This window comes from Bombina bombina, chromosome 1 (assembly GCF_027579735.1).
Source record: "Bombina bombina isolate aBomBom1 chromosome 1, aBomBom1.pri, whole genome shotgun sequence".
NCBI classification, from domain to species: Eukaryota; Metazoa; Chordata; class Amphibia; order Anura; family Bombinatoridae; genus Bombina; species Bombina bombina.
Window position 1 is genome coordinate 1,496,415,973 of NC_069499.1, and position 288,358 is coordinate 1,496,704,330.

The 288,358-nt window shown below is 40.1% G+C and overlaps 1 protein-coding gene and 1 long non-coding RNA gene across 2 annotated transcripts; one reads left to right on the forward strand and one right to left on the reverse strand.

Moving 5' to 3' along the window:
- Window positions 1-55,169: 55,169 nt before the first annotated feature.
- LOC128654050 (uncharacterized) lies at window positions 55,170-180,221 on the reverse strand. The gene is made up of 2 exons (XR_008401418.1): window positions 180,084-180,221; window positions 55,170-55,914 (listed from the first exon to the last, which is right to left on the reverse strand). It is a non-coding gene; the product is annotated as an uncharacterized LOC128654050 (long non-coding RNA).
- SLC16A6 (solute carrier family 16 member 6) lies at window positions 162,044-174,316 on the forward strand. The gene is made up of 6 exons (XM_053707684.1): window positions 162,044-162,257; window positions 167,771-168,007; window positions 168,680-168,823; window positions 169,935-170,063; window positions 170,199-171,014; window positions 173,380-174,316. The coding sequence occupies exons 2-6, from the start codon at window positions 167,785-167,787 to the stop codon at window positions 173,649-173,651; spliced, it is 1,584 nt and encodes a 527-aa protein (XP_053563659.1). The 5' UTR covers window positions 162,044-162,257; window positions 167,771-167,784; the 3' UTR covers window positions 173,652-174,316.
- Window positions 180,222-288,358: the final 108,137 nt, after the last annotated feature.

A 288,358-nucleotide genomic window follows, 5' to 3' on the forward strand; every position in this document is an offset into this window, starting at 1 on the left:
GCTTTCCAAATCCGCCAGATCCACAGCTCACAGCCGTATGTTCAGTGCTCACTTTGGCCCAAACATGTAAAACAGCAAAAACACAAGAAATAGGAGCACCTGACACCAGCCGTTAGTAGTGGATTCAAATTCAAATTTAATGAACAGGGTATTTCACCGCAACATACGGTATACACGAAACAAAGTATACACAGGGACAGTGTCCCTTGTTAAAAGTCAGTTGATACAGAGGAGCTTAAAGTATTGAGTGTAAACAAAGCTGGTTACCAGAAAAAAGGGCTAACGCGTTTCGGCGTGAGCCTTACTCATAGCCTCATAAAACACACATTCACCGTGAAAGTTTAAAACACCTAGCACCCAGCCTGATTGGTTGGTGTGAAACACACCCTACACACATATGGACCAATCCGTAACTAAAGTTCAACAATATATGTACACACACACACCCCTATTTCCCACCCCCTTGACACTTGCACTAGAGAACACAGAATAATGAAACTTCTCATGATATTCACGATATTCAATGTAAACATAATGAATTGAACCCTATTCCCTTGATCACTGAGTACTCCAAAACCGCGGAGGGTTTAAACCAAATTACCCTGACAGGAAGCGATCCCATAGCGAACAGTGCACAAACCATGTCAACCTGTCACGGAGATTCTCCGTTCAGCAGATTATCAGAGTCCGAGTTGAGAGCTCAAAGTGGGAGGGAACAAGTCCAGTACACCTCCCTGATAGGATAACACAAGACCCCGGCCAATAGCTAAGCCGGGGCACGCCTCCCGAACATACGTCAATGTTGTTGATCAACAACAGCAACGGGCTGAGCGCTGAAGCGCATATATACACACCACGTAGTCCCACTCCAAGGGACCGGATAGGGGGCAAATCCTATAAACAAAGGGTAAGGTGACGGAACAGATCGAGATCTCAAAGGGACACATAAAAAGGTCAATATAAGCACAAAGGTGCAGCCAAAAACCGATCCTAGGCAATGACCTTCGTCCCTCTCAAAAGCTCCTACTAATGGAAAGAATATGTTTAACTACCAATCTCCCATCAAAATACATACAGAAAAAGTTAATAAATGTGAAATAAATGTGAAATATAAAATATAATATAATATAAAGACTGATCAAACAATGAACATAATAAGGCCATATACAGATATGAATCAATATGTAAGAATATAAATAATAATTCTTTGTTGTGTGTGTGGTCACCTCATCACCACCCAGAGTGGTAGGGATGGGGAGTGCATGCAGAGCACAAAGGTAAATTGCACACACACTAGAGCCCATGCTATAAAGTGTGATGGGTACTGTCCAATGTCCCGGCACTCAAATCTGCCTAAGATCACCACAGATTCCAAGAACAGCCTATAATCATCTAAATACAATTGCAAAGATAGATGCATTTAAGAGGAATTGTACATTCTACATTGTGAGATTACTTTAATTATTCAAAATTATAATTGCATAAATAGCACTACCGGATAAAGAAGGTAACAAACCTAATGGGACCAAAAATTGATTAAATCAAACTCCGAGTTCAGGCCCCCTGGAATCCTAGTCTTTAGCTTAAAGATCCAGAAGGCCTCCTTCTCTCCAAGTTTGTTGACTCTATTTCCCTGTCCTCTTCTCAAGGGAACCTTGTCAATAATAGTCCAAACAAAAGACCTTAGTGACTTGTTATGAATCTCCACAAAATGTTTCACTAGGGGGGTCGTTTTGGAACCAGTTCTAATGTCTGACATGTGTTCCTTTATGCGTGTTCTTGCCTCCTGCGTCGAAAGTCCCACATATTGCAGTGAACACAGGCTGCAGGTGATGAGATACACAATATAAGTTTGTCTACAATTTAGACAATACTTAATGTTAAATCTCTCTCCACTCATTGTGGAGACAAAAGTGTCCCCCACAATTAGTTTTTCACAAGCCACACAAGTGTGGTGGTGGCACTTAAAGGCCCCCAATGATGTCAGCCATGAGGAGGTCCGATTGGGAACATCACTCCAAATTTTCGTAGGAGCAACCATATTCCCTATCGTCTTGTTTCTCCTATAGGCAAATCTTATTCCTCTTTCCACTGTGTCTATCAACCCATCGTCCGCCAACAGGAGGTTAAAATGTTTATCCACTATTCGGCAGATCTCATCATATTGTCTAGAGTGATGAAGGACACCCTATCACCAAAACTGTTAGTGTCTGAACCACCCTCTCTATTCTTATTTCTCTTCCCCATGGTGAGAAGTTTCTCCCTGGGGATCCTTTCTACATCTTTCCTAGCCTTCATGATCACAGTAGAATCATAGCCTCTTTCCTTTAGTCTCAGAGCCAGGTCATCCGCCTGTCTCTCATAAGCAGTGCGAAACGTGCAGTTCCTCTTGAGGCGGATGAACTGGCTCTTAGCCACACCCCTGAATACTCTTCTGGGGTGACAGCTAGAGGCGTGTAATAGTGAATTCCCCGCTATGGGTTTGCGGAAAACCTCCGTTGTGATCCCCTGGCCCTGCACACCTTCCAGTGTGATATCTAGGAAGTCAACACGTCTTTCCTGTATCTCAGAGGTGAAGCTCAGTCCACAATCATTGATCTCCAAGCTGGCCACAAACTCAGTAAGCCGATGCTCGGTTCCTCCCCATACAAACAACAGATCATCAATAAATCGGCCATACCAAATGATGTCTGATCTGAACATGTTCTGATCTCCAAAGACGTGGGACAGCTCCCACCATCCCATGAAGATATTAGCATAGGATGGGGCAAATTTTGCTCCCATAGCTGTCCCACGCCTCTGGAGATAGAACTGTCCCATGAACTCAAAATAGTTATGAGTGAGGAGGAACCGAGTTACCTCCACTACAAAATCCACAAACAGGGGATCCCCCCCATAGTATCTATTTAGGAAGAACCGTACAGCCTCCAACCCTTTGTCATGAGGGATGGACGTGTAAAGGGACTTAACATCCACAGTGAGCCATCTGTAATTTGTCCCCCATGTTATTTGACTCAAGAGGTTCAAAACATGTTTTGTATCCGCCAGGTGACTCCACAGAGTGCTCACTAGTGGCTGCAAGATATCATCGAGCCATTCCGAGAGGTGTTCAAGTAATGAACCAATACCACTCACGATTGGCCTCCCCTGTACATTCACCAAGGATTTATGAACCTTGGGTAAATGGTTGAAAGTAGCGATAGTGGGGTTCGATACAAGGAGATATTCCTTAGTATCTGGATCAATAAACCCACCCTCTACCCCATCGTCCACCAGGGAGGCCAATCGTGACCGGTAGGCCCAAGTAGGGTCCCCTGGCAATACCGTATAGTCCTCTGTGTTAGTAAGTTGTCTTAGGGCCTCCGAAATGAAGTCCCTCCTATTTTGCAAAACTATAGTGCCACCCTTATCAGCAGCCCTAATTACAATCGCCTCATTTTTGCTAAGCTTCTCCAATGATTTTCTCTGTTTCCTCGTGATATTACTCTGTTCCCCCCTCACTGACTTGTAATACAAACAAGTGAGGTCTTCTTCAATTCTGCTCTGGAATTTCTCCAAGAGGTTACCCCTGCACTGGATAGGGTAAAAGTTAGACCTTTCCTTAAATGTAGGTAGTCCAATGCAGGTGGTTGAGTTGAATTCTCCACCCTCTGAGAGAGATTCCAAAGTCCCTATGTCACAGAACTCTTGGAAATTGAGGGAATTGTCCTTCAGGGCTGTTGCATGCGTAGGTCTCAACCCCTTCTGAATGGCAACGTGACTCTCATCTTCCTCCCTTACGGGATACATCTTAAAAAATTTCTTTAAAGAAAGGTCACGTATAAGCTTATTTACATTAAGCAATGTCCTAAACAAGTCGAAATCTGCTGTTGGCACAAAAGTCAATCCTAAGCTGAGAACCTCAAGTTCATGTGGATCAGGACTGTATTCGGACAGGTTGATAATATTCAAAACCTGTAATTCCCTCTTCCTCTTCCCCTTCTCTGGGGGTACCTCCGTTGTTCTTTGTACTGGTGATCTGCACCTTGGTTCGTGTTTGGGTTTCCTCCTCCCCCCCCTTCTGGTGCTTTTTGGGGGATGGAAAAAACCTGTTCAAGCTGTGCTTGATCCCGGGTGCGGTTATCACCCCTTGTTTCAGTGTCTGTAATCGATTCCTCTCTATAGTTCGACTGGGAGAAAAATTGTTTGGTGGGTGCTTTGAGGATGGGAGGGGTTTCCTTAGGTCTCACACTCTGGACAGGGGGATAATCCTCTCCTCCTGATCCTGACCCTGAGCCCTCAGATTCACCCTCACTCTCATAAAAGTTTACCCTCTTTCCTCTGTTCCTTCTGCGCCTGTGGCCACCTCGCTGTTGGTTGGGATGGAAGGTACTTTTGTTTTGTTCCCTTCTGAGTAGTGATCTATCCCTTTTATTCCATATATACACCCTATTGAGATCGTAGTCCTGTTGATCTCGTAGGTATTTATTGTGTTTAATTTGGAGGAGTAAAGTTTTCGCCTCTGCCACCACCCGTTGTAGCGTGTCATTAAACTTGAGGAAATTTGTGTCCTCACATCGGGTGTTGAGCTCCTTCTGTATCTCCCTGATTTTTAGGGCTGTGTCCTCTAGCTCCTTTTGCTTATAATCACAAATTAATTTCATCAGTTGAAGAGAACATTCCGATAGTTTGCTGTTCCACAATTCAATAAAAGTTTTATCATCCGTTAGGAAGGTTGGATATTTGTTCAATCTTAACCCCCTGGGTATGATTCCCAGCTCTTGGTATTTATTTAGGGTATTAATATCCCAAAATAGTTTGTCCTCCTTTAATAGTAGAAATTCCAATTCCTCAAAAAGTGTTATGAGATTGTAGTTTCTTTTGTTGGTTGAAAAAATCTTATAACAATCCTTAGTATTGAGATCTCTCTCTTCCACAGACCTTAGTGCAAATAAGGTGGGGGCTCCCTCTGTATTGGTTATACCCTCATTGTCCATAATGGCTGTGGATCTGGTCGGTAGTGTACAAACACCTGGAGTCAGGCCAGACCCCACACTTTAGTGTATACGTTCCACAAATATAGAGGAAAAGAGCAAAAAAGGTGTTTGGTACAAAATAGGGGATTACTGGTGCACTAATATCAAGTATTATAGACAGATACGTTATTTATCTATCAGAGTGGTTCATATGTATACCATCACCGACATACTTTGCAATAAATCCCCAGGAATTATATGTTATAGCGCAGCTCCAAAGCACATAGCCCCACAGGATTCCTCTACCCCTGGAGACTATCGAAGGATGCAGGAAAAACGAATCTTAAAGTCACAAGCCAAATGGTATTTCCAATACATGGAACATTAGTACAAACATCAATATGGCAAAGTAACAGGACTCCCCTCATAGGACAGTAGGCAAATACCTTATGAATTGTAGTTGCTCCAGCGGTATTCCACGTATCTCACCGGACCGCAACAATGGATTCCACACTGTAGAGAGGAGGCTATTTATCGATCCCTGGTCCTGCAAAACTGCTGGCTGCTTTCCAAATCCGCCAGATCCACAGCTCACAGCCGTATGTTCAGTGCTCACTTTGGCCCAAACTGAGACTAAAGGAAAGAGGCTATGATTCTACTGTGATCATGAAGGCTAGGAAAGATGTAGAAAGGATCCCCAGGGAGAAACTTCTCACCATGGGGAAGAGAAATAAGAATAGAGAGGGTGGTTCAGACACTAACAGTTTTGGTGATAGGGTGTCCTTCATCACTGAGTACTCTAGACAATATGAGATCTGCCGAATAGTGGATAAACATTTTAACCTCCTGTTGGCAGACGATGGGTTGATAGACACAGTGGAAAGAGGAATAAGATTTGCCTATAGGAGAAACAAGACGATAGGGAATATGGTTGCTCCTACGAAAATTTGGAGTGATGTTCCCAATCGGACCTCCTCATGGCTGACATCATTGGGGGCCTTTAAGTGCCACCACCACACTTGTGTGGCTTGTGAAAAACTAATTGTGGGGGACACTTTTGTCTCCACAATGAGTGGAGAGAGATTTAACATTAAGTATTGTCTAAATTGTAGACAAACTTATATTGTGTATCTCATCACCTGCAGCCTGTGTTCACTGCAATATGTGGGACTTTCGACGCAGGAGGCAAGAACACGCATAAAGGAACACATGTCAGACATTAGAACTGGTTCCAAAACGACCCCCCTAGTGAAACATTTTGTGGAGATTCATAACAAGTCACTAAGGTCTTTTGTTTGGACTATTATTGACAAGGTTCCCTTGAGAAGAGGACAGGGAAATAGAGTCAACAAACTTGGAGAGAAGGAGGCCTTCTGGATCTTTAAGCTAAAGACTAGGATTCCAGGGGGCCTGAACTCGGAGTTTGATTTAATCAATTTTTGGTCCCATTAGGTTTGTTACCTTCTTTATCCGGTAGTGCTATTTATGCAATTATAATTTTGAATAATTAAAGTAATCTCACAATGTAGAATGTACAATTCCTCTTAAATGCATCTATCTTTGCAATTGTATTTAGATGATTATAGGCTGTTCTTGGAATCTGTGGTGATCTTAGGCAGATTTGAGTGCCGGGACATTGGACAGTACCCATCACACTTTATAGCATGGGCTCTAGTGTGTGTGCAATTTACCTTTGTGCTCTGCATGCACTCCCCATCCCTACCACTCTGGGTGGTGATGAGGTGACCACACACACAACAAAGAATTATTATTTATATTCTTACATATTGATTCATATCTGTATATGGCCTTATTATGTTCATTGTTTGATCAGTCTTTATATTATATTATATTATATTTTATATTTCACATTTATTTCACATTTATTAACTTTTTCTGTATGTATTTTGATGGGAGATTGGTAGTTAAACATATTCTTTCCATTAGTAGGAGCTTTTGAGAGGGACGAAGGTCATTGCCTAGGATCGGTTTTTGGCTGCACCTTTGTGCTTATATTGACCTTTTTATGTGTCCCTTTGAGATCTCGATCTGTTCCGTCACCTTACCCTTTGTTTATAGGATTTGCCCCCTATCCGGTCCCTTGGAGTGGGACTACGTGGTGTGTATATATGCGCTTCAGCGCTCAGCCCGTTGCTGTTGTTGATCAACAACATTGACGTATGTTCGGGAGGCGTGCCCCGGCTTAGCTATTGGCCGGGGTCTTGTGTTATCCTATCAGGGAGGTGTACTGGACTTGTTCCCTCCCACTTTGAGCTCTCAACTCGGACTCTGATAATCTGCTGAACGGAGAATCTCCGTGACAGGTTGACATGGTTTGTGCACTGTTCGCTATGGGATCGCTTCCTGTCAGGGTAATTTGGTTTAAACCCTCCGCGGTTTTGGAGTACTCAGTGATCAAGGGAATAGGGTTCAATTCATTATGTTTACATTGAATATCGTGAATATCATGAGAAGTTTCATTATTCTGTGTTCTCTAGTGCAAGTGTCAAGGTGGTGGGAAATAGGGGTGTGTGTGTGTACATATATTGTTGAACTTTAGTTACGGATTGGTCCATATGTGTGTAGGGTGTGTTTCACACCAACCAATCAGGCTGGGTGCTAGGTGTTTTAAACTTTCACGGTGAATGTGTGTTTTATGAGGCTATGAGTAAGGCTCACGCCGAAACGCGTTAGCCCTTTTTTCTGGTAACCAGCTTTGTTTACACTCAATACTTTAAGCTCCTCTGTATCAACTGACTTTTAACAAGGGACACTGTCCCTGTGTATACTTTGTTTCGTGTATACCGTATGTTGCGGTGAAATACCCTGTTCATTAAATTTGAATTTGAATCCACTACTAACGGCTGGTGTCAGGTGCTCCTATTTCTTGTGTTTTTGCTATATTTTTTATTCCCAGGATGTGAATAACCAAAATCAGGCAATGGTGCCATTAAGCCCATCTGATTGTGCTGGATTCTTCTTTTATCAACAGGGCACTGCGAGTTCCCCCTTGGCAATTTATGCTGTAACATTGTCAAATTGGAAATGTATGATAGGACTCTTTCCTGAGGCTGGGTCAACTCTGTAGAGCTTTGAAGATTGCAGGGAGTTCCAGGATGTTGATTGATAACCTCATCTCCTGAGGAGACCAAAGTCCCTGTGCTGCGGCCCAGCCCCTCAGGCTGGCATCACAATTCAGACTGGTTGAAAAAAATGAGACCCCTTGGACAAGAGATTAATGGATTTGCTATCACATTAAAGACTTTTGTCTTTTTCTTGGGATCTAAAAAGCATCTTCTGAAACAGGTCCTTGTAGTCTCCATTCCATTGACAGTAGAGGGCGAAGATTAAATCTGGCAAAGGGAACGGCATTGGAAACAGCCACCCCACATTATTCTTTAATTATTCAGATAGAGAATACAATTTTAAAAAAGTTTCCAATTTACTTCTTTTATCAAATTTGCTTTGTTCTCATGTTATATTTTGGTGAAGAGATAGGTAGCGTGTACATGTCTGAAGCACAACATGACAGAAAATAGTGCTGCCGTCTAGTGCTCTTGCTAATGTATAACATTGTTACAAAACTGCTGCCACAATAGTTCTGCAGACACATGCACACGCCTATGTTTTTCAACAAGGGATAACAAAAAAGAAAAAAATTGATAAAGTAAATTAAAGTCGTTTAAAATTGTATGCTCTAGTAGACTTCCGGTGGGCAGTCTATGAAGCAGCAGCCTAACTTCAGAGCTCCGTGACCCCTTCACATTAAATAACAGGCAAAACTGTAATTCAAACCCTGTGCTTACTTGCCCTTGACAGGGATCATGTCTGGACCCTACTAGAGCAGGAATCATCCAGCATTTCCCCCACCAAAGCCTTAAGCGCACAGAAGGTGTGGAGCGATAAACTCGGCAGAAACTCCGGCGGCCATCTTGGCCTCCTTTGAGAGCAGCACAGAGTGGAGATGAAGGCTGCGCGCAAGTAGTGTGGATTATTAAGATGACCAGAGAAGTTATATTGCCCTCCAACCCATCCGCTGATAGACCACAAGTACTTGGGCAGAGACGACCTACACCTGCAACAACCGCCCATGGACCTGGGACACGTGGCCGGGTGCACACTCGGTGGTCTGGAGAGGTTGAGAGCGAGCGCAAATATGATTGCAGTACAGTGGATCAAAGCAGCAATCAGAAGGAGCGGATCTAGTCACCTTAGCTTCGGAGCAGATCCCCACTGGATAGTGACATATTGAAGCGGCGGTGAGTGCTGTGTAGAAAGGCGCAAATCTCTCAGCGCCATCTTTACCTGCATCTGTGGCAATCCCCCTGGAGGCAAGGGATTGGAGACCTGCTGATCCTTAGAAGTATCTCACCCTTGCACAAGGACTCTAGTGCAGACACACAGACTTTGCTCAAAAAACAAACATTTGCTGTTTCTGAGGAGGACGTGCACACACTATAGTGTTTCATATATCTGCCACTAGATTGCAGCATGACATGTGTGAGATATAGGTGAATGGCCAATTTGTTTAGCACCGTGTTAAATGATTATCCTTTATTTTTCATGTCTATATGAAACCTGTAATCTGTGAAACACAGATTTTTATTTATCATAGTACCTGTTTCATAGTAACAGCAGTGGAGGCAAACTGGCTTATTGTCTGTAATAGCTTCTGAGGGATCACATTTCCTAGCATCATATAACGTTCTGGTGCCCCAATATTCTTTATATGACTCAGTAGGCTATAGGTATTGGGTCACTGTGGAAATTTATCATGCGCTGTATGTTCTTATTTCTATCTGTGATTGGTGCTTAGACAACTGGCTTAAATGGTATATACCTGTTAAAAGAACTGCTATAGACTTACTTTGTTAGGAACACATTTTTGTATTGCTTACATTTGCCCCTAGAGAGGCTAACCTGCCTCAAGCTAGAACAAACCTTAGGACGCTGTTGCCCTTTATGGATAATTTTTTAGAACCCTGCAAAATGTCAAGCAAAAGCAAGGCTAATGAAAGAAAACAAAAAGGCAACTTAGACACCTCTGCCAACTCTTCAAATAAAAATGGAGACACTACTTCTGAGCCTAAGGAATCCCACGCTATAGTACAGCAGCTGACTTCTTTATTTATGCCCAAAATGGATAATATACAAAGAGGTTTAGATACCCTAGCGAGTGAGGTGAAGCAGATAACATGCTTTAATGAGGTGGAGGAGAGGGTTTCAGCAGAGTTGGAAGATTTTAATGTTGCACACACTAAAAAGGTTGAGGACTTGACACATCAAAATCAGCTGCTACACCAGAAATTAGAGCACCTGGAAAACAGGTCTAGGCGGAATAATGTTCGCCTGGTAGGTCTTCCCGAGTCTATCAAACTAGCAGAAATAATACACTTTGTGGAACAGACCCTGCCCTCCCTTCTGGGCATCCCATCTGGCATTCTTAGAGGTAGTGTGGAGGGTGCCCACAGAGTAGGGCCAGATAGACAGAACAGTAGAGAGCGCCTCCCGCCTAGGCAGGTGATGATTAAGTTTTTACACTTTCAGGTCAAGGTACAAGTACTTTTGGCTTATCGCAGATGCCCCTTGTTGATGTTTTACAATGCCAGACTCCTGCTCTTTCAGGATTACTCTGCAGAGCTGATGAGGAAGCGAAAGGAGTTTTCTGCGATCTGCTCTGCTTTGAATAGAGAGGGCCGCAAAGTTTACTTACTTTACCCCGCCAGATTGTAACTTCTGACAGTGGCCCTACATTCTTTGACTCGCCTATAGAGACGCAGGACTTCTTGGGGGGAGGCCAAATAATTCCCCTAAACGGGGCCAGAAATGCAGACCCAGATTGAGGGTACAGTAGGAAGGTTTTCTATTTTAACACTGGATTTCAATGCAATGTATAATTCCATTGTTTCTATGCTTTTTTTTTTTTTTGTGCTGCCGCGCTCCATAGCTGGACACGATTGGAGAATGCTCATGACTTTGGCACCTCCTTCGGAGATGGATGTCTGGTGCTGGAAGTGTGGCAGCAACAAATGAAGGACCTGAAACTTAACACCATGTAAGTCCCAGCCCCAAGTTCCGATGGGGAAGACTGATCAGTTCTGTAATGTTAAATTGAGGTTAAATTGTTGAATTTATAAATGTATTTTATTATACTTTATTTATATATCCATGGGTACAAAAGATAAAAGTACAATACATTATTTCCAAGACGCAGGACAAAATTTATCAAACAAACAAATACAGGAGGAGTTAAAGGCCCTATTCCTGTGGGAACTTACAATCTAGAGTAAATCAAACTTAACCTCTATCATGACCTAATGCCCATCTTTGACTGTCCCAAAAGAGAGCAGAGATACTGCCTTATTTTCCCTGGAAAATACCCTCACATTTTTCTCACTAGAAGGCAAATCTGTACCTGTAACTGATGAGGTTACCCAAGGTTTGAGACAAAGTTCTTTTCTCTGCTCCTTTGTGCAATCAAGATTGAAGGCTATGGCAAGCAGCCTTTTGATTGTTTTTATGATTAGGTCATGTCCAATACAATTAATTATTTTTTGAAGCTTGCTAAATTATGCGAGAGTTTGCCATGGTCATGATGGCAAATAGAATGAATCACATAAACGATCCACAGCAATTGTAAAATGTATTTCTTTTCATACGGATAAAATCAAAAGTGACATTCTAGGGTTTCCCCTTAATCATGTATGATTAAGGGGGAAACCCCAAAACGTCAGTTTTGATTTTATCTGTATGCCAATAAAGTAAGAAATATATTTTACAAGTGCTGTGGTTTGCTGTGTACCTGGATTTGGCAGGATCCCTTGTCTTCATGTGCACTGTGACACTTACTGCTGTATTCAACTCTGTGATTACAGTAAATAGAATGAATGGTTGACACTTTTTGGCAAAGAAATCAGCGACTGGGTGTAAGTTGAGATAGTACTTAGGCAGTTAGGATTGCAGTTTCTGTACTGTGCAAAAGAGCTGTAAAAGTTATTTGCTTTTGTGATTCCTTGAACTCAGAGCTTTGGAAAGAGTGGTAAGGAGTCAAGTGCATATTGCGGCACGAAGAGCAGGGTATCCTTTACATTTGGGATTTAGTACTCGACAAGAGAGTTTACATCCTGTTTACTCATAGGAAAAAATAAAATGTAGGCTTAACTAATAAATTCGTTTTTCATGGTGGTGAGAGTCCATGAGCCATTACTCCTGAGATTTAACTCCTGGCCACTAGGAGGCAGCCAAGATTCCCAAAACTCCAAGAGTACTTAAAGTGATAGCAAATATTACAATTAGTCTAATTCAATCCAGAATCTAAATGATATTTTATATGGACTTTCATCAACTTCTAATGACAATATACTCTTTAAAAAAAAAAAAAAAAATGTTTTATTGATTTTTAAATATTGTTACATATAACCGTGTATATAGTGAATAGAAACATGAAACCAAAAATACAAATACAATTAACATTACAGTCTTCAAAAGCTTAATTATGTGGATAATCCGCACAGGACAGAAGTCATTATGAACTGTTATCTTTCTAGGACCTTTCAATAGGACAATAACATACTAATCCCATTTTCCATCAGGTATCTCTCCATCTCAATCACATTCAGATACTTATCTCTTCCCTCACCCCTTTTTACTTTTCTATTTCTGAGTAACTCAGATACCTTACTCAATGAGTCATTCTAATTGGATTGTTTACCTCTATTAATGTTTGTCACCCAGGTATCGTCCATGTCTTATTTAAGTCCTGTTCCCATTTAGTCTTTATGGAGCTCTTGTCCCTATTTGATCCCCCATTGAGAGTCAGGTAAAGTAATGCTATCAGTCCACTTCTAGATTCTTTTGACAGACATAGTGACTCAAATATGGTGTTGTTTGGAGGCTTGTCTGGTCCCATTATTTCTCGTACTCTAGATTTGAGTTGTAAATAGTGGAACCACTCATTCTGCTCAGGTGTGCCTAATTCTGTATATTGAGTGAAGGATAATAGATTGCTATTAACTAAAGCATCTGCAATTCGGTAGAGGCCTTTATTCTCCCATTTCTTTTGAGTGTGTATGCTAACCAAAGAGTCAAGTGGGTGAGTGGGGTCAGCCAGGATCTCTCATTGAGTATATGATACTTCTTAGTCACTCTATCCCATATGAATGCGGTATGACTGATCGAAATAAATTGTTTAATGTGCCCTGGTCTGTTTTGTTGTGTCGCCCAAAGAATGTTGTCTAGTCTTCTTACTTCTAACATATATTTCTTTCATGTAATTAGCAAGAGTCCATGAGCTAGTGACGTATGGGATATACATTCCTACCAGGAGGGGCAAAGTTTCCCAAACCTTAAAATGCCTATAAATACACCCCTCACCACACCCACAATTCAGTTTTACAAACTTTGCCTCCGATGGAGGTGGTGAAGTAAGTTGGTGCTAGATTCTACGTTGATATGCGCTCCGCAGCAAGTTGGAGCCCGGTTTTCCTCTCAGCGTGCAGTGAATGTCAGAGGGATGTGAGGAGAGTATTGCCTATTTGAATGCAGTGATCTCCTTCTAAGGGGTCTATTTCATAGGTTCTCTGTTATCGGTCGTAGAGATTCATCTCTTACCTCCCTTTTCAGATCGACGATATACTCTTATATATACCATTACCTCTGCTGATTCTCGTTTCAGTACTGGTTTGGCTTTCTACAAACATGTAGATGAGTGTCCTGGGGTAAGTAAATCTTATTTTCTGTGACACTCTAAGCTATGGTTGGGCACTTTGTTTATAAAGTTCTAAATATATGTATTCAAACATTTATTTTCCTTGACTCAGAATGTTCAACTTTCCTTATTTTTCAGACAGTCAGTTTCATATTTGGGATAATGCATTTGATTTAATCATTTTTTCTTACCTTCAAAAATTTGACTTTTTTCCCTGTGGGCTGTTAGGCTCGCGGGGGCTGAAAATGCTTCATTTTATTGCGTCATTCTTGGCGCAGACTTTTTTGGCGCAAAAATTCTTTTCCGTTTCCGGCGTCATACGTGTCGCCGGAAGTTGCGTCATTTTTTGACGTTATTTTGCGCCAAAAATGTCGGCGTTCCGGATGTGGCGTCATTTTTGGCGCCAAAAAGCATTTAAGCGCCAAATAATGTGGGCGTCTTATTTGGCGCTAAAAAATATGGGCGTCGCTTTTGTCTCCACATTATTTAAGTCTCATTTTTCATTGCTTCTGGTTGCTAGAAGCTTGTTCTTTGGCATTTTTTCCCATTCCTGAAACTGTCATTTAAGGAATTTGATCAATTTTGCTTTATATGTTGTTGTTTTTTCTCTTACATATTGCAAGATGTCTCACGTTGCATCTGAGTCAGAAGATACTACAGGAAAATCGCTGTCTAGTGCTGGATCTACCAAAGCTAAGTGTATCTGCTGTAAACTTTTGGTAGCTATTCCTCCAGCTGTTTGTATTGATTGTCATGACAAACTTGTTAATGCAGATAATATTTCCTTTAGTAAAGTACCATTGCCTGTTGCAGTTCCTTCAACATCTAAGGTGCAGAATGTTCCTGATGACATAAGAGATTTTGTTTCTGAATCCATAAAGAAGGCTATGTCTGTTATTTCTCCTTCTAATAAACGTAAAAAATCTTTTAAAACTTCTCTACCTACAGATGAATTTTTAAATGAACATCATCATTCTGATTCTGATGACTCTTCTGGTTCAGAGGATTCTGTCTCAGAGGTTGATGCTGATAAATCTTCATATTTATTTAAAATGGAATTTATTCGTTCTTTACTTAAAGAAGTTCTAATTGCTTTAGAAATAGAGGATTCTGGTCCTCTTGATACTAATTCTAAATGTTTGGATAAGGTATTTAAATCTCCTGTGGTTATTCCAGAAGTTTTTCCTGTTCCTAATGCTATTTCTGCAGTAATTTCCAAAGAATGGGATAAATTGGGTAATTCATTTACTCCTTCTAAACGTTTTAAGCAATTATATCCTGTGCCGTCTGACAGATTAGAATTTTGGGACAAAATCCCTTAAGTTGATGGGGCTATTTCTACCCTTGCTAAACATACTACTATTCCTACGTCAGATGGTACTTCGTTTAAGGATCCTTTAGATAGGAAAATTGAATCCTTTCTAAGAAAAGCTTATCTGTGTTCAGGTAATCTTCTTAGACCTGCTATATCTTTGGCTGATGTTGCTGCAGCTTCAACTTTTTGGTTGGAAACCTTAGCGCAACAAGTAACACATCATGATTCTCATGATATTATTATTCTTCTTCAGCATGCTAATAATTTTATCTGTGATGCCATCTTTGATATTATCAGGGTTCATGTCAGGTTTATGTCTCTAGCTATTTTAGCTAGAAGAGCTTTATGGCTTAAGACTTGGAATGCTGATATGGCTTCTAAATCAACTCTACTTTCCATTTCTTTCCAGGGTAACAAATTATTTGGTTCTCAGTTGGATTCTATTATTTCAACTGTTACTGGTGGGAAAGGAACTTTTTTACCACAGGATAAAAAATCTAAGGGTAAAAACAGAGCTAATAATCGTTTTCGTTCCTTTTGTTTCAACAAAGAACAAAAACCTGATCCTTCATCCTCAGGAGCAGTTTCAGTTTGGAAACCATTTCCAATCTGGAATAAATCCAAGCCAGCCAGAAAGGCAAAGCCTGCTTCTAAGTCCACATGAAGGTGCGGCCCTCATTCCAGCTCAGCTGGTAGGGGGCAGGTTACGTTTTTTCAAAGAAATTTGGATCAATTCTGTTCACAATCTTTGGATTCAGAACATTGTTTCAGAAGGGTACAGAATTGGTTTCAAGATGAGACCTCCTGCAAAGAGATTTTTTCTTTCCCGTGTCCCAGTAAATCCAGTAAAAGCTCAAGCATTTCTGAATTGTGTTTCAGATCTAGAGTTGACTGGAGTAATTATGCCAGTTCCAGTTCAGGAACAGGGGATGGGGTTTTATTCAAATCTCTTCATTGTACCAAAGAAGGAGAATTCCTTCAGACCAGTTCTGGATCTAAAAATATTGAATCGTTATGTAAGGATACCAACGTTCAAGATGGTAACTGTAAGGACTATCTTACCTTTTGTTCAGCAAGGGAATTATATGTCCACAATAGATTTACAGGATGCATATCTGCATATTCCGATTCATCCGGATCATTATCGGTTCCTGAGATTCTCTTTTCTGGACAAGCATTACCAGTTTGTGGCTCTGCCGTTTGGCCTTGCTACAGCTCCAAGAATTTTTACAAAGGTTCTCGGTGCCCTTCTGTCTGTAATCAGAGAACAGGGTATTGTGGTATTTCCTTATTTGGACGATATCTTGGTTCTTGCTCAGTCTTTACATTTAGCAGAATTTCATACGAATCGACTTGTGTTGTTTCTTCAAGATCATGGTTGGAGGATCAATTTACCAAAAAGTTCATTGATTCCTCAGACAAGGGTAACTTTTCTGGGTTTCCAAATAGATTCAGTGTCCATGACTCTGTCTTTAACAGACAAGAGGCGTCTAAACTGATGGCAGCTTGTCGAAACCTTCAGTCACAATCATTCCCTTCGGTAGCCTTATGCATGGAAATTCTAGGTCTTATGACTGCTGCATCGGACGCGATCCCCTTTGCTCGTTTTCACATGCGACCTCTTCAGCTTTGTATGCTGAATCAATGGTGTAAGGATTACACAAAGATATCTCAATTAATATCTTTAAAACCGATTGTTCGACACTCTCTAACGTGGTGGACAGATCACCATCGTTTAATTCAGGGGCTTCTTTTGTGCTTCCGACCTGGACTGTAATTTCAACAGATGCAAGTCTCACAGGTTGGGGAGCTGTGTGGGGATCTCTGACGGCACAAGGAGTTTGGGAATCTCAGGAGGTGAGATTACCGATCAATATTTTGGAACTCCGTGCAATTTTCAGAGCTCTTCAGTTTTGGCCTCTTCTGAAGAGAGAATCGTTCATTTGTTTTCAGACAGACAATGTCACAACTGTGGCATACATCAATCATCAAGGAGGAACTCACAGTCCTCTGGCTATGAAAGAAGTATCTCGAATTTTGGTTTGGGCGGAATCCAGCTCCTGTCTAATCTCTGCGGTTCATATCCCAGGTGTAGACAATTGGGAAGCGGATTATCTCAGTCGCCAAACGTTGCATCCGGGCGAATGGTCTCTTCACCCAGAGGTATTTCTTCAGATCGTTCAAATGTGGGAACTTCCAGAAATAGATTTGATGGCGTCCCATCTAAACAAGAAACTTCCCAGGTATCTGTCCAGATCCCGGGATCCTCAGGCGGAGGCAGTGGATGCATTATCACTTCCTTGGAAGTATCATCCTGCCTATATCTTTCCGCCTCTAGTTCTTCTTCCAAGAGTAATCTCCAAGATTCTGAAGGAATGCTCGTTTGTTCTGCTGGTAGCTCCGGCATGGCCTCACAGGTTTTGGTATGCGGATCTTGTCCGGATGGCCTCTTGCCAACCGTGGACTCTTCCGTTAGGACCAGACCTTCTGTCACAAGGTCCTTTTTTCCATCAGGATCTGAAATCCTTAAATTTAAAAGGTATGGAGATTGAACGCTTGATTCTTCGTCAAAGAGGTTTCTCTGACGCTGTGATTAATACTATGTTACAGGCTCGTAAATCTGTATCTAGAGAGATATATTATAGAGTCTGGAAGACTTATATTTCTTGGTGTATTTCTCATCATTTTTCTTGGCATTCTTTTAGAATTCCGAGAATTTTACAGTTTCTTCAGGATGGTTTAGATAAAGGTTTGTCCGCAAGTTCCTTGAAAGGACAAATCTCTGCTCTTTCTGTTCTTTTTCACAGAAAGATTGCTATTCTTCCTGATATTCATTGTTTTGTACAAGCTTTGGTTCGTATAAAACCTGTCATTAAGTCAATTTCTCCTCCTTGGAGTTTGAATTTGGTTCTGGGGGCTCTTCAAGCTCCTCCGTTTGAACCTATGCATTCATTGGACATTAAATTACTTTCTTGGAAAGTTTTGTTCCTTTTGGCCATCTCTTCTGCCAGAAGAGTTTCTGAATTATCTGCTCTTTCTTGTGAGTCTCCTTTTCTGATTTTTTATCAGGATAAGGCGGTGTTGCGAACTTCTTTTGAATTTTTACCTAAAGTTGTGAATTCCAACAACATTAGTAGAGAAATTGTGGTTCCTTCATTATGTCCTAATCCTAAGAATTCTAAGGAGAAATCGTTGCATTCTTTGGATGTTGTTAGAGCTTTGAAATATTATGTTGAAGCTACTAAATCTTTCAGAAAGACTTCTAGTCTATTTGTTATCTTTTCCGGTTCTAGAAAAGGCCAGAAAGCTTCTGCCATTTCTTTGGCATCTTGGTTGAAATCTTTAATTCATCTTGCCTATGTTGAGTCGGGTAAAACTCCGCCTCAGAGAATTACAGCTCATTCTACTAGGTCAGTTTCTACTTCCTGGGCGTTTAGGAATGAAGCTTCGGTTGATCAGATTTGCAAAGCAGCAACTTGGTCCTCTTTGCATACTTTTACTAAATTCTACCATTTTGATGTATTTTCTTCTTCTGAAGCAGTTTTTGGTAGAAAAGTACTTCAGGCAGCGGTTTCAGTTTGAATCTTCTGCTTATGTTTTTCGTTAAACTTTATTTTGGGTGTGGATTATTTTCAGCAGGAATTGGCTGTCTTTATTTTATCCCTCCCTCTCTAGTGACTCTTGTGTGGAAAGATCCACATCTTGGGTAATCATTATCCCATACGTCACTAGCTCATGGACTCTTGCTAATTACATGAAAGAAAACATAATTTATGTAAGAACTTACCTGATAAATTCATTTCTTTCATATTAGCAAGAGTCCATGAGGCCCGCCTTTTTTTTGGGGTGGTTATGATTTTTTTGTATAAAGCACAATTATTCCAATTCCTTATTTTATATGCTTTCGCACTTTTTTCTTATCACCCCACTTCTTGGCTATTCGTTAAACTGAATTGTGGGTGTGGTGAGGGGTGTATTTATAGGCATTTTGAGGTTTGGGAAACTTTGCCCCTCCTGGTAGGAATGTATATCCCATACGTCACTAGCTCATGGACTCTTGCTAATATGAAAGAAATGAATTTATCAGGTAAGTTCTTACATAAATTATGTTTTTTCTAATTGGACCCATTGTGGTGTTTGTTCTAGTTTATACCATTGTACGGTCTGGGCAAGTCTGGCTGCATAGTAATATGAAATTAGGTTAGGTAATCCAATGCCTCCTCCCCCTTATGTCTCATCATATTATGTTTATTTATTCTAGCCCTTTTCCCTTGCCAGATAAATTTTAGAATTTCCTTTTGCATTGCATGTAACTCTGATATTGGTATCGATATTGGGAGTGTTCTGAATAGATGTAGAAGTTTGAGTAATATTGTCATTTTAATGGATATAACTCTTTCGTAGAGTGAGATATTAAATTTGGTCCATTTAGCTAATAGCTCTTTAATTTGTGTGAACATGGGGACATAATTTTCCTTATAAAGTGAGTGTACATCATTTGTGAGGTTGATTCCTAAATATTTGAGAGATGATTTGGCCCATTTAAATGCAAAATTAATTTCCAATAATTTCTTTGTTGGTTTTGGGAGATATGTGCCAAGGGCTTCACACTTGCTTTCATTAACTTTATAACCAGACAGCTGTCAAAATTTATTTACTATGGAATAAATTATTGGAAGAGAAAGTAGTGGTTTTGTGACTGCAAGGATGACGTCATCTGCGAACAATGACATTTTTTATTCCCTCTCCCCCAACCGTGTACCCGCAATATTTGGATTGTCTCTTAACTGCTACTGGCTCAATGAACAAAGCGAATAGTAGGGGTGATAGGGGGCAACCCTGTCTGGTGCCATTTCGAATTTGTATTTGATTCGATTGATATCCTGAGAGTCTTATGAATGCATCTGGGCTTGAGTATATCTTTTTTAGAGCATTGGTGAAGGGTCCCTTAAATCCCATCTTGCTAAGTACTGCCAACATGTATTCCCAGTTAACCCTATCAAATGCCTTTTCTGCGTCCAACGCTAGGAACAGAGAAGGTATCTTTTTAACTGTCGCATAATTGATCAGGTCTATGACTTGTGTTATCTGGTGCTTCTTTCTGTGTAATGAAACCCACTTGGTCAGTGTCTATTAAACTTCTAATGGGTATGGCCAATCGATTCGCAAGAATTTTTGTAATTAATTTTAGGTCTTGATTAATTAAAGATATTGGACGGTAATTTTGGCAGTATGGTTTGTTCTTACCCGGTTTTGGAATGACCGTCACCCTCGTGTCAACAAATCTGGGGGAATATCCAACCCCTGCAGAATATTATTGAACAATATCGCCAAATGGGGCGCCAATGATAATTGCAAGTCTTTGTAGAATGAGTCCGGAAACCCATCCGGTCCCGGAGCTTTGTTTCTTTTTAGTCCCTTGATGGCCAACATAACCTCTTGTATTGTAATGGGGGAGTTCAGATTCTCTAGTTCCTCCTCCGATATGGTTTTTAATTTTCTGTCATCAAGGAATCTGTTTAGCTCATCTTATTGTCATTTTTATTGTTATTAGATAAATTATAAAGGCTATTATAGAAGTTAGCAAATTCATTGGCTATTTGAAGGGGATCGTTAGTGACTTGACCAGTAGAAGTTTGTATTTGTGGGATAGTAGTTGCTCTAGTTAATTCTTTTAGTTTATTATTATTATTATTATTAGTGCATATATATTCATCAGTACAACAGGAGCATTATGAATTGTCCCCTTAAGAATTAGAAATCTCCACTCCTTATCTTTAACTATCTCTTCCTCCTTAAAATTAAGAGAAGCATGCAAGAGAATGGATACCCCACATTTTTTCTTATTGGTGAATGCATGATATTGTAATGGATAATTCTTATCCCAATATTTGGGTGTTACGTCTGAGGTGAAGTGTGTTTCTTGAAGCATTATTATTTGGGCGTTCTGGGCTTTGTAATCTATAATTGCTTTTTTTCTTTTTATGTTGGAGTTAAGCCCCCTAACATTGTGGTGTGAAACTAATCTAATGAATATGACTTTTTATTTGAGCCAATGCTTGTGTAGATCCTCTTTGCAGATTGCCTATAGAAACCTTTAGTTGATACTTTTTTTTTACATATTTATTATTAACTTTCCTAGAAAAGCCTGGAACACCACTTCAAGTTCTTCTCACTTAACACCTGAGCATCCTATGAGAGCCCCACTCTTTATACCTTGAAATGTTGTCCTTTATAATAACCGTCCTGTGAACCACTATTTGTTAACATTTGAGACTGCAAATAAACATATAAGATAACATAACTAAAACTTGGTGTGTTTAAACGTCTAAATAACATTTGAAAGTTCTTTAGAGTAAAATCAACTCTGGAACGTATATAGATTATGCTCTGATCTCATCCTAAACTGTAAGAATGACCCAGGAGAGATAGTCACAATCATGGCATATGAATTAGAGAAAATCAGATAGTATTAAGAGGAAAAGAATAAAGAAATGCAGGGGAGTAACTGAGGATAAGAAAAAGTGAGGTAGAGGGGGGACAAGTAGACAGTGAGGTCATCCCCCCTTTCAGCAATATTTAAAGTTCTGGTAACAATACCTTTAGTTATATATTATTGTTGTCATTGTGTGTTCTATAGTCCACAATTTAGTTCTCCTTTTCTCTCTTCATGGCCCAGAAACTTTCAATGTTGAGAGAATCATGGCACTGGGGGTGCCTCTGTGTGTTAATGTTACTACCATCTTCTTCTCTTGTAATATTTGGTTTGGGTTTTTTGAGTCTCCCATTCTCATTTACCACAGTCCATTCTTTCTGCGGCATTCTCCTCATGGTTAGTGGTGGACCTGATGAGTCTCCTTCATCCACTGGGATCTCCAACTTGGCAAGTAACAACAGTCCCTCTTCTACTGTGGAACATGAATAAGTAATATTCTTATATGTGAAGATCAATTTGAACGAAAAGTTCCATCTGTATCGCAATTTTTCTCTTATGAGGGCCGTCACTACTGGTCTCATTTCTCTTCGCCTTCTTAGTGTCACTGGTGATAAATCTGTAAAGATCTGGATATTATGCCCTTCATAATTAATTGTGCAAGCTTGTCTAGCTGCTTGGAGTATCAATTCTTTTATGTGAAAGTAGTGTAACCTAACTACAATATCTCTTGTCTTGGATTGTGAGGGTTTGGTTAAGGCTCTGTGTACCCTGTCCATCAAGAGCATGGAGGGTTCTGTATCTGGGATAAGTTGGTGAAAAATCTCAGTTACATCTGCTTGCAAATTTTTGTACTCTTCTGGAAAATTCCTTATTCTGAGATTGGAGCGTCTCGATCTGTTCTCCAGATCTTCTACCTGATCTTCAAGCTACTTGATATACATAGTATAATCCATTAGAGTATGCTTAATTTGAGGAATATCTTCTGAAATATCTTCAAGCTTGTTTTCAATCTCTGTTGTTCTCCCTCCAATCTCTTTGATGTCCTGTTTGAGGTCGTATAAGGCTGTTTTTAGCTCTTCATGGAAGAAAGTTTTGATTTGAGTCAGGAGCTCATTATTTGGTATATCTCCAGGCTGTCCCACCTCTTCGTCTGAAGTTTCTGCTTGGGTGCTTTGTTTCGGAGGAGCTATAACTTTTTTAATGTAGTCATGATATTCAAATACCCCGCACTGACCACCCACTTTAAAACTAATTATTTTTTTCGTGAGCTGAAGTTTACCTGTTCTCCAATCGGCACTCTAGCCATCCAGAACGCAAACAATTTTTTATGCGTAAAAGGGAAGAGATAAAAGGTCTATATTTTGAAATCAAGTCAGCTGACCATGATAAAAGCAACAAGCTTTTTTTTTGGTAAGAACAGCTAATGCCATTTTCTTAGTATTAAACTTTATTAAGTCAACACTCACATCACAAATAAGTCAAGAAGCCATTATGAGAAGTTTCAAACAATGTTCATCCACATAATCACCTGATATTTGATCAGACAAATTAAAACCGAAGAGTAAATGTTGCTGCAACTCAAACAAGCTAATAGCTGGAATAGATAAACCCACTTGTTGAGGTACCTTACTGAGAAAATACTTAAATTGTCTATTCATAAGTACTTAGAATAAGTACTATTCTCTATGGGAATAGTAATGCGTTTAGCTAGGTTCCCAAAGCTTTACACTAGAAGCCAGAAAGGGAAAAACATTTTAATTGCAAAGTAGCTTGTTCCTTAAGAGAAATAGGTTCTTGGACACCTTAATAAAATAAAAACCTCCTTTAGAAGATTACAAGGTTGTTCAAAATTGAACATAAAAAGGGGAAGACAACTGGCGAGCAGCATTTGTCTAATGGATAAAGGAGATCTACACAAAATGTGTAAAAGGTACACATTTGCAAAATAAACATTTAAATGGGTAAGCAAGTGGACAGTGATCAACCCTCTTAGGAAGCTAAATTTACAATAGTGGGACAGTGGTAGACAATGTAGGAGATAAGAAAATAAATCTGCAGGGACATTTACTACACATCAGCATTCATTTTTTTAAAAAAATTTGGCTTAAAAGTGCCATTAAAAAAAACAAACAGAGGGCATGTTAAAATGTACCTCTTGTTCCATCAAAGTGCAGAAAGCAGAATCAAAGAGCAATGAGGAAAGTAGAGAACTGAAAAAGGGAAGACAAAGCATTTGGTGCGAATATTGGTATATACTTGGGAGACAGAAGGAACAGTAGTAGGAAAACATTGTAAACGTGCGACTTAGGGCTAGATTAAGAGTGGAGCTCTATATTTTGCTTGCGTATTAACTTCGCTAGACGGAGACTTTTTGTGCATGTGGGGTTACGCTGGTATTATTGAGTTGAAAATAAAATGTTAGCGCACAATCGAAAACCCGATGTGTGCAAAAAGTGGAACTTCGAATATAGCGAACACGTTAAACGCATTTTCAAAAAGACTTCAATGGAGAGCGAAAACTGCAAAAAAAAATAATGCAACACCCATACTCACATCTATGTTGTTTACATAGAACATGTTCTTCTTAAAACAAAATTTATGCTTACCTAATAAATGTATTTCTTTGACACGATGAGTCCACGGATCATCTAATAACTATTGGGAATATCACTCCTGCTCAGCAGGAGGTGGCAAAGAGCACCACAGCAAAGCTGTTAAATATCACCTCCCTTCCCTCCAACCCCAGTCATTTGATCGAAGTAAAGGAAAGAAAAAAAGCAACTGAGGTTTATAGTATGACAAAGGCCTGTCTTAAAAAACAGGGCAGGCCGTGGACTTGTGTGTCAAGAAAGAAAGAAATTTATCAGGTAAGCATAAATTTTGTTTTCTTTCTAATGATACGATGAGTCCACGGATCATCTAATTACTATTTGTAATCAATACCCAAGCTAGAGGACACAGATGATACGGGAAGAACGAGACAGGGAACCTAAACCGAAGGCACCACTGCTTGAAGAACCTTTCTCCCAAAAGAAGCCTCAGCCGAGGCAAAAGTATCAAATTTATAAAATTTAGAAAAAGTGTGGAGAGGACCAAGTTGCAGCCTTGTAAATCTGTTCCACAGAAGCTTCATTTTTGAATGCCCAGGAAGAGGAAACAGCCCTCCTAGAATGAGCCGTGATTCTCTCAGGAGGCTGCTGTCCAGCAGTTTCATAGGTGAAGCGAATAATACTCCTCAGCCACAAAGAAAGAAGTAGCCATAGCTTTCTGCCCCTTACGATTCCCAGAGAAAAGCACAAACAGAGCAGAAGACTGGCAAAAATCCTTAGTCGCCTGTAGATAGAACTTTAAAGGGACAGTCTAGTCCAAAAAAAACCTTTCATGATTCAGATAGGGCATGTAATTTTAAACAACTTTCCAATTTACTTTTATCACCAATTTTGCTTTGTTCTCTTGGTATTCTTAGTTGAATGCTAAACCTAGGAGGTTCATAGGCCAATTTCTTAGACCTTGAAGGCCGCCTCTATTCTAAAATGTATTTTGATAGTTTTTCACCACTAGAGGGCATTAGTTAACATGTTTCATATAGATAACATTGAGCTCATGCACATGAATTTACCACGGAGACAGCTCTGATTGGCTAAAATGCAAGTCTGTCAAAATAACTGAAATAAGGGGGCAGTCTGCTGAGGCTTAGATACAAGGTAATTACAGAGGTAAAACATGTATAATTATAACTGTCTTGGTTATGCAAAACTGGGGAATTGGTAATTATTGGATTATCTATCTTTTAAAACAATAAAAATTCTGGTGCTGACTGTCCCTTTAATGCACGCACCACGTCTAGGTTGTGCAGCAGACGCTCTTTATGAGAAAATGGGTTAGGACATAAAGAAGGAACAACAATCTCCTGATTAATGTTCCTATCTGAAACCACTTTAGGGAGAAACCCTAACTTGGTACGCATAACTACCTTATCCGAATGAAAAATAAGGTATGGGAGATTCAAACTGCAACGCCGAGAGCTCTGAGACTCTACGAGCAGACGAAATGACAACAAGAAAAAAACCTTCCAAGACAACATTTTAATATCAAACAATACAAAAAGAAGGCGAGGCAGGACAAAAAGGGCTTAAAAGTTAAAACGTAGCTTTTATTGCCTTCACCATGGATAAAAGAAAAATAGCAGCAAAATAAAAAGCAGTAATGTCAGAGTGAGCTTGGACAGTAGCAGACTGCTGCTGTCCAAGCTCACTCTGACATCACTGCTTTTTATTTTGCTGCTATTTTTCTTTTATCCATGGTAAAGGCAATAAAAGCTACGTTTTAACTTTTAAGCCCTTTTTGTCCTGCCTCGCCTTCTTTTTGTATTGTTTGCTATTTACCAGACTACCAGTAAGTCTGTATGGCGGTTTGCAGGACACGCTGAAGCGGTGCTTTGAATTTTTGCCTCTCTTTGTGCTTACTTCGTTGTCAAGACAACGGGAGGAGGAGCTTTGTGGTAGGAGACTGACCAGGACCGGACTGGGAGCCGCAGCTAAGTGTATGCAGAAGGCTTGTCACGGATGAAGGTATTGTGTCTCTTGAACAGAACTTGTGATGGTACTTATGCTATACTACTATATATTTGTGAATTTAATAGCTGACTGTGCGCTGGGTGAGGGAGCCTCCTATTGTGAACATTTTAATATCTAAGGAATGCATAGGTTCAAATGGAGACTGCTGAATAACCAAGAACAAGGACTCCAGGGAGGAGTAACAGGTTTAAACACAGGCCTGATTCTGAACAAGGCCTGACAGAACGATTGCTCGTTTGGAACATCTGCCAGACGTTTATGTAACAAAATAGACAAGGCATATATTTGACCTTTCAAGGAACTGGCTGATAAACCCTTCTCCAAACCCTCTTGGAGAAAGGCTAGAATTCTAGGAATTCGAACTCTACTCCAAGAGTAGCCTTTGGATTCACACCAATACAGATATTTATGCCATATCTTGTAGTAAATATTCCTGGTAACAGGCTTACGAGCCTGAATCATGGTCTCAATGACCAACTCCAAAAATCCCAGCTTAGATAAAATTAAGCGTTCAATCTCCAAGCAGTCAGTTTCAGAGAAATGAGATTTGGATGAAGGAAGGGCACTTGAAGTAGAAGGTTCTTCCTCAGTGGAAGTCTCCACGGTGTGAGAGTGATGAAATCTCCACTAAGGCTGCATACCAGATCCTGCGAGGCCACGCTGGTGCAATGAGGATCACCAACGACTTCTGTTTGTTTTGAGCAATAACCCGAAGAAGGAGAGCGAACGGAGGAAATAGGTATGCTAGACTGAAATTCCAAGGGACCGCTAAATCCTGAGGATCCCTCGACCCGTACCTCGGGAGCTTGGCATTCTGACGAGATGCCATGAGATCCAATCCCGGCTGTCCCCATTTGAGAATCAAGCTGGAAAACACATCCGGATGGAGTTCCCACTCCTTGGGTGAAATGTCTGTCTGCTCAAAAAATACGCCGAATAATCTTGGCTACCTCTGTCATAGCAAAGGAACTCCAAATTCCCCCCTGATGATTGATGTAAGCCACTGAAGTTATGTTGTCCGACTGGAACCTGAGAAACCGGGCCGAAGCTAACTGAGGCCATGCCAGAAGAGCATTGAAGATTGCTCTCAGTTCCAGAACGTTTATGGGTAGAACTGACTCTTGCCGAGTCCAAGTCCCCTGAGCCTTTAGAGAGGCTCAGACTGCTCCCCATCCCAACAGGCTGGCGTTCGTTGTCACAGTCACCCAGGGTTGGTCTGCGGGAAGCAAGTTCCCTACGAGAGATGATCCTGAGACAAATACCAAAGAAAAGAATCCCTTGTCTCCTGATCCAGATGTAATCGTGGAGACAGGGCCGTATAATCTCTGTTCCACTGCTTGAGCATGCATAACTGCAGAGGTGTGAGGTGGAAACGGGCAAACAGAATGATGTCCATGGCAGCTACCATCAGACCGATTACCTCTGTGTATAGAGGTAATCGGTCTGATGGTAGCTGCCATGGACATCATTCTGAGCCACTGATGGCCGAGGAGAGGACTGAAGCGCCAGACAAGAGTCGAAGATCTTTGCTTTTCGGACCTCTGTCAGAAAAATTTTCATTGATAGGGAATATATTATGGTTCCCAAGAACACTACCCTTGTAGACTGAATTAAGGAACTCTTTCCCAGATTCACCTTCCATTCGTGAGAGCACAGGAAGGATAACAATATCTCTGTGTGAGAGTTCGCTTGTTGAAAGGATGGCGTCTGAACCAGGATGTTATCCAGATAAGGAGCAACTGTAATACCCCCAACAAGGATCCCAGGACTTTTGAAAAAATTCTGGGAGCTGTGGCAAGGCCGAATGGAAGAGCCACAAACTGGAAGTATTTGTTTAAAAATGCGAACCTCAGAAACTTGTGATGATCCCTGTGGATGGGAACATGCAGGTATGCGTCCTTTAAATCTACTGTTGTCATGAATTCACCCTCTTGAACCAAGGGAAGAATGGAACGAATAGTTTCCATTTTGAAGGACGGTACCCTGAGGAACAAGTTTAGACTCTTGAGATCTAGAATTGGTCTGAAAGTTCCCTCTTTTTTGGGAACCACGAACAGATTGGAGTAAAATCCCAGACCCTGCTCCTGCATTGGAACAGGAACTATCACTCAGAGGTCGGAAAGTTCTTGAACACAGCGTAAGAACGCCTCTCTTTATCTGGTCTACAGATAATCTTGAGAGCAAAAACCTACCCCTGGGAGGAAAAGTTTTGAATTCTAATTTATATCCCTGGGACACGATGTCCACCGCCCAGGGATCCTGAACATCCCGAATCCAAGGGTGAGCGAAAAAGGAAAGTCTGCTCCCCACAAGATCCGGTCCCGGATCGGGGGCAGACGCCTCATGCTGACTTTGAGTCATTAACGGGCTTCTTGGATTGCTTACCCTTGTTCCAAGACTGGTTGGACCTCCAGGCAGGCTTGAATTGTTCTTGTTTGTAGAGGGAGAGGAAGGCTTAACCTTTAAATTTCGAAAGGAACGAAAATTACTCTGAAGTCCTTTCTACTTATTCCTCTTATTCTGAGGGAGGAAATTACCCTTTCCTCCCGTAATGTCGCAAATAATTTCCGCCAAGCATGGCCCAAATAAAGTCTTAACCTTGAAGGTAATCGCCAAAAGCTTAGACTTAGATGACACATCCGCAGACCAGGATTTTAACCATAGGGCTCTGCGGGCCAGTATGGCAAACTCTGAAATTTTTGCTCCTAGCTTAATAACCTGAAGGGAAGCATCTGTAATAAAAGAATTGGCCAATTTAAGGGCCTTAATCCTATCCTGGATTTCTCCAAGAGGTGCATCTGTCTGAATAGAATCAGACAACGCATCAAACTTGTATGCTGCTGCACTAGTGACGGTAGCAATACACACCGCAGGTTGCCATTGTAAACTCTAGTGAACATACATCTTTTTGAGCAAACCCCTCCAACTTCTTATCCATAGCGTCCTTAAAACAACTATCCTCTATGGGAATAGTGGTCCTCTTAGCTAAAGTGGAAATTGCCCCTTCCATTTTGGGGACCGTCTGCCAGGACTCCTTGATAGAGTCAGCAATAGGAAACATCTTTTTAAAAATAGGGGATGGAGAAAAAGGAATACCCGGGCTCTCCCATTCTTTAGCAATAATCTCTGTAGCCTGATCTGGTACAGGGAAAACCTCCACCATGGAAGGTACATCAAAATACTTGTTTAGCTTGCTAGACGTCTTAGGATTGACTACGACCGTGGTGTCAGTCGTCCAAGGTAGCTAAAACCTTGTTAAGTAACAAACTGAGGTGCTTCAGCTTAAACCTGAAGGATACAACTTCAGCATCCGAAGATGCTATCGAAGTATCTTCCTCCTCAGACTTCTGGGAGGGAACATTTGCAATAGCCATGACTGTGTCAGAAGCCTTACTCACTGATTCTTACATTTCCTTTTGCGCTTTCCCTGCAGCATGGGAAAAGCATAGAATGCATCAGATACCGCAGAGGACATGAGGCTAGCGATGTCTTGTAATGTAACTCCAGGCGGAGTTAGAGAGGAAGCGCAGAGCACAGCATGTGTAGGCGATACTTGGGATACCTGAGGAGAAAGCTGTGGCATATATTGAACATTGTCATTAGACTCCTGGACAGCATCTGCCTTAGACAATGTTGTCTCAGAAAAAAGTCTATCCCTGTAATTCAAAGTTCTCTCAATACATGAGGAACAAAAAGGGATTGGTGGTTAAACATTAGCATCAAACCACAAAGAACAAGTAACATTTTGCAGGGCCTCTTGGTCCATGTTAACTCACAATGGAACAAATTACCCCTAAAAAAAACTTAACTTTTTGATAAAATGAAAATGCAAAAAAAAGAAAACGTTACTGTCTCTTTAATTTGTAAAACAAAACTTTTTTACTTTTTGAAGCAAGGGAATAGATCGTAACACACAAACTCTTTGTACAACCTCTACACCTCAGCTTAGCTCTGCTTAGGTGCCTACCTGCCCTGCTGACACCGGATGGAATTCCCTTTAATAGAAGCAATCCGGACTCGTCATGAATCACAGTGAAAAGCTGTCCGATTTAGTCTTAAGCGCCTATCTTGCACTTCCCTGCATCTGAAAACTCAGCTAACTGCCTAGTCACATCTCGGGTCCGGAAGTGAAGGATAAAAGGCGCGCAACAGTAATTGCCGCTGCAGCTAGCCCCGCCCATCATGGACGTCTTAAAACATTAACCTCCCGGTCGGCAAAATGGCTTAGTCAAACCGCTGGGAGAAGTGAACACCACACCAAACATGAGTCCTCAGCCCCAGTGCCTGCTATAACTAATCCTGCCTTATGTGAATATGTTCTCCCAAACATATTGGGGAAATTCCTGTGTCCCATTATTAAAGGAAATAAAGTGCCCAAATTTTCCTGCCTTTAAGCCCAGAAAAACAAAGTCGGCACTTAGCTCATGAATTTGCGAGGCAGCTCACTAGGTTTGAGAGGTCTTCTCCCTCACATGGACCTGTGGAAAAAGAGCTAAAGACAGAGTAATCTTACTCAGGCTTTTAGTATTAGGGCGGCAATAACTTATGGCACAGTGAGGATTGTACCCCACAAGTTCCCATTGCTTGAAAGCCACCACTGCTCTACTGACTGATATGGACTATGGATACACCCTAGGACAAAGCAGAACAATCTTGCACTGCTGAAAAATAAAATCTTGCTTGAAGAATCTTCTAACACACACCTAAACTTTACCACTTCCTTGCTCTAACGTAGGCAAAGAGAATGACTGGGGTTGGAGGGAAGGGAGGTGATATTTAACAGCTTTGCTGTGGTGCTCTTTGCCGCCTCCTGCTGGGCAGGAGTGAAGTTCCCAATAGTTAGATGATCCATGGACTCATCGTATCATTAGAAAGAAATATTTCTATAAATATATCTGATTTTTGATTAAAAAAAAAAAAAAATATATATATATATATATATATTTTTATCAAAAATCATCAGATATGTTTATAGAAATATTTCTCACTTTCAAATGACACGATGAGTCCACGGATCTAATAACTATTGGGAACATCACTCCTGCCCAGTAGGAGGCGGCAAAGAGCACCACAGCAAAGCTATATACATACATATACATATACATACACATATACATACATACACATATATATATATATATGTCTGTAAATATATGTATAAACTTTGTGTGTGTGTGTGCACGCACGCATGTGCGTGTGAAACTTTTTGCAGGCCATTTTTTCCGTAACACCTAAGGCCACATATCTTTGAGCCCTTATAATTTTTTAATTCAATTTAAAAAAATTAAAAAATACAGTATTATGAGTGTAACTGTACTGTTAAATATTTCTTTGTTGTCTCACATAACTGTTAACCAGAGCTCTGAAGTTGTGCTATCCAAATGTTAAATTTGATTGCGCTCAAGTGAAAACGTTTACTTTCAACTCATGTGCGGAACTTCCATTGCACGCAAAGATCGATAATCGTTGCACGCTACAGTTCGTCCGCCACTTGTAATCTAGCCCATAGTAGCCTCTTAAACAAATATTAATCAATATGTTTTCTGAATGAAAAAGTAGATCTTATTCTGCAGCTAAAGGGACAGTCTAGTCAACATTAAACTTTCAGGATTCAGACAGGGAATGCAATTTTAAACAACTTTCCAATTTACTTTTATCATCAAATTTGCTTTGTTCACTTGGTATTCTTTGTTTAAAGCTAAACCTAGGTAGGCTCATATGCTAATTTCTAAGCCCTTGAAGGCCGCCTCTCATCTCCATGCATTTTGACACTTTTTTACAGCTAGACAGCGCTAGTTAATATGTACCATATAGATAACATTGTACACACTCCTGTGGATACCTAAGAGTCACAACTAATTGGATAAAATTAATGTCTGTCAAAAGAACTGAAATGAGGGGGCAGGCTTAGATACAAAGTAATAACAGATATAGAAAGTTTATTAATATAACCGTGTTGGTTATGCAAAATTGGGGAACGGGTAAAAGATTATCTTTTTAAACAATAAAAATTCCGGAGCAGTCTGTCCCTTTAATTTGTACATTTCATCACAATGGACAAGTTAGACAGTTCTAGAATTAAAAAAGAAAGCAAGATTGTATGCATTAATACACATGAAAATCATTTTTTCCATTACTAAATTCAGAAAAGGGCATTTTATTTATTAAAGGGACAGTCAAGTCCAAAAAAAAAAACCTTTTAATGATTTAAATAGGGCATGTAATTTTAAACAACTTTCCAATACTTTTATCACCAATTTTGCTTTGTTCTCTTGGTATTCTTAGTTGAAAGCTAAACCTAGGATTTTCATATGCCAATGTCTTAGACCTTGAAGACTGCCTCTAATCTGAATGCATTTTGACCACTAGATGGCATTAGTTCATGTGTTTCTTGTAGATAAGATTGAGCTCATGCACGTGAAGTTACCCTGGAGTAAGCAAGTAAAATGCAAGTCTGATTACCTTGTATCTATGCTTCTGCAAACTGCCCCCTTATTTCAGTTCTTTTGACAGAGGTAAAACGTTTATTTCTATAACAGTGATTTTTATGCAAAACTGGAGAATGGGTAATAAAGGGATTATCTTTCTTTTTAAACAAAAAAATTCTGGTGTTGACTGTCCCTTTAAGGATCTGTCTTGTGTATTTTTTTTTTATTTTTTTTTAACAGAACAACGTTTTTATCCTTGTGTGATGTGTCACTGATTGTCCACCAATCGGATTGTGTTAGTTGTCCTTATCAGCCAGTAAGCAATGTGTCTTTTGTGATAACTTTAAACAGTACTAAATTAACAAAAAAAGAAAAAAATAAGAGAAAAAAAAAATCTTATACAAAAAATTGTTTTATTTTTAAGCTTTATCTGATGCAATACAAGTGCAAAAGCTTGAAGGTACACATTCAAAATTAAACTTAAATAATTCAGCAATGTCAAAAGACTTTTCAATTTACTTACATTATTGAATGTACTTTGTATAATTGGCATCCTTTGTTGAAAAGCATAGCTAGGTAGGCTCAGGAGCAGCAATGAACTACTAGGAGCTAGCTTGTGACATATTCCACTTGTCAATGGCTCACCAGTCATGTCCAGCTAGCTCCCAGGACTACATTGCTGCTCTGATGCGGACTTTAACTATGTACCAGCCATAAGTTTTAAACCACCTCCATTTTCCCAGCTTTTATTGAAGTTTACTGTTTAAATGTCTCAGTGTACTTTGAAATTAATAGAGCAAATAAATATTTGGAAACAAAATAATGTAAACATTATATATAACTAATATAAATACATTTCTGACCAATCGAAGGAGACCTATTGCAGATATAACAGACAAACAAACTCATATCATTCTTTCTTCTTTAGAAATAAAATATTGTTCGGAACGTTCCTCCTAACGCTGTCGCAGAAGTTCCTACCAATCTGTTGCACTTGTAGGTTACTTTTGTGAGTCATGTGTGGGAATCTATACCCAAACAGGGAAGTCCATGAAATAGTAAGACAAATAGCGAAGGTATGCATATTACTGATCAGGCACTAAAGATCTCAGAAGGGGCATACACATTAAAAGGGACAGTCAACCCAAATAATTTTAAGGGAGATATATATATATATATATATATATATATATATACATTATTATTATTGGTTATTTGTAGAGCGCCAACAGATTCCGCAGCGCTATTAACAAAGGCGGAGTACAAAAAAAAAAAAGTTATAGGGATCAAATGGGTAGAGAGCCCTGCCAAGAGTTGCACTGTTGTAGTCGGCTCTTGAAAAGGTGATCAACAAACAGCTGGACTCTTAAGCTTACATGCTAGGGGGGTTCAGGGGATAGCAATGGAGGAGAGGAACTGGTATAAAGTAAGGTTAGCGTAGGTTGTATGCATCCCTGAACAGTAGAGTCTTTAGGGAGTACTTGAAGCTTTTAAAACTAGAAGAGGGTCTTGTGGAGCGAGGCAGAGAGTTCCACAAGATGGGAGCCAGTCTGGAGAAGTCCTGTAAACGGGAGTGTGATGAGGTGACAAGAGAGGAGGAGAGTAGGAGGTCTTGAGCAGAGCAAAGGGGACGGGAAGGAGAGTATCTGGAAACAAGATCTGAGATATGGGGGGAGCAGTGCAGTTGAGGGCTTTGTATGTCAGAGTGAGAATTTTGTGTTTGATCCTAGAGGCAAGAGGAAGCCAGTGAAGAGATTGGCAGAGAGGTGCAGCAGATGAAGAGCGACTTGTAAGGAAGATGAGTCTGGCAGAGGCATTCATTAAGGATTGTAAAGGAGCTAGGCGGTAGGTGGGGAGACCAGAGAGGACAGAGTTGCAGTAATCGAGGCGGAAGAGAATGAGAGAGTGGATTAAAATCTTAGTTGTGTCTTGTGTAAGGAAGTGTCTAATTTTAGAGATGTTTTTAAGGTGGAAGCGGCAGGCTTTAGCCATGGACTGAATGTGAGGAGTGAAAGAAAGATCTGAGTCAAATGTGACCCCGAGACATCGGGAATGCAGGGTAGGGGTAATGATGGAGTTGTCAACAGTTAGAGAGATTTGGGGTGGAGAGTTTTGAAGAAGGGGGGAAAATAAGGAGCTCAGTTTTGGAGAGATTTAGCTTGAGGTAGTGAGAGGACATCCAGTTGGAGATGTGAGAAAGACAGTTAGTGACACGAGTTAGCAAGGAAGGAGATAGGTCTGGTGCAGAGAAGTAGATTTGGGTGTCGTCGGCATACAAATGATATTGTAAACCATGGGACTTTATTAGGGAACCTAGTGATGACGTGTAGATTGAGAAGAGAAGGGGACCGAGGACAGAGCCTTGCGGTACTCCGACAGAAAGTGGTGACGGGGCAGAGGAGGCCCCAGAGAAGGCTACACTAAAGGTACGGTTTGACAGGTAGGAAGAGAGCCACGAGAGGGCTGTGTCACATATGCCGAAGGATTGGAGGGTTTGGAGCAAGAGAGGGTGGTCAACAGTGTCAAAGGCTGCGGACAGATCAAGGAGAATAATCAGAGAGAAGTGGCCTTTTGATTTTGCTGTAAGTAGGTCGTTGGTAACCTTAACAATTGCTGTTTCTGTGGAGTGATGGGGACAAAATCCAGATTGCAATGGTTCAAAGAGGGAGTTTATTGTAAGGAAATGGGAAAGGCATGCATAAGCTAGTTTTTCGAGAAGCTTTGATGCAAGAGGGAGGAGGGAAATAGGGCGGTAGTTGGATGGGGAGGTATGATCAAGGGAAGGTTTTTAGAGGATAGGTGTGACCAGTGCATGTTTCAGCGATGAGGGAAATATACCGGTGCTGAAGGAGAGGTTGCAAGTGTGTGTGAGTATAGGGGTAAGGGTGGCAGAGAGGGAGGGGAGTAGCTGTGAGGGGATAGGGTCAAGGGGAAAGTTAGTGAGGTGAGAGCGCAGTATAAGTGCTGAAACTTCTTCCTCAGTAACAGGGGAGATTGAGATAAGTTTAAGGTTATGTGGGTTGTGGTTGATTGAGAGCATTTGAGGGGGTGAGAGAATGGAATTATGTTGAGAGCTGATTTTTTAAATTGAAGTGGTTGGCAAAGTCTTGAGCTGACAGAGAAGTTTTATTAGGAGGTGGGGGAGGGCGGAGAAGAGTATTGAAAGTGGAGAACAAACGTTTTGGGTTTGAAGAAAGATTAGAGATAAGAGTAGAGAAGTAGTGTTGCTTATGGAAATTAAGGGCAGAGTAGTAGGAGTTCAAGATAAATTTGTAGTGTTGAAAATCAGCTGAACTCCTTATAAAGCTTCAATCAATCATTATTTACAAATGTTTTCCAGTTTTGTGATCTATAGCGTTTGCAAGTAAAAACATTTACTGTTCGCGACGCTTCCGTTTGAAAATGTCCGTTTGGCCCCTCCCCTATTTTGTCATCATCTTCTTGTAATAGCAGTAACTTTGCGATCCTCCTCATACCCTGCTTTAGCGCATGCGCCTAATATACTGAAAAATGCGTAAAAATTACTGACCTTTCCAAATCATCAAGGCTGCATCCCGTGGCCATTCTGCCTGCAGCGGACGGTTCTGAGCGGAAACTGGGGAAAGAGAGATATGCTATGTATATGCTCAATGTCACGTGATGGGCAGCAGATTCATATGCAGGGCGCTAGACCCTATAAAATGTCTGCAATTTGGTTTTCATATCTCGTCCCTGCTTTTATATATTTTATATATCTACTACCAAACTGTCAGCTTCCGAGACAGTGCAAGGTTAGGGTTCATTTAATTTTAACTACAGCACTTCTCCGTTTTCTCTCACACGAGCTGTCCCTGCAGTGAGCTGTGCAGGATGGCCACGGGATGCAGCCTTGATGAATTGGAAATGTCAGTCCTTTTGACCCATTTTTCAGTATAATAGGTGCATTGCGCATGCGCTAAAGCAGGGTACGAGGAGGATCAAAAAGTCACTGCGATGATGTAGATGTCGAAATAGGGAAGGGGCCAAACGGATATTTTCAAACTGAAGCGGGGCGAATAGTAAGTGCTTTTACTTACAAACGCTGTTTGTTGAGGCCCATTTTTCCCCTCAGAGTACAGTGTTTGTCAGAGGGATGTATATGGGGTAGGGTGCGTGAAGCTTTATGAATCAAGAGCCAATCGACCAAGAAGCCAAAGAAATGGCAGCTTTCTGCCCTCTCTTAGGGCCTGAAAAATTACCTAACTAGAAGTTTGTCTGAAATCCTTGGTAGCACCAACATAATACTTCAAGGCCCTAACAACATCCAAATTGTGAAGAAGCCTTTCTGAAGAAATCTTAGGATTAGGATAAAACCTTAAAGGGACACTGAACCCAAATTTTTTCTTTGTGATTCAGATAGAGCATGACATTTTAAGCAACTTTCTAATTTACTCCTATTATCAAATTTTCTTCATTTGCTTGGTATCTTTATTTGAAATGCAAGAAAACAGAATTTATGTTTACCTGATAAATTACTTTCTCCAACGGTGTGTCCGGTCCACGGCGTCATCCTTACTTGTGGGATATTCTCTTCCCCAACAGGAAATGGCAAAGAGCCCAGCAAAGCTGGTCACATGATCCCTCCTAGGCTCCGCCTACCCCAGTCATTCGACCGACGTTAAGGAGGAATATTTGCATAGGAGAAACCATATGTTACCGTGGTGACTGTAGTTAAAGAAAATAAATTATCAGACCTGATTAAAAAAACCAGGGCGGGCCGTGGACCGGACACACCGTTGGAGAAAGTAATTTATCAGGTAAACATAAATTCTGTTTTCTCCAACATAGGTGTGTCCGGTCCACGGCGTCATCCTTACTTGTGGGAACCAATACCAAAGCTTTAGGACACGGATGAAGGGAGGGAGCAAATCAGGTCACCTAAATGGAAGGCACCACGGCTTGCAAAACCTTTCTCCCAAAAATAGCCTCAGAAGAAGCAAAAGTATCAAATTTGTAAAATTTGGTAAAAGTGTGCAGTGAAGACCAAGTCGCTGCCTTACATATCTGATCAACAGAAGCCTCGTTCTTGAAGGCCCATGTGGAAGCCACAGCCCTAGTGGAGTGAGCTGTGATTCTTTCAGGAGGCTGCCGTCCGGCAGTCTCATAAGCCAATCGGATAATGCTTTTAATCCAGAAGGAGAGAGAGGTAGAAGTTGCTTTTTGACCTCTCCGTTTACCAGAATAAACAACAAACAAAGACAAAGTTTGTCTGAAATCCTTAGTAGCTGCTAAGTAAAATTTGAGAGCACGAACTACATCCAAGTTGTGCAACAAACGTTCCTTCTTTGAAACTGGATTAGGACACAAAGAAGGCACAACTATCTCCTGGTTAATGTTTTTGTTAGAAACAACTTTTGGAAGAAAACCAGGTTTAGTACGCAAAACCACCTTATCTGCATGGAACACCAGATAAGGAGAAGAACACTGCAGAGCAGATAATTCTGAAACTCTTCTAGCAGAAGAAATTGCAACCAAAAACAAAACTTTCCAAGATAATAACTTAATATCAACGGAATGTAAGGGTTCAAACGGAACCCCCTGAAGATCTGAAAGAACTAGGTTGAGACTCCAAGGAGGAGTCAAAATTTTGTAAACAGGCTTGATTCTAACCAGAGCCTGAACAAAGGCTAGAACATCTGGCACAGCTGCCAGCTTTTTGTGAAGTAACACAGACAAGGCAGAAATCTGTCCCATCAAGGAACTTGCAGATAATCCTTTTTCCAATCCTTCTCGAAGGAAGGATAGACTCTTAGGAATCTTAACCTTGTCCCAAGGGAATCCTGCAGATTCACACCAACAGATATACCAAATTATGTGGTAATTTTTCTGGTTACAGGCTTTCAGGCCTGAACAAGAGTATTAATAACAGAATCTGAGAACCCTCGCTTTGATAAGATCAAGCGTTCAATCTCCAAGCAGTCAGCTGGAGTGGGTCGAACGGACCTAGAACAAGAAGGTCTCTCAAAGGTAGCTTCCATGGTGGAGCCGATGACATATTCACCAGATCTGCATACCAAGTCCTGCGTGGCCACGCAGGAGCTATCAAAATCACCGACGCCCTCTCCTGATGGATCCTGGCTACCAGCCTGGGGATGAGAGGAAACGGCGGGAACACATAAGCTAGTTTGAAGGTCCAAGGTGCTACTAGTGCATCCACTAGAGCCGCCTTGGGATCCCTGGATCTGTACCCGTAGTAAGGAACTCTGAAGTTCTGACGAGAGGCCATCAGATCCATGTCTGGAATGCCCCACGGTTGAGTGACTTGGGCAAAGATTTCCGGATGGAGTTCCCACTCCCCCGGATGCAATGTCTGACGACTCAGAAAATCCGCTTCCCAATTTTCCACTCCTCGGATGTGGATAGCAGACAGGTGGCAGGAGTGAGACTCTGCCCATAGAATGATTTTGGTCACTTCTTCCATCGCTAGGGAACTCCTTGTTCCCCCCTGATGGTTGATGTATGAACTTGGCCCTCTCTAGCTGAGGCCAAGCTTTGAGAGCATTGAATATCGCTCTCAGTTCCAGAATATTTATCGGTAGAAGAGATTCTACCCGAGACCAAAGACCCTGAGCTTTCAGGGATCCCCAGACCGCGCCCCAGCCCATCAGACTGGCGTCGGTCGTGACAATGACCCACTCTGGTCTGCGGAAGGTCATCCCTTGTGACAGGTTGTCCAGGGACAGCCACCAACGGAATGAGTCTCTGGTCCTCTGATTTACTTGTATCTTCGGAGACAAGTCTGAATAGTCCCCATTCCACTGACTGAGCATGAACAGTTGTAATGGTCTTAGATGAATGCGCACAAAAGGAACTATGTCCATTGCCGCTACCATCAAACCTATCACTTCCATGCACTGCGCTATGGAAGGAAGAGGAACGGAATGAAGTATCCGACAAGAGTCTAGAAGTTTTGTTTTTCTGGCTTCTGTCAGAAAAATCCTCATTTCTAAGGAGTCTATTATAGTTCCCAAGAAGGGAACCCTCGTTGACGGAGATAGAGAACTCTTTTCCACGTTCACTTTCCATCCGTGAGATCTGAGAAAGGCCAGGACAATGTCCGTGTGAGCCTTTACTTGAGGAAGGGACGACGCTCGAATCAGAATGTCGTCCAAGTAAGGTACTACAGCAATGCCCCTTGGTCTTAGCACCGCCAGAAGGGACCCTAGTACCTATGAGAAAATCCTAGGAGCAGTGGCTAATCCGAAAGAAAATGCCACGAACTGGAAATGCTTGTCCAGGAATGCAAACCTTAGGAACCGATGATGTTCCTTGTGGATAGGAATATGTAGATACGCATCCTTGAAATCCACCTTGGTCATGAATTGACCTTCCTGGATGGAAGGAAGAAGTGTTCGAATGGTTTCCATCTTGAACGATGGAACCTTGAGAAACTTGTTCAAGATCTTGAGATCTAAGATTGGTCTGAACGTTCCCTCTTTTTTGGGAACTATGAACAGATTGGAGTAGAACCCCATCCCTTGTTCTCCTAATGGAACAGGATGAATCACTCCCATTTTTAGCAGGTCTTCTACCCAATGTAAGAATGCCTGTCTTCTTATGTGGTCTGAAGACAACTGAGACCTGTGGAACCTCCCCCTTGGAGGAAGCCCCTTGAACTCCAGAGAATAACCTTGGGAGACTATTTCTAGCGCCCAAGGATCCAGAACATCTCTTTCCCAAGCCTGAGCGAAGAGAGAGAGTCTGCCCCCCACCAGATCCGGTCCCGGATCGGGGGCCCGCATTTCATGCTGTCTTGGTAGCAGTGGCAGGTTTCCTGGCCTGCTTTCCTTTGCTCCAGCCTTGCATAGGTCTCCAGGCTGGATTGGCTTGAGAAGTATTACCTTCCTGCTTAGAGGACGTAGCCCTTGGGGCTGATCCGTTTCTGCGAAAGGGACGAAACTTAGGTTTATTTTTGGTCTTGAAAAGACCTATCCTGAGGAAGGGCGTGGCCCTTGCCCCCAGTGATATCAGAGATAATCTCTTTCAAGTCAGGGCCAAAGAGTGTTTTCCCCTTGAAAGGAATGTCAAGCAATTTGTTCTTGGAAGACGCATCCGCTGCCCAAGATTTTAACCAAAGCGCTCTGCGCCACAATAGCAAACCCAGAATTTTTTCGCCGCTAACCTAGCCAATTGCAAGGTGGCGTCTAGGGTGAAAGAATTAGCCAATTTAAGAGCACGAATTCTGTCCATAATCTCCTCATAAGAAGAAGAATTACTAATAATCGCCTTTCCTAGCTCATCAAACTAGAAACACGCGGCTGCAGTGACAGGGACAATGCATGCAATTGGTTGTAGAAGGGAACCTTGCTGAACAAACATCTTTAGCAGACCTTCTAATTTTTTATCCATAGGATCTTGGAAAGCACAACTATCTTCTATGGGTATAGTGGCGCGCTTGTGTAGAGTAGAAACCGCCCCCTCGACCTTGGGGACTGTCTGCCATCAGTCCTTTCTGGGGTCGACTATAGGAAAACAATTTTATAAATATGGGGGGAGGTACTAAAGGTATACCGGGCCTGTCCCATTCTTTACTAACAATGTACGCCACCCGCTTGGATATAGGAAAAGCTTCGGGGGGCCCCGGGGCCTCTAAGAACTTTTCCATTTTACATAGTGGTTCTGGAATGACCAGATAATCACAATCATCCAAATTGGATAACACCTCCTTAAGCAGAGCGCGGAGATGTTCCAACTTAAATTTAAAAGTAATCACATCAGGTTCAGCTTGTTGAGAAATGTTTCCTGAATCTGAAATTTCTCCCTCAGACAAACCCTCCCTGGCCCCCTCAGACTGGTGTAGGGGCCCTTCAGAAACCATATCATCAGCGTTCTCATGCTCTACAGAATTTTCTAAAACAGAGCAGTCGCGCTTTCGCTGATAAGTGGGCATATTGGCTAAAATGTTTTTGATAGAATTATCCATTACAGCCGTTAAATGTTGCATAGTAAGGAGTATTGGCGCACTAGATGTACTAGGGGCCTCCTGTATGGGCAAGACTGGTGTAGACGAAGGAGGGGATGATGCAGTACCATGCTTACTCCCCTCACTTGAGGAATCATCTTGGGCATCATTTTTACTAAAAATTTTTATGACATAAAATACATATAGTTAAATGAGAAGGAACCTTGGTTTCCCCACAGTCAGAACACAATCTATCTGGTAGTTCAGACATGTTAAACAGGCATAAACTTGATAACAAAGCACAAAAAACGTTTTAAAATAAAACCGTTACTGTCACTTTAAATTTTAAACTAAACACACTTTATTATTGCAATTGCGAAAAAGTATGAAGGAATTGTTCAAAATTCACCAAAATTTCACCACAGTGTCTTAAAGCCTTAAAAGTATTGCACACCAAATTTGGAAGCTTTAACCCTTAAAATAACGGAACCGGAGCCGTTTTTATATTTAACCCCTTTACAGTCCCTGGAATCTGCTTTGCTGAGACCCAACCAAGCCCAAAGGGGAATACGATACCAAATGATGCCTTCAGAAAGACTTTTCTATGTATCAGAGCTCCACACACATGCAGCTGCATGCCATGCTGTCCTCAAAAACAAGTGCGCCATACCGGCGCGAAAATGAGGCTCTGACTATGATTAGGGAAAGCCCCTAAAGAATAAGGTGTCTAAAACAGTGCCTGCCGATATAATCATATCAAAATACCCAGAATAAATGATTCCTCAAGGCTAAATATGTGTTAATAATGAATCGATTTAGCCCAGAAAAAGTCTACAGTCTTAATAAGCCCTTGTGAAGCCCTTATTTACTATCTTAATAAACATGGCTTACCGGATCCCATAGGGAAAATGACAGCTTCCAGCATTACATCGTCTTGTTAGAATGTGTCATACCTCAAGCAGTAAGAGACTGCACACTGTTCCCCCAACTGAAGTTAATTGCTCTCAACAGTCCTGTGTGGAACAGCCATGGATTTTAGTTACGGTGCTAAAATCATTTTCCTCATACAAACAGAAATCTTCATCTCTTTTCTGTTTCTGAGTAAATAGTACATACCAGCACTATTTTAAAATAACAAACTCTTGATTGAATAATAAAAACTACAGTTAAACACTAAAAAACTCTAAGCCATCTCCGTGGAGATGTTGCCTGTACAACGGCAAAGAGAATGACTGGGGTAGGCGGAGCCTAGGAGGGATCATGTGACCAGCTTTGCTGGGCTCTTTGCCATTTCCTGTTGGGGAAGAGAATATCCCACAAGTAAGGATGACGCCGTGGACCGGACACACCTATGTTGGAGAAACTAAGTATAGATGCTGGCTCATTTTTGGTGAACAACCTGGGTTGTCCTTGCCAATTGGTGGATAAATTCATCCACCAATAAAAAAGTGCTTTCCAGAGTTCTGAACCCCCAAAAAAAGCTTAGATGCCTTTTTCAAATAAAGATAGCAAGAGAACGAAGAAAAATTGATAATAGGAGTAAATTAGAAAGTTGCTTAAAATTGCATGTTCTCTCTGAATCACAAAAGAAAAAAATTGGGTTCGGTGTCCCTTTAAACAAAAAGTCAAACTTGGTTCTTAAAACTGCCTTATCCTGAGATGAAAATAAGATAAGGAGCCTGCAAAACCTGTAACACCAAATTTAGATTCCAAGGTGGAGAAATCGACAGGCTTAATACATGCCAAAGCCTGAACAAAACCATGAATGTTAGTAATCTTCCTATGAAAAAAAAAACTGAAAGAGCAGGAATCTGCCCTTTCTAAGAAATGGCGGATAAGCCCTTATCAAGACCATCCTGTACAAACTGCAGAATCCTAGGAATTCTAAAAGAATGCCAAGAAAAGCCATGATCTATACACCAAGAAATAAAGGCCTTCCAAACCTTGTCTTGAGTCTGAATCAAAGTCTCAATAACAGAATCAAAGAACCTTTATGTCTTAGAATTGAGTAGCAGATGGAAAAACCTTGAAACAAAAGATCTGGCAGTAGAGGAAGAGGCCAAGGCGGGCAACTTGACATCTGAACCAGATCTGCATACGAAACCCTGCGAGGCCAAGCTGGAGCAATCAGAATTACTGATGATTCCTCTTGCCCGATCTTGGAGGTTACTTTTGAAAGAAACACATAAGCAAGCTGAAAGGGCCAAGGAGCTACTAGAGCATTCACAAACTCTGTCTGAGGTTCCCTGGACCTTTCAAAGTACCTGGGAAGGTTGTTGTTTAAATGAAAAGCCATCAGATCCATCTCTGGGAGACCCCAAAGATCCACATGCAGACTTGGAAGGGGTAGATTTTCTCGATTGTTTAGACATGTTCCAATTTGAACTTATTCTCTCTCTTGTAAGCAAGGTCCCTCTGCCCTGCCTGGAAGCCAAGATTTGTGTTACCTGTTTTGACGAAAGGGACATAAATGATCAGAAGCCTTAGACTTACCCTTGGACTTCCCCTACTGAAGGCTCATCAGAAATGTTTTTTTCAGTAGCTTCAGCAGGTTTAAAACTAGTAGATGGCAAATTTAGAACTGTCATTTTACGCTTAAAGGCGGCAAAACTGCTAAGATTTCAGAAACCGTTGAATAGATGAAGTCCTTTACTCCAGGTTCGAAGTCATTTGAACTTCCCTGTAATGAACAGGAGCAATAATATCCTTAGAAACAAGAGCAGCATTAGATTGGTCTGAATGCATAAAAAACATTAAGGCATGGTTACATAAAGTGCTGGAGGAGATACCTCAGCATGTTTACAATAAACACACTTAACGTAGGATAGGAAAGTGTTCAGAGGGCCCAGCTGCTAAGGAAGATATAAGGACAGAATCAGAAAACTCCATTATAGCTGCAAACTACAAAAGTAGAAAATGCATAAATAAGTGAATAGTTAAATACCCACAAAAAGAGCTATCGAGGAAAGGAAAAAAACTAACCCCCTCCAAAAGTAGCTCTTTAAGAACATACTAGGCCGGGCACGCTAATGCAAACGAAAAATTAAGAGGGAGAAAAACACTACAACCAGCAACTGGATAGTGTGGCTAATAAATAGGGAGTGTGGATAAAACCAGACCGCAAATAAAAAAAATAAAAAAATTGCCAACCCAATGCACACAGACCCAAAAGCCAACGAGTGTAAAGAAAAAACAAAAAACAGAATTACTTAATGTGTGTTAAAAAATAAATAAAATTAGAGGGCATATATGCGCTAACCTGATGCGCGCAGACCTAAAGACCAGCATGCAGGGGAAAACGTTAATGTGACGCACGCTAAAATATTTGAATATAATACAAATTTAAAGAGGAATAACATAAAATAAAAATCCTGTCCAAAGGATAGAATATAAATAAATATATATATATATATATATATATATATATATATATATATATATATATATATATATATATATATATTCATATATATATATATATATATATATTCCAAAAATAGGAGCGCACTCGCCGGGTCTCAAACAAGTAAAATTTATTTAAACACTGTTTAAATAAATTTTACTTGTTTAAGACCCGGCGAGTGCGCTCCTATTTTTGGAATTTGTATGCTATTTGATTGAATGCACCCCGGGCAACAATATTTAAATGTGTGTGCAGTGCCCTATGGACATGGTAAAATAAATTATATATATATATAGAAATGAAGAAGCGAGTAGCCAATGTCTAAAAATAAAAGTTCCAATTTTAATGGTCAATTCTAAAAAGTATAACAGGGTTCAAATAGAAAGGTCTGACATGTTTCGGCCAATGGCCTTAATCTTAGACAGTGATTCTATGTGGAAAACCGCCAACATTTAAAAGCAGTACTTGAACCCTATTGGTTATTTAGGAAAAGGTAATCAATCAGAAACAGTTGTGATTACACAAATTGATACAGAGGATACAAATAGAAACAAAAAATTAAATAAGTTAGTGAATTCATCTTAGGTACAATATAACAAATTTCTAACATATAAACATTGTGAATTAAATTAATCAGATAATCTGTTTGCACAATACTCTATACTTTTAGTACACAGTTATTATTGAAATATATACCTTCATAAATGAAAGAAAGAGAAACCAAATTAGGTTAATTGCAAACAGCAGGATATACATAATTAAAGAATATTACATTTATATGTGAAATAAAAATATATATATATTTAGGCCATATATATATGCATGTATGTACAATAGTGTGCTATGTAATAAGAGAGCGTGGTCTCAAGCAATGGAGTACTACAACGCTCCTGCACACAGGTACACAAATGCATTGGTATGCCCTAATTTTAGCTATTATTGGTAAGTAATATATATATATGTATAGGGAGACCTAAGTGTAAATGAATTATTAAATTACAATTTATAATTTATTAATTTGTTGATTATTTGAGATGGCGAAAGTATTGGAAAAAAGGGGGGGGAGGGGAGAAAATACATAAAGATTATTCCCAAAAATTTATAACATCATGAACAGAGTTATACCCCATTGGAATACGTGTTTCCAATGTAAAGATCCAAAAAGCTTCTTGTTTCAACAGAGCTTTATTAATATCACCACCTCTAGGGGCTATTTTGACTTGCTCAATGACTTTCCATTTGAAAGTAGTGTTACTACTGTTATGCCTTTGAATAAAGTGTTTAGCCATGTCTGAGCATGGATCTGACCGTTTTATATCTGACAAATGTTGCCTAATGCGTTCTCTGACCTCTCTTGTGGTACAACCCACATATTGTTTATTTGTGCATGTGCACCAAATCAGGTATACTACATTTTTGGATCTGCAATTTACACATCCATTAACTTTGTATGTTTTATTGGTGACAGCAGATGAAAAATCATTTCCCTTGTGTATGAAGCTGCATGGAATGCAAGCACTATACCCACATTTATACATCCCCTTGGAATTTAACCATGAGTTGGAACTGGATGGTTTAGTGGGCAATACACTTGGCGCAATCTGATTACCTATAGTCACACCTCTCCTATAGGAAAATTTGCACCCTTTTTCTAAAGTAGTTGTTAAGCCTTCATCTGCTTGAAGCATAGGCATGTGTCTACGTATAATTTTGCAGATCTCTTTGTAGTCCGAGGAGTACTGTGTGACAAACGTCACTTGATCAACCGACTCCTTTTTTGTTTTTGGTATATCTTTAAGCAAAATGCTTCTGTCTATAGAGTCAACCTCTAATCTTGCCTTATTGACGGTTGTCTTGCTGTAACCTCTTTGCGAGAGTCTTTTAGTAAGATCTTTACTCTGAGTGGCATAATCCGATTTCTCTGAACAGTTTCGTTTGACTCTGATAAATCGTCCTTTGGCAATTGCATAAGGAACTTTGGGTGGGTGGTTGCTCTTACCATGCAAGAGTGTGTTACCAGATATTGGTTTTCTGTATATCTGTGATTTGACTTTATTCGTGTTAGGTGCAATACTGAGTTCAACATCTAGAAAATTGATTTTCATTTGATTAGTTTCAAAGGTGAATTGTAGATCCCAATCATTACCATTTAGGAATTCAACAAAATTCTCAACAGTGGTGGTGCTGCCCTTCCAAACCAGAAGTAGATCATCAATATAGCGATGATAACTCTTAATGCAATAAGTGTATGGATTAGCATCTCCATAAATCATATGGAGCTCAAACCATCCCATTACCAGATTGGCGTATGAGGGCGCAAATTTCGCCCCCATCGCTGTACCTTTTAACTGTAAATAAAACAAATCATCAAATTTGAAATAATTGTGAGTCAAAAGATATTGCAGAATTTCTAAAATGAATGCTATAAATTCCTCAGTGTAGTTAGACCTTCGTTCAAGGAAGAATTTTATAGCTAACTTGCCCATGGTGTGTGGGATGGACGAGTAGAGTGCTACAACGTCAATGGTAAGCCAGGTGTAATTGTCTTCCCATGTGAAATCATCAAAAATCTGAAGCACATGCTTAGTGTCTTTAAGGAAACTAGATAGAAAAGACTATAGGCTGTAAAATGCTAGAAAAGACTATAGGCTGTAAAATGCTATCTAGCCATTCAGACAGAGGCTCACAAAGTGAGCCTATGCCTGACACTATAGGTCTACCTTTGACGTTGATGATACTTTTATGGACTTTGGGCAGCACATGTATGATAGGGGTAACAGGGTTATCCACTACAAGAAACTCAAAAGTTTTTACATCAATATGGCCATTCTCAAGGCCATCATCAAGAAGAGATATTAATTCTTTCTTGAAACTCTGCACCGGATTACATGGTAAAACACGATAGTCATTTGGATTAGTAATTTGTCTCATAATCTCACCCTTATAGGACTTAATGTCCCAAACCACCACACTTCCACCCTTGTCAGCATTTTTTATTACAAGGTCAGGGTTAGATTTTAGTGAAGACAATGCCAATTTCTCGGATTTTGTCAAATTGTGTTTCCCTGTATAGGGTTTTTTAGATAATTCAATAATGTCTTTTTCGACTCTCTTTTGAAAAGAAACCAAGATATCACCTCTCGATTGTAAGGGGTAAAATGTCGATTTTGGCTTAAAGCCAATATGTGCATTTTGTGATTTCTGTATCTTGGTCTCTGGAGAAAGACTATGTTCATTAAGTGAAACCAAAGTTTCAATGTCTCTAATTTCAGAGAAATCTAAATGCATTGAATTAGACACAGTGTGGTCTATGTAAATTTGAGAGTTACTTGTAGACACTTCACTTACGTTGTCATTGGTTTGTTCATTTGTCAAACGATAATGTTTTTTCAGAGTTAGTGACCTTATGAACCTATTGATGTCAACAAGGGTCTGAAAAAGATTAAATCTCTTGGAAGGTACAAACCCCAGTCCATAACTTAGGATTTTAAGCTGAATGCTACTTAACTGATAATCAGTAAGGTTGATCACATTGTGATCATGATTGGCATCAATAGTATCAATAGTACTGTCACTGTATTGTATATCCGGGAGGGCTGACATTCCATCTATTGTAGATGGTATTTGTTTTGACCTCTCCCTCTCCTTAAAGGGTATCGGTCATGTTGTCTCACATTTTGACTCCCTCTTTGATGGGCCCCTCTCCCTCGATTTTTGGGGATCATTGGGGGTACCTGAAAAACCTGGTCTAGCAAAATAGTTTCACTCTGGTCTACTTGTGTATTACTATTTTCTAGGGCACTGTCTAAGATTAAGGCCATTGGCCGAAACATGTCAGACCTTTCTATTTGAATCCTGTTATACTTTTTAGAATTGACCATTAAAATTGGAACTTTTATTTTTAGACATTGGCTACTCGCTTCTTCATTTCTACAATTTTTCCCTTTATGAGTAAGCCTGTCAGAAAAGCTAAGCAGTGGAACGTAAGGCGGTTTTTCTCAGCCTTTTTCCCTTTACTGGAGTCTGGAGCACCTCCCGGATTGGAGGAATAGATTGACCTACGTCACGGACGTGCTTGGCGTGCCTTGTGTCTGAAGTTTGAGTCGGTGTACAGGGGTCTGAGCCTGGTTCTCAGAAACGGAGCTCGTAGAAGGTGTGGAGGCAGAAGCTTGACCGGTCTTCCTGAGGTGCAGCGGTGGCGGTACCGACAGGCGGGTACTTGGTGAGAGTAAGAATCAACCCCTCCTTCCATAATCGATCACTCCTCGCTACAGCTCTTACAGCGTAACACTCCTCGCTACAGCTCTTACAGCGTAACACAGGCAGCCTCATACAATCTTACACTTTGCCAACAAATGAAACCAGCTAACAACTAACTTTGTCCTGAACTCTCTTTTGTTTATATGTTTATATATATATATATATATATATATATATATATATATATATATATATATACACAAACAGACAAAAACCAGCAGAAAGCCAAACTACTGTTGAAACATATCAGCAGAGAATTCGGAATAGGAGTATACTGAAGACCCCAACACCCATGAAAGGCTTGTGATTAGTTTCCCCATGAGGTGAAAAATTAGACACTCCAAATACATCCCTCTGACAAACACTGCACCCTGAGAGGAAATGGGCCTCATCTTGATCTCAAAGAATTATCACATACACTTCTTCATTCTTAGAGAGGTTTTATGGTTTGGGAATATTTGCCTCCTCCTAGTGGCAGAGGAGGGTAATTCCCAGGAGTAATGGATCATGGACTCTCACCACCTGTATAAAAGAAAGATTGAGCCTGAACTAGCAGGTTGTCCAAGTAAGGAAATAGAGATTCCCTTAGTTCAAACCAAACTACAGAAATCTTAGCTCCCATCACTTTTGTAAGTACTCTGGGTGCTGTAGCAAGACCAAAAGTGAGGGCAACAAACTGGTCATGACTGCCTAGAAAAGCAAATCTCATGGACTTGACATGATCCCTGTGAATAGGAATATGTAAATAAGCATATTTTAAAGTATATGGTGGATATAAACTGACCCTCTTGCAATTAAAGAAGTGCAAATTGTCTCCATTTCTGAAGTAGGAACTTTCAGGAATGTGTTCAATATTTTTATATCCAAAACTGGATGAAAAGTACCCTCTTTCTTTGGTACTATAACGAAATTTGAATAAAACCTCTGGTTTAATTCTAAAGTTGGAACTGGAGCAATCACTCCCATTAATCCCAGATCTCTCAAACAAGTCAAAAACCCTTAGGCTTTTAAAGGATCTCCAGGCACACAAAACAAAAACAAAAAATCCCTGAGGAAGCCTTGAACTAAAGCGTATTCAATAACCCTGGGAAACCCAGAGATCCTGAATAGATCTCTCCTAAGCTTCCTGGAAGAGACTCAATCTGCCCACACCAGAGATTGGTCTGGCATAGTTACTGCACTTTCATGCGGTCTTGTAGGCTGGGGTAGACTTCTTGGATTGTTTGCTTTTGGACCAATAAGGAATATACATCCAGGAAGATTTGTAGCAGCCAGAACTCTGGGCAGAGGGGGAAACTGAGCCTTTGATTGCAAAAAGAAACAAATGCTATGCAGATCTTATCTTACCCTTAGATTATTTATCTTGTGGCAGAAAAACTCCCAGTTTAGGGTCAGAAATAACCACCATCTGTTTGCCCTGCATATTTGTTTAGATAATTTAAAAGGGACAAAATAGTTTGAGGAAATTTAAATTACTTATAATCTCAGCAAATTAACATTGCATACTTTTAATTCAATACTACACAATCTATTGGTGGAAATTCCCATTTCAGAGAAATTACCAGAAAATATGGTGATAGACCAATCTATGCATAGAGTTCACCAAAAATATTAATTTGCAGAAATTGCCCTGAGATTAATTATTAGATATCTGCAGCTGCTTACATTGCAAGTGTGCTGTGAATATCTCCCAATGTTTGATATATGCAACTGCTGTCATGTTATCTGACTGGATATGAACATGATGTTGATATAAAAGGAGTTCACTAGTCCCAGAAACATTGTAATTGTCTAGAAACAGGACTGACAATTACAATATGCACAAGATGTTGAAGAACAGCCCCTTACTTTAATCAGGTTCTAAGGGACCTGAATAAAAAAAACTAAAAGTGGATTGCCTATGAATTTGAAATATTTCAAAGCCATTTTTACTGACAAGTTCTCAAACTTAAAGGGACAGTCTAGTCCAAAATAAACTTTCATGATTCAGGTCCTTACACTCATAAAATATCCCTGTACACAGATGGCATCACCCTCTTTTTTTTTTTTTTTTTTTTTTTTTTAGATAACATTGATAAATAGTGTAACAATTTCAATGTATTACATTTTACATAATAGATACATTCAGAGGGGGGGTATGCAAATTAGTATAATCCAATGTCTATGAGTGTACAAGGCCCCCTCGGACCATCTAGAGGGGATTGTTACAGATCCGACTTATATAAAAGAATAATTTGCTATCTATTTATCTGAATGAGATAGCATTATACACATTTGGCATGAGGCCATGGGAGAGCTGTCATTACCAACACCATAATGTACCCATTGTGTGTGTAAATATAGATCGTTAGGACTAGTCTTTTCCAGGTTGTGCTAAGCTATAAAATAAGAGTAGGGAGGGGGGGGGGGGAAAAAACACAAGGGGGGAGTAGGGGGGGATGGGATTGGGGAAAAGGTGGTTTCATATTGAGGGAGGGAGTAGGGTTAAGGAAGGTAAGAGGGAGGTAGGAGAGGTTGTTTAGAGATCCTTAGAGTATTATAGGATCTAGCTATTGTAGAGGCATAATATATGCAGGGGGAGTGAGGCAGAAGAGGTGAAGCTTACATTTAGGGCTTACTCCAGACAGGTATGTCCAGATCTTAATCTGGAGGTCCTCAGACCCATGTATGTGGGAAACATATGATTCCACTGTCTTTACAAATCGTAGAATATCCACCACCTGATCCCAGGAGGGTGAGGTTCGCTGAAGCCACATTCGAGCTATGGCCAATTTTATGGCTAGGAATAGGTAGATACAGAATAGTTTCTGCGGCAGAGTCAGAGTTGTGGGCAATATGTGGAATAAACCAGAGCTCGTTGATAGGAGTACCTGGATACCTTTCGTGGTACAATACTGGGCGGCTCGCTGCCAAAGGGATTGAATTTGCGGGCAAGACCACCAAATATGTTGTGGGGTCCCCAGTGCTTCGCAGCCTCTCCAACATCTAGGAGAGTTGACAGGTGAGATTTTGAACAAACGGATAGGCGTCATGTGCCATTGTAGGAGAATTTTGAGGAACAACTCATATATATAGAGTTGTACAGTGTACAGCTTTCCTGGTTAGTTGGGTTGCAGTCCTCAAGAGTTGGGGTTCATGCGTGAGAGCTAGAGAAGATTCCCAATGTCTTACTAGGGGAGATTTGTGAAAGACCGGGGTATTTAAGATGTCTAAATATGATAGGGACAGCAGTCTCTTAGAGGGAGACATCACCCTCTTTTTAACATCTCCCAGAGAATCCCTTCTTGCAGTATTTACTATCCTAAAAAAGTTTGGTGACTTAAGCTTCTACAAGCTCAATATTGCCAAAACAGAGGCTCTCCCTATAAACATCCCCCTAATGACCTTATCCCTCTGCAGAAAGCACACCTCTTTCAGTGGAAACCTAGGTCTCTTAAGATTCTGTGAATACATCTTGGCCCGGATCCTTCTGTTACTATAGCTCAAAACTATACAGACAGACTCTCGGAATTCAGGGTGGTACTTGAGACCTGGGAGTTCCGAGAGATCTCTTGGAAAGGACGTATTGCCGCGGTTAAGATGCCCTCTCTTCCCAAGATCACATACCTTCTTAGATCTATTCCATACAACATCTCTAGGACGCTCCTCAATAGACTCCAAAGTCTGATCACCACATATGTTTGGAGAGATCGAAGGCCCAGAACTTCTGGTCGTACCTTAGAAAAGCCGGTCTCGCAGGGAGGCCTTGCCTTACCGAACATAATTTCATATTATAATGCAGCTAGGCTGTCGCATATCCTGCGATGGAATGATGTCGAAAGACAGCTAAACTGGTGTACCCTGGAGTCCTCATTATTACCTCTTGGTATAAACCTCTGATCTCCTTTGGAGTCCTATTCACCATAGACGGGACATTGATAGTCTACATCCTATTTTCAAACACGCATTACAATTCTGGGATCAGATAAGACATAACCCAGACATCTCCCTTCACCCATCTCCCATGCTTTCAATATCTGCTGTGCTTTTCTGTCTCCCAGACTCCCACTATGACTTATGGCCACAACTACAAACACTCCAAGTGACGGACTTCTACGAAAACAACATATGGCTGTCCCATCCGGCAATGTGTACTAAATTTCAACTCCCCCCTAGACTTAACTTTGAAGGATTCCGTTTGAGCACCCGTCTACGCACTTGGGGCTACCCTAAACAGTCACTGCGACCTATGACAGTCTGGGAAAAGGCATGGCAAGGGGCTCATAATATTAAACATCTCCTTTCCTTTCACTATAGCCTTCTCACTAACTCACATCCCCCCCACAAAATACCACAACATCACGCTTGGGAAAGAGAAATCGGGTTCACTGTAACTTTAGATGCTTGGCATGTTAGAATTATGACAACTAAAAAACTTCTTCACTGTGCCACTCTTTGGGAACTCCATTACAAGGTTCTAGTTTGTTGGCACCTGGTTCCAATCATGTTACATAAGATTTACCAGTCACAATCCCCCGAGTGTTGGAGAAACTGCAGAGCTAGTGGTACAGCACTACACATATGGTGGTCCTGCCCAGTGATTCAGCCGCTATGGAGGAAAATATATATATACTCCAATCACTTGGACTCTCTCCCCCATTCACCCCAGAAGTAGCCCTCTAACATATGCAGATGCCCAATCTTACTCCCTCGAGGGAAGCCCTTACAATCTATGTCCTCATGACCACAAAACTCGCACTTGCCAGAGCTTGGAAAGAGGAAAGATCACCTTCCCTCTCACAAGTAATTTCCACCGTGCACTTTGTTGGACAAATGGAACAGTACTCGTATAAAGTCCTAGATAAGGTTGATTCCTTTCACGAGATTTGGTTCCTATGGATTTCGAAATTCCCAAAGTGGGACATAAACTCCAAGCCTTCCTCTTAGAGCCCTCCCCTTTTATTATTTTTTTTTTTCTCTCAAACACCACTAACAATGGATACAACTACCCGACACGTTTCCCTTATAGACCATCCACTGAAAAGAGACCCTTCTTATGCCTACTGTTACACCCCGTTTTTACAATATATTCGCATGCATTTTGTCTTTACCTATTGATGACCTCACTTTGTAACATTTAAAGGCACTGTTTTGCTATCTGTAAGTTTGTCTCAATAAAAAAATTTGTTTAAAAAAAAAAAAAAAAACTTTCATGATTCAGGGCATGTAATTTTAAACATGTACTTTAATCACCAATTTTTCTTTGTTCTCTTGGTATTCTTAGTTGAAAGCTTAACCTAAGGAGATTCATATGCTAATTTCTTAGACCTTGAAGGCCACCTCTTTTCAGAATGCATTTTAACAGTTTTTCACCACTAGAGGGTGTTAGTTCATGTGTTTCAAATATATAACACTGTGCTCATGCACGTGAAGTTATCTGGGAGCCAGCACTGATTGGCTAAACTGCAAGTCTGTCAAAAGAACTGAAATAAAGGGGCAGTTTGCAGAGGCTTAGATACAAGATAATCACAGATTAAAAAGTATATAAATATAACTGTTGGTTATGCAAAACTGGGAAATGGCTAATAAAGAGATTATCCATCTTTAAAAACCAATACAAATTCTGGTGTAGACTGTCCCTTTCAGAAAAAGAGAGAGAAAAAGAGAGAGAAAAAGAGAGGAAAAAAAGCTTAAAGGAACACTGAAACCAATTTTTTTCTTTCGTGCTTCAGATAGAGCATGCAATTTTAAGCAACTTTCTAATTCACTCCTATTATCAAATTTTCTTAATTCTCTTGGTATCTTTATTAGAAAAGCAAGAATGTAAGTTTAGATGTCGGACCATTTTTGGTGAACAACCTGGGTTGTTCTTGCCGATTGGTGGATAAATTCAACCACCAATAAACAAGTGCTATCCAGGGTCTGAACCAAATATTGGCGCTGGCTCCTTAGCTTAGATGCCTTCTTTTTCAAATAAATATAGCAAGAGAACGAAGAAAAATTGATAATACGAGTAAATTAGAAAGTCGATTAAAATGTCATGCTCTATCTAAATCACAAAAGAAAAAAATTGGGTTCAGTGTCCCTTTAAGCATCCTCTTATCTTGCTTTGTGGAAGTTCTTGGAATCATTTAAAACTTCTAAGAGCATAACCAAGTTACAAAGTGCTCCAATTCATCTCCCAATACAAATGTTAAATGTACTTTTATAAAATGTAGTAAAGGTGAAACATTTTTAATTAACAACGTTCCCCTTGCCCTCTCTTGTCAGTTTTTTTGGTCCTTAAAAGGGATACTAAATTTAATTTTTTTTTCTTTCATGATTCAGATAGAGCATGAGATTTTTAGCAACTTTCTAATTTACTCCTATCAATTTTTCTTCGTTCTCTTACTATCTTTATTTAAAACGCAGGAATGTAATGCTTAGCAGTCAGCCCATTATAGGTTCAGCACCATGGATAGAGCTTGGTTATTGGTGGCTACATTTAGCAAACCAATAAGCAAGCATAACCCAGGTTCTGAACCAAAAATGGGCCGTCTCCTAAGCTTAGCATTCCTACCTTTTAAATAAAGATAACGAAGAAAAATGATAATCTGAGTAAATTAGAAAGTTGCTAAAAATTCCATGCTCTATCTGAATCATTAAAGAAATAATTTGGGTTTAGTGTCCCTTTAAGCTTCACTATACTTGGGTTTAGATCTATGAAAAGGTCTTTTTTAACACACATATCTGGTTCAGGATATACAATCTCTTTTTTCTGGTGTTCCATCCCAAAGTAGTATCCTCACTTCAGATATTATTTATGGATCTTTCCAAGTGTTGCTCTCAGTTCTTCCGAAAAGCTTTAAGATGATGTCATCAAGTCAATACCACAATATGGATCACATAAGAAGTTTCAAGAGAGTCCCACAAGAAAAAAACAGCCTCCAACTACCTAATAATAATAGAGAAGAAAAATAAAACATTTTTAAGTAATATAAAATAAATTTGTTACAGATAAAAAATATATTGCTTTCATGTAATTGGCAAGAGTCCACAAGCTAGTGACGTATGGGATACAATCCTACCAGGAGGGGCAAAGTTTCCTAAATCTCAAAATGCCTATAAATACACCCCTCACCACACCAACAATTCAGTTTTACAAACTTTGCCTCCTATGGAGGTGGTGAAGTAAGTTTGTGTTAAGATTTCTACGTTGATATGCGCTTCTCAGCATTTTTTGAAGCCCGATTCCTCTCAGAATACAATGAATGTCAGAGGGATGTGAAGGAAGTATCACCTACTGAATGCAATTTTTTTCCTCACGGGGATCTATTTCATAGGTTCTCTGTTATCGGTCGTAGAAATTCATATTCTACCTCTCTTTTCAGATCGACTATATACTCTCATTTTCCATTACCTCTACTGATAACTGTTTCAGTACTGGTTTGGCTATCTGCTATATGTGGATGGGTGTCTTTTGTTAAGTATGTTTTCATTACTTAAGACACTCTCAGCTATGGTTTGGCACTTTATGTATTTATATAAAGTTCTAAATATATGTATTGTTCGTATATTTGCCATTATTCAGGTTTTCAGTATAATTTCCTTTTTTGCAGACTGTCCGTTTCATATCTGGGAAATGCTTTTTTTATGAAAACATAATTTATGTAAGAACTTACCTGATAAATTAATTTCTTTCATATTAGCAAGAGTCCATGAGCTAGTGACGTATGGGATAAACATTCCTACCAGGAGGGGCAAAGTTTCCCAAACCTCAAAATGCCTATAAATACACCCCTCACCACACCCACAAATCAGTTTAACGAATAGCCAAGAAGTGGGATGATAAGAAAAAAGTGCGAAAGCATAAAAAATAAGGAATTGGAATAATTGTGCTTTATACAAAAAAATCATAACCACCACAAAAAAGGGTGGGCCTCATGGACTCTTGCTAGTATGAAAGAAATGAATTTATCAGGTAAGTTCGTACATAAATTATGTTTTCTTTCATGTAATTAGCAAGAGTCCATGAGCTAGTGACGTATGGGATAATGACTACCCAAGATGTGGATCTTTCCAAGCAAGAGTCACTAGAGAGGGAGGGATAAAATAAAGACAGCCAATTCCGCTGAAAAATAATCCACACCCAAAATAAAGTTTAAATGAAAAAAACTGAAATTATAAGCAGAAGATTCAAACTGAAACAGCTGCCTGAAGTACTTTTCTACCAAAAACTGCTTCAGAAGAAGAAAACACATCAAAATGGTAGAATTTAGTAAAAGTATGCAAAGAAGACCAAGTTGCTGCTTTGCAAATCTGATCAACCGAAGCTTCATTCCTAAACGCCCAGGAAGTAGAAACTGATTTAGTAGAATGAGCTGTAATCCCTTGAGGCGGAGTTTTACCCGACTCGACATAAGCATGATGAATTAAAGATTTCAACCAAGATGCCAAAGAAATGGCAGAGGCCTTCTGACCTTTCCTAGAACCGGAAAAGATAACAAATAGACTAGAAGTCTTTCGGAAATTCTTAGTAGCTTCAACATAATATTTCAAAGCTCTAACTACATCCAAAGAATGCAATGATCTCTAATTAGAATTTTTAGGATTAGGACACAATGAAGGAACCACAATTTCTCTACTAATGTTGTTAGAATTCACAACCTTCTGTAAAAATTTAAAAGAAGTTCGCAACACCGCCTTATCCTGATGAAAAATCAGAAAAGGAGACTCACAAGAAAGAGAAGATAATTCAGAAACTCGTCTGGCAGAAGAGATGGCCAAAAGGAACAAAACTTTCCAAGAAAGTAATTTGATGTCCAACGAATGCATAGGTTCAAACGGAGGAGCTTGAAGAGCCCCCAGAACCAAATTCAAACTCCAAGGAGGAGAAATTGACTTAATGACAGGTTTTATACGAACCAAAGCTTGTACAAAACAATGAATATCAGGAAGATTAGCAATCTTTCTGTGAAAAAGAACAGAAAGAGCAGAGATTTGTCCTTTCAAGGAACTTGCAGACAAACCTTTATCCAAACCATCCTGAAGAAACTGTAAAATTCTCGGAATTCTAAAAGAATGCCAGGAAAAATGATGAGAAAGACACCAAGAAATATAAGTCTTCTAGACTCTATAATATATCTCCCTAGATACAGATTTACGAGCCTGTAACATAGTATTAATCACAGAGTCAGAGAAACCTCTTTGACTAAGAATCAAGCGTTCAATCTCCATACCTTTAAATTTAAGGATTTGAGATCCTGATGGAAAAAAGGACCTTGCGACAAAAGGTCTGGTCTTAACGGAAGAGTCCACGGTTGGCAAGAGGCCATCCGGACAAGATCCGCATACCAAAACCTGTGAGGCCATGCTGGAGCTACCAGCAGAACAAACAAGCATTCCTTCAGAATCTTGGAGATTACTCTTGGAAGAAGAACTAGAGGCGGAAAGATATAGGCAGGATGATACTTCCAAGGAAGTGACAATGCATCCACTGCTTCCGCTTGAGGATCCCTGGATCTGGACAGATACCTGGGAAGTTTCTTGTTTAGATGAGAGGCCATCAGATCTATTTCTGGAAGTCCCCACATTTGAACAATCTGAAGAAATACCTCTGGGTGAAGAGACCATTCGCCCGGATGTAACGTTTGGCGGCTGAGATAATCCGCTTCCCAATTGTCTATACCTGGGATATGAACCGCAGAAACTAGACAGGAGCTGGATTCCGCAAAATACCAGAATTCAAGATACTTCCTTCATAGCCAGAGGACTGTGAGTCCCTCCTTGATGATTGATGTATGCCACAGTTGTGACATTGTCTGTCTGAAAACAAATGAACAATTCTCTCTTTAGAAGAGGCCATGACTGAAGAGCTCTGAAAATTGCACGGAGTTCCAAAATATTGATCGGTAATCTCACCTCCTGAGATTCCCAAACCCCTTGTGCTGTCAGAGACCCCCAAACAGCTCCCCAACCTGTCAGACTTGCATCTGTTGAAATTACAGTCCAGGTCGGAAGAACAAAAGAAGCCCCCTGAACTAAACGATGGTGATCTGTCCACCACATCAGAGAGTGTCGTGCAATCGGTGTTAAAGATATTAATTGAGATATCTTTGTGTAATCCCTGCACCACTGGTTCAGCATACAGAGCTGAAGAGGTCGCATCTGAAAACGAGCAAAGGGGATCGCGTCCGATGCTGCAGTCATAAGACCTAGAATTTCCATGCATAAAGCTACCGAAGGGAATGATTGTGACTGAAAGTTTCGACAAGCTGATATCAATTTTAGACGTCTCTTGTCCGTTAGTGACAGAGTCATGGACACAATCTATCTGGAAACCTAAAAAGGTTACCCTTGTCTGAGGAATCAATGAACTTTTTGGTAAATTGATCCTCCAACCATGATCTTGAAGAAACAACACAAGTCGATTCGTATGAGATTCTGCTAAATGTGAAGACTGAGCAAGTACCAAGATATCGTCCAAATAAGGAAATACCACAATACCCTGTTCTCTGATTACAGACAGAAGGGCACAGAGAACCTTTGTAAAAATTCTTGGAGCTGTAGCTAGGCCAAACGGTAGAGCCACAAACTGGTAATGCTTGTCTAGGAAAGAGAATCTCAGAAACTGAAAGTGATCTGGATGAATCGGAATATGCAGATATGCATCCTGTAAATCTAGTGTGGACATATAATGCTCTTGCTGAACAAAAGGCAGGATAGTCCTTACAGTTACCATTTTGAATGTTGGTATCCTTACATAACGATTCAATATTTTTAGATCCAGAACTGGTCTGAAGGAATTCTCCTTCTTTGGTACAATGAAGAGATTTGAATAAAACCCCAGCCCCTGTTCCAGAACTGGAACTGGCATAATTAAATGCTTGAGCCTTCGCTAGGTTTACTGGGACACGGGAAAGAAAAAATCTCTTTGCAGGAGGCCTCATCTTGAAGCCAATTCTGTACCCTTCTGAAACAATGTTCTGAATCCAGAGATTGTGAACGGAATTGAACCAAATTTCTTTGAAACAACGTAATCTGCCCCCTATCAGCTGAGCTGGAATGAGGGCCGCACCTTCATGTGGACTTGGGAGCTGGCTTTGGTTTTCTAAAAGGCTTGGATTTATTCCAGACTGGAGATGGTTTCCAAACTGATACCGCTCCTGAGGATGAAGGATCAGGCTTTTGTTCCTTGTTGTGACGAAAGGAACGAAAACGATTATTAGACCTAAATTTACCTTTAGATTTTTTATCCTGTGGTAAAAAAGTTCCTTTCCCTCCAGTAACAGTTGAGATAATAGAATCCAACTGAGAACCAAATAATTTATTACCCTGGAAAGAAAGGGAAAACAGAGTAGACTTAGAAGACATATCAGCATTCCAAGTTTTAAGCCATAAAGCTCTTCTAGCTAAAATAGCTAGAGACATATACCTGACATCAACTCTAATGATATCAAAGATGGCATCACAAATAAAATTATTAGCATGTTGTAGAAGAATAATAATGCTATGAGAATTATGATCTGTTACTTGTTGCGCTAAAGCTTCTAACCAAAAAGTTGGAATAGTAGTACGCTTAGCAAGAGTAGAGACAGCCCAATCAACCTTAGGGATTTTGTCCCAAAATTCTAATCTGTCAGATGGCACAGGATATAATTGCTTAAAACGTTTAGAAGGAGTAAAAGAATTACCCAAATTATTCCATTCCCTGGAAATTACTTCAGAAATAGCACCAGGGACAGGAAACACTTCTGGAAAACCTTATCTAAACGTTTAGATTTAGTATCAAGAGGAATAGAATCCTCAATTTCTAATGCAATTAGGACTTCTTTAAGTAAAGAACGAATAAATTCCATTTTAAATAAATATGAAGATTTATCAGCATCAACCTCTGAGACAGAATCCTCTGAATCAGAAGAACCAATATCAGTATCAGAATGATGATGTTCATTTAAAAATTCATCTGAAAAATGAGAAGTTTTAAAAGACTTTTTACATTTACTAGAAGGAGGAATAACAGACATAGCCTTCTTAATGGATTTAGAAACAAAATCTCTTATGTTATCAGGAACACTCTGAATATTAGATGTTGACGGAACAGCAACAGGTAATGTAACAGTACTAAAGGAAATATTATCTGCATTAGCAAGTTTGTCATGACAAACAGTACAAACAACAGCTGGAGGAACAGATACCAAAAGTTTACAGCAGATACACTTAGCTTTGGTAGCTCCAGCACCAGGCAGTGATTTTCCAGAAGTATCTTCTGACTCAGCTTCAACGTGGGACATCTTGCAATATGTAATAGAAAAAACAACATATAAAGCAAAATTGATCAAATTCCTTAAATGACAGTTTCAGGAATGGGAAAAAAATGCCAGTGAATAAGCTTCTAGCAACCAGAAGCACAAAATAATGAGACTTAAATAATGTGGAGACAATAGTGACGCCCATATTTTTTTAGCGCCAAAAGAGACGCCCACATTATTTGGCGCCTAAATGCTTTTGGCGCCAAAAATGATGCCACATCCGGAACGCCGACACTTTTGGAGCAAAAGAACGTCAAAAATGACGCAACTTCCGGCGACACGTATGACGCCGTAAACAGAAAAAAAATTTTGCGCCAAAAAAGTCCGCTCCAAGAATGACGCAATAAAAAGAAGCTTTTTCAGCCCCCGCGAGCCTAACAGCCCACAGGAAAAAGTCAAATTTTTAAGGTAAGAAAAAATGATTTATTCATAAGCATTATCCCAAATATGAAACTGACTGTCTGAAATAAGGAACGTTGAACAGTCAAGGCAAATAAATGTTTGAATACATATATTTAGAACTTTATATAAAAGTGCCCAACCATAGCTTAGAGTGTCACAGAAAATAAGACTTACTTACCCCAGGACACTCATCTACATGTAGTAGAAAGCCAAACCAGTACTGAAACGAGAATCAGTAGAGGAAATGGTATATATAAGAGTATATTGTCGATCTGAAAAGGGAGGTAAGAGATGAATCTCTACGACCGATAACAGAGAACCTATGAAATAGACCCCGTAGAAGGAGATCATTGAATTCAAATAGGCAATACTCTCCTCACATCCCTCTGACATTCACTGCACGCTGAGAGGAAAACCGGGCTCCAACCTGCTGCGGAGCGCTTATCAACGTAGAATCTAGCACAAACTTACTTCACCACCTCCATAGGAGGCAAAGTTTGTAAAACTGATTCGTGGGTGTGGTGAGGGGTGTATTTATAGGCATTTTGAGGTTTGGGAAACTTTGCCCCTCCTGGTAGGAATGTATATCCCATACGTCACTAGCTCATGGACTCTTGCTAATTATACCCCAGGTAAGAAATATTTTCTCTTTCATGTAGTCTCCTTTTTCAATTGACTGTCTTTGCGGGCAGAATTAGGCTCGCAAGGACGCAAAATGCCAAAATTTATTGAGTCATTTTTGGCGCGAGATTTTTTTGGCACGAAGTTACGTTCGTTGACGCAAATTTGTCATTTCCGGCGTCTCAGTTGACGCTGAGTCCTTCACAAGGTTGCCTCATCTATGACGCGAGTGTTTAGTTTCCGGACGTTTTTGCCGCCAAAAATATTTTTCTGTTTGTTGTGCGTCATACTTGGCGCCAAATATTTTCATTATTTAGAACCCCATTCCTTTTGCCTCTGGCCTTTTTCTATGTCAGAGGGCTATGCTGTTTGCATTTTTTCCCCATTCCTGAAACTGCCACATTAGGAAATTGATAATTTTGCTTTATATGTTTTTTTTTTTTCCTCTTACATTTGCAAGATGTCTCAATCTGATCCTGTCTCAGAATTTACTGCTGGATTCCTGATGCCTGATAACGGTTCTACTAAAGCTAAGTGCATTTGTTGTAAACTTGTGGAGATTATACCGCCAGCTGTGGTTTGTAATAGTTGTCATGATAAACTTTTACATGCAGAAAATGTTTTCCATCAGTAGCAGTTCATTACCTGTTGCTGTTCCCTCAACATCTAATGCACAAGATATACCTGTAAATTTAAAATAATTTAGTTCTGATTCTATTCAGAAGGCTTTGTCTGCCATTCCGTCTTCTAATAAATGTAAAAAGGTCTTTTAAAACTTCTCATAGAGTTGATGAAATTTCAAATGACCGGCAACATACTGATTTATCTTTCTCTGTTGAGGATCTATCCGATTCAGAAGATCCTGCCACAGATATTGACACTTACAAATCCTCTTATTTATTTAAAATGCAGTATATTCGTTCTTTATTAAAAGTGTTGATTACATTAGATATGGAGGAAACTAGTACTCTTGATATTAAAACTAGTAAACGTTTAAATTCTGTTTATAAATCTCCTGTGGTTATTCCAGAGGTTTTTCCAGTTCCTGATGCTATTCCAGATATGATTTCTAAGGAATGGAATAGGCCTGGTACTTCTTTTATTCCTTCTTCAAGGTTTAAAAAATTGTATCCTTTGCCAACTGTTAGATTGGAGTTTTGGGAAAAGATCCCCAAAGTTGATGGGACTCTCTCTACTCTTGCTAAACGTACTACTATTCCTACGGAAGATAGTACTTCTTTTAAAGATCCTTTAGATAGGAAACTTGAATCGTATCTAAGGAAGGCTTATTTATATTCAGGTCATCTTCTTAGGCCTGCAATTTCTTTGGCTGATGTTTCAGCTGCTTCAACTTTTTGGTTGGAAACTTTAGCGCAACAAGTTTCGGATCATGATTTGTCTAGCATTGTTAAATTCAACATGCTAATAATTTCATTTGTGGTGCCATTTTTTATATCATCAAAATTGATGTTAGATATATGTCTTTAGCTATAAGAGCTTTATGGCTTAAATCTTGGAATGTTGATACGACTGCTAAGTCCAGATTGCTATCTCTTTCTTTCCAAGGTAATAAATTATTTGGTTCTCAGTTGGATTCAATATTTTCAACTGTGACTGGGGGGGGAAGGGAGTCTTTTTGCCTCAGGATAAAAAAAAACAACCTACGGGTAAATCTAAAGCTTCTGTTTTCGTTTTTTTGACATAAGGAACAGAAATCTAATCCTTCCCCAAAGGAATCTGTTTCCAATTGGAAGCCTTCCTCAAATTGGAATAAATCTAAGCCAGCCCCCAAGTCCGCATGAGGGTGCGGCCCTCATTCCAGCTCAGCTGGTAGGGGGCAGATTCAAATTTTTCCAAAGATGTTTGAGTCAAATCATTTTGGACTGAATTGATCCAGAGTATTGTCTCTCAGGGGTACAGAATAGGTTTCAGAGTAAGACCGCCTGTGAGAAGATTTTTTTACTCACGCATTCCAGTGAACCCAGGAAAGGCTCAGGCTTTCCTGAAGTGTGTTTCAGACCTGGAGTTATCAGGGGTAATCATGTCAGTTCCGTTTCAGGAACAGGGTCTGGGGTTTTATTCAAATCTATTCATTGTCCCAAAGAAGAAAAATTCATTCAGACCAGTTCTGGATTTAAAGATTTTGAATCAATATGTAAGAGTACCAACATTCAAAATGGTGACTATAAGAACTATTCTGCCTTTTGTTCAGCAAGGGCATTATATGTCCACAATCGACTTACAGGATGCATATCTTCATATTCCAATTCATCCGGATCACTATCAGTTCCTGAGATTGTCTTTTCTAGACAAGCATTACCAATTTGTTGCTCTTCCTTTTGGCCTAGCAACAGCTCCAAGAATCTTTTCTAAGGCTGTCGGTGCCCTACTCTCTAATCAGAGAGCGGGGTATTGTGGCGTTTCCTTATTTGGACGATATCTTGGTACTTGCTCAGTCTTTACGTTCTGTAGAATCTCACGTGAATCAACTAGTGTTGTTTCTTCAAAGACATGGTTCGAGGATCAATTTACCAAAACGTTCTTTGATTCCTCAGACAATGGTAACCTTTTTAGGTTTCCAGATAGAGACAAAGTCATGGACACTGAATCTAACAGACAAGAGACGTTTAAAATTGGTTGCAGCCTGTTGGGACCTTCAGTCTCAGTCATTCCCTTCAGTAGCTATATGTTCATGGAAGTTTTAGGTCTTAAGACTGCAGCATCGGAAGCGATCCCCTTTGCTCGTTTTCATATGAGACCTCTCCAGCTTTGTATGCTGAACCAATGGTGCAGGGATTATACAAGGGTATCACAATTGATATTCTTAAATCCCAATGTTCGACTTTCCCTGACTTGGTGGTTAGAGCACCATCGTATAAATTTAGGGGCCTCTTTCGTTCATCCAACCCACAACAGATGCAAGTCTTTCAGGTTGGGGAGCGGTTTGTGGCATATGTCAATCATCAGGGTGGGACTCACAGTCCTCAAGCTATGAAAGAAGTATCCCGGATACTTGTTTGGGCGGAATCCAGCTCTGGTCTAATTTCTGTGGTTCATATCCCAGGTATAAACAAGTGGTAAGTGGATTATCTCAGTCGTCAGACTTTACATCCGGGAGAATGGTCTCTCCACCCAGATGTGTTTTTTCAAATTGTTCAGATGTGGGGGCTTTCAGAAATAGATCTGATGGCATCTCATCTAAACAAGAAACTTCCCTGGTACCAGGTCCAGGGATCCTCAGGCGGAAGCAGTGGATGCATTGACACTTCCTTGGTGTTATCAACCTGCTTATATTTTCCCTCTCTTATTCCAAGAGTGATCTCGAAAATCATCATAGAGCAATCGTTTTTGCTGCTGGTGGCTAAAGCATGGCCTGACAGGTTTTGGTATGCGGATCTTGTTCGGATGTCCAGTTGTCAACTTTGGCCACTTCCCTTAAGGCCAGACCTATCTCAAGGCCCGTTTTTCAATCAGGATCTCAAATCATTAAATTTGAAGGTATGGAAATTGAACGCTTAGGGCTTAGTCATAGAGGTTTCTCTGACTCAGTGATTAATACTATGTTACAGGCTCGTAAATCTGTTTCTAGAAAGATTTATTATCGAGTATGGAAGACTTACATTTCATGGTGTTCTTCTCATAAATTTTCTTGCCATTCTTTTAGAATTTTACAGTTTCTTCAGGATGGTTTGGATAAAGGCTTGTCTGCAAGTTCCTTGAAAGGTTTGGATAAAGGCTCTTTTTGTTTTATTCCACAGAAAAATTGCTAAACTTCCTGATATTCACTGTTTTGTTCAGGCTTTGGTTCGTATCAAGCCTGTCATTATATCAATCTCTCCTCCTTGGAGTCTTAATTTGGTTTTGAAGGCTTTACAGGCTCCTCCATTTGAGCCTATGTATTCTTTGGACATTAAACTGCTTTCTTGGAAAGTGTTGTTCCCTTTGGCCATCTCTTCTGCTAGAAGAGTTTCTGAATTATCTGCTCTCTTGTGAATCCCCTTTTCTAATTTTTCATCACGATAAGGCAGTTTTGCGGACTTTATTTAAATTCTTACCAAAGGTTGTGAATTCTAACAGAGAAATTGTTGTCTCTTTGTGTCCTAATCCTAAGAATTCTTTGGAGAGATCTTTACATTCTTTGGATGTGGTGAGAGCTCTGAAATATTATGAGGAAGCTACTAAAGATTTCAGGAAGACTTCTAGTCTATTTGTTATCTTTTCTGGTTCCAGGAAAGGTCAGAAGGCTTCTGCCGTTTCTTTGTCATCAAATAAGCTTGATGAATCCAAAGCTTTAACCATGGAGTCGGGTCAAGCCCCGCCTCAGAGAATTACAGCTCATTCTACTAGATCAGTTTCCATTTCCTGGGCTTTTAAGCATGAAGCTTCAGTTGATCAGATTTGCAAAGCAGCAACTTGGTCTTTTCATACTTTTACTAAATTCTACCATTTTGATGTATTTGCGTCTTCGGAAGCAGTTTTTGGTAGAAAAGTTCTTCAGGCAGCTGTTTGTTTGATTCTTCTGCTTCTAAATTTAAGTTTTTTATTTTCAATTATGACACTAAACTTATGATTTGGATTGTGGATTAATTTTTTTTAGCGGAAAATTGCTGTTTTTTATTTTTATCCCTCCCTCTCTAGTGACTCTTGCGTGGAGTTCCACATCTTGGGTATTGCTATCCCATACGTCACTAGCGCATGGACTCTTGCCAATTACATGAAAGAAAACATAATTTATGTAAGAACTTACCCGATAAATTAATTTCTTTCATATTTGCAAGAGTCCATGAGGCCCACCATTTTTTTGGTCGTTATGATTTTTTTGTATAAAGCACAATTATTTCCAAATTCCTTTGTTGATGCTTTTTACTCCTTTCTTTATCACCCCACTTCTTGGCTATTCGTTAAACTGAATTGTGGGTGTGGTGAGGGGTGTATTTATAGGCATTTTGGAGGTTTGGGAAACTTTGCCCCTCCTGGTAGGATTGTATATCCCATACGTCACTAGCTCACGGACTCTTGCCAATATGAAAGAAATTAATTTATCAGGCAAGTTCTTGCATAAATTATGTCTTATTATAGAGATACACACACGTATGCAACACTATAATTTAGTTAATGTATTTATCACATAAACCACATAAGGACTAGAAGAAGATGCAAACCCAAATTTAAAATGATTTTATTTCCACCAAATACCAGGGACTAATAAACCTATAAAAGGGATTAATATGACAACAATCTAATAATATTTCAAATGAGGAGTTGCCACAAAGTTTACATTTACATTAGACATAAATCTAATAATATTTCAAATGAGGAGTTGCCACAAAGTTTACATTTACATTAGACATAAGAGTGAGCATGGCATTTGTTCCACTGAAAAGTAAAATTTAAAATTAAACAGAAATACAGCAGTAATTATCTACTTCATACTAATGTTCTCTGGCTAGGAAGGACAATTCTCACAGCTCTATAAGATATGGATACTCCTCTAAGTCTGATAAGGAAACATTGGCTTATTCACAAACTGAACATGCTTTCCTGATAAATTTATTTCTCTTGGGGGGCGTGTCCGAACCACAATCTTGAATGGTCGCACTTTTCCTGTGCTCCTGCGGATCACTTAATAATCCGCTGATTATATGAGAGACTCTATAGTGAACCTACATCAATCAACTTCTACCTATCCACACTGTTTAGCAGACCCTAGGTTTTACTATATTATTGAAGCAGGAGCTCAGCATCGGACGTTAGAGGCCTAGAGCGGCAGCTCACATATAGGCAATGCCACCCCCTCAGATATCTGAGGGTACTAGTCTACACTGGTTAACATAATATCTCTGTGCCGACATCCTTATAATTGCTGCACATACGAAAAGTAAGAGTCAAAGTCTCAGGCAGACAATATTCTCGGAGCACGCAGAATTATCTAGTGGCGTCTCAAAACACAGTAAGATGGCCGACACAGAAAATGGAGAAGTGGCAATACACCTTAGCCTGCACTACTTAAAATTTGAAACACTCATGGAGTCACTGATTGAAAGAGCCCCTTATGATTTCTTGATACATAGGATCGGCATAATAGACAACCTGCAGGAGCCGGATGTGAAAACCTTTGCTGCCGGCACCCAAGAGAAAGTCAAAGCAACAGGGAAGATGGCGCTAACAGATAACGTATTACAGGGAGCTGTATCGCCTATTCCTGCTGTAATGCAGGGGCCGGCGCCACACGCATCTAAGGACTTTTTCTCAAGCTCTTTCTCTGCACCACGCCATCAAGCCAGACCCCAAGTTATGCATTTAATGGGAGGTAATAAACAGAAGATGCCAGTACCGAAAGAGCCTGCCGGAATACAGCCATGGGTTGCCCACGCAGACAGCTCCTCAGTGACAGGCATGCTTCCGATGAGGTTCAGGAGAGACCCCAGGAAAAAGATATGCGACAATTCGCCAAGCTCAACCAGCAGTAGCCCTCTGATAAACGTTTGCCACGAGACATTCGCGGTAAAGCTCCAGGCCTTGAGTAGGTTGACAAGCAGTATGTGGCCCACAAAGTATGCAAGCCTGCCTTACACAATTACCAGTATGGATCCGGTGGGACTCACGTTTGATCCTGGCAGGTTTTCTGGATATGTCGCATTGATTTCTCACAGCTTTCTGGTACCAACGGACGTGGGAGGTTGAGAAATTACAATTGATCTCTGTTCATTTTACTGTAGACCCTGAATTAACGCTATTGGGGAACTATAAAATATAGTTTTGCTTGGTATTTAATTTCTATTTAAGGCAGTTGAGTTTACAAGTTTTCATGAGTTTACATGTGACAATACGTTCTGAAGTATTGGATAGTGCAACATATCTGTGCCTTCTGATCCCATTTTTAATAATTGATTACTCTCAGGCGGCCTGCGGCCAGAGCTGCTGAGGAAAATAGCAAGACAAGTTCTCTAAGAGAATGGGATTGGCTGGAGGGGACAGACTGAATACGCTGGTGCATGAGACAGGGTAACCTTATATTGTCTGACTTTATAACTTAAATGTTACATAGCTGAGATGGCCATATCACTGAGGAAAATCTACTGTAATATGCCTTCTTTCTGAGTGCGGGCAGCAGAGTTACTATACGATAGTATGGGGTGGCACAGGGGTAAAATTGTCATATCACAAATTGTTGTTCCAGTGTAGACTTTTTGGTTACTTGTTCTTTGGGATTAATGTTATCTTTTATAAGAGGTGTATATATGTATAAAACAACTCAGATTCATAACAGCTAATATTAGTATACTATTACATGAACAGCAATAGTTAACAATTCATATATAGTTTGTTTCTTATATTAAACGTTCATATGTCAATAATGATGGATGCATATATAGTTTATTTCTTATATCAAACGTTCATATATCAATAATGATGAATGACATGAACAGCAATAGTTAACGATTCATGTATGGATTGCTTCTTATATCAAACGTTCTTCTGTCAACAATGATGGATGTTTCATTCTTAATTATGTTGTGAAACTTTAATATATCATAATAAAGCTCTTTTGAAAAAAAAAAAAAAAAATTATTTCTCTTGTAGTGTATCCAGTCCACGGATCATCCATTACTTATGGGATATGCTCCCTCCCAACAGGAAGTTGCAAGAGGATCACCCACAGCAGAGCTGCTATATAGCTCCTCCTCTAACTGCCATATCCAGTCATTCGACCGAAACAAACAGAGAAAGGAGAAACCAAAGGGTGCAGTGGTGACTGTAGTTTAATTAAAAATTAGACCTGCCTGAAAAGGACAGGGTGGGCCGTGGACTGGATACACTACAAGAGAAATAAATTTATCAGGTAAGCATAAATTATGTTTTCTCTTGTTAAGTGTATCCAGTCCACGGATCATCCATTACTTGTGGGATACCAATACCAAAGCTAAAGTACACGGATGATGGGAGGGACAAGGCAGGAACCACTGCCTGTAGAACCTTTCTCCCAAAAACAGCCTCTGAAGAAGCAAAAGGATCAAATTTGTAAAATTTGGAAAAAGTATGAAGCGAAGACCAAGTTGCAGCCTTGCAAATCTGTTCAACAGAGGCCTCATTTTTAAAGGCCCAGGTGGAAGCCACAGCTCTAGTAGAATGAGCTGTAATCCTTTCAGGAGGCTGCTGTCCAGCAGTCTCATAGGCTAAACGGATTATACTCCGAAGCCAAAAAGAAAGAGAGGTTGCCGAGGCCTTCTGACCTCTCCTCTGTCCAGAGTAAACAACCAACAGGTTAGATGTTTAGTAGCCTGTAAGTAAAACTTCAAGGCACGGACTACGTCTAGATTATGCAAAAGACGTTCCTTCTTTGAAGATGGATTAGGACATAATGATGGAACAACAATCTCTTGATTGATATTCTTGTTAGAAACCACCTTAGGTAAAAACCCAGGTTTTGTACGCAGAACAACTTTATCTGAATGAAAGATCAGATAAGGAGAATCACAATGTAAGGCAGATAACTCCGAGACTCTTCGAGCCGAGGAAATAGCCATCAGAAAAAGAAATTTCCATGAAAGAAGTTTGATATCAATAGAATGAAGGGGTTCAAACGGAACCCCTTGAAGAACTTTAAGAACCAAGTTTAAGCTCCATGGAGGAGCAACAGGTTTAAACACAGGCTTAATTCTAACTAAAGCCTGACAAAATGCCTGAACGTCTGGAACTTCTGCCAGACGCTTGTGTAAAAGAATAGAGCAGAAATCTGTCCCTTTAAAGAACTAGCTGATAATCCTTTGTCCAAACCCTCTTGGAGGAAGGACAATATCCTAGGAATCCTAACCCTACTCCATGAGTAATTCTTGGATTCACCCCAATGAAGATATTTACGCCATATCTTGTGGTAAATTTTCCTGGTGACAGGCTTTCGTGCCTGTATTAAGGTATCAATTACTGACTCTGAGAAGCCACGCTTTGATAGGATCAAGCATTCAATCTCAATGCAGTCAGTCTCAGAGAAAGTAGATTCGGATGATTGAAAGGACCTTGTATTAGAAGGTCTTGTCTCAGAGGCAGAGTCCATGGTGGAAAGGATGACATGTCCACTAGGTCTGCATACTAGGTCCTGCGTGGCCCCGCAGGCGCTATCAATATCACCGATGCTCTTTCTTGTTTGATTTTGGCAATCAGACGAGGGAGCAGAGGAAACGGTGGAAACACATAAGCCAGGTTGAAGAACCAAGGCGCTGCTAGAGCATCTATCAGTGCCGCTTCTGGGTCCCTGGACCTGGATCCGTAACAAGGAAGCTTGGCGTTCTGGCGAGACGTCATGAGATTCTGGTTTGCCCCAACGGAGAACCAATTGAGCAAACTCCTCCGGATGGAGTTCCCATTCCCCCGGATGAAAAGTCTGACGACTTAGAAAATCCGCCTCCCAGTTCTTTACACCTGGGATATGGATCGCTGACAGGTGGAAAGAGTGAGTCTCTGCCCAGCGAATTATCCTGGAGACCTCTAACATCGCTAGGGAACTCCTGGTTCCCCCTTGATGGTTGATGTAAGCCACAGTCGTGATGTTGTCCGACTGAAATCTGATGAACCTCAGTGTTGCTAGCTGAGGCCAAGCCAGAAGAGAATTGAATATTGCTCTTAACTCCAGAATATTTATTGGGAGGAGTTTCTCCTCCTGAGTCCATGAACCCTGAGCCTTCAGGGAGTTCCAGACTGCACCCCAACCTAGAAGGCTGGCATCTGTTGTTACAATTGTCCAATCTGGTCTGCGAAAAGTCATACCCTTGGACAGATGGGCCCAACATAACCACCAGAGAAGAGAATCTCTGGTTTCCTGATCCAGATTTAGTAGAGGGGACAAATCTGTGTAATCCCCATTCCACTGACTGAGCATGCATAATTGCAGCGGTCTGAGATGCAGGCGCGCGAATGGCACTATGTCCATCGCCGCTACCATTAAGCCGATTACTTCCATGCACTGAGCCACCGTGGGGCGCGGAATGGAGTGAAGAACACGGCAAGCATTTAGAAGTTTTGATAACCTGGACTCCGTCAGGTAAATTTTCATTTCTACAGAATCTATAAGAGTCTCTTGTGAGAGGAGATAGAGAACTCTTTTCTTCGTTCACTTTCCACCCATGCGACCTCAGTAATGCCAAAACTATCTCTGTATGAGATTTGGCAATTTGAAAGCTTGACGGCTTTATCAGGATATCGTCCAGGTAAGGAGCCACCGCTATGCCTCGCGGTCTTAGGACCGCCAGAAGTGAGCCCAGAACCTTTGTAAAAATTCTTGGGGCTTTAGCCAACCCGAATGGAAGAGCTACAAATTGGTAATGCCTGTCTAGAAAGGCAAACCTCAGGAACTGATGATGATTCTTGTGAATCGGAATGTGAAGGTAGGCATCCTTTAAGTCCACTGTGGTCATGTACTGACCCTCTTGGATCATGGGTAAAATGGTTTGAATAGTTTCCATCTTGAATGACGGAACTGAGGAATTTGTTTAGGATCTTTAAATCCAAAATTGGTCTGAAAGTTCCCTCTTTTTAGGGAACCACAAACAGATTTGAATAAAACCCCTGTCCTTGTTCTGTCCGCGGAACTGGATGGATCACTCCCATTACAAGGAGATCTTGTACGCAGCTTAGGAATGCCTCTTTCTTTATCTGGTTTGCAGATAATCTTGAAAGGTGAAATCTCCCTTGTGGAGGAGAAGCTTTGAAGTCCAGAAGATATCCCTGAGATATGATCTCCAACGCCCAGGGATCCTGAACATCTCTTGCCCACGCCTGGGCGAAGAGAGAGAGTCTGCCCCCTACTAGATCTGTTGTCGGATAGGGGGCCGCTCCTTCATGCTGTCTTAGAGGCAGCAGCAGGCTTTCTGGCCTGCTTGCCCTTGTTCCAGGACTGGTTAGGTTTCCAGGCCTGCTTGGATTGAGCAAAAGTTCTCTCTTGTTTTGAAGCAGAGGAAGTTTATGCTGCACCTGCCTTGAAATTTCGAAAGGCACGAAAATTAGACTGTTTGGCCTTTGATTTGGCCCTGTCCTGAGGAAGGGTATGACCCTTACCTCCAGTAATGTCAGCAATAATTTCTTTCAAACAAGGCCAGAATAAGGTCTGCCCCTTGAAAGGAATGTTGAGTAATTTAGACTTTGAAGTCACATCAGCTGACCAGGATTTGAGCCATAGTGCCCTACGCGTCTGGATGGCGAATACGGAATTCTTAGCCGTTAGTTTAGTCAAATGAACAATGGCATCAGAAACAAATGAGTTAGCTAGCTTAAGAGTTCTAAGCTTGTCAACAATTTCAGTCAATGGAGCTGTATGGGTGGCCTCTTCCAGGGCCTCAAACCAGAATGCCGCCGCAGCAGTGACAGGCGCAATGCATGCAAGGGGCTGTAAAATAAAACCTTGTTGAATAAACATTTTCTTAAGGTAACCCTCTAATTTTTTATCCATTGGATCTGAAAAAGCACAACTGTCCTCAACCGGGATAGTGGTACGCTTTGCTAAAGTAGAAACTGCTCCCTCCACCTTAGGGACAGTCTGCCATAAGTCCCGTGTAGTGGCATCTATTGGAAACTTTTTTCTAAATATAGGAGGTGGGGAAAAGGGCACACCGGGCCTATCCCACTCCTTACTAATAATTTCTGTAAGCCTTTTAGGTATTGGAAAAACATCAGCACTCACCGGCACTGCATAGTATTTATCCAGCCTACACAATTTCTCTGGCACTGCAATTGTGTCACAGTCATTCAGAGCAGCTAATACCTCCCCAAGCAATACACGGAGGTTCTCAAGCTTAAATTTAAAATTAGAAATCTCTGAATCAGGTTTCCCCGATTCAGAAACGTCACCCACAGACTGAAGCTCTCCGTCCTCAGGTTCTGCATATTGTGACGCAGTATCAGACATGGCTCTTACAGCATCTACGCGCTCTGTATCTCGTCTAACCCCAGAGCTATCGCGCTTGCCTCTCAACTCAGGCAATCTGGATAATACCTCTGACAGGGTATTATTCATGATTGAAGCCATGTCTTGCAAAGTAATCTCTATGGGCGTCCCTGATGTACTTGGCGCCATATTAGCGTGCGTCCCTTGAGCGGGAGGCGAAGGGTCCGACACGTGGGGAGAGTTAGTCGGCATAACTTCCCCCTCGACAGACCCCTCTGGTGACAATTCTTTTATAGATAAAGACTGATCTTTACGGTTTAAGGTGAAATCAATACATTTAGTACACATTCTCCTATGGGGCTCCACCATGGCTTTTAAACATAATGAACAAGTATCCTCTGTTTCAGACATGTTTGTACAGACTAGCAATGAGACTAGCAAGCGTGGAAAACACTTTAAAGCAAGTTAACAAGCAATATAAAAAAACGTTACTGTGCCTTTAAGAGAAACAAATTTTGACAAAATTTGAAACACTGAAAAAAGGCAGTTACACTAATAAAATGTTTACAGTGTATGTAACAAGTCAGCAGAGCATTGCACCCACTTGCAAATGGATGATTAACCCCTTAATAACAAAAACAGAATAATAAATGACAAAAACGTTTTTTAAACACAGTCACAACAACTTCCACAGTCTACTGTGATTGTTACCCTCCTCAAACACGACTTTGAAGCCTTTTGAGCCCTTCAGAGATGTCCTGTATCATGCAGAGGGAAGCTGAATGTCTGTCAGTATTTTTATCTGCACCGAAAAGCACTAAAATAGGCCCTTCCCACTCATATTGCAACAGTGGAAAGCCTGTTACTAGGCAAAAATCAAGCCAGCCATGTGGAAAAAAACTAGGCCCCAATACGTTTTGTAACCAAACATATATAAAAACGATTAACATGCCAGCAAACGTTTTATATTACACTTTTATAAGAGTATGTATCTCTGTTAATAAGCCTGATACCAGTCGCTATCACTGCATTTAAGGCTTAACTTACATTAATCCGGTATCAGCAGCATTTTCTAGCAAATTCCTCCCTAGAAATATGTTAACTGCACATACCTTATTGCAGGAAAACCTGCACGCCATTCCCCCTCTGAAGTTACTTCACTCCTCAGAATATGTGAGAACGGCAGTGGATCTTAGTTACTTCTGCTAAGATCATAGAAATCACAGGCAGATTCTTCTTCTAATGCTGCCTGAGATGAAACAGTACACTCTGGTACCATTTAAAAATAAACTTTTGATTGAAGTTAAAAAACTAATTATAATACACCACTCTCCTCTTACTACGTCCATCTTTGTTGAGAGTTGCAAGAGAATGACTGGATATGGCAGTGAGGGCAGGAGCTATATAGCAGCTCTGTTGTGGGTGATCCTCTTGCAACTTCCTGTTGGGAAGGAGAATATCCCACAAGTAATGGATGATCCGTGGACTGGATACACTTAAGAGAAAAAAAAATTAACAGCAGCGTATTTTTTTATCTCAATTTTTAGAGCAGGCACCTGAGAAATAGCTCTCAGTATATTTTATTTTTGGCTGTGGGGGGTAAGAGAGGTTTGACCCAGTTTACACAACAGAAAAAAAGTTGGCGTTAAATATCAATAGCTATTTTGGTGTACACCAAACACTGCCATTCATTATGACATTCATAAATATTTTAGCACCGAGGTAAAATGGCTATAAGGTATTGTGAAAATGATAGCTTTTCCTTTTTCATCATAAGGAGCTTTAACATCAAGACAACAGGGGAGCCTCCCTTATGTCTGTCTTTCATGATTCAGTATGTAATTTTAATCAAGTTTCCAATTTAATTCTATTATCTAATTTGCTTTGTTCTATTGATATATTTTGTTGAATAGGATACCTAGGTAGGCTTAGGAGCTGCTGATTGGTGGCTATACATATATGTCTCATCTTATTGGCTCACCCAATGTGTTAACCATCTCCTAGTAATGCATTGATACTACTTCAACAAAGGATAACAAGAGGATGAAGCAAGCTAGATAACATAAATAAAAAACATAATTTATGCTTACCTGATAAATTTATTTCTCTTGTTGTGTATCCAGTCCACGAATCATCCATTACTTATGGGATATTCTCCCTCCCAACAGGAAGTTGCAAGAGGATGACCCACAGCAGAGCTGCTATATAGCTCCTCCCCTAACTGCCATATCCAGTCATTCGACCGAAACAAACAGAGAAAGGAGAAACCAAAGGGTGCAGTGGTGACTGTAGTTTAATTAAATTTTAGACCTGCCTTAAAATGACAGGACGGGCCGTGGACTGGATACACTACAAGAGAAATAAATTTATCAGGTAAGCATAAATTATGTTTTCTCTTGTTAAGTGTATCCAGTCCACGGATCATCCATTACTTATGGGATACCAATACCAAAGCTAAAGTACACGGATGATGGGAGGGACAAGGCAGGGATTAAGCGGAAGAAACCACTGCCTGAAGAACCTTTCTCCCAAAAACAGCCTCCAAAGAAGCAAAAGTATCAAATTTGTAAAATTTTGAAAAAAGTGTGAAGCGAAGACCAAGTCGTGGCCTTGCAAATCTGTTCAACAGAGGCCTCATTTTTAAAGGCCCAGGTGGAAGCCACAGCTCTAGTAGAATGAGCTGTAATTCTTTCAGGGGGCTGCTGTTCAGCAGTCTCATAGGCTAGGCGTATAATACTCCGAAGCCAAAAGGAAAGAGAGGTTGCCGAAGCTTTTTGACCTCTCCTCTGTCTAGAATAAACGACAAACAGGGAAGATGTTTGAAAAAAATCTTTAGTAGCTTGTAAGTAAAACTTCAAGGCACGGACTACGTCCAGATTATGTAAAAGACGTTCCTTCTTTGAAGAAGGATTAGGACACAATGATGTAACAACAATCTCTTGATTGAAATTCTTGTTAGAAACCACCTTAGGTAAAAACCCAGGTTTGGTACGCAGAACTACCTTATCTGCATGAAAAATCAGATAAGAAGAATCACATTGTAAGGCAGATAGCCATCAAAAACAGAACTTTCCAAGATAAAAGCTTAATATCAATGGAATGCAGGGGTTCAAACGGAACTCCTTGAAGAACTTTAAGAACCAAGTTTAAGCTCCATGGGGGAGCAACAGGTTTAAACACAGGCTTAATTCTAACCAAAACCTGACAAAATGCCTGGACGTCTGGAACTTCTGCCAGACGCTTGTGCAAAAGAATAGACAGAGCAGAAATCTTTCCCTTTAAGGAACTAGCTGATAATCCTTTGTCCAAACCCTCTTGGAAAAAGGACAATATCCTAGGAATCCTAACCTTACTCCATGAGTAATTCTTGGATTCACACCAGTAAAGATATGTATGCCATATCTTGTGATAGATTTTCCTGGTAACAGGCTTTCGTGCCTGTATTAAAGGTACCAATGACTGACTCGGAGAAGCCACGCTTTGATAGAATCAAGCGTTCAATCTCCATGCAGTCAGTCTCAGAGAAATTAGATTTGGATGATTGAAAGGACCTTGTATTAGAAGGTCCTGTCTTAGAGGCAGAGTCCATGGTGGAAAGGATGACATATCCACTAGGTCTGCATACCAGGTCCTGCGTGGCCCGCAGGCGCTATTAGAATCACTGATGCTCTCTCCTGTTTGATTTTGGCAATCAGTCGAGGGAGCAGAGGAAACGGTGGAAACACATAAGCCAGGTTGAAGAACCAAGGCGCTGCTAGAGCATCTATCAGCGTCGCTTCTGGGTCCCTGGACCTGGATCCGTAACAAGGAAGCTTGGCGTTCTGGCGAGACGCCATGAGATCAAACTCTGGTTTGCCCCAACGATGAATCAATTGAGCAAACACCTCCGGATGGAGTTCCCACTCCCCCAGGTGAAAAGTCTGACGACTTAGCAATCCATATCCCAGGCGTGGAGAACTGGGAGGCGGATTTTCTGACAGGTGGCAAGAGTGAGTCTCTGCCCAGCAAATTATTTTTGAGACTTCTAACATTGCTAGGGAACTCCTAGTTCCACCCTGGATGGTTGATGTAAGCCACAGTCGTGATATTGTCCGACTGAAATCTAATGAACCTCAGTGTTGCTAGCTGAGGCCAAGCCAGAAGAGCATTGAATATTGCTCTTAACTCCAGAATATTTATTGGGAGGAGTTTCTCCTCCTGAGTCCACGATCCCTGTGCCTTCAGGGAGTTCCAGACTGCACCCCAAGTCCAAACCTAGAAGGCTGGCATCTGTTGTTACAATTGTCCAATCTGGCCTGCCAAAGGTCATACCCTCGGACAGGTGGACCCGAGACAACCACCAGAGAAGAGAATCTCTGGTCTCTTGATCCAGATTTAGCAGAGGGGACAAATCTGTGTAATCCCCATTCCACTGACTTAGCATGCATAATTGCAGCAGTCTGAGATGTAGGCGCGCAAATGGCACTATGTCCATTGCAGCTACCATTAAGCCGATCACCTCCATACACTGAGCCACCGAAGGGCGCGAAATGGAATGAAGAATACGGCAAGCATTTAGAAGCTTTGATAACCTGGACTCCGTCAGGTAAATTTTCATCTCTACAGAATCTATAAGAGTCCCTAAGAAGGAGACTCTTGTGAGTGGGGATAGAGAACTCTTTTCCTCGTTCCCTTTCCACCCGTGCGATCTCAGAAATGCCAGAACTATCTCTGTATGAGACTTGGCAATTTGAAAGCTTGACGCCTTTATCAGGATTTCGTCTAGATACGGAGCCACCGCTATGCCTCGCGGTCTTAGAACCGCCAGAAGTGAGCCCAGAACCTTCGTAAAGATTCTCGGGGCTGTAGCCAACCCGAAGGGAAGAGCTACAAATTGGTAATGCCTGTCTAGAAAGGCAAACCTTAGGAACAGATGATGATCTTTGTGAATCGGTATGTGAAGGTAGGCATCCTTTAAGACCACTGTGGTCATGTACTGACCCTCTTGGATCATGGGTAGGATGGTCCGAATAGTTTCCATTTTGAAAGATGGAACTCTGAGGAATTTAAGATCTTTAGATCCAAAATTGGTCTGAAGGTTCCCTCTTTTTTGGGAACCACAAACAGATTTGAATAAAAACCCTGTCCTTGTTCCGTCCGCGGAACTGGATGGATCACTCCCATTACTAGGAGGTCTTGCACACAGCGTAGGAATGCCTCTTTCTTTATCTGATTTGCAGATAACCTTGAAAGATGAAATCTCCCTTGTGGAGGGGAAGCTTTGAAGTCCAGAAGATATCCCTGAGATATGATCTCCAACGCCCAGGGATCCTGAACATCTCTTGCCCACGCCTGGGCGAAGAGAAAAAGTCTGCCCCCTACTAGATCCATCGCCGGATAGGGAGCCGTTCCTTCATGCTGTCTTAGAGGCAGCAGCAGGCTTTCTGGCCTGCTTGCCTTTGTTCCAGGACTGGTTAGGTTTCCAGGCCTGCTTAGATTGAGTAAAAGTTCCCTCTTGTCTTGAAGTGGAGGAAGTTGATGCTGCACCTGCCTTGGAATTTCGAAAGGCACGACAATTAGACTGTTTGGCCTTTGATTTGGACCTGTCCTGAGGAAGGGTATGACCCTTACCTCCAGTAATGTCAGCAATAATTTCTTTCAAACCAGGCCCGAATAAGGTCTGCCCCTTGAAAGGAATGTTGAGTAATTTAGACTTTTGAAGTCACATCAGCTGACTAGGATTTGAGCCATAGCGCCCTACACGCCTGGATGGCGAATCTGGAATTCTTAGCCATTATTTTAGTCAAATGAACAATGGCATCAGAAAACATAATTTATGCTTACCTGATAAATTTATGTCTCTTGTAGTGTATCCAGTCCACGGATCATCCATTACTTATGGGATATTCTCCTTCCCAACAGGAAGTTGCAGGAGTTCACCCACAGCAGAGCTGCTATATAGCTCCTCCCCTAACTGCCATATCCAGTCATTCGACCGAAAACACGCAGAGAAAGGAAAAACCATAGGGTGCAGTGGTGACTGTAGTTTAAATGAAAAAAATTACCTGCCTTAAAAGGACAGGGCGGGCCGTGGACTGGATACACTACAAGAGAAATACATTTATCAGGTAAGCATAAATTATGTTCTCTCTTGTTAAGTGTATCCAGTCCACGGATCATCCATTACTTATGGGATACCAATACCAAAGCTAAAATACACGGATGATGGGAGGGACAAGGCAGGTATTTAAATGGAAGTTACCACTGCCTATAAAAAACCCTTTCTCCCAAAAATAGCCTCCGAAGAAGCAAAGTATCAAATTTGTTAAATTTGAAAAAGTATAAAACGCAGACCAAGACTCCGTCTTGTAAATCTGTTCAACAGAAGCCTCATTTTAAAAAGGCCCAAGTGAAAACCACAGCTCTAGTAGAATGAGCTGTAATCCCTTCAGGAGGCTGCTGTCCAGCAGTCTCATAAGCTAAATGAATTATGCTTTTTTAACCAAAAAGACAGAGAGGTTGCTGAAGTCCTTTGACCTCTCCTCTGTCCAGAATAGACAACAAACAAGGTGAATGTTTGATGAAAATCTGTAGTAGCTTGTAAGTAAAACTTTAAAGCATGAACCACGTCCAAATTGTGTAATAGACGTTCCTTCTTTGAAGAAGGATTAGGATACAAGAATGGAACAACAATCTCTTGAGTGATATTCTTGTTAGATACCACCTTAGGTAAAAACCCAGGTTGGTACACAGGACTACCTTATCCGAACGGAGGACAATCACATTGTAACGCAGATAACTCGGAGACTCTACGAGCCGAGGAAATAGCTACCAAAAAGGAACTTTCCAAGATAAAAGTTTGATATCTATGGAATGAAAAGGTTCAAACGGAACTCCTTGAAGAACCTTAAGAACCAGGTTTAAGCTCCATGGCGGAGCAACAGTTTTAAACACAGGCTTGGTCCTAACCAAAGTCTGACCAAATGCCTGAATGTCTAGAATACCTGCCAGACCCTTGTGCAAAAGAATAGACAGAGTAGAAATCTGTCCTTTTAAGGAACTAGCTGACAACCCTTTTCTCAAAATCATCTTGGAGAAAAGATAATATCCTGGGAATCCAGACTTTACTCCATGAGTAACCCTTGGATTCATAACAATAAGATATTTACACCATATCTATGTTAAATTTTCCTAGAGACAGGCTTTCAGGCCTGTATTAAGGTATCAATGACTGACTCGGAGAAGCCATGCTTTGATAACATCAAGCGTTCAGTCTCCAGGCAGTCCATCTCAGATTAGTTATATTTAGATGGTTGAAAGGACCCTGAGGTAGAGGGTCCTGTCTCAGAAGAAGAGACAGTGGTGGAAAGGATGACATGTCCACCAGATCTGCATACCAGGTCCTGCGTGGCCACGCAGGCGCTGTCAAAAACACCAAAGCACTCTCCTGCTTGATCTTGTGCAAACACCTCCGGAGGGAATTCCCACTCCTCCGGATGAAAAGTCTGACGACTTAGAAAATCCGCCTCCCAGTTCTCAACACCTGGGATATGGATAGCTGATAGACAAGAGTGAGTCTCTGTCCAGTGAATTATTTTAAGACTTCTAACATCACTAGGGAACTTCTGTTCCCCCTTGTTGGTTGATGTAAGCCACAGTCGTGATATTGTCCGACTGAAAAATGATGTACCTCAGAGTTGCTAACTGAGGCCAAGTCTGAAGAGCATGGAATATCGCTCCCAGTTCCAGAATATACATTAGGAGGGTCTCCTCCTGAGTCCACTATCCCTGAGCCTTCAGGGAGTTCCAGACTGTATCCCAACCTAAACGGCTGACATCTGTTGTAACTATTGTCCCATCTCACCTGCGGAAGGTCATACCCTTGGACAGATGGACCCGAGATAGTCACCAGAGAAGAGAATCTCTGGTCTCTTGGTCCAGATTTAACAGGAGAACAAATCTGTGTAATCCCCGTTCCTCTGACTGAGCATGCATAGTTGCAGCGGTCTGAAATGTAGGCGTGCAAACGGTACTATGTCCCTTGCCGCTACCATTAAGCCGATTACATTCATGTACTGAGCCACCAAAGGGCGCGGATGGAATGAAGAACACAGCAGCAATTAAGAAACTTTGACAACCTGGACTCCGTCAGGTAAATTTTCATTTCTACAAAATCTATCAGAATCCCTAGGAGGGAAACCCTTGAGATTGGGGATAGAGAACTCTTTCCTTGTTCACTTTCCACCCATGCGATCTCAGAAATGCCAGTACTACGTCCGTATGAGACTTGGCAACTTGGATGTTTGACGCCTGTATCAGGATGTCGTCTAAATAAGGGGCCACTTCTATGCCCCGCGGCCTAAGGACCGCCAAAGCGACCCCAGAACCTCCATAAAGATTCTTGGGGCTGTAGTTAACCCAAAGGAAAGAGCTACAAACTGGTAATGCCTGTCTAGAAAGGCAAACCTGAAAAACCGATGGTAATCTTTATGCATCGTAATGTGAGGATAAGCATCCTTCAAATCCATTGTAGTCCTCTATTGACTCTCCTGGATCATAGTTAAGATGGTACGAATAGTTTCCAACTTAAATGATGGAATTCTGAGGAATTTGTTTAAGATCTTTAGATCCAAAATAGATCTGAAGGTTCCCTCTCCTTGGGAACCACAAACAGATTTGAGTAAAAACTCTATCCCTGTTCCTCCCCTGGAACTGGATGGGTCTCGTACACAGTGTAAGAATTCCTCTTTCTTTATCTGGTTTGCCGATAATTGTGAAAGGTGAAATCTCCCCTTCTTTGGGGGGAAAAGCTTTGAAATCCAGAAGATATCTCTGGGATATAATTTCCAATGCCCAGGGATCCTGGGCCTCTCTCTCTCGTCCACGCCTGGGCGAAAGATGAAAGTCTGCCCCCTACAGGATCAGTTACCGGATAGGGAGCTGTTCTACCTGCTGCCTTAGAGGCAGCAGCAGGCTCCTTGGCCTGCTTATCTTTGTTCCAGGTCGGGTTGTCACCAGACCGTCTTGGACTGAGCAAAAGTTCCCTCTTGTTTTGCCTTAGAGGAAATTGATGCCACGCTTGCCTTGAAGTTTCGAAAGGCACGAAAATTATACTTTTTTGGTCCTTGATTTGGACCTGTCCTGAGGAAGGGCATTACCTTTTCCTCCAGTGATATTAGCAATAATCTCCTTCAAACCAGGCCCGAATAGGGTCTGCCCCTTGAAGGGGAGTTAAGTAGCTTATTTATTAAAGTCACGACAGCTGACCATAATATAAGCCCTAGCGCTGTGCGCGCCAGCATAGTAAAAACAGAATTCTTAGCCGTTAGTTTAGTCAAAAAAAACAAGGCATCAGAAAAAAAGGAATTGGCTAGCTTAAGTGCTCTAAGCTTGTCAAGTATTCATCCAATGGAGTCGCTACCTGTAAAGCCTCATCCAGAGACTCAAACCAGAACACCACAGCAGCAGTGACAAAAGCAATGCATGCAAGGGGCTGCAGGATAAAACCTTGTTGAATAAACATTTTCCTAAGGTAACCCTCTAATTCTTTATCCATTGGATCTAAAAAAGCACAACTGTCCTCGACAGGGCTAGTGGTACGCTTAGCTAGAGTAGAAACTCTTCTCTCCACCTTAGGGACCGTCTGTCATAAGTCCCGTGTGGTGGCATCTGTTAGAAACATTTTTCTAAAAATAGGAGGGGAAGAGAACGGCACACCTGGTCTATCCCATTCCTCACCATTCCTCATTAATAATTTCTGTAAACCTCTTTAGGTATTGGAAGAAGCATCAGTACACACCGGCACTGCATCGTATCTATTCAGTCTACACAATTTCTAGCACTGTGATTGTAACCCAGTCATTCAGAGCTGCTAAAACCTCCCTGAGCAACAAGTGGAGGATCTTAAGCATAAATTTTAAATGTAGAAATATCGGAATCAGGTTAAATCATCTCCCGAGTCAAAAATATGACCCACCGACTGAAGCTCCCCTCAGCTTCTGCATATTGTGAGGCAGTAACAGACATGGTTCTTGACGCATCTGTATGCTCTGTATCTATCCCCAGAGCTATCTCGCTTTCCTTTAATTTCAGGTAGTCTGACTAATACCGCTTCCAGAGTATTATTCATAACTTTCGCCATGTCTTGTAAAATAAACGCTATAAGCGCCCTTGATGTACTAGGCGCCATTTGAGCGTGAGTCCCTGGAGCGTGAGTCGAAGAGTCTGACACGTGGGGAGAGTTAGTCGGCATAACTTCCCCCTCAACAGAATCCTCTGGTAAAATAAACGCTATGGGCGCCCTTGATGTACTTGGCACCATTTGAGCGTGAGTCCCTAAAGCGGGAGTCAAAGGGTCTGACACGTGGGGAGAGTTAGTCGGCATAACTTCCCCCTCGACAGAATCCTCTGGTGATAATGTTTTTAAAGACAAAAAATGATCTTTATTGTTTAACATGAAATCAGTACATCTGGTACACATTCTAAGATGGGGTTCCACCATGGCTTTTAAACATAATGAACACAGAGCTTCCTCTATGTCAGACATGTTAGAACAGACTAATAATGAGACTAGTAAGCTTGGAAAACACTTTAAATCAAGTTAACAAGCAAATATAAAAAAACGTTACTGTGCCTTTAAGAGAAACAAATTTTGTCAAAATTTGAAAAACAGTGAAAAAAGGCAGTAAATAAAACTGAATTTTTACAGTATATGTAATAAGTTAACAGAGCATTGCACCCACTTGCAAATGGATGATTAACCACTTAATGCAAAAAACAGATCAAAAAAAACGACAGACGTTTTTTAACAGACACAACAAAACTAAACTGCCACAGCTGAGCTGTGGATTACCTTCCCTATAAAACGATTTTGGAAGTCTTTTTAGCCCTTTAGAGATGTCCTGTAGTATTCATGGGACTGCTGAGGGAATCTGGATGATTCATTTTGTAATTTTAACTGTGCAAAAAAACGCTAAATTAGGCCCCTCCCACTCGTATTACAACAGTGGGAAGCCTCAGTTAACCGTTTCTATGCAGAATTTAAGCCAGCCATGTGGAAAAATTAGGCCCCAATAAGATTTATCACCAAACATATGTCAACAAACGATTAAACATGCCAGCAAACGTTTTAAAACACATTTTTATAAGAGTATGTATCTCTATTAATAAGCCTGATCCAGTCGCTATCACTGCATTTAAGGCTTTACTTACATTACTTCGGTATCAGCAGCATTTTCTTAGTCAATTCCATTCCTTAGAAAAATATTTTACTGCACATACCTTAGCATATATATCTCTATCAATCAGCCTGATACCAGTCGCTTTCACTGCATTTAAGGCTTTACTTACATTACTTCAGTATCAGCAGTATTTTCTTAGTCAATTCCATTCCTTAGAAAAATATTTTACTGCACATACCTTATTTGCAGGAAAACCTGCACGCCATTCCCCCTCTGAAGTACCTCACTCCTCAGAATGTGTGAGAACAGCAAATGGATCTTAGTTACTTCTGCTAAGATCATAGAAAAACGCAGGCAGATTCTTCTTCCAAATACTGCCTGAGATAAACAGCACACTCCGGTGCCATTTAAAAATAACAAACTTTTGATTGAAGAAATAAACTAATTATAAAACACCACAGTCCTCTCACAACCTCCTATCTATGTTGAGAGTTGCAAGAGAATGACTGGGTATGGCAGTTAGGGGAGGAGCTATATAGCAGCTCTGCTGTGGGTGAAATCTTGCAACTTCCTGTTGGGAAGGAGAATATCCCATAAGTAATGGATGATCCGTGGACTGGATACACTTAACAAGAGAAACAAATGAGTTAGCTAGCTTAAGAGTTCTAAGCTTGTCAACAATTTCAGTCAATGGAGCTGTATGGGTGGCCTCTTCCAGGGCCTCAAACCAGAATGCCGCCGCAGCAGTGACAGGCGCAATGCATGCAAGGGGCTGTAAAATAAAACCTTGTTGAATAAACATTTTCTTAAGGTAACCCTCTAATTTTTTATCCATTGGATCTGAAAAAGCACAACTGTCCTCAACCGGGATAGTGGTACGCTTTGCTAAAGTAGAAACTGCTCCCTCCACCTTAGGGACAGTCTTCCATAAGTCCCGTGTAGTGGCATCTATTGGAAACATTTTTCTAAATATAGGAGGTGGGGAAAAGGGCACACCGGGCCTATCCCACTCCTTACTAATAATTTCTGTAAGCCTTTTAGGTATTGGAAAAACATCAGTACTCACCGGCACTGCATAGTATTTATCCAGCCTACACAATTTCTCTGGCACTGCAATTGTGTCACAGTCATTCAGAGCAGCTAATACCTCCCCAAGCAATACACGGAGGTTCTCAAGCTTAAATTTAAAATTAGAAATCTCTGAATCAGGTTTCCCCGATTCAGAAACGTCACCCACAGACTGAAGCTCTCCGTACTCAGGTTCTGCATATTGTGACGCAGTATCAGACATGGCTCTTACAGCATCTACGGGCTCTGTATCTCGTCTAACCCCATATCGCGCTTGCCTCTCAATTCAGGCAATCTGGATAATACCTCTGACAGGGTATTATTTATGATTGCAGCCATGTCCTGCAAAGTAATCGCTATGGGCGTCCCTGATGTACTTGGCGCCATATAAGCGTGCGTCCCTTGAGTGGGAGGCGAAGGGTCCGACACGTGGGGAGAGTTAGTCGGCATAACTTCCCCCTCGACAGACCCCTCTGGTGACAATTCTTTTATAGATAAAGACTGATCTTTACGGTTTAAGGTGAAATCAATACATTTAGTAAACATTCTCCTATGGGGCTCCACCATGGCTTTTAAACATAATGAACAAGTATCCTCTGTTTCAGACATGTTTGTACAGACTAGCAATGAGACTAGCAAGCTTGGAAAACACTTTAAAGCAAGTTAACAAGCAATATAAAAAAACGTTACTGTGCCTTTAAGAGAAACAAATTGACAAAATTTGAAATAACAGTGAAAAAAGTCAGTTACACTAACAAAATTTTTACAGTGTATGTAACAAGTCAGCAGAGCATTGCACCCACTTGCAAATGGATGATTAACCCCCTAATAACAAAAACAGAATAATAAATGACAAAAACGTTTTTTAAACACAGTCACAACAACTGCCACAGTCTACTGTGATTGTTACCCTCCTCAAACACGACTTTGAAGCCTTTTGAGCCCTTCAGAGATGTCCTGTATCATGCAGAGGGAAGCTGAATGTCTGTCAGTATTTTTATCTGCACAGAAAAGCACTAAAATAGGCCCTTCCCACTCATATTGCAACAGTGGAAAGCTTCAGGAAACTGTCTCTAGGCAGAAATCAAACCAGCCATGTGGAAAAAAACTAGGCCCCAATAAGTTTTGTCACCAAACATATATAAAAACGATTAACATGCCAGCAAATATTTTATATTACATTTTTATAAGAGTATGCATCTCTATTAATAAGCCTGATACCAGTAGCTATCACTGCATTTAAGGCTTTACTTACATTAATCCTGGTATAAGCAGCATTTTCTAGCAAATTCCATCCCTAGAAAAATATTAACTGCACATACCTTATTGCAGGAAAACCTGCACGCCATTCCCTCTCTGAAGTTACCTCACTCCTCAGAATATGTGAGAACAGCCATGGATCTTAGTTACTTCTGCTAAGATCATAGAAAATGCAGGCAGATTCTTCTTCTAAATACTGCCTGAGATAAACAGCACACTCCGGTAACATATAAAAATAACAAACTTTTGATTGAAGAAATAAACTAAGTATAAAACACCACTCTCCTCTTACGACCTCCATCTTTGTTGAGGGTTGCAAGAGAATGACTGGATATGGCAGTTAGGGGAGGATCTATATAGCAGCTCTGCTGTGGGTGATCCTCTTGCAACTTCCTGTTGGGAAGGAGAATATCCCAAGTAATGGATGATCCGTGGACTGGATACACTTAACAAGAGAAAAGAAAGTTGTTTAAAATTGTATTCTCTTTCTGAATCATGAAAGGAAGTTTTTAGGATTTTTATGTCCCTTTATTCCACAAAATCATAAAAAAACGAAAAAAAAAAAAAAAAAAAAAGAGTTTAAATGCAGTCAAAAGGGAAAATAAAAACTTTAAAAGGACCAGTAAATACAGTAGATTTGCATAATCAACTAATTCAGGATAACAAGACAATGCAATAGCACTTAGGGGTCTATTTATGTAGGTGCGAACAGACATGATCCGCTATAGCGAATCATGTCCGCCGCACATCGATAATGCAGTCGGCATTTATCATTGCACCAGCAGTTCTGGTGAACTGCTGGTGCAATACCACCCCCTGCAGATTCACAGCCAGCAGGGGGGTCAAACAAACCGATCATATTTGTTCGGGCCGATTGCTGTCCGCCACCAATAAGCAAGCACAATCCATGGTGCTGAACCTAAATGGGCCAGCCCCTATGCTTTTCATTCCTGCTTTTTAAATAAAGATACCAAGAGAATTAAGAAAAATTGATAATAGAAAATTAGAAAGTTGCTTAAAATTGCATGCTCTATTTGAATCATGAAAGAACACATTTGGGTTTAGTGTCCCTTTAAAGCACTAATCTAGGACTGAGCTCAGAGATGGACGTGTGATCTCCGAGCTGGAAATTTGAATAAAGTCAGCATTTCAGCCTTAATACCTGACTGAACTATATTAAAATACTGGGTGAGGTCTCTGGACACTGGGGCCATGACTCAAGAGAGACAGAGGGCAGTTGGAACTGCAGGGAAACTTGTTTAAATACGTGGTGGTTTCGTGCCGAAAACAAGCTAACCTCTGCAGCAATAATGGCGCGATAAACAAGGGCCATCTATACCATCGGAACCCGGGTTTCAGGTGGAAACGACTCCAAATATGAGGTAAAAAGCAGAGGGGCAGTCATATGAGCTACTAACAAGCTAGTGGTATAAACCGCTCCGGTCCCGGAACATCACACTGGTAAGCGGTCCTCATTACTCACACATGCAGGCCTGGTGACTACCGCTCCACGCAGTAAATAGCAACTAACGGCCGGTAAGGAAGGCTGCCCAGACTCACCACTGTTAGTCTCCTTATTACCCCCGAGATCTTTGGCACCAAATCTTTTAAGAAGGGGGGCAGACACGGCGTGTTTACTCTTATAGACACTAAACAAGGGACACGCAAAGCATAAGGATATAAGTTAAGGCCGCAGGAGGCACAATAGCATAAAAATATAACAAGCCACAAACGGGCTGTGTCATACATCCTGGAAATAGACTGAAACTTTTACATAACATACAACTATGGTGTAAGAAATACAGTAAAAATATTATAAAAGATTAGAGGTACAAGGTGGGTCCTGACGCTTGCAGCATAACCTCTGCTACACATGCCCACGCGGCAATAGACAAAAAAAATTGGGAAATAGTTATTGGGGGTCATACCAAGACAATCAGCTGAGTTCACTTTCTTTAGCTAACTAAAGACATTTTTTATCTGGATATCAGAGTTCTAAGTGATAATAAAATACCACTTCTAGCCTGAGACACCTCTCTCCTACACAGCAAGATTTCTACATATCAGTAGGGCACTTTGATCAACTTGAAGGCTCCCCAAAACCATAAGATACTCCTATACCATATTAAATTCTTGTCTCTGATAATAAATAACTAATATGTTAACCAAAAAATCCACTAAAGGAGATAAGATAAGTAAAGCTTCAACTGTGAGTACCTTCTTCAAACCTTCACGTCACAGTAAACCAACAGACACAGCGACAGTGGAGATGGAGGGAAACTCAGACACTGAATTAGATCCTTCTCCGCATAGTGAGACTCACCCAGTAACAAAAGCAGATCTTAAAGACCTTGTTTCAAAACAAGACATTGCAGCAAATTTCGAAAAATTGTGGGGAAAGATAGATTCAATGCATTCTGCTGTCACATCTAGCCTAACCGACATAAGAGCTGATATAGCAGACCTGGGAGGTAGATTGGAAGCTTTGGAAGAGCACAGAGACACAGTAACTGATGAAATGGAAGCTACCTCTCAGGCCCTACAGTTACAAAAATCAAACCATCAACGAGTTACAAGACAAGGTCGATGACCTAGAAAATAGGTCACGCAGAAATAACATCAGGCTTAAGGGGGTCCCAGAATCAATCACTAACCCTGATCTCAACACATACATGAAACATTACGGGAGATCCAGAAGAATCAGAGTTTGCTATTGAAAGAGCTCACAGAGCGTTGAGAGCAAGGCCTAAAGAAGAGGCACCTCCTAGAGATGTCATAATAAAATTTTCATTCTTCCAGGATAAAGAAAAAATCCTCCAAGCTTCCAGACTTAAACCAACCTATAAATTTCAAGGAAGTGTTATACAATTCTTCCAAGATCTCAGCATCAGGACCCTCCAAAGAAGAAGCTCCTTGCGTCCTCTAACCTCTCTTCTAAGCAAAAGTCAAATTAAATACAGATGGGGCTTCCCCTTCGCCCTACATATCCTTAACCCCTTAATGACCGCAGCACTTTTCCATTTTCTGTCCGTTTGGGACCAAGGCTATTTTTACATTTTTGCGGTGTTTGTGTTTAGCTGAAATTTTCCTCTTATTCATTTACTGTACCCACACATATTATATACCGTTTTTCTCGCCATTAAATGGACTTTAAAAATATACCATTATTTTCATCATATCTTATAATTTACTATAAAAAATATTATAAAATATGAGGAAAAAATGGAAAAACAACACACTTTTTCTAACTTTGACCCCCAAAATCTGTTACACATCTACAACCACCAAAAAACACGCATGCTAAATAGTTTCTAAATTTTGTCCTGAGTTTAGAAATACCCAATGTTTACATGTTCTTTGCTTTTTTTGCAAGTTATAGGGCCATAAATACAAGTAGCACTTTGCCATTTCCAAACCACTTTTTTTCAAAATTAGCGCAAGTTACATTGGGACACTAATATCTTTCAGGAATCTCTGAATATCCATTGACATGTATATATTTTTTTTTAGAAGACATCCCAAGGTATTGATCTAGGCCCATATTGGTATATTTCATGCCACCATTTCACCGCCGAATGCGATCAAATAAAAAAAACTTTTTTACTTTTTAACAAATTTTTTCACAAACTTTAGGTTTCTCACTAAAATTATTTACAAACAGCTTGTGCAATTATGGCACAAATGGTTTTAAATGCTTCTCTGGGATCCCCTTTGTTCAGAAATAGCAGACATATATGGCTTTGGCGTTGCTTTTTGGTAATTATAAGGCCGCTAAATGCTGCTGCGCATCACATGTGTATTATGGCCAGCAGTGAAGGGGTTAATTAGGTAGTTTGTAGGGAGCTTGCAGGGTTAATTTTAGCTTTAGTGTAGAGATCAGACTCCCACCTGACACATCCCACCCCCTGATCCCTCCCAAACAGCTCTCTTCCCTCCCCCACCCCACAATTGTCCCCGCCATCTTAAGTACTGGCAGAAAGTCTGCCAGTACTAAAATAAAAGGTATTAAAAAAATTATAATTTTTTTAGCATATTTACATATGCTGCTATGTAGGGTCCCCCCTTAGCCCCCAACCTCCCTGATCCCCCCAAAATAGCTCCCTAACCCTCCCCCTCTGCCTTATTGGGGCCATCTTGGGTACTGGCAGCTGTCTGCCAGTACCCAGTTTGCAAATAAAAATGTTTTTTTTTTATTATTTTTTTTTTTTATTTGTTTCTGTAGTGTAGCTTCCCCCCCACAGTCCAATACCCCACCAGCCAAACCGATCACCAAATAAATATATTAACCCCTTTGATCCCCACATCTAACAAAAAACTTTCTGTAGCGTAGTGGTTCCCACACGCTCCCTCCCCGTGCACGGCCCCGCCCGGCCTCCCCGTGCACGTGCGCGTCACCCCGGTCGTCCACGCCCCCGATCCCACCCCCTTCCACATCACAAAGGCCATCGATGGCCGCCACCCACCTCCCACACCGGCTCCCACCCACCAACGAACGTAGCCATTAATGTCCGGTGCAGAGAGGGCCACAGAGTGGCTTTCTCTGCACCGGATGGCTAAAAATGGTTATTGCAGGATGCCTTGATATCGAGGCATCACTGCAATAACCGGAAAGCAGCTGGAAGCGAGCAGGATCGCTTCCAGCTGCTTTCCACACCGAGGACGTGCAGGGTACGTCCTCAGGCGTTAACTGCCTTTTTTTTTTGAGGACGTACCCTGCACGTCCTCGGTCATTAAGGGGTTAAAGATAACAAAACCTTTACAGTCCATGATGTGGAAGATATCCCCCCCACTTGTAAATCGCTGGGACTGGAAGTCCCGAACATACCATCTGAGGATCGACCACACCCATTGCCGAGTGCTTCCAACCAAGCAAAGTGGACACAAGTAAACCGCAAAAGAGCCAAAAAATTATACAATACTAATGTTGAAGGATCCACCTACCTTGTTTTTCCTCTTTGTGTCTACAAGCGAGGAACAAAATCACTATCTAGATCCGTCGGGCGGAGGCTCATTCCTCCGGGTACTATCTGGCTAAGGTCCCCATTAGAGGAACTTTGGCTATACAGCCCTTGTGTAGAAACTAAACTGATAACCTCCCTTGTGAAGAACGAGGGAGGAAATTGAAATATGTTCCCTGTTTAGAATACATGTTCAGTTATGTTAGTTGCAATTTTAGGCTGCTGACACTTCAGCTAACTTTTTGTTAACTTTTATCACTACCCAGCTCCATTCCCTCACCCTGAATTGTTAGTAGTAATAATGTATGCATACCTACTAGTCCAGTATAGAAGTTGTTATTTTATACTCTGTTTTTCATGTTTGTTTTTTTATTAATATCTTTTTTTTTTAATATTCTTTAATTTCTTTCTTAAGGATGCAGAGACTACTCCCTCCTCCGGGTCAGCACAACTTTTTATTGTCTTATGGATTGAACCTCCCGCTTCCACGGGGTCGTATGTATTAAAAATTTATATATCTTTGCCAACACAGAGAGCACATTACATTTCACTAACTACATGATACCAAAAACTCACCTTATATCTCACAATGTGAGAGGCTTAAACACCAACGTTAAGAGACGTACGGCCATCTCTCAATATCATCTCTTAGGGGCCAACATTTTATTTCTCCAAGGGGTCTCGATCCTTATTCATGCTAATCTAGCATTTAAACAGGAATCCACTATTGCAGATAAAGAAGGACGATATCTTATAGTCAAAGGCCAGTTTCGTGAGTCTAACGTTATTCTATGCAATATATATGCCCCTAATGACAACCAACACTCTTTTTAACCAAGTCTCCAACTTGCTTACTAACTGGTCCCACTATAAAGTTATAATGGCAGGTGATTTTAATATCACCATGACCAAAATTTAAAGAGTCCAAGACTAAACTTACGGCTAAACAACTTAGGCACAATAAAATAGTAAATTCCATTCAGGAACAAATACCTCAGACACTACCTTTTATTCGGCAGCCCATAAACAATACATGAGACTAGACTACGTCTACATTAGCCAAATCTTACAACCACTCCTACAAACTTCAAAAATCCAGCCGTGTGTGTGGTCGGACCATTCAATATTATCCTTATACCTAGAGGGATTTGTAGATACCAATAGAGCAAGAACCTGGACTTACGATCCATTATACTTAAAAAAAAAAAAAAAAAAACATACACAAGGATAAATATGTTAAATCATTAACTGAATTCTGGGAACTTAACAAGGGAACTACACTGAATCCTTTATCTCCCTGGGCGGCACACAAAACCTACATGCGAGGATTACTCATCCAAGACAAATCCACCAGTAACAAACTGTATAGAACTCAAATAACACAACTACACAACTACACAAAGAAATCTCTGACCTGGAGAAACGTCATAAGCTCACCCAAAAAAAGAAACTTTATCTACCCTAACAGTTAAGAAAGACACTTTAGCTAACATCCTAAATAATCAATCAGAGCGATTCAGAAACTAAATACACAATATTACATCCACAAAGATAAGCCAGACAAATACTTAGCAAATAAACTAAGATACAGATGTAAGGCATCTATTATCCCTTCTATATTAGTGGCAAATGGCACCCTAGTTTCCCACCCCCAGCATATAGCAGATACGTTTGCAGACTTTTATGGGAAGTTATATGATGGTAATAAGGTTAAATATTCAAACACCATAAAATTCCAAACAACGCAGTTTCTAAAAGAAGCCAATCTCCACACACTTACAAAAAGAAGACCAGGACATACTAAACGCACCAGTTTCTAGGGCAGAGATCCAGTTGGTCATTAAAGATCTTAAGACGGGAAAGGCAGCAGGACCTGATGGATTTGCGGGGGAATACTATAAAACATTCAAATAAATACTAGCTCCACATCTCAGATTTTTGTAATTTAATTTTAGTATCCCGAAAGATATGTTACAAGCTAAAATAATAGTGATCCCTAAACCTGGCAAAAAAACATAATTTGTGTGCAAATTACCGTCCTATATCGCTTATCAATCAAGATCTGAAAATCTTAACGAAGATCTTGGCTAACAGACTAAAGCATATTCTACCAAAGCTGATTCACCCAGATCAAGTGGGCTTTGTGAAGTACAGAGAAGCACCAAACAACGTACGTCGCTATTAAACATCATAGACTATGTGGGGGATACTAGGATGCCTTCTCTGCTCCTCTCGTTGCATGCGGAGAAGGCATTCGATAGAATAGATTGGAGATACATGTCGGCGGTATTACATCAGATGGGATTTAGGGGGGCTTTCATTAAAGCTATAAATGCTATATATTCAAATCCATCATCCCAAGTGTCTGTCTCGGGGTATAAATCCAAGATCTTCCCTATATTAAACGGCACGAGACAGGGGTGCCCACTGTCCCCTCTTCTTTTTGCGATTTCTATAGAGCCTCTGGCGACTAAAATTAGATTAGCATCAGATATATCAGGGGTAAAAATCAAGGATCAAAAATACAAGTCAACGCTTTTTGCGGATGATATTCTTTTAACTGTATGCAAACCCCTCACATCACTAACCAACTTATACACTCTCCTAGACCAATTCTCTCAAATTTCAGGATATAAGGTTAATCTAGATAAATGCGAAGCAATGTCTCTAGGGCTACCACAGCACACCAAAAAAAATAAAGAAATTAATTTTCAAATCAGATGGGTCACTCATTCGCTCAAATACTTGGGAATACACCTCAAATTGCCCAACTATATAAATCTAACTATGAACCTCTTTATAAAGAAATTAGGAAAAAATTACATAAATGGAAGACATACACTTTTTCGTGGTTAGGCAGACTGGCATCAGTCAAAATGTCAATCTTGCCCCAGATATTATATTTATTTAGGACTCTCCCCATTAAAGTGCCACTAAATGACCTAAAGACACTACTAAAAGATCTAATAGCATTCATTAGAGGGAACAAAATGGCACGGATAACAACTACACTCATTAAAAGACACCGAAGACTGGGAGAAGTAGGAGCGCCCAACATAATAGATTATTATAGAGCAGCGAGGCTAGCTCAGACAACACTAATGGGAAGTAAGACCGGGGAGATTATTTGGATTGACTTGGAAGCCAGACTAAGAGATTCAGCATACCCAGATGATGTTTTATGGAGGGGTCACCCCTCAAGAGAACTCTCAAACAAACCAGGTTTAAAAGTTACAATACATACTTCTCAAATGTGGTTCTTCCTGACTAAACGACAGAATTTTCTATCCAACCAAATACTAGTGTGCCCAATTAGATCTCTATATAAGCCTTTATTGGACCATTTATCAATTGTATGATGTAGATCTATGGGGGTTAGAGTGGCAGACTGGATGGACGGTAGAAAACCCAAAACATTCAACCAGATACAGACCTAACTTGATACAGTAAAGTTACAATGGTTTAAGTACCTTCAAGTTAACTCTGCGATTTGAGATTATACTAGAGAGACTTCCAACCAAACATTACTACTCCGTTAGAAAACCTACTCAAATCTACTCACAGACCTAAAGGGGCCATTTCCAAACTATATATACAGATACAAACATCTGGTAACCCACATAAGTCCAAACTGCTCATTAACTGGGAATCAGACCTGAATATATGCAAAGATAAGGGGTGGTGGGATGACGTGTTTCATTCAGCCTGTAAAGGACTACTAAGTGCAGATATGAGAGAAAACACAATCAAGACCATGTTTAGATGATACCTGACCCCGATTAAAACGGCCCATATATCTTCTAGTCATAATAGACATTGCTACAGGGGATGTGGGGAAATAGGTTCCTATTACCATATGTGGTGGGAATGTAGGGCAATACAGGAAACTTCAACTAAAACATCTAATTTACTTAGTTCTGTCCTAGAGGATCTTATCTATTTAACTCCGACTCAAGCTTTGCTACATATACCCCTCCAAAAATTTAATAAGCAGATAAACACGTTTATCAGAATTGTTTGTACGGTTACTAGGGTGTGCATTGCAAAATATTGGAAAACCTCGGTTCCCCCCTGGGAAGTACACAATAGGATTTCCCTAACATACCGAACGTTTGAGTCTGCTTCACATGTACTAGACACACAGACACAATTTGAAAAGATCTGGTTTTACAGGACACTAAATAAGACATCTAGCACTTAAATCTAGTCATCTTCTTGATGAATAAGGAGAGGAATTTACAGTCGCTGACTTGTGGAAAACAGGTGTGGAGGTAAGTCTCGGCAATTCTATCTACTTTTCTTGCTGGTTTCCCTTTTTTTTTTTTCTTCTTTTCTTTGGTTCACTCTTGCTTAATTCTCTTTCATACCCAAATTAGGTATTAGGTGATACAGAGAGATTTATTTGAGTGCAATTTGGGTCTTTTTTGTCCTTAACCTGTTAATGTTATGGTTGTTTATAGAACCTTATGTTATAGGTCTATGAAAAAAAAAGCTAACCTTGAGAAAACACATCTTGGAACCACCTGGAAATTGTATGACTGTTAGATTCAATCCACATATATGTAAAATGTTCTTACCACCAGGCTTTTTGTAAAATGGGTGGTCAATTGATGTGATGTTAACTGTTATAATGTATATAACCTTAATAAAAAAATAAACATAAAGCACTAATCTATGTATACCCTGTTAATATTGATACATTTGACCAGCATATGAGGACCAAAATATTAAGATCTAGGGAATAATTTGGCTCATAAAAAGGCCAATCAATAAGAGACAATTTTCTAATATCCAAGATATGATATTAATTGAATTAAATAAGTTTGTTGGTATCTCAGCAACTAGAATATACCCCTATTAGTACATAGTACTTTCTTAGGATATATACACAAATTATATCTGCTAATTTAATAAAGGCAGTGCATTCTGTTCTGGATGAATAAGAGAATAAACTGTCTCACTATATATACGTAGGCACTGGCAGCATATCCTAACACAAGGATTAAGATCCAGATCTGCACATTTATAAAAGTCAGAAACCATTTTAAGAATACATGCTAATATAAAACTAGCCACTGACTGCATTTGATTTTTTATTTAGTTTTACCCATTTTTAAGAGCAAGAAATAAAGATTTTGTTTTTAACAAAGTGAATCACAACACACACACACATATATATATGAAGAATATGAGTGCTTAAAGGGGTGCCCTGCCCATGTTATATGCTGGAATAAGAAATACAAATGTTTCTACCTGGATACACAGCACCTTGGTAAACTGTTAATAGATGTTTTTAAAAATAAGGTATATGCAAAATATTCAGATATTACTCCAATTACAGTGAATGTAAACTCCGCTTCCTCTCTAAAGTTCGGCGTAACATTGAGGTTTAAAAAACATGACTTTCATTCATCAAATTATTTAAATATCCGTAAATACCGTTATTTTTAATCTTTTTAGCTTGCACCCGTCATTCTAATCCTCCACCCGGCATTTGCGATCACTCGTTGTCATTTACATGCACGATCGTCAGAACCAATAACGGCTTTAACCACAGGGGGACCCAACCCCTTTGGATGTCGTCACGCGTCCTTATTGCGCTTGCGTTAGACTCCTCTTCCAAGATGATTATCAAAAGCTCGTTCACATTTCGCGCATGCGCAATTGAAAACTTGACGGAGTTCATTCATTGTAGAAATAAAATACCGCTCTGTAAGTTTAATTTTCAAAGGGCTCCGTATTCTATTACAAAATCTGAATACTAGTTAGCAGTATTATGGGCTGGAGGATGAGATCCTTTGCTTCGCTTCACAATGATAGTATTCATTGAATGTACTGATTCAATGAATACTATGTTGATTGACATCGGAATCGGGGTTTGACGCATGCGCAGTGGTTAACTGAGACAAGAGCGCGCATTGCTGATACGTAAACAGCGGGTGGGACCGCTGTATACGTAATATTGCAGATAATAAGGAAGCTGAGAGTGGGAGGAGCAGGTATAGTCAAACAACGATATTTGGAATTGTAAATTAAAATTATATTACACATTTTATGAACAAATGATAGTGGCGGTATGGTTAATATACTGATTGTCTATATAATAATACTTTGAAAACAGTAAAAATTGACAATCACTTTATTACTGCCATTGTTTTTTAACTAATACATTTTGAACCGAGAGCATTGATCTAGGCCCAGTGCTATATTTCATGCTACCATTTAGCAGTCAGATGTATGCCAAATATGATCAAAAAAAAAAAAACAACACATTTTTTCACCACCTTTGTGTTTCTCACTGAAATTATTTACATACAACTTGTGCGGTCATAAGAAAATTGGTTGTAAAAACATAAATTATGCTTACCTGATAATTTCATTTCCTTCTGTACGAGTCCACAGCATCAATCCTTATTGTTGGGAAATACTGAACCTGGCCACTAGGAGAAGGCAAACACACCCCAGCCAAAGGCTTAAATATTCCCCCTACTTCCCTCATATCCTAGTCAGTCTGCCAAGCAAGCAAGGAACAGTAGGAGAAATATCAGGATATAAATGGTGCCGGAAGAGAAAACAAATTTTGGACCGCCCATCAGAGTACACGGGCGGGCGCCGTGGACTCCTCATACAGAAGGAAATTAAATTATCAGGTAAGCATAATTTATGTTTTCCTTCTTAATATGAGGAGAGTCCACGGCATCATTCCTTACTGTTGGGAAAACTATGCCAAAGCTCTAGAGGACATAAATGATAACGGAAGGGATAAAAGAATGGCAGACCCTAATCTGAGGGCACTACAGCCTGCAAAACCCTTTCTCCCAAAAGCTGCTTCAGCCGAAGCAAAAAAACATAATTTATGTAAGAACTTACCTGATAAATTCATTTCTTTCATATTAGCAAGAGTCCATGAGCTAGTGACGTATGGGATATACATTCCTACCAGGAGGGGCAAAGTTTCCCAAACCTCAAAATGCCTATAAATACACCCCTCACCACACCCACAATTCAGTTTAACGAATAGCCAAGAAGTGGGGTGATAAGAAAAAAATGCGAAAGCATATAAAATAAGGAATTGGAATAATTGTGCTTTATACAAAAAAATCATAACCACCACAAAAAAGGGCGGGCCTCATGGACTCTTGCTAATATGAAAGAAATGAATTTATCAGGTAAGTTCTTACATAAATTATGTTTTCTTTCATGTAATTAGCAAGAGTCCATGAGCTAGTGACGTATGGGATAATGATTATCCAAGATGTGGATCTTTCCACGCAAGAGTCACTAGAGAGGGAGGGATAAAATAAAGACAGCCAATTCCTGCTGAAAATAATCCACACCCAAAATAAAGTTTAATGAAAAACAAACAGAAGATTCAAACTGAAACCGCTGCCTGAAGTACTTTTCTACCAAAAACTGCTTCAGAAGAAGAAAATACATCAAAATGGTAGAATTTAGTTAAAGTATGCAAAGAGGACCAAGTTGCTGCTTTGCAAATCTGATCAATCGAAGCTTCATTCCTAAACGCCCAGGAAGTAGAAACTGACCTAGTAGAATGAGCTGTAATCCTTTGAGGCGGAGTTTTACCCGACTCTACATAGGCAAGATGAATAAAAGATTTCAACCAAGATGCCAAAGAAATGGCAGAAGCTTTCTGGCCTTTTCTAGAACCGGAAAAGATAACAAATAGACTAGAAGTCTTTCGGAAAGACTTAGTAGCTTCAACATAATATTTCAAAGCTCTAACAACATCCAAAGAATGCAACGATTTCTCCTTAGAATTCTTAGGATTAGGACATAATGAAGGAACCACAATTTCTCTACTAATGTTGTTGGAATTCACAACTTTAGGTAAAAATTCAAAAGAAGTTCGCAACACCGCCTTATCCTGATGAAAAATCAGAAAAGGAGACTCACAAGAAAGAGCAGATAATTCAGAGACTCTTCTGGCAGAAGAGATCGCCAAAAGGAATAAAACTTTCCAAGAAAGTAATTTAATGTCCAATGAATGCATAGGTTCAAACGGAGGAGCTTGAAGAGCCCCCAGAACCAAATTCAAACTCCAAGGAGGAGAAATTGACTTAATGACAGGTTTTATACGAACCAAAGCTTGTACAAAACAATGAATATCAGGAAGATTAGCAATCTTTCTGTGAAAAAGAACAGAAAGAGCAGAGATTTGTCCTTTCAAGGAACTTGCGGACAAACCTTTATCTAAACCATCATGAAGAAACTGTAAAATTCTCGGAATTCTAAAAGAATGCCAAGAAAAATGATGAGAAAGACACCAAGAAATATAAGTCTTCCAGACTCTATAATATATCTCTCTGGATACAGATTTACGAGCCTGTAACATAGTATTAATCACAGAGTCAGAGAAACCTCTTTGACCAAGAATCAAGCGTTCAATCTCCATACCTTTAAATTTAAGGATTTGAGATCCTGATGGAAAAAAGGACCTTGCGACAGACGGTCTGATCGTAGCAGAAGCAGTGATGTGCAGACGTGCAGTAATAGGAGGCAGGGGAGGCGGTGCCTCCCCTGTCCAATCAGAGAAGAAAGATTTTAAATACTGTTTATTTAAAAAAAAACAAAGTTTTTGTCTTTTTAAATGTTAGTCTTTTTTTTTTCTTTTTTTTTTGGGCCACCCCCACAGGTACACCCCCAACCCCCCCACCCCCTGCCGGCGATCACCCACATCATATTTCCTAGTACCTACTGCGCTTGCGCTGCCAAATTAAATTCAGCATTCATGTTGCGCAATTAGGAGGCAGTGAACCTCTCCGCTGTCCTCCATAAATTGAGCAACATGAATCTGAATATATTTCCACTTTAGCGCCTCCCAGTGGTGTCTCGCAGCGCCCCATACAAGCTCTAATGGAGGCGGTTCTCAAAACCGCCTCCATGATGGAGCTAGGTCACACAGCCAATCAGCAGCCATCAGCGGTGCCGGGGAGGAGGCGTGCCTGCTGGGCTGCTGAGTGACAGTATGGATGATGTCACACTAACACAGACTTTTCAGGCGGGAAGAAGTACAGGAGGGAGCTGCTGAGAATAGTGTGTGGCGTGCCTGCCCTGCCGAGGTCTACTGCTCTGTGCGGTCAAGTGCCTGTGTGTGGACAGAGTCAGGACCAAAGGAACTTCAGCCACCGGCTAGTATAGGTAAGTAAGGATCTCCCTCCTAATCTAGACACAGTGCTCTCTAGTCTGAGTAGTAGCTCAGTGCAGGGATGTGTAAATTAATTGCATCGCCGAGGAGGACATACATTTATGGGTGCAGGGCAGGCAGTATTTTTTTTTAAATTGTCAGATGGGCAAGCTCATCCCCTGTTAATATACTACTCGGTTCCCACATATTGACACAGCTCCATGTCTTTCACGCTGTAAAAAGAAGCAGATGATATCTGCAGCTTTGTTGTGAGAGCTGCATAATTTATTAGAACAGCCTGAAAGAGTTATGACAGCATTGCAGCTGGCTATCTCAGCGAGTCTAAACTTCAGCGTGTGTTAGTACTAGTAGTCAACATAACATGCAGAGCATAATTTAACCCTGTGGCACTGGCTACCAGAGAGGACTGTTATATTATGCACTGTAGTGCAGCCCTTTTTGGCAGCCATGGGGTTAAACTGTGCTCCGCAATCTGTTGCTCTTCTGTGACGCTGAAAAGGTGAGGAGGTCATTTGGGAAGGTCTGTTCCTTGCTTATTCTTCTGCTGGTGTCTTGTCGAACTGTCTTGATTTACAGCCCTTTGCACCGACATTATAGCAAGGTTATCTGTAGAACTGAGCCTGTCACTGTCTGTGAAAGACTTGTCCTAAAATGTGAGTCTGTTCAATAATTATTTTGCTCTGAGATTTTTTCACACTGAAAGAATTGTGCAGGGACATGGAATACCTTTTTTTTATTTAAATATTGTGCCGGCAGATGGCATCATTACACCCCTTACTGTATGTACAATTTTACAAAAAATAGTATGACAAAAAAAAACATTTTTAATTTCTGCTTTGAAAATATAATTGTTTAAAATCATATATATATATATATATATATATATATATATATATATATATATATATATATATATATATATATATATATATATATATATATATATATATATATATATGTGTGTGTGCACTGTGTATCTATCTATATATATATAAATATTTATATTTATATATATATATATCTATCTATATATATGTGTGTGTGTGCACTGTGTATCTATATATCTATATCTATATCTATATATTAAATACACACCCTGAAACTTGTCTCCTAGACTCTGAACAGATTTCTCAAGCAATGTGTGTGTGTATACCTATACATTTTATATGTGTGTGTATATATATATTTTTTATTTTTTTCAGGGATGTGTAAATTGTATCACCTGGCTCTTGGGACACTGTTATGGGCGCCAGGCAAGCAGTATTTTTTTTACATAGCCCGACAGTTAAGCAAGCAAGGCTGCAGCAATCTCATCCCCTAGGTCATGCTTCCACGCTCCATACTTGATTTCCCATAAGGAAGGCACCATGTTTAAACTGCCTTCTGCATAGTGACAGAGTCCCAGGTTTTCAGTGAGCATCAGTCTGTAAGTTGTGTGCCAGCAGTGCTGCAGTGCCCAACAGGGAGCACGAGGATCTCCTTTGTGGGCCCTGGCAATTGTGTGCCAGTAGCGTTGGTGTGGTAAGTTTCCACGGACACCAATGACTTACATGCCTCAAAATGAACAATACTAAGGCCTGTGTACTAATTTCTAATAATATGGCAGAGAGGCAGGGATAGATAATTTATAGTAACAGGACAGAGAGGCTGTGTACTAATATACAGTAATACCTGCTGTGACTATTTATATACATTAATTAAAATAGAGGTATGTGTACTAATATATATTTGCAGCCATCTCTTGTAAAATATTTATATGATGATATAGTACCCATTATGAGATGGTAGTCTAGAGGTGGTGGTACTGGTGAGTACCCCCACAAGAAAACCCCTGTATATATAAATTGAAAGCATAAATTAATAGAGTAGGAGAGTTATAGTCACAGTAGATACAAAAAGGAATATGAGTTTTACAGAGTTATTTTTTATGCAATGGACAGTGTTAATCTGGACCACTGTTTTATGAGACAGTGGCTCCGATTAACACTGTCCATTGCATAAAAAATAACTTAGTAAAACTCATATTCCTTTCTTTATCTACTGTGGCTATAACTCTTCTGGCAAGAGGCCATCCGGACAAGATCCGCATACCAAAACCTGTGAGGCCATGCCGGAGCTACCAGCAGAACAAACGAGCATTCCTTCAGAATCTTGGAGATTACTCTTGGAAGAAGAACTAGAGGCGGAAAGATATAGGCAGGATGATACTTCCAAGGAAGTGATAATGCATCCACTGCTTCCGCCTGAGGATCCCGGGATCTGGACAGATACCTGGGAAGTTACTTGTTTAGATGAGACACCATCAGATCTATTTCTGGAAGCTCCCACATTTGAACAATCTGAAGAAATACCTCTGGGTGAAGAGACCATTCGCCCGGATGCAACGTTTGGAGACTGAGATAATCCGCTTCCCAATTGTCTATACCTGGGATATGAACCGCAGAGATTAGACAGGAGCTGGATTCCGCCCAAACCAAAATTCGAGATACTTCTTTCATAGCCAGAGGACTGTGAGTCCCTCCTTGATGATTGATGTATGCCACAGTTGTGACATTGTCTGTCTGAAAACAAATGAACGATTCTCTCTTCAGAATAGGCCAAGACTGAAGAGCTCTGAAAATTCCAAAATATTGATCGGTAATCTCACCTCCTGAGATTCCCAAACTCCTTGTGCCGTCAGAGATCCCCACACAGCTCCCCAACCTGTGAGACTTGCATCTGTTGAAATTACAGTCCAGGTCGGAAGCACAAAAGAAGCCCCTTGAATTAAACGATGGTGATCTGTCCACCACGTTAGAGAGTGTCGTACAATCTGTTTTAAAGATATTAATTGAGATATCTTTGTGTAATCCTTGCACCATTGATTCAGCATACAGAGCTGAAGAGGTCGCATGTGAAAACGAGCAAAGGGGATCGCGTCCGATGCAGCAGTCATAAGACCTAGAATTTCCATGCATAAGGCTACCGAAGGGAATGATTGTGACTGAAGGTTTCGACAAGCTGAAATCAATTTTAGACGTCTCTTGTCTGGAAACCCAGAAAGGTTACCCTTGTCTGAGGAATCAATGAACTTTTTGGTGAATTGATCCTCCAACCATGATCTTGAAGAAACAACACAAGTCGATTCGTATGAGATTCTGCTAAATGTAAAGACTGAGCAAGTACCAAGATATCGTCCAAATAAGGAAATACCACAATACCCTGTTCTCTGATTACAGACAGAAGGGCACCGAGAACCTTTGTAAAAATTCTTGGTGCTGTAGCTAGGCCAAACGGCAGAGCCACAAACTGGTAATGCTTGTCCAGAAAAGAGAATCTCAGGAACTGATAATGATCTGGATGTATCGGAATATGCAGATATGCATCCTGTAAATCTATTGTGGACATATAATGCCCTTGCTGAACAAAAGGCAAGATAGTCCTTACAGTTACCATTTTGAAAGTTGGTATCCTTACATAACGATTCAATATTTTTAGATCCAGAACTGGTCTGAAGGAATTCTCTTCTTTGGTACAATGTAGAGATTTGAATAAAACCCCATCCCCTGTTCCAGAACTGGAACTGGCATAATTACTCCAGCCAACTCTAAATCTGAAACACAATTCAGAAATGCTTGAGCTTTCACTGGATTTACTGGGACACGGGAAAGAAAAAATCTCTTTGCAGGAGGTCTCATCTTGAAACCAATTCTGTACCCTTCTGAAACAATGTTCTGAATCCAAAGATTGTGAACAGAATTGATCCAAATTTCTTTGAAAAAACGTAACCTGCCCCCTACCAGCTGAGCTGGAATGAGGGCCGCACCTTCATGTGGACTTAGAAGCAGGCTTTGCCTTTCTAGAAGGCTTGGATTTATTCCAGACTGGAGATGGTTTCCAAACTGAAACTGCTCCTGAGGATGAAGGATCAGGCTTTTGTTCTTTGTTGAAACGAAAGGAACAAAAACGATTATTAGCCCTGTTTTTACCCTTAGATTTTTTATCCTGTGGTAAAAAAGTTCCTTTCCCACCAGTAACAGTTGAGATAATAGAATCCAACTGAGAACCAAATAATTTGTTACCCTGGAAAGAAATGGAAAGTAGAGTTGATTTAGAAGCCATATCAGCATTCCAAGTTTTAAGCCATAAAGCTCTTCTAGCTAAAATAGCTAGAGACATAAACCTGACATCAACTCTGATAATATCAAAAATGGCATCACAGATAAAATTATTAGCATGTTGAAGAAGAATAATAATATTATGAGAATCATGATCTGTTACTTGTTGCGCTAAAGTTTCCAACCAAAAAGTTGAAGCTGCAGCAACATCAGCCAATGATATAGCAGGTCTAAGAAGATTACCTGAACATAGATAAGCTTTTCTTAGAAAGGATTCAATTTTCCTATCTAAAAGGATCCTTAAACGAAGTACCATCTGACGTAGGAATAGTAGTACGTTTAGCAAGGGTAGAAATAGCCCCATCAACTCTAGGGATTTTGTCCCAAAATTCTAATCTGTCAGACGGCACCAGATATAATTGCTTAAAACGTTTAGAAGGAGTAAATGAATTACCCAATGTATCCCATTCTCTGGAAATTACTTCAGAAATAGCATTAGGAACAGGAAAAACTTCTGGAATAACCACAGGAGATTTAAAGACCTTATCTAAACGTTTAGAATTAGTATCAAGAGGACCAGAATCCTCAATTTCTAAAGCAATTAGTACTTCTTTAAGTAAAGAACGAATAAATTCCATTTTAAATAAATATGAAGATTTATCAGCATCAATCTCTGAGACAGAATCCTCTGAACCAGAAGAGTCATCAGAATCAGAATGATGATGTTCATTTAAAAATTCATCTGTAGAGAGAGAAGTTTTAAAAGATTTTTTATGTTTACTAGAAGGAGAAATAACAGACATAGCCTTCTTGATGGATTCAGAAACAAAATCTCTTATGTTAATCAGGAACATTCTGAACCTTAGATGTTGAAGGAACTGCAACAGGCAATGGTACATTACTAAAGGAAATATCTGCATTAACAAGTTTGTCATGACAATTAATACAAACAACAGCTGGAGGAATAGCTACCAAAAGTTTACAGCAGATACACTTAGCTTTGGTAGTTCCAGCACTAGACAGCGATTTTCCTGAAGTATCTTCTGACTCAGATGCAACGTGAGACATCTTGCAATATGTAAGAGAAAAAAACAACATATAAAGCAAAATTGATCAAAATTCCTTAAAATGACAGTTTCAGGAATGGGAAAAAATGCCAATAAACAAGCTTCTAGCAACCAGAAGCAAAGAAAAAATGAGACTGAAATAATGTGGAGACAAAAGCGACGCCCATATTTTTTAGCGCCAAATAAGACGCCCACATTATTTGGCGCCTAAATGCTTTTTGGCGCCAAAAATGACGCCACATCCGGAACGCCGACATCTTTGGCGCAAAAGGACGTCAAAAATGACGCAACTTCCGGCGACACGTATGATGCCGGAAACAGAAAAGATGTTTTGCGCCAAAAAAGTCTGCGCCAAGAATGACGCAATAAAATGAAGCATTTTCAGCCCCCGCGAGCCTAACAGCCCACAGGGAAAAAAAGAGTCAAATTTTTTAAGGTAAGAAAAAATGATTGATTCAAATGCATTATCCCAAATATGAAACCGACTGTCTGAAAATAAGGAATGTTGAACATCCTGAGTCAAGGCAAATAAATGTTTGAATACATATATTTAGAACTTTATAAACAAAGTGCCCAACCATAGCTTAGAGTGTCACAGAAAATAAGACTTACTTACCCCAGGACACTCATCTACATGTTTGTAGAAAGCCAAACCAGTACTGAAACGAAAATCAGCAGAGGTAATGGTATATAAATAAGAGTATATCGTCGATCTGAAAAGGGAGGTAAGAGATGAATCTCTACGACCGATAACAGAGAACCTATGAAATAGACCCCGTAGAAGGAGATCACTGCATTCAAAATAGGCAATACCCTCCTCACATCCCTCTGACATTCACTGCACGCTGAGAGGAAAACCGGGCTCCAACCTACTGCGGAGCGCATATCAACGTAGAATCTAGCACAAACTTACTTCACCACCTCCATAGGAGGCAAAGTTTGTGGGTGTGGTGAGGGGTGTATTTATAGGCATTTTGAGGTTTGGGAAACTTTGCCCCTCCTGGTAGGAATGTATATCCCATACGTCACTAGCTCATGGACTCTTGCTAATTACATGAAAGTCAAATTTGTAGAATTTTGAAACAGTATGTAAGGAGGACAATGTAGCCGCCTTATAAATCTGATCCGTAGAGGCATTGTTTTTAAAGGCCCAAGAGGAAGCCACCGCTCTAGTTGAATGAGCTATAATCCTATGAGGAGGTCTAAGTCCCGCTGACTCATAAGCTAAGCGTATAACACTCCTCAACCAAAAAGATAAGGAAGTCGAAGAAACCTTCAGACCCTTACGCTTCCCAAAGTAAATAACAAACAAGGAAGAAGTTTGTCTAAAATCCTTAGCAGCTTGAATATAAAACTTCAAAGCTCAAACCACATCCAGATTATCAAGTAAACGTTCCTTTGAAGAAGGATTAGGACACAAGGAAGGAACCACAATCTCCTGATTGATGTTACGATCAGACACCACCTTAGGAAGAAAACCCAAATGGGTACATAGGACAGCCTTATCAGTGTGGAACACCAGATAAGGAGGCTCACATTGCAAGGCAGCCATTTCAGAAACTCTGCATGCCGACGCAATAGTCAATAGAAAGAGAACCTTCCAGGACAACTATTTAATGTCAACCGAATGCATAGGCTCACACGGAGCCCATTGTAAAAAGAACTTAAGATTCAAACTCCAAGGTGGGGCGTTGGATCTAAACACAGGTCTGATCCTGATGAGAGCCTTAACGAAGGATTGCACATCAGGGAGCTCTGCAAGTCTCTTGTGTAGCAAAACAGAAAGGGACGAAATCTGTCCCCTCAGGGAACTGGCAGAAAGGTCCTTCTCCAGACCCTCCTGGAGAAAGGAAAGAATCCTGGCAGCCTTAACCTTATGCCAGGCGAAACCACGTTCTTCACACCAGAAGTAAGCTCTCCACACCTTATGATAGATGCAACGAGTAACAGGCTTAGAAGCCTTAATGAGTGTCAATAACCTTCCCAGAGAAACCTCTCTTGGATAAGACTAAGCGTTCAATCTCCACGCAGTCAGCCTCCGAGAATCTAGATTTTGAGGACGTAGCCAGGTAACACTTTACAATGTTATAACTGTTTCTGATATTTAAAAGTTTTACTTCAACTATCTAAAGCACACAATTGCATATTTTAGGTTGAAATATTTTTTTATTGGTACTTATCACAACATATCAATCATGACAATAGCATTTTAGAGTTTAACAATGGTCAATCTATGCTTTACGGTGTAAACATCCTTTATTTTTGTAAAACTATCCCCTCCCCTCCCCCCCTCCCCTCTAATTTTAACAACAAACCAAATGTTTAACAAAATTAAAACATTAATTCTTCCCGTTGAGCAGTCAATGTCTCTTACTTTATTATCTACATTTTTCCTTTTTGATTTCGGTATTTGTTACCACTGATTATTCTCTCACACTAACTGTTTTTCTGATGGATGAGGAGTATTACGGCCCTAAGCTTTTATTCCCTTAAGCATTCTGTCAATTGCATATTTTAAAGGGACAGTAAAGTCCAAAATTAAACTTTCATGATATATATAGGGCATGTAAATTTTAAACAACTTTCCAATTTACTGTTATCAAATTCTTTGTTCTTTTTGTATTCTTAGTTAAAAGCTAAACCTAAGTAGGCTCATATGCTAATTTCTAAGACATTGAAGGCCACCACTTATCTGAATGCATTTGACAGTTTTTCACAGCTAGAAGTCATTAGTTCATGTGTGTCACATAGATAAACTTGTGCTCATGCCTGTGGAGTTATTTATGAGTCAGTATTAATTGCCTGAAATTCAAGTCTGTTAAAAGCACTGAGAAAAGGAGGCAGAATGCAGAGTCTTAGATACAAAGTAATCAAGGTTGGTTATGCAAAACTGGGGGATAGAAATTAAAAGGGATTATATATATTTTTAAACAATAACATTTTTGGCGTTTACCGTCCCTTTAACATGCTTGCAATATCCCTTTAATATATGTAACAAGCCCTAATCCTGGAACATTTTAAATCATTAAAGTATATACCGTGTGCTCAGAATGTAAATATAGAAGCTCTTATTTCCCTGATAGTTCATTAGCTCAAAATTACATCCATGATTCAGAGAGCACACAACTTTAAACAACTTTCCAATTCACTTCCATTAACTAAATGTGCACAATCTTTTTATATGTAAATATTGAGGCGCAGTTTCCTAATGAGCATGTGCCAGATTCACAGGCTATATGAATATACATTTTGTGATTGGCTGATGGCTGTCACATGATGCATAAGAAAGAAAAATGTAACTGACAGTCAGAAAAAAAAGAAATCTACTATTCATTTTAAATTCAAAGTGCTTTTGCATTGTCTCTTTATTATGTATTTATTGAATATGCAATTATACCATGTTTAGTGGTCCTTTAGGTCAATTAAGTCCAGCCTTAAGATTTTTTTTTTATTTTTGGCAGCTCCTAAAATTCTATATCTGACTGTGATGGCAGAAATGTAAGTTTAGGAGCCAGTCTATTTTGGTTCAGCACCTGGACAGGGCTTGCTTATTGGTGGCCACCAATCAGCAAGTGCAACGTAGGTGCTGGACGAAAAATGGGCCGGCTTCTAAGCTTACATTACTGCATTTTGAAATAAAAAAAAAAAATACAATGAGAACAAAGAAAAATGAATAGAAGTAAATAAGATCGTTGCTTAACTTTGCATGCTCTATCTGAATCATGAAAGACAAAAACATAATTTATGCTTACCTGATAAATTCCTTTCTCCTGTAGTGTAGTCAGTCCACGGGTCATCCATTACTTATGGGATTATATCTCCTCCCTAACAGGAAGTGCAAGAGGATCACCCAAGCAGAGCTGCTATATAGCTCCTCCCCTCTACGTCATACCCAGTCATTCGACAGAAACCAAACGAGAAAGGAGAAACTATAGGGTGCAGTGGTGACTGGAGTATAAGTTAAAAATTTTTTAGACCTGCCGTAAACAACAGGGCGGGCCGTGGACTGACTACACTACAGGAGAAAGGAATTTATCAGGTAAGCATAAATTATGTTTTCTCCTGTTAAGTGTAGTCAGTCCACGGGTCATCCATTACTTATGGGATACCAATACCAAAGCTAAAAGTACACGGACGACGGGAGGGAAAGGCAGGATCTTTACACGGAAGGAACCACTGCCTGTAGAACCTTTCTCCCAAAAACAGCCTCCGAAGAAGCAAAAGTGTCAAATTTGTAAAATTTTGAAAAAGTATGAAGTGAAGACCAAGTTGCAGCCTTGCAAATCTGTTCAACAGAGGCCTCATTCTTAAAGGCCCAAGTGGAAGCCACAGCTCTAGTAGAATGAGCTGTAATCCTTTTAGGAGGCTGCTGTCCAGCAGTCTCATATGCTAAACGTATTATGCTACGAAGCCAAAAAGAGAGAGAGGTAGCCGAAGCTTTTTGACCTCTCCTCTGTCCAGAATAAACGACAAACAGGGAAGAAGTTTGACGAAAATCCTTAGTTGCCTGCAAATAAAATTTCAGGGCACGGACGACGTCCAGATTGTGCAGAAGTCGTTCCTTCTTTGAAGAAGGGTTAGGGCACAATGATGGAACAACAATCTCTTGATTGATATTCCTGTTAGTGACTACCTTAGGTAAGAACCCAGGTTTAGTACGCAGATCTACCTTGTCTGAATGAAAAATCAGATAAGGAGAATCACAATGTAAGGCCGTTAACTCAGAGACTCTTCGAGCCGAGGAAATAGCCATTAAAAACAGAACTTTCCAAGATAACAGCTTGATATCAATGGAATGAAGGGGTTCAAACGGAACACCTTGCAGAACGTTAAGAACTAAGTTTAAGCTCCACGGCGGAGCAACAGTCTTAAACACAGGCTTAATCCTAGCCAAAGCCTGACAAAAAGCCTGAACGTCTGGAACTTCTGACAGACGTTTGTGTAAAAGGATAGACAGAGCTGAGATCTGTCCCTTTAACGAACTAGCAGATAAACCATTTTCTAAACCTTCTTGTAGAAAAGACAATATCCTAGGAATCCTAACCTTACTCCATGAGTAACTCTTGGATTCGCACCAATATAAGTATTTACGCCATATTTTATGGTAAATTTTCCTGGTAACAGGTTTCCTAGCCTGTATTAAGGTGTCAATCACTGACTCCGAGAATCCCCGCTTTGATAGAATCAAGCGTTCAATCTCCATGCAGTCAGCCTCAGAGAAATTAGATTTTGATGTTTGAATGGACCCTGGATCAGAAGGTCCTGTTTCAGAGGTAGAGACCATGGTGGACAGGACGACATGTCCACTAGATCTGCATACCAGGTCCTGCGTGGCCACGCAGGCGCTATTAGAATCATCAATGCTCTCTCCTGTTTGATCCTGGCAATCAATCGAGGAAGCATCGGGAAGGGTGGAAACACATAAGCCATGTTGAAAACCCAAGGTGCTGTCAGAGCATCTATCAGTACCGCTCCCGGGTCCCTGGACCTGGATCCGTAACAAGGAAGCTTGGCATTCTGGCGAGACGCCATGAGATCCAGATCTGGTTTGCCCCAATGCTGAAGCAGTTGGGCAAACACCTCCGGATGAAGTTCCCACTCCACCGGATGAAAAGTCTGGCGACTTAGGAAATCCGCCTCCCAGTTCTCCACGCCTGGGATGTGGATCGCTGACAGGTGGCAAGAGTGAGACTCTGCCCAGCGAATTATCTTTGAGACTTCCATCATCGCTAGGGAACTCCTTGTCCCTCCCTGATGGTTGATGTAAGCCACAGTCGTGATGTTGTCCGACTGAAACCTCATGAACCTCAGAGTTGCTAACTGAGGCCAAGCCAGAAGGGCATTGAAAACTGCTCTTAATTCCAGAATGTTTATTGGAAGGAGTCTCTCCTCCTGAGTCCATGATCCCTGAGCCTTCAGGGAATTCCAGACAGCGCCCCAACCTAGCAGGCTGGCGTCTGTTGTTACAATCGTCCAATCTGGCCTGCTGAAGGGCATCCCCCTGGACAGATGTGGCCGAGAAAGCCACCATAGAAGAGAATCTCTGGTCTCTTGATCCAGATTTAGCATAGGGGACAAATCTGAGTAATCCCCATTCCACTGACTTAGCATGCACAATTGCAGCGGTCTGAGATGTAGGCGTGCAAAAGGTACTATGTCCATTGCCGCTACCATTAAGCCGATTACCTCCATGCATTGAGCCACTGACGGGTGTTGAATGGAATGAAGGACACGGCAAGCATTTAGAAGTTTTGATAACCTGTCCTCTGTCAGGTAAATTTTCATTTCTACAGAATCTATAAGAGTCCCCAAGAAGGGAACTCTTGTGAGTGGCAATAGAGAACTCTTTTCTACGTTCACCTTCCACCCATGCGACCTTAGAAATGCCAGAACTAACTCTGTATGAGACTTGGCAGTTTGGAAACTTGACGCTTGTATCAGAATGTCGTCTAGGTACAGAGCTACCGCTATTCCTTGCGGTCTTAGTACCGCCAGAAGAGAGCCCAGAACCTTTGTAAAGATTCTTGGAGCTGTAGCTAACCCGAAGGGAAGAGCTACAAACTGGTAATGCCTGTTTAGGAAGGCAAACCTTAGATACCGGTAATGATCCTTGTGAATCGGTATGTGAAGGTAGGCATCCTTTAAATCCACTGTGGTCATGTACTGACCCTTTTGGATAATAGGTAAGATGGTCCGAATAGTTTCCATTTTGAACGATGGAACTCTTAGGAATTTGTTTAGGATCTTTAAGTCCAAGATAGGTCTGAAGGTTCCCTCTTTTTTGGGAACCACAAACAGATTTGAGTAAAACCCTTGTCCGTGTTCCGACCGCGGAACTGGGTGGATCACTCCCATTAGTAAAAGGTCTTGTACACAGCGTAGAAACGCCTCTTTCTTTATCTGGTTTGCTGACAACCTTGAAGGATGAAATCTCCCTTTTGGAGGAGAAGCTTTGAAGTCCAGAAGATATCCCTGAGATATGATCTCTAACGCCCAGGGATCCTGGACATCTCTTGCCCAAGCCTGGGCGAAGAGAGAAAGTCTGCCCCCCACTAGATTCGTTTCCGGATCGGGGGCCCTCACTTCATGCTGTCTTAGGGGCAGCAGCAGGTTTTCTGGCCTGCTTGCCCTTGTTCCAGGACTGGTTAGGTTTCCAGCCCTGTCTGTAGCGAGCAACAGTTCCTTCCTGTCTTGGAGCGGAGGAAGTTGATGCTGCTCCTGCCTTGAAGTTACGAAAGGCACGAAAATTAGACTGTTTAGCCCTTGGTTTGGCCCTGTCTTGAGGAAGGGCATGGCCCTTACCTCCAATAATGTCAGCGATAATTTCTTTCAAACCGGGCCCGAATAATGTCTGCCCTTTGAAAGGGATGTTAAGCAATTTAGAAGTCACATCGGCTGACCAGGATTTAAGCCACATCGCTCTACGTGCTTGAATGGCGAATCCGGAGTTCTTAGCCGTAAGTTTAGTTAAGTGTACTACGGCATCAGAAATAAATGAATTAGCTAGCTTAAGGACTTTAAGCTTGTCTATAATCTCATCCAATGGAGCTGTGCTAAGGGTCTCTTCCAGAGACTCAAACCAGAATGCCGCCGCAGCCGTGACAGGCGCAATGCATGCAAGGGGTTGTAATATAAAACCTTGCTGAACAAACATTTTCTTAAGGTAACCCTCTAACTTTTTATCCATTGGATCTGAAAAAGCACAGCTATCCTCCACCGGGATAGTGGTGCGCTTAGCCAGAGTAGAAACTGCTCCCTCAACCTTAGGGACCGTCTGCCATAAGTCCCGTGTGGTGGCGTCTATTGGAAACATTTTTCTAAATATAGGAGGGGGTGAAAGAGGCACACCGGGTCTATCCCACTCCTTGTTAACAATTTCTGTAAGCCTTTTAGGTATAGGAAAAACGTCAGTACACGCCGGTACCGCAAAATATTTATCCAGCCTACATATTTTCTCTGGAATTGCAACCGTGTTACAATCATTCAGAGCTGCTAATACCTCCCCTAGTAATACACGGAGGTTCTCAAGCTTAAATTTAAAATTTGAAATGTCTGAGTCCAGTTTATTTGGATCAGATCCGTCACCCACAGAATGAAGCTCTCCGTCCTCATGTTCTGCAAATTGTGACGCAGTATCAGACATGGCTCTATTATTATCAGCACACTCTGTTCTTACCCCAGAGTGATCGCGTTTACCCCTAAATTCTGGCAATTTAGATAGTACTTCAGTCATAACATTAGCCATGTCTTGCAAAGTGATTTGTATGGGCCGCCCTGATGTACTTGGCGCCACAATATCACGCACCTCCTGAGCGGGAGGCGAAGGTACTGACACGTGAGGAGAGTTAGTCGGCATAACTTCCCCCTCGTTGTCTGGTGAAATTTTCTTTACATGTACAGATTGGCTTTTATTTAAAGTAGCATCAATGCAATTAGTACACAAATTTCTATTGGGCTCCACATTGGCCTTTAAACATATTGAACAAAGAGATTCATCTGTGTCAGACATGTTTAAACAGACTAGCAATGAGACTAGCAAGCTTGGAAAATACTTTTCAAATAAATTTACAAGCAATATAAAAAACGCTACTGTGCCTTTAAGAAGCACAAAAAACTGTCACAGTTGAAATAACAATGAACCAAATTAGTTATAGCAACCAAATTTTCACAGTAAATGCATTAAGTTAGCAAAGGATTGCACCCACCAGCAAATGGATGATTAACCCCTTAGTACCCAAAAACGGATAACAATTTAATATTAACGTTTTTATCACAGTCAAAACACACTCTCACAGGTCTGCTGTGAGTGATTACCTCCCTCAAAACTAGTTTTGGAGACCCCTGGGCTCTGTAGAGACGTCCTGGATCATGGAGGAAGAAATAGGAAGACTGTGACTGAATTTTAACTGCGCAATAAAGCGCTAAAATAGGCCCCTCCCACTCATATTACACCAGTGGGGAAGCTCAGTAAACTGATTTTATTCAGAAACAAACGACAGCCATGTGGTAAAAATCATGCCCATAAAGTTTTATCACCAAGTACCTCAGAAAAAAACGATTAACATGCCAGTAAACGTTTTAAAAATAAAATGATGAAATGTTATTAATAAGCCTGCTGCTAGTCGCTTTCACTGCAGTGGAGGCTCAAATATTACTTAAATATATACAGTATTTTCTTAGTGAAGTTCCATTCCCCAGAAATAACAAAATTTATGCTTACCTGATAAATTAATTTCTCCTGTAGTGTGGTCAGTCCACGGGTCATCATTACTTCTGGGATATTATCTCCTCCCCTACAGGAAGTGCAAGAGGATTCACCCAGCAGAGCTGCTATATAGCTCCTCCCCTCTACGTCACCTCCAGTCATTCGACCAAAGGACCAACGAGAAAGGAGAAGCCCAAGGGTGTAGTGGTGACTGGAGTATAATCCAAAAAAAAAATCTTTAGCCTGCCATAAAAAACAGGGCGGGCCGTGGACTGACCACACTACAGGAGAAATGAATTTATCAGGTAAGCATAAATTTTGTTTTCTCCTGTTAAGTGTGGTCAGTCCACGGGTCATCATTACTTCTGGGATACCAATACCAAAGCAAAAGTACACGGATGACGGGAGGGACAGGCAGGCTCTTTATACGGAGGGAACCACTGCCTGAAGAACCTTTCTCCCAAAAACAGCCTCCGAAGAAGCAAAAGTGTCAAATTTGTAAAATTTGGAAAAAGTATGAAGAGAAGACCAAGTTGCAGCCTTGCAAATCTGTTCAACAGAAGCCTCATTCTTAAAGGCCCAAGTGGAAGCCACAGCTCTAGTAGAATGTGCTGTAATTCTTTCAGGAGGCTGCTGTCCAGCAGTCTCATAGACTAATCGTATTATGCTACGAAGCCAAAAAGAGAGAGAGGTAGCCGAAGCTTTTTGACCTCTCCTCTGACCAGAATAAACGACAAACAGGGAAGACGTTTGACGAAAATCCTTAGTTGCCTGTAGATAAAATTTCAGGGCACGGACTACATCTAGATTGTGTAGCAGACGTTCCTTCTTCGAGGAAGGATTAGGACACAAAGATGGAACAACAATCTCTTGATTGATATTCCTGTTAGTGACCACCTTAGGTAGGAACCCAGGTTTAGTACGCAGAACTACCTTGTCTGAATGAAAAATCAGATAAGGAGAATCACAATGTAAGGCAGATAACTCAGAGACTCTTCGAGCCGAGGAAATAGCCATTAAAAACAGAACTTTCCAAGATAACAACTTGATATCAATGGAATGAAGGGGTTCAAACGGAACACCCTGTAAAACATTAAGAACTAAGTTCAAACTCCATGGCGGAGCAACAGTTTTAAACACAGGCTTGATCCTAGCCAAAGCCTGACAAAAAGCTTGAACGTCCGGAACTTCTGACAGACGTTTGTGTAAAAGAATGGACAGAGCTGAAATCTGTCCCTTTAAAGAACTAGCGGATAACCCTTTTTCTAAACCTTCTTGTAGAAAAGACAATATCCTTGGAATCCTAACCTTACTCCATGAGTAACTCTTGGATTCGCACCAATATAAGTATTTACGCCATATTTTATGGTAAATCCTTCTGGTAACAGGCTTCCTAGCCTGTATTAAGGTATCAATAACTGGCTCAGAAAACCCACGTTTTGATAAAATCAAGCGTTCAATTTCCAAGCAGTCAGCTTCAGAGAAGTTAGATTTTGATGTTTGAATGGACCCTGGATCAGAAGGTCCTGTTTCAGAGGTAGAGACCAAGGCGGACAGGATGACATGTCCACTATATCTGCATACCAAGTCCTGCGTGGCCATGCAGGTGCTATTAGAATCACTGATTCTCTCTCCTGTTTGATTCTGGCAATCAATCGAGGAAGCATCGGGAAGGGTGGAAACACATAAGCCATCCCGAAGGTCCAAGGTGCTGTCAAAGCATCTATCAGAACCGCTCCCGGATCCCTGGATCTGGACCCGTAGCGAGGAAGCTTGGCGTTCTGACGAGACGCCATGAGATCTATCTCTGGTTTGCCCCAACGTCGAAGTATCTGGGCAAAGACCTCCGGATGAAGTTCCCACTCCCCCGGATGAAAAGTCTGACGACTTAAGAAATCCGCCTCCCAGTTCTCCACTCCCGGGATGTGGATTGCAGACAGGTGGCAAGAGTGAGACTCTGCCCAGCGAATTATCTTTGATACTTCCATCATTGCTAGGGAGCTTCTTGTCCCTCCCTGATGGTTGATGTAAGCTACAGTCGTGATGTTGTCCGACTGAAACCTGATGAACCCCCGAGTTGTTAACTGGGGCCAAGCCAGAAGGGCATTGAGAACTGCTCTCAATTCCAGAATGTTTATTGGAAGGAGACTCTCCTCCTGATTCCATAGTCCCTGAGCCTTCAGAGAATTCCAGACAGCGCCCCAACCTAGTAGGCTGGCGTCTGTTGTTACAATTGTCCAGTCTGGCCTGCTGAATGGCATCCCCCTGGACAGGTGTGGCCGATAAAGCCACCATAGAAGAGAATTTCTGGTCTCTTGATTCAGATTCAGAGTGGGGGACAAATCTGAGTAATCCCCATTCCACTGACTTAGCATGCACAATTGCAGCGGTCTGAGATGTAGGCGTGCAAAAGGTACTACGTCCATTGCCACTACCATTAAGCCGATCACCTCCATGCATTGAGCTACTGACGGGTGTTGAATGGAATGAAGGACACGGCATGCATTTTGAAGCTTTGTTAACCTGTCTTCTGTCAGGTAAATCTTCATTTCTACAGAATCTATCAGAGTCCCCAAGAAGGGAACTCTTGTGAGTGGAAAGAGAGAACTCTTCTTTTCGTTCACCTTCCATCCATGCGACCTTAGAAATGCCAGTACTAACTCTGTATGAGACTTGGCAGTTTGAAAGCTTGAAGCTTGTATCAGAATGTCGTCTAGGTACGGAGCTACCGAAATTCCTCGCGGTCTTAGTACCGCCAGAAGAGTACCCAGAACCTTTGTGAAGATTCTTGGAGCCGTAGCCAGTCCGAATGGAAGAGCTACAAACTGGTAATGCCTGTCTAGAAAGGAAAACCTTAGATACCGGTAATGATTTCTGTGAATCGGTATGTGAAGGTAAGCATCCTTTAAATCCACTGTGGTCATGTACTGACCCTCTTGGATCATGGGCAAAATTGTTCGAATCGTTTCCATCTTGAACGATGGAACTCTTAGGAATTTGTTTAGGATCTTTAAATCCAAGATTGGCCTGAAAGTTCCCTCTTTTTTGGGAACTACAAACAGATTTGAGTAAAACCCTTGTCCTTGTTCCGACCGCGGAACTGGATGGATCACTCCCATTAATAAAAGATCTTGTACGCAGCGTAGGAACGCTTCTTTCTTTATTTGGTTTGTTGATAACCTTGACAGATGAAATCTCCCTCTTGGGGGAGAGGATTTGAAGTCCAGAAGGTATCCCTGAGATATGATCTCTAACGCCCAGGGATCCTGAACATCTCTTGCCCAAGCCTGGGCGAAGAGAGAAAGTCTGCCCCCTACTAGATCCGGTCCCGGATCGGGGGCCCTCGATTCATGCTGTCTTAGGGGCAGCAGCAGGTTTCCTGGCCTGCTTGCCCTTGTTCCAGGACTGGTTAGGTTTCCAGCCTTGTCTGTAGCGAGCAACAGCTCCTTCCTGTTTTGGTGCAGAGGAAGTTGATGCTGTTCCTGCTTTGAAATTACGAAAGGAACGAAAATTAGACTGTCTAGCCCTAGGTTTGGCTTTGTCCTGAGGCAGGGCATGGCCTTTACCTCCTGTAATGTCAGCGATAATCTCTTTCAACCCGGGCCCGAATAAGGTTTGCCCTTTGAAAGGTATATTAAGCAATTTAGATTTAGAAGTAACATCAGCTGACCAGGATTTTAGCCACAGTGCTCTGCGTGCCTGAATGGCAAAACCGGAATTCTTAGCCGTAAGTTTAGTTAAATGTACTACGGCATCTGAAATAAATGAGTTAGCTAACTTAAGGGCTTTAAGTTTGTCTGTAATCTCATCTAGTGTAGATGATTGAAGTGTCTCTTCCAGAGACTCAAACCAAAATGCTGCTGCAGCCGTGACAGGCGCAATACATGCAAGAGGTTGCAATATAAAACCTTGTTGAACAAACATTTTCTTAAGGTAACCCTCTAATTTTTTATCCATTGGATCTGAAAAGGCACAGCTATCCTCCACCGGGATAGTGGTACGCTTAGCTAAAGTAGAAACTGCTCCCTCCACCTTAGGGACCGTTTGCCATAAGTCCCGTGTGGTGGCGTCTATTGGAAACATTTTTCTAAATATCGGAGGGGGTGAGAACGGCACACCGGGCCTATCCCACTCCTTAGTAACAATTTCAGTAAGTCTCTTAGGTATAGGAAAAACATCAGTACTCGCCGGTACCGCAAAAAATTTATCCAACCTACACATTTTCTCTGGTATTGCAACTGTGTTACAATCATTCAGAGCCGCTAACACCTCCCCTAGTAATACACGGAGGTTTTCCAGCTTAAATTTAAAATTTGAGATATCTGAATCCAATCTATTTGGATCAGAACCGTCACCCACAGAATGAAGTTCTCCGTCCTCATGTTCTGCCGCCTGTGACGCAGTGTCTGACATGGCCCTAATATTATCAGCGCACTCTGTTCTCACCCCAGAGTGATCACGCTTGCCTCTAAGTTCTGGTAATTTAGCCAAAACTTCAGTCATAACAGTAGCCATATCCTGTAATGTGATTTGAAATGGCCGCCCAGATGTACTCGGCGCTACAATATCACGCACCTCCCGAGCGGGAGATGCAGGTACTGACACGTGAGGCGAGTTAGTCGGCATAACTCTCCCCTCGTTGTCTGGTGAAATATGTTCAATTTGTACAGATTGACTTATTTAAAGTAGCATCAATACAGTTAGTACATAAACTTCTATTGGGCTCCACTTTGGCATTAGCACATATAGCACATGTATCTTCCTCTAAATCAGACATGTTTAACACACTAGCAATTAACTAGCAACTTGGAAATGCTTTTTCAAGTAATTTACAATAATATGAAAACGAACTGTGCCTATAAGAAGCACAGAAAAAATTATGACAGTTGAAAATAATTAAGTTATAGCATCAATCTTTGTCAGAAATATACAATTTTAGCAAAGGATTGTTCCCATTAGCAAAGGATAACTAACCCAGGCAGCAGAAAAAATACACAAATAAACGTTTTTTATCACAGTCAACTACAATCTTCACAGCTCTGCTGTGATGATTACCTCCCTCAAAAAAAGGCTTTGGAGATCCCCGAGTTCTGTAGAGATGAACCGGATCATGCAGGAAGAAAATGAACCTCTGACTGAGTTTTTTGATGCGTAGTAAAAGCGCCAAAAATGGCCCCTCCCCCTCACACATAACAGTGAGAGAGATCAGTGAACTATTGCCAAGTGGAAAAAATAGTGCCCAAAACATTTTTTCACCCAGTACCTCAGAGAAATAAACGTTTTTACATGCCAGCAAAAAAACGTTTAACCCCAGAAATTAATTGTTATTTAAAACCTATTGCAAGTCCCTGCAAATTAGGTTAAGTCTATGCATACAGTATAAATCCAGTGAAGTACCATTCCCCAGAATACTGAAGTGTAAAATATACATACATGACAGCCTGATACCAGCTACATCTACTGCATTTAAGGCTGAGTTTACATTATAACGGTATGGCAGGATTTTCTCATCAATTCCATGTCAGAAAATAACAAACTGCTACATACCTCTTTGCAGATTAATCTGCCCGCTGTCCCCTGATCTGAAGTTTACCTCTCCTCAGATGGCCGAGAAACAGCAATATGATCTTAACTACTCCGGCTAAAATCATAGAAAAAACTCCGGTAGATTCTTCTTCAAATTCTACCAGAGAATGAATAACACACTCCGGTGCTATTATAAAATAACAAACTTTTGATTGAAGGTAATAAACTAATTAAATCACCACAGTCCTCTCACACATCCTATCTATTCGTTGGGTGCAAGAGAATGACTGGAGGTGACGTAGAGGGGAGGAGCTATATAGCAGCTCTGCTGGGTGAATCCTCTTGCACTTCCTGTAGGGGAGGAGATAATATCCCAGAAGTAATGATGACCCGTGGACTGACCACACTTAACAGGAGAAACCTCAGTGTAAACATACATACATATCAGCCTGATACCAGTCGCTACTACTGCATTTAAGGCTGCACTTACATTACATGGGTATTAGCAGTATTTTCTCAGTCAATTCCATTCCTTAGAAAATAATATACTGCAACATACCTCCTTGCAGGTGAACCCTGCCTGCTATCCCCTGTTCTGAAGTTACCTCACTCCTCAGAATGGCCGAGAACAGCAAGTGGATCTTAGTTACGACCGCTAAGATCATACACAAACTCAGGTAGATTCTTCTTCTAATGCTGCCTGAGAAGAAACACACTCCGGTACTGTTTAAAATAAACTTTTGATTGAAGAAATAAAAACTAAGTTTAACAACCACAGTCCTCTCACACGTCCTATCTATTAGTTAGGTGCAAGAGAATGACTGGGTATGACGTAGAGGGGAGGAGCTATATAGCAGCTCTGCTTGGGTGATCCTCTTGCACTTCCTGTTAGGGAGGAGATATAATCCCATAAGTAATGGATGACCCGTGGACTGACTACACTTAACAGGAGAAATTGGGTTTATCTCTCTTTAATGGCAGATAAGAGCCAAAAGGACTGTAACTAAAGAGGAACAGGACTTGGGAATTATTTCAGATGATTTGAAATTCAGTAGACAATGCAGCAGTGCAGCTAGTAAGGTTGTATTGGGAGAGGTATTAGTACCAGAAACAGCAAGGGTCATGTGCCACTTTACAGATCACTAGTTAGGCCATATCTGGAACATACCATTCGTTTGTGGCGATTTCAATTCGGAGATATTGTGCATTATATTTTTTTTGGCAGCTCCTAAAATTCTATATCTGTGACCGTGATGGTCGACATTCACAGATCAGTGGTATTGCTGCTCTTCCCCAGATGTATCATGCACTTTTGGTTAGAACATACAGTACAGAGGTTTACATTTTATGCAGTTTTTATACACAGTTTAAAAGTTACAAAATATATTTTAAAAATGATCACAAGAACAAAGAGCAAGACAGCAAAATGTAATGCTCCAGTTCTATATTATGCACAAAGTACCCAATACAGCTGTCAAAAAGCCGGCAATGTCACTGACCTGTGCACTTCTGTCTAAGTATTCATGAATACCTCAACCCTCCAAGATGGTGACCGTAAGATGGGGAACTTGACCAACCAACACCAGTAAGGAGTTGACATAAAAAACAGCTCTGGAGAGAGCTGAACACAGGCGTAAAAACAATAGCATATTGTGCACTTTACTGTCCCTTTAAATGGTTGTCATATACTGCTGCAAACTTACAGAAAATGCTAAAGCTTTATAAAAGGGGAAATGTTATTGTACTTCTACAAAAGCAATCTAAACAAAATGTATGGTTACACTTTAACCTAGCTAATTATTTCTATATTGTAAAGGACTTTGAACTCCCACGTGCTGCACCTGCTCTATAGAACTAACTCACACATGACTGTCTCCGTTTCATATCAACAAGCTCTCAGAAAAACACCACTTGTTAAGAAGTATACCAGTTTTCCACTTAAAGATTCCCTTATCACAAAAACATTCTGCAGGATCCGATACACAATCCCTACATAGTTTGTCTTCTTCACTACTAAACCCTTTGACTGTAAGATCCTTATCCTGTTTTACTTTATACTGTAAAGTCATCTTCATAGCCTCTGAGCCAGGGAACCCCAGGGCCACAGACAGTGCTAGACTTTAAAAAGGGACAGTCAACATTAAAAGAAAGAACCCCAAATTTTTTCTTTCATGATTTAGAAAGAGCATGTAATTTTAAACAACTTTTTAATTTACTTTTATTATCTAATTTGCTTCATTCTCTTAATATACTTTGCTGAAAAGCATATCTAGATAGGCTCGGTAGCTGCTGATTGGTTGCTGCACATAGATGCCTTGTGTGATTGCTATTTCTTCAACAAAGGATATCTAAAGAAAGAAGCAAATTAGATAATAGAAGTAAACTGGAATGTTGTTTAAAATTGTATACTCTACTTGAATCATGATAGATTTTTTTTGGGTTTAGTGTCCCTTTAAATGTGTTATTGTTTAAAAAGATAGATAATGCCTTTACTACCCATTCCCCAGCTTTGCACAACCAACATTGTTTTATTAATATACTTTATAACATTTAAACCTCTAAATTTATGCCTGTTTCAAAGCCACTATAGACAGCCTCTTAATCACATGCTTGTTTGCTTTCCACAGCAGGAGACTGCTAGTTCATGTGGGCAATAAAGATAACATTGTGCTCACGCCCATAGGTTGTGCATAACACATCTAAAATGCAAGTCAATAGATAATAAATAAAAAGCCATGTGATCAGGGGGATGTCAAAAGAGACTTGGATTCAAGGTAATCAGAGGTAAAAGTATATTAATGTAACTGTTGGCTGTGCATAACTGGGGAATGGGGAATGGGTAATTAGAAAATCTATGCTTACCTGATAAATTTATTTCCGGGTATGGCGAGTCCACGGCATCCTCAATTACTGTTGGGAATATCCCTCCTGGCCAGCAGGAGGAGGCAAAGAGCACCACAGCCAAGCATCACTCCCCCTCCCACAAACCCCAGTCATTCGACCAAAGGTAAACGTAGAAAAGGGAGTAAACACAAGGTGAAAAGGTGCCTGAGGTTAGTAAAAAAAACGGTCTGAAATAAAAAGGGCGGGGGCGTGGACTCACCATATGCAGAAAGAAAGAAATTTATCAGGTATGAATACATTTTCTTTCCTAAGATATGGTGAGTCTACGGAATCATCAATTACTGTTGGGAACCAATACCCAAGCTAGAGTACACAGAGAACTAGGGAGGGACAAGACAGGTAGACCTAAACAGAAGGCACCACTGCTTGCAGAACCTTTCTCCCAAAAGAAGCCTCAGCCAAGGCAAAAGTATCGAATTTGTAAAATTTAGAAAAAGTATGCAGAGAAGACCAAGTTGCCGCTTTGCAAATCTGTTCCACAGAAGCTTTATTCTTGAAAGACCAGGAAGCCAGCCCTAGTGGAATAAGCTGTAATTATCTCAGGAGGCTGCTGGCTAGCAGTCTAATAAACCAAACGAATTCTACTTCTCAGTCAAAGAGAAAGAAGTAGCAGTAGCTTTTTGACCTTTACGTTTCCCAGAAAAACAAACAGGGCAGAAAACTGGCGAAAATTCTTAGTCGCTTGTAGGTAGAATTTCAGAGCACGCACAACACGTTTCTTATGAGGAGGATTCGGACATGGAAAAGGAACAACAATTTCCTGATTAATATTTCTATTCGAAACAACTTTAGGAAGAAAACCAAATTTAGTACGAAGAACCGTCTTATCAGCATGAAAGATAAGGTAAGGCAAATCACACTGCAAAGTCGAGAGTTCTGAGTCTCTCCGAGCAGAAGACATAACAAGAAGAAACAAAACCTTCCAAGATAGCAACTTAATATCTTTGGAATGCATTGGCTCAAACGGAGCCTGCTGCAAAACTCTAACAAGGTTAAGGCTCCAAGGAGGAGCAAGTGACTTAAACACAGGCATAATTCTGACCATGGCCTGAGAAAAAAAAAAAAAAAAAAGAAAAGATTGCACATCCGCCAGATGTAGCAAAACAGATAAGGCAGAAATCTGAACTTTGAGGGTACTGACCGACAAACCTTTCTCCAGAACTTCCTGGAGAAAAGACAAAATCCTAGGAATCCTAACCCTACTCCAAGAGTAGCCCTTGGACTCACCCCAATAAATATATTTATGCCATATCTTATGGTAAAATCTTCCTAGCAACAGGCTTGCGGGCCTGAATCATGGTCTCAATGACCGACTCAGAAAACCCACGCTTAGACAGGATTAAGCGTTCAATCTCCAAGCAGTCAGCTTCAGAGAAACGAGATTTGGATGAAGAAAGGGACCCTGAAGCAGAAGGTCCTTCCTCAGAGAAAGTCTACATGGTGGCAGAGTTGACATTTCCACTAGATCTGCATACCAGATCTTGCGAGGCCACGCAGGAGCTATTAGAATCACTGACGCTCTCTCCTGTTTGATACGAGCAATGACTCATGGAATGAGAGAAAAAAAAAACAGAGGAAACAGGTATGCCAGCCTGAAATCCCAAGGGACCACCAGAGCATCTATCAGAGAAGCTTGAGGATCCCTTGACCTCAAACCATACCTCAGCATTTTGACGAGATGCCATCAGATCCAGCTCCGGCATCCCCCATCTGAGGATCAAGCTGGAGAACATCTCCAGATGGAGCTTCCACTCCCCGGAATGAAAGGTCTGTCTGCTCAGAAAATCTGCTTCCCAGTTGTCCACTCCAGGAATGTGAATGGCAGACAAACAACAATTGTGGGCTTCCGCCCACTGAATAATCCGAGACACCTCGTTCATGGCTAAGGAACTCAGAGTTCCTCCCTGGTGGTTGATGTAAACCACCGAGGTTATGTTGTCCAACCAGAACCTGATAAACCCGGGCTAAGGACAACGGAGGCCAAGCCAGCAGAGCATTGAAAATCGCTCTCAACTCTAAGATGTTTATGGGGAGAGCAGACTCCTCCCGAGAACAGAGTCCCTACGCCTTTAACGAGTCTGAGACTGCTCCCCAGTCCAGCAGGCTGGCGTCAGTGGTCACTGAAAGCATGTTCCTGAGAAAGCCACCACGGGAGAGAGTCTCTTGTTGACTGATCTAGATCTATCCTCCGAGACAGATCCGCATGGTCCCCGTTCCATTGCCTAAGCATGCATAACTGCAGAGCTCTCAAATGGAATTGAGCAAAGGGAATGATGTCCATGGAAGAGACCATCAGACCAATTACCTCCATACATTGAGCCACTGATGGGCGAACAGACTGTAGAGAGGCAGGAGGAAATAATTTTGGCTTTTCTGACCTCCGTCAGAAATATTTTCATTGACAAGGAATCTATTACGGTCCCTAAGAAGACTACCCTTGTAGCTGGAACAAGGAACTCTTTTCCAAATTCGCTTTTATCTGTGGGAATGTAGAAAAATCTCTGTGTGCGATTTTGTTTGTTGAAAAGATGACACCTGAACCAGAATGTCGCCCAGATAAGGCACCACTGCATTTCCCCGAGACCTGACCACTGCCAAGAGAGTCCACAGAACCTTTAAGAAAATTCTGGGAGCTGTGGCAAGGCCAAACGAAAGAGCTACAAACTGAAATTGTTTGTCCAGAAAAGCAAATCTCAGAAATTTGTGATGATCCCTGTGAATAGGAATATGAAGGTACGCATCCTTCAGGTCTATGGTCGGCATCAACTGACCCTCTTGAACCAAGGGAAGAATGGAACATATAGTTTCCATCTTGAAGGACGGTACTCTGAGAAACTTGTTTAGGCACTTCAGATCTAAAATGGGTCGGAAAGTTCCCTCTTTTTTGGAAAACACGAACAGATTGGAATAGAACCCCAGACCCAGTTCCTGTACTGGGACTGGAACTACTACTCCCAGGGAGGAAAGATCCTGTTCACATTTCAAGAATGCCTCTCTTTTTATCTGGTCTGCAGAAAATCGTGAGAGGTTGAATCTGCCTTTGAGAGGAAAAAGTCTTGAATTTCAATTTGTAGCCCAGAGATACTATGTCCACACCCCAAGGGTCTGGGACATCTTGTATTCAGGCTGGAGAGAACAGAGAGTCTGCCCCCGACCTTATGTGATCCCAGATCTGAGGCAAACACTTCATGCTGATTTAGATTCAGCCGCAGGTTTCTTAGATTGCTTCCCCTTATTCCAAGACTGACTGGGCTTCCAGGACGACTTGGACTGTCCCTGCTTGGAAGAAGGGGAAGACTTTCCTCTGACGTTACGAAAGGAACGAAAATTAGGCTGACATCCTTTTCAATCTATTCCTCTTATCTTGAAGGAGAAAAGACCCTTTCCCACCTGTGATATCAGATATCTCAGTCAGACCTGGTCCAAACAAGGTCTTACCCTTGTAAGGAATTGCCATAAGTTTAGATTTAGATAAAAAACATCCGCTGACCAAGATTTTAGCCACAAAGCTCTGTGCGCCAGTATAGCAAACCCAGAATTTTTGGCTCCCAACTTAATAACCTGCAATGAAGCATCAGCAATAAAGGAATTGGCTAACTTAAGAGCCTTAATCCTGTCCTGGATCTCATCCAAGGGAGTCTCAACCTGAAGAGACTCAGACAAGCCATCAAACCAATAGGAGGCCGCACTTGTCACAGTAGCAATACACACTGCCTGTTGCCATTGGAGACCTTGATGAACATACATTTTCTTCAAATAAGCCTCAAGCTTTTTATATATTGGGTCCTTAAAGGAACAGCTATCCTCAATAGAAATAGTAGTTCTTAGTCAGGGTAGAAATAGCCCCTTCCACTTTGGGCACCGTTTGCCATGACTCCTTAAAAAGGACTCAGCCACAGGAAACATCTTTTTAAAAAAAAGACAAGAGAGGGGGGGGGGGGGGGGAAAGGAATCCCAGGTCTCTCCCATTACCGTGCAATAATTTCCGTAGCACGGTCTGGCACAGGAAATACCTCCATAGGTGAAGGAACATCAAAGTATTTATTGATTTTACTAGGTTTCTTAGGGTTGACAAAGACAGAGGTATTAGAGTCGTCTAGAGTAGCCAAAACCTCCTTTAGCAGGACACAGAGGTGTTCAAGCTTAAATCTGAAGGATAAAACTTCAGCATGAGATGAAGGAATTGCACTGTCTGAATCTAAGATTTCAACCTCAGAAGCTACCGACATATCTTCCTCATCTGACTTATGAGAAAGATCAATCTGTGTAGCCAAAACTGAAGCAGACACCTTACTATTCAAGTCTTTAACTTTCCTCTTACATTTTCCCTGAAGCATAGGAATGGCAGCTAAAGCCTCAGATACTGCAGAAGATATCTGGGTGGCAATCTTTGCTTGCAAGAAAACTACTCCAGGAGATTGAGAGGAACCGCAAGGCACATTGAAGCTAGGGGCTGTTGAGGAGAAAGCTGTGGTAAAGCCTGAACAGCATCATCCTGAGAGACATTTGGCTGACACAAAAAGCTTATCTTTATTTTTTAAAGTTATCTCTATGCAAGAGGAAAAAATTGCATAGGAGGCAACACTTCACTATCTAAGCAAAGGCTACATAAATCCATAAACATTAGGATCCTGATCCATCATGTCTGAAAAACAGAACCAATAAACAAAACAAAAAAATGAATTTTTCTTAAGTATTGTGTCTTCAAATTTAATTGCGGTAATAATGTGTTTTAAATCGCTACAAGGAAAACCGCTTGCTTAAGTCAAAATAATTAATTTGATTAGAAAACCCTGCCTAACAAGCACCTCCACACCTCAGTCTATGACTGCAGTGCTTACCTGCCCCCTCAAAGCGAGATGGACTACCAGTATGCTTGCCGGGCTCCTGATAAAACCACACTCAGCCTTGAAGTGTGACTGCTTATTACTCCGTGTTTGCACAAACTAACCGGGAAACGGCTAGTGATCATGTGACCGGCTTCCGAGTTGCGCCACTAGTTGCAAAAGGTGCGCTACCAGCCGGAAGAGAATGGCCATAAATGAAACAGTTTCCTGTAGCACTCAGCTACGGAAACGGAGGAAATAAAAATGGCCCCAAATAAATGTGATAGCCAAGTTTCTAAACGGAACCAAATAAGTGTCTAATGTCAGCCAAAATAAACCCTTAAAGTACAAAGGTAAGTTTTTCAAAGGGTTAAGCCCCTTGTCTCTCTCACATGCAAAGTGCCTACTACTGCCTAATTAACCTTAATCACAGGGTTCTAGCCCCACAAGCTTGCAGTCAGGGATTTCTATCCCCTCAGTGCCAGTCTCCTCCCAGAAGACAACAAAAGGGCACTTACCTGCATCTAGCCGTCCGGCAGAAGGAGGACAGCCTACCCAGTATGAGAGGATGCCACTCCTCACAGAGACCTGTAGAAAAGAAGAGAGAACAGAGTAAACCTATTCTGGCTTTCTTTTTAAGGGCAGCAACAATGTTAGGAAAACACAGCAAGGCCCACATCAAGAGTGCCTAACTGCTCTAAAGCCACCACTACTCTACTGAAGAGATTAACGTGGACTACAGCTATACCCAGAACACAGGAAAGATCAGAGCAAACCTACTCTGGCTTCCAAAACTTCGACTCCTCTTTGCACCGAAGGCAAAGAGAATGACTGGGGTTTGTGGGAGGGGGAGTGATGCTTGGCAGCTTGGCTGTGGTGCTCTTTGCCTCCTCCTGCTGGCCAGGAGGGATAATACCAACAGTAATTGAGGACGCCGTGGACTCACCATATCTTAGGAAAGAAATAGGGATTATCTTTTTTAAAAAGGGACATGAAACCCAAATCTTTTTCTTTAACGATTGAGGTAGATCATGTGATTTTAAACAACTTTCCAATTTACTTCTAGTATCTAATTTGTTGTGTACTCTTGGTATCCTTTATTGAAAAGGATACATAGGTAGGCTCAGGAGCTGCTGATTGGTGGCTGCACATATATGCCTCATGTTATTAGCTCACATGATGTGTTTAGATTGCTCCCAGTAGGGCAACGTTTCTTCAGTAAAGGATATCAAGAGAACAAAACAGATAAATTAGAAAGTTGCTTTAAAATGTTTATTCTCTATCTAAATCATGAACAAAAAAATAAAAAATTGGTTTTCAAATCCCTATAACATTTTGGTGCTTATACCCCTACAAAGGGGTTAAACAGAGCTAAAGCACTACTGACCGTGTCTGCTTGGGACCAGCAGTTCTCTGTGGTTCCAGAATGGTACCTTTGCAGGAGTTAAACACAGACTTGCAGGGTCAATAGTGTTAATTATATGCTCTGTCATTTTTGCACTACTATGTCCTTTAAAGCAGCGGTCGCCAACCAGTGGTCCATGGACCACGCGAAGATGTTCGTGGTCCTTGACACCATCAAGCAGGAATTAATTTGATGGTGTCACCCCGTTGTGCCGCAACTCCCTACAGTGCCTGGCTTGATATCAGTAAGAAACCAACGGAGGAGATAAGTTACAATCTCCCTATGCACGTTGTGTAGTACTGCGCATCTTGCGTAGCTAGATTGTATTTTTAACTCCTCCCGCCCGGCGCGCTGCTCAGAGGAAGAGGTTTCCATTCTAAAGTCAGCAGAGGTTGGTACGGTCTTGGCTTGAAATAGTGTAAAGTATTTAAAAAAAAAAAAAAGAAAAAATTTCATTTAGTTTCTTCCCTTTACTCTTTGTAGTAGTTTTCCCAATTCCTTCAAATGGACTTACATCACTGTTTGTCTTCCTCCCCTCCTTTTTTTTATTTATTAAATAATTATTTTTTATTCTAATAAATTTATTCCACCTGAATTCCAGCAATTGCCATCCAGCAGATCATTCTGAGAACTTTCTGATATAAAAACTTAAATGTATGACTCCAATGTCTGTCTATGATCAAAAGTAGTTTTTAATAATTCCTAACTGGGGAGGTAACTTGGAAGTCTTGTGGTCCTTTTAAACAATTATTTTTTCCCACTTTCTGCCTCTGTTTCCAGCTTAAAAATTTGCACTCACCCTTCATCTGTCATTTGGAAGTATTCAATTAGTTAATTCCAAAAAAAATATTATTTAAAAATGTGTAAATAAAATATATATATATAAAATGTAAACTTAGCTATGGTTATACTATTAGTGGTCTGTGTGATTCAAAATTGTGAGTTTAGTGGTCCCTGAAGTCCAAAAGTTTGGCGACCCCTGCTTTAAAAAGGAAAATAAAAAAAAATTAACAAAAAAAAAACACCTGCATTAAAAAAAACATTTGATTGTGGAAACCTTTAATAACTGGGTGTGCTACAATAACAATTTGGGCCACTGTACTTCACTAGAATTGGCACTGCTGGAGACACAGCTGCACGTGTCAAGGTCAAAAACGTATTGATCTCAAGTTCAGTTTGAGAAACCAGGTCATAAACATTAAATAGAAAATGTAAGAAGAGTCAGCAGGACCAAATTCCAAGCAGAGGCAATACCCAAAAATGCAGTACTGAGAACTGTTGGCACCCCATGTAATTAAATTGTGAATAAAAATACACGAGTTGTTTGTGATGGGCTTAAATATAATGTGCCATATACCTGAAATGAAACCAGCACAGCTCATTTGACATCAATCTCCGCCTACTTTCCACCCCATATAAATTAAAAATTGTCCAATATTTTTTTTTCCTTTCATGATTCAGATAGAGCATGCAATGTTAAGCAACTTTCTAATTTACTCCTATTATCAATTTTTCTTTGTTCTTATGGTATCTCTATTTGAAAAAGCAGAAATGTACGTTTAGGAGCCAGACCATTTTGGTTCAGCACCTAGACAGAGCTTGCTTATTGGTGGCTAAATGTAGCCACCAATCAGCAAGTGCAACCTAGGTGCTGGACGAAAAAAGGAAATTTATGCTTACCTGATAAATATTTATTTCACGATATGACGAGTCCACGGATTTCATCCTTACTTATGGGATTACGCCTCCTGTTTAGCAGGAAGTGACAAAGAGCACCACAGCAGAGCTGAATATATAGCTCCTTCCTTCCCTCCCACTCCAGTCATTCGACCGAAGTTAGGAAGAGAAAGGAAAGCCAAAAGGTGCAGAGGTGACTGAAGTCTAACAAAAATAATTACCTGTCTTAGAAATGACAGGATGGGCCGTGGACTCGTCATATCGTAAAAGAAATACATTTATCATGTAAGCATACATTTCCTTTTACAAGATATGACGAGTCCATGGATTTCATCCTTACTTATGGGATACAATACCAAAGCTATAGGACACGGATGAAAAGGGAGGGACAAGACAGGAACCTAACCAAACAATAAAAAACCTAAAACTACCCATTGCCCTGAAAAGGGCATTTGTTTGGGCATTTCCCTTAAAAGGGCATTTAGCTCTTTTTCTGCCGATCCCTAATCTAAATAAAACAAATCCCCCCCCAAAAAAATCCTAAAACTAACCCCCAGGTTGGTACTCAAGGTTCCTGAAGTCTGGCGGAGAAGGTCCTGTTCCAGGCGGTGAAGTCTTCTTCCAAGCGCAACCTTTTCTTCTTCCAGGAACATCCTGCGCCGAGCGGAGCTGAAGACTAAAGACCACGGAGCTGAAGACCGGCAACCGTGGAGCCATGGAGCGAGGAGGATCCTCTTTGTGCGATCTCCGCCGTACACTGAATAGTGAATTCAAGGTACACGATTAAAGATGGCGTCCCTTAAATTCCTATTGGCTGACTTGATTCTTCAAATTCAAACCAGCCAATAGGATGAAAGCTACTCAAATCCCATTGGCTGTTTAAATATGCCAATAGCATGAGAGCAAGTGAAATTCTAATGGCTGATTTGAATAGCCAATAAAATTTCACTTGCTCTCATCCTATCAGCTAATTTAAACAGCCAATAGGATTTGAGTATCTTTCATCCTATTGGCCGATTTGAATTGGTAGAATCAAATCAGCCTATAGGAATTCAAGGGACGCCATCTTTAATCGCGTACCTTGAATTCATTATTCAGTGTACAGCGGAGATCGTATGAAGAGGATCCTCCATGCTCCATGGATCCGAGGTCACCGGTCTTCAGCTCTGCTCTGCGCAGGATGTTCCTGGAAGAAGAGGTTGCGCTTGGAAGACTTCACCGCCTGGAACAGGACATTCTCCTTCGGACTTCAGGAACCGTGAGTACCAACCTAGGGGTTAGACTTAGGATTTGTTAAGGTTTTTTTTTGGGTGGGCGGGGTTTGTTTAATTTAGATTAGGGATGGGCCGAAAAAGAGCTAAATGCCCTTTTAAGGGCAATGCTCAAACAAATGCCCTTTTCAGGGCAATGGGTAGTTTAGGTTTTTTTAGTGTTATTTTATTTGGGGAGGGGGGGTTTACCGTTAGAGGGGGCTTTGTGTATTTTCTTGAAAAAGAGGATTATCTTGGGGCAATGCCCTGCAAAAAGCCATTTAAAGGGCTACTGGTAGTTTATTATTAGAGTAGGGGGTGTTTTTATTTTGGGGGTCTTTATTTTCATAGGGATTTTTATTTTTTGTAACTTTAAAATGTATTAGTTTAGGTAATTTGGGTTTATTTAACGGGGTGTTAGGTTAGGGGGTGTTAGGTTAGTGTACTGTACTTAGTTATTTATATAGTTATTTGCGTTGTGGTTTTTTGAGGTTTAAAGGGTTAATAAGTTAAAGGGTCAGTAAACCTTAAAATTAATGTTATATAATTCTGCACATAGCGCAGAATTATAGAACATTATATTAGCCAAACTTTATAACACATAATAGTCCCTTTTCATTTTTAACAAAAAAAACAGAATTTATGTTTACCTGATAAATTACTTTCTCCAACGGTGTGTCCGGTCCACGGCGTCATCCTTACTTGTGGGATATTCTCTTCCCCAACAGGAAATGGCAAAGAGCCCAGCAAAGCGGGTCACATGATCCCTCCTAGGCTCCGCCTACCCCAGTCATTCGACCGACGTTAAGGAGGAATATTTGCATAGGAGAAACCATATGATACCGTGGTGACTGTAGTTAAAGAAAATAAACTATCAGACCTGATTAAAAAACCAGGGCGGGCCGTGGACCGGACACACCGTTGGAGAAAGTAATTTATCAGGTAAACATAAATTCTGTTTTCTCCAACATAGGTGTGTCCGGTCCACGGCGTCATCCTTACTTGTGGGAACCAATACCAAAGCTTTAGGACACGGATGATGGGAGGGAGCAAATCAGGTCACCTAGATGGAAGGCACCACGGCTTGCAAAACCTTTCTCCCAAAAATAGCCTCAGAAGAAGCAAAAGTATCAAACTTGTAAAATTTGGTAAAAGTGTGCAGTGAAGACCAAGTCGCTGCCCTACATATCTGATCAACAGAAGCCTCGTTCTTGAAGGCCCATGTGGAAGCCACAGCCCTAGTGGAATGAGCTGTGATTCTTTCGGGAGGCTGCCGTCCGGCAGTCTCGTAAGCCAATCTGATGATGCTTTTAATCCAAAAAGAGAGAGAGGTAGAAGTTGCTTTTTGACCTCTCCTTTTACCGGAATAAACAACAAACAAGGAAGATGTTTGTCTAAAATCCTTTGTAGCGTCTAAATAGAATTTAAGAGCGCGAACAACATCCAAATTGTGCAACAAACGTTCCTTCTTTGAAACTGGTTTTGGGCACAGAGAAGGTACGATAATCTCCTGGTTAATGTTTTTGTTAGAAACAACTTTTGGAAGAAAACCAGGTTTAGTACGTAAAACCACCTTATCTGCATGGAACACCAGATAAGGAGGAGAACACTGCAGAGCAGATAATTCTGAAACTCTTCTAGCAGAAGAAATTGCAACCAAAAACAAAACTTTCCAAGATAATAACTTAATATCAACGGAATGTAAGGGTTCAAACGGAACCCCCTGAAGAACTGAAAGAACTAAGTTGAGACTCCAAGGAGGAGTCAAAGGTTTGTAAACAGGCTTGATTCTAACCAGAGCCTGAACAAAGGCTTGAACATCTGGCACAGCTGCCAGCTTTTTGTGAAGTAACACAGACAAGGCAGAAATCTGTCCCTTCAGGGAACTTGCAGATAATCCTTTTCCCAATCCTTCTTGAAGGAAGGATAGAATCTTAGGAATCTTAACCTTGTCCCAAGGGAATCCTTTAGATTCACACCAACAGATATATTTTTTCCAAATTTTGTGGTAAATCTTTCTAGTTACAGGCTTTCTGGCCTGAACAAGAGTATCGATAACAGAATCTGAGAACCCTCGCTTCGATAAGATCAAGCGTTCAATCTCCAAGCAGTCAGCTGGAGTGAGACCAGATTCGGATGTTCGAACGGACCTTGAACAAGAAGGTCTCGTCTCAAAGGTAGCTTCCATGGTGGAGCCGATGACATATTCACCAGATCTGCATACCAAGTCCTGCGTGGCCACGCAGGAGCTATCAAGATCACCGACGCCCTCTCCTGATTGATCCTGGCTACCAGCCTGGGGATGAGAGGAAACGGCGGGAATACATAAGCTAGTTTGAAGGTCCAAGGTGCTACTAGTGCATCCACTAGAGCCGCCTTGGGATCCCTGGATCTGGACCCGTAGCAAGGAACTTTGAAGTTCTGACGAGAGGCCATCAGATCCATGTCTGGAATGCCCCACAGTTGAGTGATTTGGACAAAGATTTCCGGATGGAGTTCCCACTCCCCCGGATGCAATGTCTGACGACTCAGAAAATCCGCTTCCCAATTTTCCACTCCTGGGATGTGGATTGCAGACAGGTGGCAGGAGTGAGACTCCGCCCATTGAATGATTTTGGTCACTTCTTCCATCGCCAGGGAACTCCTTGTTCCCCCCTGATGGTTGATGTACGCAACAGTTGTCATGTTGTCTGATTGAAACCGTATGAACTTGGCCCTCGCTAGCTGAGGCCAAGCCTTGAGAGCATTGAATATCGCTCTCAGTTCCAGAATATTTATCGGTAGAAGAGATTCTTCCCGAGACCAAAGACCCTGAGCTTTCAGGGATCCCCAGACCGCGCCCCAGCCCATCAGACTGGCGTCGGTCGTGACAATGACCCACTCTGGTCTGCGGAAGGTCATCCCTTGTGACAGGTTGTCCAGGGACAGCCACCAACGGAGTGAGTCTCTGGTCCTCTGATTTACTTGTATCCTCGGAGACAAGTCTGTATAGTCCCCATTCCACTGACTGAGCATGCACAGTTGTAATGGTCTTAGATGAATGCGCGCAAAAGGAACTATGTCCATTGCCGCTACCATCAAACCTATCACTTCCATGCACTGCGCTATGGAAGGAAGAGGAACGGAATGAAGTACCCGACAAGAGTCTAGAAGTCTTGTTTTTCTGGCCTCTGTCAGAAAAATCCTCATTTCTAAGGAGTCTATTATTGTTCCCAAGAAGGGAACCCTTGTCGACGGAGATAGAGAACTCTTTTCCACGTTCACTTTCCATCCGTGAGATCTGAGAAAGGCCAGGACGATGTCCGTGTGAGCCTTTGCTTGAGGAAGGGACGACGCTTGAATCAGAATGTCGTCCAAGTAAGGTACTACAGCAATGCCCCTTGGTCTTAGCACAGCTAGAAGGGACCCTAGTACCTTTGTGAAAATCCTTGGAGCAGTGGCTAATCCGAAAGGAAGCGCCACGAACTGGTAATGCTTGTCCAGGAATGCGAACCTTAGGAACCGATGATGTTCCTTGTGGATAGGAATATGTAGATACGCATCCTTTAAATCCACCGTGGTCATGAATTGACCTTCCTGGATGGAAGGAAGAATTGTTCGAATGGTTTCCATCTTGAACGATGGAACCTTGAGAAACTTGTTTAAGATCTTGAGATCTAAGATTGGTCTGAACGTTCCCTCTTTTTTGGGAACTATGAACAGATTGGAGTAGAACCCCATCCCTTGTTCTCCTAATGGAACAGGATGAATCACTCCCATTGTTAACAGGTCTTCTACACAATGTAAGAATGCCTGTCTTTTTATGTGGTCTGAAGACAACTGAGACCTGTGGAACCTCCCCCTTGGGGGAAGCCCCTTGAATTCCAGAAGATAACCTTGGGAGACTATTTCTAGTGTCCAAGGATCCAGAACATCTCTTGCCCAAGCCTGAGCGAAGAGAGAGAGTCTGCCCCCCACCAGATCCGGTCCCGGATCGGGGGCCAACATTTCATGCTGTCTTGGTAGCAGTGGCAGGTTTCTTGGCCTGCTTTCCCTTGTTCCAGCCTTGCATTGGTCTCCAAGCTTGCTTGGCTTGAGAAGTATTACCCTCTTGCTTAGAGGACGTAGCACTTTGGGCTGGTCCGTTTCTACGAAAGGGACGAAAATTAGGTTTATTTTTGGCCTTGAAAGGCCGATCCTGAGGAAGGGCATGGCCCTTACCCCCAGTGATATCAGAGATAATCTCTTTCAAGTCAGGGCCAAACAGCGTTTTCCCCTTGAAAGGAATGTTAAGTAGCTTGTTCTTGGAAGACGCATCAGCTGACCAAGATTTCAACCAAAGCGCTCTGCGCGCCACAATAGCAAACCCAGAATTCTTAGCCGCTAACCTAGCCAATTGCAAAGTGGCGTCTAGGGTGAAAGAATTAGCCAATTTGAGAGCATTGATTCTGTCCATAATCTCCTCATAAGGAGGAGAATCACTATCGACCGCCTTTACCAGCTCATCGAACCAGAAACATGCGGCTGTAGCGACAATGCATGAAATTGGTTGTAGAAGGTAACCCTGCTGAACAAACATTTTTTTAAGTAAACCTTCTAATTTTTTATCCATAGGATCTTTGAAAGCACAACTATCTTCTATGGGTATAGTGGTGCGTTTGTTTAAAGTGGAAACCGCTCCCTCGACCTTGGGGACTGTCTGCCATAAGTCCTTTCTGGGGTCGACCATAGGAAACAATTTTTTAAATATGGGGGGAGGGACGAAAAGGAATACCGGGCCTTTCCCATTCTTTATTTACAATGTCCGCCACCCGCTTGGGTATAGGAAAAGCTTCTGGGAGCCCCGGGACCTCTAGGAACTTGTCCATTTTACATAGCTTCTCTGGGATGACCAAATTGTCACAATCATCCAGAGTGGATAATACCTCCTTAAGCAGAGCGCGGAGATGTTCCAACTTAAATTTAAACGTAATCACATCAGGTTCAGCTTGTTGAGAAATGTTCCCTGAATCTGTAATTTCTCCCTCAGACAAAACCTCCCTGGCCCCATCCGACTGGTTTAGGGGCCCTTCAGAACCATTATTATCAGCGTCGTCATGCTCTTCAGTATCTAAAACAGAGCAGTCGCGCTTACGCTGATAAGTGTGCATTTTGGCTAAAATGTTTTTGACAGAATTATCCATTACAGCCGTTAATTGTTGCATAGTAAGGAGTATTGGCGCGCTAGATGTACTAGGGGCCTCCTGAGTGGGCAAGACTCGTGTAGACGAAGGAGGGAATGATGCAGTACCATGCTTACTCCCCTCACTTGAGGAATCATCTTGGGCATCATTGTCATTGTCACATAAATCACATTTATTTAAATGAGAAGGAACTCTGGCTTCCCCACATTCAGAACACAGTCTATCTGGTAGTTCAGACATGTTAAACAGGCATAAACTTGATAACAAAGTACAAAAAACGTTTTAAAATAAAACCGTTACTGTCACTTTAAATTTTAAACTGAACACACTTTATTACTGCAATTGCAAAAAAATATGAAGGAATTGTTCAAAATTCACCAAAATTTCACCACAGTGTCTTAAAGCCTTAAAAGTATTGCACACCAAATTTGGAAGCTTTAACCCTTAAAATAACGGAACCGGAGCCGTTTTTAACTTTAACCCCTTTACAGTCCCTGGTATCTGCTTTGCTGAGACCCAACCAAGCCCAAAGGGGAATACGATACCAAATGACGCCTTCAGAAAGTCTTTTCTATGTATCAGAGCTCCTCACACATGCGACTGCATGCCATGCCTCTCAAAAACAAGTGCGCAACACCGGCGCGAAAATGAGGCTCTGCCTATGATTTGGGAAAGCCCCTAAAGAATAAGGTGTCTAAAAAAGTGCCTGCCGATATAATCTTATCAAAATACCCAGATTAAATGATTCCTCAAGGCTAAATATGTGTTAATAATGAATCGATTTAGCCCAGAAAAAGTCTACAGTCTTAATAAGCCCTTGTGAAGCCCTTATTTACTATCTTAATAAACATGGCTTACCGGATCCCATAGGGAAAATGACAGCTTCCAGCATTACATCGTCTTGTTAGAATGTGTCATGCCTCAAGCAGCAAGAGACTGCTCACTGTTCCCCCAACTGAAGTTAATTCCTCTCAACAGTCCTGTGTGGAACAGCCATGGATTTTAGTAACGGTTGCTAAAATCATTTTCCTCATACAAACAGAAATCTTCATCTCTTTTCTGTTTCTGAGTAAATAGTACATACCAGCACTATTTTAAAATAACAAACTCTTGATTGAATAATAAAAACTACAGTTAAACACTAAAAAACTCTAAGCCATCTCCGTGGAGATGTTGCCTGTACAACGGCAAAGAGAATGACTGGGGTAGGCGGAGCCTAGGAGGGATCATGTGACCAGCTTTGCTGGGCTCTTTGCCATTTCCTGTTGGGGAAGAGAATATCCCACAAGTAAGGATGACGCCGTGGACCGGACACACCTATGTTGGAGAAAACATAATTTATGTAAGAACTTACCTGATAAATTCATTTCTTTCATATTAGCAAGAGTCCATGAGCTAGTGACGTATGGGATATACATTCCTACCAGGAGGGGCAAAGTTTCCCAAACCTTAAAATGCCTATAAATACACCCCTCACCACACCCACAATTCAGTTTAACGAATAGCCAAGAAGTGGGGTGATAAGAAAAAAGTGCGAAAGCATATAAAATAAGGAATTGGAATAATTGTGCTTTATACAAAAAAATCATAACCACCACAAAAAAAGGGCGGGTCTCATGGACTCTTGCTAATATGAAAGAAATGAATTTATCAGGTAAGTTCTTACATAAATTATGTTTTCTTTCATGTAATTAGCAAGAGTCCATGAGCTAGTGACGTATGGGATAATGACTACCCAAGATGTGGATCTTTCCACACAAGAGTCACTAGAGAGGGAGGGATAAAATAAAGACAGCCAATTCCTGCTGAAAATAATCCACACCCAAAATAAAGTTTAATGAAAAAACATAAGCAGAAGATTCAAACTGAAAACGCTGCCTGAAGTACTTTTCTACCAAAAACTGCTTCAGAAGAAGAAAATACAACAAAATGGTAGAATTTGGTAAAAGTATGCAAAGAGGACCAAGTTGCCGCTTTGCAAATCTGATCAACCGAAGCTTCATTCCTAAACGCCCAGGAAGTAGAAACTGACCTAGTAGAATGAGCTGTAATCCTATGAGGCGGAGTCTTACCCGACTCAACATAGGCAGGATGAATTAAAGATTTCAACCAAGATGCCAAAGAAATGGCAGAAGTTTTCTGGCCTTTCTAAAACCGGAAAAGATAACAAATAAACTTGAAGTCTTTCGGAAAGACTTAGTAGCTTCAACATAATATTTCAAAGCTCTAATAACATCCAAAGAATGCAACGATTTCTCCTTAGAATTCTTAGGATTAAGACATAATGAAGGAACCACAATGTCTCTACTAATGTTGTTGGAATTCACAACTTAGGTAAAAATTCAAAAGAAGTTCGCAACACCGCCTTATCCTGATGAAAAATCAGAAAAGGAGACTCACAAGAAAGAGCAGATAATTCAGAAACTCTTCTGGCAGAAGAGATGGCCAAAAGGAACAAAACTTTCCAAGAAAGTAATTTAATATCCAATGAATGCATAGGTTCAAATGGAGGAGCTTGAAGAGCCCCCAGAACCAAATTCAAACTCCAAGGAGGAGAAATTGACTTAATGACAGGCTTTATACGAACCAAAGCTTGTACAAAACAATGAATATCAGGAAGAATAGCAATCTGTCTGTGAAAAAGAACAGAAAGAGCAGAGATTTGACCTTTCAAGGAACTTGCGGACAAACCCTTATCTAAACCATCCTGAAGAAACTGTAATATTCTCGGTATTCTAAAAGAATGCCAAGAAAAAATGATGAGAAAGACACCAAGAAATATAAGTCTTCCAGACTCTATAATATATCTCTCTGGATACAAATTTACGAACCTGTAACATAGTATTAATCACAGAGTCAGAGAAACCTCTTTGACCAAGAATCAAGCGTTCAATCTCCATACCTTTAAATTTAAGGATTTCAGATCCTGATGGAAAAAAGGACCTTGAGACAAAAGGTCTGGTCTTAACGGAAGAGTCCACGGTTGGCAAGAGGCCATCCGGACAAGATCCGCATACCAAAACCTGTGAGGCCATGCCGGAGCTACCAGCAGAACAAACGAGCATTCCTTCAGAATCTTGGAGATTACTCTTGGAAGAAGAACTAGAGGCGGAAAGATATAGGCAGGATGATACTTCCAAGGAAGTGATAATGCATCCACTGCCTCCGCCTGAGGATCCCGGGATCTGGACAGATACCTGGGAAGTTTCTTGTTTAGATGAGAAGCCATCAGATCTATTTCTGGAAGTTCCCACATTTGAACAATCTGAAGAAATACCTCTGGGTGAAGAGACCATTCGCCCGGATGCAACGTTTGGCGACTGAGATAATCCGCTTTCCAATTGTCCATACCTGGGATATGAACCGCAGAGATTAGACAGGAGCTGGATTCCGCCCAAACCAAAATTCGAGATACTTCTTTCATAGCCAGAGGACTGTGAGTCCCTCCTTGATGATTGATGTATGCCACAGTTGTGACATTGTCTATCTGAAAACAAATGAACAACTCTCTCTTGAGAAGAGGCCAAGACTGAAGAGCTCTGAAAATTGCACGGAGTTCCAAAATATTGATCGGAAATCTCACCTCCTGAGATTCCCAAACCCCTTGTGCCGTCAGATACCCCCACACAGCTCCCCAACCTGTAAGACTTGCATCTGTTGAGATTATAGTCCAGGTCGGAAGAACAAAGAAGCCCCCTGAACTAAACGATGGTGATCTGTCCACCATGTCAGAGAGTGTTGTAAAATCGGTTTAAAGATATTAATTGAGATATCTTTGAGTAATCCCTGCACCATTGGGTCAGCATACAGAGCTGAAGAGGTCGCATGTGAAAACGAGCAAAGGAGATCGCATCTGATGCGGCAGTCCTAAGACCCAACATTTCCATGCATAAGGCTACCAAAGGGAATGATTGTGACTGAAGGTTTTGACAAGCTGATATCAATGTTAAACTTCTCTTGTCTGACAAGGACAGAGTCATAGACACTGAATTTATCTAGAAACCTAAAAAGGTTACCCTTGTCTGAGGAATCAATGAACTGAATGGTAAATTGATCCTCCAACCATGAAATTGAAGAAACAACACAAGTCGATTCGTATGAGATTCTTCGAAAATGAGAAGACTGAGCAAGTACCAAGATATCGTCCAAATAAGGAAATACCAAAAACCTATTCTCTGATTACAGAAAAAAGGGGCACCGAGAACCTTTGAAAAAAATTCTTGGAACTGAGGCTAGGCCAAACGGTAGAGCCACAAAACTGGTAATGCTTGTCTAAAAAGAGAATCTCAGACACTAAAAGTGATCTGGATGAATCGGAATATGCAGATACACATCCTGTAAATCTATTGTAGACATATAATGCCCTTGCTAAACAAAAGGCAGGATAGTCCTACAGTAACCATCTTGAATGTTGGTATCCTAACATAACGATTCAATAATGACAGATCCGGAACTGGTCTGAAGGAATTGACCTTCTTTGGTACAAATGAAGAGATAAAATAAAACCCCAGCCCCTGTTCCAGAACTGGAACTGGCATAAATACTCCAGCCAACTCTAGATCTGAAACACATTACAGAAATGCTGAGCCTTTGCTGTGTTAACTGGGACACGGGAAAGAAAAGAATCTCTTAGCAGGAGGCCTTAACTTGAAGCCAATTCTGTACCTTTCTGAAACAATGTTTCTGAAACCAGAGATTAAGAACGGAATTGATCCAAATTTCTTTGAAGAAAACGTAATCTGCCCCATACCAGCTGAGCTGGAATAAGGGCCGCACCTTCATAGGTACTTAGGAGCTGGCTATAGGTTTCTATAAGGCTTGGATATATTCCAAACTGGAAATAGTTTCCAAACTGATACCGCTCCTGAGGATGAAGGATCAGGCAGTTCCTTGTAAGGAAAGGAACTAAAATGATTATTTACCCTGGAAAGAAAGGGAAAGCAAAGATGACTTAGAAGACATGTCAGCATTCCAAGTTTAATCCATAAAGCTTCTCTAGCTAAAATAGCTAGAGACATATACCTGACATCAACTCTAATGATATCAAAAGATGGTATCACCAATAAAATTATTAGCATGTTATAGAATAATAATAATGCTATAAAATGATGATCTGTTACTTGTTGCTCTAAAGCTTCTAATCAAAAAGTTGAAGCTGCAGCAACATCCGCTAAAAATATAGCAGGTCTAAGAAGATTACCTGAACATAAGTAAGCTTTTCTTAGAAAGGATTCAATTTTCCTATCTAAAGGATCCTTAAATGAAGTACTATCTGCCGTAGGAATAGAAGTACATTAGCAGGAGTAGAGATAGCCCCATAACCTTAGGGATTTTTGTCTCAAAAAACTCTAATCTGTCAGATGGCACAGGATATAATTTGCTTAAACGTCTAGAAGGAGTAAATAAAGTACCCAAATTATTCCATTCCCTGGAAATTACTTCAGAAATAGCATCAGGGAGATAAAACACTTCTGGAATAACTACAGGAGATTTAAAAAAACCTTATTTAAACGTTTACATTTAGAATCAAGAGGACCAGAATCCTCTATTTCTAATGCAAATAACACTTCTTTAAGTAAAGAACGAATAAATTCCATCTTGAACAAATACAAAGATTTATCAGCATCAACCTCTGAGACAGAAACCTCTGAACCAGAAGAACCATTATCAGTATCAGAATGATGATGTTCATTTAAAAATTCATCTGAAAAAAGAGAAGTTTTAAAAGACTTTTATGTATACTAGAAGGAGAAATAACAGACATAGCCTTCTTAATGGATTTAAAAAATAAAATCTCTTATGTTATCAGGAACACTCTGAAAATTAGATGTTGACGGAACAGCAACAGGTAATGTAACAGTACTAAAGGAAATTTTATCTGCATTAATAAGTTTGACATGACATGCAATACAAATAACAGCTGGAGAAACAGATACCAAAAGTTTATAGCAGATACACTTAGCTTGGTAGCTCCAGCACTGTGCAGTGACTTTCCTGAAGTAACTTCTGACTCAGTTGCAACGTGGAACATCTTGCAATATGTAAAAGAAAAAAACAACATATAAAGCAAAATTGATCAAATTCCTTAAATGACAGTTTCAGGAATGGGAAAAAATGCCAAAGAACAAGCTTCTAGCAACCAGAAGCAATAAAAAATGAGACTTAAATAATGTGGAGACAAAAGTGACGCCCATATTTTTTCGCGCCAAATAAGACGCCCACATTATTTGGCGCCTAAATGCTTTTTGGCGCCAAAAATGACGCCACATCCGGAACGCCGACATTTTTGGCGCAAAATAACGTCAAAGAATGACGCAACTTCCGGCGACACGTATGACGCCGGAAACGGAAATAGAATTTTTTGCGCCAAAAAAGTCCGCGCCAAGAATGACGCAATAAAATGAAGCATTTTCAGCCCCCGCGAGCCTAACAGCCCACAGGGAAAAAGTCAAATTTTAAGGTAAAAAATGTTAAATTAAAATGCATTATCCCAAATATGAAACTGACTGTCTGAAAAATAAGGAAAGTTGAACATTGAGTCAAGGCAAATAAATGTTTGAATACATATATTTAGAACTTTATAAACAAAGTGCCCAACCATAGCTAGGAGTGTCACAGAAAATAAGACTTACTTACCCCAGGACACTCATCTACATATAGCAGATAGCCAAACCAGTACTGAAACGAGAATCAGCAGAGGTAATGGTATATATAAGAGTATATCGTCGATCTGAAAAGGGAGGTAAGAGATGAATCTCTACGACCGATAACAGAGAACCTATGAAATAGACCCCTTAGAAGGAGATCACTGCATTCAAATAGGCAATACTCTCCTCACATCCCTCTGACATTCACTGCACGCTGAGAGGAAAACCGGGCTCCAACTTGCTGCGGAGCGCATATCAACGTAGAATCTAGCACAAACTTACTTCACCACCTCCATCGGAGGCAAAGTTTGTAAAAACTGAATTGTGGGTGTGGTGAGGGGTGTATTTATAGGCATTTTAAGGTTTGGGAAACTTTGCCCCTCCTGGTAGGAATGTATATCCCATACGTCACTAGCTCATGGACTCTTGCTAATTACATGAAAGAAACACCGTTTTACAGACCCGCTCTCTGCTGAGCGGGTCTGTTTTTTTTTTTTTTAACACAGCGCATCGGGCCAACTGTATAGTCACAGCCCTGCCCGACCGCGCCATAACATTAAGTGCAGCTCGCTCCTGCTGTCAGACAGCGTTTTTTTGTTAAAAATGAAAAAGGGAATATTATGTGTTATAAAGTTTGGCTAATATAATGTTATATAATTCTGCACTATGTGCAGAATTATATAACATTAATTTTAAGGTTAACTGTCCCTTTAAATAGGTTTATTGCAATGTAGGGGTTTTGCGGTTTAGGGGTTAACAGGGTTAATAGGTTTATTGCGATATAGGGGTTTAGCGGTTTAGGGGTTAATAGAGTAAATAGGTTTATTGCAATATAGGCATTTTGTGGTTTAGGAGTTAATACTTTTATTTTTTTTTTATATTTTTTTGTTATATTTCGTGCAGGCGGTATTTTTTTTTGGTTTTGGTTTTTTTAATACTTGATGCAGGCGTTTTTTGTTGTTGTTTTTAATACTTTAATGTGGGCGATTAGGTGTTGTAATGCTCCTTTTGCCTTCGCTGCATCCACCGAGATGCAGCGTAACACCGTCTGTGGATTCTTTCACCACCCTGCCATTTTCGGAATTCACCTGGTGAATTATTTTGTCCTCGCGCAGCCACATTCCATTGAGGATGTGTGCGCAACTGCCGACGGACATTACAAACACAATTATAGTATAGATTATCACATGCAGTCCTGGTATAGACACGGCCACATGGCCATTTTACCATGTAAATTACAAAAATAGTGTTTCCCTGCAAATGATAAAAATAGATTTATTTGGTTAAGTTACAACAACATGACCAACCATGGTAAACAGCCCTGACTTTTAGAGTTGATATATCCCTTACTCTTATCAATCCCAGACCCAATGTCAGATTTTACTAGCATGTCCTTTAAGTTCTTACTACTTTTATATGGGAGCTACTTAAAACTCAGGAACATTAGGAATACAACATTGAGTATATTCCAATGGCTTAAAGGGACATGAAACCCAAAAAAAATTATTTTATGATTCCGACAGAGAATACAATTTTAAACAACTTTCCAATTTACTTCTGTTATTTAATTTGCTCCCTTCTCTTGTTATCCTTTGTTGAAAAGTTTATCTAGGCAAGCTCAGGAGCAGTAGAGAACCTAGGTTCGAGCTGCATGTATATATTGATTGTCATTGGCCCACCCAAGTGTTCAGTTAAAAACTGAATCTCCCGATTATTATCACTATATTCTGTTACAAAAACCAATCTCGTTGCTTTTTCCTCTCTTATCAGACATTTCTTGTCGAGAAATTGTACAGTCTCAATCTCTTTTCCAATGAGAGAGAGGATATCCCCCTGTACAAATCACCCACTTCAAAGAGTCACTTAGTTACCCTATCATCAGAGACATTCTGTCTCACTTGTAATAATTGGCTAAGAGGTAAAGATTTCAAAATAAGTTATTACGGTCAGAGCTTTTTCTCTATTGATCAACTTTCAACAAATGACCCTTCTTGATAATAGCTTCATCAAGAAATCCAGACTATACAAACTCCATGTAAGTTTGAATTTAATGTGTCTAGTATTAAAAGGGACATGAAACTCATGTTTTATTTCAGGATTTAGAAAAAAGCATGCAATATTAAAACTTCTTTCCAATTTACTTATATTATATAATTTGCGTCATTCTCTTTATATCCCTTGCTGAAATGCATATCTAAATAGGTTTAGTAGCTGATTGGTTGCTTCACATAGCAATGCAAATGGGTGAGCCAATTACACAAGGAATCTATTTCTTAAAAAAAAAAAAAAAAGTATATCTAGAGAATGAAGCAAATTAGATCATAGAAGTTAATTGGAATGTTGTTTAAAATTGTATTCTCTATCTGAATCATGAAAAACATTGGATTTCCTGTCCCTTTAAGATCAGCAACAAACTGAACCAGGAAACCAACGTCGCCCAGCCAAATATATCATTGATATAATGCCACCAAGTGGCACCATATCTGATGAACAATGGATGACAACATTTTTTTTTTTACATATTTCTCTTCATAGATACTAATAAAAATATCGGGGCGATATTGAAGCCCATGGCTTCCACTTGTCTCTGCAGAAAATATTCATCTCGAAAAGAAAAAAAAAAAAAAATAATTACAGTATAAAACTATCTAAAGAAGCTGTAAAATGGGAGGGGGGAAAAATAGAGAAACACATAAACCGCAAGAAAATACTATCCAGACAGCATCTAACCCACTGTCATGGGTGATAGAAGTGTACAAACTGTCCACATCTAAGCTGAAAAGAATGAATTTATCAGTTAACTCAAGTAACTCTAGAATTTTAATGAAAGAGTTGGACAACTCCACCAATGGGCATAAAATGCAATACAAATATATTTATCAATATTGCTAAATATAGATCCTGTACTAGCCACAATTGGATGAACCAGTGGAGTTTCCATACTCTTCTGAATTTTGAAAAGGGTATAGAACACCATTCTTACCAGAAAAAATAAAAAAACTTCTCAAACTCCTTCGGGATCTCAAAAATAGGATTCCTAGACACCTTAACACACATTCTCATTACTTAATTGTTGTCTAATTTAATTCACATAATCTCCATCTAGGACCACCATAGCCCCACATTTGTCTGCCCCTTTAAAGGGCCACTAAACCCAAAATCTTTCTTTCATGATTCAGATAGAGAATAGAAATTTAAACAACATTACAATTTACTTCCATTATTTATTTTGCTTCATTTTTTAAATATCCTTGGTTGAAGAAAAAGCAATGCACATGGTGAGCCAATCACACGAGGCTTCTATGTGCAGCAACCAATCAGCAGCTAGGGAGCATATCTAGATATGATTTTCATCAAAGAATATCAAGAGAATAAAACAAATTAGATAATATAAGTAAATTAGAAAGATGTTTAAAATTGCATTCTCTTTCTAAATCATAAAAGAAAAAATGTGGGTGGAATGTCCCTTTAAGTATATCAGTACTACTTGCTAGCATCCATGCCTGACCTCAGTGATTGAGATCACATGGGCTAAAAAAAAAATAATGTGTAAAAACTTTGTAAATAAACGTTTAGGGGGCACTAAGGTCCACAAGCACATTATGTAAATACTTAAAATCTAAAATGCCTCAGTCCAAGATAAAATATCACAGTTCCTCCAAATATGGAGGTCCAGTCCCCTAAGGCAGCTCCTCTTGAAAAGGTTAGCGATCCCCAGAAGAATGAGAAAATGAAAAAGAATAAAGGGCGCCTCATAGTACAGACTGGGGCAGATGTATAACAGCAGTGTAAAAATCCCAAATGGGTAACACACTTTAAAGTTGATACTATATAATTAGCGCATACAAGGCAAGATGGTTATCACATTCACCATCTGACTTGTCGCTCTGGTGAGCTCCTCAAATTCTTGACGATCCTAAATCTTCTAGGCAGGTTAGGACACACCAGGGTATAACAGAGCAGCCAATCATACACAACGGTAACTGCTCAATCTATTCGCATAACATCCTAGATTGCTGCGCATCATAAAAATTCTTTGATATGCAGCAATGTGAATAGATGGCCTTGTATGCTCTATTCATCATATAATGCCTACTATATTTTAAAATATAATATGCAATATTTTGGAAAGGAAACCAGCACAAATCAACACAAATTAATGTTTTTGTATTTATTTTTTTAAATTACAATTTAATTACATGGAATGGAAAGTGGGCGGAGATTGAGGTCACATGGTCTAAAACATAATGTATAAAGAACAAGACAAGTGGGCACAGAGAGCAATGTCCAAGTATTTATTATACATGCAAAGTAATCAGCAGTGCTGAGCATAAAAACAAAGTATCCATAGGGCAGGAGATTTGGTCTTACGCATTTCGGCGAAGCATTGCCTTACTCATAGACCTGTATCTACTAGCACCTACCCACAGGTATTTAAGAATTTTTTTTTAATTTGTAGCCAATTACGTTGCAGAGATCTGTTTAAAGTGATAAACACACAACAACAATTATATAGTACAAATAAAAGCTTAGCTAGAGTTGACAAGACAAAAGCAAATAATGTTGGTAAAACATTCTTCAGCTGGTGTCTTGAGATATACTTGTATCAATGCAAAAAAAAGAATAAAAACTTAATACAAACAAAACGTCCTAGTATTAACATGAGGGAAAATTTTATGTGTCTAAAGATTTTTATTATACTCTTGTAAAAAGATAGGTTACACAAAATACTTGCAACATTAGATATATCCTCAATTGTGGTTATAAAAGAAATAAATTAATAAATAGGTAAAAGAAAGGGGGGGCAATATGATTAACTAAGTCACTGCCAAAAATTAATAACATCAGTTTCAATTTTGAAACCTAGGGGGAACCAGAGTTTCAAGATTGAATATCCAAAAAGCTTCTCTTTTTGCCAACAATGCCTGAACAACCCCCCTCTTGGAGGCGGAGTGACTTTTTCAATAATACATAATTTAAAATCATTGGTGTTCAGTTTGAGGCTAAAATATAATGTGCAATATCTTCAAAACAAAAATGGTATAAAACGTTACTTTTTCTGCACAAATTAATGGTGTATTTAAAAAGGGACATTATACACTCATTTTTTCTTTGCATAAATGTTTTGTAGATGATCTATTTATAAAGCCCATAAAGTTTGTTTTTTAAAAAAAAAAAATGTATAAATTTTGCTTATTTTTAAAGAACATTGAAAATCAGAGCAGACTCCTAACCAAGCACCAAAGTTTTATTTGAATACAGTCAGCTACCTTCTCCAGCTTGCTCCTGTTTGTGTAAAGGGTCTTTTCATTTGCAAAAGAAGGGGCAAGGGGGGGGGGTGTCTTATTTCCCACTTGCAGTGGGCTTTCCAACTGCCTTTTCAACAGAGCTAAACTGAAAGCTTCCAAGTATGTTTTTAAACCATTTTATACTGGATTTTTATATCAGTATCTGTGCATCTTATTCTTTATAGTAGTGTCTATTACATGCAGTTATATGAAAATGAGTGAATACTGTCCCTTTAAATTCCCAATTTCATTACATGGGGTGCCAACTTCACACAGCTGATCTTGTGATCTAGTGTCCATAGTTCCATTAAACTCCACAATAGCAGAAAGTTTCACCCAATAGCATCACCCACATAGAGCTGGAACTGGAGATTCATAGTATGTAACACACACACACAACTCGCAGCTTTCTGACAAATTGTCATTTCTTTTTTAAAAGAAATAGATTTACCACACATGCACAATTACTCCTTCGCATTGTTAGGATTTTTCCATGCCGTCCAAACAGCATTTGGCTTTAACACCGAAGGACAGCATGGAACGTCCTACCTTATAAGGCGTCCTACAGCCTCACTTTTGACAAACTCAAGATCAAATTGGCCCATGATCCGCAGCAAGCGTTGAATTTTGCTACCCTCCCATTGTGCATACATTACATGTGGAATGCAGTGACGTGCGCTCATGCCACTAATAGGCGTAGTAAAAAACAATTTATGCTTACCTGATAAATTTATTTCTCTTGTAGTGTATCCAGTGCACGGATCATCCATTACTTGTGGGATATTCTCATTCCCAACAGGAAGTTGCAAGAGGACACCCACAGCAGAGCTGTTATATAGCTCCTCCCCTAACTGCCATATCCAGTCATTCAACCGAAAACAAGCCGAGAAAGGAGAAACCATAGGGTGCAGTGGCGACTGTAGGTTAAATTTAAAAATTACCTGCCTTAAAATGACAGGGCGGGCCGTGGACTGGATACACCACAAGAGAAAGAAATTTATCAGGTAAGCATAGATTATGTTTACTCTTGTAAGGTGTACCAGTCCACGGATCATCCATTACTTGTGGGATACCAATACCAAAGCTAAAGTACACGGATGAAGGGAGGGACAAGGCAGGTACTTAAAAACGGAAGGTACCACTGCCTGTAAAACCTCTCTCCCAAAAATAGCCTCTGAAGAAGCAAAAGTATCAAATTTGTAAAATTTTGAAAAAGTATGAAGAGAAGACCAAGTTGCCGCCTTGCAAATCTGTTCAACAGAAGCCTCATTTTTAAAGGCCCATGTGGAAGCCACAGCTCTAGTAGAATGAGCTGTAATCCTTTCAGGAGGCTGCTGGCCAGCAGTCTCATAGGCTAAGCGGATTATGCTTCTTAGCCAAAAAGAAAGAGGTTGCCGAAGCCTTTTGACCTCTCCTCTGTCCAGAGTAGACAACAAACAAAGCAGATGTTTGACGAAAATCTTTAGTAGCTTGTAAGTAAAGCTTTAAAGCACGAACCACGTCCAGATTGAGTAAGAGACTTTCCTTCTTTGAAGAAGGATTAGGACACAAGGATGGAACAACAATCTCTTGATTGATGTTCTTGTTAGATACCACCTTAGGTAAAAACCCAGGTTTGGTAGGCAGGACTACCTTATCCGTATGGAAGATCAGATAAGGAGAATCACATTGTAAAGCAGATAACTCGGAGACTCTACGAGCCGAGGAAATAGCTACCAAAAAAAGAACTTTCCAAGATAAAAGTTTGATATCTATGGAATGAAGAGGTTCAAACCGAACTCCTTGAAGAACCTTAAGAACCAGATTTAAGCTCCATGGCGGAGCAACAGGTTTAAACACAGGCTTGATTCTAACTAAAGCTGACAAAATGCCTGAACGTCTGGAACATCTGCCAGACGCTTGTGCAAAAGGACAGAGCAGAAATCTGTCCCTTTAAAGGAACTAGCTGATAATCCTTTTTCCAAACCTTCTTGGAGAAAGGATAATATCCTGGGAATCCTGACCTTACTCCATGAGTAACCCTTGGATTCACACCAATAAAGATATTTGCGCCATATCTTATGGTAAATTTTCCTGGTGACAGGCTTTCGTGCCTGTATTAAGGTATCAATGACTGACTCAGAGAAGCCACGCTTTGATAAAATCAAGCGTTCAATCTCCAGGCAGTCAGTCTCAGAGAAATTAGATTTGGATGATTGAAAGGACCTTGAAGTAGAAGGTCTTGTCTTAACGGCAGAGTCCAAGGTGGAAAGGATGACATGTCCACTAGATCTGCATACCAGGTCCTGCGTGGCCACGTAGGCGCTATCAAAATCACTGATGCTCTCTCCTGCTTGATCTTGGCAATCAGTCGAAGGAGCAGAGGAAACGGTGGAAACACATAGGCCAGGTTGAAAGACCAAGGCGCTGCTAGAGCATCTATCAGCGTCGCCTCGGGATCCCTGAACCTGAATCCGTAACAAGGAAGCTTGGTGTTCTGGCGAGACGCCATGAGATCCAGTTCTGGTTTGCCCCAACGATTAATCAATTGAGCAAACACGTCCGGATGGAGTTCCCACTCCCCCGGATGAAAAGTCTGACGACTTAGAAAATCCGCCTCCCAGTTCTCTACACCTGGGATATGGATAGCCGATAGGTGGCAAGAGTGAATCTCTGCCCAGCGGATTATCTTTGAGACTTCTAACATCACTAGGGAACTCCTTGTTCCCCCTTGATGGTTGATGTAAGCCACAGTTGTGGCCTGAAGAGCATTGAATATCGCTCTTCCAGAATATTTATTGGAAGGAGTGTCTCCTCCAGAGTCCACGATCCCTGAGCCTTCAGGGAGTTCCAGACTGCACCCCAACCTAGAAGGCTGGCATCTGTCGTTACAATTGTCCAATCTGGCCTGCGAAAGGTCATACCTTTGGACAGATGGACCCGAGAGCCACCAGAGAAGAGAATCCCTGGTCTCTTGATCCAGATTTAGTAGAGGGGACAAATCTGTGTAATCCCCATTCCACTGACTGAGCATGCATAGTTGCAGCGGTCTGAGATGTAGTCGTGCAAAGGGCACTATGTCCATTGCTGCTACCATTAAGCCGATTACTTACATGCACTGAGCCACCGAAGGGCGCGGAATGGAATGAAGAACACGGCAGGAATTTAGAAGTTTTGATAACCTGGTCTCTGTCAGGTAAATTTTCATTTCCACAGAATCTCAGAGTCCCTAGGAAGGAAACTCTTGTGAGTGGGGATAGAGAACTTTTTTCCTCGTTCACTTGCCTCCCATGCGACCTCAGAAATGCCAGTACTATGTCCGTATGAGACTTGCAATTTGGAAGTTTGACGCCTGAATCAGGATGTCGTCTAAATAAGGGGCCACTGCTATGCCCCGCGGCCTTAGGACCGCCAGAAGCGACCCCAGAACCTTCGTAAAAATTCTTGGGGCTGTAGCTAATCCAAAGGGAAGAGCTACAAACTGGTAATGCCTGTCTAGAAAGGCAAACCTAAGAAACCGATGATGATCTTTGTGTATCGGAATGTGAAGATAAGCATCCTTTAAATCCACTGCAGTCATATATTGACCCTCCTGGATCATAGGTAGGATGGTACGAATAGTTTCCATCTTGAATGATGGAACTGAGGAATTTGTTTAAGATCTTTAGATCCAAAATTGGTCTGAAGGGTCCCTCTTTTTTGGGAACCACAAACAGATTTGAGTAAAATCCCTGTCCTTGTTCCTCCTTTGGAACTGGATGGATCCCTCCCATAACTAGGAGGTCTTGTACACAGTGTAAGAATGCCTCTCTCTTTATCTGGTTTGCAGATAATTGTGAAAGGTGAAATCTCCCTTTTGGGGGGGGAAGCTTTGAAGTCCAGAAGATATCCCTGAGATATAATTTCCAACGCCCAGGGATCCTGAACATCTCTTGCCCACGCCTGGGCGAAGAGCGAAAGTCTGCCCCCTACTAGATCCGTTACCGGATAGGGGGCCGTTCCTTCATGCCGTCTTAGAGGCAGCAGCAGGCTTTTTGGCCTGCTTACCTTTGTTCCAGGTCTGGTTAGGTCTCCAGACCATCTTGGACTGAGCAAAAGTTCCCTCTTGTTTTGCATTAGAGGAAGTTGATGCCGCACCTGCCTTGAAGTTTCGAAAGGCACGAAAATTAGACTGTTTGGCCCTTGATTTGGACCTGTCCTGAGGAAGGGCATGACCTTTTCCTCCAGTGATATCAGCAATAATCCCCTTTAAACCAGGCCCGAATAGGGTCTGCCCCTTGAAGGGAATGTTAAGCAGCTTAGACTTTGAAGTAACATCAGCTGACCATGATTCAAGCCATAGCGCTCTGCGCGCCTGGATAGCAAAACCAGAATTCTTAGCCGTTAGTTTAGTCAAATGAACAATGGCATCAGAAACATAAGAATTGGCTAGCTTAAGTGCTCTAAGCTTGTCAAGTATGTCACCCAATGGAGTCGCTACCTGTAAAGCCTCTTCCAGAGACTCAAACCAGAACGCCGCAGCAGCAGTGACAGGAGCAATGCATGCAAGGGGCTGTAGGATAAAACCTTGTTGAATAAACATTTTCTTAAGGTAACCCTCTAATTTTTTATCCATTGGATCTAAAAAAGCACAACTGTCCTCAACAGGGATAGTAGTACGCTTTGCTAGAGTAGAAACTGCTCCCTCCACCTTAGGGACTGTCTGCCATAAGTCCCGTGTGGTGGCGTCTATTGGAAACATTTTTCTAAAAATAGGAGGGGGAGAGAACGGCACACCTGGTCTATCCCATTCCTTATTAATAATTTCTGTAAACCTTTTAGGTATTGGAAAAACATCAGTACACACCGGCACTGCATAGTATTTATCCAGTCTTAATTTATCCAATTTTTCTGGCACTGCAATTGTATCACAGTCATTCAGAGCAGCTAAAACCTCCCTGAGCAACACGCGGAGGTGTTCAAGCTTGAATTTAAATGTAGAAATAACAGAATCAGGTTGCATCATCTTCCCTGAGTCAGAAACATCACGCACAGACTGAAGCTCTCCTTCCTCAGCTTCTGCATATTGTGAGGCAGTATCAGACATGGTTCTTAAAGTGTCAGCATGCTCTGTATTTCGTCTAACCCCAGAGCTATCTCGCTTTCCTCTAAATTCAGGTAGTCTGGCTAATACCGCTGACAGTGTATTATCCATGACTGCCGCCATGTCTTGTAAAGTAAATCGCTATGGGCGCCCTAGAAGTACTTGGCGCCATTTGAGCTGAGTCCCTTGAGCGGGAGTCAAAGGATCTGACACGTGGGGAGAGTTAGTCGGCATAACTTCCCCCTCGTCAGATTCCTCTGGTGATACATTTTTTAAAGACAGAATATGATTTTTATTGCTTAAAGTGAAATCAGTGCATTTGGTACACATTCTAAGATGGGGTTCCACCATGGCTTTTAAACATAATGAACAAGGAGTTTCCTCTATGTCAGACATGTTTGTACAGACTATCAATGAGACTAGCAAGCTTGGAAAACACTTTAAATCAAGTTAACAAGCAAATACGGTACTGTGCCTTTAAGAGAAACAAATTGTCAGAATTTGAAAAACAGTGAAGAAAAGTCAGTAAATCAAACGAAATTTTTACAGTGTATGTAATAAGCTAACAGAGCATTGCACCCACTTGCAAATGGATGATTAACCCCTTAGTTCAAAAAACGGATCAAAAAAACGATAAACGTTTTTTTTAACGGTCACAACAAACTGCCACAGCTCTGCTGTGGCCCTACCTTCCCCAATAAACGACTTTGGAAAGCCTTTGAGCCCTTTAGAGATGTCCTATAGCATTCAGGGGGCTCCTGAGGGAAGCTGGATGTCTCAGTCTGTAATTTTAACTGCGCAAAAAAGCGCTAAAATAGGCCCCTCCCACTCATGCTACAACAGTGGAAAGCCTCAGGAAACTGTTTCTAGGCAAAATTTAAGCCAGCCATGTGGAAAAACTAGGCCCCAATAAAGTTTTATCACCAAAACATATATAAAAACGCTTAAACATGCCAGCAAACATTTTATATTGCAGTTTTATAAGAGTATTACCTCTGAGAGTAAGCATGATACCAGTCGCTATTAAATCACTGTATCCAGGCTTACCTTACATTAATCCTGTATCAGCAGCATTTTCTAGCATTTACATCTCTAGAAAAAATTGTAACTGCACATACCTCATAGCAGGATAAACTGCACACCATTCTCCCGCTGAAGTTATCTCTCTCCTCAGACATATGTGAGAACAGCAATGGATCTTAGTTACAACCTGCTAAGATCATAGAAAACGCAGGCAGATTCTTCTTCTATTTACTGCCTGGGATAAAACAGTACAACTCCGGTACCATTTAAAAATAAACTTTTGATTGAAGAAAAAAAAAAAAAAAAACTAACTATATTTCACCACTCTCTCTTACTACCTCCATGCTTGTTGAGAGTTGCAAAAGAATGACTGGATATGGCAGTTAGGGGAGGAGCTATATAACAGCTCTGCTGTGGGTGTCCTCTTGCAACTTCCTGTTGGGAATGAGAATATCCCACAAGTAATGGATGATCAGTGGACTGGATACACCTTACAAGAGAAATCAACAGAACACCAGCATGTGTTTGCAAAAATAAAATCAAGCGATTGTTTATGTGATCACGTGATTTCAAGGAAGGGATTGGATCATGGGGGCTACCTATGTTCCCAGGCACGCCCCCAGTCCGATCTTGAATTTGTCAAAAGGGGGAGGCTGCAGGGCGCTTAATAAAAAAGGTAGGTCTGTAACAGTTAATGAATTTAGTTGTAACCTTTAAATTGTGATGCTATATGGAGCTGCAAATTACTGTTGAAGAAACCATTTAGTTCATTTTATTTACATATCGAGGGTGCGCGAGGCATGCTACTGAGAAACTGCAAAGCGATGAGATTTCGTATCTAACTGTTGAATTTTGCTATCCTCTCAGCATGCATGAGCGCACATACAACACCGCATTCCACACATGCTGACTTAAAGGTCAAGTCAAAATTAAACTTTCAGGATTCAGATAAGAGTTTGCAATTTAAAGCAACTTTCTAATTTACTCCAATTATCAATTTTTCTTGGTTCTCTTGGTATCGTTATTTGAAAAAGCAAGAATGTAAACGTAGGAGCTGGGATAATTTGGATTCAGTACACTGGGTAGCGCTTGCTAATTTGTGGATTTCTTTTAGCCACCAATCAGCATGCGCTACCCAGGTGCTAAACCAAAACTGGGCTGGTTCCTAAGCTTACAACTTTCATTTTTCAAATAAAGATACCAAGAGAATGAAGAAAAATAGATAGTAAGTGTAAATAACAAATGTGCTTAAAATTGCATGATCTATCTGAATTTCATTTTGACTAGACTATCCCTTTAAGTATGCGCATATGCACTGAGAGGGTAGCAAAATTTGACAGGGAGCAATAATTGACAGAACACCGGGCACAAAGGGGTTAATAAATAATTCAAAGTGATTTCTAAACAATGGATAACTTCAGGCTTACAAAATAATTTACCAAAACATTTTATTAAAGGGATACTAAACCCAATTTTTTTTCTTTAATAATTCAGATAAAGCATGCAATTTTAAGCAACTTTCTAATGTGCTCTTATTATCGACTTTTCTTTTTTTTCTTGCTATCTTTATTTTAAAAAGCAGCAATGTAAACCTTAGGAGCCAGCCCATTTCTGGTTCAGACCTGGGTGACACTTGCTTATTGGTGGCTAAATGTAGCCACAAATAAGCAAGCACTATCCAGAGTGCTAAACCTAAAATAGGCCAGCTACCACGACAAGGAAGTTGGTTTCTAATTCAAGCTGTTTCTTATTCGTGAAATTCTGTTTCTTATTCATGGAAGTTGGTTTCTTATTCATTTTTTTGTCAGACTGCTTTAAATTGACTTTAAAATAAAAATATAAGGTTTATTTATATAATAATATGATTCATATAATGTAGTTACACAAAGGTGGAATCCCTTTATACAACAATTGAATATACAAACTTGAAAAAAGTGCATACGTTGGCATCAATACAAATATTACTATTTTGAATAAGTAACAGATATTTTCAAAGGGTTAATAACCACTGGGCCACTGATTTCACTATAAATATATACAGGTTAGATTCCCCTCCATGACATGCAATCGTTTTTAGCCTGGCACAAAAATTGATGCCAAACCTGGTATAGGTGACATAATTCTCATTTTTGAATAAGTAACAGATATTTTCAAATGGCTAATAACCATTGGGCTACCGATTTCACTATAAATATACAGGTTAGATCTCCCTCCATGCCATTGTTTTTAGCCTGGCCCAATGGTGTTTTTGGCACAGAAATTGTTGCCAACACTGGCATAGGTGACATAATTCTCATTTTTGAATAAGTAACAGATATTTTCAAATGGTTAATAACCATTGGGCCACTGATTTCACTATGAATATATACAGGGTATTTGTTCATAGTGAAATCAGTGGCCCAATGGTTATTAACCCTTCAATTTCTGTGTCCAAAACACCATTGGGCCAGGCTAAAAACAATTGCATGACATGGAGGGGGATCTACCCTGTATATATCATTAGTGAAATCAGTGGCCCAAAGGTTATTAACCCTTTGAAAATATCTGTTACTTATTCAAAATAGTAATATTTGTATTGGTGCCAATGTATGTCCTTTTTTCAAGTTTGTATATTCAATTGTTGTATAAAAAGGGATTCCACCTCTGTGTAACTACATTATATGAATCATATTATTATATAAATAAAACCTATATTTTTATTTTAAAGTCAATTTAAAGCAGTCTGACAAAAAAAGGAATAAGAAACCAACTTCCTTGTCGTCCAGCTACCAAGCTTTACATTGCTGCTTTTAAAATAAAGGTAGCAAGAAATCAAGAAGAAAAAAAAAAAATCGATAATAGGAGCAAATTATAAGGTTGCTTAAAATTGCATACTTTATCTGAATAATGAAAGGAAAAAAAATTGGTTCAGTGTCCCTTTAATAAACACTAAGACATTATGCTCACCCACAAAAGACGCTGCACACAAAGCAGAACCATGGTTATTAAATACCTTCATCTCATGTTTTAAGCTCTGGGTTACTAAAGAGGTCTGAAAAGTAATATTTGTGAAAGGTGAGGTATGTACATGGGGGTAATTAATTGTAAACTCTTTACTGCGAAAGGCATAAAAAGCCTACGTTAGCTGTACCATTTATCTTGGCATGTCAGAATGTAGTGCAGGTGATCCAACTATATAATCTTATCCTATAGCAGAAAACTGAAGTGCGTGGTTTCTGACTGCTCGCACCATTCTTGCCACTGCCCTACCACGTATGTCTATGGCACATAATGCATTGCAGACGGACAGAAAAGCCCTCTTGTTGCGTGGAGGAGTTAAGGTGAAGAGGAGGAGACGGTATCTTATCAGCCGCAGCCACCTCCTCCACCTCGCAACTGGAGGGAACCTGTTCTACCCGGACTGTGCGAGTTCCGCGCGCTCACGCAGCGCGCTGCGCGCTCCAAGTGAGTGACACCAGCAATTAGAAGAGAGGAAAGTGCGCGCATTAACCCCGTGACCGCCAACTCAAGATTAGTTGATTAATAACGCAGAGTAAGGCAGTTCTTGAGATGTCAATAAAAATAATGCGTGAGAGCAAAATGTCTGTTAAATCGCATTAAAATACGCTAACTTACAACATCTGGCGTACTTGGTAAATAATGGTAAATATGTACGCTAGTATCGCGCATGCAAAGGGTGATATGGTAACAGGAGAAAATATACTCCTTGTTGTGATGTCATTTTCATAAATAGTTACAAGAGTTAGAAACATTTCCCTAGGCAGACAGCATATTTGACTATGGAACTGCATATCAGCCCATCACACACTCTGTCTGGTAGACTCAAAACAATGAATTAGATGTTTTGTAACACTAGATTAATTTGTCTAAAGGATCAACTAGAAAAGCTACTTCTAATGAGACAAAATCCGAGTCCAATCGGACGTGCATTGTTACACCAGAAAAATAAACTGCATCATGTAAGCATAATTCAACTGAAAAGCAATTTGTTGTATATGTATAAATAAAAAAAATTATATATATGTATAAATAAAAAAAAATTATATATATATATGTATAAATAAAAAAAATGATATATATATGTATAAATAAAAAAAAATTATATATATATATGTATAAATAAAAAAAATTATATATATGTATATATAAAAAAATGATATATATGTAAAAAAATGATATATATATATATATATATGTGTATATATAAAAAATGATATATATGTATATATAAAATGTGATATATATGTATATATAAAAAAAATGATATATATATAAAAAAAATATATATACATATATATACACATACAGTACACACATACCTATTTATATATTTATAGGGCAAGGGTGGAGCCTAAAATAGAGCTTTGGGGAGGGGTCACTGTGCAACCCCACCTACGACCTGCGCAGGTTGCCCAGTAGCCAGTATGCGGGGATGGTAGAAATGAACAAAGCGAAGAGTAAGTTTTAGCATTATAGTATTACAAAATGAAGTTGTTTTGTGAAAACCTTTTCAGGACATAAATACAGAATGGAAATAAATTCATGCAGTGACGTTCTATACCCACAAGGTGTCCATTCACCTTACATGCCCTGAAAACCAACAGGAAAAACTGTGATCATTTGTAGTTGTTTGCCACATACCCAGTGCTTACATAAAATAGCCAACATTAAACAGGTGACTGCAGCAGAGCACAGCTTGTATAATAGGCAAATCTGCAGTGTTAATACTGCCCAAGCCAGCGATTATTAACTAAGATGTTGGGATTCCCTGGGTAGAAATGGGAAAAGGTCTTAGGATAAAACAGCTAAAACTGCATGTTTTCTTGATACAACAATTATGTGTATTATAAAACACAACCAACACACAATTTACAGTTTCCCATTTGTGTGCCACAGCCATATAGCAAATAGTTCAGGCTTGTAGATATTTAAAAAAAAATCACATCATGAATGTCCCAATATATATACTGTATATATTAAAAAAAATAGTTGCGGATATTGAGTTGCGATGCACTTGCCATGTCTCTAGAGACACCCAAGAAAGGGTTAAAATGAGTCACACGCGCAATCCCGCGCGCGCTCCCGACTGAACAAACTGGTTAAAGCCGGTATATAAACCGAGAAAAGGGGCTGTGTATCAGTGAAAAGACACAGTAGCGGGGCATATGGATGAACAGCTCCTGAGGACTACTTGTGTGACGCCAGCGCCAATTATAAGCAGCCCCGGATCTGTTTAAAGCCCCATTAAAAGGGCCGCTCGCGGCATAGCGAGGGTTAAGGAGAGCATGCTGCATCCCTGGCTGTGAGCACCTCCGCTGGAACATCCGCCCCTGACTGTAAGTAAGCGCCAAGCACCTCAGCCTTGTAATAGAGCCAGGGATTCTCCAGGGGAAGTGGGGTCCTGAATCAGATGTAGTTAGTCAAATATCATGTATTCAATCTTTATGCGTGTACTGTATATTAGCAAAAAGTATTTCTATTACTGTAGCAAAGAGATTAAACACATGTAGATTTTAGTCATAAGTAATCACAGTGCATAAAAATGTATAATGTAAAAAAGTCGCCCCAAAAGCTGAAATTTTGGGATAAAAGTTCATTTGAGCGATTTAAACATAACCAAGTTCATTCAAAAACGTATAAGGAAACCAGTGAACAGGTCACTTCTATACACTAGTAACATATGTAATGCGCCAAATATGGTTTCGCTCCAGTGATATGAATAGGCAATGGGGATTTACCCGCCATAGATAGGGATGGTGCTGCAGTATCCTGGCACAACTAAATCACTAATGACATAAATGTTTAAAAAAAAAAAAAAAGAGATCAATGTGTGCTAATGTCTTAACTGATAAATCTGACTGTAATGGGTATTCATTCATTTGTGAGTAACATTCTATAGAACACTTAGGTTTAAGCATATGTTCTACAGTATCCTTGTACAACTTATGTGCCCATTTAAGGGATCATAATTGACAGAATAAATCCTAGCAGCCAGGGTCCTTATTTTTTTTTCTTTATATTCATTTACACACAAGGTATTACAAAAATATAACTGACAAGCTCTTCATGGTTTTGTGTAGGGTGATCTCATAACTTCACATGCTATGTACATATAGTTAACTTGTTCTTACAGCTTTGTCTCATCTTAAAGGGTGGGTTGCAAATATGGCAATGAAACAGCTTCAACCTCAAGCAGTGAAGTTTATCTAAATTAATAGGGGGCTTTCCATAAATTATGTTTAAAAAGGGACACTGAACCTAATTTTTTTCTTTCGCGATTCAAATAGAGCATGACATTTTTTAGATGCCGGCCCATTTTTTGTGAACAACCTGGTTTGTCGATACATTCATCCAGTGCTGTCCAGAACCAAGAAAAAAAAGCTTAGATGCCTTCTTTTTCAAATAAAGATAGCAAGAGAACGAAGAAAAATTAATAGAAGTAAATTAGAAAGTTGCTTAAAATTGCATCCTCTATCTGAATCACAAAAGAAAAAAAAATTGGGTTCAGTGTCCCTTTAATTTGGACAGACTGCTAAAAAAAAAAAAAAAACACAACAAAGCACTACATGCAAAAAGTTGCACTTAAAGGACCAGTAAACACTGTAGATTTGCATAATCAACAAATGCAAGATAACAAGACAATACAATAGCATTTACTCAGCCAATCACAAATGCATATACGTATAGTCTGACTTCTTGCACATGCTCAGTAGGAGCTGGTGACTCAAAAAGTGTAAATATAAAAAGACTGCACATTTTTTTTTAATGGAAGTATATTGCAAAGTTGTTTAAAATGACATGCTGTATCTGAATCATGAGAATTTAATTTGACCTGAGTGTCCCTTTAAAAGGTTTTCCAAGGACAAATTACCATAACACCCCATCAGCCCCCCCCCCCCCCAGATAATACAATTTCTCATCCTACTTTAGGCATTTTCATAACAGCAAACGATGCATCAAAGTTGCACATATCCACTTGATTTTGGGGGAGGTTCTTGGTCTTTTGTCGCTGTTTAAATAAACAAACCTACTACAAATTTAAATGGGTCTATTATATTCCCAAAAGGCATTTTTTTCCTCACAATTAATGTAGAGCAATTTAAACAACTTTCCAATGTACTTCTGTTATTTAATTTATTTTGTTCTTTTGGTATCCTATGTTGAAAATTATACCTAGGAAGGCTCAGGAGAGTGCCGATTGGTCATTGCACATATATGCCTCATGTTGTTGGCTCAGTCAATGATTCAGCTAGCTCCCAGTAGTGCATTGCTGCTTTTCAACAAAGGATACCAAGAGAATGAAGCAAATTGCAAAGTTGTTCAAATTTCTATTTCTATCTAAATTATTAAACAAACATTGTTTCTCGTGTGCCTTTAAGAATGTGTCAGTTCATTTCTTATTGTACTTGTGTTTAGCCGACTGTGAGTGAGTTTATTATTAGCAGTCACAGTATACATAGGTGGTGACTCTTTTTAAGACTGAAACATGTTTTTTGACCAGAAATATACATTGCAGAACCAAATTTGGTTGCTTTCTCTGGCAGCTGTTAAATAAAATGACAGGGGCCCTTCATGTTAATTGTTCAGTGATAGTGTAGTGTGCAGAAGTATAAATAGCTACACTGACCACTGAAAGGGCCAGTTTTATTCATATGCTTCCCAGTAACTGAACACACATGGGCAAGCCTGCTGTTGTGTGGATTTCCCTTCATTACAAGTTCATGATTCACAAATGAGCTGAAACTAGTGAGTATTGCATGTGAGTGGTAGCCTTGACACTGTATTCACAGACAGACACTGCGATAATTATGTGGTTACATCAATTAGAAAAGATGCTTTTATTGGATCATCAATGCATACATTTTTTGCACCCACTTGATTAGAGTAAAGTTTAGATGACTTATTGGACACCTTGGCTCGTTGTTGCACCCTTTTCTGATTTAACTACAGGGTCTAATACTAAATGATATTTGAGTGGCATTTTAGATTATATTTGGAAAATCTTAATTTCAGTCTGTAAAATTCATGCATTTTATTCCCCATCACACAGTTTTATTTGGACTCCAAAGACAGTTACAAGATTTTCAAGTCAAATTTTATGGAGACTTGTTGCCAAAAACATACTGGCACTAGCAGTAAATGTTTAGTCCTAGTTAGAGGGATACTATCTCTCTTCCCCCCGGCACTTTTGAAATTATTGCATTAACATCAATTCTCAGCCAGTCCTTCAGAGATAATTCAGAGCACAACTTTCCACTTGTGGCCTAGCCTTCATACTTCTGTGGCAGCCCTTGTCTAATTGCTTCTTGGCATAAAACAGTCTTGTGCTATGGAATTTACAGGACGTGAACATCTTGCTCTTGAAAATTAGAGCCTTAAAAACTGCTTATTTATATATGCTTCCACTCGCACTATTCTTTCCTTTTAGGTCACTGTAGCATGTGAATAGTTGTAATTCAGGTCACTGGCCTGAAGTAAAATTAAAAAAACTCATGATTCAGAGCGCAATTTAATAATTCAGCACAGGGATGACATTTTTTCCAAAATAAAATACTGTAACATTTTTAAATGGCATTGGTTAGATGGACAATAAAACAGAACACCCTTTTCAGTGGTATAATTCTGTTTTCAGTAGCAGGTGAGGCCAAATTAAAAGGGACATGAAACCCCAAAATGTTCTTTTGCAATTCAGACAGCAGCTGCAGTCTTTAATATCTAGCTATGCTTCACATGCAGAGAAAAATGTTAATACAAGGTAGCCCTCAGTTTACGCCGGGGTTAGGTTCCAGAAGGAATGGTTGTAAATCGAAACCATTGTAAATTGAAACCCAGTTTATAATGCAAGTCCAATGGGAAGTGAGGGAGTTAGGTTCCAGGCCCCTCTCAAAATTGACATAAGTTACACCTAATACATTATTTTAAAGCTTTGAAATGAAAACTTTAAATGCTAAACAGCATTATAAACCTAATTAAATATTAACACAGCAGACTATCAAAGTAAGTTTAACGAACAAAAACATTTTTTACTTGCATTTTTCTGCAAAAAGTTCTCTGCATTGTTAGATAATATTGGGTGTCCACCTATTCTATGCATTTCAATCTGGAGTGATTAATAGGCAGTTAGGCACCCTCACCTCAAGCAGCTGGACAGGAAGATAATAGGGAAGTGGCTGCTAGATCTTGTTGCTTGATAGCTCAGGTCTGTTCTGTGTACACAGATACATTTCAGTCTGCTAAACTTGCATAACTTTGATGAAACACAAGTGGACAGCTCCACCTACTGACTATTTTAATTAGTGCACTGCTTTTCAATAGCAGTCACATGACTGGGAAAAAAGGTTGTTATGCTGAAACAGCGCAAATTGAACCGGTGTAAACCGAGGGCCACCTGTACTAAAGCAGTGATAACTTTTACTAGAAGCATTTTTTTGCCAATACATGTATATTGTAAAGATGTAATTCATCTATGTGCATTTACATTTTTACTAGAATGTCCCTTTAAGTAAAGCAGAGGTCTAAACAGGTTGTGGGACATCATTGGAGAAAGTGTTGGCTATTGGTGAATTCCTTAAATGGTATGATCCATTGTATGTAGGGGGTCATCATTAAACATTTTTTGACTGAATGCAATTATAAAAGTTCCTCATCACTGTTCTGTGGACTCACCTTGATGCCACCACTATAGGATACTAGATATTGTCCACTGGTATTAGTTATGTTTTAGATATTAACTCACTTAGGTTGCTTAAAAGGGACACTAAACAGAAATTGTAAACTACATGATTATGAACCTTCATATATACAAATCATTTTGCAATGAAAACAGCAGCTTTATTTTTTCAAATGAGTATATTGTATGGTTATTCTTTTCACTGATTTCCCTGTTACTCTTGCTAACCAATTAAACTAATATTCAGATATAGCACACACTCTGTTTGCACACATGCAGAGTTGGGTAGCCTGCACTGTTTTATTCCCTTAAGGTGATTTGGCACATATTCGACTTGGTTACTATTGTAAAGAATGATTTGCCTATCATGATTGTTGATGCAAAACTGATAATTCACCTTTTAAAAGCATGCGATACCATAGAAGCTTAGGGAGGCATGGAAAAGTAAACAAAGGCTTGCATAAATTGCATTTAAAGGGACATTCCAGTTAAAATATAAATGCACATATTTATTGCATCTTTGAAAAGAAACATATTTGCAATATACATGTATTGGCAAAAATGCTTCTATTAAGCGTTATCACTGTTTTAGTGTTAACATTTTTCTCTGCATGTGAAGCATAGCTAGATATTTTAACTGCACCCACATTTTAAAAAAAAATCAGCTGCTCAGATCATCAGTGGGGCTTGTGTCATGTGAGCAATTAACAAATTAATTACCAGATGGTACAAGCACCTTAGGCTCTCCAAACAAATGTTGTGTTTAAAATGCTGGTGCATACTTAAATATACTTTTGAAACGGCTATAAAATTAGAATCATTTTTGCTAATGCATGTATATTACAAAATTGCTTCTGGTCAATATTGAAATGCACCCATGTGGTTTCCAATTTTGGCTGGAATATCCCTTTAAGTATTAACCCAAGCCTTCTTGGGAGAAAGTGAGACAAACACATTTTAGATGTATTTTACAGCAAAAGGCACAAAATAAATTAAAGGTATATTGCAATAATGAAGCATTTAATGCATTGTTAAAATGTCAAGTTTAATGGTCCTTTAACCTTTGGACTAGGTATGAAAGAACACAGCCTTGACAGACATAACCTCTGCTAATCATGTGTGTGCATGGCACCATTCAGCTTATTACATGCATTTATTTATTTTGTTTCATGTCCTCAGGCTGGAGACAAACCATGGAAACAGGGAAGAGCAGAAGTGCAAATGTTTACACCAAAGTGCCTGATGGTGGCTGGGGCTGGGTTGTGGCCGTGGCCTTTTTCTTTGTGGAAGTATTTACCTATGGGGTGATTAAATCGTTTGGAGTCTTCTTTCATGAATTTAGGAACTACTTTGATGAAAGCAACAGCAGGATATCATGGATTATATCAATCTGTGTATTTGTACTCACATTCACTGGTAAGTCTCGATTCCCAGTTATTTGCCATGAGCTTATTTAAAAAGGGTTACAGACCTTTACAATGCATGGTCTAAAGCAGGGGTTGACACATCTGTTTAACATTTAGGAGCCAGACATACTTTTAGGAACCAGAGACAGTGGTATATGTATATAGATACAGTATATGGATAACAACCCCCACAGTTAGGAGCCATGGGTAAATTATATATATATATATATATATATATATATATATATATATATATATATATATATATATATATATAGTGTGTGTGTTCCCCGAGAATGCTACGCACGTACATATATTTTCTGACTTCATCCTGTTGTCGTTTAATAATAACCTGTGCGCATGTCCTTAGCACGCTACGGTGGTAATGTTTGCTGCTATAGTATTCATTGTAGCAAAACGCTACTGCCATAGAATGCTAGACACGTGTACGCTCCTGAGCTCCTATGAACCTACCCCATGTTTACTCTTTAACAAAGGATACCAAGAAAAGAATGTTTTTAAAATTGCATGCTCTTTCAACCATGACAATTTACTTTTGACTTTGCTGCAATATAATGGTGTCCTCAGTAAATCATTTTAGATTCTAAAATTGTATTTGCATGCTGTTTAAAGTTCAGTAAGACATGTAGACTAACTTTTTTTTTCTTCTTTTTCCCCCCAGCTCCTCTATCTACCATACTGAGCAATCGCTTCGGACATCGACCAGTAGTCATGCTTGGGGGTTTTCTCGTTAGTTTGGGAATGATCTTAGCATCTTTTGCACGCAATATAGTTGAAATGTATATCACAATTGGAGTTGTGTCAGGTACGTGTCAAGTACTGTTCAAAAAACTTCACTGCTGAAACAATGATCAAACTTTTCTGGTTAACAATACACCACCACTTTATAGAACCGTCTTACTGGCCCAAGCATTTTTAGACTCCTCCATAAAAATACAAAACACTAACAAAGCTCCATTAAAAAGGGACACTAAACTTCTTTCATGATTCAGATAGAGCATGCAATTTTTTAATTTACTCCTATTAATTTTTCTTCATTCTCTTGGTATCTATTTCAAAAGGAGGAATGAAAGCTTAGGAGCTGTCCCATTTTATGTTTTTGCACCTGGGTACAGCTTGCGGATTAGCAAGTGCTATCCAGTGTACTGAACCAAAAAATAGAAACCTAAATCTTATCTGATTTAAACAGTACTGAAGTGAATTCAGATTAAACATACGTAAAAATCATAATGACTGCAAATGCAGTTTTGTATTTAAATATAAAGTATACTTAGTAGTATGGAAAGCCTGGAATGCCATCCTCTCGTCTTCTTTGCTCTTCTTCATATGTCAAAGTGCAGTAAAGTCAAATTTAGAAACTTTCATGGTTTAGATAGAGCATGCAATATTAAATCACATTCCAATTTACTTCTATTATCAAATTTGCCTACTTCTGTTGCTATCCTTTGTTGAATGGTAAACCTAGGCAGGCTTATAGGAGCTCAGAGGCGTGCATGTGTATATGACTGCAGCGTTGGCAGCAACGTTATAAATTGTTGCAAACACTGCTGCCATAAGCACACATGCATGCTTATGTGCTCCTATGAGTGTCTTTATTTACTTTTCAAAAAACAATACCAAGAGAACAAAGCACATTTGGCAATTTAAGTGAACTGTAAAGTTTTTAAAAACTGCATGCTGTGTGAATCATGAAAATTTAATTTTGGCTTTATTGACCCTTTAAATTAATGTAGTCATGTGATTAGAGATTATACTAAGCACTTCCAACTACTTCCATAATAGTTCTTTATAGCTAGTGGTTTCTTGTCTTATGAAACTAGGAAAATAAAACTTTGTTACACGTCATGTAATATGTTTAAGATGTTTCTTTATCTACAAATCTGCTTGGGTGAATTAACATTTGGTTTTGCACATAGGTCTTGGCTACTGCCTAAGCTTCCTCCCAACACTCACCATATTATCACAGTACTTTGAGAAAAGGCGGTCCCTGGTCACAGCTGTCGCATCCACTGGAGAATGTTTCGCTGTTTTTGCATTTGCACCAGGTATGCTAACGATCATCATCTGTTTGTTACACTACGTGGGACATATAATGTTGGGGTTAAACTCTTTCAGGAATATTTAGCAAAAGGTCGAATTATAAAACAAACTTTTTTTTTTTTATTTGTTTTTCTCCTCAGCCATCACTGCATTAAATGACTTTATTGGCTGGAGATACTGTCTTCTGACTGTTGGAGCTCTTCAGCTAAACATTGTAGTTTTTGGATCTCTGCTCCGACCAATTGTTATTAAAAACCAGGAAGAAGAAGCCAAACCACTTCCAAAAGCTGAAAATGTTGAGACTACCTATATGCTTGAAAATGAACAGACGCTCACATCTATAGACTCCATCGATTCAGGAGTCGAAGTAACTACCTCACCTAAAAAAGTACCAGCCAAACCTGAGAAACCAACTGAAGATCCAAGTGAGAAAAAAGAGATGGTTGAGAGAATAGAAACAGAAGTAAAAACATCTCAACCTCTACTAGACTTCTCAGTATTAAGAAATTCCAGCTTTATATGCTATGCACTATTTGGTCTCTTTGCCACCCTAGGGTTTTTTGCACCATCACTGTACATCATCCCCCTTAGCTTGAGTCTGGGCATCGGCAAGGACAAGTCAGCCTACATGTTATCAGCGATTGCAATTGCTGAAGTATTTGGTAGGATTGGTGCAGGCTGGATCCTCAACAAGAAGCCAATCCGCAAAATTTACATTGAACTTATTTTTGTTGTTCTGTTATGCGTGGCTCTTATCGCGTTTCCCTTTGCCTGTGGTTTTTGGGGACTCATAGCATGCAGTGTATTTTTTGGGTGCATGCTGGGAACAGTGACTGGGACTCACATCCCACTTTTGGCTGAAGACGACATTGTTGGCATAGAGAAAATGTCATCTGGTGTTGGAGTTTACGTATTCATTCAGAGTATCGCTGGGTTGGCTGGACCACCACTTGGAGGTAACTAATTTGATTAAACTGTAACATGTTAAATTTATGTATTCAGCCAAGCATTTCTATGCACCACCTAAACAAGACTTGAGATACCCGAGAATGCTACCGATATCAGTAACACACGATAGACAGATAGATATCAGGAAACCATGGCTCCTCTTTGTATTTGTTTATGCAGTTGCATGATAGAGTGTGTGTAAAATATATTAAGTTTTCGCTAATAAATCAACATCTCAGTGAGAATTATTAGTCTTAATGCTTCTACTGTCCCTGTTCAAATGTAAATAAGAAAGCAAATGCATTAAGATGCCTTATCACAAATCTTCAAACGTAAAAGGACAGTATACCCCAATTTTCATATATCTGCATGTAATAGACACTACTATAAATAAAATACACAGATACTGATTAAAAATAAAAAAAATAAAAAAGTATGGGCTATATAAATGGATCATCCACAACAACAACAAAAATCTAGTGTACAATGTCCCTTTAATACATTTTGCATTAAGAGTTAAAGGGATACTAACCCCTCAGTTTTTCTTTCATGATTCAGATAGAGCATGCAATTTTAAGCAACTTTCTAATTTACTCCTATTATCAATTTTTCTTTGTTCTCATGTTATCTTGATTTGAAAAAGCAGTAATAAAAGGTTAGGAGCCGGCCCATTTTTTAGTTCAGCACCTTGGTAGAGCTGCTGATTGGTTTGCTACATTTAGCCACAAATCAGCAAGTGCTACCCAGGTGCTGAACAAAAAATGGTCTGGCTCTAAAGCTTACAGTACTGCTTTTTCAAATCAAGATAGAATAAGAACAAAGAAAAATTGATAATAGGAGTAAATTAGAAAGATGCTTAAAATCTCATGCTCTATCTGAATCATGAAATAAAAAAATGGGTTTAGTATCCCTTTAACACTTAGGAGCATGCTGGTACCCTTTGATATAAATTCAGAGCTAGAACAGTACTAAATGTAACATTTTTAGTTTTGTGAACTTAATCTGTGCATTTTAGCCAACAGAAAGCTCTCTATTATAAATTAGGGTCTAGCATACATCTATTTATCTGCATCATCCCAGGCCTCGTTCTAGTCTTACATGTGACATTTCTGTTGATAGCAAAATGCATGCATCTTGGGGCTCTGGACAATGTCTGATTACACACAATCACTTACTCAGTAAGTAGTTCAAAGAAGAATTGAAAATGTAGAGAACCTATAAAACATTCAAGCTATAAAGAAAAACTGATTCCTCAGTAAGGAGTGGCTGTGTGCAGCTATCTTCCATGGCTCCAGGATCTGCACCTTCTACCCACACGCCAGTGCCAATCTCAGAAGAGCAGCCTTACAGTAAATTAGATGTATATTGCAATGATGCTTTGCACTTGTTAAAAAGGGACAGTGAAGTCAAAATTAAATGGTCATAATTTACATAGAGCATGCTGTTTTAAATTTTGCTTAGTTCTCTTGGTATCCTTTGTAAAAAAGAGAGTAGTGAGCTCAGGAGTGTGCAAGTGTCCTTCACCATCTGGCAAAAGTCTTTGTAACAATGTTTATAGCAATGTTATACGTAGTTGCAAACGCCGCTATAGAGTGTCTGCAGCATTCTATGGTAGCTGTGTTTACAACTATGTATAACATTGCTATAAACATTATTGCAAACACTGCTGCCAGATGACTAAAGATATGTGCACACTTCTGAGTTCACGTAGAATTACTCTTTAACAAAAGGATACTAAGAGAATTAGGCAAAATTGTTACATTAAGTAAATTGGAAAGCTGTTTAAAATGTCATGCTCTATCCGGTCAATTGAAAGGGGACATGAAACCCCAAAATTTTCTTTCATGATCTAAGTAGAACATTCCAGTTTACTTCTATTATCAAATTTGCTTCATTCTCTTGGTATGCTTTGTTGAAGGAGCAGCAATGCACTACTGGTTTCTAACAACACGTGGGTGAGCCAATGGCAAATCGGTATATATATATATGCAGCCACCAATCAGCAGCTAGAACCTAGGTTATTTGCTGCTCCTGAGCTTTCCTAGATAAGCCTTTCAGTAAAAGATAAGAGAAGGAATAAAATGAAATAATGGAAGTAAATTGGAAAGTTGTTTAAAATTGTATGCTCTATCTAAATCATAAATGTCTAATTTTGACTTTACTGTCCCTTTAAGTTTAATTATAAAATGTACTGTCCCGTTATGGATATTAATTGATAATCCATCATAAATCCAATTATTCTCTCATTCAAAGTTTTTATAAATCAAAGCTACTCACAAATTACTGTAATGAGAAATATTTAACTGTTAAACTTTATGATTTTCGGTGTTAATTATTATGCATTATTAAAAACCGTCTTTTTCTATCCAACAGGTGTACTGGTGGACTGGACACAAAATTACGGGTCTGCATTTTACTCATGCGCTGTTGGAATGGCACTTGGTGCCTTGTTCTTAGCTTTGGTAAGGCCGTGCAAGAAGGGACTTTTCAGAAGAAATTCACCTGCAAGGCGGCGTGAATCTAACAGATCTCAAGAGTCACAAGAAATACCAATAGACTTCCTTGAAATGGACTTGGGGAAAGGGGAGGGTTTGAGCAAAAGTTGCCAAAGCCTTGATGAGACATCTTCAAATGGACATCAATAGTTTAAACTCAATTAGGTCATCTCCACCACTTTTATATTGGAGACAACAAATGGTTATGCCAGACACAAAAGGGAACAAAAAAAAGTGTGAAATATCAAGATTTTTTTCAGAATTTCCTTGACGACTACACATCATTCCACCAAACAAAATAATTTCTTTACAAAGAACCAATGCCTACAAACAGCATGACATTACTTAATGAGTAACCTTAATTACCAGAATTTCTACAACTGTAAGGTTCATCATGGGATAAAATGTTATTTATAACGACTGGAAAGACCCCTTTTGAAGACTTCCGTTTGTATTGCAAACAGAGCTAGGATTTATCAAGCGGTTAACAAATAATGCTGTATTTCCGACATGGTTAGCATTCTATGTATCAATACACCCATCTTGAATCAGATACACTGAATTAAGTTAATTTTTTTTAATGGAAACCAAATATTTATTTATTTTAGAATACGCTGCTGTTAACTTAGATTTTACTAGACATGCCGGCAGGTTTGTTTTACATTTCCGTAGGAACACTGCAATTTTCCTATAGTGCCTCAGGACTTTATATTTTTTACATCTAGTATTTAAATGCAAGCCAAGACATAAAGACTGATATATATGAGCATCTACACAATGTATGCCTTTGAATAAAAAACATTCTTTAATGCAAATATGGGATGTGTCAAATTTGTTGAGTGCTAAGCTTCAAATTAAAGGGACCTTAAACACCTTGTAATTATAACCTTTGACTGCAGTCTTGAAAGCTAACATACTAGGTGAGTGTGGAAATATTTTGAATGCATTCAAATCCTGTTTGCTGCCATTTTTCCCCAATAGTCAAATTGGCACCCAGCCCAGGATTGTAATTGGAGTGGCCATGGCCTAGCACTGTCATCTGTTAGGTCAATTGTTTTTCAGTGCCTTATGTTACCCTTTCTGCTGAAGCCAATTAGGGACAGATATGTAGTGTGGTTAGGCTTGCGATATCTGCAGTGTATACTTCCAAGTCTGAGAACTGGAAACCCCACGTTTTATTTTGTAGCTCAAAAGGTACAGTCTAATAAAAAAAAACCTTTCATGATTCAGATAATGCATGTCATTTTAAACAACTTTCCAACTTACTTTTATCATCAATTTTGATTTGTTCTCTTGATATTCTTAGTTGAAAGCTAAACAAGGAAGGCTCGTAAGCTAATTTCTAAGCCCTTGAAGGCTACCTGTTATATGAATGCATTTTGACAGTTTTTCACAACTAGAGAGCGTTCGTTCACGTGTGCTGTATAGATAACATTGTGCTCATGTACATGGAGTTACCTAGGAGTCAGCACTGATTGGCTAAAAAGTCTGTCAAAAGAACTGAAATACGGGGACAGTCTGCAGCGGCTTAGATACACGGTAATCACAGAGGTAACAAGCATAATATAACAGTGTAAGTTAGGCAAAACTGGAAATGGGTAATAAAGGGATTATCTAACTTTTTAAACAAGAATTTTGGTGTAGACTGTCCCTTTAAATTATAGGAAAAGGGGCAAAATAAAAAAAAAGTATATTGTAAACCTATTTAAACCTTTTATAGACAGAAGCAGTCAAAAGTTAAAATAAATAAAAACCATAAACATATAGAAGTTTTCCAGATGTTTCAAGCCAATTACAGGTGCTGGGTTATAGATTCCTCATTTAAAAAAGGGATACTAAGCCCAATTTTTATCTTTCAAGATTCAGATAGAACATGCAATTTAAAGCAACTTTCTAATTTTACTTCTATTGTCAATCTTTCTTCATTCTCTTGCTATCTTTATTTAAAAAAAAAAAAAAGACCATTTTATGTTCAGCACCCTGGATTAGTGCTTGCTTATTGGTGACTACATTCACCCAACCAATAAGCACGTGTAACCCAGGTTCTGAACCAAAAGTGGGCCGGCTCCTAAGCTTTACATTCCTGCTTTTTAAAATAAAGATAGCAAGAGAATGAAGAAAAATTAATAGGAGTCAATTAGAAAGTTGGTTAAAATTGCATGCTCTCTGAATCATTAAAGAAAAAATTGGATTTAGTATCCCTTTAAATATAATAGGCCCATTAATGGAGATTTGTGAGTTGTAAAAACACTGTAATGTACTTTTATTATCTTATCCTTTAAATTAGGGTTGCACCGATACTAGTATCGGTACCGATACCAAGTATTTGCATGAGTACTTGTACTCGTGCAAATGCACCGATACTTAAAGCGATACCTCCACTTCCTACCCATATGCTATCTTGTGGTGTTTTTTCAAACTGGAGTGGAGACTAAACTAAAAATGTACTACTGTTCTGCCAATACAAATTGCTGTTATTTGTATTATTGTAGGAGAGATCACTGTACCTCGTTCAGACAAACCCCTGAAGTACTGGGCAGTTAAAGGATTACTTTCTGTTATAATTTTTAAGCTAAACAACTAACATATTAAAGTTAATAAGCATTAATTAAAACCTACTGACCTATATTTTCTCCAAAACGAAGTTTCATAACGTTCTAAAAGTTATATCTTTTATTCGCCGATGATGTCACGTTATCCTGCCCACTATTTTCTGCACTGCATGTTCAAAATACTTAAACCAATAACTTTGTGTTTAAAGCGCCATTTTGAAACCTAGGTATTGTAAACGGATTGGTACAGAGCAAAGGATACCCACAGAGTGGGTTTGGAAAACAATTAAATTTGCAGACAAGATTTCTGATATACGGTATAGATATGTTAATGAAATGCTATTGATAAAAAGCGTATTTGGGGTAGTTAGTTAGTTAGTAACAGGCATAGAAAATATTTACTTACAGTGGCCCTTTAATAAACAGATTTCCAGCTCTGGCTAAAATGGCCCAAAAATATATTTCTGCCCCATGCAGTAGTGTGGAAAGTGAAAGACTGTTCAGCTTAGAGTCGAACCTCCATACAAATGTCAGATTGATGTTATATAACAGCCCTACAACCCAATTGCATCACCCCTTTAAATGTAATATTTTTTAGTTATAAACATGTTTAGTGAACTTTGTGACAAATCAAAAGACATTATGAAATAATAAAAGTTTTAATTACAGCCCTTTATAATTATAAAGAAGGAATCTTAAATAATTAGTCAGTCTGTATTGTGCTTGGTAAACTGTCACATGACATTAAAAAAAATAAAAGTATCGGTAATTGGTATCGGCGAGTATTTGAAAACAAGTATCGGTACTTGTACTCAGTCATAAAAAATGGTATCGGTGCAACCCTACTTTAAATAATTATAACTGAAATGCACATTTGTTTGCCACAAAGTTTATAGCACAATCACTGTTTCACTGATTTTATTATTTATAAACCCATAGGCCCTGCACACTCGCATCAGGAAACAGCTGCTACTTCAATACAATGCCAGATATGAGTAGGAGCAGTCTCTGGATATAGGTGCTCAGAGCATAGTGATGTATGTCCTGTGCACACTTAAGTTTTTTTTTCACTGAAAAGATTAGATATGGCGCTCAACAAAGCCAGGAGCCATTGGCTCTTAAAATTCACCCCAGCTACTAACTTTTTTGGGGTTATTCTCCATATATCTATATGCAGTTACCACTGTCTGGCTCCTACATTTTTTAACAGATTTGTCGACCTCCAGAAACTTTGTAAGCAATAGATTTAATGATATTTAGTAACCCATGCTAGGGGCAAGACGGCAACAATTTTTTTCTAAAAGTTTCTCACACTAGACTATTAGACTATTACTGTGGTCCCATATAATCGTTGGGGGGGGGATTTCTCCACATGGCACCTCAACATCTAAAACCCACCTAAAATTTACATTAAATAATTTGGCTTTATTAGAAATCAATATTGGTCTCTAAAATAAAAAACATTTTTTGCGATTTTTGAATGTGTGTAGATACAGGATTATGAGCAATTTCCATGAGCTAATCTGAAAAAAAGTTTGTAGCTTTCACCATTACAAATTATTCCTGTGTTTCTTTTAAAATGTTCTTGTAACTAAAATGTAATCTAAAATTTGCTACACCAGCCCGAGCTTATGTTTAAAGGAATAGTCAAGTCAAAATTAAACTTTCATGATTCAGATACAGCAGCCAATTTTAAGCAACTTCCCCTTGGTATCTTTATTTGAAAAAGCAAGAATATAAGTATGAGCCAGCTCAATTTTGGTTCAGAACCTGGGTAGCACTTCCTGATTGGTGTCTAAATGTAGCAATCAATCATCAAGCACTACTCAGGTGCTGAACCAAAAATGGGGTGGCTTCTAAGCTTACATTCAAACTAATAACAAGAGAACAAAGAATATAATGATAATGTGAATAAATTAGAACGTTGCTTAAAATGACATGCTCTACTCTATATGAATAATGAAAGTTTAGACTATTCTTTTAAGACTGATATAAAATAAAAGCTAATGCTCAGGCTTATCCTGAGTTATCAAACCCAGCAAGCAATGCCTACCTAGGTGTTCATTTCTGTATAAAAATTAAACATAAAAAAAAAGGTAAAAAAAAACACTAATTTATGTTTTTCCCCACAGCATTACATAAAACCAGCAAACTACAGAAAGGAGAGGGTACAATGGGGACATCTTGACCACACAGCTCTTCCCAGAGATAACTGCACATGCAAAACCACTTACATTTTGTAACTTATTTTAGCAATTTTACTAAACTATGCATCTCCTTCAGACACAGTGGTTGCAGACTTAATATGTGGCAGGAAACTGGAAGAAACATGTTAAAGGGACCTTAAAAACGAAATACATTCTTATACCTCCCTCCAATCATGAGTGATGACATACAATCTAGGTAGCACCACAGGTATATGAAGGAGAGTTACTGCGCACAAGCAAATAGGTCACCACTGAAATGCAATGAAAGATTTTAACATGGCCGCACCCATGACTAGAGGGAGGCGAAGAATAACCTCTACTATGTATTTAGTGTTCAAAGGTATATCCCTTTAACGGTAAAATATGCAATTCTAACATTGATAGACAATCTAATTGGAGGCCTTTTCCAGTTAAACACTTCTAGGTATAGGAGAGTATATATATATTTTTTATTAGATTTTATTGGACGTCATTACATTTGTTATATCATATGCAACAAATACATCTGTACACAGAACAAAAGTATATAGAGTACTAGAGATAAGAGTAAAAATAAATGAATCTTTGTTATCACTTTTATCAACTTAATACAATCGACAGATGAACCTCATATTTTTCTTTTCAACTCATGCTAGCAACCCTTATAAGGTGTATAGATGTTCTCTGTGGCAAGAGTAAAACAAGACAGAACAAAATAAAGGAGGCGAAAAAAAAAATTATTTTATAACTAATGGTACAAGAGGAGGTTTTTAACAGTTAGATAATGGGGCACACGTTATTGCTAGGTGGCTTATCCAAATGCATTATCAGTAACTTTTCTTATCACTGGAACTGCCATACTTTATTTCTATGCCAGAAACTGTCAAACTTCAATCACTAATACTATAGCTTTTCAATTCAATGTTCTTATATTTCAACATATTTGCATCATATCGCACTGCTAGCTTTATTTTTGCATCATATTACCCCCACTATATATATATATATATATATATATATATATATATATATATCCATCCATGTAATAAATATAGCATGTAAAAAAAATGAAAAAATATACAATATACAGCAAGCAGTGAAAAATTTGCAACTAATTATGTTGCAGCACAAATAGCTCTAGTGGGGACATAAAACTCAATAACTTGTATTTGTCAAATTTTGTATGGTCTCTTACAAGTTTTGTATAAAACATTTTTTTATGAATTGTACCTATGGACAGTGCTGCAGAATATGTTGGCACTTTTTAAATAAAGTATGGTTATAATAATAAAACTGATATGCGACAAAATGGTTTTTAGTTTAAAATAGAAGCATTGCTTGGCAGCTTTTACGGTGTACAGAGCATATGTACATATGCGCTCTGCATCTGCAAACAGTTTGCTGAGAAGATGGTCGAGTTGCTGAAAACTCTGTTTGCATCTTTGCTGATAAATATTCCCACTAACTCTTTTCAGGGGGGGTGCTTGAATATAGGTGCATTGGGCATATGTACATATGCTCCAAGCATGAGTACCATTGAAACAGCCCTCATTTTCACTAGAAGCATTTTAGCGAACGCGTGTATATTAGAGCATTTTGTTTCAACTTTGATTTGTATGTCCCCTATAGGTATATGATTGAAACTATGTATATTTTATTAAAGTCCGCAAATTAAAAATTACTTAATATGAATACTTTTCGTGCACATGGGATTTAGACAGCAGTCGAGCGCTTAGTATTTATAGTTACAGTATATGGAATATGGATACTTTCACTACAAATTGGGGGGATATACATTACTAAACTTTGTTTCCGTACATAAGCAAAATACACGTGCTTCTTACCTGGAACTTTATCCAGGGCCAGCCCGAGAGCTGCTCTATATGAAGTTCCGTGATATTAATGAAACTGGATACGTACTCAAGGCCTCGGACTTTCCCAACTATCAGTCCTTAGATGCCACCCTTACAGTAAGCGACTTTTCATTGTTTACTACGGCTTGGCGGTAAGTTACGCCCACTCGGATAGGCCCCCTTTGTTGCCATAGTGAGTCGAAGAGCTTCCGCGTTATAGTGTTGTCTCGTGAAGCTACTGGCGCCATGTTTGCTATTGGCAAACATAAATAAAAATAAATAAATAATATAAATATACGATTAATTTTTAAAAATAATACTTCCATTTTACCTGCGACACAATTTTCATTTTTGTTTTATGAATATATGGGCTTATCAACAATTAAAATAATATAATACTTTCACTGTAGTGTATGCAATATAAATAACAATGCAAGCCATGATATAAATTATTGCATTGAATAAAGACAAGAAAACAAAGAAAGGGATTACTGGAGTTGCTGCAATGCCCCAACCAAAAAAAAGCTTATGATGGCAGGTCTCAAATTTTCAAATAAAACCTTATGAGCAAATGAATACCAATAAACATGGATGCTTGATAAATGGATACTTAAACCAATTTTTTCTTTCTTTCGTGTTTCAGATAGAGCATGCACTTTTAAGCAGCTTTCTAATTTATTCTAATTATAATTTTTTCTTTGTTTCTCTTGCTATCTTTATTTGAAAAGGCAGGAATGTAAAACTTAAAAGCCTGTCCATTTTAGGTTTCAGCACCTGAGTAGCGCTTGCTGATTGGTTTGCTACATGTATCTACCAATTAACAAAAGCTACCCAGGTTCTGAACTAAAAATGGTCCGGTCTTCTGTCAAAATGCCAAGAAATTGAAAACGACAAGATTAGGTCACTTACGGTGACTTCCATTTTCACTATTTGTTTTTGCCTCTGTCTGGGGGTCCCACTGCCGATCCTCTGGCATCCACCCCAAATGAATCTTGGGGAATGGGGTTTACAAGGGGAGCTTTGCCCCCTTGAACCCCCCCAGGTGGAGGCAAAATAGATAGTGAAGATAGGCGATTACAGTGCCCATCTAATTAGCCTGTGTCTCTGGAAGCAAAGTAATCTTGGAGTTTTCGATTTCTTGGAGGTTTCGATATAACACTGGGCTCTTAAAGGGCCAGTAAACCTAGCATATAATGTTATATAATTCTGCACATAGTGCAGAATTATATAACATTAGCTTAGCACCAGATTTCTAAAGTGAAGGGTTAAATAGATATCTCGCAAAAAAAACAGAAAGACGCTCCTGGCTCTACTGAGCGGGTCTGTTCTCTTCTCCAAAGCGCATCACCTGCACGCTGTCTAGTCGCAGTGCGTAATCGCGCTATTAAACTCATTGTAGCTTGCTCCCGCTCTGGTCTGGTAGTGGGAGTGAGCTACATTGAGTTTAATAGTGTGATCGGGCTGGTGGTGATTAGACAGCATGCCAGATGCGCTTAGGAGAAGAAAACAGACCCGCTCAGTAGAGCCTGGATCGGCGTTCTGTTTTCTTTGCGAGATATCTATTTAACCCTTCACTTTAGAAATCTGGCACTAAGCTAATGTTATATAATTCTGTACTATGTTCAGAATTATATAACATTATTTGCTAGGTTTACTAGCCCTTTAAGTTTACATTTTTGCTTTTTCAAATAAAGATAGCAAGAGAACAAAGTAAAATTAATAATAGGAGTCAATTAGAAAGTTGCTTAAAATTGCATGCTCTATCTGAATCATAAAAGAAAGAATTTGGGCTTAGTATCCCTTAATATAACACAGACATCCCAACTCTCCCTGAAGTTCAGGGAGTCTCCCTTATTGTAATAGCGGCTCCCTGATGCCAGCAAATGGAATGCAATCTCCCTGAAACTCCAAGTACCATGATCCAATGTGGCTCAAATCCGGAAAAGTGTTTCTTTAAGGAAACCTTTAGCCTTTAGTTGTGGGGACGTTATAGAAACCTCAAAGCATGCACCAGTAACCAAAAAGGCCCCCACTTATTCTAATAAAATAAAAACACAAATACTACCTTATTTACTGCACGTAATTAAACTTTGTATTCTAAAATATTTAAGCATTCAACAAGCGTCCCTGGAAAATAGGTTTTTTTGTATGTGGTTGTGCAATAAAGCTACTTTGTTTAATGTGACTTTAAACGGAAAGCTACTTTAATGATAAGTCTCTATCTTATTTAGGGTTTCAAGGTCTCCAATATAGAACTGGGAGAGGAGGGGGGGGTGGCGGTGCAGTAGCGGGTGAAGCCACCTCCCTGAAATGAGTTTTTGCAAGTTGGGATGTCTGTATAACATGTGTTTTGACTTTCATATCTTCATATAATAAACACTAGATTTTATTGTAAAAAATATGTTTTAATTCATACAAGTCATACCTAGCCTAGCCATGACTACAAATCTGGTCTAATACACAGAAATGTTAAAAGAACCATAAAAAGAAGACAAAAATGTAAATATTTTATAGCAACAAAAACATACACATGCCACTGTATTTCTTATTGTGTTAAAGGGGATACTGAACCCTATTTTTTTTTTCTTTCATGATTTAGATAGAGCATGCACTTTTAAGGCAAAGTTCTAATTTACTCCTATTATCAATTTTTCTTCGTTCTCTTGGTATCTTTATTTGAAAAAGCAGGAATGTAAGCTTACTAGCTGGCCCACTTTTGTCTCAGTACCCTGTGATAGCGCTTGCTGATTGGTGGTACATTTAGCCACCAATCAGCAAGCTGTAGCTGTACCCAGGTGCTGAACCAAAGATGGGGCCAGCTCGTAAGTTTACATTCCTGCTTTTTCAAATAAAGATACCAAGAGGACAAAAACAATTGATAACAGGAGTAAATTAGAAAGTTACTTAAAATTGCATGCTCTATATGAATCATGAAAGAAAAAAATTGGGTTTGGTATGATATCCCTTTAAGACCTAGGAAATCATGTAGATATTACCTAGTTGCTAAGGTATCAAATAAATGTGTGTGTTGTACGAGAGTGTGTGGTGGTGTGTGTGTCTAATATGAGAGTTTGTGTGTGTGTTGTATGAAAGTTTTTAATGTGTGTGTTTTGTATGAGTTTGTGTGTGTGTTGAATGAAGGTGGTGTGTGTGTGTTATATCAGTGTGTATTATATGAGAGTGTGTGTATGTGTTGTATGAGAGTGTGTGCAGTGTGTGTGTTGTATGCGAGTGTGTGTGTGTTGTATACGAGTGTGTGTGTTTGTATGAGAATGTGTGTGGTGTGTGTTGTATATTATTATTATTATTATAATTTATTTGTATAGCGCCACCAAATTCCGTAGCGCTGGGTACAATGATAGGGGTATACAATGACAAAGATTTGTGATACAATACAAAACATAACAAGACTAAAACAAATCTAGCACAGGAGGAAGAGGGGCCTGCTCTGGAGAGCTCACAGTCTATAGGTTTAGGGCGCAGAGACATAAGGTTGGGGTAGCTTGTTACATCGGTTGTATTTGCAGCAGTGAGTCAGGCAGTTCATGTACATGTATTAGCTTGGTTTGGATGCAGGATGGAGGGAGAGATGGTAAGCCTCTCTGAATAGGTGGGTTTTTCAAGGATCCAATTTTAAGATTGGATATTAGAGCGCCAAACAACGTAGGGAGGGGTCTATGGGCAGATAGTCAAATACCAAAGGTAACAATAGGTTGAAATAATATGATTTAATACATAAGATAAAAAAGTTGGTACATTTAAAATTATACAACAATTAGTCATGGATCCATGTTACACTTTAAAATATATATTGAAACACTTGGAACAATTTAAAAATGCTTGTAGAACAATTAATAACAACAAAAAAAAATCTAACAAATAATGTCTTTCGCATAAAACTTAAATTCTAATATGTGAATGCTAGGAGCGCTTATGCACACTCTATTTATAAAAACAATGGATAGATTCCAGGTTGCTTGAAACCGATGGGTGTGAAATGTAAGTGGCTCCGAATTGGGGTTTTGCCTATGTGTTTATCCAAAATGATGTAAATCCCAACAGGTGGACAAAAAATGTTACAGGAATGTCTAGAACCTGAATTCAAAATATAAGACCTGAGGTTGTGCATATGTGTTTTATCCAAAAAGGGTGTAAATCCTAACAAGTGAAAAAATTGTGAGAAAAATATTGCAGGGGTGTGTGAACCTTATTTTCAAAATAAACAATGAATTCAAATTAAAACGATATACAAGTGAATTTTGGACAAATCAACTAATGCATACATAAAGCATAAAATAGAACCAAATAAAAACAACAGCACAACTTTAACGTGTGTTCAAATGTGTTTCTGCTTGCAAACTGTGATGTGATGTTAACAAATATCTATTATAAACACTGAATAGTGGCAAAACATCACATCACATCACAGTTTGCAAGCAGAAACACATTTGAACACACGTTAAAGTTGTGCTGTTGTTTTTATTTGGTTCTATTTATGCTTTATGTATGCATTAGTTGATTTGTCCAAAATTCACTTGTATATCGTTTTATTTTGAATTCATTGTTTATTTTGAAAATAAGGGTTCACACACCCCTGCAATATTTTTCTCACATGTTTTTCACTTGTTAGGGATTTACACCCTTTTTGGATAAACACATAGGCACAACCTCAGGTCTTATATTTTGAATTCAGGTTCTAGACATTCCTGTAACATTTTTTGTCCACCTGTTGGGATTTACATCATTTTGGATAAACACATAGGCAAAACCCCAATTCGGAGCCACTTACATTTCACACCCATCGTTTCAAGCAACCTGGAATCTATCCACCTGTGCATTGTAACCCATTGTTTTTATAAATAGAGTGTGCATAAGCGCTCCTAGCATTCACATATTACAATTTAAGTTTTATGCGATAGACATTATTTGTTAGATTTTTTTTTTTTTGTTATTAATTGTTCTACAAGCATTTTTAAATTGTTCCAAGTGTTTCAATATATATATTTAAAGTGTAACATGGATCCATGACTAATTGTTGTATAATTTTAAATGTACCAACTTTTTTATCTTATGTATTTAAATCATATTATTTCAACCTATTGTTACCTTTGGTATTTGACTATCTGCCCATAGACCCTGCCTACGTTGTTTGGCGCTCTAATATCCAATCTTAAAATTTAATCCACCCTTGGCAACTAGGTGCCAATTTATTAGAGCTGGAGGTCTGTTGCGTTATATAGTTTACGCTTAGTTATCACCTTTCCACACGGTTTTCAAGGATCGTCTGAAGCTATAGAAGGTTGGAGACAGTCTGATGGAGCGGGTAGAGAGTTCCAGGTGACAGGAGGCAGCACGTGCGAAGTCTTGGAGGCGGGAGTGGGATGTAGAGATAACAGGAGTGTAAAGACGTAGGTCAGAGGTTGATCGAAGAGGACGGATGGGGAGTATTTCACGATGAGAGAGGAAATATAGTTGGGAGTTAGACTGTTGAGTGCTTTGTAGGTTAGGGGCTAATACTCTAAATTGTATTCTGGAGTGTATGGGGAGCCAGTGTAGAGACTGGCAGAGCGGAGCAGCTGATGTAGATCGTCGACTTAGGTAGATGAGTCTAGCAGAAGCATTCATAATAGATTGGAGAGAGGAGAGGCGGTGTTTTTGGAAGGCCAATTAAGAGTAGATTGCAATAATCAATGCGTGACAGGATGAGGGAATGAATAAGTATTTTTGTAGTTTTTTGAGTAAGGAACGGACAAATTCTGGAAATGTTGCGTAGGTATGAACGGCAGGATTTGGTAAGCATTTGTATAGTGGGTTGAAAGTGAGTTCTGAGTCTAGTGGTGACCCCAAGGCAACGGACCTGGGGTGAGGTGTTGAGAATAGAGTCTCCAACCATCAGAGAAATGTCAGGTGTCGGATGTCTCGAAGAGGGGGGGATAAGAAGCAGCTCAGTTTTTGGACAGATTGAGTTTGGAAGTAGTGTGAAGACATCCAAGAGAAAATTGCAGAGAGGCAGTCACAAATCTGGGTTGAGTAAAGAGGGAGAGAGTATCAGGAGAGGAAAGATAGATTTGGGTATCATCAGCATATAGGTGGTACTGGAATCCAAAGGAGGCTATAAGTTTTCCAAGGCAGGATGTATAAAGAGAGAAAAGCAAGGGACCCAAGACAGAGCCTTGCGGTACTTTCAACTGAGAGAGGCATAGGAATCACAAGATATGTTGTTAAAGGAAACTGAAAACGAGCGGTTTGAAAGATATGATGCAAACCAGGAGAGGGCTGTGTCTCGATTCCAAATGAATGTAGTATTTTTAGGAGGAGAGGATGGTCAACTGTATCAAAAAGCTGCGACTAGGTCAAGAAGAATTAGGTAAGGAGGTAATGGCCTTTTGCTTTTAGCTGATAACAGGTCATTTGTTACTTTAGCAAGAGCGGTTTTCTGTTGAGTGTTTAGGGCGGAAACCAATTGTAGTTGATCAAGTAAGGAGTTAGTTGTGAGAATTGAGTTAGGCCGATTATAGACTAGTCGTTCCAATAATTTTGAAGCAAAGGGGAAGTAAGGAGACCGGTCGATAGTTAGAAGGGGCGTGGAGGGGTCAAGCGAGGGCTTTTTTTAGGATTGGTATGATTGACGCATGCTTGAAAGTGTCAGGAAATGTGCCAGCAGTGAGAGATTGGTTAAAGAGATGAGTTAGGGTAGGGGTTAGTCAAGCAGAGAGAGAGGGAATAAGTCGTGAAGGAATAGGGTCAAGTGGGCAGGTTGTGAGATGAGCCGAGGATAGGAGTGCAGAGACATCTTCCTCTGTTACAGGAGGGAAATGGCATAGATTTTTGTAAATAGAAGGGGTGGGGTAGGATCGCTGGGTTTGCGTGGTACGAGGTGCAGATCTCTTTTCTAATGGTGTCAATTTTATTTTTTGAAGTGATCAGCAATAATTTGAGCAGTGAGGTTGGTAGTGGGCGGGGGGGGCAGGCGGACGTAGAAGGGAGTTAAAGGTTGAGAACAGTTTTCTGGGGTTGGATGCGTGAGATGACACAAGGGAGGAGAAATAGACTTGTTTTGCCACGCTGAGCGCAGAGTTGTAGGACTTAAGGGTGAATTTATAATGTTGGAAATCAGCAAAGGTGCGTGATTTCCTCCACTGCCGTTCAGCGGCCCGTGAGAATCGCTGAAGATATCTGTCTCTTTAGTGTGCCATGGTTGCCGAGTTGAGTGATTGATGTACGTCGAAGAGTGGAGGGTGTCAGTTTGTCAAGTGTTGATTTAGTGCCGAATTATACTGTAGAGTCACGAGGTTGGGACAAGAGAGGGATGAAATGTCAGAGAGCAGAGGACTCAGTTGAGTTGGGAAAAGTCTGTGAGATCCAAGTCATTTAAATTCCTGTGAGGTAGCAGTTTTTTGGGGCTTGCAAAGATGTAGCAGGTAGAGTGAGAGAGAAAGTTTAATAGATGGGTGGTCAGAGAGAGGAAAGGGGGAAGTTAAGGGGAGTTGGACACAGCACAGAGATTTGTGAAGACCAGGTCTATGGAGTTGCCTTCACAGTGCGTTGGAGATGTTGTCCACTGGGACAGGCCTAAAGAGGTGGTAAGGGGATAGAAGTTTAGAGGCAGCAGCGTGTTAGGCTTATCAAGGGGTATGTTGAAGTCCCCTAAGATGAGAGAAGGGACATTAGAAGAGAGAAAATGTGGAAGCCAGGCTTCAAAGTGTCCAGAAATTGTGATGCTGGGCCAGGGGGGCCGATAGATAACTGCAACACGAAGAGCTATAGGGGAGAAGAGGCGGATAGCGTGAACTTCAGAAAGATGAGAAGGAAAGAGAGGGGTTGAAGGAATGCAGTGAAAGGTACTGTGTGGAGACAGGAGAATCCTTCTCCTCCTCCTTGTTTGTCTCCAGGCCTGGGAGTGTGACTGAAGTTCAGGCCGCCATAGGACAGAGAGGCTACAGCAGTTGTGTTAGAGGAGTAAAGCCAAGTTTCAGTGAGGGGCTAACAGGTTAAGTGAATTTGAAATAAATAGGTCATGAATAGATGTAAGCTTATTGCATACCGAGCGTGCATTCCAAAGGGCACACGAGAATTGGTGGTGTACTAATAGAGGTGCAGTTAATGAGGTTTAGAGGGTTACGTGTGCAAGGTGTATGAGGTGTCATTTGAGGTAGTGATCTGAGGGAATCAGAGGGTGAACCTGGGTTAGGCGAGACATCCCCAGCTGCAAGAAGAAGAAAGATGGTGAGTGAAAGGAGATGAGAATGTGTCTTATGTGAGTGTTTAAGTTAAGGATCAGTAAGCATGGCTGGCTGAGGGATGTGAGATAGGAATAAAGTTCATGTGTGTTTGTAGAGGGGGGGAAGGTAGAAGAGATGGAGAAATATGAATGTTCTGAGTGCTGTTTGTGAATGGAAGAGCTGTGACTTTAAAGAGAAGGGAGGAAAAGGTTAAAAGCAGACATTAGAAAGTGTAGCATGTTTGCATTTAATTGTTTGGATTTGAAAGAACTTATTTCTGTTATGAGTGTGTTTGGTGGTGTGTGTTGTGTTGTATAATAGGTGTGTGTGATGTATGACAGTGTGGTGTGTTGTATGAGAGTGTGGTGTGTTGTATGAGAGTGTGTGTGTTGTTTTGAGAGTGTGTGTGTTGTATGAAGTGTTGGTGTGTGTTGTATGAGAGTGTGTTGTATGAGAGTGTGTGTTGTATGCGAGTGTGTTTATGCAAGTGTGTGTGTTGTATGAGAGTGTGTGGTGTGTGTGTGTTGTATGAAAGTGTGTATTATATGAAAGTGTGTGCAGTGTGTGTTGTATGACAATGTGTGTGTTGTATGCGAGTGTGTGTTGTATGAGAATGTGTGTGTGTGTGTATGTGGATCTGTGTGTGTGTGGGTCTATGAGAGTGTGTTTGGTGTGTGTGTGTGTGTGTGTGTTGTATGAGAGTGTGTGTGTTGTATGCAGTGATGTGCAGTCACCAGAGGCAGGTGAGGCAGTGCTTCACCTCTCATATGGGCAAAAATATATATATTTTTTATTGGCTTTAAAAAAAAAATTGCAATTTTTTTTCCCCCAGCATTTTTTTTCACAGCTACATGTTGTGCAATGGAGAGGCACAAGCAGGTCTGCCCACCATTACACAACATGCTGCGCCACCTACTGGATGAAAGTGGTTAAGATCATTGCATGGCCCATAACTGCTTATTTGAGGCAGTCCTATTTGGGCTGAACCAATCCAGTGAGAGGCATTAGTAAGTGGAACTTAGGGTTGGGGGCTGGATGTTTAATCATATAAAACAAAACAAAAACGGAAAAAAAATACTTTCATTTATTTTGTTGCTGCCACTGTTCAGCTGTAAGCTTTTATCCAATAAAAAAAGATAGTTTCTGTTCTTCCCCTCCAAGTGCAGTGGAATGTTCCACTGTCACTTCCTTACAGACTACAGAGCAGGAAGAGATGCAGACTCAGAGCAGTGTTTTAGCCACATTTTTATTAAAGTAAGTTCTGCAACCTTAGATTTTACTGAAAGGGGATTCTGTTAGTTAAAATGATAATTTAATGAATGTGGTTTAGTGTTTTTTTTTTTTTTACTCTTTTAAAGCAGTTTTAAGGATCGTTTTGGTATTTTGTTTACTCAAACTTTACACCCAGCAGCTTGCCTCTGTACTGCACACTAATTTATTGTCTCACTTTCTGAACTCTCTGTAGCTCTGCTGTTTGTATGGATGAGTTGTTCTTTGACAAGAGTAAGCTAGAGACCAAAAGCATGGTAATGTAAAATGAAACCAAGCAATTTAGAATGATTTATAGCAAATATTCTCCATGGCTCCTGTAGCTATAGTATTTCATGTAATCCAGTGGATTCCTTAGGTGTATGTTTGGACAACCCTGATGTATACAACAAATTAATAATTTATTAATGCTCCCATTCATATGTGCTGTTCTGTTTCAGATATTTAAAATAGATTGTAACTATTAGTATTTGATAGTCACTTAAAATATTACTTAAAAATGGCAGTGGTCGCCTCTCTCCCCCCCTGTGTGTGTGTCTATCTCTCTCTCTTTCTATCCATCTCTCTCCTTATGTGTCATTCTCCCCCATGTTTTCTTTCTCTCTCTTCCTCCCCCTCTGACTCTCTCATCCCTTATGTGTCTCTCAACCCTCTGTGTGTGATTGTGTCCTCTCTCGTATTCTCTAACCCTCTGTGTGTGATTGTGTCTATCTCTCTCTTTCTCTCTCTCTCTAAACCCTCTGTGTGATTGTGTCTCCTCTTTCTCCTCTCTCCCTCTAACCCTCTGTGTGTGATTGTGTCTCTCACTTTCTCTCTACCTAACCCTCCTGTGTGTGATTGTGTCTCTTTCTCTGTCTAACCCTCTGTGTTTAATTGTGTCTCTCTCTCTTTCTCTCTCTCTCACCCTCTGTGTATGATTCTGTCTCTCTCTCTCTCACTCTCTCTAACCCTCTGTATATTATTGTCCTCTCTCTCTAACCCCTGTGTGTGATTGTGTCTCTCTTTTTTCTCTCTCAAAACCTCTGTGTGTGATTGTGTCCTCTCTCTCTTTCTCTCTCTCTCTAACCCTCTGTGTGTGATTGTGTCTCTTTCTCTAACCCTCTGTGTGTGATTGTGTCTCTCTCCTTCTTTCTCTCTCTCTAACCCTCTGTGTGTGATTGTGTCTCTCTCTCTTTCTCTCTCTCTAACCCACTGTGTGTGATTGTGTCTCTCTTTCTCTCTAGCTCTCTAACCCTCTGTGTGTGATTGTGTCTCTCTCTTTCTCTCTCTCTCTAAACCTCTGTGTGTGATTGTGTCTCTCTTTCTTCTTTCTCTCTCTCTAACCCTCTGTGTGTGATTGTGTCTCTCTCTTTCTTTCTCTCTCTCTCTCTCTCTCTCTCTCTCTCTCTCTCTCTCCTCTCTCTAACCCTCTGTGTGTGATTGTGTCTTCTCTTTCTTTCTTTCTCTCTCTCTCTCTCTCTCTAAACCTCTGTGTGTGATTGCATCTCTCTCTTTCTTTCTCTCTCTCTCTAACCCTATGTGTGTGAATGTGTCTCTCTTTCTCTCTCTCTCTCTCTACACCCTCTGTGTGTGATTGTGTCTCTCTTTCTCTCTCTAACCCTCTGTGTGTGATTGCGTCTCTCTTTCTCTCTCTCTCTAACCCTCTGTGTGTGATTGTGTCTCTCTCTCTAACCCCCTGTGTGTGATTGTGTCTCTCTCTCTTTCTCTCTAACCCTCTGTGTCTCTCTCCCTCTCCCCCCTGTCTCTCTCTCCCTCTCCCCCCGAGTTGCTTTTCTGTGTTTCTGTCTACCTTTTATTTATTTAATTAATGAGTTGGTAGTGCCATCTGATGGTGTTGCTTTATTTAAAGGGGTTGGGTCAAGCGCCCCACCATCTTTACATTTCACCAGCCACCACTAGATCAGGACATTTTTATATTTACTGAATAATGAAGGAATCTATAAGCATAATTTGCAGCATTAAAGTAAAAAGTATGTTTTAAACATATATTTTTAATTGGCCTGGATTTCTAGATCTCATAATCAAGCAAGCATTTTGTTATCTGGCAAGAGTTTCTGTTTACAATCCTTTAGACTAAAATCAGATGTTTACTAAGTTGACCAGTTTTCCAAGACACAATTTAAAGGGACATGAAACCCATATGTTTTCTTTCATGATTTAGAAATCATAATAACTTTCCAATTTACATCTATTATCTAATTTTCTTCATTTGTTGAAAATCATATCTAAATATGCTCAGTAGATGCTGATTGGTGGGCTGCACATAGATACCTCATGTGATTGGCTCACCATGTGCATTGCTATTTCTTCAACAAAGGATATCTAAAGAATGAAGGCGTATCCTAGCCACTGCCTAACCAGCCTCTGACGTCACCGCACGTCACTGGTTGTATGAGAGTGTGGTGTGTGTTATTACTTCAGAAATTTTCAGACCAAGCATAAACATTTCTGGAGCACTATATGGCAGCAGTTTTGCAAGAATGTTATCCTTTTGCAAGATTACTAGGTGGCAACACTATTGTCAATGCTTTGGGAAGGTAAATGTGGCATAGGATACTTTTATAAAATTAGAATTAAGAAGTTAATGACAATGACAATTGTATAAGATACTATGGACATTCCTTTTACCTATGATGAGAATATATTATCCCTCTCTAAAGTTTGTGAACCTATATGGTTGTAGTATATCTTTAAATTGACATAAAACAAGTTGGGATAGAGACAAAATAATATAATATGTACTTTATTTACTTTATTTTGCAAATTTATACTGCAGTGCCTCTCCATTAACCTTTTCTTTTTAGATTCTGAATTGTAAAGCTCTAACTCCCCCCACACAATTCCTTTTATGGCTGTATCTATGTTTATTGTTCTTTTGGTAGAATGCAAAAGTGAATAGGATTATCGGCTGGAGCCATGCCTAGAAGCTGTGAACTCAGTTGCAATACAATGCCTGTGTCTTAACACTGATGAGAGGGGGTGAGTTAGCTGCTCCAGGGCATTTTAGCTATGTAATTCATTTTGCTTATTTTTGAAAATTATTTCAAAATACTTGCCAGCAATTTTTAAACAATTTTTTTATGCAAACTATTTTAAATTAATTAGCCCTTTTAGGATATGCACATATCCCAACCTGTTTTTATGGCACTTTATTATTTTGCTTGTAATGCTATTTAATATTTAGCCTCTATAAACATTTAGATGTGAAAAAAATGCACACAGCATCAGAGCTCCCCAACCACCCCACATCCTACAGAATTGTCATGGGTTTGGAGGCCTCCTCTTTACCGCCCACAGAGCTTCTCTGGCCAGGGGCAGCTGTACCCTTTTTTAAGGGACTGCACAAGCTCCCCAAGGATACAACCTGACTTGGAACAATCCCGTCCATAACATATCCTGGATTCCAATGACATGCGCTTAACCCTAATGTTTCCCTTTATTGCCCCGCCTTTAAAAAACAGTGGGCCACCTCCTACAAAAGCCCTCACCTCCCTGTCCAGGAAAGAACCCAGAAAATGTTGAGAATTTCCCAGTATTAAATATGGCAATTTTCAGTTTTATCCTTAAAGATACATCAAACACTTTGAGAAGATAATATAAAATTATAAATCATACATATAAAAAAAGTCTGCAATATTATAAATCATACATATAAAAAAGTCTGCAATATACTTTAATTATTTATCTTGTGTCCTTTTCCTGTAATTCCATTCTGAAATTGTGAGATTTTCAGTTCCTGTTAGAGCACTATAATATGCCACACAGCCATTGGGGGCATATTTATCAAGCTCCGAAAAGGAACTTGATGCCCCGTGTTTCTGGCGAGCCTGCAGCAGTTATGAAGCAGCGGTCACAAAGACCGCTGCTCCATAACCTGTCCGCCTGCTCTGAGCAGGCGGACAGACATCGCCGGAAATCAAACCGATTGGGGTACGATCGGGTTGATTGACACCCCCCTCCTGGGCGGCCGATTGGCCTCGAGTTTGCAGGGGGGCGCGTTGCACCAGCAGCTTTTGTGAGCTGCTGGTGCAATGCTGAATACGGCGAGCGTATTGCTCGCCGTATTCATCGAGGTCTGTCGGACCTGATTCGCACTGTCGGATCAGGGTCCGACAGACCTTGAATAAATAGAGGCCATTGTCTGCACACTCTAGTGACCTATTTATAACTGTCCATAATTGGCCACAGGCATAGAAAGGTTAACCTAAGTTACAACAGGCAGCTCCCATTGTTTTATAGACACATAAAACATTACACTTATTTTGTCAACATTTAAACAGCTAATGAAACATAAAAAAATTACATATATGTGCTATTCTCAGACTAATCTGTATTTGAATGCATAATTCTAGTCTATCATTTATTTAGTGTTTAATGCCCCTTTAAAGCGTAGGAGATTCACAGATGTTATTTTAACAAATTAGAGTATTTTATTATTCTGCTGTTCTAATGTAATGTGCATGGTGCACGGATGCTACATTTTTGAACAATTATATACATAAGAATAGCAAAGGCTACAAATCCATGCCAAGCTTACACCTCTAGGCATATTTTACAATGTGTTACTACTGCTCCCCGGAAAAAGTGGGTCATCGGTGGTGTAGTGGATTGAGTAGTTCAGTTTATTCTTAGCCGTAGAGTGGCCTAGTATATCAGTTTTCTGAATTAGATGCTGTTCATCTTTTAACTGATAGAATAATGAAAACCATTTTAAAACATTAGATCATGCCTATTGACTGAAACAAACCCATTTCAATTGAACGGATATATTAACTTCCAAAAACTGATTAAAGGGATATAAACCCCCTAACATTTATTTTGTGATTCAGACAGAGCATACCATTTAAAAAAACAAAAAACGTTTCCAATTCACTTCTTTTATCAAATTTGCTTCGTTCCCATCATATACTTTGTTGTAGAGAGTATCCTAGGTAGGCATCTGGAACACTACATGGCAGGAAATAGTGCTGCTATCTAGTGCTCATTTAAATGGATAACATTCTTGCAAAACTGCTGCCTTATAGTGCTCCAGAAATGGGCAGGCTCTTAAGCAAACGTCCCTGCTTTTCAACAAAAGATAACAAGAAAATGAAGACAATTGATAATAGAAGTAAATTAGAAATGTTGTTTAAAATCGCATGCTCTTTCTCAAATCAGGAAATAAACATTTTGGGATTTCATGTCACTTTAATATTTCCCTAATGATGTTTTTATCTAGGAGTACATAGATACAAATGTCACCAAGTTTGTGCTCTACACCCGGTGCGTAAATAACGCTAACAATGTAGGCACTGACCCATACTCCGCACTTTCCATAGCGCCCGTATAACAAGTAAGCCAAAACCTTCTTTTGGTTGTGCGATATGGTGCGTTAAGCTCCATACCGCAAAAAAAAGCCAAGGCCTGACTTGACATGCTCCTGCACGTTTTCCCCCATGAGACATCAATGGAGACAAAGTATTAGAAAAAAACGTGATTGCGGAATGGCGATCGTTGTAAACGCAACCCCATTGATTCTATGGGGGAAAATAAAGTTATGTAAAAACCTAACACCCTAACATAAACCCCTAGTCTAAATACCCCTAATCCACCGCCCCCCCCCCAACATCGCCGACACTGTATAAAACTATTAACCCCTAATCCGTCACCACTCGACATCGCTGACAATAAAGTTATTAACCCCTAAACCACCGTCCCCTACATTGCCGACACTAAATAAACCTATTAACCCCTAAACCACTGACCCCCCACATTACTACTACTATAATAAAGCTATTAACCCCTAAAACCACCGTCCCCTACATCGCCGACACTAAATAAACCTATTAACCCCTAAACCGCTGACACCCCCACATTATACTACTACTATAATAAAGCTATTAACCCCTAAAACTGACTGCCCCCCCCCCACATCACACAACTATAATAAAAGCAATTAACGCCTAACCCGCCGGTCCCCCACATCGCAACACACTAAATTAAACTATTAACCCCTAAACTTAACACCCCCTAACTTTAAATTAAACTTACATTATAACTATCTTAAAATAAATAAAAACTTACATGTGGAATAAAGACAACCTAGCTTAAACTATAAAACCTAACAATACTATTTAAATAAACTAAAAATTAAAAAAACCTAAGCTACAAAATAAAAAAAATCCTAACACTAAGCGAAATAAAAACAAAAAACATTGCAAATAATAAAAAAACACCAAAATGCAACAGTCGGCTGGTCTCCTCTCAATTGAACTGAGAAGCAATCATGAAGAGGGTATGCGGAGCATGCTTATGGGAGAAGCCACTATAGAGATATACCGAGCCCGGACTACCGAGACAGTACAAGAGCTAAGGGTACGGCACAATCACAAACACTCGCAGGCTCTACAGTATATCGCTAGGCTGGACAAACAAGAAGATGACCCCAGCAGGGAATGAGGAGTCCATGGAGGTGAGAGTGCTGCATCGAGCTATTGATCCCCTACACCTGCCCCCCCAGTGATCTTAGATCTGGTGGTCGCGATAGTAAGGTCCTTTTCCATTGGGCAAAGTTTTGTATTGCGGTCTCTACCCTCAGGGGAATTCTATCAGATGCTTCACCCTGGCCGCTTACCCTGACTAAACTATGTTGCAATACCAGCTAATTGCCTAAGATGGACGATGCCGAGGCGCAGTATAAGAATATGCTTACCTCCTGCAAGCCTGTTTATTTCAGAAACTTTCAGAACGGAAACCTGAGCGACCGGAGACTCTGAAATGCAAACTCTTGCCTATAACACGCATAATTAAAACGTCCTTATAATGTAGAGATGGTGTAGGTTAGGGCTATATTTTCACTGGGGGACTTAAACCTTATGCAAAAGAAAGAAAGTGGAGCACCGGGTGTTCACGGAGGGTAAAATTAAACAATTTTATTGGTTAAATACACAAATAAGGGACCATAGTCCCCGGGGTAAAATCTGACTACTATAATGAAAGATAGAGAACGGCTAACATGTTTCGGCTACCACGCCGTAATCTTAGCCCAATTTAAAACCGCGCTCTCTTCCCTTCTAAAATAAACTTTCATAGCCTCCCATTGGGTGCATTGTAAGAGGAAAATATACATTTCTTTACTTCATTGTGCTCTATTGCACAATATTGGAATAGTGGATAGATACAGTATAGTATTGCTTGTTTGACAGGTAAATATTTTTTTTTTTTTATTTTTTTTTACTTCATAACTTACTTGTATTGGTTTAGTTGTTTTACCATAGAGATTTAGTACTAAATTAGAATTATATTTAGTATAAACGTAAAAATATTTTAAATTAATTAACACCACCAACATGTGGTATTAATCAATTAAAATATCCTTTTTTTTTTTTTTTAAATATATGTTTTATTAGTTTTTCAGATAAAAAAACCAGGTACAGCATTAGTCCGACCAAAGGCGTACTATTCCAGCGATAAAACAAAAGTAATGGATACATAGGCAATCACACAACATGCAACAAGAAAACTTAAAAAACATAAACACCGCCGTATCTGATATAAGGGAGTAATAAGATTGTTCACTTGAGTCTATGATGAGTGAAAAGGGGGTAGAAAAAAAAAGGGGGGGGATCATCCAAGGGGAGGGGAAGCGGGTCATGAGGGAGCGATATGAAACCTACAATGGCCGTTAGTTAAATCCGAGTAGGTGTGGGATGGCGTACCGATTCTACATAATTAAGATACTCTGGCTTAAGTCTCAAAGGCTAGGGAGCCATGTCATGTCAATCCTATTCTTCCATTCTGCCCAAATTAGTTCAAAGAAGTCAACTCTATCCCTTGGAGTAATAGATAGGCTTTTCCATGGTGTAGATATAGGGCCATGGTTTGGGGATATGTCAGACCATGATGGGGGGTTAATTCTTTTCCAAGCTTTGGCTATGTTAAGTTTGATAGCTGAGAGGAGATAGATGCTCAATGAAGCATAGTGTCTGGGAAGATTGCAAGTACCCCACGTGGAGTAAGGCAACTTCTGGGGGTGCGGGGGGAGAGAAATACCCATAGCAGCAAGGTCAAGAAGCACATGTCCCAGATGGGCCTCAACTTAGGGCTAGACACCCAGATGTGGGTCATGTCTCCTACACCGCCGCAGCCTCTCCAACAGATCGGGGATCTTTCAAGGAAAATTGCCGCTATCTAGTAGGCCACAAAATACCATTGTGTAAGCAATTTAATAAAGTCTCGCGCACATAGTGATACAATGAAGGGTTTTGTTTTGTGAGGAGTAGTGTACGGTGCCATTCTTTGGTAGGGACAGTGAACTTCAAGTTTCTGTTCCCATTTTAGAGATGTGCAGTGCCTTATCTATAGGGGACCCCTGCACCCTCCATGATAGAGTAAATGGAAAGATAATTGGTTTTGCCCAGCCTCAGTCCCTGTTGCCACTCTGGCTTCCCAGATGGTTAAAGGGCCTGGCTAGAGATGGTTTAAAATCCCCAGCTGGTCAGAAAGCTGAGAACCCTAACATATTCAAATCGCATGTAAGGCGAGGGGGTGATGAGTCACATATTTGGGGCTAAAGGTATGAACAAATCCCCGGGAGAAGAGTGCCATAAATCTGCCACTTTCGTGATGCCCCAGTCTCAGCCACGTCAAGGGGTGAATCCTGAAGGCCAGAGAGAAGGCCAGTTAATATAGTGATGGGGAGAGGTGGGGAGCCACCCGGGGGGTAGTGGTCTTAGTTGCTCCCAGGTTAGTTTAGACATTCTTGGATTATCTGGATTCTCTAACCCTTAAGGATCTCCGGGCAATGTGGAGGGGTCCATATCAGGTCCCTCAGGGTGAGGTTAAAGGGTAGGGCGGCCTGTTTCAATCAACCTCCATCTACGATCGAGTCCCTTTACTCCCATTGAGTAATGTGTGTTAGCATAGCTGCCTCATAATACCTGTATATAGATGGGGAGGCCACTCCCCCATGCATTTTGGGGTACTGCCAGGAAATTTGTGAGCTACTCGTGGAGGTTTGTTCTGCCAAATATATTTGGTGCAGAGGCTAACCCTGAAACTGGGTGAGGAGGGATCTAGGTACCCTGATAGGGAGGCATCTCATGACAAATGTTCAATTTTGGGAGGTAACTCATTTTGAGGGCTGCGACCCGGCCTAGCCAGAGATACTTCGATAGTTCCACTGCTTGGTCAAGGTATGCAGTTCAGTTAGGAGGGGCTTATAGTTATTCAGAATTAGGTTGGGTATGGAGTTAGATAACTTAACTCCCAATGTGAGATATATTCATTCGTTAATAACAAAGTTTTATTTGACTCGTAATGAGTTAGTATCTAGTTCTGAAAAAACCTTGCGTGTAGAGCTCCGATTTGGATTGGTTTAGGTCTATAGAAGAGATAGGGCCTCAAAAGTATCTAGTAAGGATAGGAGCCTAGGAACTCACTTAGGGGATTCGCAGAGAATATGTAGCGTCATCAGCAAACAGAGCCACTTTGTGAACCGTTCCATGCAGGGTGATTCCAGACAAACCTCTATCTGCTCTGATAGCACTGCTAAGGGTTTACTATGCCAGCGCAAATAGGATGGGTGAAAGGGGACACCCCTGTCGGGTGCCATTTGAGATAGAAAAGGGAGAGGAATGAAATCCCAGGCCTCTGACTGAGGCCGTGGGGGGCCCGAATACAAAGCCCGCACCGCTTGAATGATAGAAGCCGGGAAGCGAAGGCCGCAAGTGCCTACCACAGGAAATCCCCACCGAACCCGATCGAACGCTTTCTCAGCGTCAAGAGAAAGCACTGCTATCGTTTGTTAAGTCTTTTTGGCTTCTAAAAGAATATTGAGGAGTCCTTCTCGTATTGTCGGGACCTTCCCTTCTCAGTATGAAGCCAACCTGATCAGGGTTAATAAGAGCGGGGAGAGGTTTTGCAATCCTGTTGGCCAGGATTTTAGCATATATATTGACGTCGGTGTTAATTAGAGATATGGGCCTATAGCTAGCGCAGAGGGTCGGGGTCCTTGTTGGGTTTAAGAATCGTGATGATAGTAGCCTCTAGGAACTCGCCCTGAAATTTACCTTCAGAACATAGCCAGGTTATAGAATCTGGTCAGGATAGGGGCAAGTTCCCGCAGGAATGTCTTATAAAAGATAGCTTGTGAAGCATCAGGCCCTGGGGCCTTGAGAGACCTTTAAATTTTTGATAACTAATTTAACTTCATGGGGCATAATGGGGGGTATCTAAGCTGTCCGTAATGGCCTCCTCTAGGGCGGGTAGTTTTAAGGAGCGTAAAAAAGGTCCTATAGCCTCCGACGGGGTTGGCTGGAATGAGGCGTCTATTTTGGATATTATACAAAGCTGAATAGTACTCGTTAAACTGCTGGCCAATATGTGATGGGAGTTTAAAGGATTGAGCACCCTGTTTAAATCTCGTGAATACGAGAGATGCTGGTACGGTGTCCTTAATTTGTAGCTAAGAGTGTGTCTGCTTTGTTACCTTTAGAGTAGAATAACTGCTTCAGCTTAAGTAAGTTATTTTGGGTCTTAGTATATTCTACGTTTGCATATGTGTCTCCTCAGATCCCTACCCTCCTCTTCGAGGTTGCTGTTAACTTCAGAACGTCTTGTGACTCAAGTTCCCTCAGTTTACGATGGGCTTGGGATAGTGATAGGCCTGCCTGCTTCCTCAAATGGGCTTGTTGTCGGATAAAGAAACCTCTAGTGGTGGCCTTAAAGGCCCCCCACAGAATGTCATCTCGTATCCCAGGGGTATCGTTAGTTTGTATTGTAAAATTTTATTTATTTCCTAAGATCCTCTCTGAATGGGATGACAGGAGAGTATGGGGGAGCTTCCAGTTAGATCTGGGTCTGGTGTGTCTTGTGACTCCAGATCCATGAGAACCATGTCGTGGTCTGACCATGGACACGCACAGATCTTTGTGGAGAGTACAAGGTCTAGAGAGTCCCTGGGTGGCAAAACATATAGTCCAGTCTAGAGGTGTGTAGAGTGGGGTATGGAGTAGTGTGTGAAGTCTCTGTCTAGAGGGTGAAGAGACCTCCAAACATCAAAAAAGTTAAACTGGGACATAGTTCCCGAAATCTCCGGCATGTGGTTTCTGGCCAGAAGGGCTCTTTTTAGAAGACTTCGTCTGTCTATCAAGGCCACCATCCCTCACCATGTTCAGATCTCCGGCTAGGATTTACTCTACCCTGTCTAACCTGTTCTACTTTACTTAAAATTTTTCTTCAAATATCTGGGTTGGAGGGCGTTGGGTAAGTATACAGATACTAAAGTAAATGTGATATGGTCCAGTTTACATATCAGGATGAGGTACCTGGCTTGTGGATCTATAATCTCCGTGGAGAGGTTCAAAGCCACTCTTTTGTTAATCAGTATCGCAACGCCTCTTAGCCTTCTTAGAGAAAGAGGCAGTTTTTAACAATAGGGTATTCTCTGAGTGACGGGCCGGGGAAAGAATCTCTTAGGAGGGTGTGTTTCCTGTATGAAGGCCACATCGGCCTTGTGGAATTTAGTGTTCTAGACAGAAGACTACGTTTACCAAAGGTGTTAAGACCTCTCACATTTAGGGTCAGAAATCTAAGGGGCGCCATGGACAAGCGACAATCAATTGAGGATTAGGGATAGGGAAAAAGGGCAGTGGGGAAGGTAGAAGATGTGGGAAGGGGGGTCAAGGACAGGGGGGGACTGGTGGAAGTAGTCCACCTAAGTGGGAACCAAGTGTGGGTTCCAAATTTCTGGGGGGGAGTTTGAACCAAACTAGTAGGGGTGGGGCTAATAAACACATAGCCCCGCTCTCAAAAGAAATACAAGGTGGCTAGCCGTCCGGCCGGGTCACCTCATCAACCCGTGGCAATCTGCCATCTGGGTTTTTAGTTATTTCTTTTACAACCGTTCCGGCCAGAGTCCAGCCAGCCTGCACTGTTTCTTATAAACTAAACAGAACATCTGCCTAAAGAAAAAAACATTTGTATAAAATAAGAAAGGTTAGCAAAAACCAAACAAACACACTAGCAAATATACCAATAACTTTATCAAGTAGGCGAAGCTTGAGGCCTCGGGATGTGGTCAGGTGGATTGGGTTTTTGGCGCTTGGGCCTCTGCTCTTTTGACCGACCATATTGGTGCTGAGACCCTTAGCTTAGATTGGACTACTTTCTGAGGGTCCACTGCCGGTTGCAATCCCCCAAGTAGTTAGGAGGGTGCTGCCAATCGAAGGAGATGAAATGATGTGGGTTCTGATTGTCCTTTGACACAATTAATTTAGTGGGGAATCCCCATCTATATTTAATGTTTGCTTTCCTAAGTTGAGTGGTGATTGGGGCATATAGCCTGCCGCTGTTGCAGCGTGTGTGATGAGAGATCCGGGAAGAAGCTGAATGTCCTTAAAGTTATCAGGGAGGTCGGGGTTATTGTAAGAACGCCTGCATCAGACGATTCTTTGAATTTGAAATTATGGAAACAAACCACCACATCTCACGGCTTGTCAGATGACATTGTCCTTGGCCTAAGGGCCCTGTGTGCTCGCTCCATATTGTGACTAGTCGCCCTCCAGGGGGGCCAAGCAGAGCAATGAAGAGTGAAGTGAGGAAATCCTGTAGATCCCCAGGCTATCACTGACTCAGATTATGCCTCTAAACCTTATATTATTTCTTCTGGCCCTATCTTCCACAACAGCCAGTTTTCAACTCAAGCTGGGAAATCTGTTCCGCTAGGTTTTCGGCATATGCTAGGATGTTAGAATTATCTGTAGCAAGGTCGTCATGCTGTCTCTCCAGAGTATCTATCCTGTCTCCCATCTCACCTATGTCTTTCCGTAGTTCTGCTGAACTCCGCTGGATCTCTGCTGTAATGGATTTAGTTTGAGCCGCAAGCATCTTCTGTAATGTGCTCTCGGTAATGTAAATGGTTTAAATGAGCTCCTGAGTGAGAACTTGATTGGGAGTCCTCATCTTGGGACTCAGGGTCACTTGCTTCTTTCCGCATAGAGTTGGGATCCTTAAGGGGTGGAGAGAAATGGTCGAGCACAGTTTTCTTTATTGCGAGCCGGCGTTCTAGGATTTCTTCTCGAAGCATGAGGCATGATTGATATCTTTGGAATGCAGAAATTGACTGGATAGATAGACCACCTTGACCACTCCTGAACCTAAAAAATGACTGTTAAGGCAGAAGATCTGATTATGTAAATACTACACAACATATTAGGTTAATTACATCAATACAATACTGTGATAGAGAGCGAGAGCGTGGCTAGGCATAACCCACTGGTGGTATCACACTTAGGGCATGAAGGCTTACCGCTGAGCCAGGTGGCTCAAAGGGTAACAGAATCGTAGTTAAATGAGAGGTCAATCCTAATAGTAAACAATACAGTATTAGCCCAGGGTTGCTATGAATATGTACAAGGGTTGGATAATGTATAGAATAGGATAGGGTGTGGTATAAAACCGAGCCCGCTGAGTGGGTCCAACCCCACGTCCAGTAGCGACAGTGACAAAGTGTCAGGTCCGTCAATAGAATATAAGCACGAGGGAAGAGTCACCCAGCAAGCTTCAAAATGCCCCCCTCTGGACTCAGGAAATAAAGGATTCGACTCAAAGGAAGGGGAGAGGGGAGGTGGAAGTGACCAGTCCACTACGTGAGTGGGCCGGAAAGGAGGAGTCCAAAGGGGAGTCCCTACAAAAATGTCACCCAAATCATTGCATCAACAATAAGCACAATATGAGTTGTAAAAGGGGGACCAATCTGTGAAATGTATGAAGCACAGTATATAAATTGTTAAATTGTAAGGGAGTAGAAGCTTTTATCAGCAAGATATGGCACTCCTCTCTAAGTTCGATTCTCTGCTGTTTGAATAAGGGCTTAAAGGATATCAGGTTGGATGGGTGAGGGTAGAATGGTGTGGAGAAATTACATATGTTGGTTATGTCACTCTATAATCTCACTTACAGCTAATTCAGCAAGAATGATATTCGGGGGGGGTGGTGGGGGGGATAAGTAAGTATGTGGATTAGGGGACTGGGCTTTTACAACTTAGTATATAAATCAAAGTGGGAATGTGTGGCCTAGACAGAGGGAATCTAAGATCTTAGTCAGGGAGACATCCGAGATATGATGACTGGGTTGAGTGAGTATCGCCAACTAGTTAAATGTATGTGAGAAGTAAACCTGGTAAGAGATAAAATAAATTATAACACTCCACTCTGAGCCTGGGCTGCAGAGAAACAGAAGCTGACGCAGCAGCAATATAATCACATTTGTAAGACAAAATCCCTTGTTATTGAGATCAACAATGAGTATAAGTAAACCAGTCCTGAGAGAGGCAAGTGGATTTAACTTTGCAGACCTAAGCCTGGGGAGAGGGTCTGCTGTATGGGAAAGTGCCACCTCCGTTATTATCAAGTTCTTGGAATCTGAGATGAGTAGGAAGGTGAAGTGGGCTGCCGTGATATTATATATAAGAGCTGGCCCAGTTTATGAAGTGGTACACAGACAACCTCCTCTTATGTTGTAATTTTTAATGCGTTCACAGTCTATTATGGTGAGATGCTAAAACTGTGGTCCAGCCATATATAGTCCCCAAAAAACTTTGAAGTTCAATCTAGGAACTGCAGTTGTGGTTATTGCTTTAATAGGCTTCAGTAGTGCAATAGAATGAGTAATATTTTGTATTGGCAGGGCTTTAATATTTATTTGTTCTCAGGAGGTCCTCCTGCAAGACTCTTGCTACAGCTCACTATAACATAATATGCCACATGGGAGTGATGTGATGACAAACTGAGGATTAATTTCTTCTTTTTAATGGGGAGCGACTGTTAGAGGATTATATATATATTATGGTGCTCACTGGTTTACCTAACCTCTCCTGGGAGTCGCCGTTTCCTCAATTATAATGCATATGCTGTTAGACCTCTGTACTTATGGGAGTTCTAGAGGTGTTAGTGTTAGGCCTCTGCTGCAGGGCGTGTGTGTATGTGAATTAAACTGCGCACTTACGCATATATGGCAGCTTGTCTCGTTTCCCTCTGATAACTGCGGATCCACTTCTATCACTGTCCTATATGGACAAAACAATTCACTAGCAGCTAAAAGTTCACTCAAAAATCACAGCTGCTGCGGTATTTCCAGAACACGGCACTCTTAGCTCACAGGCCGCCTTGCTGCTCTGGCATCAGTCCAAGATGGCCGCAATTCGCGCCAAGCAGCAGGCAACCTGTATATCAGTATTTCCCCCTCAACAGCTCTCTGCGGTCCTCCGTGAGCACTGTCCAGTCACACTCTTACCTCGCTCCCTCTCCTGAACGAATCACCTCCAACCTCAAACAGGCCCAGTACTGTCTCCTCTGGAGACTGCGTCCGACCAGTCTCAGTTAACTCCCTGAGCTCAAAAGCAGCCGCTCTGACATCTGATGCAGCAGCGCTGCACAGCGTGGCTTGGTCCGCAGCTCCGGTGCGGGTCCCGAACCTCCGGAGCTTAGATAGTTCTATGTTGCGGCTTTGGGTAAGCTGGACTCTCCTATAGCAGGCAGGGCTGGGATCTGCGTAACGATGTGCGGGGTGCAAGAATGACACGACACCCTCTTGATAGTGAACAGGAACGATGTCAAAATAAGTAGAAAGGGAGCTCCTATATATTGCCAAGGATCGATGTCAATGTCCCACAGGGTACAACTCTCCTTTAGGACTTAGTAATTCAACTAGGAAGCTATTTTATCTACTTTTTAGCTGCTTTTAATAAAGTCTTGAGCACGGAGCTTCACACAAATGCTTCCTACCAGCACGGCAGTCAACTCCGCCCCTGACAGGTAAATATTAGGCACCTATAGTATTTGTAGCCCTGCAGCCGTGTATGGGAGCAGCACTGCATTTATATAATAAAATAAAGTGATCATCCAAATATCAAAACATTCAAGACAATTAGGAAATAGAACAACAATCTGTAATATGTCACATTACTAAGCTGACATGAGTGAATGCAGTACCAAAGGCAAAGTACCTTCCCAGACTGGACAAAATGGGGATCTATTATAGAAATTCGATTGTTTATAAGTCAGGTAGGTCAGTACCATAAAACAATTAGTCTGTATGAAATAATTGATAGGAGTTAACCTGCAGCCACCAAAACGGACAGGAACAATGAGGGTGAACATATTACCCTAGAAAATAGATAGGGAACACATAATACTGTAAAAGAAGGAATGAAACAGTACATAGTGAGGTTGGCATGGGTCAGACACGAAAATAGTTGGTCTAGCCTAAGCTTATGCAAGTAGCCTGTGTCAAATACAATAGCTGCCTGTAGAGTTGTATGTAAAGATTTGCAGCGAGTATATTAAGAAGTGAATGTGTAACGGCATTTATCAAACACTGTCGGCTCGGATTGGTCCATGTATGTGAGGGTGTGTATCACATAGCGAATCACGGCGATCGGAGCTGACAGTGTTTCCCATTGGTGAAAAAAACAGAAAGGTGGTGTACAATGCACCCAATGGGAGGCTATTAAAGTTTATTTTAGAAGGGAAGAGAGTGCGGATTTAAATTGGGCTAAGATTACGATTACATTCAAAAATATTCTTTTAGAAAAATTCGAATTTAGATTGTAATAGTATTTCTAATGCTTTTTCCTTCAAATGTAATATTCGAATTATGCAATATTCGAATTCTAAAAATTCGAATTTAGATTGTAATAGTATTTTCTAATGCTTTCTCTTTAAATGTAATATTCAAATTATGCAATACGTGTATTCGAATTTGAAAAATTCGAATTTAGATTGTAATAGTATTTCTAATGCTTTTTCTTTAAATGTAATTATCGAAATTCTGCAATATTCGAGTTCGAAAAATTTGAAATTTAGATTGTAATAGTATTTCTAATGCTTTTTCTTTAAATGTAATATTCGAATTATGCAATACGAGTATTCGAATTCGAAAAATTTGAATTTAGATTGTAATAGTATTTCTAATGCTTTTTCTTTTAAATGTAATATTCGAATTATGCAATATTCCGAATTAGAAAAATTCGATTTTATATTCGAATTCGAAAAATTCGAATTTATATTCGAATTCGAAAAATTCAAATTTATATGTTTGTAATAGTATTTCTAATGCTTTCTTTAAATGTAATATTCGAATTATGCAATATTCTATATGGAAACATTCAAAATTATATATTTGTATCTATTTATGGTATCAATTTACTAGATTCCCAGCCCCCTACCACATGAAACTATTGAACTTCTGAATAGTAATTGTTAAATAGAATGTTAAATTTGAAATTTCGAATGTGGACATTCGATATATTATTAAACATTCAAATTCGAAAGTGAACATTCGAAAACTGTATATAACTTTCGATTTTCGAATTTTTTAAGAATATTCATTCTTATCGACATTCAGATTTAGAATTCAAATTTCGTAATAACATTCGTTCTACATTCGAAATTCGAAAATTTACACATTCGCCCATCCCTATCTTATAATATCGCCTAACAGCTACTGACCTTCAGAGTTTCTGATATGTTTAACAGATTGTAAATGTCCACATAGGGCTGATGCCCAGATATCTGAAAATACCTTATAGAATGCTTACTGTTTAGTCCTCCCACTATAATATATTGTATTGCTCCATTTTACTGAGTGACAAATGTTTGTTAACACACTAGGGCCTAGATTTGGAGTTCGGCGGTAGCCGTCAAAACCAGCGTTAGAGGCTCTAACGCTGGTTTTGGCCGCCCGCTGGTATTTGGAGTCAGTGATTAAAGGGTCTAAACGCTCACTTTCCAGCCGCGACTTTTCCATACCGCAGATCCCCCTACGCCATTTGCGTATCTATCTTTTCAATGGATCTTTCTAACGCCGGTATTTAGGTCGTTTCTGAAGTGAGCCGTTAGAGCTCTAACGACAAAATTCCAGCCCGCCTGAAAATAGCAGGAGGTTAAGAGCTTTCTGGCTAACGCCGGTTTATAAAGCTCTTATCTACTGTACCCTAAAGTACACTAACACCCATAAACTACCTATGTACCCCTAAACCGAGCTCCCCCCACATCGCCGCCACTCGATTATAATTTTTAACCCCTAATCTGCCGACCGCCACCTACGTTATACTTATGTACCCCTAATCTGCTGCCCCTAACCCCGCCGACCCCTGTAATTACATTTATTAACCCCTAACCTGCCCCCCACCATACAACGTCGACGACACCTGCCCTACACTTATTAACCCCTAATCTGCCGCGCGGACTATCTGAGCGCTACTATAATAAAGTTATTAACCCCTAACCCGCCTCACTAACCCTATCATAAATAGTATTAACCCCTAATCTGCCCTCCTAACATCGCCGACACCTACCTTCAATTATTAACCCCTAATCTGACGACCGGAGCTCACCGCTATTCTAATAAATTGATTAACCCCCTAAAGCTACAGGTCTAACCCTAACACTAACACCCCCCTAACTTAAATATAATTTACATCTAATGAAATTAATTAACTCTTATTAAATAAATGATTCCTATTTAAAGCTAAATACTTACCTGTAAAATAAATCCTAATATAGCTACAATATAAATTATAATTATATTATAGCTATTTTAGGATTAATATTTATTTTACAGGCAACTTTTTAATTATTTTAACCAGGTACAATAGCTATTAAATGTTAAGAACTATTTAATAGTTACCTAGTTAAAATAATAACAAAATTACCTGTAAAATAAATCCTAACCTAAGATATAATTAAACCTAACACTACCCTATCAATAAATTAATTAAATAAACTACCTACAATTACCTACAATTAACCTAACACTACACTATCATAAATTAATTAAACACAATTCCTACAAATAAATACAATTAAATAAACTAGCTAAAGTACAAAAAATAAAAAAGAACTAAGTTACAAAAAATAATAAAATATTTACAAACATAAGAAAAATATTACAACAATTTTAAACTAATTACACCTACTCTAAGCCCCCTAATAAAATAACAAAGCCCCCCAAAATAAAAAATTCCCTACCCTATTCTAAATTAAAAAAGTTACAAGCTCTTTTACCTTACCAGCCCTGAACAGGGCCCTTTGCCGAGGCATGCCCCAAGGATTTCAGCTCTTTTGCCTGTAAAAAAAAAACATACCATAACCCCCCCCCAACATTACAACCCACCACCCACATCACCCCTAATCTAACCCAAACCCCCCTTAAATAAACCTAACACTAAGCCCCTGAAGATCTTCCTACCTTGTCTTCACCTTACTAGGTTCACCGATCCGTCCTGGCTCCAACATCTTCATCCAACCCAAGCGGGGGTTGGCGATCCATCATCCTGTGCTGAAGAGGTCCAGAAGAGGCTCCAAAGTCTTCCTCCTATCCGGCAAGAAGAGGACATCCGGACCGGCAAACATCTTCTCCAAGCCGGCATCTTCATCTTCTTCCATCCGGTGCGGAGCGGGTCCATCTTGAAGCAGCGCGCGGATCCATCCTCTTCTTCGTTGTCTCCGACCGAATGACGGTTCCTTTAAGGGACGTCATCCAAGATGGCGTCCCTCGAATTCCGAATTGGCTGATAGGGATTCCTATCAGCCAATCGGAATTAAGTGTAGGAATTTTCTGATTGGCTGATGGAATCAGCCAATCAGAATCAAGTTCAATCCGATTGGCTGATCCAATCAGCCAATCAGATTGAGCTCGCATTCTATTGCTGTTCCCGGTCAGCCAATAGAATGCGAGCTCAATCTGAATGGCTGATTGGATCAGCCAATCGGATTGAACTTGATTCTGATTCTATCAGCCAATCGTAATTAAGGTAGGAATTTTCTGATTGGCTGATGGAATCAGCCAATCAGAATCAAGTTCAAATCCGATTGGCTGATCCAATCAGCCAATCAGATAGAGCTCGCTTTCTATTGGCTGTTCCGATCAGCCAATAGAATGCAAGCTCAATCTGATTGGCTGATCGGATCAGCCAATCGGATTGAACTTGATTCTGATTGGCTGATTCCATCAGCCAATCAGAAAATTCCTACCTTAATTCCGAATGGCTGATAGAATCCTATCAGCCAATCGGAATTCGAGGGACGCCATCTTGGATGACGTCCCTTAAAGGAACCGTCATTCGTCGGGAGACAACGGAAGAAGAGGATGGATCCGCGTCGCCTGCTTCAAGATGGACCCGCTCCGCACCGGATGGAAGAAGATTGAAGATGCCGCGTTGGAGAAGATGTTTGCCGGTCCGGATGTCCTCTTCTTGCCGGATAGGAGAAGACTTTGGAGCCTCTTCTGGACCTCTTCAGCACCGGATGCTGGATCGCAACCCCCGCTTGGGTTGGATGAAGATGTTGGAGCCAGGACGGATCGGTGAACCTGGTATGTGAAGACAAGGTAGGAAGATCTTCAGGGGCTTAGTGTTAGGTTTATTTAAGGGGGGTTTGGGTTAGATTAGGGGTATGTGGGTGGTGGGTTGTAATGTTGGGGGGGGGGGGGTATGGTATGGTTTTTTTTTACAGGCAAAAGAGCTGAAATCCTTGGGGCATGCCCGCAAAGGGCCCTGTTCAGGGCTGGTAAGGTAAAAGAGCTTGTAACTTTTTTAATTTAGAATAGGGTAGGGAATTTTTTATTTTGGGGGTGCTTTGTTATTTTATTAGGGGGCTTAGAGGTATGTGTAATTAAGTTAAAATTGTTGTAATATTTTCTTATGTTTGTAAATATTTTATTATTTTTTTGTAACTTAGTTCTTTTTTATTTTTGTACTTTAGCTAGTTTATTTAATTGTATTTATTTGTAGGAATTGTGTTTAATTAATTTATTGAGTAGTGTAGTGTTAGGTTAATTGTAGGAATTGTAGGTAGTTTATTTAATTAATTTATTGATAGGGGGTAGTGTTAGGTTTAATTATATCTTAGGTTAGGATTTATTTTACAGGTAATTTTGTTAGTATTTTAACTAGGTAACTATTAAATAGTTCTTAACTATTTAATAGCTATTGTACCTGGTTTAAAATAATTAAAAAGTTGCCTGTAAAATAAATATTAATCCTAAAATAGCTATAATGTTAATTATAATTTATATTGTAGCTATATTAGGATTTATTTTACAGGTAAGTATTTAGCTTTAAATAGGAATCATTTATTTAATAAGAGTTAATTAATTTCGTTAGATGTAAATTATATTTAAGTTAGGGGGGGTGTTAGTGTTAGGGTTAGACTTAGCTTTAGGGGTTAATACATTTATTATAGTAGCGGTGAGGAGGTCCGCTCGGCAGATTAGGGGTTAATAATTGAAGGTAGGTGTCGGCGATGTTAGGGAGGGCAGATTAGGGGTTAATACTATTTATGATAGGGTTAGTGAGGCGGATTAGGGGTTAATAACTTTATTATAGTAGCGCTCAGGTCCGCTCGGCAGATTAGGAGTTAATAAGTGTAGGCAGGTGTCGGCGACGTTGAGGGGGGCAGATTAGGGGTTAATAAATATAATATAGTGGTCGGCGATGTTAGGGCAGCAGATTAGGGGTACATAAGGATAACGTAGTTGCGGCGGTTTACGGAGCGGCAGATTAGGGGTTAAAAAAAATATGCAGGTGTCAGCGATAGCGGGGGCGGCAGATTAGGGGTTAATAAGTGTAAGGTTAGGGGTGTTTAGGACTTGGGGTACATGTTAGAGTGTTAGGTGCAGACGTAGGAAGTGTTTCCCCATAGGAAACAATGGGGCTGCGTTAGGAGCTGAACGCTGCTTTTTTTGCAGGTGTTAGGTTTTTTTTCAGCTCAAACAGCCCCCATTGTTTCCTATGGGAGAATCGTGCACGAGCACGTTTTTGAGGCCGGCCGCGTCCGTAAGCAACTCTGGTATCGAGAGTTGCATTTGCGGTAAAAATGCTCTACGCTCCTTTTTTTGGAGCCTAACGCAGCATTTGATTAAACTCTCGATACCAGAGTTAAATTTATGGTGCGGCCAGAAAAAGCCCGCGGAGCGTTTAACAGCCCCTTTTATACCGCCAAACTCCAAATCTTAGGCCTATGATTTTACTGATTCAGTATAAATTGAATATATGCTGAGTTGCCATGCTTAACCTTGTTAATGTATAGGAAAATGAGGTTTATTATGTGAGGCCCATAAGTGGTCTCCTTTCTTTCAGGATACCTTCTGGTGTGATCTATATTCTCTTAGTATGAGGTCCACAAGTGGCCTGGACATTTTTGAAGGTGTATAGTTTGGCATAGCTGTTTAATTGTTGATTGTTGGACTTATCTCTTACTGCACCCTTATGTATTTTTGTATAGACAACTGTGTCCTAAGCATTTGACACTACCATGTAATCATACTAAATGGAAATGTATCATTTGTATGCCCTTTTATATAAAAAAACACAAAAAAAAAACATTTACAAAAAATTATAAATGAAATTATCCAAAATAATAAAAATTAAACCTAATCTAATAGCCCTATGAAAACAAAAAAAAACCCCAAAATAAAAACACCCCTAAGCTAACTACACTACCAAAAGCCCTTAAAAGGGCCTTCTGTAGGGGCATTGCCTAAGTTAAACAGCTCTTTTACCTAAAAATAAATAAAAAGTCCCCCCTAACAGTAAACCCAACCAACCCCCCCAAATTAAAAAATCCTAACTCTATAAAAACCTAAGCTATCCATTGCCCCCAAAAGGGGCATTTGTATGGGCATTGCCCTTAGAAGAGCAATCAGCTCTTTTGTGCCCATTAAAATAAAAAAAGCCCTAATCTAAGAAAAAACACACCCAAAGCCCCAAAAAAAACCTAAGTCCCCCTAACCCCAAAATAGGTACTCACTCACCGTTCCTGAAGTCCAGCTTTGAAGTGTCTTCTTCCAGGCGGTCTCCATCTTCATCCAGCATCGGGGACATCTTCTTTCTTCTTCCTGGAGTATCGGAGCTAGTGTTTTCCCCCCGATGTGAGGATCCTCTCAGCGGCATCGGTCCTCAGCGGCATGGAGGCTCCTCTTCATGTGATTGTCCGCTGCCCTCTGAAGATTGAATGCAAGCTACCCCTTTTATATTGGGGTACCGTTGCATTTCCTATTGGCTGAAAATTTCAAATCAGCCATAGGATTATAGCTGCTTAAATCCTATCCTAGCAGCTGGGGGGGGTTTACTGTTAGGGGGGACTTTGTAATTTTTTTTAGGTAAAAGAGCTGTTTAACTTAGGGCAATGCCCTACAAAAAGGCCCTTTTAAGGGCTATTGGTAGTTTATTGTTAGCTTAGGGGGTGTTTTTATTTTGGGGGGCTTTTTTGTTTTTATAGGGCTATTAGATTAGGTTTAATTGTTATTATTTTGGATAATTTCGTTTATTATTTTTTGTAATGTTAGTATTTTTTTATTTTTCGTAATTTTAGTGTAACTTAGGTTTTCTATTTTTAGTTTATTTTAGTTTATTTAAATTGTAATGTTAGTTTATTTATATAGTTTAAGCTTAGTTTTTTTTTATTTCACAGGTAAGTTTTCATTTATTTTAAGATAGTTATATTGTAAGTTTACTTTAAAGTTAGGGGGGGGTTAGGTTTAGGGGTTAATAGTTTAATTTAGTGTTGTTGCGATGTGGGGGGGGGCGGCAGTTTAGGGGTTATAAGCCTTATTAAAGTAGTAGCGATGTGTGGGGCAGGACAGTTTAGGGGTTAATAGCTTTATTATAGTAGTAGCGATGGTGGGGGTAGTGGTTTAGGGGTTAATAGCTTTATTATAGTAGTAGCAATGTGGGGGGGGTCAGCGGTTAGGGGTTAAAGCTATACTATATTAGTAGCGATGTGTGCAGGGCCGGACTGGGACCAAAAAAAGGCCCTGCATTTTAGGGCATTTAAGAGGCCCACTTACCCCCCCGCTCACCATTTTTTATTTAATCTTATACCAAATATGGCAAGTATAATACTTGTTTAGTGACAAAAACATTTAACATTTCCAATACCCTTTTTTTTTTTTTTTTTTTTTTTTTAATATTTTTATTGAGGCAATAAAAGAAGGTCAGAGTTAACAATCACAGTGGTGAAGGACAATATCTCAGATAATAGTACATGACATTAATTCCTTATTTCAAACATGTATACACTGATCAGTAATGGAAACATGGTATTGACCTTAGTGATGCCTCATTTGTTTTGTTAAATAATAGAACATTCAAACGTCAACAATGGAAAGTAGATCCACTCATGGGATCTGGTAACTGGTACTCAGCAGAAGACAGAATTCTTAGATTCAAAATTTCTCATTGTGAGTCATATAAAATAGAATAACCAAGTGTTGCATAAGGGTAATCGTCCAAGATATACAGGATGGAAGTTCTTGAACTATAAAGTTGTAAAACATCTAATGGACATATCGAGGTAATGGGGGTAGATAACCCGAAGAACTGCTGTTGGGAGGTGGGGCTCCGGGGGAGGAGAAAGAGAGGGAGAGGGAAGAGAAAAAAAAAAGGGAGATTTCCCAGCAGGCTTGGAGGAGTGGTCGGGCCTCCATCAATCCAGTTCAGTCTTAGGGACTACGTATCAACCCAGCCTCCCACCGAACTGCCGATACTTTCTTGCCCTTCTATACTCCTCCCATGCAAACCAGATAGAGCAGTAGAAATTCATGGCGACCCTCAACCCTCTTCCAATACCCTATTAATCACTGTATTTTGTCAATTGGTTGGTATGACAAAATTAAAGTAAAATATAACTAATTAAACACAACAAGACCAAAATAAAGTGCTAGTTTTTCATGAAAAAAGGCTCATTCTTAAAAGATTTAATCTGAAATCAGCCAAATTTAACGTCTATTATCAAGTTTACTTTGTTCTTTTGGTATACTTTGTTAAAAAAAACACATGACATATCCTCAAGCAAGCAATGCACTACTGGGAGCTAGCTGGTGGATAGGTGTTTACACACACGTTGTACTTATCATTAACTCATTTTTTGTCTTCTCTGTGCATCTTGGAGTATAGAAAAAAATACTTTTTCATAGTTTTAATTTACTCATATCACGATTTTTATTTTTATTGTGCACAAGTGATATAATGAAGATGTCAAATCTTTATCTCAGCACCGTGTTTCTCTGTGTCTGCCTACTGGGTGATTACTGGCATATAGCATCATAGCACAAACACATCATTTGTAAAAATTAATCAATAGATATTTTGCTAAAAAGGGAAAAATACAACAAAAAATGCATTGTAGCAGCTGACAAACACCTACCTCCTGCTTTATGTTTGTTAGACTGACAATATTTGTGATATAAATAGAAATTCATGAAGAACTTCTGAAGTTTCATAAGTTAATGTGAAATAATTTGGCTGTGGCAATCAAATGCAATGCAAGTCACATACACAGCTTCATCTGCACTGTTACTGTAAATCACTGTATTTGTAAGGCTGAGTGCAGAAAGAGGATTGCACTATGGGAATTGCAGCAGAAGAGGAAGTCTGCAATCAGTACAGAGTTGTAAATAAACAAGTGATATGAATTAAGTTTATATGCAAACCACAATCATTAGCAATTATAAATATATACTGCCCACAAAGAACAGTTACATGTTACATACATGGTTTTCTGGATCATTCCTATTTGGATTTTCAAGCATGCATTAGGATTGACAAAAAAGAGAAAGTAAAATACTTCTTCTCCTCTGAAAAATGTGGTAAAAGTGAATTTTTTCTTAACCTGATACATAGTACATACCAAAGGCCTGTGCAAGCGTTGTGTTTTTAAAGCAATAGTTAGCAGGGCTAAGCTTTTAAGCAGCTGCTCAATTTCAACTACCGGAACATAAGCCTATTTTGTACATAGGCAGCCGGCCCAGCCAGGCCTACCTGGCCTAGTACTACAGGCTGCTTAGGCTGCCAGTGCCTAAGAAGAGCCTGTAGTACTAGCTAGGCCTGGAAGTTAGGCTAGTACATGAATCGTGTAGTGTATATATAGTTATAGATAGTATTAGTATAATACTATAGGTTATAGTAATGTGACAGACAGTGAATTCATTGTGTAAATATTGTATATATTTAATCATGTGATATTTATTAAGTGACGAACACACAGAACAACCTCCGACCAACTTACACATACCAGTGAAAAGGTCCTCTTAGTCTCTGAGACCAGAGTTGACCTCTACCTGCCCTGCAGCTGCTGCCTGCTGGCCACCTGCTGAGTCAAACTTTGAAGCCTCCTCAAGACGAGTCGTCATCAATCGTGCTCACTACTACTAGCGTGAACCCCCGCCTGGTCGACCTCACATTAATAGTATAAATAAATCTGGAGAATAGATGGAGCCTACTATGGGAGGACTTTGTTACTCAGGGGAGGGGGGAGGGGGACCCACCTGGCCCGGCAGCAGCATGTTTCAGGCCTCCAGCCAGTAGACACTGACAGTCTGACTCGGTCACCCATGTGACACACAGGCTGCCACAGCACTAGTCTGTCTAGCAGCCTGAGCCTCTCTGTGTCACGTGGACCCGGTACGCGGCATGAGTGTAGTGCAGCCGCGTGCAGGGCGTATGTGTGACTGACGTCACTCGCAGTGCGCGCTCAGCAATGTGATGTTAGTATAGTGAGTGTGACGGTGTGACTAATTAGTGCAAAGACAACAGATCATATTTCATTAACACAGAGACTAAGTTGTTATCATATTAAATATTGAAATAACCATTAAAAAAACAAATCTCAAATTTTTTTGAATGCCGTGGGTGAGGTTGCAGCCCCGTCCACTGTGTTGAAGTGGGCGTGGCTAAACTTCCCCCCGCGGCCTACCGGGCAAATGCCCGGTTTGCCCTATGGCCAGTCCGGGGCCTGGCGATGTGGGTGGGTGGCGGATTAGGGGTTAATAAGTTTAATAAAGTATTTGCAATGTTGGGGTGGCGGTTTAGGGGGTAATATGTTTAATAAAGTATTTGTGAGTGTGGGGATGGCGGTTTAGGGGTTAATAGGTAGTTAATAGGTGTTAGTGTACTTTGTAACATTTTTGTTATAAGTTTTGTGAAACAGTTTTGTTTCACAAAATCCATAACTACTGGTCTCTGATAGTGGAATGGATCGTGGCGGTATAGGCTATAACGTTAATGTTAATAGCCTGACTGAAAAACTTGTAATACGGGCACAATGAAAATTCCTCACTCAAAAGCCATTTTTTGAGTGCAGAATGGATTGTTGCGTTACAGGCTAAAATGCTTGGGTTATAGCGGTACGGCCACAACTTTTAATATGGGAGACCTGCCATTCCACGTGCAATGGCCAATTTTTCAGCGGTATAGCCGTACCGCACAACTTGTAATTTTGCCGTTTGTATTTGCTACCCATCATGAGCAACAGATGCAATACACTAGATCCCAAAGTAAATATCTGCTCCCCTTATGCACCTGCAATTACAAACTAAAGATCAGACCACAGAATTGGTACATAGCCTCCTGCATCCTGTTATGCCAAATATATGCCTCAGCAAATCACTGATAAGATGCATTGCACTACTGTATCTATTATGCCAGGTATATGCCACATTGAACTAAAGCCAGACCAATACCCCATTCACCCTTTTATGCTGAAATTATGCCACATCAGACCCAGGACCAAATTCAAAGCCCTCTTACGCTCCCTCTATACTAAATATATACTAAATCAGGCCAGTTGCACCAGGCCAGATACATGGTTCCCTGCACTGCTCATAGGCCAGATATGTGCCACATTAGATCCCAACTACGGACATAATACATGACTCCCTAAAGCACTTTAGACAGGGTATGTGCCACATCAGCACCGCAGACCAGTTGTTCAGTCCCCACCACACAGCCTCATTATGCTTAGTAAATTCCATATTACTTAGAGCACGCAACCAGATGAGTGTGGTGTAGGCGCATATACACCTATAAATGTTTACACACAAGCACACACTATACTTGGTGCCTGCAAACTAGGCATTCATTGAACACAGGGCTTATTGAAGCAGGAGTCTCTATGTTATAATGTGCCTAGACACTTCTGTTCCACCCCCTGTTCATGTCTATGCATATTAGACCATATGACTGTGCTTGGAGGAAGCTATTGGGCTGGTCTACTATGCTACGATCAACTGTTTGTCCCAAAAAAATGCAAATTTTTTCCTTTGCCCCTGTGCGAGGCCCCAACATGAGGGAGGCCTTAGGAGATCCCCTACTTGGCCTAATGGTAGAGCTGTCTCTGTCTCAGAAACATTTATGTTGTTATTTAAGCATCATAATAAATAATGCAGCAGAAAGTAATTGTATTTGAAGTTATCATTATGTGGTGATAACTTCTACACAGAATTTACCATATTTCAGAATCTCATTGGTAATAATATATTATTAATAAAGATGAAATTGCAGCAATCTTTAAATGTTAACCCAGAGCAGCCGCTCATTGGTGTACCAAACATTAATTTAACATTTTAACATGCTCTGTTAACATGCTCAAGTTAAAAATGGCATTTCAAATTAACGTGACGTGTTAAGGAATTACACTGACTTTAATGCATAAGGAAATAACCATATAATGTCTGTTCTGCTATAGTATATTACTATATTTATTTCTATAAATTTCAGGCAGTCCATTTAAATCACAGATACTCATGTAATCTCTCCAGGAAGGTCATATGGTGCTAAATTTAATTTCCCCCTATTTATTTATTCTTCATTATTTTTAGTTGTTGGATCATAGATAACAGGATCTGTCAGCTAGAATCTATTATTATCAGTGTCACTGGATATTGTTTAATCAATTTCTTAACAGAGGGTAATCAGCAAGTGATAATGAACTTGCAATATGAACGGATTTGTACTTTCTGAAAGGCAGGAATATCCAACAGTTTTATCAATCTCTACCTTTCTAAATTTCAGGTTGCCAAAGACAAACACATAATTCTTGAAAATAGTCACTGTGGTGTCTAGCCCAATCATTTAAAAGTTTTTGTTTGGTTTTTTTTTTTGCCCCGAATTCCCTTAAAAACATTCACAATAAAACTGTGTGCTTTAAAACCACAGAGTGCAATTGCCTTATATTGTGAAAGTGCAATCTTCAAAGATATAATAATTTTATTAGTGAATATATGAGTGTAAGTATTTATTTAAATGTATGTTGTATTTGGTGCACATTTGTTTTGTAACTCTTACTGTTTACGAAAGGTGTCCACTCGCGCTAACCTGACGCACGCAAATTTAGTTTGCGTTTGAGCAAACACGCTTACTTACATCTTAATGAACTTAAGCAAAAGGTTATCATAAGATTCATCAGATATCCTCAGGTTCACCAGTCAGGGCTAAATGTACGCAGATTTTGCCTCCTTTTTAATCACATGCGCTTCAGCTTTCATATTCTCTTGGGCCAGGTCATTCCCTAGTAATTTGCACTCATTTTTGGCATCCAACAAATTTATGTTCATTTAAAATGCTTTAGATTTGCTATACCGGGCAGCCTAGTGGTCGAAGCAGAGAATTTTAGGTTTATCTCTTGTAATGCTATTTCTGTTGAATGATTATGTAATATTGCTATATAATTATTTATGTATGAAGACATTTCCATTTTTTTAGTAAAGAGATTTTAATCTAGTGGGCACACTTATGTGAGGGCAGTGGCGGCTGGTGAATTTTGAAGATGGGGGTGCACTAGACCACACCCCTTGAAATGAGGCCCCGCCCCTTTAACGAGAAACTATGTATATTTGATACACACTTCACACACTTACACAGACAAACTGCATACATACTGTACACACTACATACATATACACATTACACAAGCATACATACTGTACACACTACATACATATACACATTACACAAGCATACATACATACACACTACACACACACACAGACTATATACTTTCTTGTAATGCATTTCCCATTGAATATAATATAAAAGCTTTGACGTGACATATTAAACAATAATATTGTCAGTCTCAATGCAAATGATTAAATATTAGCTTTGGTGGAAACACGTTTTAGTACGTTAATAATGTATGTGCTGACTTGGTGATAAACTTCTAAAAATGTTCTTGCAGGCAGTATGGTGGTAGCCATATAGGAATTGTAGTTAAAGGGACAGTCTACACTAAAATTGTTATTGTTTAAAAAGATAGCTAATGCCTTTACTACCCATTCCCTAGCTTTGCACAACCAACATTGTTATATTAATGTACTTTTATATATGTGATTATGGAGCTGTCAGATGATGCACACATACCAGGTAATCACAGAGGTAAAAAGTTTATTAATATAACAGTGTTTGGTTGTGCAAGACTGGGGGATGGGTAATAAAGGGATTATCTTTATAAACAATAAAAATTATATTGTAGACTGTCCCTTTAAATCTAGGATAGGCATATCAAAGATCTGGTATTCATATGTACATGAGAGGTATAACAGCATTAATAAAGCTTCTGAATGATAATGGGAGTAATCTGATGTTTTTATTACCCCAAGCAACCATTCCAGCTCACCTTAAAGGGACATGAAACCCAAAATGTTTCTGTCATTATTCAGATAGAGAATACAATTTTAAACAACTTTCTAATTTACTTCTATTATCTAATTTGTTTCATTCCCTTGGTATCATTTGTTGAAGGAGCAGCAATGCACTAATGGTTTCTAACTGAACACATAGGTGATATATATATATATATATATATATATATATATATATATGCAGCCAGCTAGAACCTAGGTTCTCTGCTGCTCCTGAACTTGCCTAGATACACCTTTCAGCAAAGGATAACAAGAGAAGGAATCAAATTAGATAATAGAACTAAATTGGAAAGTTGTTTAAAATTTTATTCTCTATCTGAATCATGAAAGAGAAGCAGGGTGAAAATGTCAAGCTAAAAGAAACATAGCTTATTAAAACCATTAGAAAACAGGCAGATATATGCATAGAAAATGGAGGTTGTGAAAGGAGAAATATTTATCTTACATTTTAAGATGACATCATATATATATTTTTAATAACACAAAATAAGTACAATGCAGAATTTCAATATGCAAAATTAAAGAGTACTAGCAGAGTAACTGTTATAGAACTGTTCAGAGCACTGGTGCTTTTTGTTAGTTGATTTTACAGTGGGAGAACCGTGCAGTAAATCTAGGGGAAACAGAATGCTGGTTATACACTGAAGCTTCAAGTCACACTGGGGAGGGAGATTAGCTTTTAAAAATATGTTAGTGATTTATATTTATACAGCTCACACAGCACACACAGGGTCAGGGATTTCTCACTCACTTGTATTTGCAGCCAGCTAGCCCCTTTGTATCACTGTAGTCTTACATAACCATTAAACAGATCTGACCCCCTCACCTAACCCCCGCACATGGCTTGTGTAGTAAAAACAAACAGTGGAGTCACAAGGCTGTAAAACTGTCAATCAAAAGCCTCCTGGATCCTCCGGTGCAGCCATTATCTATTTTTTTACTCTACATCAGCCATCCTCCCTCACAGCGTGCTGCCTGTGTTTGTGACACTGCCTGCCTGTTAGTATGACAACAGAGCAGTGTCATAGTGCAAAAAGTGTGCAGATAACGTTCCTCCCAGTCCCTTTTACCACTGACACAGCCACCGTACCTTAGTAATCCAGTTGGGTCACAGAAGGATCAAGGATGGTGTATCTGCTGCTATTGTTAGGGCTGCAGGATTTGCCTGTCCTCTGCTGCTTCTCAACCAGTCCCCACCAACACATGGCACATGTCCCCATGCTGGCATTTCCTCCTCACAGCACACTGTGCGCACTCGCAGTCAGTCACCTCAAAGAGTGTGGGTGGAGGCGGAGCTGGACTCTGGAGCTGACTGATCATCACGTGATCAGTGATGACGTATCCAGACCAGCTTAACACCACCTCACTGGCTCAAGAGCACAGGCTGAACTGTGCGATTAAGCGAGTATAGGGATGGGGTGGAGAGTGGGAGTGGTCTGCATGAAAATATACAGGCAGCTAATGAGACAGGCATGTAGGCTCTACCGCACGTGCGGTTACATAAAGAAAAAACAGTGGAATTGTGGAAACATTAAAAATATATAATTTAAACAGTTTTGCTTTAACTTTTTTTGGGGTATAAATTAAATATAATTTTTCCAATAGGGGGGCTATTGGAAAAATTATATTTTCTTCAGAATTTTTTTTTTCTTCTTTTCTTCTGAATGGGGGTTCACATCTGAATGGGGGTTCACGTGCGAATGTGAACACATGGAGGAGCCTCCACTGTGTGAGGGCAGAATAATAACCCATGGTGACCCTGGTAAAAAAAAAAAGGTTAAGGGACGCCTTCACCCCACCCCCAATCTCAAGTTTCCATTTACTGGTAGGGCCATTTAAAGATGGCTGCCACCAGTAAACATTGCTAATGCGCATCTGCATTGGGCACCAAGTGCAACTACAAGCATTAAAAGCAAAGAATGTCCACAAAATAACCTATAGAACATATAAGAGATTATCAATACATTTTGAATATAATCTTGACTTCACAAACGAGGAACCTCAGTAATCTTTCAAGCATTTATTAATCTAGCCATTAACCTGAGGCCTAGGGTTTGGACAACTCTTAAAATTAGACATTAATGACCTATCCACCCCCTCCCCCTAAAAAGGGCCATAAAACATGTTGAGATCTGTGCATATCCTAAAAGGGCTAATTAATTAAAAATAGATTGCATAAAAAAAATAAAAAAAATGCTGGCAAGTATTTTAAAATAATTTTCAAAAATAAACAAAATGAATTACATAGCTAAGCTGCCTGGGGAAGACAACTCCACCCCCCCCCCTTATCAGTGTTTAGATACAGGCATTGTTTTTCAATTAGTTCACAGCTTCTAGGCATGCTCCAGCAGATAATCCCTATTCACTTTTGCATTCTACCAAAAGCAACCATAGATATAGATAAAGCCATAAAAGGAATTGTGTGGGGGGAGTTAGAGCTTTACAATTCAGAAACTAAAAAGAAAGGGTTAATGGCGAGGCACTGCAGCATAAATTTGCAAGTAAAGTAATTAAATTACATATTATTATATTTTGTCTCTATCCCAATTTGTTTTATGTCATTTTCCAGAATTAAAAACATTGTGAAAAGCATTTTAAAAATGCAAATAACATGTATTAAGTTTTTTTTTTTAGCTTTCCTGTATTTTCCATATAAAAATCTTATTGCTGCCAAACCACTCGTTATTCTCATTATGCCCAGCGTATTACTGTGTTCTACCTGAGTAGAACAATCATGGCGGCCTGCATGTGCAGTTTCAATAGATATGAATTAATGCATGCGCATATTGCGTCAGAAGACTCTGGTGTCTGTAGGCACGTCATCACCCAAGGTGGGAGGAGGGAGGGGCTCACCAGAGATGCAGTGCAGTCACAGTTAGAGGATGACACGGAGCAGCATCATCAAATCAGATTTAGGTAAGAATTATAACCACGCGACAACTGACGAGCAAATTGTATTATTTTCATATAGAAATATATACTACACATGTGTTCCTTAGGAGTAACAAAGATGTCGGATGAGCGTTTTAGCCACAAGTGCGCATTCAATGTTTTCATACATAATGGATTATAAATATTCTAAATAAGTGGGCGCAAATAAGTAGTGATTGGATGTTGCATGGCTATATTTTTTAATATTGCTCTGCCTACTTTTATGGGCGGCCGTTGACATTTGTTTTATGGAAGATATAAGGGGAATGTAAGGTAGCAAAGTCTCCTGTAATGGAGTTAAGGGCCTGAGCATGACAGGGTAGTGAAAATCCCAGTGTAGTGTAAGTAGCAACAATGTTGCAAAGTTAGGGGAGGTCCCAGTCTTACCAGGTTATAAGGAAGGTTCTGGAATATTCCTGCCTCTTCTGCCTGGGATTTTCAAGGAGAAAGTTTCCTGTGATCAACTTTGCAGAGATGTCTAGATTCAAGAGGACTTCGGCTTTGCCTCAGCGATTCAGGGACATGGCAGGGGTGACCACACGCAGGACAACACCTAGAAGACAGGAGGAAGACATTGAGGATGTGATCCCACCTACACCTCGAAAAAACAGGCCTTTAGTTTGAGTCCTGGGCCCTAGGCCCGCTATGTCTACCACTAGTGACTCCCATTGCGCTACACCCCCTGGACCACCACCACCTGCTTCCCTGGCTATTGCTGGGCCCTCTGGGTCTGCTGCTGGCATGGCTCCGGGCACGGAGGGCGCAGCAGGGGAACTAATAGCCCCTAATCTAGCGCAGGACTTGGAGGCCGGTGTTGGGGCTCTTACGGCCTCCGGTATGACACCGGAGGCCGCAGCGGCTGTAGTGGGCCTATTTAAGGCCGGGAGCGGCAGCAGGGCGTGGGAGGCTAAGGAAGAGGCCAAGCCGGGTACTTACCGGAGGTGAGTGGGGAGTGCCCGGGCTGGCCAGCTCCGCTGCGCAACGCTCTGCAAAAAGTGTGAGGAGTGCAAGAGTGGCATGGATGAGCAGGGGGCGTACCATCACAAGAGGGTGCTTCAGGGGACCAGGTCCATCAGTACAAGGGGTATTAACCTGCGAGGGGATCATAGGCCGCAGTTTGGTGCAGGCTATCAGGATGTGCATGAGGCTCCCAGGGGCCTATCAGTATCGGAAGCATCGAGGGCAAGCATGAGTGGTGTGGTTACACGAGAGGCATCTGGAGGGCATAGCAGGAATGCTAATAGTGTGAATGCACCTCAGTGGGAGAATGCTAGCAATTTGGGTGATGTTAGTGGTGTAGTTGATGCTGCGCCTCCAAGGGTGTCTACCCCATTGGTTGGGCACAGTGTGAGTTCAGCATTGGTCAGCCTGGGTACTCCCCTCTCCTTTCTCTCTCCCTTACAGGGCGCTGGATCAGCTTCTTTGGCAGCAGGGATGGCCAATGTGGTGGAACAGGCAGCAAATTGGCAAGCTGGAGAAGGACCCTCAGGAGCAACGGCAGCAACCTTGGCACCCTCTACTTCAGGGACTGGTGAGAACCAATTGTCATTGTTGTCGCACACACTTAGCGCAGGCACCAGCTCAGACTCTGATTCAGATGGGGGTAGGAAGATGGGTCTGAATAGTAAGGGGCACAGGCGCATGTTTAGGATGCTTAAGCTGTTAGTGGCGGAGCGAGCGCAGGGTAGGAGTGTAGGCCTACTTGAGCAGTCGCGGGCGGCAGCGGAACAAGGCATAGGGCTAGCTGGAGCCAGTATCTCCTCAGGGGTAGTAGGCGCAGTGCCGCAACAGGGGAGCAAAGCTAGCGCCAGGCAGATGGCTCTGCAGGGAGACTCCTACCCCTGTAAAATCCACTGCCTTCACGCTCACTTGAAGGCCAAGACAGTTCAAAAAATTAGGGATCACAAATATGTGAATATTTTTTAACTGTCATTAGAGGCCCAGAGAGAGAAGGAGCGAAGCGAGGACGGTACGGGCCCCAAAAAATTCCAGCGGCCAGACACGTTTGATGAGTGTAGGCGTTGCTTCCGGGTGTTCTCATCCTGCTACATAGAGCAGAGGCCAGAGGCAGCAGGGGACGTTATAAAATACGCGGAGATCATTGAACAAATCCATAATAGATTTGGCGAAGGAATGTGGCGGACATACGATAGTGAGCTCCGCCGAAAGATGGTGGGCAATCCGGTCCTTAACTTTGGGGTTAAGGATCTGGATTTGTGGTCCTTGCTCACTACCGAAAAGAGTGGCGTCACGACAAGCCGCTTGGGTCCACAAAAAGCCCAGAGCGTCGTTAGGCGGCGCAGCAGAGAATGCTGGCGCTTCAAAGGAAAGCAATGCGACAAAGGGGCATCCTGTTCCTTTCGCCACGACTGTATGTATTGCGGCGGACAACACCCAGGCTGTGATTGCCCTAAAAGACGGGAAGGGGGCACCGGCAGAGGAGCAAAAGGGGGCGCTAGCCCAAAGGGCGCCACCCCTCCTGAAGCTGGGCGCAATTAGGCGTTGGCTGGCGGCCTACCCTGATAGGGAGGCCGTGGCCCTTCTGCTAGGGGGGATATCGGAGGGTTTCCGAATCCCGACACAGGGTAAAGTGGTGGGCTCAGAGTCTCACAGGAACCTGAAGTCGGCATATGAGATGCCGCATGAGGTTAGGACAAAGCTGGTAAAGGAGCTTTCCCTCGGAAGGTTCACTGGCCCATTTGATGTGCCACCCATACAGGGGTTGGTAATATCACCGTTGGGGGTAGTCCCCAAGAAGGACCCAGGGAAATTTTGCCTTATCCAGCACTTATCCTACCCAAAGGGCGGTTCGGTTAACGACGCAATTGACCCGGCGATCAGTTCGGTGTCTTACCAGTCATTCGACCAAGCCCTTGAGCTCATCAGGGCGGCCGGACAAATGCTTGCCCATGGGCTGTTCAGTCTTGTGGCGCATTACCTCGATGACTTTCTGATGGTTGGCAGGGCTGACACGCAGGAATGTGCCCAACTTATGGCAGTAACGCTGGCGGAAGACAAGACCCAGGACTTTCTTGGGGATTGAGATTGACACTGCTGCAAGGCTATGTCGTCTCCCTGATGACAAAGTGGGCGCCATGCTTGCGGAAGTCCGCAAGGCAATGGCGGCACCATTCATGCATTTAAAGGAGCTATAATTCTGTGTTGGGTCTCCTCAATTTCGCATGTAAGGTGATTCCCATGGGTCGCGCCTTTAATAGGAGGATGGAGGCCAAGTTGACCGCCCCTCTACGCGCACGGGTCATAAAGGTGTCCAACAAGATGCGGGAGGACCTCCAAGTTTGGGAAAGGTTTCTCACGGACTTTAACGGGACGCTGTTATGGAGGGCGCCGAGGGCATCAAGCCAGGCAGCTCACCTCTTCACTGACGCAGCTGGGGCATATGGCTATGGGGCTTACCTCGACGGTCAGTGGAGTGCGGAACCATGGCCTTTGGCATGGGTGCAGGCAGGGATGACTAGGAACCTGACACTGTTGGAACTCTTTCCAATAGTGGTAGCGATGGAGTTGTGGGGATGGGTTCTGAAAGATAGGTTCATTGTGTTTTGGACGGACAATGCTAGCATTGTGTTCGCCATCAACAGGCTATCTGCGTCATCACCAGTGGTCGTACGTTATATACGGCACCTGGTGCTTCGGTGCTTGCAGCATAACATTCAGTTTGTGGCGCGGCATGTCCCAGGGGTGAATAACACCTTGGCGGATGCTCTGTCGAGGTTTCAGTGGGAGCAGTTCCGCAAGCTGGCGCCAAATGCTGCAGCACAAGGCTTACCCTGTCCTCCTTCTGTTTGGCAGGTGGCGGGGATTAAAATTCCATTCGACACTTAGTGCAGGCGTCGTTGGCTCTGAGCACTTGGAGAGCTTACGCACAGCATTGGGGTGAGTGGGTAGAATATTGCTCAGCGCATGCCGTAAGCTTACGGGAAGTCCCTAGGGAATTATTTCTGAGTTGGCTTGCCCGGTGGCAGCGACGGGGGACATCCAAAGGGGCAATCTCCATAAAAATAGCTGCCGTATCCTTTTTCTGCCACCTGTTGGAATACCCCAACGTGACAAAAAGCTTCTTGGTAAGGCAGATAATAAAAGGGTGGGGCAGGTTAGAAGGGCAGTTGCGCGATGTGAGAGAGCCAGTAACCTCACACCGGCTGCTTGGGCTGATAGGGGCGTTAGACTCGGTTTGCAATGACGCCTATGAGAAAGCCTTGTTTGAATGTGCCTTCGCTGCACTCAGGCCTGGGGAGTTAGTATCTGCTTCTAAGCAGGCAGTTAAGTCTGGGATACAGATGGCCCATGTCAAATGGGCCGGGGATAACATGATATTGTTCATCCCTCATTCCAAGACGGACCAGGACGGGAAGGGGGCGTGGGTAACCCTCGCCCCCTCAGGTTCGGAGGCATGCCCGGTGCGGGCAACCAAGGCCTATATAGCGCTGCGTACGCAGGACAAGCCACAGTTCCTGGTGCATGCGGACGGGTCTAACCTGTCCAGGTACCAGTTCACCGCAGTCTTGAAGAGAACGGTGATTGCAGCTGGCTTGGGAAAATGTAGGATTACTCCTCATTCTTTCCACATAGGGGCAGCGACCAGCGCGGCTGCGTTGGGATGGGACGTGCAGAGTATCCAGAGATTAGGCAGATGGAGGTCAAATTGCTACAAGGGATACGTGCAACCTCCTACTGAGGCTTAGGAGAGACTGGGGGGTGGGGCGGATTGCCAGTTAGCGCATAGCCCAGACGCTTTGGGCGTTGCAGTCCTTAATCACTGTTATCCATTTTAGGTGTAGTGGGGGTCTCTACCCGTGTTTGGATTGTGGGGCACTCCTACGTTCACTGGGTGGCCCTGCGGGCGCTCTCCCATCCCGACAGGCAGCAACTGGGGATAGCGGTGTCAAAGGCTTCAGTGAGATGGTTGGGACGCAGAGGCTTACAGTGGAGTGGTTTGCCTCCCCTCCTTCAAGACGCCAGGCACAGATGGGGGCAGCCTCACATCATCATTTTGCACATGGGAGGCAATGATCTTGGTTGCGCACCGGCTTTGGACCTCATCAACATCATGAGGTCGGATGTCCGGTGGATTTGCGTGACATTCCCGGGGGTGAAGTTGGCTTGGTCCAACATAATCCATAGGTTGTGTTGGCGATATTGTCCCACGCCCAAAACAGCTTATAGGGTGAGAAAGAAGGTCAACAGGGAGCTGGGTAGAGCGGTGGTGGCTGTAGGGGGTTTTGTGGTCCGCCATGAGCAGATTTCTGCGGATAAAAGCAGCTGTATTGCCCTGACGGAGTCCATCTGACTGATCAGGGACTGTTGATCTTCATGGCGGACCTCAAAAGGTCCTTAGTTACCCATATTTGATTTGTGGCGGCAAGAGTCAGTTTTTGCAGAGAAATCCTGTCTCTTGTGGTGGGAGGTTGTGGCCTTAAACATCTGAGGGCAGAGTCTGTAGGAGTGACAGTCGGGCTAATGGGCGGGGGAGATGTCCTCAGGTCATGACCTGGGGGCCCCCGCCCCGCGGGTCTGCTGGCTGAAGATCCCTTAGGACGTCTGCGCCTCCTAGAAGGAATGGGGGGGAGCCACGTTTTGCGGCCCCCCTTGGCAAATGTTTCCAATTCCATAACATCTGTGCCGCAACCTCTAGTCATATGGAGCTGTTATATTAGTATTAGGCCTCAAATGCCGCCACAGGTCAAAAGTTCAGTTACGACTTCCGTTGAAGTCAAGTTATTTATTTAAGGTTAAATAAATGCGACTATTTCACATGGTCTTAAAACCCAGCTCTCTGTTGTCTGTTTCTTTATTATTAGTTCAAGTAGTGTTAAGTAGGTAAGTTTCCTTTTAGGGGGTTGTAATGACCAGAAGTTCAGCATCAGCCCTTAGGGGAATGTAAGGTAGCAAAGTCTCCTGTAATGGAGTTAAGGGCCTGAGCATGACAGGGTAGTGAAAATCCCAGTGTAGTGTAAGTAGCAACAATGTTGCAAAGTTAGGGGAGGTCCCAGTCTTACCAGGTTATAAGGAAGGTTCTGGAATATTCCTGCCTCTTCTGCCTGGGATTTTCAAGGAGAAAGTTTCCCACCCTCCCAACCCCTGTGTTTATGGTTATATTATAACGAGTAGTGGCGTCATTCAGGCAAATGGCTTCCTTATGGTTGCTGGCTCTTTAGCAGGTCTAAGGCGGGGATAGGGTTAGTTGGCCTAATCGACGTAAGCCCTTAGCAGTAACTTTAGCCGCTACCTGGAGGTTATTGCTGCAAGGCTTTGTTCCACCAGTGCCTTATAGGTTGAAGCAGAGGCAAAATTTTTATCTCCTAGCGGCGGGAGGACGTGGCCTTAAACATCTGAGGGCAGAGTCTGTAGGGGTGACAGTCAGGCTAATGGGCGGGGGAGATGTCCTCAGGTCGTAGCCACGTTTTGCGGCCCCCCTTGGCGAATTTTTCCAATTCCATAACATCTGGGCCGCGACCTCTAGTCATATGGAGCTGTTATATTAGTATTAGGCCTCGAATGCCGCCACAGGTCAAAAGTTCAGTTACGACTTCCGTTGAAGTCAAGTTATTTATTTAAGGTTAAATAAATGCGACCATTTCACATGGTCTTAAAACCCAGCTCTCTGTTGTCTCTGTCTTTATTATTAGTTCAAGTAGTGTTAAGTAGGTAAGTTTCCTTTTAGGGGGTTGTAACGACCAGAAGTTCAGCATCAGCAATTAACTATTTTTATATATTTAGAAGCTTAATTTCCTTGTCAAACTAGGTATGTTTTATTCAATTTATATTTCTAATTATTGTAATGTATTTTTAGACTTAGATTTCTAAACCTTTAAAGGGTACTGATTCCAACCTCATGGCACTTCACCTCTTAACCAAAGAATTTTCAGACCATCATGTGGACATCAATATACCCTTTGTAGTTTAAATGTTCATTTTTGTAGATTGTAAGCTGTTTGGCTCAGAGCCCTTGTTCTCCTGTATTCGTTTTCTTAAGTCTGTTTTATGTCTTTGAATTTCTTGTTACCATTTATTTAGCGGCACATAGTAAAGAACTTGCACTTTACCTTTATACATGATTTATTTTTTTACATATTCGTTAAAATTTTGCCACTTTAGGTAAACATATGGATTTAGATAAAAAGCTTTTAATATAGTTCATTAATCTTTCAGTGTGATCTTTGCTGTAACACAAGGGTTAAACTTAAACAGATTGTCCCAGACAACACAAACATTTCCACTCTGAGTCAAGCAAAAAACAACCTACATTAGAAATTAACAACTGAGGCTTATTTAAGAGATTAACATTTTTTACCGACATTAAGACCAAAGCAGGAGCAAGCTAGTCCTTGACAACACTAATTAAAAAAACATCACCCTGCTGTGTGATGAAAAACAACTTACTATTGGTAATTTTCCTGTCTAGTTTTCGCCCTTCATATGTGAAAGACATTTTAGTAAAATTGTATTTCCAAAGAAAAATCGAGAAATCCGACAGGTTTTGTATCTTTTGTAGTATCAATAGAAAACATACCAATTTGTTTGTATTGCTATATGAACAAGTTTAAATCATTTGCAAAGCCATTGCAGTGAATTAGAATAGGCTTCTTTGAAATCAGTAAAAAAAAACCTCAAAATTATGTACAGGTATAAATACCCAAATCCGGAATTCCAATATCCAAACTTATTCTGAAATCCAAACTTTTTTAATAATATTTTTTTTAAAACTAAAATGAACAAAAATAGCATTTTTCCCTGTCTGTACATCACTATCTTCTCTGCCTGCGTCTTTTCAATTAGAAATTACAGTACTGTACTATCTGATGGTACTATATATACAAAAGTATAATTTTTTTTATAAAACTACCTTTAGGTTATATGTATAAGTTGAATTATGACAAATAAACATTGCCTAAATGACATTAGATATTGCTGTTTACACTTGTTTCTATCCCCTCTCCAAACTGTCCCATTTTAAAGATACAAAAATTCCAAAATCCAAACTTTTAAAAAAATTCAAACCTTTTTTCGGTCCCAAGCAGTTTGGATAAAGGGTTTTCTACCTCTATACTATAAAGCAGGAAAACCTAAAGCAGTAATTTAAAAGTGAGTTTCACAGAGCATAATAGAATCAAACACAACATTTATGCTTACCTGATAAATTATTTTCTTTCGGGATGACAAGAGTCCATAGGGATCCTTAACATGTGGGATATAATTCCCGCCACTAGGAGGAGGTCAAGAACCCACACAAGAGCTTTAATCCCTCCTACCTCCTATCTCTCCTCGGTTTAATGCATAGCAGAGAAAAGGAAACAGATGGGTAGGAAAGACAAAGCAGGGTCTAAAGAGGTGCAAATTAGAACTTTTGCCAAAAAAAAAAAAAAAAAAACTTAAAAGGGCGAGACCTAGGGACTCTTAATATCCTAAAAGAAAATAATTTATCAGGTAAGAAATTTTTTTGTTTTCTTTCATATGATGATGAGATTCCATAGGGATCCTTAACATGTGGGAGTTAATACACAAGCTGAGAGTCAATGGTAAGGAAAGAATGGAACAAAATAATGCAGTCCCTATTTGCTGGACACTGTGGCCTAAAAGTCTTTTCTGCCAAAAGCTGTTTCCCAAGAAGCAAATACATCTAAACTGTAAAATTTGGAGAAAGTATGCAGAGACGACCAAGTTGCAGCTTTACAAATCTTCTCCAAGGATGCGTCATTTTTCAAAACCCAGGAAGAAGCAACTGATCTGGTGGAATGAGCTGTGATACGCTTAGGGGGAGGTTTTTCTGCCACCAAGTAAGCTTTGTGAATTACCTGTTTGAGTGAAGGAGCTAAAGCTATAGCAGTAGCCTTCTGACCTTTACAAGAACCAGAATAGTGAAGAATTAAACTAGAACTTTGTCTGAAATCTTTAGTAGCTTGAAGATAAAACGTTAACGCTCTAACAACATCAAGATTATGAAGATGCCATTCCTTAGCATTAAAGAGATATTGACACAATAATGGAACAATCTCCTGGTAAATATTTTCTGAAGAGACAACCTTAGGAAGAAAATCATACTTAGTACAAAGGACTGCCTTATCTTTATGAAAAAAAAACAGAAAATGAGATTCACAAGATAAACCAGATACTGCAGAGACTCTTGTAGCAGAGGAAATGGTTAGAAGAAATATAACCTTCCAGGATAACAGCTTAATATCTATGCTATGCATAGGTTCAAAAGGAGGGCCTTGGAGAACTGAAAGAACTAAATTGAGATTGAGGAGAGATAGGCTTCACAGCAGGCTTAGATGAAGGTCTAAACATCCGGAATCTTAGCTTACTTTTTGTGAAAGAGAACTGATAAGCCAGAAATTTGACCCTTCAATGTACTAACAGACGATCCTTTGTCAAGACCATCCTAAAGAAACTGAAGGATTCTAGGAATCCTAAAGGAATGCCTGGAAAAAGGCTTAGAAAAACACCGTTCATATGATAAATCTTTTGTGTTACAGGTTTCCTAGATTGTAACAAAACTGTGAATTACCGAGTCTGAGAAACCTCTATGTCTCAGGATTAGGCGTTTAACCTCCACTTAGAGATTTTAGATCTGGATTGAATAGAGGCCCTTGAGACACGAGATATTGCCTCTTAGGAAGAAGCCATGGAAGAGAAGAAGATATCTGAATTAGATCCGCATACCATGTTCTGCAGGGCCATACTGGAGCTATCAGGATTACTGATGCAGACTTCTGTTTGATTCGGGCAATGACCCTTGGAAGAAGAACAAATGGAGGAAACGGATAGGCTAGATGAAAGTTCCATGCACTTACTAAGGTGTCTATCATTTGTGCCTTCGGATCCCTGGATATTCTGTTGAGTTGACCCTGGGATATAGATAGATTTTTTTGTTTAAATATTTTTAATTCATTTTTCAAAAAACAACAACAATATTACAACACATAAAGTCTTCAGTTTATACATGGTTACATATATTTTGTTCTTTTGTAAACATATTTGTCATCATCAATAATAGCAAAAACATAGTCTAGACATGAAACAGGTGATCATTTATATACATTTTATTGTTACAAACTTTGCAATATGGTACATTACCTTTTTAATTTAGGATGTGTGTTAGTCTCAGGTGAATTCTCACATTTGTAGAATTATCATCATACACGGACTCAGGCAAAGTGGGAAGGAGGGGATATATGTAGGGAAAGGAAAAGAAGGGGTAGGGTATAATACTACTGTCCTATGCTATGGTAGTCAGAGACTCTATTTGTAATGTAGGGGCCAAACAATACTGTCCTATATTATTGTGGCGGAGGAACAGATTGGTGAAACAAGGGCCAGGTTATTTGAGTATCTACGAATCCCAAATGGACCAGTACTTTTCCATTTGGTCAACTGAGTTGAAAAAGTGTTTTTCCATTGTGGCCATATAATCTACCATTGTACTTACTTCAACAAGATGTGGAGGATCTGGCCTTTTCCATGCCCGGGCTATGCATAATTTAGTGGCTGTTAAAATATAAATCATCAATCATAAAGAAAAAATACGTGCGAGAGTCCTCACTCGAAAGACAAAAAGTGATAATATATTGTCTAGTGTGTATAGAAGTTAGAGTGCATATGTTTGTGCCAAAATAATATCAACAGGTGATAATGAAAACAGTGATAATGACCATAAATCTAGTGATAATATATACGCAAAAGTCAAATACAGTTAAAGTTATAAATATCCATTTTTTTTTGCATAGGAATCTACAATATACAATAAAATAAACAATTTAAAATGAGCTCAAAAAAAAAAAAGATCGAAGAAGTTCTGTTGGAAAAAAGTTTCAAACAGATGGTACCATAAGATATAAGACAAAATATAAATACTGCAGTATAAAGTAACTTGATATATAAATATATTTACCCGACTTTGTGGCAAGTCGTGGTGCTAATTTTCAAATAAGCCAAGCAATAATGTAAAGTGCCGTATAGGCAGCGTCTCCAGTACAAACAAACCGACTATGCGGTATCTGAATGCAATCCAAGTGTTTCTGGTCACGTGGGGTGCGTGTAATGAAACCAGGATTGGGTAATAGAAACACACGGACCAGGATTGGATAGTGACGACAAGCCTTTTGCTGTAGAAAGATTCATATGAAAATGAACAAGTGATTACTCCAGTGCAAACTATGGTTTATAGATGGTACGTACCTTAGTACTGTACTTACATGGCAATGAAAAAAAGGTTGCGCCGACCGAGCGGCGGTATTGTATTTGGCTGTCCAGTGATACAGATGATGAGTTGTGGAGCCTGATGTTAGCTTACACAGGTAAACCAAAACAGTGATAGAATATGCCATCCAGGCGGCGTTGGTGATGTTAGATGTGGCAAACGTTGCAAAATGGTACCATCTGTTTGAAACTTTTTACCAACAGAACTTCTTTGATCTTTTTTTTTTTTTTTAGCTCATTTTAAATGGTTTATTTTATTGTATATTGTACATTCCTATGCATAAAATAGTGAATATTTATAACTTTAACTGTATTTGACTTTTGCACATATATTATCACTAGATTTATGGTCATTATCACTGTTTTCATTATCACCTGTTGATATTATTTCGGCACAAACATATGCACTCCTATACACACTAGACAAAATAGTATCACTTTTTGTCTTTTAAGTGAGGACTCTTACACATATTTTTTCTTTAGCACACTTTTGTAGGCAAATTAGCCCATTATCACTTTATTTAAGACACATATTTTTATTTAGTCTATTAGAGCCATCTTAAAGGAACACTGAACCCAAAAAATGTTTTTCGTGATTCAGATAGAGCATGCAATTTTACACAACTTTCTAATTTACTCCTATTAACAATTTTTCCTAGTTCTCTTGCTATCTTTATTTGAAAAAATAGGCATCTAAGCTAAGGAGCCAGCCAATTTTTGGTTCAGTACCCCAGACAGCACTTGTTTATTGGTGGATTAATTTATCCAACAATCAGCAAAAACAACCCAGGTTCTTCACCAAAAATGGTCCGGCATCTAAACTTACATTCTTGCTTTTCAAATAAAAATACCAAGAGAATGAAGAAAATTTGATCGGAGTAAATTAGAAAGTTGCTTAAAATTGCATGCTCTATCTGAATCACGAAAGACAAAAATTTGGGTTTAGTGTCCCTTTAACTCACACATTTAGGCTATTTAGCTTACTTGCCACATCTTTTACACTTATCTTGGAGCTATATTAGCATTATAACATTTTTACCTCAATTAGCTACTTTTTGTAGCGCTCTCCCAAATTGTTTCTTTTTTATATTTTCACAGACATTTGATTTGAGGAACATTTGTCTACTTAGGATGTAGCTTTATTGAGTATACTGGTAGTGTAATCCTCTTACTTGTTTTTTATAGCTGCCCTGATTCCTGTTTTAACATTCAAACATAGAAGTCAAAGAACATTTGGGTATCAGTGATCATAACATGGTCACATTTGAAATCTCTTTTCATAAGCAGAGTCTTAAAGGTTTAACTAAGAATTTTAATCTTAATAAAGCAAAATTCAACGAATTAAGGAAATCATTAAATAACATAAACTGGGACAAAGTATCCTCTAATAAAAATAGAGGATAAATGGATAACATTTAAAACTTTGTTAAATAAATATACATATCAACAATAAAAATAAAAAATCCAAACCAACATGTCTATATAAAAATGTGTTAAGAGAAATTACGAAAAAACGTAGGGCATTTCAATTATTCAAAGAAAATAGTACAGACTCAACATTCCATATTTATAAGGAATGTAAAAAGCATGCAAAAAAAAAAACAATCAAATTAGCCAAAAATTTAAAATGAAAAGTCTAACCCTAAAAGGTTCTTTAAGTACATAAATAGCAAAAAATCTAAGAAGGACAATATAGGTACATTAAAATGCGTGGAGGGTAGCATGATTAACAGTTACAGGGAGAAGGCTGAGGTACTAAACCTCAAAGGATTCTAAGTCTAACCCTAAAATGTTATTTAAGTACATAAATAGCAAAAAATCTAAGAAGGATAATAGGATAATATAGGTACATTAAAATGTGTGGAGGGTAGCATGATAAATAATGACAGGGAGAAGGCTGAGGTACTAAACCAGTTTTTTTCTTCAGTATACACAAGAGATTAACCATTGGATGATACTTTGGAACAAAATAGAACATGCCAGTCTATACCATTAACTGGGTTATGTCTAGAGGATATCAGGAAAAAAAATTGGATAATATTAAGGTAAATAAAACTCCAGGCCCAGATGGAATACACCCAAGGGTGTTACGTGAACTTAGCACTGTTATAGACAAACCTCTACTCTTAATTATTCAAGACTCATTATCCTCAGGCATAATACCCCAGGATTGGCGTAATGCTGATGTGGTGTCACTCTTCAAAAAGGGAAGCAGGGATGAGCCAAGAAGCTATAGACCAGTTAGTCTGAAATCAATAGTGGGGAAAATATTTGAAGGGATTATAAGGGATTATATTGATGAGCATATTCGAAAAAAGTTAGCTTATGGATAAATAACTGGATAAAAGATAGGGAGCAATGAGTAGTAGTGAATGGATCATACTCAGATTGGACAAAGGTAATCAGTGGAGTATCCCAGGGATAAGTACTGGGCCCTGTTCTTTTTTTTATATTTGTTTTACTTGAGACTAAAACGATGATATAACAAACATTTAAGGTCAATGTACAGGAATGTCCACATCCTCTTGGTAAAGCAAAGTTCACCACAGATAGAACAATGTCAAAGTCATACATAAAAAGGTGAATAGACATTAGGGATACATAAGTTCAAAGTAGATTAGTTAATATCATGGATATAAGTAAACAAGTCATAATCAGTTTCTGACCTATAGAATTAAGACCTAATTTTTCACCTCCGTTAACAAACTAAGGCCATTCTTGGACCTACAACTTTATAAATATCTAACGAGTATAGGAGGATATCTTGTAATATAGAGCCACTTGTGGGCCCTTCAAGGGAATGTAATTTTATAAAAGCAAATAGGTTCAAATCTAGAGTCAAATAGGACACAGGAACAAATATAAATTGCAGGAGTAGATAAAACTTACCAAAATAATTATCAATAGGCCTATAGTACATAGTTCAACAAGTATGTACATAAGAGAGTTTTTCCAATAAGCTTAGGCCACACGCTATATGGAGATAAGGTGATAGAGATAATATTTCAGCTATATGGAGCATAAAGTTAGTGGCCAATGTTAATTTATACACTTCTATAACAACTACCTTTATGAGAAGATAAGGTGTACTCATATGGGAAAGATGTAATAGAGATACCTTCTAGAAAATATGAATATGTGTGCTATTTACAATAAGTGTAGTTAGCTGATAACTTACCAATGCTTATTTCTTAGTCCCCTGTAGGGGCATCTAGCAGACCTAATAAACTTCTCTGTTTTAATTATATTAATGCCATGCTACCTCGGGCCATGGCAGCACGTCAAGATGGGGCAAACAGGGAAGTTTCCGTAAATATACTAAATCTGGTCCTGCTTTTATTAATAGCACATGTAACCAAAAAACATTATAGATATTAGCATTAGGAACATACAGGACTAATAAGAAAAGATGTAGTAAGGGGATCTAACAGCTCAACCCAGGCATAACAATAAAAAAGCTGCACTTCTGAGGGTTATTTTGCATATACATTAACGTGAAATAACAAAAAATCTCCCAAGCATCAGGCTCAATCACCTTCATTAGGGCACGTTTGGTCAGTGTAAGGGGAAATTATAGAAAGGTAAATTGCCCTCAAGGAATGATATGGCCAGCATAATAATAAAATGGTAGCGTAATAGGTATCAGTTAGTGAACCGTGTCAATATTCTAATAATTGCCATACTGTTTATACTGCTGGAGTTTGCAAATTATGGTAAGTTTAGCCCACTCCTCTTCTTAATGCCTGAGCAACGTGGGGAGGCAAGGTTTCCCATAAAGATAGCAAGGGCGATTTCACCCGCTCCACTAAGAAGCGATGGGGCTTGGATTGCGGCCTCCGTGATTGTCTCCAACCATAAATCCGATATACAAGTCCACCACCTCCAGCCACGAGGCAGTACTTTTCAGCTGTCATCTCCATACTCAAAGAGGACGATTGCCATACATGTGTAAAAGTTCTAAAAAAATATGTGATGTTCTTGTTAGTTATTTTTAAGGCGTCCTGAGACGCCGCTGATGTGCCGCTCCTCTCCTCTGAAGACAGACAATCTGATAATTGGTTAGAGACCAGGAGCTCTATAAGGTAGGTAGTGCAATCTACTAGCTTAGACCCATCGGCTGATCTTCCAGCTGCCTCTGTAAAAGTTCCCTGGGAGAGTTCAGAATCGTCATTGATCAGCTGAGGTGATCAGGACCCACACTCATCAGGTGAGGCCTGAGCTATTGAGGAGGAATGTCGCACTGTAACGATCACCTCCACATTAGTTTCCGTAGGGTTATCTCCATAGTTTAGGGGTGTAGAACCTCCGGTCTCTAGGATCTGGCACAACTGCTTCTCCCGGTCAGCAAAGTGGTGTAGTATCAAATTCTGTATCTCCACGTCCCATTTATCGATTGTGGCCATAGTCATCTTAACAGTAGGTACGAATATTTCCCTTCTGAATTGCTGCAATGTTAGTTAATTTGTACTTTACACTACACTTTAACCCAAACTCCTGGGGGGGGCCTAACTGGAGAACATAGGTGTTATTTTCTCTATGTAGTCAGGATTAGAACATTCAGTTGTGTGCTGTTACCTTGCGTCTGATGTGTCTTGCACATATCATAGAGACTCAGCAGCAGGTACTTTAGACAAACTTTTATTCAGCTACAACCACATGGCTTCTTTACTAACAGGTTCATCAGTAAAACTAAACATGGTTTCTGATGATGTCACAGAGACCCAGACACACCCAGTGGGTGTGGCAGCTGAGCTTAAAGCTGCAGCACTTCTAACATATAATGATGAGACAATGTTAGTGCAAAGACACAGTAAAAGCTGCAGTAATCTTTACATCCCCTTTTTTCTCAAAAAAATAAATAATAAAAAAAAAAGAACAGACAGTGGATAATATTGTAACATACAACAAGTAATAAACATACATGTTTATCACTATAGTTTATGTGCACAAGACCTAGGTCACAGCCTAGATTTTAGTCACAGTTATGTTTTCTGCAATGAGTCTGCCTTCGGATTAGGTAAATCCTTGCTGAATAATCTCTCACTGAATCCTCACATTGCCATCTGGATGGTGGCCTTCTCTGTCTAGAGGGCTGTAGAGTTTTTGGTTCAGGAGAAATAGTCTGTGGAGGAGTACCCAACGGTAGATGATCATCTGTGATATTTTGTTGTTGGACAGAATCAGTCTGAGGTTAATCTGCTTCAGTTGTGTTCACTATATTTTCATCCTCAGAAGACTCAGGTGGGCACCACACTCCATGTCAGATATCGGACCATCTGAATCCTTGGATATTTGTGTAGCTGGTTGAGATCTATGTCTCATTTTTTCTACATGGCGGCAAACTGTACCACCAGCTTGTAGTTGAACTTTAAACATTCTGTTGTCCATGCCTTGTATTATGACAGCTGGAATCCATTTATTCTGGCCATGGTAGTTTCTAACCCATACTCTGTCATGAAGAACAAATTTTGAAACACTAGAAGTGTTCAACTCTTGTTTGGGATGTTCTGGTCTAACTTTACCCAGTGGAGTTCTCAGGCGTCTTCCAAACATTAACATTGCAGATGATAGCCCAGTAGTGGCATGGGGAGTTTTTTGATAGTTAAACAAAAAGTTAGAAAGGGAGTTTGGATTAAATTTTGATTTGTGAGAGACAGCTAAGTGACGTTTTAAAGTTTGTACAAATCTTTCAGCCTGTCCATTAGAGGCTAGAAACTATGGAGCTGTCTTACAGTGTTTGATGTTATTTGTAGCTAGAAATGTTTCAAATTCCTGTGATATGAACTGTGGACCATTGTCTGAGACTAAAGTTTGTGGCAGTCCAAATCTTGCAAACATACTGGAAAGAACGACAATGTTTTGTTGTGTTGTAGTACTTGACATTTGAACTACTTCTGGCCACTTGGAATGAGCATCCACAGCCACCAAATACATTCGTCCAGCCACTGGCCCTGCAAAATCAACATGGATTCTTGTCCAAGGTTAATTTGGCCATGGCCAAGTTTTTGAGGAGTCCCTGCTGGGATTCCCCTGTGTCTGTGCACATGCATTGCAAGCAGCTACATAAGAAGCAATATCTGTATCCAATTTAGGCCACCAAAAATATTCTCGTGCTCTTTGCTTCATTTTTACTACACCCACCCTGATGTGAGCTGTGTAGTAACTTTAATGCTAATGTTTGCAGTAAAGTTGGAATTATCACTCGTGATCCCCATAACAGCAGCCTGAGTCATGCACAATTTCCTTCTTCCTTGTAAAATATGGCTGAAGGTCAGAGTTAACTGCTTTAGGCCACCCATGTTGAACAAAAGACTTAATTTCCTGTAAGGTAGAATCAGAGCATGTGTAAGAAGCAATCACTTTGGAATTTAGATTTAAAGGCTGTGGAGGGGTTTCTATGATTTCAGAAGATGCTATCATATGATGTACTCTGAGCACCTCGGTATCTTGTTTGGTGGAATGTCTGGGTGATGTAGAAGCAATGAGTATATAACGTTTCACACAGAAAACAAATAACTCATAAAACCAAAGTGGAGCGAGGAGCTCCTTCAAGACACAACCTGCCGCTTCAGCTCTAGGCTCAGTCTCCCCCGGGCCCTGTTCTTTTTAATATTTTTATTAATGACTTGGAGCAAGGATTAAATGGCGACATATCTATTTTTGCAGATGATACTAAGTTAAGTAAGGTCATTAGGTCAGAGCAGGATGAACTTTCGTTACAAAGGGATCTGCAAAAAGTATGGACAGGTAAATGGAAAATTAGATTTAATACGGGAAAATGCAAGGTTCTACATTCTGGAAGTAAAAATAAGCAGGCAATGTATTATTTAAATCTTTAAATGGGACAAGACTTAGCCAAACAGAAGAGGAAAGGTATTTGGGAGTAGTAATAGATAACAAGATAAAGATGGGTGCAAAATGCAGGGCAGCGGCTTCAAAGGCTAATAAGATACTAGCAAGTATTAAAAGAGACATTGATTCAAGGGAGGAAAGCAGCATTCTGTCACTATATAAATCCCTGGTAAGACCTCACCTTGAGTATGGAGTGCAGTTCTGGGGATCAATCACAAAAAAGATATTATAGAACTAGAAAAAGTTCAGGTAAGGGCCACAAAGCTAATAAGGCGAATGGAAAATTTAAGTTATGAGGAGAGACTAGCCAAACTGGGTCTGTTTTCTCTAGAAAAAATACGCTTGAGAGGTGACATGATTACTTTATATAAATATATTCAAGGCCCATATACAGAGATGGCAAAAGCTCTGTTTATTCCAAGAAAATTGTTTGTGACAAGAGGTCATAATTTAAGGATGGAGGAAGGGAGATTAAATCTCCTGCAACAGAAATGTTTTGTTCACTGTAAGAGCAATAAAATTGTGGAACTCATTACCAAAGGAGGTAGTGAATGCCAATACCCTAGATACATTTAAAAATGGTTTGGATACATTTCTGACTAGACACAAAACTCATGGATATGATTGCTTGTATTAAATTGGTCACCTTTTAGTGGGATTAATTTAAGATCAACTGGAGCTTTTTTTGTTAGTATATTGGATTAGTATAGGTTGAACTCTATGGACTTCGGTCTTTTTTCAACCTCATCTACTATGTTACTATGTATAACCATAAGTTAGGTCTTAAATTGCATTGATCATATCTATTTTAGTGGGGTTAAATGTATAGGTAGTGATTGGGTTAAATATTTGATAAACCAACAAAATACAAACATAACACACCTGAACAGGAATTAATCTGTATCTAGCCTCATACATGTAATCTACAGATCTAAGATTTATTGTGTGGATGTTAAGGAAAATGTAAGGCTGCCACATGAGCACGGGCCCTACACCCTGTGGCAAAAAGCTTAAAGGGACACTGAACCCAAATCTTTTCTTTTGTGATTCAGATAGAGCATGCCATTTTAATCAACTTTCTAATTTACATCTATTATCATTTTTCTTTGTTCTCTTGCTTCCTTTATTTGAAAAAGAAGGCATCTAAGCTATTTTTTTGGTTCAGAACCATGGAAAGCACTTGTTTATTGGTGGGTGAATTTATCCACCAATCAGCAAGAACAACCCAGTTTGTTCACCAAAAATGGGCCGGCATCTAAACTTACATTCTTGCATTTCAAATAAAGATACCAAGAGAATGAAGACAATTTGATAATAGGAGTCAATTAGAAAGTTGCTTAAAATTGCATTCCTCTCTCTGAATTACAAAAGACAAAAATTGGGCTCAGTGCCCCTTTAAGGTTCCAGTAATTAGTTTGGCATATTATATGGCTATCACATCAGTAAGTAGATTGCCAAGTGGGTTCAGAGCAATACAGAATTCCTTCAGGGTTTCACTTAATCCATCAACTATAACACTTTATCACCGCTAACATATATACTAACATATTAACATTGAGGGGATATTTATCAAGCCGTCTACTGCAAATACGCTGGAATTCTGCAGCATAATTGTGGCGAGCTTGATTCAACCTAGTTATCAAATCCTACAGACCGGCAAAAGTTGAAATCTGTGACATAACATACGATCCGCCGGTCTCAATCTGACACAGATCGATGCTTACGTCATTACAGATGTTCCGAATACACATTTGGCACTATTTGACACTTTTTCAAAGTTATAAAATAGTTAACCGGTACGCTCACGGCTATTCCGGCCCAGCGTACCTGGTTTTCAATCCGCTATCCTGGAGGCCGCGGATGCCATAGGACTCAATGGGAGTCTGAAAGCAGCGAAAGCTTATGTTCAATGCTGCCAGATACATAAAGTTATTAACCCCTATCCTGCTGCTCCCGGACCCCGGCGCAACTAAATAAATGTATTAACCCCTATTCCACTGCTCCCAGACCCCGTCGCCACTAAATAAAGTTATTAACACCTATTCCTCCGCTCCCGGACCCTGCCGCCACCTTAATAAATGTATTAACCCCTAAACCTCTAGCCTCCTACATCACTACCATTAACTAAACCTATTAACCCCTAAACCGCCAGCCCCCCACATCGCCATAAACTAAATTAAGCTATTAACCCCTAAACCTAACAACCCGCTATCCTTACATTAAAATTACAAAATCCCTGTCTTATAATAATTTAAAACTTACCTTTAAAATTAAAATAAACTATATTAAACCATTAATTAACCTACCCTAACTTTTATACTAAAATTACATTAAACTAGCAATTAAATTAACTATATTACATAATAAAAAACCCTAAACCTACTCAAATTATTGAAATCTACTATTAAAAATGACTAAATTACAAAAAAAACAGTTACAATAAAAATAAATATAAGTATCAAAAATAAAAATGCATTACACCTAATCTAATAGCCTTATCAAAATAAAAAAAGCTCCCCCAAAATAAAAAAAAACTAGCCTACAATATACTACCAATGGCCCTTAAAAGGGCCTTTTGTGGGGCATTGCCTCAAAGAAATCTTTTACCTATAAAAAACAAACACCCCCCAACAGTAGGGTTAGGGTTTTTTAATATGTAATATAGTTCATTTAATTGCTAGTTAGGGTAGGTTAATTAATAGTTTAATATAGTTTATTTTAATTCATAAATTTTAATTTATTATAAGATAGGGATGTTGTAATTTTAATGTAAAGTTAGCGGTTGTTAGGTTTATGGGTTATTAGCTTAATTTAGTTTATGGTGATGTGGGGGGCTGGCGGTTTAGGGGTTAATAGGTTTAGTTAATGGTAGTGATGTGGGAGGCCAGAGGTTTAGGGGTTAATACGTTTATTTAGGTGGCGGCGGGGTCCGGGAGTGGCGGGATAGGGGTTAATACGTTTATTTAGGTGGCGGTGGGGTCCGGGAGCGGCGGGATAGGGTTTATTACGTTTATTTTGGTGGCGGCAGGGTCCGGGAGCGGCGGAATAGGGGTTAATACATTTATTTAGAGGTGGCGGGGTCTGGGAGCGGCGGAATAGGGGTTAATACATTTATTTAGAGGTGGCGGGGTCCGGGAGCAGCGGGATAGGGGTTAATAACTTTATTAAAGTTGCGGCAGGGTCTGGGAGCGGAGGGATAGGGGTTAATAACTTTATTAAAGTTGCGGCAGGGTCCGGAAGCGGCGGGATAGGGGTTAATAACTTTATTAAAGTTGCGGGAGCGGCGGGATAGGGGTTAAACATTTTAGTATAGTGGCAGCGTTTAGTGACAGGATATAAATAAAGTTGGGAAAAAGCCAAATAGCAGCAAGATCGATGACTGTTAGTTAACAACAGTCCGATGCTCTTCGCCCCGTACTTGGTGCGCGGCTTTTTCCCGACTTTTTTTTATAAATATGGAGAGCCTATTCAGGTCCGCGGCCGCGATGTTGGTGTATTGGTGCCGGAGAATGCAGCATAGTTGAGGCTTTGATAAATATCCCCCTTAACCTTTAGTGTGCAGAAGAACAAAAAAATATATAAAGCTGATATTCCGCTGACAATAAAGCATGTTTTGAAAAAAACAAAACAAAAATCCCCAGCAGCCACAAGTAATGGCTTGGAGCTATTATTACAGCAGCATTGTGTTTTCTATTATCTAAAAGTGTAACTGCAATATAGCCAATATATCTGTACAGTATAGCTTGTTTAGGAGAACTATCTATTTTAGTAGATTCTGTCTCAATCCTTTTCTGTAGTATTTGGTAGTTTAACAAGTAGTAGGTGTCTGATTTAGCAGTCACGGTTTATAGCTTAGATAGAGTTTGCCATGTCTCCCGGCCGCTGGAAACACGGCGCCATTACTCATATTATCATTGTGACTATGACGTACATAACAATATAATGTCATACTTGCTCTAGTCATGTCTATATTTCATATATGCACACACACACACACACATATATATATATATATATATATATATATATATATATATATATATATATATATATATATATATATATATATATATATAGTAAGATGGAGTACCATAATAGGAGTAATATAAAAATGAATGGTGACTAATGATATTCCTCCTTCTCCATTGAATAATATTGTATGTGGCCTGTAGTGTTACAAACTTAATGTAGAGTAACATATTAACACACAGTAATATAAGAAAACTAATCCATTAATGCTACCATAGCATAAATATCAATACTGAGTAATGTTCTGATTATTAAACCTAACATTTCCATTTATAGAATCACAATCATTTTTACTGTAAATCATAGGTGTTCATGCTCACTACAGTTAAGTACAGACAGCAGGAGAATTTAGAAGTTAAGAGTAAACTCCAAAACATCATATATTGTGAATAAGTTATTTCTGTTCAGAGAAATAAAGGCAGGCTTTTGTCCTTTGAGCAATTTTTATCCCTTTCAGCCTGAGGAATGCTAGAGGAGCATATGCTTATTCAAAGGATTTATCCTATCCCAACTTTCTTATGAGATATATTGGTAGAAGCCCAATTTGTATCTGATGCTGGTCTCTTATATCTTTCGATAGGTTCGGAGGTTATAATGAACCTTGAACTTTCTACAGCATTTGTTCCCGCTGCTTCTATTTCATAGTTAGTTACACTAACTTTTACAGACTCTACACATGCTGCCGCTATCCTACTTCCAGCTTCTCAAATAAACCATCTATGGTCAGGGCAGCAATTTGGAAACGATTGCCCAATTCCACGTCCTTTATAAATAGCAACTCCCATTGCACATATGCAGCCTCACTCAGCATTATTCACTTTTGTATGGGAGATGGGTGAGGTGCAGCATTTGGGCCACTGTCGTTTGCAGCACGTAGTGCTTCTGTAGGACTGACTCCGGTAATCTTAGCTGCCTCCAATAGAGAGGTCACCATAGTCTCCAGGCTCTCTTTAAGGTTTTGAAAATGTGCATCAACATGAAGATGTTTAATACGTGATAAAATCACAGTGGAGGGGGCGCAGAATGGTATACAATTCAGATGGTAGTTATTGATAACCCTTAAAGACAATTTAAAACTTAAACAAACTAATGTTATCTTATGAGGTGAAAAATATATCAATATAAGGTTATATAAATCCCTTTTGGAGTATACAGGAAAGAAAATGTCTCTTTTTACAAATAAGTTGATAGCTGAGCGGCGGCTGCCTCCTCTCAACCGGATGATCCAGGCAAGAACTAGGAAAAATAAAAAACAGAGGGGCGCCTCATGTGTGGTATAGTCTGATTGAAGACATAAGAAAAAGCAACAGAATAGCCAAATGAGTACTCACATACTCCACGAGCACACTCATGTGCTGGTAGGGGCAGGCTGTAGATTTAGATGGGTGTGACAGCTCACCCGTTCAAGGATACTTCCAATACTGTAGTTCTGCAACAGGTGTAAAACAAACAGAGAGCACTATATGTGAAGACCATTAAGGATGATACATAAAAATGTGCTTTATAGTATAAAGTGGGTACTCACATATTCCCAAAGCACACCAATGTGCTGGTAGATACAGGCTGCAGATTCAGGCAGGTGTGGCAGCTCACCCAAACAAACGATCTTTTGGTATTGATGCAGTGAAAACAAAGGCAGGTTTAATGCTTCTCAGTAGCTGTGCAATTAGTAGTGATTGCAGGCAGACGGTAGGAAATGAGATCCACTCCAAAAGTAAAAATTTGCAAATATTTATTAAAAACAAAAATTTAAAAACAACACCAGGGTTGTTATACAAAGTGGATTACAGGGTCACCCAGTTGGCCCCAATGATTGCAACGCGTTTCTCGAGTTGGCAAACCGTTTCATCAGCCACCCTTTTTTTAATTTAACTTTTTTTTAATTTATTTTTTAAAAATGTATTATTCACTGTGAAACACCATTTTAAGATTTGGCAGTGTTCTGTAAGAAGGAAAGTTGATCACCAGCACATCTAATATATAATACATGCCATACATAGTGATGTCGCGAACTGTTCGCCAGAGAACAGTTCCCGGTGATCTTAGCTTGTTCGCGTTTGCCGCGGCGGGCGAACATATGTGATGTTCGATCCGCCCCCTATTCGTCATCATTGAGGAAACTTTGACCCTGTATCTCACAGTCTGCAGACACATTTCAGCCAATCAGCAGCAGACACTCCCTCCCAGACCCTCCCAGCTCCTGGGCATCAGCCATTTTAGATTTATTACGATCCTGCATTCTTAGTGAGAGGAGGTTTAGTGCTGCTGCTGGTGATTTTATAGGGAAATAGATAGCTAGGCTAGTGTATTCAGTGTCCACTACAGTCCTGAAGGACTCATCTAATCTCTGCTGTAAGGACCTTTTTAGGGCTAGAACTTCAGCCCAAAAAGCCCTTTTTATGGCTAGAACTTCAGTGGGTTTTTTTTTTGTTGGTAATTTTATTTGCATTTGCCTGCCTGTCAGCCTGTGTGTGAAGCTCACAGCATATACTGTGATTAATTCTTCTGTGCCACCACTGATATCTGGTTAACATTAGTGTAAATTTAAAAAAAAAAAAACTTTTACATCATTTTGCTAGTGTAATCTAATTTCATTTTCCATCAGGCCTGTGTGTCAGGCCCACAGCATATACTGTGATTAATAGCTCTGTTTTCCACCACTTATATCTGGTGTAACATTAGTGTAAATTAAAAAAAAAAAAACTTTTACATCAGTCTGCTATTGTTATTTAATTTAAGTTGCCAGGCCAGCGTGCCACTAGTGCCAGCCTGTGTAAGGGCCTAAGGGAACATTAGTGTAAATTTAAAAAAAAAAACTGTTACATCAGTCTGCTATTGTTATTTAATTTTAGTTGCCAGGCCAGCGTGCCACTAGTGCCAGCCTGTGTAAGGGCCTAAGGGAACATTAGTGTAAATTTAAAAAAAAAAAAACTTTTACATCAGTCTGCTATTGTTATTTAATTTAAGTTGCCAGGCCAGCGTGCCACTAGTGCCAGCCTGTGTAAGGGCCTAAGGGAACATTAGTGTAAATTTAAAAAAAAAAACTTTTACATCAGTCTGCTATTGTTATTTAATTTTAGTTGCCAGGCCAGCGTGCCACTAGTGCCAGCCTGTGTAAGGGCCTAAGGGAACATTAGTGTAAATTAAAAAAAAACAAACTTTTACATCATTTTGCTAGTGTAATCTAATTTAATTTTCCATCAGGCCTGTGTGTCAGGCCCACAGCATATACTGTGCCTAATTGCTCTGTTTTCCACCACTTATATCTGGTGTAACATTAGTGTAAATTTTAAAAAAAAAACTTTTACATCAGTCTGCTATTGTTATTTAATTTTAGTTGCCAGGCCAGCGTGCCACTAGTGCCAGCCTGTGTGTCAGGCTCCCAGCATATACTGTGCCTACTTCCATCCTCAGTGCCACCACTTCTATCTGTTGTAACATTAGTGTAAATTTTTTAAAAAAAAACCTTTTACATCAGTCTGCTAGTGTTATTTAATTTTAGTTGCCAGGCCAGCCTGCCACTAGTGCCAGCCTGTGTGTCAGGCTCCCAGCATATACTGTGCCTACTTCAATCCTCAGTGCCACCACTCCTATCTGTTGTAACATTAGTGTAAATTATAAAAAAAAAAAACATTTTACTTCAGTCGGCTAGTGTTATTTAATTGCAGTTCCCTGCCTGCCAGCATGTGTGCCAGGCCCACTTTCCAAATAGTGCCACCAATCATATTTGTTATAACAGTAGTGTAAATATTTTTTAAAAAAACTTTTTTGACTGTGAAACATCAGTCTGCTAGTGCAATCGAATTGCAGTTGCCTGCCTGCCAGCCAGCATGTGTGCCAGGCCCACTTGCCAACTAGTGCCACCAATCATATTTGTTATAACAGTATTGTAAATATTTAAAAAAAAAAACTTTTTTGACTGTGAAACATCATTCAGCTAGTGTAATCTAATTGCAGTTGCATGCCTGCCAGCGTGTGTGCCAAGCCCACTTGCCAACTAGTGCCACCAATCATATTTGTTATAACAGTAGTGTAAATATTTTTTTAAAAAAAATTTTTTGGACTGTGAAACATCAGTCTGCTAGTGTAATTTAATTGAAGTTGCCTGCCTGCCAGCGTGTGTGCCAGGCCCACTTGCCAAGCCAACTACTGCCACCAATCATATTTGTTGTAACAATAGTGTAAATATTAAAAAAAAAAAAATTTTGGACTGTGAAACATCAGTCTGCTATTGTAATCTTATTGCATTTGCCTGCCTGCCAGCGTGTGTGCCAGGCTCACTTGCCAAGTTAGTGGCACCACTCATATTTGTTGTAACAGTAGTTTAAATATTTAAAAAAAAAACATTTTTGACTGTGAAACATCAGTCTGCTTTTTTCTGTCAGGTTCACAGCGTATACTGTGCCCACTTGCCCAGTGCCACCACTCATATCTTGTTTAATAGTAGTGTAAGTGTACATTTAAAAAAAATAAACTTTTTGGATTGTGAAACATCAGTCTGCTTTTTTTGTGTCAGGCTCACAGCGTATACTGTGCCCACTTGCCCAGTGGCACCACTCATATTTTGTTTAATAGTAGTGTAAGTCTACATTTAAAAAAAAATGACAGGCAGAGGCAGGCCATCCCGCAGGTGCCGTCGTGGTCGTGGTGCTGTGATTCTTTTTGACCCTACAATAATGCACAGTGTTCAGAGGCCACGTGCCATGAACGAAAAAAGTTCTGAGGAGGACCTAGTTGAATGACTAACACAGGACACCCAATCTTCTACAGCTTCTGCTCCTAACCTTGACGCACCATCCACCTCCAGCTTAGCTGCGGGCACCTCTCAAGTCACCAGTGCCACTCGCCCGCCTGCCGCCACCACCAACACTAGCACCACAGCCGCTTCACTTGATCTGTCAGAGGAGTTATTGACACATCAGTTGGAAGAAATGAGTGATGCGCAACCATCATTGACAGAGGATGTAGATAACAGTGATATGTCTCAGTCAGGCAGCATTACAGACATGGACGTACGGTGTGATGATGATGGTGATGTTGTACCCACTGCTGCTTCCTTTGTTGATTTGTCAGATACAAGTAAAGCGGTTGATGATGATGCGTCCGTGGATGTCACGTGGGTGCCCGCTAGAAGAGAAGAAGAAGAGGTGGAAAGTTCAGATGGGGAGATAGAGAGGAGGTGGAGGAGATGAGTTGGAAGCAGGGGGAGGTCGTCGCAAGGAGCAAGTGGCACAGTCAGACAGCATGCATCGGCACCCGGGTCAGCCAGACAGCATGCCAATCAACGCATGCTGTTGCCACCACCAGAATGCCGTCATCGCAGAGCTCAGCAGTGTGGCATTTTTTTTGTGTGTCTGCCTCTGACAACAGCGATGCCATTTGCAACCTGTGCCAAAAGAAACAGAGTTGTGGGAAGTCCAACACCCACCTAGGTACAACTGCTTTGCGAAGGCACATGGTCTCACATCACAAACGCTGATGGGATGAACACATGAGTAGAAGCAGCACACAAACTCAAAGCCACCATCCTCCTCCTGGTCCAGCATCTTCAGCCACGTCAACCACTGATGTCCTCCTTGCCACCTCTCAACCATCCGCCACTCAGTCTCTCTTACGTAGCAGTTCCTGGTCATCAGCCCACAGTCAGGTGTCTGTCAAGGACATGTTTGAGTGTAAGAAGCCATTTTCCCAAAGTCACCCCCTTGCCCGGTGTCTGACAGCTGGCTTGTCTGAACTCTTAGCCCGCCAGCTTTTACCATACAAGCTGGTGAAGTCTGAGGCGTTCAAAAAATTTGTATCTATTGGGACACCGCAGTGGAAGGTACCCGGCCGAAATTTCTTTTCACAAAAGGCAATCCCCAACCTGTACTCGATTGTGCGAAAGGAAGTAATGGCATGTCTGGCACACAGCGTTGGGGCAAAGGTCCATCTGACCACTGATAGCTGGTCTGCAAAGCATGGTCAGGGCAGGTATATCACCTACACTGCGCATTGGGTAAACCTGCTGACGGCTGACAAGCATGGAATGCGTGGCTCTGCAGAGGAGTTGGTGACACCGCCACGACTTGCAGGCAGGCCTGCTGCTACCTCCTCTACTCCTCCTACTCCATCCTCTTCCATAACCTCTTCCTCGGCTGAGTCCTCTTCTGCTGCTGCATCTTGCTCCACATCAACGGCACCCCCCAGCTCCCCAGGTACTATTCAACATCCCGGATACGGCAGTGTCACGCCGTCTTGGGGTTGACTTGCCTGAAAGCCGAGAGTCACACCGCACCAGCACTCCTGTCCACCCTGAACGCACAGGTGGATCAGTGGCTGACTCCGCACCAACTGGAGATTGGCAAAGTTGTTTCTGACAATGGAAGAAATTTGGTGGCGGCATTGAAATTGGGCAAGTTGACACATGTGCCGTGCATGGCACATGTGTGTAATCTGATTGTACAACGCTTTGTGCATAAGTAACCAGGTTTACAGGACGTCCTGAAGCAGGCCAGGAAGGTGTGTGGCCATTTCAGGCGTTCCTACACGGCCATTGCGCACTTGTCCGATATCCAGCGGCTAAACAACCTGCCAGTGAGGCGCTTGATTTACGACAGCCCGACACGTTGGAATTCAACACTCCTAATGTTCAACCACCTGCTCCAACAAGAAAAAGCTGTTAACAAGTATTTGTATGACCGGGGTGCTAGGACAGCCTCTGGGAAGCTGGGGATTTTTTTGCCACGTTACATGCGCAATGCCTGTAGGCTCATGCGTCCTTTTGAGGAGGTGACAAACCTAGTCAGTCGCACCGAAGGCACCATCAGCGACATCATAACATTTGTTTTCTTCCTGGAGCGTGCCCTGCGAAGAGTGCTGGATCAGGCCATAGATGAGCGTGAAGAGGAAGAGTTGTGGTCTCCATCACCACCAGAAACAGCCTTATCAACATTGCTTGCTGGACCAGTGGCAACGCAGGAAGAGGATTGTGAGGAAGGGAGTCAGGGGAGGAATGTGGCTTTGAGGAGGAGGAGGAAGACCAAGCACAACAGGCATCCCAGGGTGCTCATTGTTGTCACCTATCTGGTACCCGTGGGGTTGTACGTGGCTGGGGGGAAGAAGATACCTTTAGTGAGATCAGTGAGGACGAGGAACGGGACATGATTAGCTCAGCATCCAACCTTGTGCAAATGGGGTCTTTCATGCTGTCGTGCCTGTACTGGGTGTCCACGCTACTAGACCCCCGGTATAAGCATAAAGTTACTGAAATGTTACCAAATTCCCGCAAGTCGGAAAGGATGGAGCAGTTCAAAAATAAATTAAAAAGGGTGATGTCACAGCACAACGGGAATCTAACAGGGGAAGACATTAAAGTAATCCTCCTCCTCCTCCCACGACCATGCCGGCAAGGACAGGATGCTTTCCAGACGTGTTGTTGATGGAGGACATGCAGACCTTTTTAACTCCTATGCATCGTCACAACCCTTTGGGATCCAGCCTCAGAGAAAGACTCAACCGACAGGTAGCAGACTACCTAGCATTAATTGCGGATCTCGACACTCTGAGGAGCGATGGACCCCTTGACTACTGGGTGTGCAGGCTTGACCTGTGGCCTGAGCTATCCCAATTTGCAATCGAACTTCTGGCCTGCCACGCTTCAAGTGTCCTGTCAGAAAGGACCTTCAGTGTAGCAGGAGGTATTGTCACTGAGAAGAGAAGTCGCCTAGGTCAAAAAAGTCTTGATTATCTCCCCTTTATTAAAATGAATGAGGGATGGATCCCAAAGGGACTGACATTGTGCGATACATTAGAGTAAAAAAGGCCTGATGAGATGAGCTGCCTTGGGCTACAAATGGTACACACGCTGCTGTATTTTATCTTTGAATGGCGGATGACTTGCGTGACTTACCCGCCAACAACTAGGGTTCAAGCCGCAATGTTTTAGGGCACTTTCTAACTGTCAAACAAACATCAATTTTTCTGGCCGCTGCTACAGCAGCGGCTGCAACAATACCTAATTTTTCAGGCATTTTTACATGCCTAATTTTTCTGGCCTCTGGTGCTGCACTGTGGCAACAAAACCCAAGCCAAAAAAAAGGCACATAACAGTGATTAAACTGTTTAAGAATAGTACTACTTAACACACCACTCATATCTGGTGGCACAGTACATTGCACGCGCAGTGCCCCAAACTTGAAGTAGGAGGACAGACCAAGCATCTTTTTCCATCTCCCAGTTCCTAAAAATTATCTCCGGGTTCCTAAAATCGATGCCATACCTGTACTCGATTGTGCAAAAGGATGGCATATGTGGTGTTTCATGCTGTTGTGCCTGTTGAGGGTCGGGGACACTCGTATAAAAAGGCTGAAGGAGAATGACCTGTACTGGGTGTCCAAGCATCTTTTTCCATCTCCCGGTTCCTAAAAATTATCTCCGGGTTCCTAAAATCGATACCATACCTGTACTGGATTGTTCAAAAGGATGGCATATGTGGTGTTTCATGCTGTTGTTTCTGTTGAGGGTCGGGGACCCTCGTATAAAAAGGCTGAAGGAGAACGACCTGTACTGGGTGTCCAAGCATCTTTTTCCATCTCCCGGTTCCTAAAAATTATCTCCAGGTTCCAAAAATCGATGCCATACCTGTACTCGATTGTGCAAAAGGATGGCATATGTGGTGTTTAATGCTGTTGTTTCTGTTGAGGGTCGGGGACCCTCGTATAAAATGGCTGAAGGAGAACGACCTGTACTGGGTGTCCAAGCATCTTTTTTCATCTCCCGGTTCCTAAAATTATCTCCGGGTTCCTAAAATCGATGCCATACCTGTACTCGATTGTGTAAAAGGATGGCATATGTCGTGTTTCATGCTGTTGTTTCTGTTAAGGGTCGGGGACCCACGTATAAAAAGGCTGAAGGAGAACGACCTGTACTGGGTGTCCAAGCATCTTTTTCCATCTCCCGGTTCCTAAAAATTATCTCCGGGTTCCTAAAATCGATGCCATACCTGTACTCGATTGTGCAAAAGGATGGCATATGTGGTGTTTAATGCTGTTGTTTCTGTTGAGGGTCGGGGACCCTCGTATAAAATGGCTGAAGGAGAACGACCTGTACTGGGTGTCCAAGCATCTTTTTCCATCTCCCGGTTCCTAAAATTATCTCCGGGTTCCTAAAATCGATGCCATACCTGTACTCGATTGTGCAAAAGGATGGCATATGTGGTGTTTCATGCTGTTGTTTCTGTTGAGGGTCGGGGACCCTCGTATAAAAAGGCTGAAGGAGAACGACCTGTACTGGGTGTCCAAGCATCTTTATCCATCTCCCGGTTCCTAAAAATTATCTCCGGGTTCCTAAAATCGATGCCATACATGTACTCGATTGTGCAAAAGGATGGCATATGTGGTGTTTCATGCTGTTGTGCCTGTTGAGGGTCGGGGACCCTCGTATAAAAAGGCTGAAGGAGAACGACCTGTACTGGGTGTCCAAGCATCTTTTTCCATCTCCCTGTTCCTAAAAATTATCTCCGGGTTCCTAAAATCGATACCATACCTGTACTCGATTGTGCAAAAGGATGGCATATGTGGTATTTCATGCTGTTGTGCCTGTTGAGGGTCGGGGACCCAAGTATAAAAAGGCTGAAGGAAAACAACCTGTACAGGGTGTCCAAGCATCTTTTTCCATCTCCCGGTTCCTAAAAATGATCTCCGGGTTCCTAAAATCGATGCCATACCTGTACTCTATTGTGCAAAAGGATGGCATATGTGGTATTTCATGCTGTTGTGCCTTTTGAGGGTCGGGGACCCAAGTATAAAAAGGCTGAAGGAGAACGACCTGTACTGGGTGTCCAAACATCTTTTTCCATCTCCCGGATGTAGCGGTACTCCACTAGGGGGTCTCCCTTCCTCTGTCCAAACCCAGGGGTGGCCACCGGATAGTGGGACCAGAGATATAGTTGCTGAGACCGGGGTCAAGCCAGCGGGTGTATCTCCCCCAGCTGGGCTGGTCTCAGAGGACTCCCAGTCAGGTAGCGTCCTCTCTGCCCTGCAGCTCTTTCTTAGCAGGTATCGTCCCCTCTGCCTGTCTGCTTCTAGGCAGGAATAAATCCCCCTGCCAGGCTGCTTCTTGGCAGGAATAGCTCCCTATGCCTCCAAATAGTGGGACCAGGGCTATCGTGGCTGAGACCAGGGTCAAGCCAGCGGCTGTATCTCCCCCAGCTGGGCTGGTCTCAGTGGGCTCCCAGGCAGGTAGCGTCCCCTCTGCCTGTCTGCTTCTAGGCATGAATAGATCCCTCTGCCTCACTGCACACTTCCAGCAGGTAGCGTGCCCTCTGGTTTCTTATAGGCAGGAATCAATCCCTCTGCCTTGCTGCTCCTTTCAGGCAGGCCAGCTCTTTGCATACAGGCCCACAGACTCTGTAACAGAATGCAGGGTCAGAACCTCTGCAACTGGTATAACTGAAAGAATCAGACAGCACAAAAAGGCAATCCCGGACCCCAACCTGTACTCGATTCTGCAAAAGGAAGTAACCTTACCATGGGTCCTAGTCCGCATGTTTTATTGTTATACTCTGTCAGGGAAATTATATAACTATCAATCGTATCAATCAAATATATATTGCATCGGGGAGGGGGGGGGCGGGGGGCAGAGCCAACAGCCAACAGAGATGGCTGCTTGAGAAAGAAGCTCTACACAACGGCTATCAAAAAACAATTTAATGCATCTTATTACAGTGTGCAGCTATGCTTAAAAACCGAGGTGTAACTTGGTAAACCATCTGGCTAAACAGGGTTCTTTTCCTTGAAATTTTCAGGACAGTATCACAGTGCTCTACATAGCTTCTATGTCCAGCATGGTGAGGCGGCCTCTAACTACGCCATAGCAGTTTGCTGCACTATCTCCCTTAATCTAGATTTTCTGAGTGATCGACAGTATCGATGGAGCCCTTCACATTTTTAAACACCTTGTCTGACTTGCTGTCTGGGCACCGCACACGCTTCTTGAAATCTATCGAGGAGGCATTTTGCTATTCCCCCCAAGACCTGATAGATGCGGACTGTGTGAAGTCGGTGCCAGATATGAAGGTTAGCACTGCAGAGCTGCCACTCGGTGAACCTCATGACCTACCTTTCTCGACTGATCGTGTAGCCGCCTGCCCTCCGGCGAAACAACTGGGGCTGGTTTCACTTGGGGTCCTAATCTATAAAGATTTGATGACGGATCATTACCTGCCAGTATTTTCTGACGACGGAGAATTTGTTCCTCGGCGTTGGTGCAGAGATAGACACCGGCTCTTACATCACCTGATGCATTATTGTTCTCCATTGTCCCTCAGGCAAGCCAACTTCAGAGGTGGAATAGGCTAAGTTATTAGATGGGTCTGGACTTTTGCTGCTGTCTGGACTACAGGATCTCACAGTACTTTCCCCCTTTAACATACGTGCCTTGCAATACCTCACAGTTTTACACCTTTGCTATAAACCTAATTAAAGGACTTTGTTTTCCTCTTTGCATAAGTTAGGTGTTTGACTGTTGTGGTTGTATGATGACATTCACTGTCTGAGTATTATGAGAGCCACGTTAGTCGAGGATTTACAACTTATTTGAAGCAAACTGTTCCAAATTTTGATGGAAGAGGGACATAAAGCATTTCTTTATTAAGATATATCTCTTTTCTGCACCCAGCCTCTCATCTTGCTCTAACCTGAAAATGCTTGATATAAATTAGATACTTATATCACGCCTGCTGATGTCTATTATTATAATTAACCCGTTAGATGCTCATTGCTATATTTTGTTACTGTGTTTTTGTTTTTTTTCTCTCTTAGTCATACCATTATTTATTAGTGTTCGCCCAGACTGTTTGTTATGGAGTCAAGATGTGCTCTGCAGAGCAACCAGACATCTGCAGAGCACTCTTGGGTACATTCGCTGCCCAGTTGCGTCCCTATAAAGTTTGGGAATTATGGTCTTATGATATATAGGCGCCACTGTCTGTTTGCTAAATAGTCATGATCGTACTATTTAATATTCAATGTTCAATGTTTTTTCTTATTTTTACTTTATTCATAGATGTTAGCAGTAACATGCAACACTTACTGTCGTCAATGACTGGGATCCCTCACATCTTGCCCCTTACTAGTTTTTAGCACACTTTACATAAGTCTATTTTAAATGGCGTTAGCTGCATGTTTAAGGCTACAGCTCATTTATGTTTATTATTTTAAAGGTCTAGTTCATTATGTTATTCGATGTATGGTTAAGTGAATTTTCTACTGTACTAGTTCTCTTAAAGTACAATTATCTGCTTGTCTCATTAACATATACAGGGGATGCTTGTGTATTTGCTAAACAAGGATGGCATTACAATGGAGGTTATACTCTATACCTGACTGCCCATTAGATCCCTATATCTACTGCTGCAGGGCATAGTGCCCGTGCACTGTGGCAGGCATATATTTACACCATTATGATTTGATAGACGGTGGTTGCCACCTAGTATTAGATGTTTATTGTCCCTTAAATAACCTTGTCGCTTTACAAAATCCCCATGAAGTGCACATACTAACCAAACTTTTAACTGTGGTAAGAATGCTCCTGGTGATCTAGCCTTGCAATTATATGTTTGTGCGATATCTTTGGCAGTAAACGTTGAAGATTGTCAACACTCATTTTAGAAACGCTGCGTAACATTTTCTGCTTATAGCCTTCTTATCTTGCAGGGTCAATATAGGCCTAGTTATGTACAGCAGTGTCTGCTATGCTCATGTGTACATTGAGTTAAAATTCTCCAATACCCCTTTAACAGCAGCAATGTCGGCTCTTAACCTGTTGTTCCATATGGTCAATTTGGGCATATTTAGACGCATGTAAGGGTGAGAGATGCCTGAGTATATTGAGCGACACTTATAATATCTCCCAGTTTATACCCAGCAAATATACCATCTGTTAATATCCTTCCTACCTTCCATGGTTATTATAGCCTATACACAACATATATAAATTAGAATGTAGGATAAGACTATAAGTATCTCAAGCAAAGGCCATGGCACCCTCCAATTTTTATTTAACAAATGCTTCCCGCAACAGAATAACATGTAGTCTAGCTAAAGTATATTCGTTAGCATACATATCAAGCTCACGCCTTAGTGATCCTCTAAATTATGACAACATAGAATATTAGTAATATGGATTACTTCATATATTTAAATCACCCCCCCATCCATGATAATGTACCCTCTATTTTAGAGGGGCTCAATAAGCGGTTTGTCTTGTGTATACCGCAATCTAACTATTGCATCCTTCACTTGCTAAGCTTTAATTCCCACATAATATTTAAGAAAAGAATCTGTAAGACCATCCGGATCAGCAGGACTGATCACTATTGCCTCCCATCTGTTTATATGCTCCTAATACAGTGGCTGGTAGCCCCTATCAAGGTTCTAGATTGAATATACCATTTCAGACTCCATCTATCACTACAGGAAGCCAATATTATATTTAAATATTCCACCTCAGATTCTGTTTATCACTTCAGGAAGTGAATATTATTTTATACTTTACATAGCATTATATATATTGGTTATACTCTAACTACCTTATTTATTTCAAGAAAGTTGCTATACGCTTGAATTTACGTAAATTATGAGTAGTCCTGTGGATTCATCAGTATTCCTAGTTAATACCCCTCATGTCTTATGTTATATGAATCTTCAGGTCCTCAGGAACAAAATTGCTATTAAATATAAAAAAAAAAAATAGAGGTTTATCATTGAGATCCAAAAGTGGTCTCCTTGGTTACAAGTTCCTTCTTTCGCTTCATTATTTCCTGCTACTTTTGTTGGCCCAAGAGTAATCTATTGTGTCATGTAGAAGGTTCCTGAAAGATTAGCATCTTATCTGTTTAATGTTTGCAAACTATGGCCTAGATTTGGAGTTCGGCGGTAAAAGGGCTGTTAACGCTCCGCAGGCTTTTTTCTGGCCGCACCATAAAATTAACTCTGGTATCGAGAGTTCAAACAAATGCTGCGTTAGGCTCCAAAAAAGGAGCGTAGAGCATTTTTACCGCAAATGCAACTCTCGATACCAGAGTTGCTTACGGACGCGGCCGGCCTCAAAAACGTGCTCGTGCACGATTCCCCCATAGGAAACAATGGGGCTGTTTGAGCTGAAAAAAAACCTAACACCTGCAAAAAAGCAGCGTTCAGCTCCTAACGCAGCCCCATTGTTTCCTATGGGGAAACACTTCCTACGTCTGCACCTAACACTCTAACATGTACCCCGAGTCTAAACACCCCTAACCTTACACTTATTAACCCCTAATCTGCCGCCCCTGCTATCGCTGACCCCTGCATATTTTTTTAAACCCCTAATCTGCCGCTCCGTAAACCGCCGCCACCTACGTTATCCCTATGTACCCCTAATCTGCTACCCCTAACACCGCCGACCCCTATATTATATTTATTAACCCCTAACCTGCCCCCCACAACGTCGCCGACACCTGCCTACACTTATTAACCCCTAATCTGCCGAGCGGACCTGAGCGTTACTATAATAAAGTTATTAACCCCTAATCCGCCTCACTAACCCTATCATAAATAGTATTAACCCCTAATCTGCCCTCCCTAACATCGCCGACACCTAACTTCAATTATTAACCCCTAATCTTCCGATCGGAGCTCACCGCTATTCTAATAAATGGATTCACCCCTAAAGCTAAGTCTAACCCTAACACTAACACCCCCCTAAGTTAAATATAATATTTATCTAACGAAATAAATTAACTCTTATTAAATAACTTATTTCTATTTAAAGCTAAATACTTACCTGTAAAATAAACCCTAATATAGCTACAATATAAATTATAATTATATTATAGCTATTTTAGGATTAATATTTATTTTACAGGCAACTTTGTAATTATTTTAACCAGGTACAATAGCTATTAAATAGTTAAGAACTATTTAATAGTTACCTAGTTAAAATAATAACAAATTTACCTGTAAAATAAATCCTAACCTAAGTTATAATTAAACCTAACACTACCCTATCAATAAAATAATTAAATAAACTACCTACAATTACCTACAATTAACCTAACACTACACTATCAATAAATTAATTAAACACAATTCCTACAAATAAATACAATTAAATAAACTAGCTAAAGTACAAAAAATAAAAAAGAACTAAGTTACAGAAAATAAAAAAATATTTACAAACATAAGAAAAATATTACAACAATTTTAAACTAATTACACCTACTCTAAGCCCCCTAATAAAATAACAAAGCCCCCCAAAATAAAAAATTCCCTACCCTATTCTAAATTAAAAAAGTTACAAGCTCTTTTACCTTACCAGCCCTGAACAGGGCCCTTTGCGGGGCATGCCCCAAGAAGTTCAGCTCTTTTGCCTGTAAAAAAAAACATACAATACCCCCCCCCCAACATTACAACCCACCACCCACATACCCCTAATCTAACCCAAACCCCCCTTAAATAAACCTAACACTAAGCCCCTGAAGATCTTCCTACCTTGTCTTCACCATACCAGGTTCACCGATCCGTCCTGGCTTCAACATCTTCATCCAACCCAAGCGGGGGTTGGCGATCCATAATCCGGTCCAGAAGAGGCTCCAAAGTCTTCCTCCTATCCGGCAAGAAGAGGACATCCGGACCGGCAAACATCTTCTCCAAGCGGCATCTTCGATCTTCTTCCATCCGGAGCGAAGCGGCAGGATCCTGAAGACATCCAGCGCGGAACATCCATCCGGACCGACGACTGAACGACGAATGACTGTTCCTTTAAGGGACGTCATCCAAGATGGCGTCCCTCGAATTCCGATTGGCTGATAGGATTCTATCAGCCAATCGGAATTAAGGTAGGAATTTTCTGATTGGCTGATGGAATCAGCCAATCAGAATCTAGTTCAATCCGATTGGCCGATCCAATCAGCCAATCAGATTGAGCTCGCATTCTATTGGCTGATCGGAACAGCCAATAGAATGCGAGCTCAATCTGATTGGCTGATTGGATCAGCTAATCGGATTGAACTTGATTCTGATTGGCTGATTCCATCAGCCAATCAGAAAATTCATACCTTAATTCCGATTGGCTGATAGAATCCTATCAGCCAATCGGAATTCGAGGGACGCCATCTTGGATGACGTCCCTTAAAGGAACAGTCATTCGTCGTTCAGTCGTCGGTCCGGATGGATGTTCCGCGCTGGATGTCTTCAGGATCCTGCCGCTTCGCTCCGGATGGAAGAAGATCGAAGATGCCGCTTGGAGAAGATGTTTGCCGGTCCGGATGTCCTCTTCTTGCCGGATAGGAGGAAGACTTTGGAGCCTCTTCTGGACCGGATTATGGATCGCCAACCCCCGCTTGGGTTGGATGAAGATGTTGGAGCCAGGACGGATCGGTGAACCTGGTATGGTGAAGACAAGGTAGGAAGATCTTCAGGGGCTTAGTGTTAGGTTTATTTAAGGGGGGTTTGGGTTAGATTAGGGGTATGTGGGTGGTGGGTTGTAATGTTGGGGGGGGGGTATTGTATGTTTTTTTTTACAGGCAAAAGAGCTGAACTTCTTGGGGCATGCCCCGCAAAGGGCCCTGTTCAGGGCTGGTAAGGTAAAAGAGCTTGTAACTTTTTTAATTTAGAATAGGGTAGGGAATTTTTTATTTTGGGGGGCTTTGTTATTTTATTAGGGGGCTTAGAGTAGGTGTAATTAGTTTAAAATTGTTGTAATATTTTTCTTATGTTTGTAAATATTTTTTTATTTTCTGTAACTTAGTTCTTTTTTATTTTTTGTACTTTAGCTAGTTTATTTAATTGTATTTATTTGTAGGAATTGTGTTTAATTAATTTATTGATAGTGTAGTGTTAGGTTAATTGTAGGTAATTGTAGGTAGTTTATTTAATTATTTTATTGATAGGGTAGTGTTAGGTTTAATTATAACTTAGGTTAGGATTTATTTTACAGGTAAATTTGTTATTATTTTAACTAGGTAACTATTAAATAGTTCTTAACTATTTAATAGCTATTGTACCTGGTTAAAATAATTACAAAGTTGCCTGTAAAATAAATATTAATCCTAAAATAGCTATAATATAATTATAATTTATATTGTAGCTATATTAGGATTTATTTTACAGGTAAGTATTTAGCTTTAAATAGGAATCATTTATTTAATAAGAGTTAATTTATTTCGTTAGATGTAAATTATATTTAAGTTAGGGGGGTGTTAGTGTTAGGGTTAGACTTAGCTTTAGGGGTTAATCCATTTATTAGAATAGCGGTGAGCTCCGGTCGGCAGATTAGGGGTTAATAATTGAAGTTAGGTGTCGGCGATGTTAGGGAGGGCAGATTAGGGGTTAATACTATTTATGATAGGGTTAGTGAGGCGGATTAGGGGTTAATACATTTATTATAGTAGCGCTCAGGTCCGCTCGGCAGATTAGGGGTTAATAAGTGTAGGCAGGTGTCGGCGACGTTGAGGGGGGCAGATTAGGGGTTAATAAATATAATATAGGGGTCGGCGATGTTAGGGGCAGCAGATTAGGGGTACATAGGGATAACGTAGGTGGCGGCGATTTGCGGTCGGAAGATTAGGGGTTAATTATTTTAAGTAGCTGGCGGCGACGTTGTGGGGGGCAAGTTAGGGGTTAATAAATGTAATACAGGGGTCGGCGGGGTTAGGGGCAGCAGATTAGGGGTACATAAATATAACGTAGGTGGCGGTCGGCAGATTAGGGGTTAAAAATTTTAATCGAGTGGCGGCGGTGTGGGGGGACCTCGGTTTAGGGGTACATAGGTAGTTTATGGGTGTTAGTGTACTTTAGGGTACAGTAGTTAAGAGCTTTATGAACCGGCGTTAGCCAGAAAGCTCTTAACTCCTGCTATTTTCAGGCGGCTGGAGTTTTGTCGTTAGAGCTCTAACGCTCACTTCGGAAACGACTCTAAATACCGGCGTTAGAAAGATCCCATTGAAAAGATAGGCTACGCAAATGGCGTAGGGGGATCTGCGGTATGGAAAAGTCGCGGCTGAAAAGTGAGCGTTAGACCCTTTAATCACTGACTCCAAATACCAGCGGGCGGCCAAAACCAGCGTTAGGAGCCTCTAACGCTGGTTTTGACGGCTACCGCCGAACTCCAAATCTAGGCCACTGTAAATTGTTGGCTAAACGTCTCTTGCATGTTTATTTTATTACTCCTGTAACATTGAAGACTTATCTCATATGACAAAAGAATGTGTTATTATGACCTATGTATGTCTTTAACTAAATATATATATATATATATATATATTGCATCTATTGATCTCTGTAATTCGTATCTATCAAATGTATATTGCATCTTTAGATCTATGTAATTTGTATCTATCAGATGTATATTGCATCTATTGATGTAATTCGTATCGATCAAATGTATATTGCATCTTTTGATCTATGTAATTCGTACCTATCAAATGTATATTGCATCTTTTGATCCATGTAATTCGTATCTATCAAATGTATATTGCATATTTTGATCTCTGTAATTCGTATCGATTAAATGTATATTGCATCTTTTGATCTATGTTATTCATACCTATCAAATGTATATTGCATCTATTGATCTATGTAATCTATGGATCTATCTATCAAATCTATCGATCTCGTGGCCGGACTGTTTTGTGACAGCAACTTGTGTTTCGGCCAAATTTGAAGTAGGAGGACAGACCAAGCATCTTCTTCCATCTCCCTGCTCCGAAAATCAAGGCCATATAGACCTCCCCCGATAGGGGGAGTAACAGGTATTAAACTGCTAAGAATAGTACTACTTAGTGCTTAACACACCACGGGTCCCAGATCGCATGTTTTATTGTTATACTCTGTCAGGGAAATTATATAACTATCAATCGTATCAATCAAATATATATTGCATCTATTGATCTCTGTAATTTGTATCGATCAAATGTATATTGCATCTTTTGATCTATGTTATTCGTACCTATCAAATGTATATTGCATCTTTTGATCTGCCTTGCTGCTCCTTTCAGGCAGGCTAGCTTTTTGCATAGAGGCCCACAGACTCTGTAACAGATCTCTCTTGCAGGGAGAGGTGCAGCCAGAATGCAGGGTCAGAACCTCTGCCACTGGTATACTCGATTGTGCAAAAGGAAGTAACCTTACCATGGGTCACAGAACGCACGTCTTTGTAATTCTCTGTCTGGGAAATTATATATCTTTCAAATTAGCTATTTATCTATCAAATCTATCTAACTATCAATCGTATCTATCAAATGTATATTGCATCTATTGATCTATGCAATTCGTATCTATCAAATGTATATTGCATCTTTTGATCTATGCAATTCGTATCTATCAAATGAATATTGCATCTATTGATCTATGCAATTTGTATCTATCAAATGTATATTGCATGTATTGATCTATGGAATTTGTATCTATCAAATGTATATTGCATCTATTGATCTATGTAATTCATAGCTATCAAATGTATATTGCATCTTTTGATCTATGTAATTCGTATCTATCAAATGTATATTGCATCTATTGATGTAATTCGTATCTATCAAATGTATATTGCATCTTTTGATCCATGTAATTCGTATCTATCAAATGTATATTGCATCTTTTGATCTATGTAATTCGTATCTATCAAATGTAAATTGCATCTTTTGATCTATGTAATTCATATCTATGAAATGTATATTGCATCTTTTGATCTATGTAATTGGTATCTATCAAATGTATATTGCATCTATTGATCTATGTAATCTATGTATCTATCTATCTATCTATCTATCAAATCTATTGATCTCGTGGTTGTGCAAATGGACTGTTTGCGGTTGTTTGTGGTGCGTTAAACGGGGAGTTTGGTCTGTCACTGTGAAGCAGGCGTAACCCTTACACTACCTGATCGATACAACATCATACCTGATGTTTTAAAGCACGTTGTTCCAAACAATTTAGGAATGTTAGGTGATTTATGCCCTTTATGGATTAAAACCAGACTCTGCATCAACTATGTAATTTTCCGTGGGAGTTTTGCCATGGATCCCCCTCTGGCATGCCACAGTCCAGGTGTTAGTCCCCTTGAAACAACTTTTCCATCACTATTGTGGCCAGAAAGAGTCCCTGTGGGTTTTAAAATTCGCCTGCCTATTGAAGTCAATGGCGGTTCGCCCGGTTCGCCCGTTCGCGAACAGTTGCGGAAGTTCGAGTCCGCTGTTCGCGAACGGAAAATTTTAAGTTCGCGACATCACTAGCCATACATTCTCACAAGCCGAGTAGTGATACTGTCAATGAGTGGATGTAAATGCTGCAACTCAAAATTATCAAAATTATAAATGTTAATACAGCAGATTCTTATTAGCCACTTGATCTTATCGGACTGGACCTAAGGAATTTCTACTTGGAAGCTCTTTCACAGTTTAAGATAAATAAACTTTCATAACTCTGTATATGACTGTGTGTATATATATAAAATATATATATACACACAGTCATGGCCAAAAATTTTGGCACCCCTGAATATCTGTCAGATAATGCACCACTTCGCCCAGAAAATTGTTGCAATTACAAATGTTTAGGCATTCACATGTTTATTTATATTGCTTGTATTTAGGTAGAACATACAATTTTAAACAACTTTCCAGTTTACTGCTATTATAAAATATGTTTCAATATATTGGTGTAATTTGTTGAAGGAGCAGCAGTGCACTACTAGTTTCAAACGGAACACATGGGTGAGCCAAATGACAATCGGCATATATATGCAGACACCAATCAGTAGCTAGAACCTAGGTTGTTTGCTGCTCCTGAGCTTACCTTGATAAACCTTTCAGCAAAGGAAAACAAGAGAAGAAAACAAATTAAATAATAGAAGTAAATCAGAAAGTTATTTAAAATTGTATGCTCTGTCTAAATCATGAATGTCTAAATATGACTTTAATGTCCCTTTAAGTAGTCTGAGTTCATACAAGGCCAGTGCAGCAGCAGGAAACAGGTCTCAAACCTGTACCATACACAGAAGGCAAACAATATTTATTGCGATAGAATTCTAGGTAACAACTAAGTCTATTGCTGGCAGGAACATAAAGCAGCCTGTCCCTCAGGATCTCTGTGTACTTTTGTTTTGATACTGATATTATTGCAACTCCCCAATGACAATATGAGCTGCAAACACACATTTAATGTGACACATGCACTAATAGACCTGTTAGGTAATGTAACATGGGTCATTAATGTGCTTTATTCAAGGAGTCCTTAACGGGATATTAAACAGGAAATCTTTATTAAAAACAAATATGTTAAATCAAAGTGAATATACAAAACAAATTGTTTAAAAACAGTAAACAAGTTTTCTTACAAAATTAGCACTCCGAAATTCTCAGTATAGACCTGCCCCCCAGTGTGATAAGGGCAGATCTTTTTCAAAACATAAGTTTTTATTCTGTCAGTTCTGCCCTCCCGCATCGCAAATACTAAAATAAAATTTTTAACCCCTAAATTGCCGCCACTATAATAAACATATTAACCCCTAAACCGCTGCACTCCCACCTCGCAAACAGTAGTTAAATAATATTAACCCCTAATCTGCTATCCCTAACATCACCACCACTTACCTACATTTATTAACCCCTAATCTGCCGTCCCCAACGTCGCCGCCACTATATTAAATGTATTAACCCCTAAGTCTAACCCTAACCCTAACACCCCCTAACTTAAATATAATTTAAATAAATCTAAAGAAAATTACTGTAATTTACTACATTATTCCTATTTAAAACTAAATACTTACCTATAAAATAAACCCTAAGCTAGCTACAATATAACTAATAGTTACATTGTAGCTAGCTTGGGTTTATTTTTATTTTACAGGCAAGTTTGTATTTATTTTAACTAGTTAACTATTTAATAACTACCTAGCTAAAATAAATACAAATTGACCTGTAAAATAAAACCTAACCTAAGTTACACTAACACCTAACACTACACTACAATTAAATAAATTAACTAAATTAAAAACAATTAAATAAATTAAATTAGCTAAATCACAAAAAACACACTAAATTACATAAAATAAAATACAAATTACAAACAATTACAAACAAATTACAGATCTTTAAACTAATTATACCTAATCTAATAGCCCTATCAAAATAAAAAAAGCCCCCCCAAAATAAAAAAAACTTTAGCCTAAACTAAACTATCAATAGCCCTTAAAAGGGCCTTTTGTGGGGCATTGCCCCAAAGTAATCAGCTCTTTTACCTGTAAAAAAAATACAAACAACCCCCCCAACATTAAAACCCACCACCCACACAACCAACACCCCAAATAAAATACTAACTAAAAAAACCTAAGCTCCCCATTGCCCTGAAAAGGGCATTTGGATGGGCATTGCCCTTAAAAGGGCAGTTAGCTCTACTGCAGGCCCAAACCCTAACCTAAAAATAAAACCTACCCAATACACCCTTAAAAAAACCTAACACTAACCCCCTGAAGATCGACTTACTGTTCTGAAGACCAGACATCCATCCTCAAGGAAGCGGCAGAAGTCTTCATCCAACCGGGCCGAAGTCCTCAATGAAGCCGGGAACAGTCTTCATCCAAGCCGGGCGAAGTGGTCCTCCAGACGGGCAGAAGTCTTCATCCAGACGGCATCTTCTATCTTCATCCATCCGACGCGGAGCGGGTCCATCTTCAAGACATCCGACGTGGAGCATCCTCTTCATCTGGAGTCTTCTTACTGAATGAAGGTACCTTTAAGTGATGTCATCCAAGATGGCGTCCCTTAGATTCCGGTTGGCTGATAGAATTCTATCAGCCAATCGGAATTAAGGTAGAAAAAATACGGTCGCTTCCAGTGCTTAAAACTCCAGAGGACTTGCCAGGCACCTCCTTAGTCGTTAACGGCCAGCTTTTGTAGGACGTGCCTGGCACAACCTTGGTCGTTAAAGGGTTAAATGTGCTTCATTTTCTTGGCATTCTTTGTTGAAGAGTAAAGCTAAGTAGGTTTACAGGAGCTTTGGAGTGTGCACGTGTCATTAGCACTCTATTGTGGCAATGTTTGCAACAGTGTATAGCACAGGTACAAACATTGTTGCAAGCACTGCTGCCAAAGCACCCAATTCTAAAAAGTTTGCTGGGCTAGACGTGCTTTTCTACACCGACACTCTTAAGGGCAGCCCTCAGGGAATTCTATAAAAAAAAGGCTTTTTTTCCTTGCCAAGTGGCAAGATGTCTCCCATAGAAATGAGAGCTTTCTGCTATGTAAAAGCTTGCAATAGAAGACGAAGTACACAGGAAGGACCTGGCTTGTGTTTAAACATTAAAGGGACAGTCTACACCAGAATTGTTATTGTTTTAAAAGATAGATAATCCCTTTATTACCCATTCCCCAGTTTTGCATAACCAACACAGTTATAATAATATACTTTTAACCTCTGTGATTATCTTGTATCTAAGCCTCTGCAAACTGCCCCTTTATTTCAGTTCTTTTGACAGACTTGCAGTTTAGCCAATCATCGCCTGCTCCCAGATAACTTCACGTGCACGAGCACAGTGTTATCTATATGAAATAGTGAACTAACACCCTCTAGTGGTGAAAAACTGGTAAAATGCATTCTGAAAAGAGGTGGCCTTCAAGGTCTAAGAAATTAGCATATGAACCTCCTAGGTTAAGCTTTCAACTAAGAACAAAGCAAAATTGGTGATAAAAGTAAATTGTTTAAAATTACATGCTCTATCTGAATCATGAAAGTTTAATATTACGCCTAATACACATCAAATTACACTGTTTTCAGTGCATTGTACCTCAAAATCACTGGGGGGGTTTCAGAGCAGTTAGAGTTTTGAGTATTTTGATAAAAGTTCACAACCCTTTTTATGTGCTAGAAAAACAGTGAGATGTATAAGGTGGAAATGTTTAGAGAATTATGTTGGGATTTGAGAGACAATTTTATAAAGGCCGATGGTCCGGAACACCCATTTTACAATAAAAAAAATCTGCTTTTTATTTTGGACATATAAGTATACATTTCTATGTTTTTGTTGCACATCCAGTGTTACTTAAATTATGAATTATGTTGTACATATTTAATATGATTTATTTCAGTGTACTTTAAATACAAATTTTACATTTTTGATAAAATACAATTTTGTTACAATTTTTGATGCACCTTAACAATACAATTTTTTTTCAAGATATATCAATTATCCCTGTTTTCAGGGTAAAAAGTGGCTTTATAGATTTCGAGCAGGGAAATAGAAATACTGGCGAGCATTCTTATAGAATCTCACCAGCCCAGGGACCTTTAGAGAATCAGGCCCATTGAGAGCCAAAGACATGCGCACACTGCTGAGCTCATCTTGATGTACTTTTCAACAAAAGATACCTAGAGAACAAAGAACATTTAATAATGGAAGTAAATTGAAGTTGTTGAAAATTCCCTGCTCTATCTAAAGAAAGAAATTTTAATTTTGACTTTACTGTCTTTTTAATTATGCTTGCTTTTTTTTTTTAAAAAAAAAAATTGCAATGCACATTACTGATTTAATTTTATTTTCCTGTAATTTAATTCATAAAATTGTAATGTGTTCTCTCCTGCTAAAGAAGCTGGAGAAAGCTTAAAGGGACAGTCAAGTCCAAAAAAACCTTTCATGTTTCAAATAGGGCATGTACTTTTAAGGTTAAACAACTTTCCAACCTAGGAAGGCTCATATGATAATTTCTAAGGCCTTGAAGGCGGCCTCTTATTACATGCTTTTTCATTTGTCTTTCACAACAGGGGAGAGCTAGTTCATGTCAGCCATATAGATAACATTGTGATCACGCCGGCTTGTGGCAGACACTACACTAATTGGCTATAATGAAAGTCAATAGATAATAAATAAAATGGAATGTGCTCAGAGGGCTGTCGGAAGATGCTTAGATACAAGTTAATCAAAGAGGTAAAAAGTATATTGATATAACAGTGTTGGTTATGCAAAACTGGGGAATGGGTAATAAAGGGATTATCTATCTTTTTAAACAACAAAAATTCTGGTGTTGACTGTCCCTTTAAACTTGACACTCCTGCACAGTGATTGGCTGATAAGTGCAATAGCTCTGTTATATCTGTCACTAACTGGCCACAGCAAAGGAAGGGAGATAAGCAACATTTGAGAGCCAATGGGTGTGCCCCTGGCCTGAAAAACAATGCACATTCTTCAGCAAAATGGCAAACATTTATTTTGCATGACAATCGTTTTGCAATAACTGCTGATGATTAAATTAAAAAAATACTTCAATGTCCATTTAAAGACTGCCAGTTAGTTATTTTGACCTGGGCATAAATAGGACTAGTTTGTAATGTAGTGAGTTTTGTAACCCCTTGCATGCCAGTCGGCAAGTATTAATGCAACAGAATAATGAATTAACTAAGGTAAAATAGATGTCATCATATGATTAAGAAGAAGATTATAAATGTCAATTGTACCTTTTAGAACAGGATAATGGTATAAATCAAATTCTTTATTCAACTTTTAATTATTGCATTAAAAACTAAATACAATCACAACTTGGCATATAGGAGATAAATATATGCCACTGATTGCATATTTTGTGCACTTAACACTTAGTTTTGGTGACCACGTTAGCTTTTGCCTATTTTTTGGGCTATCTTTTGAGTAACAAGATGTGGGAAAGACAAGATTATGATCACTAGGGAACCCTAACAGGAAACCAAGTCATAGATAACTTCACTCAAGAGTACTTCCAAGATGAACCAAGATCTATATATATTAGAAAGAAATGTCAATTCCATTTGCATCTTTAATTTAATGATGTTATATAACTAATATTTAAATGTTGCATGCCTAACCCTCAAAGAGGCCACTCAAGCAGTTTTTGCTAGATATACCTTAGTTACCATGAACAGTGGCCTGTTAAGCTCACTGACGGTTGTCAAGTTCTTTTTATTCCTGCTTAGTAGACCATAAACATCTGCAAATTATCTCATCTTAGCAAGACAAGGGTGTCTAAGTAGATGGCAAATAGAGACGAAAGGTAAATAACTGTACAAGTAAAAATCAGCAAAAAAAGGGGGGCGGAGCTTGGCCGCAGCTAAGATGGCTGCTTAAATCCAGAGCTCCGGTGTGTCAGGGACTTTCAAAGTATAAATACTTATGTTACTGTGACCGATAACTGGAAGAAACCGGAGGGAACAACTATTTAAAGTGCCAGGAATGAAGCGGTAACTTTATTTCATACAGGGACCGTGACTTTGGCGGTGCGGGACACAGAAGAGAGAGAGAGGAGACTGCCTAATTTAGGCCTATCAGTAAAAACAGCACACACACGAGAGCGATAAGCCCTATAATACCAGTCACTCACCCGCTACTCTCACCTCCATCCCGGATGCGACTCCAGCTTACAGATAGAGGTGCGTCATAACCCCAGGCCAAAAAAAATCCCAGGATGAAGCCGTTTGTGTGCACGCACTTATACCACTCAAGGACACGCTGAGCCACGCTGGGCCTTATAACTTTAATGCGGGACTAATGCACAAATACCAGCTCTCTGCCTCATCTCCCTCAGTTTTACAGTTGAGAACCGGTGAGACTTATTTATAATTATATATGTAAAAAGCGCAGAGGGCGAACTCTAATATAAAGAGTAATTGGATATCATTTGTGTGTTGCCTTGTAACCGGAATATAACAACAAACACTTCCAAGACACATTGTCACACATAAAACTGTCTCACTATGGCTGCAAGGAAGGGCATTAAGCCTCATAAACAACTAAAGTCACTGGGGAAGGAGCACTCTGTGAGTTCCTTTTTCTCAGCCTCAGAACACAAAAGACCCTCACCGACAAAACACCTCAGAGAGCAATCATCCCCCAGTTCACTGCTGGAGGATGAAATTTCACAAGACCAAGAAACATCTACAAATGTGCCTATGTCTCTACTGTCTTCTCTGGCATCAAAGCAGGATATAGCAGACATTGTCAGGACCTGCATGAGAGAGGAAATGGCGGAAATTAAGCAGGACATACACACTCTGGGTTTTAGAGTGGAAGCCATTGAAGACCAGTCAGAACTGGTTAAGGAGGAGATTGCAAGCATACAGGATCAAGTAACCTCTCAAGCTGACATTATTGAAGATCTTAGTGACAAACTTGAAGACCTTGAAAACAGGGGTCGGAGAAAGAACCTTAGAATCAGGGGAATTCCCGAGTCAGTGCCACCAAAAGATTTCTATACTTATTTTGCAGCCTTGTTTGCCCACCTAAAAGGATCACAACAGCCGGTTGATATGCCTTGGGACAGAGCCCACAGAGCTTTAAGGCCAAGACCCCCAGACACAGCGCCGCCCAGAGATGTCATTATAAAATTTAAATGCTTTATGAATAAAGAAGAAATCTTGACATTATCTAGAAAGAATCAACCAATACGCTTCAGAGGGACTGTTCTGCAATTCTACGCCGATCTGTCCCCGAGGACTTTACAAAGACGCAGAGAGCTGGCGCCTCTAACTAAGCTGTTGAGAGATAAGAAAATCTTATACCGTTGGGGATTCCCCTTTCATCTGTATGTGTTGCGAGATACAAGGAAACTAATATGCAGGAAAGTCTCAGAAGTCCCAGAATTCTGCAAGGCCTTAGACCTGGATCCACCAGACTTTTCATCAGATGATAATCAGCAACACACACCACCAAGAAGAGAGAAAAGGCTACAAACAGAGAGATGGCAGCAAACATCCTCAAGGGCAAGCAAGAAACTTTCCTCACAAGGCGCCCCACCAGAAAAAAGACGGGCGAACAATGCAGTTATTGAAGACGGGACTTGATTAAATCCCACACAGGATTACAAACTTTGAGGAACTGTCCAAAAAGGATGGGTAACTAATTATAGACTCTGTCTGGGTTATCCCAGCATGAATAAGTTTTGTGTGGTGGGTTTTGAATGTTTACTTAAACTTATATAGAGTTAGTTTAACATAATGTTATAATACGGTTCTACACAAACTTCACCCCTGGCTCCTTGTAGGGTATTATATTTAATTTTGTCCCTCATTTCATCTATTATAAACACTATACGGAGGGATGAAATGACGTTCCTACATTGCAGTTAGATACGAAATGGGATCACTGTAATTTATATCATCGACCCTGACCCCCCTCTAGAGTAAGGTCCCGTGGTTAAACATGGTTCCAATGCCTGCCCCCAGATATAGGGTAGGCATCAACTCTTTTTTTTGGTTAGCTATATATTTGTTAAGTTTCAGTTTGTTATATTATTTTATTTCTCTAATGTGTTCATATTGTCTGCAAATTAGATACCGAAGTAAGGTAATAACAATGCATATGGTAAGATATTGTACATGGTGTGTCTCATCGAAACCTAATATACTACTTGTCAATGGATACTCCTAACAAAACACTTAAATTTATCACGCAAAATGTAAAGGGTCTTAACTCCCCGGCCAAAAGATCTGTGGCAATGTCTGATTTTCATAAAAGAAAAGGGGATATTTTATTCCTACAAGAGACGCATTTTAAGCGCTCTCACGAGCCAAAATATATGAGCTCTAACTATAATCGACATTTCCACAGCTCCGGCACTTCAAAAAAGTGTGGTGTAAGTATCTTGATACACAAGGTCATATCTTTTCAACATATCCAAACATACACTGATTTAGAAGGCCGATTTCTGGCAGTCTTCGGATTATTATATGGTAGACCGGTTACATTAATTAATCTCTATGCACCTAACACCCAACAACTTCCCTATTTTAGGAAAACATTTAGACGCATACTGGATATAGCTAAAGGATTAATCTTTATAGGGGGGGATCTTAACATTCCCATAAACCCAGGGATGGACAGCTCTAACCCAAACCCCAGCACATCTAAACGTACACTTAAACACTTATGGAAAATAATGAGAGATTACAATTTCTATGACATTTGGAGATTTATTAATCCAGACAAAAGGGAATACACTTTTTTTTCTTCCCCAAATAAGACATATAGCCGATTAGACTACCTGATCACCAATCAAATAGGGCTGGAACATATAAAAAACTCTGGGATCACTCATACAGTATGGTCGGATCACTCGGCCGTATATTTTGATATTGCATGGCCTAATACCCCTGTTACCCCATACATATGGAAGCTAGATGATTCCTTATTAAAAGGAGAGGTACAACTCACTAAGACTCAGAAAGCACTACAGGAATATTTTCTCTTTAATTCTACGGGGGATACCGACCCAATTACAGTTTGGGAAGCACATAAGTGTTTTATGAGAGGGGAATTCATGAAGAGAAAAGCCCAATTCAGAAGATTAGATAGGCAGAAATACTTAGACCTCACCTCAAGATTATCGGATTTAGAGCATAAACACAGATTAAATCAGGACGACCCAGACGTGACCCAATCACTCCAGGACACTAGAAAAGCACTTCATGATATGTTATTACAGGAATATACAGATACCAGATCCAAAGTTAGACAGAGATTTTATTATGAAGGCAATAGGGCAGGTAAACTCCTAGCTAGGGCACTAAAAATTAAAAAACTAAAAACATTTATACATGAGATAAAAACACCTAAAAACACTAAAGTTTATTCCACCAAAGATATCCTCCTACAATTCGAGGACTATTACACACAACTATACAATATTAAGCAAGATACAGACAGCTTGTTTGCGGCCATAGACATGCAAACTTACCTGCAAGCACTTCCCATTCCCACACTAAACAAAGAACAAACAACAGACCTAGAAGCACCCATCACCTCAGAAGAGATAAAACTGGCAATACACGATCTTAACCCTGGAAAAAGCCCGGGCCCAGATGGCTTTTCCACCCAATACTATAAAGCCCTTGCCCCAATATTGATACCCCATTTGTTAGACATTTTCAATAGAGTGAATGACCAGAACCCTTTTCCACAGACTATGCTGGAGGCACACATTACGGTGCTCCCAAAGCCTGGGAAACCTCCCGATACGCCCCAAAATTTTAGACCCATCTCACTGTTAAATGTCGATGTGAAATTGTTCGCAAAGATCCTAGCACTACGCATCAATAAAATCCTCCCGAATCTAATTCATACGAATCAAGTAGGTTTTACACCCCACAGAGAGGCAAGGGACAATACTATTAAAATACTGAATCTGCTTGAATATGCTCATATATATAATATACCAACAATCTTCCTTGCTATGGATGCCGAAAAGGCTTTTGATAGATTGAACTGGGCCTTTTTAAGAGGTTCATTGGAGAGATTTGGAATGGGGGAGGGCTTTATTAATAAAATCTTTACACTATATAATGCACCTACGGCCAAAATCAAATTAAATGATTCCCTCTCAGGCAAGGTTCTGATTAACAATGGAACCAGACAGGGATGCCCCTTATCACCCATTTTGTTTGTACTGACAATTGAAATTTTAGCTGCAGCAATCCGATACAACATCAATATAAAAGGCATTCAGATCCAAAACGATCAATACAAACAGGCATTGTATGCCGATGACGTTATATTGACGCTCACAACCCCACAAAAATCCTTAGAGGCACTAAAAGTAGAATTAGATATATATGGTGCACTCTCCGGTTTCAAAATTAACCCCACTAAATCAGAGATGCTAGGGATCCACATCACTAAACCAGAATTACAGGAGATTGCGAATAAATATCACTTTCACATACAAAATTCCTCTATCAAATATCTAGGGGTCCAAATATCACACAACCAGGAAACTCTATTCAAACAGAACTACCAAACCCTCTTAGATGAAATACAGCGAGAATTAAGCAATTGGGAACACAAAAATTTGTCCTGGGTGGGAAGAATGGAGGCATTCAAGATGTCAGGCCTACCTAAGATCTTATACAAATTTCAAACTGTACCTATCCCATTACCTCAGTCCTATCTGACCACACTACAAAATAGGGTTAACTCATATATATGGCAAAACAAAAGGCCACGGGTAGCCAAAAAAATTATGTATAGAAATAGGAAGAATGGAGGACTGGGAGTACTCAATTTGGCGTACTACAGACAAGCGGCTATTCTCAACCGAGTTATAGATTGGTGCAAGCATGGAGAGAATAAAGAATGGGTTAGACTGGAACAACAACTAATTAATTGCCCTAATGTGGGAGGTATGTGTTGGATCAATAAAATACATAGAAACATGAGTAAAACACCCCCCAGAATTATACAGGAAACATTTAAGACGTGGGACTTTATCTCTAATAAATCTATGGGCATTTCTTCAAACCCCTCCCCACTAACACCGATCCTCCATAACCCAGAGATTCCGATAAGAAGGCAACCTGCTACTATAGCACTGCTCAATATTAATACATTGATCCCTATTCACACACTCACAAGTGAGGGCAAATTGAAATCTGAAGAAGAGATAGAGGAACTGGCACCAATACTTGCAAATGATTGGTACACACGTCAACAGCTATTACATTACATCACCCATAACACGCAGAAACCTAACCTATTGAGATCCCTTACACTATTTGAAACTATATGTTACTCACAAATCCCCACTAGAGGAGGTCTATCACTACTGTATAAATTGCTATTGGGTCACCACTCTAGATCCCTACCTGCATACTGTAGGAAATGGGAGGCTGAACTGCAAAGAGAAATCTCACAGAAAGAATGGGATATAATTTTTGTTAATATGGGAAAATCATCCTCCTCAATAAGCATAACGGAAACTAACCTAAAACTTTTATATAGATGGTACCTCACACCGCTTAGACTTTCAAAGATATACACTAACATAAATAATTTGTGCTGGCGGGGATGTGGTGAGGTGGGATCAATGACTCATATATGGTGGGAGTGTATATATATCCGACAATACTGGTCGGCAATCAAAGAAGAGATAGAGAAATGTTTATCACACAGGATTCTCCTTGATCCTCTATTACTGCTTTTTAACTATCCTCCCAAACTGAAATGTAAGCTTAGATTAAAATTATTACATATAATGACAAATGGAGCTAAACAGCTATTACCACGACTGTGGAAAAGCCAGAGAGTACCCACGGTCAATGAGTGGAAGGATCATGTTTCACAATTACTGACCCTAGAAAGATATCACTATACCCAGACCCAACAAATGGAGTTCTGCTGTAATCTGAAGTTTTTATGGGAGGACTATATGGCAAATACGTAAGCAAATGTTTTATTGCATTAAGCACAAATACAAATTGTATCAATAATGATGATATTTGACACATTCATGTACTTACTACTTCGAGAATTGTTTTGTTACTTTTTTTTTTTTCTCTATTTCTTTTCTTTATCTTGATTGTAATGTTATATTATCGATTGTTATGTAATAACTTTTGTTTCATCAATAAAAGAAATTTAAAACTAAAAAAAAAAAAAAAAAAAAAAAATCAGCAAAAAAATTAGGATAAAAAGGAAAACGTACAAGAAAAACAAGCAAAAAGGCAGATTGTCCTGTCCACCATCTTGTCACAAAGAGGTCCACATCAGATGATCTAATGAATTTAAAAAGTCTCTTAAACATGTAAACTGACTCATGAAAGTTACATTTTGACCTCCATGTTCCTTTAAAAGTAACGATTATTGTACGAAAAAGAAAACAACAACATTATTCAAATATTTTCCAAATGTCTAATCTTTTCAGATAGAATGGAGGTAATTTGGTTATGTGACAATTATGCAGTCTAATTTAATAATAAAACACAATAATGCTTATTCATGTCTACAAGAACAAGAGCTGAAAATGAATTAAAAATATTGGTGACACACCCTTGTTCCATTATTGGACAGTGATCACAAGTCTTTTATGGTGCCATAAGTCTTCGTCCAGTCATCATTGTGACATGCATGCCTGCATGTGTTACATAGAAAAAAAAATCAGAACAACAACAATAAAAAAACAGGGTAACATGCAATATTCCTCTAAGAAAATGTCCATACAATGTTATGAAAACAGAGTTTAATTGATTCCACAGTGAGTCGTGTGCTCAAAAGCATATTATATCCATAAAAGTCATACAATTTGATGGCTCTGTACACACATTTTATGTATTTATTATTATTATTTTTTTTTTAAGTAGACAAGTTACATGTTTAAAAAAAACAAAGACCAATGTTTACTTTTCTATGCTAGACTCTTGAAGACTGGTGAAGAGTGTACATATTTTATACCATAGAAAGGAATGCCCAGTGTTCTGAGAGGTTCATATTTTACGTATGTGGCTCTTTTCTGCCCTATAATCAAGTAGTGTTCTATATTAATCACAATCTCATTCACTTAACTTGCAAGCAGTGTGTAATTAGTATATGCATACCTTATAATAATCTCTCTGAAAGGTTAATTTTGCCTATTGTTTGGGTTGCCTTCTCAGTGACATGCCCTAGACCTATAAGTTGGGGATGACAAGATGGTCACTAGGGAACCCTACCAGGAAGGCAAGTCTTAAATAACTTTATTCTAGAGTAACTCCAGGATTACCAATATCTATATTTTTTTGGCTGATTGGATTAGCCAATAGAATGCGAGCTCAATCCTATTGGCTGATTGGATCAGCCAATAGGATTTTCCCCCCTTTAATTCCTATTGGCTGATAGAATTCTATCAGCCAATCGGAATGTAAGGGACGCCATCTTGGATGACGTCACTTAAAGGGAACCTTCAGTTTACCGCAGCGACCGTATGAAGAGGATGCTCCGCGCCGGATGTCTTGAAGATGGACCCGCTCTGCGCCGGATGGATGAAGATAGAAGATGCCGTTTGGATGAAGACTTCTGCCCGCTTGGATGAAGACTTCTGGCCGCTTCGATGAAGACTTCTGCCGGCTTCGATGAGGACTTCTGCCCGCTTGGATGAGGACTTCGCTGGCTGGATGAGGATGGATGTCCTGTCTTCGAAAACTGTAAGTGGATAGTCTGGGTTAGTGTTATGTTTTTTAAGGGTTTATTGGGTGGGTTTTATTTTTAGCTTATGGATTGGGCACCTTAAAAGAGCTAAATGCCCTTTTAAGGGCAATTCCCAATCCAAATGCCCTTTTAGGGGCAATGGTCAGCTTAGGTTTATTTAGATAGCGTTTTATTTGGGGGTTTTGTTGTGTGGGTGAGGGTTTTACTGTTGGGGGGTGTTTGTAATTTTTATTGCCAGGTAAAAAAGATGTTATCTTTGGGGCAATGCCCCGCAAAAGGCCCTTTTAAGGGCTATTGGCAGTTTAGTGTAGGCTAGTGTAGGCTAGGGGTTTTATTATTTTGGGGGGAGTCATTTGTTTGTTTTTCTGATAATTTCATTTTTTATTTTGTGTAATTTAGTGTTTTTTTGTGTAATTTAGATAATTGTATTTGATTAATTTAATTGATTTGATTGTAATGTTAGGTTTTATTGTAACGCAGGTTAGGTTTTATTTTACAGGTAAATTTGTATTTATTTTAACTAGGTAATTATTAAATAGTTAATAACTATTTACTAACTAGTCTACCTAGTTAAAATAAATACAGATTTACCTGTGAACTAAAAATAAAACCTATTAGTTATTTTGTAGCTAGCTTAGGTTTTATTTTACAGGTAAGTATGTATTTATTTTTAAATAGGAATTATTTAGGTAATAATTGTAAGGTTTATTTAGATTTATTTTAATTATATTTAAGTTAGGGGGTGTTAGGGTTAGGGTTAAACTTATGCTTAGGGTTACAGTAGGGTTAGGTTTAGGGGTTAATATATTTATGTAGTGTTAGTGATGTGGGAGGCCAGAGGTTTAGGGGTTAATAACTTTAGTATAGTGGCAGCGACATTGGGGGCAGCAGATTAGGGGTTAATAAGTGTAGGTAGGTGGAGGCGATGTTAGGGGCGGCAAATTATGGGTTAATAACTGTAATGTAGGTGGCGACGATGTTAGGGGCAGCAGACTAGAGGTTAATAACTGTAATAGGTGGCAGCAATGTTAGGGGCAGCAGATTAGGGGTTAATAACTATATGTAAGTGGCGGCGATGTTAGGGGCAGCAGATTAGGGGTGTTTAGACTCAGGGTTTATGTTAGGGTGTTAGGTTTAAACATAATTTTTTTTTCCCCATAGACATCAATGGGGCTGCGTTACGGAGCTTTTCATTCCACGATCGCAGGTGTTAGGCTTATTTTTGGCGTTTCTCCCCATTGATGTCTATGGGGAAATGGTGCGCAAGCACGTCAAAGCAGCGCTTGTATTTAGGTGAGGTATAGAGCTCAACACAACCATATCAACTGTGCAAGCCTGCTTTTAGTAAACCTGTAATAGAAGCGCTATAGGGAGGTGAAATAATGCCGCTTTTGTGGCGCTCAAAACTTGTAATCTAGCTGTTTATTTTTTAATAAAATATATTACACTTAAAGGGACATTAAATACTAAGTAAATGCTAGATAGAATGATGCATTTAAAGAAAAGATTAGTCTGAGATTAACATGTAGATGTATTTTTTTTAAGTTTCATTAGCTGTTTAAATATTAAGAAAAAGTGGAAAGTTTAAGTGACATATTTATCAAGCTCCGTACGGAGCTTGATGCCTCATGTTTCTGGCGAGCCTTTAGGCTCGCCGGAAACACAAGTTATGAATCACTGCTGCTGCATAACCTGTCCGCCTGCTCTGAGGCAGCGGACATACATCGGCAGAAATCAACCCGATCGAATACGATCGGGTTAATTGACACCTCCTGATAGCTACCTAATTAAAATAAATACAAAGTTACCTGTAAAATAAAACCTAACCTGCCTTACCCTAAAACCTAACATTACAATAAAATAAAATAAATGAAATTATTAAAATACAATTATCTAAAGTACAAAAAAAATAAACACTAAATTGCACAAAATAAAAAAACTAAATGATCAAAAATAAAAACGAATTACTAATCTAATAGCCCTATCAAAATAAAAAAGCCCCCCCAAAATAAAAAAAAACCCCTAGCCTACACTAAACTGCCAATAGCCCTTAAAAGGGCCTTTTATGGGACATTGCCCAAAATATAACATCTTTTTTACCTGGCAATAAAAATTACAAACACTCCCCCCCCCAACAGTAAAACCCACCACCTACACAACCAAACCCTCCAAATAAAACGCTATCTAAATAAACCTAAGCTAACCATTGCCCTGAAAAGGGCATTTGGATGGGCATTGCCCTTAAATGGGCATTTAGCTCTTTTACATTGCCCAAACCCTAAGCTAAAAATAAAACCCACCCAATAAACCCTTAAAAAAAACTAACACTAACCCCGACGATCCAATTACAGTTTTCGAAGACCTGAGAACCATCCTCATCCAGATGGCAGAAGTCCTCATTGAAGCCGGCAGAAGTCTTTATCCAAGCAGGCAGAAGTCCTACTCGAAGCCGGCAGAAGTATTTTTCCAAGCGGCAGAAGTCTTAATCCAAGCGCAGAAGTCTTCATCCAGATGGCATCTTCTATCTTCATACATCCGGCGTGGAGTGGGTCCATCTTTAAGACATCCGGTGTGGAGCATCCTCTTCTTCCGATGGTCGCTGTAGAAAGAAGTTTACCTTTAAGGGACGTCATCCAAGATGGTCTCCCTTACATTCGAATTGACTGATAGAATTCTTAACTTTTCCTTTCCCCAATAGACATCAATGGGGCTGCCTTACAGAGCTTTTGTTTCCGCAATTGCAGGTGTTAGGCTTTTTTTTGCCGGCTTTCCCCATTGATGTCTATGGGGAAATTGTGCATGAGCACGTCAAAGCAGCGCTTGTATTTGGGTGAGGTATGGAGCTCAATGCCACCATATCGCCCGCACAAGCCTGCTTTTTCAAAACCTGTAATAGCATCGCTATTGGGAGGTTAAATACAGCCGATTTTGTGTCAGTCGTTAATTTTCCTATAGCGCTCAAAACTCGTAATCTAGCTGAAAGTATTTAATGTCCCTTTAAGTTTGGGGGCATTTGGGGCACATTTATAAAATTAATCAAAGATCTGAACTCTGGTTAATTTTATAAGCGCTAATTGCTACCGAGAGCTCGAGATAGCAATAACTAGCCACTTGTAATGGCTGGTTATTTATCGCTCGCCTGCAAATGGGCAAATTTGCCTGTTTTCCGGCTTGCAATTTATTAGTGATTCACTTGTAATCTATCCCTGAATTAGTTATATCGCCCGAATTACATATAGAATATAAACTGAACGTAAGGATTTAATAAATGGGAAATATAAGAAACATCAATTTTGCATCCGTTAATAATTCTGTACAGGATTTATGAAGACTGCTTATTCTAACCTCCCAACTTCCAGGATCTTGCAGAATTCTCAGTGATGGGAGATCTGCCAACTTCACACCTGCAGCTTCCTCAATCAGGGCAAATGCCATGACTGTTGATTCTGCTTGGTCCCGCCCATGTCATGCCAGTGGCCCTGCCCCTCCAGTCATAGTCCTACCCACAAAACACTGATTGGCCACTGTGCACAAGTACCCTTGCCTTCTTGCCCTCCAGGAAATGTTGAGATATCTGGTGATGTGTTTGAAGGCACTCATAAATTATCATATTTTAGTTTTGTGTTTTATAGTTCTAAAATGTAACACTGTAAACTTTTCATGAAACTAGGAAATTATCTAATTTATCAGTATGTGAATTGAGCATACTCAAATATGCACAGGTGAGCATTGCTACTCCTGAGCCTACCTAGGTGTACTTTTCAACAAAGGATTTCAACCTCTCCCTCAGCACTGGTATATTTCCCTCATCTCTGAAACATGCACTGGTCACACCTATCCTAAATAAATCTTTCCTTGATCCAGCTTCCCCATCCAACTACCGCCCTATTTCCCTCCTCCCTCTTGCCTCAAAGCTTCTCGAAAAACTAGTATATGCACGCTATTCCATTTTCTTACATTAAACTCCCTCCTTGACCCACTGCAATCTAGATTTCGTCCCCATCACTCCACAGAGATAGCAATCATTAAAGTTACCAATGACCTACTTATAGCAAAATCAAAAGGCCACTCCTCTCTGCTTATCCTCCTTGATCTGTCCGCAGCCTTTGATACTGTTGACCACCCTCTTTTCCTCCAAACCCTCCAATCCTTCGGCATCTGTGACACAGCCCTCTCGTGCTTCTCTTCCTACCTGTCAAACCGTTCCTTTAGTGTAGCCCTCTTTGGGGCCTCCTCTGCCACCACTTTCTGTCGGGGTACCACAAGGCCCTGTCCTCGGTCCCCTACTCTTCTCAATCTACATGTCATCATTAGGTTCCCTAATAAAGTCCCACGGTTTCCAATATCATTTGTATGTCGACGACACCCAAATCTATTATTCTGCACCAGACCTATCTCCTTCCTTGCTAACCCGTGTCACTAAATGTCTTGCTCACATCTCTTCCTCTATGTGCTCTCACTACCTCAAGCTAAATCTCTCCAAACCTGAGCTCATTATTTTCCCCCTTCTTCCAAAATCTCCACCCCCAATCCCTCTATAACTGTCGACAACTCCATCATTACCCCTACCCCACATGCCCGATGTCTAGAGGTCACATTTGACTCAGATCTTTCTTCCACTTCTTGCATTCAGTTCCTTGCTAAAGCCTGCTGCTTCCTCCTTAAAAACATCTCTAAAGTTAGATATTTCCTTACACAAGGCACAACTAAGATTTTAATCCACTCTCTCATCCTTTCCCACCTCGATTACTGCATCTCTGTCCTCTCTGGTCTCCCCAGCTGCCACCTAGCTCCTTTACAATCCGTAATGAATGCCTCACTCTGACATACAAAGCCCTCAACTGCACTGCTCCCCCCTATATCTCAAACTTTGTCTCCAGATACTCTCCCTCCCATCCCCTTCGCTCTGCTCTTGACCTCCTACTCTCCTCCTCTCTTGTTACCTCATCACACTCCTGTTTACAGGACTTCTCCAGACTGGTTCCCATCTTGTGGAACGCTCTGCCTCTTAAGAGCTGACTACAACAGTGCGACTCTTGGCAGGGCCCTCTACCCATTTGATTCCTATAATTGTTTTGTTATTCTCTGCCTTTGTTTATAGTGCTGCAGAATCTGTTGGTGCTCTACAAATAATCGATAATAATAATAATAATAAAGGATACCAAGAGTACAGAGTAAATATAATAATAATATTAAATTTAAAAAAATTGCATTCTGTTTTGGAACCATGAAAGTTTAATTTTGACTTCCATATCCCTTTAACTAGGAACTATTTTAAGGTTACCATTATGGATTTATATGAGGTCGGATATTAGTATCATTCTGATGTCAGATAGAGCTCTGTGTATGGATCACATTTCACTAGCCGGTTGTTTATCTGTCTGCCTTGGCAATGGCATTTACATCTCCACTGTAATGGTCACATGGTCTTAAAGCTGACGTAAGCAGTAAGTGAGAAGGTTTCCTCTTTTCCTAGAAGCTTTTGTCCCTGCAGCAGAGAACAAAGGTTTACAAGTAGCTAAAGTAACTTCTATACTAAAATAGGCTTTGTTTGCAGGGTGAGGAATTATCTTCCATTCCAGAGGATGAGAACTATTGCGACAATGTCTCCAAAATTCTACATAATCTTATCTCTTGGTGCAGCATTTGCCTTGCCCTTAGTTGCTGTTGGATCTCCCGCTGAAAATTTGTCATTTTGTCATAACATTAACCCTTTCGTTTCCTTTTTTTTCCCCTATTACTTTTTTTTTAAATTAAAATCTTATACATTGATTTTCATAATAATTGAATTAACAAGCAATTAACAAGCAAAACATTTGAATCATATAGGTAACAATGTAATATACAATTACATATGAGATATAGAACAAAACCACAAATAAAAAAAGAAGAAAGATAAAGGTATAAGTGCAATGTACATAAAATAAAAGGAGTAAAAATAAAAATTGCAATACAATTGGTCAAATTGTTTTGCAGTTTCTCTTCGTAAAGGCTTAGATCTGCTTCATAGATTAGTGAAGCACAATCTATGAAGCAGAGTGCATTATCTTGCGCAAATAATAACGCACAATCTCATAAAAGTGGATGCTGAAATTGCTTTACCAAAGCATCTTAACACAGATGACATTTTTTTGCATGTTAATGGCGAGTGCAGAGAGTGCTATAAGTACTGTCATTGTACTCATTGTTACAAGTGGTTTTACACTCAAGCGTAATCCAAAATGCTTTTTTAAAATGAAGGGGGCTTATGACTTGCTAGTTTGTATAACAAAACACAAAGTGAAATGCTTGCCGCTAGCAGGGTGTGTCAATCATCTAGATTGTATCCGATCGGGATGATTGCTGTCCGCCACCTCAAAGGTATAGCGTCATATTCTTCGCAAATTGAATTTGCCGTAATTAACAAAGCATCAACAGCGTCAAATGTTGAAATGTGTGAAGTAATGTGCGCTCCCGTGATCTCAATCCGATGCAGATCGATGCTTGCGTCATTCCAGATGTTTCGAATTCACATTCGACTCTATTTGACCCTCTTCCCAATTTATCAAACATTCAACAAGTACGGCGCATCTTTTCCGCCGCAGCGCACCTATCGTTCAAACCGCCACCTTGAGGCCGCGAATGCCATAGAAATCAATAGTCTGAAAACCCAGAAAGGTTATGTTAGATACTGCAAAAGAATGAAGCTTATTACATATTTATGTAAATTAGAAAGTTGATTGCAATTGTATACTCTTTCTAAATCACACAGACAACAAAGACACATGTTCGGTATCTAAATAATATGTTAAATAATCTTATAATCACATGTAATTTCAAGGGACAAATTCATTTCAAAAGTAGTTTTAATGACAGGTGATGTCTGTCTGGCAGCAGGACTAGTAGATATAGGGATAAAAATGAAATAAATACATTACATACTATAGCTAACTTCCTTTTTTTGATCAATCTAAATTCACCATGTAATACAAGTCCCACTGCATTTTGCACCAAATTTGACACAATACTTTGCACTAATTTGGACGCAATACTCAAGGCCGGATTGGGCCACCGGGATACCGGGAGAAATCCCGGTGGGCCGGGTCGGCAGCTGCTCAGTGAGACTCAGAGTGTGTGGACTATCTGGAGAGCTGAGCAACAATTACAGAGCACAGGCAGCGCCAGCACCGCAACACAGTCAGGGAGTGAGCATGGCAAGTCAGACTCAGAATGCTGCCCAGTTGCCCAGCGAGCATAAGATGTGCGGTGGTGCCGCAGCCACTCCCGAACCTGCTCCAATAGAGGCATCATGATTTTTGTATGATTGCATCATCAGGGCCAGCCACTGAAGCCAATAGTAGTGTAAGGAGGAAATATGGGGGCGGGGAGGACATCACGTGACAACACACAGTCACACGCGTGCCGACATCTAAGTCAGGAGGGAGCCGAGCTAGAGGGAGGCTACGTTGGTCAGCACCACTGCACTGTCTGCAGTCACATCACATAGGGACTGGGAGCAATCTAGCGGTCGCAGACCAGTGTGTGCACAGTGCACTAACAACATAGAAAAACTTAGAAAACAAAGGTAGGTTAATTAAGGTTTTAAAAATAATGAAATGCTGGCACTGGCAGCTGCTTGGAAATGTGTGAAAGAAAAGCCTTTGAGACTGAGACATTGTTACTTCTAGACTCAGACAGTAAATAAGCCACTAAATAACAGCAGCTAAAAGTGTCCCTACCTTTGATCATCAATCAGTTGCATATATATACATATATTTGTAATGTGTATGTGTATATATATATATATATATACTGTATATATATATATATATATATATATATACTGTTTATATATACTGTGTATATATATATATATATATATATATATATATATATGTATATATATAGAAGAACAAGGAAACTCCTCGGCACGCCAGGGATAGGTAAAAAGCCAGTCTTTATTTAGTGAAAAATAAAAGCAAGATCCTCATACAGCAACATGGTAAAAACAAAACATGAACTGGAACAGGGGGAACAACACCTCCTGTGACATCATACGCGTTTCATGCCTCTGGGGCACTTGTTCACTGATAGAGAACAGGTGGTGTAGGTGCTCTTAATATACAGATTTCTGTCCAATGACATAATATCAATTAAAACACAACTCATTAACCCCTGAAGTTCCTATCACAAACAAAAAGTTCTAACCTATATAGCCTCTCTATGTGGAACCTATTACAAAAATGTGAGCATATATGTATACATTGCAATATATATTTAATTCACAGTGTCACAATTTAATATAAACCATATATACTATTGTTTTTCTTTACATAAAGTAATAATAAAATATTAATACTGTAAAACAAGAAATGTGATAAACTCAAATTAAAGTATAGGTATATATCTAAACTGGACATCAAGACCTAATCCTCATTGTAATGTAAATCATATTTAGAGACAAAAGGGTTCATAATACATTAATTAAATAGTATTATGCATATAAGAACACTCCTTTTCCCTTAACAATACATTATAGTCGATTGGTCAACGTTGAATAAACATATTTACATCCATTCTGGAATTCAAACCCGTAGGTACCCTAGTTTTTAAATGCAGAATCCAAAAAACCTCTCTTTCATCAAGTTTCTTTTCCCTATCTCCACCCCGGGGATGTCTTGGTATAAAGTCTATGCCCTGTACTTTCAACAAAGATTTATCAGAATTGTGAAAATTTCTAAAATGTTTGGCAATGGGCGTCCTTGAGTCAGGGTCCTCTATGGACCTAAGATGTTCCATGACCCGGTCCTTCAAGGACCGTTTAGTACGTCCCACATATTGAATATTACATCCCTGACAAGTCAATAGATAAATTACGTGTGTACTATTGCAGTTTATGAAATATCTTATGTCACTTGTCTTGCCTAGTGCTTCTGATCTGCAGGTGTTACCCTGAACTATGTGCGAGCATGTTTTGCATCGTGAGGCATTACATTTGTAACACCCCTTACGTTTTTGTAACCATGTATCATTTACAACTCTGGGTAGCATAGAGGGCGATAATATGTTTCTCAGAGTCTTTGCTTTACGTGACACAAATTTGCAACCTCCCTCCAGAACTCTATTTAATTTTTCGTCACTCTCCAGGATTGGAAGACTCTTTTTAATTAATTTACAAATCTTTCCATACTCCATACTGTATGGTGTAGTAAAAATGGGTACGGAGGTAAAAGATTTCTCATTACTCTCCCTTATGCCCCTTCTATCTTTTTTATAAGTCAGAAGTTCTGACCTGGGGACCTGATCTATTTCAATTTTTGCTTGAGTCAAAATATTTTTTGGATAGCCTCGTGATTTTAGTCGCTTCACGGTGTCTGCAGCAT

Excerpts from the sequence above, each read along its gene's own strand:
- SLC16A6 (XM_053707684.1), top strand. The coding sequence starts at position 167,785 with ATGGAAACAGGGAAGAGCAGAAGTGCAAATGTTTACACCAAAGTGCCT. Across the intron at positions 168,008-168,679 it reads ATTTGTACTCACATTCACTG|CTCCTCTATCTACCATACTG; the intron begins GTAAGTCTCGAT and ends TTTTCCCCCCAG. Across the intron at positions 170,064-170,198 it reads TGTTTTTGCATTTGCACCAG|CCATCACTGCATTAAATGAC; the intron begins GTATGCTAACGA and ends TTTTCTCCTCAG.